General features: G+C 44.7%; 8 protein-coding genes and 1 long non-coding RNA gene across 27 annotated transcripts; 3 read left to right on the top strand and 6 right to left on the bottom strand.

Annotated features, from left to right (window-relative positions):
• Window positions 1–5362: 5362 nt before the first annotated feature.
• NUP188 (nucleoporin 188) lies at window positions 5363–60823 on the bottom strand. 6 transcript variants are annotated; one of them, XM_079961197.1, is made up of 44 exons: window positions 59551–60823; window positions 49383–49437; window positions 47985–48058; window positions 46947–47031; window positions 46551–46631; window positions 45612–45656; window positions 44327–44419; window positions 44104–44223; window positions 43576–43787; window positions 42362–42476; window positions 41835–42032; window positions 40835–40924; window positions 40590–40655; window positions 39766–39885; window positions 39332–39458; window positions 36718–36873; window positions 35998–36124; window positions 34796–34883; window positions 34613–34689; window positions 33702–33816; window positions 33084–33204; window positions 32563–32629; window positions 31088–31216; window positions 30069–30202; window positions 27971–28077; window positions 26717–26923; window positions 25401–25570; window positions 25156–25225; window positions 24617–24684; window positions 23606–23819; window positions 23133–23207; window positions 21919–22004; window positions 20859–21004; window positions 20068–20249; window positions 19239–19439; window positions 18012–18104; window positions 16399–16557; window positions 15130–15267; window positions 13053–13127; window positions 11561–11776; window positions 10284–10415; window positions 9466–9539; window positions 8982–9111; window positions 5363–7824 (listed from the first exon to the last, which is right to left on the bottom strand). In XM_079961197.1, exons 1-44 carry the CDS (start codon window positions 59595–59597, stop codon window positions 7654–7656), a joined length of 5256 nt encoding a protein of 1751 aa, XP_079817323.1. In that variant the 5' UTR covers window positions 59598–60823; the 3' UTR covers window positions 5363–7653. The 6 variants fall into 6 exon arrangements, with proteins under 6 accessions (XP_079817323.1, XP_079817324.1, XP_079817325.1 ...); XM_079961198.1 differs by having other exon boundaries at window positions 23606–23801; XM_079961199.1 differs by lacking the exon at window positions 59551–60823 and adding an exon at window positions 58677–58722.
• On the bottom strand, window positions 28501–29563 carry LOC307208014. The gene is made up of 3 exons (XR_013834936.1): window positions 29394–29563; window positions 29086–29225; window positions 28501–28917 (listed from the first exon to the last, which is right to left on the bottom strand). It is a non-coding gene; the product is annotated as an uncharacterized lncRNA (long non-coding RNA).
• DOLK (dolichol kinase) lies at window positions 58959–66030 on the top strand. 6 transcript variants are annotated; one of them, XM_079961335.1, is made up of 3 exons: window positions 60837–60981; window positions 61718–61859; window positions 64007–66030. In XM_079961335.1, the coding sequence occupies exon 3, from the start codon at window positions 64159–64161 to the stop codon at window positions 65731–65733; it is 1575 nt and encodes a 524-aa protein (XP_079817461.1). In that variant the 5' UTR covers window positions 60837–60981; window positions 61718–61859; window positions 64007–64158; the 3' UTR covers window positions 65734–66030. The 6 variants fall into 6 exon arrangements, with proteins under 6 accessions (XP_079817463.1, XP_079817458.1, XP_079817460.1 ...); XM_079961336.1 differs by having other exon boundaries at window positions 60852–60981; window positions 61786–61859; XM_079961337.1 differs by lacking the exons at window positions 60837–60981; window positions 61718–61859 and adding an exon at window positions 58959–58977.
• A 294-nt stretch (window positions 66031–66324) lies between these two features.
• On the bottom strand, window positions 66325–86537 carry PHYHD1 (phytanoyl-CoA dioxygenase domain containing 1). 3 transcript variants are annotated; one of them, XM_079961490.1, is made up of 11 exons: window positions 86390–86537; window positions 82518–82676; window positions 79357–79432; window positions 78056–78103; window positions 74408–74463; window positions 71493–71555; window positions 71339–71360; window positions 69324–69452; window positions 67927–68043; window positions 67526–67652; window positions 66325–67040 (listed from the first exon to the last, which is right to left on the bottom strand). In XM_079961490.1, exons 2-11 carry the CDS (start codon window positions 82614–82616, stop codon window positions 66989–66991), a joined length of 789 nt encoding a protein of 262 aa, XP_079817616.1. In that variant the 5' UTR covers window positions 82617–82676; window positions 86390–86537; the 3' UTR covers window positions 66325–66988. The 3 variants fall into 3 exon arrangements, with proteins under 3 accessions (XP_079817616.1, XP_079817615.1, XP_079817617.1); XM_079961489.1 differs by lacking the exon at window positions 86390–86537 and adding an exon at window positions 85047–85387; XM_079961491.1 differs by lacking the exons at window positions 82518–82676; window positions 86390–86537 and adding an exon at window positions 85047–85387.
• A 3079-nt stretch (window positions 86538–89616) lies between these two features.
• Window positions 89617–127646, bottom strand: LRRC8A (leucine rich repeat containing 8 VRAC subunit A). Of its 3 annotated transcripts, XR_013834677.1 has the most exons (5): window positions 127454–127646; window positions 120056–120235; window positions 99534–101697; window positions 91899–92413; window positions 89617–89904 (listed from the first exon to the last, which is right to left on the bottom strand). XR_013834677.1 is itself a non-coding variant. In XM_079961274.1 (4 exons), the coding sequence occupies exons 3-4, from the start codon at window positions 101688–101690 to the stop codon at window positions 92138–92140; spliced, it is 2433 nt and encodes an 810-aa protein (XP_079817400.1). In that variant the 5' UTR covers window positions 101691–101697; window positions 120056–120235; window positions 127454–127646; the 3' UTR covers window positions 89617–92137. The 3 variants fall into 3 exon arrangements, 2 of the variants coding, with proteins under 2 accessions (XP_079817400.1, XP_079817401.1); XM_079961274.1 differs by having other exon boundaries at window positions 89617–92413; XM_079961275.1 differs by lacking the exons at window positions 120056–120235; window positions 127454–127646 and adding an exon at window positions 115930–116556 and having other exon boundaries at window positions 89617–92413.
• LOC307207789 (uncharacterized protein) lies at window positions 126659–161002 on the top strand. The gene is made up of 26 exons (XM_079961850.1): window positions 126659–126756; window positions 127644–127814; window positions 138836–138958; window positions 140278–140336; window positions 141613–141763; window positions 142591–142740; window positions 143467–143553; window positions 143966–144094; window positions 144613–144733; window positions 145037–145113; window positions 145867–145956; window positions 146578–146764; window positions 147950–148026; window positions 148814–148900; window positions 149158–149223; window positions 153563–153605; window positions 154235–154351; window positions 154692–154851; window positions 155455–155544; window positions 155900–155949; window positions 157381–157511; window positions 158411–158483; window positions 158777–158875; window positions 159567–159669; window positions 159762–159909; window positions 160270–161002. Exons 1-26 carry the CDS (start codon window positions 126676–126678, stop codon window positions 160342–160344), a joined length of 2745 nt encoding a protein of 914 aa, XP_079817976.1. The 5' UTR covers window positions 126659–126675; the 3' UTR covers window positions 160345–161002.
• A 4061-nt stretch (window positions 161003–165063) lies between these two features.
• Window positions 165064–168357, bottom strand: ENDOG (endonuclease G). The gene is made up of 3 exons (XM_079962312.1): window positions 167494–168357; window positions 166514–166623; window positions 165064–166294 (listed from the first exon to the last, which is right to left on the bottom strand). The coding sequence occupies exons 1-3, from the start codon at window positions 168025–168027 to the stop codon at window positions 165982–165984; spliced, it is 957 nt and encodes a 318-aa protein (XP_079818438.1). The 5' UTR covers window positions 168028–168357; the 3' UTR covers window positions 165064–165981.
• Window positions 168358–170417: 2060 nt separating this feature from the next.
• TBC1D13 (TBC1 domain family member 13) lies at window positions 170418–194005 on the bottom strand. 2 transcript variants are annotated; one of them, XM_079961410.1, is made up of 12 exons: window positions 193787–194005; window positions 185536–185609; window positions 183372–183412; window positions 182709–182770; window positions 181974–182073; window positions 181615–181697; window positions 181320–181479; window positions 180004–180214; window positions 179091–179254; window positions 178081–178241; window positions 176488–176545; window positions 170418–174254 (listed from the first exon to the last, which is right to left on the bottom strand). In XM_079961410.1, the coding sequence occupies exons 1-12, from the start codon at window positions 193807–193809 to the stop codon at window positions 174189–174191; spliced, it is 1203 nt and encodes a 400-aa protein (XP_079817536.1). In that variant the 5' UTR covers window positions 193810–194005; the 3' UTR covers window positions 170418–174188. The 2 variants fall into 2 exon arrangements, with proteins under 2 accessions (XP_079817536.1, XP_079817537.1); XM_079961411.1 differs by lacking the exon at window positions 183372–183412 and having other exon boundaries at window positions 193787–194001.
• A 2282-nt stretch (window positions 194006–196287) lies between these two features.
• On the top strand, window positions 196288–217793 carry ZER1 (zyg-11 related cell cycle regulator). Of its 4 annotated transcripts, none has more exons than XM_079961283.1 (16): window positions 196288–196682; window positions 201595–201893; window positions 202696–202846; window positions 203359–203789; window positions 205593–205769; window positions 206440–206554; window positions 207300–207446; window positions 209109–209282; window positions 210054–210269; window positions 210688–210729; window positions 211441–211560; window positions 212836–212951; window positions 213554–213742; window positions 214071–214168; window positions 216079–216178; window positions 217364–217793. In XM_079961283.1, exons 2-16 carry the CDS (start codon window positions 201736–201738, stop codon window positions 217419–217421), a joined length of 2292 nt encoding a protein of 763 aa, XP_079817409.1. In that variant the 5' UTR covers window positions 196288–196682; window positions 201595–201735; the 3' UTR covers window positions 217422–217793. The 4 variants fall into 4 exon arrangements, with proteins under 4 accessions (XP_079817409.1, XP_079817406.1, XP_079817408.1 ...); XM_079961280.1 differs by having other exon boundaries at window positions 196298–196682; window positions 216076–216178; XM_079961282.1 differs by having other exon boundaries at window positions 196298–196682; window positions 200337–201893; window positions 216076–216178.
• The last annotated feature ends 247 nt before the right edge of the window (window positions 217794–218040 follow it).

Here is a 218040-nt window from a genome sequence, read left to right as displayed (position 1 = left end):
TGGGCGAGCAGCATCAGCTTAAAGCTTTCTTCTGTAGTGAGCCCTGCAGCAAAGTCTTCATTCAGAATATCAAGAGATCTGTTTCCCTTGTTCTTTCATCCAGTTTGTCAGCTTCTGGCCAAAGGGTCAGTTTCCTCCTGATGCAGCTCTGCAATCAAATCCTCTTATTTGGTGGGATTTGCCATCCAGGGCATGTGGCCTCTGTGGAACCAGGAGGATCTTTACTTCGCCTGTAATAGGATATATTGGTTGCCAATCACACCTAGTAGGGCCCTTTTCGTCAGGCTGCAAGGGCCAATGGGACAGCTTGTCTCTGGAAAAGAGAAAAGAAAACTAACAGCAACATCTGATGAGCTCTATGTGCAAAATCTTAGAAACTTTTCTTTACTTTCAGGGCACTGGCATCCTGATGGTTGTAGAGAAAACATTTAAACCCACAACTCTAATTAATTTGCAGTTACCAACAAAACCATGAAATCATATACATTCACTTAACCAAATGTGTTTATTTTATGATAATGTGTTTACTTTATGATAAACACTATTATCAAGATTAAGCAGACTGATTAACAATATTTCGACGCGGGTGGCACTGTGGTCTGAACCACAGATCCTAGGGCTTGCTGATCAGAAGGTCAGGGGTTCGAATCCCTGCGACGGGGTGAGCTCCCGTTGCTGAGTCCCAGCTCCTGCCAACCTAGCAGTTTGAAAGCACGTCAAAGTGCAAGTAGATAAATAGGTACCACTCCGGTGGTAAGGTAAACGGCATTTCCGTGCGCTGCTCTGGTTCGCCAGAAGCAGCTTAGTCATCCTGGCCACATGACCCGGAAGCTGCACACCGGCTCCCTTGGCCTATAGAGCGAGATGAGCGCCGCAACCCCAGAGTCGGTCACGACTGGACCTAATGGTCATGGGTCCCTTTACCTTTACCTATAACAATATTTCAATATTTCCCCCTTCTCATGTTCATAAAGCAACAAGCAGCTTGATCTATGAGCATAAAGGGGGGGAAATGCTGAAATATTGTTACTCAGCTTTTTATTTATTTTTTCCTTTTTGGAAGAGCAAACTGGAATCACTGAATAACTTTTTAGAAGGTATAAAAGAAAATTCACGCAACAACCACGAATAGTGAGAAAACCAAGAGCAGCAGCATGTTCAGGTTTCCTAAAGCAAAAGAATAGTATCAATTTTTCTTTTACAGTATGGAAAAAAAGGCATCAGTAAGGAACCAATAATAAGCATAGAAAAATTCACAGAAATAAGAAAATTCATTATTTTTTATATTTTGGCACACAGAATGGTACAGTATTACAGGATATAAACAAGGATAAACAATTCTCCAGCCAGGGTATAGGCACAGACTGGAGCAATTTGCTCACCAAATTGGACCCCTTTCAATACCTGAAAGGAAATAAACTTCAAAATAATTCATAATCAGATACCACAACATGACCATTATAAATTAATGCCTGGTTATCTTATTTTACACAAGCCATTAGGATACAGAATCAAATCAGGGTTAAAGAAAGGACAGTCATTAGGACCAGGATGAGGAGTGGCAGTGAATTCTGGAAGGAAACTTACCTGTACTAAGGGCAGCCCCTTTTTATTATTATTAATAAATAAGCAATTAATATACAAATCAAAGAGATGCAGGTGGCGCTGTGGGTTAAACCACAGAGCCTAGGACTTGCCAATCAGAAGGTCGGAGGTCCGAATCCCCACGACTGGGTGAGATCCTGTTGCTCGGTCCCTGCTCCTGCCAACCTAGCAGTTCAAAAGCATGTCAAATGCAAGTAGATACAATAGGTACTGCTCCGGTGGGAAGTTAAACAGCGTTTCCGTGCGCTGCTCTGGTTCTCCAGAAGCGGCTTAGTCATGCTGGCCACGTGACCTGGAAGCTGTACGCTGGCTCCCTCGGCCAGTAAAGCGAGATGAGCACCACAACCCCACAGTCGGTCATGACTGGACCTAATGGTCGGGTCCCTTTACCTTTATACAAATCAAATCAGGGTGAGGGAAAAGAAAGAAGGAAAAGAATATTCACTAAAGTCTCATGGAGTTCACTTTCACGGGGGACTGCAAGAATTATCAGAAGGCAGGGTTATTATTTTGTTGTTTTAACTATTTACTTGTTTTTACCTTGTACAGTCGTACCTTGGAAGCCAAACAGAATCCGTTCTGGAAGTCCGTTCAACTTCCAGAAACATTCAAAAACCAAGGCGTGGCTTCCAATTGGCTGCAGGAGCTTCCAGTACACAATCGGAAGCCGCAGAAGCCCCACCAGACATTCGGCTTCCAAAGAAGCAACGTTTGCGGCATTTGGGAGCCAAAACGTTTGACTCGCAAGGTGTTTGGATTCCAAGGTACAACTGTATTGTATCCTGTGAATCTCCCTGAGATCTTGTGATGAATGGCTGTACATAAACCTAATAGAGAAACCTAAAAGAATGTTTATTGAGTCTGGTTCTTGTGGAATAAACCTGCACTGCGTAAGGAACAGCAAGGTTTAAAAAGTTGTGCTAAAGAGTTATCAAAATATATTGATACATCAGAAATGACGAAGCTTTCATTCATGATCTAATAAGAAAACCCAAATGGAAAACATTTTTGAAGACTAGGTATTTTTCTTTAAAAATCATGCTAAAATGTGGGGGTCATCTTATACATGGGTAGTGTATAGGGTGAACATTTGATTGGTTGCTGCAGCGGCTGTCAGCAATAATGGGTGTTGTTGATTGGCCGGCGCTGTGGCAACTGGGCAGGCGATTGGCAGCTTGCGTGCGGGTGAGCGATTTTCGGCATTCCTGAAATTTCAGTCCCCCCAAAAGGGGGCATCTTATAGATGGAAAAGTACGGTAACTCTTTGTGGGATTCTGCACAAGCTTAAGGCTTAGCTCCGTTCTCTCCCTGAGTGGTTGGCCAATATGATGTACACAAGGAAGGCATGTAAAGCCCTGGGAATTACACCAAACTTTGCAAGTAGCTCTCCTGAACCTCAGAGAAGTCAAAGTAAAATCACAGTTTTTCCGTCAAGAGAATGAAAAAGAGTTGAGCAAGCTGATATAAGATGAAGTATCTCCTATATTTCTTGCTTTGGACTGGTCAATAAATCTTACATCGGCATGTTGTCCCTATTTTCATCGGGCAAATGTTGTCCCTATTTTCAAAAAGGGGAAAAGAGAGGACCCAAATAATTACCGCCCAGTCAGTCTGACATCAATACCAGGGAAGATTCTGGAGCAGATCATTAAGCAAACAGTCTGTGAGCACCTAAAAAGGAATACTGTGATCACCAATAGTCAGCATGGATTTCTGAAAAATAAGTCATGTTAGACTAACCTGATCTCATTTTTTGACAGAATTACAACCCTGGTAGATGAAGGGAACGCAGTGGATGTAGCCTACCTTGATTTCAGCAAGGCATTTGACAAGGTGCCCCATGATATTCTTGTAAAGAAGCTGGTAAAATGCGGACTTCACTATGCTACCACTCAGTGGATTTGTAACTGGCTGACTGACCGAACCCAAACCATTGCTCATCAATGGTTCCTCTTCATCCTGGAGAAGAGTGACTAGTGGGGTGCCACAGGGTTCTGTCTTGGGCCCGGTCTTATTCAACATCTTTATCAACGACTTGGATGATGGACTCAAGGGCATCCTGATCAAATTTGCAGATGACACCAAACTGGGAGGGGTGGCTAACACCCCAGAGGACAGGATCACACTTCAAAACGACCTTGACAGATTAGAGAACTGGGCCAAAACAAGATGAATTTTAACAGGGAGAAATGTAAAGTATTGCACTTGGGCAAAAAAAAAATGAGAGGCACAAATACAAGATGGGTGACACCTGGCTTGAGAGCAGTACATGTGAAAAGGATCTAGGAGTCTTGGTTGACCACAAACTTGACATGAGCCAACAGTGTGACACGGCAGCTAAAAAAGCCAATAATAATATTATAATAATAATAATTTATTATTTATACCCCGCCCATCTGGCTGAGCTTCCCCAGCCACTCTGGGCGGCTCCCAATCAAGTGTTAAAAACAGTACAGCATTAAATATTAAAAACTTCCCTGAAATTTATATTGACAGCTTGGAGGAGGTTTGGGAGTCGCGGGCGGGCGGTGCGCCTAATGCCCACCATGGGCAGCTCTCTATGTCCCCATGGGTGGCACGCTCCGCCCCCAGCTGCAGGGAGCACGTGCTGTTCCGGGCACCCAAGCGGCTATTCCGTGCCTGGGAGGGCACCCTCCACGCCTCTCTCAGGAGTGCACCCGCCCTGAGCAGCGTTGGCATATGCTCCGCCTCTGAGTTCAGGGTGCCCTGAGCAAACCAGTTTCAGAAAACAATGCTGGGAAGTCCTTTTTAGACGTCATACTAAACAAAGCTTACTGAACTCCTGTAAGCCAGGTTCTTTTTAGACTTGGGGAGGTGTACTAGGGCCCCAATCACACTTAAGAAAGGTTTGTGTAGGGCATCCTTTTTGTGGTATCTCTGCTGACAGCATCAGAGAACCACGTCACAAGGAAAGTTTACCAATCACAATAGGGTCATTTGTGGGGTGGGGGGGGGAGGGATGGAGAAAGGAAAGAGACTGCTGATCTCAAAGGACATGCAGAAACTTAAGCTACCAGTCACGCAACAGGTTCATATAGACAACCAGGACAAACAAAACAAATAGGACAAACAAAATGTAATAGAATAAAAGAAAAAATCCCCTAAACAAGATTTTTGGTTGCAATCACCCAGCAAAAATCCAAAATAATACCAATACAGTGGTACCTCAGGTTACAGATGCTTCAGGTTACAGACTCTGCTAACCTGGAAGTAGTATCTCGTGTTAAGAACTTTACCTCAGGATGAGAACAGAAATCACGTGGCGGCAGCAGGAGGCCCCATTAGCTAAAGTGGTACCTCAGGTTAAGAACAGTTTCAGGTTAAGAACGGACCTCCAGAACGAATTAAGTTCTTAACCCAAGGTACCACTGTATAACCAGAAACAACAAAACCAGCAAATCAGCCCCAAAGGTAATTTATAAATAATATTAAAAGGATTTTCACTTAAAGCCTGCGTCAAATAACATAGGGATTAATACTCTTACTGCCACGTGAGCTTCAGAGAAGTTAGTGCTGAAAGGAAGGGGCAGGCAGGCAAAGAGTGGGATTTTTTAAAATGTTGGATCTCCTGAGGCACTTCTGCCCATCCCAGTCTCTCCACCTCAGTCTGGTTCCCAAAACTCTGTGGTGTTCTAGTCAATCCCTATCCCAATGACCAAACTGTTCGAGAAATTTAAAAGGGGTTACTAGACTGCAAGGTATCCCTCGCAGAAACCCGAAAGACAAGGATGCTGGCTCCAAGTGAATAGTCCTTTATTGAAATACAAATGCATATAGGGACAGCCTCAAAAATAAGGCTGCTACTGCCAAAAAACACATCCAAAGCAATGTTTCATACACACGTCCAGATTACACAAGTGGTTTCTATTCACCAAAAAATCACAACACTCTTTGCAGTTGCAACCTAGTGTCATCATCCTGAACCAATCAAAATCATTTGGCTTCTCAGATCAGCTCTCACTGTATCATGTGATAACATAGAACCATTTTATTAAGATTTTGCTGGTTTCTCTCTTCATTAAATGTTTCCTGATACCCTCTTTCATCTATCTACAAAACATTTCAAGATTGAGCACAACTGCCATACCTGGCTGATTTTCATGCGGTCACCAGATTCTAAGTGTTTCTTGTTTTCAGTGTTCTGGAACGAACATTCACTATATAGTGGTACCTCGGGTTACAGGCCTACAGGTTACAGACTCCTCTAACCCGGAAATAGTACCTTGGGTTAAGAACTTTGCTTCAGGATGAGAACAGAAATCGTGCGGCGGCAGCGGGAAGCCCCATTAGCTAAAGTGGTATCTCAGGTTAAGAACAATTTCAGGTTAAGAACGGACCTCCAGAAAAAATTAAGTTCTTAACCCGAGGTACCACTGTATATTGTACCTGAAAGCAACTCGTTCTGTACTGTAAAATGTAGGTGTAGCCCTTTTTCAGTTTAGCCATAGGCTCAAAAGAAAATGGAATCATCAAAGCATGAGGTTTTTCTCCATCACAAATTCATAAGAGTTAGGGCTATTGAAAGCTACTAAACACGACGCTGAGCTCTGCCTCCATAATTAGAGGAAGTAAATGCTTCTGAATATCAGTTGCTGGGAGCTATAAGAGGGAAGACTGCTTTTGTGTTCAAACTGTGCTAGTGGGTTTCTCATTGGGCATCTGGCTGGCCACTGAGAACAGGATGTGGGACTAGATGGGCCTCCTTTTGGCCTGATCCATCAGGACTCTTCTTATGTTCTTAAGTCTTAAGTCCACAACAACTGAAGGGCACCAGCAGATGGAGGCTGGACTAAATAAAACCTCTGTTTTCACTTGGGGCTCGTAGAAGGAAAACAAATGTCTCCTGACCACCCTTATTTAAAAAGAAATACAAACCCCTCCTTCACTATAATCTGCCCAGTGCACAAGCGGGGTGTTCCTTAAGTGTTATACTTATACAGCATGCAGCCATGGGTTTGCTTCACACATAACACTGAGCTACAAACCCAGCAAAAAGTAACCATGGTTTGTTGTTACTACTCAAGCCACGGATTGTTTCAACCATGGTTTGGTGATGCGTCCAAACCCAATAGTCTAGTTTCAGCCACTCCTTCCCAGATGCCTACCAAGTGCCAGGGTTGTGAGGCAAGTCAGCTGGAAAATGGAAGCATATCTCAGTGTTATGTGCAAATATGGCCACTACAAAGCCCTGCAGAAACCAGAACTACCTACTCTACTCATTTGTCATGTAAACTTAATGCATCAGCTCTCTGCCAGCTGTGACATTTAAGGATGCAGGGTATGTGGTGCTCTGTAGCAGGCTTAGCCCCCACACTGCTTGATGAATCTTCTGTTTTTACTATGAATTACTTTGCCCTGAAGGGTTGAATTAATAATAATAATAATAAACCAGCAGCCTGACACCAACTGGACTCGATAAATTTAGAATTCCACAACCACTTAGAAATATGCTTTTTAATCAGTATAAACAGGAAATGGGTGGTACAAAAATGTGAGATAACAAAGCAATGGAGTTCTAACTTCAAAATTCATACTGGAACAGGAAGAGAAGGTGGTCACCTTTAAAAACGTCTTGCCTTTGCTTTCTGAATGGTCCAGTAAGTATAAAAAACAGCACTTGGAAGATGATCTCTAGGTTGAAATCAATCATTTGGCCTGTGCTTCACCAGAGAAGAGGCAACATTTAAATAATGCCCAATCCAGGGTAGTAGTGGGGGTAGGGAAGAGATTCCAAGCCACCTTTTCCTCTCCATCCTCTTTCCTTCTTCAAGTTGTGGAAGAGATATGAAAAGTAATCAGTTCATCAATACTTATAAAGTCATGTCAGGTTTACCTGACACACAAGGCTCGTTTTGTATGAACGAGGCACTGTTTGCAGACCACTCCACATCCTCTAGATGCTGTGCTCTTCTGGTGAGGGCACCTCACAGTTTCCTTTACCTGGCTGAAGCAAGGCAGGTGGCAGGGCTACATCCAAAAGCTGATGGAAGTGAACTCACATGGGATTTCAAAATGGCACCCGGGATCTTATCTCTGCATGTGCCTAACGAAGGCCTGGACGAGCTGGAAGAGCGGCTCCTGCCCCTCGGGGCCTAGCTTTGAGGAAGACTTCCCTTGTGAAGAGGAGAGAATGCTCATGGAAGAAGAACTGGGGCCACCCCGGCGGAAGTAACGGGACAGGCTGGAAAGAAGCGTGCTCTGGAAATAAGACATAGGGAGAGTTAGAGTCCTTCCTTCATATGGTATCCGTCAGATTTTGTTTCAATCCAGGACACAGCCCTACCTTCTACTTTGTTCTACTATTTCAAAGACTGACATTTACATGGAGATCAGTTGGGACAGGTGTACAAGGTTGTAGAACTTACGTTTTATGCAAAGTGAAATTGAAATTAGTAAACTGGACTAATGTATTAGCCATTAATTTCAAGCAGATCTACTCTAGGTAGGACTAGCATGGGAGGCAACCCACATGGAATTTCAAAGATGTGCATTAATTCACTCTATGCATGGACATTAACAACCGTAGACATTGACACATTGGTACAGTTTTGGCTTTTTACATAATCATACAGTTGTACTCTGGAGTTGCATGCTCATCTCGCCCTATAGGCCAAGGGAGCTGGCATTTGTCTGCAGACAGTTTCTGGGTCATGTGGCCAGCATGACTAAGCCACTTCTGGCAAAACCAGAGCAGTGCGCAGAAACGCTGTTTACTTTCCCGCCGGAGTGGTACCTATTTATCTACTTGCACTTTTACATGCTTTCGAACTGCTAGGTGGGCAGGAGCTGGGACCAAACAATGGGAGCTCACCCTGTTGTGGGGATTTGAACAGCCAACCTTCTGATCAGCAAGCCCTAGGCTCTGTGGTTTAGACCATAGTGCCACCAGCTCTAGCAAACTATAAAATGCCACCCATCCCTGACTTGCAGCCCTGTGTTATTCAAATTTACTCCATCACACACAGCTTCAGTTGCTGAAAGGTTAAGCGTTTTAGTTTAGACACCACATATATGCGTAGACACACAATTCATTGTGTGGCCAGCTGCCCGCTCCCTGTTCATAGCAGTGGCACACAGACACTGAATCACTGACAGTGAATAAAGAGGTCTGGAGGCTCTGCTAGAGGTACCGAAAATAAAAATAAATTTAAGAAGAGCTGCCAAAAAAAAAAAAAAATCATACAGTTGTAGGGTTGGAAAGGGACCACAAGGGTCATCTAGTCCAACCCCCTGCAATGCAGGAGTCAGAAGCTAAAGAATCTCCAACAGCTGGCCATTCAAACCTCTGTTCAAACATATCCAATGTTATTTAATTTTAACTCTTGGGGTATAATACAAGTATCTAAACTACTTACCAGCTCAGAGCTGAGCTCCTGTTTCATCCGCTGCTTGTCTCGTGGGTGGACTGCTGGATCCTTTAGGTACCGGAGAGCCTGAGAGATGAGCAGGTAGAAACAGTTTTCCATTGTAAACATCAGAAGTGACCTGGAGGAGGAGGAGGAGGAAAGAGGTAGTGTCAAGCCAGCTGACAAATAACAGACCAGACAAAACTCAGTGGTAAGCCTGGGAGCTAGAGGTGCCATTTCAACCCTAGATAAACATGAGCACAGATTCTACACTCGGGACATTCTCACTGACTGGGCCTGTCCAACAGCAGCTGCAAAAGCTGTAGGTATCTCCTCTCGTGTCCCACTGGTTAACTGACAATTGCAAAAAGTTAAAACATGAACCTAGGATCTACAGAGCAAATCAAGCATAAATTGTACAGTATTGCTGGGAGGGAGAAGAGCTACCCTGTTTCCTGATCCATAGGGCAGTAAAAGGAACGTAAGTACTTACTTGAGGGTCTTGTTCCCCTCCTGCTGGGTGGCCAGCTCTGCAGCCAAAGTGAAAGGCTCCTTCATCTTATCCAGCTTTGGGGAGAAGGGAAAAGCTGTGTTATATTCAAAAGCTAGACATTCAGCCAGGACCAGTGTATTCTGTAACCCCATGCAAGCACAGAATTCAGCACTGAATGCAGAATTCAGCTTTCGTTTTTTTAGAGCACCCTTTAGGGAGCCTCTTCCCAATAAAGGAAATGTAGTTTTGATTCCTTTCTACCCTGAGGAAGGAACAGCACACAATATCTAGACAAAATTGCTGATCGTACAAGTGAATGGAGGAGCAGCTCTGGAAAATCCCTGCTGCCACAAAGCAAGCGACTGTATTATCCCCCAAGGAAGGGATAATGTTGCTCTGATTTGCTGGGCAGAGCCATGTGTCTCAGGATAGCCTCCTGGGAAAAGATGTAGCCTAAGGGACCTGTGCAAGGTCCCAGGTTCAATCCCCACCAGCCATCTCAAAACATCCACTGAGACATCCCTTGACCACAATCTCTCACCTCTCACTGTTGGTCTCTGTGGCGCAATGGGTCAGTGCATCTGGCTGTTAACCAGAAGGTTGGTGGTTTGAGCCCACCCAGGGACAGCTGTGGGCAGGATTCCTGCACTGCAGGGGATTGGACTAGATGACCCCCTAGGGGTCTCTTCCAACTCTACAATTCTATGATTCACACACAACTCCTTGCAATGAAGCACATCCCGTCCCAGTTCCCTTTTAGGGGAAAAACTAGCTGTGGGCTCCTCCACAAGGTCAGCTTGGGCTCCCCTGATCCTTACTTCTCCCAGCATGTTCAGGGCCACGTTGACTGTGGCCAGGAGGGTCCCAAAGGAGGGGGGCACTTCAGAATCAAAAGCCGGAGTGGTGAAGCTCAGCATGAAAAGGATGTTGTACTCGGCGAGGTCCAGTGACTACAACAGAAGAAACAGGGTCAAAACCAAATAGAAGTCAAAATCAGTCTTCTCTTGAGGCTGTATAGCAGGTATGATTGAACCTCTGTTTCTCCGGGTGTGGCTAAACTACAACTCTCACCATCCCTGGCCATGCTTGCTGAGGCTGACAGGAGTTTTAGTTCAGCAACAGTCGGAGGACTGCAGGCCAGATGCAAAGACCAGCTAAATCTTTATTTCACCAATACCACCAGGAGTCACTTGATCTATTTATTGTTCATTTTACATCCAGACCTTTCTCCCAAAGGAGTTCAGGTTGGCAAACATGTCAATAATAAAAAAATGCAAATGAAACTTTTAAAAGCAGTTTTAAAAATTTCAGAAAAACAAACCATCACCTACTCTCACAGCTAATAATTTCAGGTTATAGTAATTTACCAGACGCCATGCCTTTTGGCCACCTAATGTCTGGTAAATCCCCCCTAATAGTTAATACGGAGTTAGAGAGACACACCTCCCTATGGAGGGCATTCCACACACAGGGAACCACTCTCAAGAAGGCCCTGTCACAGCTCAAAGCCAACCGGGCGACCTCCAGTGGCAGCACCACCAAAAGGGGCCCAATTGTAGGCCAAGAGATGGTTGATAATGAAGGTGCTCTTTAAGCCACTTGGGTCCCAAGCCATTATGCAGAAACTGGAGAGAAATATCCACTGGTCACATCTGAAGTCTCACTTATGACAGAGGCTTAGTTCTCATCCATGGGCATATGTCTGAATTTGTAAGTGAGTGCCATGGGTGCCACACACACCCTAATCACTTCTCCTCTCCCCTTTCCCTTAGTAGCAACCCCCACTCCAGAGTGAAATAAGGAACATCTAGACACACACTTCACTTTCCCAACAGATCTGGGTAAAAGATGGTCTAAGTGGCACTTATCTGCAACTATGGCACCACAGAGCTTGAAAGAGGAAATTGGATAGAGTATTGCTCTTCCGACTTCCTCCTTCAACTTTATGCACTTTTCAAGGGATATAAAAGGTAATCATTGCCAGCAGCAAGAGGGCAGGCAATGGGCACGCTTCCTGGGTGCCAGGAGAAGTTCATGCCAGGGGCACCACCGCAGAATTATGGACTCTTCCTCCTAAGAGCCTGGCTTATTATACCTGATCAAGAAGGATTTGGCAGACATCCGGAGTGAAGTGGCGCAGGGCAGCGAGGGACTTGCTGAGGATTTTAAGGAGGCTGTACTGCACAGCGCGCAGAGCCTTCTGCTCAGCAGCCTCCGTCTCTGGACTGGGAGGCTTGGCAGAGGTCTGTGTCTGTGGGGGGCGCTGGACATGAGGCAAGATGGTAGACGGGAGGGGCTCTCCATTCTTGGTCTGAAAAGAAGTCCAAGCAAGTGAAGGGAGGGACATGAGACAAGAGCGCAGACTACATATACATATACATACACAGGCACACACACACACGCCAGGCAAACTATCACCACTACTGGGGAGGTTTTTGCAAAAGGAACCCTTGTTTTGTTCAGATTCAGGTCAAGCTGGCAGCTAGTTGGAATCCTGGTATGTGTGCCTGCCCCCCTTTGAATTACTAGCCCCTCATACAAAGTATGAACTGGAAGCACTGAAATTTCACTCATTTACTTCCATTTCATAAAATTTATATATTGTTCGGTTGTAAAGGGGCAGGGGAGCACACCTCAAAGCTGTCTTCTGCAATCTGGTGCACTCCAGGCTTTTTGCACCCCACTTCCCATAATCCCTGGCTATTGACTATGCTGGCTGGAGTTTATGGGGTTTATTTTTTCTTCTTTTTTAATAAGGTTATTAAAGCTTTATCATAATCCAATAAGATAAAAGAAACTAATCTAAATTGAAATAAAAGCAAAGGAATAAAGAGAAAGGAAAATGCAGAGTCCTCTTTGAAAGGCAGCTTTCAACCCTCGTCTCACACAGAAAGTGGTGGACCCTTCCAGCTCACACCTGAGAGATTTCCATTCGCCTCCCACCCTGGGAGATCTTCCCTTCTCTGCCTCTCACACAGGGTCCAACCCTATCATATCCGCTAGCAAGGCAGGTGGTCATGGTTTACGGGAAATAACCTCAGGGACTAAATGAGGCAGCCTGCTGGGCTGTTTTTGCCCCTGGACCAAAGGTTTCCTATTCCTGGAACTTATCTTCCACTTTCTGTAAAATTACTGCCTGCCCCGCAACACACACGCATCAGTAACAATACAGTGGTACCTCAGGTTACAAACACCTCAGGTTATAAACACTTCAGGTTACAGACTACACTAACCCGGATGTAGTACCTCGGGTTAAGTACTTTGCCCAAGAATAAGAACAGATATCGCACGCCGGAAGCGGGAGGCCCCATTAGCTAAAGTAGTGCTTCAGGTTAAGAACAGTTTCAGGTTAAGAACAGACCTCCGGAACGAATTAAGTTTGTAACCAGAGGTACCACTGTAGTAATAGGCAAGTCATGGAACAACAATGGTTGCCCACATGCGGTCATTCAAGAGTAATTCAAATTATTTCCAGGTCCAGATCAGTACAATGGTCTCTTGTTCAATCCTGGGAGTCTCCACTTGCAGTCTGAAGCAGCACAGACCAAGCCTAGCTTCAGTGAGAACCAGCCACCTCGGCCCCTTACCTGTATGTAGTGTTGCAGCATTTTCCGACTGTGCAGAAGTGAAGTGCAGGCCTGGCACAGGTAACACAGGTTCACCTGAAATGTTCAAGAAAATGTCTCTTGTAACAAATCTCCTGATAAATGGAAAATAAAGCCAGTGTCCCATCAGGAGGATAGAGGATGAACCACCTCAAGGAGCCCAAGTTCAAATTTTAGCCTGATATCTTGAAGGAGTCACCTCTTAACCTCTATTTTTTATCTGGATGTAGAATATCTTCCCTTGACAAAGCAGACCAAATTATAAGGGGGAAGACCACCTAAACTCCTGGGTGTAAACAGCCTTTAACCAGGATAGAAAACTGAGCAGAAACCCTTGTGCAGGGAAAGACACTGACATAGCAGGAAAGGCAGGATTAAATACCCTTCCATGCCAATGATACCTCAACCGATTCAGGACCAAGGTAGGAAAAGTATTTTTATTTGTTTTTTACTTTTAACAATAAGCAGAGGGCAACCATATTTGAGGACTTGAATGGTGTGGTCCTCGTGTGATGCAACACAAAATGGAACTTCATTCTCAGTAAGCTATTAACAACCTCGGTCCTTTTGCCTGGAAAGGCTAAAAACCTCAGAAGCCAACAACCTTGGTTAAGATTGAACCACCAACATTTCTTCCTCAGAAAGTTCGCCCTCCACCCCAACAGGTCTTCCCTACAGAGGACCACTGTCCACAGGCTAAAGCATTAGCAGGACCTTCCGCCGCCTTAGCTGGCTCCATGATGACTGGAGAAGAGCCCCTAAAACAGGGAGAGGAGACCTCACAGAACTGCTATTTGATGGAGCTCTGCAAGATCCTCTTTTATGCATCCTGGATGATGCCAACTCTTTCCCTTGCAGGCTTCCTATGAATAGGAGCTCCCCCCTTCTGTGTTTACTATGAGGAAGGGAGTTCTTTACCTCTTTGTAAATGCAAGAGTGTACGAATGAGGGCGGGGTAAGAATCCCAATCTGACAAAGGAAGTAATATTGCTCACCCCACTTGCAGAATGGGTGGGTGAATGGGGAGCTCCTGCCTCAAAGTGCTAAGCACAATCAGAGGAGGGGCCATTGGAGTTTCACCAGACTCCTCCTCAGCAACCATCTTGTCCAGAGGTGGCTGAATCAGCAGGCAAAGCCATAACAGCCATGGCACACTGACTGTGCATTGCTGAGGACAGCACTCATGAGTCTTGGGGAAAGCAAAACAGTTTGTTTGTGGTGTCTGGGGACTTCCAAAAGAGCATGAGCAGAACTGGCTCTTTTGCTCGCAAAATCCCCACCCAAACCACTATGGGAAGCAAAAAGATACTATGCTCCGACAGGAGACTCCACCATGACAAGAGTGCCATGGGACCCAAGCCCCATTACAGGACTGAGAAAGAGGGGAGTCACTGAGCGCCCACCTCTTGGGACGTTGCAGAATGTACACTACAAAAATATCCCCCCTGCTCAGGAACGTTCATCACCAGAATTATTATAAAGGCAGCAAACTTTACTGTAAACAGAGGCAGAGAACAGATTCCTCCTTTTCCACAGAAGTTTGCTAGGAGCAATCACAGTGCATTGCAGATAGAGCAAAATACTACTAAAAATCACCAAAAGAGAACAATAAAATGCACTTCAGGGTGAAGGAGTCTGGCAATTTAACAACAACAACAACTTAAAAGTGATTTCAACAACAACAACAACAACAACAACAACAACAACAACAACAACAACAACAACAACTTAAAAGTGATTTCTGCCCATCCTCTAAAGCCTTTCTTCTAGAAACCTCCTCTTTACAATCTGGGCCCAATAGCCATTTCCAAGTAGAGCTCTCTCATTAGAGAAATCAATTTGGCTTTAGGCTTTGGTTTCAGGCTTAAGGATAATGAACTTTGCTCAGATCAACAATAAGGTGACATGGGGCAAGGGTGAGGGTGACATTTGATGACTCATGCTGCTTTAACCACAAGGACAAAGTTGTGCAAAAGTGTTTAATCGTGTGTAAACACAGTAAAGCCAATATGCAAGCAGAATTTAATAGGACAGGGACATGCAGACTAGTTCTCCCTACCTGCACATCTCTTAGAAGCTGGGGAAGGTGGAAGTGCCACTCCTTCAGGAAGTTAGAGAGCTGAAGAATGAACCCAACCGTATGATCTGCTTCTTCAAGGCAGGCCAAATTCTGTACAGTCCGGACTGCAGTCAGGCACTGGAAAAGGGGGTGGGGGAAAAGACCTTAAAGAGCAGTGCAGACTCTGATATTCAGTGTGCCACGTCTACAGGAATACTGGAGCATCCCTACCGTCTCTCATCAATCTAACAAGACATCCTGACCATCTCCCACCCCACTTTCTTTCTGAATAGGGAAAAGCTGGTCAAAGCGTCTGTTCTGCATGTCAGTGTGGCAGCACCTAGTAACAGACAGGCACCGTCTCTACTGTCATTCTGGCACCTGCTAAAGATGCCCATCTTTCAACAAGACTTCTAGATGGAGATCTTTATTGAAGTTGGTATGTGGATTGCATCTGAACTGATCTTTGGTACATGCTGTTGTGGTTTTAAACTCTCGGTGTGTATCATACACACTCACACAATTTTTATATATGCAGCTTTAAAAATCTTTTTTATATATTGTTTTAAATATGTTCTTATTACGGTATACTGTAAGAAGCTTCAGGATGGCCCATGGGAAGTGATTCAAAAATGAAATGATGGTGACTTCTGGTGTAGGATGACGCTGTGAGGCAAGGCTCACAGCTCGTTCCTGATAAAAATGCTTTCAAACTTCTGAATCATCGGACTGTGTGGACAAACACTTTGATTACCAGCTGAAGAAAAATTCTCATTACATATTATTTTGCTTTTAATGACCTGCTGCGATGACAACTTGGACTAAACAATCAACACTGGACTTAATTCTAACTGCGCCACTATCTGCTGAGCCAGGGGAATTGGCAGAGGAGTATCCTCATACTAATTTGTTGAAGGAGACAAGTCTTAAAGCTGATCCAACAAGATCAGAGCTTAAAAATGACTTAAAACAGATGATGTAAATGAGCATTATTTAATTTTATGTGCTAAAATAGCAGAGACTTTCATAGCCATGGTTAATGTTTATGGACCTAATTCAGATTCCCCCCACTATGATTTAGAAATGTTTTTGACACCTAAATGAGTGTATTTATGATGAAGTGGTGATAGATTTTTATGAAATATTGGATTCTAAGCTTGATAGAAATACACCAGTATGAAAAAAAAACCACCAATCATTAGTGAGGGAAACAATTAAGACACATATGGAAGAGTTTAATTTAATGACAAACACACTTTCCCAACAAACCTGAAGGATCCTCTCTTGATGAACGCCCACGAAGTCCAAGGCTTCAGTCAGGAAGTTGTACCGCAACGTCTTCAGAAGGCGCTCCATCAAGGAGATGGAAAGGCGATAGACTCCTGGCCAGGAAGGGGCATCCAGAGATTTCCGCAACGAAGCCTGCACCTGCATCACACGAGGACCACACCATTCAAATACACAAATCATTGCTATGCAGATGTTTCTGAGAATGGGCCAGTTGCTTTCTGATAGAATTGGGTTTCTCCAGGGATGTCAACATGGATAGACCCTGTTTACAGCTGGATATTCCGCCTCCCCCCTCCCAATTTCTCTCCTCTATCCTTATGGTAAAACTTAGATTGAAAGCTCCTCAGGTAAGAGACCAGTGCTCTTATACTCAAAAATGCTCAAGCCCATGTATCTCAGCCTGATCACTGAGATCATCCAGGGGAGTGCTATTAGTTGTCTCTCATGTTACAGAGGCCTAACTGGCTTCCACTAGGCATTTATTGTGGTCAGTCCCCTGCTGCAGAATGCTCTTCCAGGAGAGATTCGGCAGGCACCTTGCTTTTGACTTACAGGTGTCTCTTGAAAGCCCTTTCTATGAAGACAAACCTACACAACTGCTTGCATTTTCTGATCAGTCATTTTAATAGTGACAATATGATTTATTAGACTTCTCAAGTTGTTTGTTACCAGAATGTCTCCAAGCAACGTACAACACATTTAAAAACAATATAAAAACATTATACCGCATAAAACGGCAAATAACCCCCTAACAACCAAAGGAAGCTTTGGCAGAACACTAGTAACAAAGCAACATCTTATAAGTCTATCAAAAGTGCGTGTGTGTGGGGGGGTGTCTTTATGTGTCACCAAAAAGATGTCAGTGAAGGAGCCAGGCAGGTCTTATTGGGAAGAGACAGGGAGCCACAATGGAAGAGGCCTTTCCCTTGTCACTACCCTCTAAACCTCCCTGATAACCCCCACCTCCCCTTATGTTGTTTTATGTTTTACTGTATAAAACAACTGCTGTACAACACACTATATTATGTAAATTGGTGGTATGAAGTAATGATCGCTGGGTGTGGAGCCCACTTCCACCCGCAGACAAGCCACAGCTGTCTGAACATCATGCCCTCTAGCTAACCTTTTGCTCTCTTAGAAGTCTGCCATGCCCCTGTCTGTGACCTTTGTCTCTTTAGATTAAACACTGTGCAAGGGGAAACTGACGCAGTGGAAACAGGTGCCAAAATAAGTTTGTACCACCCCTCGATCTCGGGATTGGAAGATGTGTAAAGGTCACAGTCCAAAATGTATCTGACTGGTTTTGCATATTGTGCTAATAAAAAGAGCCTCGGCAGAGCTAGCTGGCAGCTTGCTTATGCACAGCTCACCTGATGACCAACACCTGACCTTTGCCCTTCACTTCAGTGGTATGTATATTAAAAACACCTTTATAAAGTGCCACAAACACCAATGGAATTACATAAGTAACAGCAGCAGATAATTATAATGATAATACTTAAGGTAACCCCTTGCTTCACCATGACAGCGAAGCAAAGTTCTGACAAAGTGGGTCACCCACACTGGAAAAGGAAGGAAGAGGAGTCACTCACCTGACCAGCTCCATCACTGCTCAAATGGTACACGCTCAAAAGAGGCAAGCAAATGCTTTGCATTACACCAGCTCCAGCCAAGGCTGCTGCCCCCTGCAAGAGAAGATCCCTGCTGGATGAGGCCAAATGCGGTCCATCTAGCCCAGCATCCTGTTCTCACAGTAGCAAACCCATAAGCAGGACCCGAGCACAATAGCAATTCCCACCTAACCTGGCAGATTCCAGCAGCTGGTGATCAGAAGTATTGCTGCCTCCAACTGTGAAGGGAAGGCATAGGCATCATGGCTAGTAGCCATTGATTGCCCTCTCCTTCTCCATTAATTTGTACAAGGAGTTGGGGTCAATAGCTCTTGAGAAGTGGTATCGTCTGCCTCTCTCTCCAGGTGGTGGAGCTAAGCTGAAGCCACCACAGAGCTCTCTGACAAGACCCTCAGATTTCTACTGATGTTTACAATGGAAAACATTCTACCTGCTCATCTCTCAGGCTCTCCAGTATCTGGATCCAACAGCCCACCCACAAGACAAGCAGAGGATGAAACAATGAGCTCAGCTCTGAGCTGGTACGCAGCTTAGGGGAGTTGTATTAAACTCCAATAATGAAAATTAAATATCACTGGAGAAGTTCGAACAGAGGTTGAATAGCTAGTGTCAGGGATTCTTTATCTGTGACTCCTGCATTGCAGAGGGTTTAACCCTTGGGGTTCCTTCCTACAACAGTATGATTCTGTATATTTCTTTCATGCTGGCAAGCTCACCTGATACAAATCCCCACTGTGTCAATCTTCCCTGAAATCTAACCATGTGATTGTGTTATGCGCACATTCTCCTCCACATGTCATTTGACTTTGCCACTTTGAGTCATTCTTCCCAATACTTTAAACTATGCAACATATTTGCTGACTCAGAGAATCCTCAGACTCTCCATGCTTAGAGGCAGCATGCCACTGAATATTATATGCTGGGGGCGAACGGCAAAACCAGACCAACACCTTCCGCAGCAGGAGTGACAGAACCTGTTGCTTGGGCCACAACTCCCATCATCTCATGACTATTAGCTATGACGGCTGAGGGGAGTTGGAGCCCAGCAACAGCTGAGGAGGCACATGTTCCCTGTATGTTACCCCATACAGCCACAAGCAGTTGGGGGAAACGGGACTCAGCCATATAGCTCAAGACTAGCTAGCTAAAACTGTGTGGAAGGAACATAAAGCTTTTGCCTCTTCTCACCTGCTGGGTCCTGGCCAAGGTCAACAGCAGGTGCAACGAGGCTTCTGTGAAGTGCAGGTTCTGCTTCACTCTTAAGCTTATCTCCAGGGTGGTGAAGAGAGTTGGGAGCAGTGGGATCTTCCGGGTAACTTGCAGCCAATAATCCCCATCCTCATCCACTTCACAGAGCTCCTTCGCCAGGTGAAGCCCCAGCACACACACCTGCTGGGAGGAGGTAGAGCAGGGGGCGAAGAGCACATGGGCACCCAGGTGGGGAAGGAAGGATACTGTCAGAAAACAAGCCACTTAGGATAACTGCTACTAGCAAACAATTGTTTTTAAGTTTGTGATTGTTTTATATGGTGTTTTAATCATATACATACTAGTGCACATCACATATACATACTGCACATCATATACATATTAATGCAGTGTTAAATACTTTTATGAAAAAAATATTTTTTAAAAAGGATTTACGTCTTTTACACAACAGTGTGGCATGCAGTAGTTAGTATCAGGCTAGACCTGGGAGACCAAGGGTTGAATCCAACCAAATTTTAATCATAGTAGGCCCACTCTGCCATGCTATTATGTATTCACTGTCAAGTGTAGCTTGGCTCCAAACAACTTTGGTTTAAATCACTGTCTTCTTGCTATGCAGGTCAGCTGATTCAAGTGGTCCACTCCCAATGAAGGCAGGAAATGAGCTGAGGCCTCAAGGGAGAAAGGATTAACAACCTTCTTTGAAGTTTCAGGATTTCCTGCCTTCGAGCAACGCAGGGGCAGCTAAGCCCCACTTGGAGATGCCACCCCCCACCAGTCTTTCCCCAAGACTAATGAAGCCACTTGCCCCGTCTCGCTGGTCTTTCTGCTTATGCCGGGAGGCATCGTCCGTTTCCATGCTGTCTTTGTCATCTGTTGAGTCCCCAGAAGTCAGGCAATGCCGAGTCTGGTCAAAAAGGGCAATGAATTCCTCCTGGAGTGTTTCACACACGCTCAACACCAGCTGCGAATACTCAGGAACTTCACTCACTATAACACACATGCACACAGCAATATGATATGGAGCACGAGGAAAAGCATATAGAGCAGCCTAGTGTTGGACAAAAGCCTTACTTTGAGGTGGGGAAATCACTCCCAGGGGATGAATGTGGCCCTCAGGACTCTCCCTAGACCATACCCCCTCACCAGCTCTGCTCTGTTCCTTCCTCAAGTGCATTTGCCTAGCTGGAATCTGCCCCTCAATTGTGGTAATGTGGGCTGGCACTGCGTCCAAAGCTATTGTCCCATGGTTTGTTCCCAAACCACTTCAGGAATGCTTGGGTTCAGAAACCATTCTTTTCCATGCAAACACTGGAACCTTCAAAGGGCACCAGATTTTCCACCTGCCTTGCCCTACACTCCTACTTGGGACCCTTACAAGGAGGAACTACTGCCTAAATAAGTTGTATTGCATGTGAATTTTGCATCCGTGTATTGTTCTGTGCGATTTGCCCAGGGGGTGGGAAGGCGGGCTCTTTTGGGAGAGAAGCGGCATATATACAAACAACAACATAACACAACACAAGCATCTCTGCTCAAGGCATTACGCTAAGCAGCAAGAGTGATGTCCGCAGAAGTTGTCCATATAAAGCTCCCCACCTTTCATCTGCTTCATTTGCAGGACTGTGATGAGAGCAGAGAACACTTTGGCCTTTGTCTTTTCCATCATCTGCTGGTCTGCCTGCAGCACTCCATCCAGAATCTTCGTCAAGGAATTTATGATTTTATCCACAGAGCCCAACTCGCTGACAACAGGGATTGGGGGGGGGGGGGGGAGCGAAATGGAAGAAAGGATATTAAGATGCATAAAATTATACACATGTCAGCATGTCATCTGCTCTGCATGATTCACAACCTCACTGGGTGAGTTTGCTTTAGAAGAGAGCAACAATCCTCAGCATAGTGCATCCAGCGCCTGCCTGCTCTTGATCATCTGCCAGCAGAAGACCACAGAGGGCATGGTAAAACCACTTCCCTTTCCAGTTTCTCCCATCAACGAACAATTCTGCCTTAAACAGTGGTTCACTATAGTTCACACCTGTTTTTGTGCTGGCCATCTTCAAAACTGGATTAGGACTTTTAGAGACCATAAAGCACAGAAAAAAGTTTACAGTGCCCCTTAATGGAGAGTAAATCCCCTGAATAAAATAGGGCTAAGTAGACAGGGTTGGGATCGCATATTACATTTCCACTGCCTTCAGAGATTTTAAGAATTATTTGATTGACTGAAATAATAAAATAATAAATATGCTGCTTGACTGCAGTAAAACCTCTAAACAGTTTACAAGAAATACTAAATTATCAATAAAAAATACAAAATAAGAAAGTAAAAACGTAAGATTTTATAAGAGCAGTAAAAAACCTTAAATTAAAGCACATCTGGATAGGCTTGTTTTAAACAGAGGCTGAAAAGAGTACAGTGAAGGTGCCTTCCTGGAGTCAGTAGGAAGGGAGTTCAAAAGTGTGGGTACTGCCACACTAAAAGATCAAATTCTTACAATTATGGATTGATTTCTTAACAGTAACTCTCCAGAGTACCAGCAAGGAGTCCTTCTTAACCCGCCACCTGGAAATGCTTGGAACTGAACCTAGGACCTCCTGAATGAGAAGAATGTGTTCTGCCACTAAGCTACTGCATCCTTTCCCCCAAGAGACCTACCTCTTCCACTGTCTCAGCAGGATTAAGAGGAGGGTGCACAGCATCGATCCCAGCTGTAGACAACACACCGAAGTGGGAACCAGCAACTGCAGAAATATTTATTTATTCTGACTAACAAGATTTTAACATTGTCTCTCCTAAACAACATTTCCAAAGGAGAAAGCAACATGAATAGACAACCATCAAGCCTTAAAATAAAACCACAAAATAAAAATGTGATACAAGCCAATAAACCGACTGCACAGGGGGAGGAGGGAAGAAAAAAAGCATGTTTGATTCTATTTCCAAAAACAGAAAGGGAAATGTTTTAAGTGGCTTCAGGACAGAGGGGGAGCCAGGTGGGCATCTCAAAGGAGTGTGATCCAAGATCCAGACCGCTACATAAATGGTCCTAGGTTTTGTGGGCACCTTTAAGTTGGCAGGACAAATGTTCGTGCATACTGCAATGCTCACCAGGACAAACTTTTGTCATTGATCATGCTCCAGTGAAATGAAGAAACACAGGCTACGTACGCACCATAAATTTGAAGTGTGTTTCATCCACATGGCTCTCCCTGTGAAAGAACCCTGGGAACTATCATTTTCCCCTTACAGATACATACTGTTTTTATACATTCTTCTTCACTTAAAGCAGCTAAACAAACTCTATGACTTCAAGCTGTAGAAGACCAAGAATGCTATTCAACTAAGTATTACTCAGAGTAGACCTGTTAGAAGGATCATGTTCATTAACTGAAATAGGCCTACTCAAAGTAAGATCTAGTTCAATGGTACCCTTAGAACCCATCGCTGCCTGCCAATCTGCTACCAAGGGTCATGTTTAAGGTGTTAATACTAACATTTAAGTGCCTATACAGCTTGCTTTATCCCTTATACACCTAGCAGATTGCTGCAGTCTGCAAGAGTCTCTCCTACAAGTTCTAAAGATCTGAGAAGCCCACTCTGCAGTAACTCATAGTGTGACACTTTTCCACTTTCCAAAACCAACTGGAGGCATTTTTCTGTTCCCACGTGCTTTTCTAGCTGTATAAATGGGTCTTCACCACAAGTACCCATTTGTTAGGGCTTTAGTCTTGTTTTAAAATGCATTTGCTGCTTTGGTAGTTTTAACTGTTTTACCTTATGCATAAATCGCGAGACAGTGGTTCAGAAGGCAAAGAGTGGTTCAGAATTAATAAATTGATGATAAAAGCAGTGATGATAACAAAACTCACCAAAGCCTCAGTCCCACTCAGGACCTCCAGGAACAGCTGCTGGACTTCAGAGTCAGTCAAGTGCATGATGTCGGCCTGAGAGGATCAAAGTCCATCATTAAAAATTTGTAACAGAATCATTCCCTGCCCCCATTTCTTCTTTGCAAATAACAACATCAAAAAAGTTCCTTTATATGCAAGATGCATGTTTGTTGAGCAATCAGCAGCTGCAGTACCAGGCAACTATAAAATCTGAGATTACTAGAGCAGAATCTGTTGCAACTTCCTTCTTTCTCTCAAGTAATAGCTGGGTTTGGTTTTTTTTGTGTGTGCGTTTTTGTGTGTGTGTGTGTGTGTGTGTGTGTGTGTGTGTGTGTGTTCCAAATCTGTTAACTGGCTCAACTAACTTATGTGAGATGCAATGTGATTCAATCCCACCTCCCATTCTATACTGTAACATTTTATGGACAGACAAAGAGACAAAACCTCCTTACGTGACTGGAAGAAACAATGAGCATCATCCGCCATGCGGAGATCAGCATCTGATACTCTGACATAGAGGTGCAGCCGCTGTCCTCAGTCTCTGCCATGTGGAACGCCAGGGACTGCACGTAGCCTGACCAGTAAGCAAAGCGCTTCTCCGTGGAAAACTTCTTCAGTGTGTCTTTCAGCGACTGGTCCAAAGAACCCCTATGGGCAAATGAGAAACTGAGAGCCGTGATTCTTGCTCTTGGTTACTCTTGGTTTTGCAGAAAAGTAGAAGTGTGTCCCTTCCTGCTAAAGCAGCTTTGACCTCAAATGTTTTGGACTACAATTCCCATCAGCCCCAACATCATAGAGCTGAGCTGGATGGAGCTGAAGGGAAATGCAATCCAAAACAATTGGACAGCACCAGGCTGGAATAGGTCACCTTGAAGAATTCACATCAAAGCTATAGCAGATATATCAGATAATGAAAAACAAGGTATACAAAAATAAACATGTGCTATTCTACAGGAAGCTATAAGTAAGTGGTGGGGAACCTATGGCCCATGGGCCAAACACAGCTCACTAGACTGTTCCTTTGGTGGAGCAAGGATTTCTCCCAACTGCCCATCCTCTGATGGGTGGTCAGAGCAAGCCTTGTTCAAGGAGAGGAGCAGTTTCCATTCAATTTCTTTGCAAGCTGCCCTGCCTTGCTCCTTTCAACCTTGAATTTTGGAGGTGGAAAGGAGCAGCACAGGACTGGCAACGCCACTTGGGAACACTGCGCCAAAAAGTCAACTGTGCTGGCGATAACGTGCTCTACAACAGATTGTGCCGTCTATTGTGCAACATATGCTTATACAATTCTCTTGCACAACATTCTGCTGATGCACATTTTTCACTAGTAGAACTAGTATGCACTACTAAGTGATTTCAACTTAGTGCTGCACTGGATACAACTCATAATTTCCTATTACATCTGTACTGAGCTGGCAGAGGCAGGTCACCGGCTTTTAGGAAATGATCTGAATGATACTTACTTAACTACATAGTAGATCTCCAGACAAATGATTTTCATGATCAAGGCACAGGTGTCCAAGATGCTGAGCTACAGAGAGGGAAAGGGAGTTATGTGGAATGTATGTATGCATGTTTTAGGTATCCTATGTGTTTTATTACACATTTTATTATGCTGTTATTAACCTTGTTTGCTTGCTAAAATCTGTTTGCTTGTTCTCTTTTCTTCATTTCTATATTCTGTATTTGGTTGACCAATAAATTTTGATTTGTTTTGCTTTGATTTGAGAACTATCAGGCTGGTGGCTCATACAGAAACAAAAGGACAGAAACCAAATTTACCTGGGAATATTTCATGCTTTCTGTCCCACCAAGCACACTGATGGGGTGGGGATGTTTGAACTTGGAAATCTATCAAATTTTACTTTAGCCTTTTAAAATGTATCTATCCTGCATATCTTACCTAGGGGGAATAGCAATTAAAGGCTGTAACACCCAAAATATGGTAGCAGGAGACATGCAGGTCCACAAACTAGTGCTACTTACTATGGAAGCAACTCACCTCAGATGTTTCGGAAGGCGGAGGAAGGGTTCCAAAGAGTGGGTTAGTTAAATTTTCCCAAAACTTTGGCCTACAAAAATTGCAGAAAAACAGACAAAATCAGGCATTGTTCACATTTTTTTGCCAACTTCAAAACATTCCTAAGGATAGAAGGATAACTCTGTTTGTGTTGGAGATTAAAGTGCTCTACTTTGTGCCCGCTCCCAGACGGGTTGCAACATGAGACGAGAAAATTTGTCACTTACTTGGTGCGGAGGACTAACATAGCACTATCCCGGCGGTCCTGCCAGAGGGCATGAAGGAAGGCAATGGCAGCTCGCTGGAGAAGCGGGGGACACCAGTACCGCTCCTGCTGTTTGGTGTCTATCAGCTCCAGAACTACGTGAAGGCAGCTCCACTCTCCTAAGTTGAATTCCTATACCAGAGAAAAACAAAATGCAAAAAGAGTGGCAGCGGGAAAGGAAAAAAACTTTTAAGGACATGCTTTAGTTCACAGAAGCTACAACAGCTGGGTGGTAGGAGTGTGGAGGTCTGTGTGGCGACCATATAATGTGGTCAGGTCACTGGGAGAGAAAAGAGAATGCTGAATTCTGCCCCTTCTGCGGCAGAGAGGAAACTTATAAGAGTCTGCTGGATCAGACCTATGACCCGCCCCCATCTGGCCCAACATCCTCTTCTCACAGTGGCCAACCAGATGGTCGTTATGGGAAACCTGTAAGATCCTCCTGTGCTTTCCAACAACTGATATTCAGAAGCATAGCTGCCTCAGAATGGGGAGGCAGAGCACAGCCATCATGGCTAGTAGCCATTGACGGCCTATCTTCCTCTATGAATTTGTCCAATCCAAAGCCATTTAGGTTGGTGACCATCACTGCCTTCTGTGGGAGCAAGCTCCATTGTTAACTGTGTGCTGCGTGAAGAACTCCAGCTTCAATGGAAGACTACACATTCTAGTGTTACGAGAAAGGAAGGAAAACCTCTCTCTATCCACTTTCTCTGTCACATGTCTATAAGCTTACAATGTCGCCTCTAAACTAAAAAGTCCCAAACACTGCAAACCTTCTCACCTTGTGTCTAAACCTAGGCACAAACTAGTAGCCAGCGACTGTGCATGTTTTTGTAGAGGTTTTGTGTGTGGGTGTTCTATCGAGTGTTGAGTGAAACCAGATCTCCTTTGTGGAAAGCCTAGGATTGTGGCTGCTGCGGTGAGTGAAGAAAGATTATGTCAGAGAGATTATGTCAGCTGGCTTCAGGGCTGATGCTGACCTGCAACTTCTGATCTTTGAATTATCACAATACTCTTTGAACTATTGTGAGTTTGCACACTGAACTGTATGGAGGTTCTAATTTTTAATGCTCTGCTATTCTCTCGAGCTTCTTTGAACTCAATGCTGTGAATGGGAAAGCAGCATGCAAATATTAAAGCAGATCAAAATATGTGGGCTGAATCATTCAAGCAAAAGGGAGGTGGCTAAGGTGACGATTCTAGGTCACAAAAGTGAAAAATTATTGTGTGCTCTCTCTCTCTCTCTCTGACACACGCACACAAACGAGAGTCTACCTTTGATCCATCAGTCCCATCATTTACTTCCAGATTGAGGAACAGCTCAATGAGGCCAGGCTGCGTTTCCACAGCAACGGTGAGGAACTCGAGAATCATGACTTTGATGCGCATGTCCTCGATTTTGCTCTGCAGGCGTGTCAGGAAGGCATCACGGATGGCAGCAGCATCATTCCCAAGGCAGGCATAGACAGACATTGGAGCAACCTAAAATAAATGAAATAAAACTCTACTAAATAACCAAATTTGTCAAAATCCAATCCAATTTTTTAAAAGTATTGCAATGCTTTTCAAAAATGCTTAGGTAGTCACTATTCCTTAGCTTGCTCAAGAGAGATTGACTTTGGATGCTGTAACAGGATAGAGAGGAAGAAGGTCTCAGATTTGCCAAACCTAATCCACTGAAGCTTTATAACATGTTACTAGCCACAACAGCTATGCTTGGCCACCACAGCCAGAGGCAGCAATGCTTCTGAATACCCATTGTTGGAAACCACGGGAGGGGAGAGTGTTGCTCTTGTGCTAGGTTCCTGCTTGAGGGCTTCCCATGGAGGCATCTAGTTGGCCACTGTGAGAGCAGGATGATAGATAAGTGGGGTTACTGGCCTGATTCAGTAGGACTCTTTCTGTGTATTATGACCCCTTCAGGACTTTTCAGAAATTCTGAGAAGTCCTGCTTACTGTAGGGGGTGGGCAAAAGAACGGAAGAGCCTGGCTGCTAGATCAGGCCATCCAGATGCCCCAATGAGAAGCTTGCAATCAGGGCCTGATCACAACAGCAACACACTCCCTTCCTGTGGTTCCCAGCAACCAGAGTTCAGAAGCATTGCTGCCTCCAACAGTGGAGATAGAACAGTTAGCAACTACAGTAGTACCTCGGGTTAAGTACTTAATTAGTTCCGGAGATCGGTACTTAACCTGAAACTGTTCTTAACCTGAAGCACCACTTTAGCTAATGGGTCCTCCTGTGCTGCCGTGATGCTGGAGCACAATTTCTGTTCTCATCCTGAAGCAAAGTTCTTAACCTGCAGCATAATTTCTGGGTTAGTGGAGTCTGTAACCTGAAGCATATGTAACCTGAGGTACCACTGTACTGATTTCCCCCAACCACACAGAGGTCCTATTTTTAAGGATGGGGAAATGAAGTTGCTTTAAATGGCTATGTAAGAATTGCAACTAACAAATATAATGAATCATCTTCATGGGAAAAACCACAAAAGCCCTTTAATGGGTAGAAAACAGTAAAAGACCTACTGTGGCAAGCCGCTTCAGAAGCTGGATGGCGAGGCGTGGCAAGGCAGGGTCGTGTTTGTGGTAGATATATTTGGCCAAGATAGCAATCAGGTTGTTCCTGTGGGCACCTGGCAAGAGCAGAATTTTAAAAAAATCACAAAGAAGATTCATGCATCTCTGAGGAAAATAATTCCTTACAAAGGAAGTGTAAGAAAAAAGCAGCTTCCTTCAACAACCCACATCCCTTTCTCAAAATGCAAATTTTGAAAACCACACACAGGTTGTAGATACCGATTTGGATGGCACATATTAATTAATATGTTTAAATTAATATGGATGTACTGATAGTCACTGGATTTTTTTTCTTAAAAGGTGCTGTTTTTAAAACAAAAATGTGAAGAAAAATACAGTAGATTAGAAATTGTAATTGGTAAATGTTAAAAATTCAAGGGCTAGAACAATAGTTAATGTGAGCTGATGAGGTAGTTTTCTTTTCCTTTTCCCTTCCTCTCTCTCTCTCTCTCTCGCTCTCTGGTAAACATGTACCGTATTTTTTGCTCTATAACACGCACCTGACCATAACACGCACATCGTTTTTAGAGGAGGAAAACAAGGGAAAAAACATTCTGAATGAAACAGTGGATGTATCATTTTTGTGCTTCATGCTGTGGCCACAGACATGTAATCTGATGGTGAATTTGGGGTGACCCAATGCAAAAATCCTGAGAATCCCTGTGGATCCATGCTTTGTAACCACGTTTTTGCACCATTGCAGCCCCAGGCAACAGTGGGTGCGTGATTTTTGGGGGGCAGGCTGTAGCCATGGACATGCTATGTGCTCTGATGGTGAATTTGGGCTGACCCAATGCAAAGATCCTGAGGATCCATGTGGATCCATGTTTTGTAACCACGTTTTTGCACCACTGCAGCCCCAGGCAACAGTGGGTGCGTGATTTTGGGGGGGCAGGCTGTAGCCATGGACATGCTATGTGCTCTGATGGTGAATTTGGGCTGACCCAATGCAAAGACCCTGAGGATCCATGTGGATCCATGTTTTGTAACCACGTTTTTGCACCATTGCAGCCCCAGGCAACAGTGGGTGCGTGATTTTTGGGGGGCAGGCTGTAACCATGGACATGCTATGTGATCTGATGGTGAATTTGGGCTGACCCAATGCAAAGATCCTGAGGATCCATGTAGATCCATGCTTTTTAACCACGTTTTTGCACCATTGCAGCCCCAGGCAACAGTGGGTGCGTGATTTTAGGGGGGCAGGCTGTAGCCATGGACATGCTATGTGATCTGATGGTGAATTTGGGCTGACCCAATGCAAAGATCCTTAGGATCCATGTGGATCCATGCTTTTTAACCACATTTTTGCACCATTGCAGCCCCAGGCAACAGTGGGTGCGTGATTTTGGGGGGGCAGGCTGTAGCCATGGACATGCTATGTGATCTGATGGTGAATTTGGGCTGACCCAATGCAAAGATCCTGAGGATCCATGTGGATCCATGCTTTTTAACCACATTTTAAGTGGGGAGGGAAGGAAAAACACAGAAGGGACAAGGAGCAGGAGAGGGGTGTGCAGAGAAGCAGCTGGCTAAGAATGCAGGAGAGGGGTAGGGAGGAAAGGAAGGCAAAAGTTTTCCCTCACCTACCCACCCAAGCCAGCCAGCTCGCACGCTCTCTCTCTTTCTCCCTCCTGCATGTTTTCAGCTTTCCCCTCTGCTTGCCTGGAGGGGAGGGGCTTTCCCTGCTCTTTGTTCCGTTTGAGCAAACACAGCAAGGAAACAGAGGTGGGTGGGCAGTAAGACCCTGAGGCAGAATGCCGGAAAGCAGCCGCTTCCTCTTTTCAGCTTTCCCTTCTAGGAGACGCGCGATTTGATTTTTGCCTGCTTTTTTTTGCCTCCCCTCGCACCAATTGGCTCCAGGGACCACACATTCGCTCAATAACACGCACAGACATTTCCCCTTCCTTTTTAGGAGAAAAAATCTGCGTGTTATAGAAGGAAAAATACGGTAATTAAAAGGAAACAAGAAAACTACATGCAGGTTGTCTAGGCATAAAACTAGTGTGCCACATTCCTGACTACAGAACATATAAAAGGAGGTACCTACCATGCTGTGTAAGGGAATGTTCCAGAGGAGACACCACACTGGACGGCGGCTTCAACCGGATAACGTTGTTGGTGACAGAGAATGCCAGTTTCACTGTCTGGATGAGCAGCTGGCCCTGGCCGTGAGACTCGTCACTGCATTGTCAGCGAGAATTGAATTAGAACCCATCATTTCCACAGCACTTTTTCAGAGCACTCTGATCACATTAGAGGCTAATGGCTAACCTCAAATCAATGCATGAAACTCAAGCATACCTCTGCATTAGGGGCCACATAACCACCACCCTCCTTTTAGGATTGTAAGATCACAGTGCAAGCAGACACACACAACTGGCAGAGTTCCCATGGGGCCTTTGTTCAAGACCTACACCACCCCATGCATCCTTGGGTTCTTGGTGCCTAACTAAGGTGGTAGAGTCTGCTAGATCAGACCTATGACCTATCTAGCCCAACACTCTGTTCACACAGAAGCCAATAATTGGCCTCTTTGGAAGCCATGAGCAGGATCCAAGGCCACAGCGACTTTCTTCACTTGTGATTTCCACCAACCAGTATTCAGACGCAAACAACCTCTGACAGGGGAGAAAGAGAACATAAGAGGAGTCCTGCTGGATCAGGCCAGTGGCCCATTTAACCAGCATTCTGTTCTCACAGTGGCCACCCAGAGGTCTCAATCGGAAGCTTGCAAGCAGAACCTGAGCACAACAGCAACACACTCCCCACTTGTGATTCCCAGGAATTGGTATACCCTGCCTCCAACAGGGTACGTATTCACCTAGGATTTTGGTGGTTTATTTACTGTACTGTTTTTAACTTCTACTTCACCATGTTTACTTCCGTTGGCTTACTAGCTGCTGGAATTATTGAACCACTGCATTTTTTCGTATTGTTTTATTTGCTACAATGCAACATGTCAATATTTTATCTGCTATTCCTTACACATGTCGATATTTTATCTGCTATTCTTACAAAAGAATGCTCCTGGGGAGCTGAGAGGGGGGCAAGGGACGAAGTACTCACCTGCTAGACTGTGTGGCCATCACCATATCAATGGTGTCCACACCAATGCCCATGATGTTTATGACGGCCTGTCCTGCTTCCGTGTTGGCCAGGCTGAAGATGCAGAGGGACTGCAAGCTAGGGGCCCCGCTGGAAAAAGGCAAGAACACGGATCTCAACTCAGTGTGAAAGTCCTCGCAGTTAACCCCAATACAACCAGCGCTATAAAAAAAAGTGAACAGAGAACTGACGTCTCTATAGCCATGAGTACTAGCAGTTCAACTTACGCAGGATTGTCGTGTCCTGGTCTCCTTTGGGAGGAAGGGTGAGGGTATAAATTTAAAAACTCATCCCATTCTGAGGGATAGGGCAGTAGCTCAGTGGTAGAGCATCTGCTTGGCATGTAAAAGGTCCCAGGTTCAATCCCTGGTATCTCCAGGTAGGCCTGGAAAGCTACTGCAGGTCAATGTAGACATTACTGAATTAGATGAACCAGCTCAGTACAAGGTAGTTTCCTATGTTTCATTTGTTCCGCTTTCATTGTAAGTTTAAGATAGATTTATTATAAAAATGATGTAAGGAGCAACAACAACAACTCCCCTTCTGAAAATTAAGTGTGCATGGGGCTGTGAATAATAAAATAAAATAATAATAATAATAATAATAATAATAATAATAATAATAATAATTATTATCAGAAGGGTAGGGGAAACAAAATCTGTAGGGGAAAACACATGCTTTACATACAGAAGGTCCCAGCCAACAGCCAACATGGGGCCCTCCAGATGTTAAGGTAAAGGTAAAGGGACCCCTGACCATTAGGTCCAGTCGCGGCCGACTCAGGTGTTGCGGCACTCATCTCGCTTTATTGGCCAAGGGAGCCGGTGTTTGTCCGCAGACAGCTTCCAGGTCATGTGGCCAGCATGACTAAGCTGCTTCTGGAGAACCAGAGCAGCGCACGGAAACGCGTTTACCTTCCTGCCTGAGCAGTACCTATTTATCTACTTGCACTTTGATGTGCTTTTGAACTGCTAGGTTGGCAGGAGCAGGGACCGAGCAACGGGAGCTCACCCCATCACAGGGATTCGAACTGCCGACCTTCTAATCGGTAAGTCCTAGGCTCTGTGGTTTAACCCACAGTGCCACCCGCATCCAGATATTGCTGGACTACAAATACCACCATCCCTGATCGGGAGCTGGAGCCTAAGAACAGCTGGAGAACACCATGCTGGCTTCTCTGGAGTTAGCAAATGATGGGAAAGACCCCTCTCTCCACCAGAGACGCTGGAAGGTTGCTGCCAGTCAGAGTAGACAGCACTGGGCTAGAAGGAACAAGTAGTCTGACCTGACAGAAAGGAAGCTTCCTATGACAAAAAAATCATAGGAACAAAACACACACACAAAATGCAGAGTTGGAAGGGACCCCAAGGGTCATCTCAACTAAAGCATCAATGGCAGATGGCCATATAACCTCTGGTTAAAAAGCTTAAATTTACCTGCTCTGAGTTTCCATCTCAGGGGACAGATTTAGGATAGCATGAATCAGCTGCAGGATAAGGCAACCTGAAAAAACAAGAGGGAGAGGGAAACCATTGTCAGGACAGGGGTGGGGAGTGGACTTAAACTGCCAGTTCTGCCCCACCTCTCTTCTGCGTCCAAAACGACCTGCATGCCAGATTGCGTGTCAGTTGGCTGTGCTTAAAATGGTCCCCACCCGTATCCCAACGCCAACCCTTCACATTTTTTGTTATTGTAAGGTCTAAGGTAACTTGTTCTGAATGGTTGTTATACTTGTTGGCTCTATGTCTTTCAGTTTCTCTTTAAAAAAATGAAAATCCTTTGTATGCTGTGCTTTAAGATGGCAAGATTGAGGGCAGGTACTGTCTTGTTTCAATCAATTGTAATCCACTTCTGGGAGCCTTTTTGGATGAAAAACAGGTCACAAATGCTACAAGTTTGGGGTGGGGGGGAATACCCCAAATCCTTAGCTCCATCCACCCACAGAAGTCGTGCTTACCAATTCTCTCTCTCACTCCATGGGAGTTGTAGCGCCATTTGTGGTAGTTGGGGAGCATCTCCTTCAGGACAAACACGATGCACGGCACCAAACCTTGGCTTTGGGTGTTGCCAAGCTGCCCCTAAGGAAAAGCAGTCAAGAAACCCAACACCAAAATCAAAGGAACGAAGAGACCACAAGCTTTCTTTGTTATTACCCAATTCCAAACCCTGTTTCTGTATTTCTGAAGTTACTGCAACAATCTGTGCAACTGTGTTTTTTATTTTAGCTATATATATATATATATATATATATATATATATATTCTCCTTTTTAGATAAGATGCTTTGGATGCTTTGTAGAAAAACAGGATAAATGTAAAGAATCTCAAGTCAATCAGGAAATCCCCCCAAAAATAAAAAAGCAGAAAAGCCTGAACATTCCTTGCTGATTTTTTATTTATTCAAAAGCATTCAGAAACAGCTTGCAATTTTTTTTTTACAAACACTAAGCAGTATACAATATAAAATAAAATAAAACAAGAACAACCTTAAACCAATAACACACCAGTCTAAAAAACTAATAAATGTTCCCCACTGCATGATGCAGGAAGTATTCCTTCTCCCCAAAAGCACTTACCCGTATGAGTGTCATGACTAAATTCAGGAAGGAGGTCGTTACACCATATTCGCCCTGTGGCTGCTCAATACTCATCAGCAGACTGCCATAGGCTCCAGCATTCATTCCTTCTGCACTGTGAGAAAAGAGGGCAGACACAACAACAGGGAAAGAAAGTGAGGGAAGTGTGAGACTGTGCACTCCAATCCGTGACTGAGGAAACTGCAAGAGTGTGCAATTGTCGACTGACACACAAGAATATAGGAAGCTGCCTTATACCAAGATGGAGAGGATACTCTTGGTGGCAAAGCACTTTCCTTTGTATGGTGAAGGGTAAAAGTGGGCAAAACTTCCTAAAACCCTGAAGTGTCACTGCCAGTCAGGAACATAGGAAATTGCACTCGACAGAATCAGACCGCTGATCCATCTAGGTCAGCATTATCAACACTGACTGGCAGCAGCTCTCTTGAGGTTTCAGGCAGGGTCTCTCCCCCAGCCTTACCTGGCGATATCAGGGATCCAATTAGGGAGCAGAAGGAAAGTAACATATATTTCAGTGACTTAAATGCTTATTACTATACATTCAAACATTGTCAAACCAGAAATCGTATTTGGTAATAAACCACATTACCAACCACAGTCAATAAAATTATTCCACTTGGCCATATCTGTTTCCATTGGACTAGATGACTCTTGGGTCCCTTCCATTCTATGATTCTACTACTGTTCCACTGGCTTTATGTTGTGTTTTTGTTAAATTGCTATATGTTTATTGTTATAATGCTACAATTTATTATGCTGTACACTGCTTAGAAAACGTTTAAAAATAAATGGTTTGTAAGTGTTTAAGTAACAATAAACACAATGGCCATCCAGGGTTTTGTACAATGAAGTCAGTGGATTCATTGTTCCATGGATGTCAGTCAAATTACCTGATCATGTGGCTCATACTAGAGACCGGATTGGCAACGAATGGTAAAAAGCCTGTGTGATGAAGATCCATCCAAACCTGAAAAGGGAGAGCAAAAAGTATATTTATCTGTTCATTACATCTGATCATTACACCTGTTGGGAGACAACTTCAATAGAAGCAAAGCCAGAGAGGGCCCCTTTACCTTTGCAGGCATCCGAGAGGCTAGGACGGTCAAACAGTTGACGCAAGAAGCAATAACGTCAACCGGGGGAGAAATAACAGTAGTCAGCCTGGAAGAGAGGCAAAAATAAATACACAGAGCTTTTCCAAAACACTCAAAAGGATGATACCATCTTGTGGTTCCGGCACCGGCTTAAGTACTTGGGAGTTTTAGAAAAAGGATTTGATGAAAGTGGATCAAAGTTTGAATTAGAGAGATTAAGTAATGATTCTAAAATTTTGTCTAAAATGTATAAATTGCTGCTTGAATGGCATTTGAAGGACAAGGAGGTTAAGTTGGTTATGATTCACTGGGCCAAATATACAGCTGAGTGATTGGGTAAAATTAAGGAAAGAAATTTACTGCATGCAATGCCCTAAAAGAAAATGTGATGGCAATGATGTATAAATGGTATATTACACCTGTCAAGTTAGTGAAAATGTATAAAGTCAGTAATAAATGTTGGAAATGTAAAGAAAAAGAGGGAACATTTTATCACATGTGGTGGGAATGTAAAAAGGTGAAATGCTTCTGGGAGATGATATATAATGAGATGAAATAAATGTTGAAATATACATTTATAAAGAAACCAGAAGCATTTTTACTGGGCATTGTTGGAAGTGATATAAATAGAAAGGAATATAAGCTCTTTTTATATGCTATAACAGCGGCAAGAATATTACTGGCCCAAAAATGGAAGCAAGAAGAATTACAGACGATTGAAGAATGGAGGATGAAGTTAATGGACTATACATAACTAGATAAACTAACAGGAAGGATTTGAAACCGGTGGGACTAGAAATTCACGGAAGACTGGAGTAAATTTACGGACTATTTGAAAAGTATTTCTGAAGATCAGACGACGTTCATAGGTTTGCAAGAAGTTTTGTGAGGAGTATTGTTGGAAGTGCTGCAAAAATGGAGAAGGGGAAGGATGATTTGTTAAGAGATGTAAAGGCAATATAAAGTTAAGAAATGCATAAGAAGTGGTTAAAACGGTGGATCATCAGAGGTGCTGATGGAAGACTAAAAAGATTGTATAAGTGATAAGTTTTGTGGTACATTTTATAATTTATATGTTAAAATCAATAAAAAATATTTTTTTAAAAAATAAGTACTTGGGAGTTTTATCTCCATCTCTCTTGGAGAGGCTTAAGCAGAATGACCACACAGGCTGCCATTACCTTTGTAACAGCATGTAGATCCGTGAAGTAATGGGCAGGAGACAATCGGCGATTGACACATCAGTGCTGATGACTTTGTGAACCAGATCAATGATTGGCTTAACCCTCTGGCAGTGCTGAATGACATCTGGTAAAAAAGGAATGCATTTAGTGTGAGACACCCAGACAAGGTAAAAGCAAGGAACATTAAGAAGCAGGGGCTACTAGTGAGCTGATAGGTTTTTGTTTTACTCATCATAGGAACACAGGAAGGTGCCTTATACTGTGTGAGACCAGTGTCCATCTTGCTTACTATTGTTTACATTGACTGGCAGCAGTGGCTCTCAGTGGTGGTTTCAGGCACGCCTACATGAAGACATCAGGGATTGAACTTGGGACCTTCTCCATGCAAATGTCACCAAGCTCTGGTCCTCGTAGTTCTGAATAAAGGACTGAATTAAACAAGAGTGTAGGAAGCTGCCTTCTACTGAGTCAGACCATTGGGTTCTATTTTGCTTAGTACTGTAGACACTAACTGGCAGCAACGCTGCATTCCAGGGTTTCAGGCAGGGAGTGTCTCCCACCACTACCTGCTCCAGTTCTACCTGGAGATGCCATTGGGGATTGAGCCTGGGACCTTCTGAATGCAAGATTGCTGCTCTGTCACTGAGTTAGCAGTACACCTCACAACATATTTTACAGAGTCCCCACCTTGCTTTTCCAAATTTCTGGGAGACTCACCTGCAGTCGACACTACATGCAACAGCATCTCAATCTCGCAAGTGAACAGCGTCCAGCTGCTGTAGGAGTACTCCCATCGTACCAAATAGGCCTGGTCATCCAGCATCACCTGGCCCACTGTTCCCTGAGGTATCCGTAGGTTTGTCTGGCCCAGCCCTAAAAAGCGGGGAAAGGGGACAGGGATGAAAACAAAGTCAAAACTTTCGTGCAAGTTGAAATTTCTTAACCTACGGACATTTGTATTTAGGAAAAAAACAAGTAACATTCCAGAATTATTTATTTCATAAGATTCATACACAGCTTGATTGTATAAAAAAGCTCTAAAAGCAGTTTACAAAAGATAAAAAGTTATCAATAAGAAGAATCAACAATCATAGAATTGGATAGAGTTGGGGGAACCTTCAGGGTCATCTAGTCCAACCCCCTGAAATCCAGGAATCTCAACGAAAGCATCCATGATAAGATGGCCATCCAGCCTCTGCTTAAAAACTATACCTGCTGTGAGGATCCATCTCAGGGCACATATACAGGATAGCATGAATCAGCTGCAGAATAAGACAACCAATCCACTCTCTCACTTCATAAAGTTAAACTAGCAATAGGTTAACAATAGATTAAAACTTGCATTGACTTTCTAGATTCTGGTCAGGCTTGTCTAAAAAAAAAGGGGGGGGTTAGCAGGTGCCAAAAAGAACAAAGTGAAGGCACCTGCCTGGTTAATAATTTTATTATCTTGTGGCATTACATAAGAACAAAATACGACAAAGCCAAGCCAAATACAAGGAAAAATATCACAGGATCATTTGGTTTCACCCAAGCTAAGTGCGGGACGTGGGTGGCACTGTGGGTTGAACCACAGAGCCTAGGACTTTCCAATCAGAAGGTCGGCGGTTCAAATCCCTGCGACGGGGTGAGCTCCCATTGCTCGGTCCCTGCTCCTGCCAACCTAGCAGTTCGAAAGCACATCAAAGTGCAAGTAGATAAATAGGTACTGCTCCAGCAGGAAGGTAAACAGCGTTTCCGTGCGCTGCTTTAGTTCGCCAGAGGCAGCTTAGTCATGCTGGCCACATGACCCGGAAGCTGTACGCCGGCTCCCTCAGCCAATAAAACGAGATGAGCGCCACAACCCTAATGGTCAGGGGTCCCTTTACCTTTAAGCTAAGTGCAAGTAGTATATACAGAACAACTAACAAACCAACATTTAACTTTCACATTCTTTTGATAGGTGTAAAATAGAAATTACCATACAGTCACCAAACTTATGTGCCAAGGGAATGATGATGGTGATAATATTTATTATGTCCCACCACCACCAACTCAATCAAAACACAATCATCAGAAAATGTCACAGAAGCTTCTTGTTATTGGCTCTATTATTAAGGAAGCAAAGTTTTGACATACTGATACCATCATCTCTCACACCTATCATTCATATTCCATCCTCTACCTCAAGCTCAGCAGGCCACCCACTCCTGTTCCTGCTTCCCACCCGCCTTGAAGGTTTTCAGCTTCCTGGAACATGCACCTGAACTCTGATGCTGCCTTTGGTTTGTCTGGACAGAAGATGGAGAGGTGTGTCCATGACTCTGTAGAAACTAGCCTACTGGTAAGATGCACATTTGCTGCTCTGCCAACTTCTGCCTTTGCCCCACCACCACTGGCATGTGGTTCCTGGAAAAGAATGTGGTCCTCAGCCTGAAAAATATTCCCCACTCCTGCCCTGCCTGTTTATTGTCCCATTACTCTCCTAAAGTTTTCACTTTTTTGGCCACACATATGCCTCTCCATTGTTTTGGATCTTTGCAGTATCATTTAGTTATCATGGAAATCTTTTGGACTATTAGAAAGTGTCGGGGACGCAGGTGGCGCTGTGGGTTAAAGCCTCAGCGCCTAGGGCTTGCCGATCGAAAGGTCGGCGGTTCGAATCCCTGCGGCGGGGTGCGCTCCCGCTGCTTGGTCCCAGCGCCTGCCAACCTAGCAGTTCGAAAGCACCTCCGGGTGCAAGTAGATAAATAGGGACCGCTTACCAGCGGGAAGGTAAACGGCGTTTCCGTGTGCGGCTCTGGCTTGCCAGAGCAGCGATGTCACGCTGGCCACGTGACCCGGAAGTGTCTCCGGACAGCGCTGGCCCCTGGCCTCTTGAGTGAGATGGGCGCACAACCCCAGAGTCTGTCAAGACTGGCCCGTACGGGCAGGGGTACCTTTACCTTTACCTTTATTAGAAAGTGTCACAGTTCCAAGCTGGCAATTATGGTCCAGAAGGCGGCCCTGGGCATTTGATGCCGCCAGCCCCAGCAGAAGATAAAACCGTAGGATCCCAAATGGTCCCAACTTCTGCTTCCCATGCTGCTTGACAGGTTTTGGGAGACAAGTGTTCAAATCCCCTTGCTCAGCCATGCTCACTGGGTGACCTTGAGCCAATCATTGCCTCTCAGCCTAACCTAACTCACAGGGCTGTTGTGAGGATAAAATGGAGCAGGGAGAACTACATACACCACCTTGAGCTCCTTGGAAGAAAGGTGGGATATGAGTGTAATAAGAATAAGAATAATTAGAGAGGACAAACAAGGAGTTGGGACAACCCTGGGGCAAAGAGCCCTGCCTTCTTTCTTACCAAGGGGATACAGCAGCTTCGGCGCCTGCCTTCGCCACAGGGTACCGTCTTCATGAGAAACTACATCGGGAGGCTTGTGCTTGTAGACCTCTATGTAGAAGGACATCTTATCCAAGAAGCTATAGACCTTTAAGCAGAGAGGTGGGGGGACAAAGGCAGAGACTCCTTCATTGTGGAAAGGAGTTGGAAGTCTGATATATCTTTCACATAACCACCCCACTCTTTTATCTAAGGTAGTGTGCATGCCCCATCTTATTTTTATCACCACAACTACCTTTTGAAAGATTGACTTTAAAAGCCCAAGCTCCACCCTGTGACTGAATACAGATTTTTAAACCAGTCTCCCCAGTATAATTTCCACATTCTAGCAACTGCACTGGTTCCAGACAGTGGTAATTAAAAGCACTCTAGGATTTATTAGCCTCCAAATGTACCTTTTTTGCTGTAGATTTATCAGACACAAGGGCTGTGAGTAACTGCAGAAGAGGAGAGAGGAGGTGGGGGAACATCCCGCAGACACTGTCCAAAATAATGCCCAGACCTGCACTTGGCTCCTGGTGTGAGAAAGACATGCACAGAATGTTCATTACAAACTGGTGCTAATCGAAGGCATTTTCTTGAGCTGCTAACATCAGATCAGGTTGGGCATTGGGAGTTCCTAGCTTTAGAGCACTAGCGTGCTCCACATCCTAGCCACTGGAAGTTTAGAGGTGGACAAGTTTGGAGATGGTGCATGAGCAATAGAAGGTTGAGATAGAAAAGTTTGTAACAGACTATGTAATAAAAACGAAAGTGTGTTGCCATGTGGCAGTTCCCCTGGCCACAGTGCAAACTACAGTGTGACAAAAGGATGTGGATGGGCAGCCCAGGCCATCAAAGGAGGTAAAGACCAAACAGGCTGCAGCAGCAGATCCCCAGCTCTGCTGGTTTCTCTGTCTGCCAGCATCAGAGTCCACATGGATGCAGAGCCCCAGGCTGGCCAGCACCACAACTGGCCACTTTCCTACTCCCCAGTCAGTCTTGGAATCCACTGCTGCTAATCAGAATGAAGTAAAGAACACAATCTGCCCATCACAACTATAATAGTGCCCATCACCAATAGTTTTCTGAAGACCACAATGCAAAGAAGAGCAACACAAGAAGTCTATTGCTCAAAACAGCAAGCAGAGGTCCAAAGCCCAAAAGATGATTTCCCCATAAAGGCTTTGGTCAAAGGAATACAATGTAAGGAAATGCAGGCCAAATGCAGCTAACTTACTGTTTTCCAGAACAGTGGAGGAATGCTAGAAGAAGCCAGAACTTCACACGCTGTATCTATTATGTCCTTTAGAAAGGAGAGAGAAAACCACCCACCACATTACACATCACTTGTTTCTGGTTCTTCCACCGTAAACCTCAAGAATTAAACCAGGTTCAAGACTGTTTAAACCAGACTTCACCAAACGTGGGTGCCCACCCAATGTCGGAACCACCAACTCCCGCCTTAAGCCTTTGGCCTCCTACCTGCTGATTGCCCAACGTGTGCAACTCCAAGGAGGTCAGCACAAAGGAGAGCAGGCCATAAATGCACATGCAGGCTGTGCTGGCGATGCACTGCAGAGCAAAGAGAGTGGGAGAAAAGGATATGGAGTGAACAAAGACTCATTCAGAAACTATAAAAGTTGAGCACAAAATTTAATGAGACATCTATTACGATCACACAACCCAAAGTAACAAGCCCAAACTCTGCAAACGTAAAAATGAATACATTTATTTAGTTATTAAATTTATTAGTTGCTTTCTTGCCACAGCAACTAAAAAAAATTAAAATACATACATTAAAACTGGGGGGAGGTGTGGCGAACAACATTAGTACATCACACCCATATTTTAAAAAGCCATAGTTAAAAGCAAAAGGCCTGGTTGAAAAGGAATGTTGTTGCCTGGCACAACAAAGGTCATCTAGTATAACCCAATGCAATGCAGGAATCTCAACTACAGCATCCATCCAACCATCCAACCTCTGCTTAAAAACCTTCAATGAGGGAGAGTCCACATACTCCTGAGGTAGTTCGTTCCACTGTCAAACAGCTCTTATTGTCAGGAAGTTCTTCCTTAAATTAGGTGGAATCTCCTTTCTTGTAACTTGAATCCATTGGTTGGAATCCTACCCTCTAGAGCACGAGAAAAGAAGCTTGCTCCATCCTCCATGTGATAGCCCTTCAAATATTTGAAGATTGCTATCATTTCTCCTCTCTGTCTCTTCTTTTCTATGCTAAAAATACCCAGCTCCCTCAACCGTTCCTTATAAGGCTTGATTTCCAACCCTTAATCACCTTGGTTGCTCCTTCTACGCACAAGTTCCAACTTGTCACCTGTTTGACAGCTGGCACAGTTATGGGGAAAGTGTCTCAGGGGTCAAACTGGACCCTTGGGTGGGCCAAGATTGGCCTGCAGAGGCTGGAGGTTCCACCCACCTCTGCTCAAGAGCCTTCCATGAGATTGCACAAGACATGAGACTCACATTTCCCTCGCTGCTTATTGATCGGAGAAGCTTGGTGAGGTACTGAAATACATTCAGCTGAATAGCTGTGCTGCCCATCCTTCTGATCGCGCTAGGAGACTCTTCGGGGCTCAACATGTGGCGCAGCAAAGCCCAGGCCAAGAGAACTGGGGCATGATGTGTGACATCCCCAAGAGTTAACAGCAAGCAGTCCACCTCCTACTCAGAAGAAGAGAATCAAGCTCTTACTCAGGGAATCTTGGACACAGAAGCATTCTTTTTTTATTATTACATTTATATCCCAACTTTCCTCCAAGGAGCACAAGGTGGTATACATAGATATCCTTCTCCCCATTTTATCCTCCTGTGAGATGGCTTAGGCTGAGAGAAAGTGACTGGCCCAAGATGACCTTCATAGCCAAGTGGAGATTTGGACTCTGGTCTCCCAGGTCCTAGTCCAATACCCTAACTACTACACCCCATTGGCTTTCCTGACTAGTCTTTTGTATGTTTCACCACTGAACACGCAGGACTTGCAATGGCCTTACTTGGCGGATCTGCCCGGTGCCAGAGAATTTATGCTCCTCTTTCCTGTCATCCAACACGCGCTCATGCAGAGAGTCGATTTCCATGCCTTCCACTAGAATGAGAGCACTGAAGTACCTGGAAGATAGGGAGTAAGGTGGCAAGAAAAAGATATAGGTGAGGGATAGGGTGGGTCAAGGAAGTTAGAACTGGAATAAGAAATATTCAGGAGATCATGTGCAATTATTTCTTTTTTTTTTCAACCATATTTTTTCTTTGAGAGATGTGATGTAAAAAAAAAAAAAAAATCAGAGCAGCTTTGATGGCTGGTGAGCAAAAACAGACAGCAAAGTCATTAACTGCAAAATGAAGGAATGTCTCTCTTCCAGTTTCTGTAATGCTCACGAACTGTAATGTGGTACAGTAATGCCAAGAGCAAAGTGGGCCCTTTTGCCCACAATGGTTTAAAAAAGACTTGTTAAAACACAGAGTATTATATGCTTTGCCTGCAGAATCTCCCTACATATTCTCAACACATCTACCCAGATGTGGCAAAATAGATGCATGGATGTTTTTCACATACATCTGTGTACTACCCCACCACCCTAATACACCTTTGGACATAAAACAATGTCGTGGGAGAAGCAGGCTGTGAAGACATTAAGAAAAAGGGAGAGAGGAGTGCGAGGGAGGCAGCCCAGACAACATCAGGGTCTGCTCCAGTTGGACTGCCCCCACCCAAAAAAAACCTTTACATATTATATCATTTGTCTTAGTGCTTTAAAACTGCTTGGGTACCCTGGCAGAAAGGCAGTATATAAATGCAATGAATAAATAAGAACAGAAGGGCATGCTGAATCAGGACACTAGCCCCATCTAGTCCAGGATCCTGTTCTCGCAGGAGCCAACCTGTAGGGAAGCCACAAGCAGGATCTGAGCACAAGGGCACTCTTCCCTCCTGAAGCTTCCAGCAACTGATATTCAGAAGCATTGCTGCCTCCAACTGCAAGCATAGCCATTGTGACTAGCAGCCATTGATATCCCCCTCCTCTACGAATTTGTCCAATTCCCTTTTTAAAGCCAGGTTGGTGGCCATTACTGCCTCCTGCGGAAGCAAGTTCCATAGTTAAACAACCTGTTGTGTGAGGAAGGATTTTCTTTTGCCTACCCTAAATCCTCTAACAATTTGGAACATGCTTGGGGGTGCAACAGCCTTTTTGAGAGGCCCCCTACTCACCCGATGCGCTCGACGAGATGATCCATGCTCTCATCCACCAGGTGCCTGTTGGTCTGCCGGGAGCCAAACCCCTGATCTTTGAACATTTTGGTGAAAGTCAGCAGCTCTTCTGCTGCCATCTCGAAGTAGGCATAGTAGAGGAAAATGACTTCCAGCAGCATTGACTGCTCCCGGAGGCACTGCATGAACCAGCGAGACACCTGCCGCTCGGTCTGAATAAGCAGGATCCGAATTACAATTACATGCAAACACAATGTGGGGGTTAGGGCGGGGGGGGGGGAGAGAAAAGATAGCTTTTAAGCAACTCAATCCCATGTGGATTTTGGTCAGGCTGGCTGGGGCTAATTTATTCATTTATTTCTGAAAATGTATATACTGCTTGGTACTAAAAGCAGAAACAACCCTTTAAAATGATTTACAAAATGAATAAAATAATGAAATTACCAGCAAAAAAAGTTATAAACCACTATTTTAAAACATTCAAATAATGAAAGTCAAAAATACAAAAAGCTGGAAGGAACAAAATACCATTAGGCTTCCGTGGGTCTCCCATGTGGGTGCTTCGGATTGGTACAGCTCCTCAAACTGCTTCCGGTAATTAGGAACCAGCTCCTTATCCAGTTTTTCCACACAATGAGAATACTGGGCCTTTTATAAAGCAAAATAATTTGATTAAGAGCACCACCAGGGACAAATTTATTTTAATGTTTCTATTGTGGAGAGAACCAGGAAATAAAAGCCCAATACCCACCATGTAAGGGTGTCTCTCATCCTGGAAGTATGTGAGAAGCTGGAGGACACAGCGCAGGATACAGATCCGCTCTTCATAGTAATAGTCAGCAAGCTGTGGAAATATATGTCACCACCCGTTAACACTAGTAGCTGCATTTTGATTTTAGATGACCTCCCCTACATCCTTCTATTAATTTTCTACTAAATACAATGGTACCTTGGGTTACAGACACTTCAGATTACAGACACTTCAGGTTACAAAATCCACTAACCCGGTAGTAGTACCTCAGATTAAGAACTTTACCTCAGGATGAGAACAGAAATCATGCAGTAGCAGCGGGAGGCCCCATTAGCTAAAGTGGTACCTCAGGTTAAGAGTGGTTTCAGGTTAAGAACGGACTTCTGGAATGAATTAAGTTCGCAACCAGAGGTACCACTGTAGTCAATTCTTTCCCTTAACCCCAAGTGTTATGGGTTATAAAACAGGGCTAGGGAACCTGTGGCTTTCCAGATGTTGTTGGACTCTAGTTCCCATCATCCCTGACTGTATGGCCAACCTGCTTGGATCTGATGGGAGTTGTTGTCGCTAAAATATTCCCCAACCTTTCTACTAAAGGTCCCAGAATGTCATCAATTTCTTCAACTCACTCTACTTAAAGGGACCTTCCACTGAAAATCTTAAGGTCTTTCTTCTGATCTTGTCCCTTAAGACTGTGGCATTTTAAAATCCACCCCCCACCATCCCCAGCATGTTTATCCATTAAAACATTTACTTAGTGCTGGTGGGGAGATATATATATTTTTAGAGGACTTCCCTGTTCTGCAGGGAAATGGCTTTATGACTGCTCCAAGGACAATTACAGTAATACCTCTGGATGCGAACGGGATCCATTCCGGACCCTGTTCGCATCCAGAAGTGAACGCAACTCGTGTCTGCGCGGGTTGCGATTCGCTGCTTCTGCGCATGACGTCATTTTTACCGTCTGCGCATGCACAAGCTGCGAAACCCAGAAGTAACGCACTCCGTTACTTCCAGGTCGCCGCAGCGCGCAATCCAAAAATACTTGTCCCGAAGCTACTTCAACTCGAGGTATGACTGTAATATTCTACACATCTGGATGCTGAGGTGGGAGGGAGGCAGCTTTGCAACTGTCACAAGTGCCAGCAAATCCACATCCATTGTAGTCATCACCACCACAGCTCCTCAAGTTGCAAGGACCATCAGCAGATTCCATATCTATCTGCAGAAAAGCAGTGTGTAGAAATGACCATCCAAAATAAGATTGCAGCATCAAGTTACTGACCTTCAGCATTAAAGCCTGACTCTGCCTTTCGTCTTCCAGAACAGCCTATGCAGAAACATAATAAAAGTAACATAAAGTAACTGATAACCACTAACAGCATCATAAAATAGATTGTGGCATGAAACAAAATCTCATGCATACTGGAAACACTGCAAGGGAATTTGGTTATCATTCCCCACCCCACCATCCTCCGGATTTCAAGCTTCAAACTTGGCTCACTTAAAAATGTTTATTAGTGCATTAAAAAATGTTACCAAGAACTAGCTTACTGTTAAATTCAACGGGACCTATTTTTAGAACACAAAAGAATATAATAAGAGCCCTGCTGGATCAGGCCTTTGGCCCAACAGCATCCTGTTCTCACAGTAGCCAACCAGATGCCCCAATGGGAAACCCACAAGCAGGACCCAAGTGCAAGAGCACTCTTCCCACCCGCAGTTTTCAGCAACTGGTATTCAGAAGCATTAGTGCCTCTGACCATGGAAGCAAGGGCATAGTCATTAAAGCCATCAATGGCTTCTTGCCACATCTCCTTCATTGCTATGTCTAATCCTTTTTTAAAGCTGGTGGCTAAAGCTGGTGGCCATCACTGTTGCCTGAAAGCAGTGTGCACAGCAGACTGGGGCCCTCCAAGGGTTTTGGACTATAACTCCCATCAGCCCCAGACAGCACAGCCATATGATGCAGAGGCTGATGGGAGCTGTAGTCCAAAATGTCTGGAGGGCCCTCAAGTTAGGAAAGGACTGCAGACTTAAGGAAATTTACTTTAAGGAAATTGCTAGCATGGCTAATGTAGCCAATAAGTTAGGCCTTACCCAACTTTGCAGTATCACACAGAGAAAGGCATTAGCTGATTCCCAGCTACACAGACCCATCTGTAGCAACTTATGTCAACATAAACACTGAAGATAGATCCCTGCACAGTTGAAAATTACCAACCTTTAATGAGTCTCTGGTCCCCCTATAATCTTCTTGAAGAAAACACTGTAACAGCTGCACGCTTTGCTCTTCATCCAAACCCTGGAGTAACACACACATTCAGCCAGCTTCTGTTAAGGGGTGGGCGCATTCAATACCCCTCCTTTGGACAATTTTTTTTAAAGGAGAGTACAGCAAATTAAATTTGTCCCCGTTAGCTCTCAAGGCTTCTATGAAGTATTGTGCTTCCAAATTATGCTGAGTCAAATCTCAAACCCCAACCGAAACTACTGCCATTCAAATAGGGAATTAGATGGTGAAAACTCTCTTTCTTGCATTCCTCCCACCACTTCTGTCCAGAGGAAAGCTTATCAGGAAATAAAGGAAGCAACAGAGCTGCCTGTTACACCTACTCACCAAGAACTTGCTGGTTCTCAGACCCAACTCCTTCAGCGGAGCAGCCACATTTTTGTCAGCTTTCACTTTCTCGGCTGAACTTGCACTGCAGATTTTATTATTATTATTAAAAAGTTAACTTGTGGTAATGAAAAGTCACAAAAGCTTTTTGTTCATAAAGCAAAACAAGCATGAAATTTAGGCATCTTTATAACAGCTGTATTGTGAAAACTATTTCCTCCCCTCTGAAGGACTTACAAGGACTAAGCTCCATCAACTAGGCACTGCAAATGTTACCCAACTAGCTCAAGCCCTTGAAACAAGGTATAGAAACTTCATCTGACTCATTTGAAATTAAGAACATAAGAGAAGTTCTACCAGTTCTAACCAAGCACACATTTAGTCGGGCATGCCACTTCCAATTGTAGCCAATCAGAAACCCAAATTTCTATGGGTTTTTGGTGGTCACAGCTGAGCTATTCCATGCTGTTGCCTCCCCAGCAACTGAAGTTCTGTGCTAGACTGCCTCTGCACTTGGAAGTTCCATTTAGCTGCCATGGGTGACATTTAAGCTATCACATCACCAATCCTCCACAAGTATTTTTGTAAAATAATCAGCACATTATCTTCCAGCACCCCATCTTTCCACACACTGAATGAAATAAAAGCCATAAGGATTCTCAAAAACCCTCCAGAGTATGTGGTAAATAACATGGCCCTATCTCATCATTTTGACGCTCCTTTTTGGTTTAGCTATTTTCTGTTCCCGCTGAAAATTTTCAATTAAAGATTTATTTTTGAAGAGTCTGGTTCTGCTATCAGCACTGCAGGGGGTTGGACTAGATGACCCTCATGGTTCCTTCCAACTTTACATTTCTATGATCTGTTCCAATAACAGATCTTTGACAATATAGCACCTACATAGCCAATTAGTAGGTTTTACTCATTTTTAATAGCTTGTAAATGTCTCAGATATGCTTTTATTTCAGTTTTTCATTTCAGTGGATCTACTGAGCTGGATGCAAGCCTTGATAAATAATAATGAATAAATTACTGTACCTGGGTGGCTTGTAGTAAGAGAGCCCTTCAAGCAGCCTCCGCCAGTGTTTATTCAACTCTTCCTCAATCTGAGCCTAGAAAAGACCAAAATAATAGCAAATACATCATTCTCCATGCCTGAAACTTAAAAAGGAACATACTCATTTCCACTATCATGTACAAAGCCCGACAAGAGCAAAAAGGAGTATCATAATCACCTATGGTTTAGATTCCAGCATAAGCAGAACAGAATCTTTCCTGATTATCAGCCATGGTGGGTGGGGCTGATGGGAGTTACAGTCCACAATATCTGGAGGGCACCATGTTGGCACCCCCCCACACAACCCAGCATTCAAATTACTGTATACCGTATTTTTTGCTCTATAAGACTCACTTTTTCCCTCCTAAAAAGTAAGGGGAAATGTGTGTGCGTCTTATGGAGCGAATGCAGGCTGCGCAGCTATCCCAGAAGCCAGAACAGCAAGAGGGATTGCTGCTTTCACTGCGCAACGATCCCTCTTGCTGTTCTGGCTTCTGAGATTCAGAATATTTTTTTTCTTGTTTTCCTCCTCCAAAAACTAGGTGCATCTTGTGGTCTGGTGCGTCTTATAGAGTGAAAAATACGGTACATAACAGAATCATCCCTGACCATTGGGCTATACCGATGGAATGGATAGGGTTGCAGTCTAGAATTTCTGCAGGGAATCCCTGATTTACAGTTTGAATTCTTCTATTAAAAAAAGATAAAATTATAATAAAAAGAAAAGAAACTTGTTTTTGTTTTGCCTTGAGGTGGAAGAAGACAGAATCTGGGCATGTTCAGCTCACAATCAGGGATTCCTTCCTTAGGGGTTGGGGAATAAGGGAAGCAGGCTGCTCTAGTAAACGGCCTCAGCCCAGTATACCTGAAGGAGCATCTCCACCCCCATCATTCAGCCCAAACACTGAGGTCCAGCTTTGAGGGCCTTCTGGCGGTTCCCTCACCACGAGATGTGAGGTTACAGAGAACCAGGCAGAGGGCCTTCTTGGTAGTGGCACCTGCCCTGTGGAAAGCCCTCCCATCAGATGTCAAGGAAATAAATAACTATCTGACTTTTAGAAGACATCTGAAGGAAGCCCTGTTTAGGGAAGTTTTTAATGTTTGATATTTTATTGTGCTTTTAATTCTGTTGGGAGCTGCCCAGAGTGGCTGGGGAAACCCAGTCAGATGGGCGGGATATAAATATTATTATTATTCCAGGCGAGATAGCCTGTCTACACCAGAAACCATTCTACACAAACGTGCAGCATAAGGAAGAACAAATTTTACATGGGAAGTGAACGATATGGAAAAATCCTCTCTGTATACAATGATGATGGCAGACATCCCAGAAAAGCATCCCCAACAAAAAAGAGGTGGCAAACCCATCCTCTACTTACTGGTTCTCTCAGAGCTGATCTGCCCAACAGAATGGTCCATAGTTCTCTGCTGCTTCTAGAAAAAGAATGTATTTTGAAAGAGGAAAAAACTGTATCTGTTTTGCTTCTTTTCTGTCTTTTTATTGTAATGTATCTATTTACTTCTATATACAATATTTATACACTGCCATATCATAAACATATATTACAGCTGTTTACATCATTAAAGCATGAAACCAACAGTAACATCATAAAAAGTTAAAAACAAGTTAAAAGAAAAAGATTTTTTTTAAAAAAAATCAATAGACTATTGTAGGATCTGCATAGGTTTAGTGGAGTAGAAAAGTTTTCAGCAAGCATTTAAAAGTTGGCACAGAAGGTGTCTGCTAAATCTCTATTGGCAGGGTATTCCACAGGACTGGGCTGATGACACTAAATAAGACTTGATTTCTCACTGTTGTCAAACAAGGGTCACCAAATGACCAAGGACACTGCTGAAGATGACTTCAGTGATCAATCTGGAGTATAAGGGTTCAGGAGATCCCTACAATATCCTAGACCTAAGATGTTCAGGGCTTTGTAAATCAATACAAGAACCTTGAACCTGGTTCAGTAGCAGATGGGCAGCCAGTACAGCTTTTGGAACACTAGTGTCACATGGACTTAACCATAAATTTTCATCAGTAATCTGGCTGCAGCATTCTGCAGCAACTTGAGCTTCCAAACCAGACCAAAGGCAGCCCCACATACAATACCCTACAGCAGGCATGTCCAAAGTCCGTTTTGGGGGCCTAATCCAGCCCACTGGTCAGTTTAATCCGGCCCCTGTGGCAATTTATTTCCTGGGGTAAAATCCTACAAAAAAAACTTCAACCCTAAAAAATGGTCAACAATTTTGGTCAGCCCTTTGGTAGGCCCTCACAGTCCTTCACTTAATCAAATCTGGCCCTCTTTGAAAAAAAAGTTTGGACACCACTGCCCTACAGTAATTCAGCCTCAAAGTTACCAATGCATGAACTATCGTGGCCAAGCTATCCCTGTCCAGGAATGGTTGTGGCTGGCAAACCAGATGAAGCTGATAAAAGGCACTTCTAGCCACAAAGGATACTTGGGCTTCAAGTGGCAAAGATGCAACCAGGAGTACCCCCAAACTATGCACTTGCTCCTTCAGAGGGAGTACAAACCTATCCAGAGCAGGTACCTTGCCAACTTCCCAAACTTGGGAACCAGCCACCCAAAGAGCCTGAGTCTTCCCAGGATTCAAACACAGTTTAACTGGCCCTCATCCAGTCCACCACTGCATCCAGACACAGGTTCAAAGCTTTCACAGTCTTTCCTGATTCAGATGTTAAGGAGAGGCAGAGCTGTGTGTCATCCCTGCCTACTGGTGACACCACATGGCAGTATGTGGAACACCACAGCACAAGTGCCAGGGGCCAAGGAGCACTAACCCAGTGCTACTTTTTAGTCACCACCTTGAAGATACAAACAGAACCACTCTAATACAGTGACGCCACAATGCCCATCTCACTAAATCAGTTCAGGAAGATACCATGGTCAATGGTATCAAAAGTTGCTGAGAGATCAAGATGCAACAGGATCACACACTCTCTGTCCCTCTCACAATAAAGGTCATCCATCAGGGCAACCAAGGCTGATTCCATTTCAAAACCAGCTGTGAATCAATGTTAGAAACTCAGATAAGCAAGCTATTTGCCAAATGGCCCCTTAAACCTAGGTTAAAAGTGCAACAACGACATGTTTAGTCACCATTTTCCCCTAAAGACAGTGAAGCAAAAAATGAATTGTGTATATTGTAATATATTTTACAATTCAGTCACACATTTTACCAATTACAGTAATCATTTTTCTTAGAATCCGTTTTCTTAGAAACACAATTCACATGAGTGACACATTTTAATACCACATTGGCAATTGTTAACTGGACACCACAAACATAAATGGGGCTGAGCCTCAGCAATAGTGGACAACCATAAGTCATTTGAATAATTAAAATTTATAAATATCAGTATATATGTGTGTTTATTACATAAAATATTGTGTTAGATTTGTATGCAACACTGCTTTAAATGACAATAATATACTATGTATTACTTGTGCTAAATCCATAACCAATTATAAGGTGGCACTATTATCACTACAGTAGTGTGTAACACTAATTTGCTAAGAGTACTGTCCAATTTTTTATGAGTACTGTGACAAGGAGAAAAAAACTGAAGTTTGTTACAAAAGGTGAATGAATAAATAGAACATACATGTGTTATTTTGTTTATACAATAAAAATATTGGTACCATACTTTAGTTTTCAAAATACTCTTTAAGTCACCCGAAGGCAGCAAACTCCTGAGCGACCCCCGCTTCAGTCTGCAGTGGGTCGCACGAGGCTCAGGGAAAGCTCGCGGTGTAGCCATAATACTCAGTAGAGACCTGAACTTCACTGCCACAACAGTCCTCAGGGACAAAAAAGGCAGATTCATTTTCGCTAAAGGGACACTAGATGGTAAAATCAAACTGACAATTGGCTCCATATATGCCCCAAACGCGAAACAATTAGAATTCTTCCAGAAGACACTAAACAAATTCCTCTCCTTCTCTGAAGGGGAAGCAATCCTAGGAGGGGACCTCAATCTAAATATGAAAGGTATATCCCTGAAAGATATCCACCCTACAACCCCATGGGCAACCTTCCTCCGAAGGAAACCCCCAACAACTAGGAACTCTTACAAGTTACTAAAAATGCTAAAAAAACAGGGGTCTCTACGACATCTGGGGACACCAGCCATACATTCCAATCGGGACGTCATGATACAGTGTCCAGACTGGACAGCATTCTACTCACACAGGGTCTGATCCCCTCAGTGGAATCAACAAACATCGGTAACATTAAAATCACAGATCATGCCCCAGTAGAAGTCATCTTTAAAATAGGAGAAGGAACACAAACCACCCCATCATGGTCCTTCAGTCCCATCCTAACTACAAACAAACAAATTAGAGTCTCACAAAAACCCTCCAAAACTACTTCAAGGAAAACGATGTAGACAATATAACAACCCCCCTCCTATGGGACACAATGAAAGCGGTCACCAGAGGAGCTTGCATAAAAGAGAAAACATTCCTTAAAAAACAAACCTCCTCAAAAATTAGCAAAATAGAACAAGACATCACAGCCCTCTCAACACGCTACAAACAAACAGGATCTAAAAAACTCCTCAAACTTATAGAACAAAAAAGGAGAGAACTAGACTGCCTAGAAATTAACAAAACAATGATCAACATTCTATATTCTAAACAATGTTTCTATGAACATGGAGGGAAAAACTCCAGATTACTAGCAAATAGATGTAGGAAAAAAGCACTCAAAACAAGAATACACTGCATCACCAAAAAAGACGGCAACATAACATTCTCCCCTGAAGAAATAACCTCAGAATTTGCAGAATTCTACTCCAACCTATACACCTCCCATAACCCACCAGAGAAGGAAATCAGAACATTTCTAGCAGGACTGACCATGCCTACCCTAACTGATGAGGAACAGGAATTCATGGACAGCCCTATCACCCCAGAGGAAATAGATGTGGTCCTCAAAAACCTGAAACCACACAAAGCCCCAGGCCCAGACGGCTTCACAGCAGAATTCTATAGGAAATTCAAAGAACCCTTGATGCCCTACATGACCCGCCTATTCAACGACATCATAAAAGGGGGCCCCATCCCCAAAACCTGGACCCACTCCAAAATAGTCTCCATCCCAAAACCACTAAAAGACAGCCTCAAAGTAGAATCATACCGCCCAATCTCATTAATAAACCAAGACTACAAGATATTCACATCAATCTTGGCCAACCGCCTAAAAATCTTCTTACACAAGTTAATAGCCCCAGACCAGACTGGCTTTGTCCCTGGCCGCAATATAACAGACCCCATCAGGAAACTACTGAACCTGATCGAAGACAGCAAGGCAACGAAACTCCCATTGACAATTATGTCCCTAGACATCCTCAAAGCCTTTGATTGCTTAGAGTGGAAATACATATTAGCAGTACTAACTAACATGAAATTTGGCCCCAACTTCCTACAAATCCTCAAACAAATATACTCCCAAGCCTCAGCAAAATGCAGAATTAACAATATGGATTCTAATACTATAGCTATCCAAAGAGGCACGAAACAAGGATGCCCACTGTCTACCTTCTTATTTATCCTGGCTCTGGAACCCTTAGCAATCCGCATCCGAGCAACCACAGACATCAAGGGGGTGGAAATAAAAGGCAGAACCTATAAATTAGGGCTCTTTGCAGATGACCTAATGGTGACAACACCAGACCCCATAAGCACAGCAACCTCCCTAATCAGAGAACTCAACACATTTGCAATGGTGTCGGGCCTACAGATAAATTTTACAAAGTCAGAAGCTATGTGCTTCAACACCCCTCCTCACACCCAAAAAGAACTCACGAAGGTAACCAAAATAAAACTCTGCCACACCAAGTTCAGATACCTAGGGGTACAAATAACCAGAAACCTCAATAAATTGTACCTCCACAACTACAAGCCCCTGTGGCGACAAATTAACAAAGACCTAAAGAGATGGAATAACACGAATTTCACTCTCTCAGACAAAATAGCCATGATCAAAATGATCACACTCCCAAAACTAACCTACCTATTCCAAACCCTCCCAATCTGGATCCCCTCAACCCAACTCCGCAGTTGGCAGAGAAAACTACACTCTTTCATCTTCTCACATAAAAAACCAAGAATAAGCCCCAAATACCTGCACCTCCCCACCTCAGAAGGAGGATGGGGAATCCCCAACATAGAAGCATATTACATTGCCAACCAAATACGTCGTATAATCCCATACATACTAGAAGATGAGACAAAACAATGGGTACACCTAGAGAGGGACACAATTGAAAATACCTGCACCACAACATACCCATTCCTCCCAAACAAACTAAGGAAAATTCCCACAACACTTAACAGGTACACACAGACCATGCTCAAAGCATGGAAAACACAAATAGGCAAACTATCCCCAACCCCATCCCCACTAATCCCCCTGGCGTACCACCCATTATTCCACCATGCAGCACAAAACCTCCAGATAAAAACCTGGCGAACCAAAGGCTTATATCGCCTAATAGACTTTTATAAAAATAACAAACCCTTGTCAACACAAGAAATACAAGACAAACTAGAAGACACCCAAATGCCCTGGTTAGCACAACACCAACTACATGCCCTCTTAAACAACCCAACAGTAAAATCAGCAGCAACTAGGCCCCTGACAACCTTTGAAAACCTCCTCCTAACAACAAAGGGAAACGGTAAAGGGACGGTATCCGCAATATACAAAATACTACTCCAAAATCCCGCAAATCCCCTAGACGCAATCAAAAAACAATGGGAGAATGACATAGGCTATGAGATTAACCCCACTCAATGGACCAGAATGTGGTCTAAACCCCCCTTTAAATCCATATCAACGAAAAGAAAAGAACTCACACTGAAACTCGCCCACAGGTGGTACCTAACACCAAGGAAACTAGCGCTAATACACCCAGGAACCTCACCAAAATGCTGGAGAGGGTGCACCTCCACAGGCACATACATTCACATGTGGTGGGAGTGTCCCAAAATCCAACTATTCTGGACAACAGCCATACAAGAAATATGTAAAATAACTAAGCAAGTATTAGACTTCACCCCAGAATTGGCCCTACTAAACATCTTCCAAGACAACAATGCCCATTTACACCACAAAGAACTCATAACCCACCTACTTTCAGCAGCCAGAAACACCATAACCAGACACTGGAGAGACCTGTCAGGAGTAAGCATGGACCAATGGTACCAAATAGTATGGGAAACAGCCCTACTAGAAAAAGTAACTAATAAACTGAAACTGACACGGGGACAAACAGAAGAAGACACCTTCACCCCGGTATGGCTCCCCTTTATCACATACACAGCCCAACAGGACAATGACAATAATCCACCAACAGCATACAAATCAATATGGCTAACCTGATCCAAAACACCCACCCACCCACCTCACTCACACACGAAAACAAAGATCACCACAGCCAATCACAAACAAACAATCACATCCTAGGCCAACCCCAACCTCTCTCACCACCAAAGGAACACAAGTGAACAACGCAAGCACGCTGACACCAAACTACATACATTAAACATAATAGAAACACCGCTACCCAACCCCACCCCCATCCATCTCCCCTCCCTCCACCCCGCCTTTCTTTTTTTTCTTTTCTTTTTTCTTCTCCCCCTAATGCCTCAACAAATGAAATGGATTTGTAAAAATGTTACATGGGGGGGGGGGGGAATAAAACAAGAAAACCCTTAATAAAATATTTTTTTAAAAAAAATACTCTTTAAGTTTTTATTTTTTTAAATTTGGCCTTCTATTGAGCATTGGAGCTCCAGGGAGGGAAATCATGATATAAATATGCAACAACAAGCAGCAAATAAATGGAGTTTCACAACTCTCAGTAAAACACATACAGGTGAAACTCGAAAAATTAGAATATCGTGGAAAAGTTCATTTATTTCAGTAATTCAACTTAAAAGGTGAAACTAATATATGAGATAAACTCATGACATGCAAAGCGAGATATGTCAAGCCTTTATTTGTTATAACTGTGATGGTTATGGTGTACAGCTGATGAAAACCCCAAATTAACAATCTCAGAAAATTAGAATATTAAATGCAATCAGCAAAACAAGGATTGCAAATAGATCAATATTAGACCTCTGAGAAGTAGAAGCATACATATGTACTCAGTTTGGGCCCCTTTTGCATCAATTACTGCCTCAATGCAGCGTGGCATGGATGCTATCAGCCTGTGGCACTGCTAAGGTAGACCAGGATGCTTCAATAGCAGCCTTCAGCTCTTCTGCATTCTGCAGGTTTTGGTACTTTTGGCAGTGTGGGCAGGTGCCAAGTCCTGCTGGAAAATGAAGTCAGCATCCCCATAAAGCTTGTCTGCAGAAGGAAGCATGAAGTGCTAAAAAATATCCTGGTAGACGGATGCGTTGACCCTGGACTTAATGAAGCACAGTGGACCAACACCAGCTGATGACATGGCTCCCCAAATCAACACAGACTGTGGAAACTTCACACTGGACTTCAAGCATCTGGCATTGTGTGCCTCCCCATTCTTCCTCCAGACTCTGGGTCCTTGGTTTCCAAATGAGATGCAAAAGTTGCTCTCATCAGAAAAGAGGACTTGGGACCACTGAGCAACAGACTAGTTCTTTTTTTCTTTAGCCCAGGTAAGACGCTTCTGATGTTGTTTCTTGTTCAGGAGCGGCTTGGCAAGAGGAATACATTTGAAGCCCATCTCCAGGATCCATCTGTGTGTGGTGGCTCTTGATGCACTAACTCCAGCCTCAGTCCACTCCTTGTGAAAGTCCCCAACATGTTTGAATGGTCTTTTCCTGACAATCCTCTCCAGGCTGCAGTCATCTCTGCTGCTTGTGCACCTTTTTCTTCCACACTTTTCCCTTCTGCATAACTTTCCATTAATGTGCTTCGATACAGCACTTTGGGAACATTCAACTTCTTCTGCAATTACCAACTGGATTACCTTCTCTATCCACTGGGAAATCCCCCAGAGAAGTCAAGAATCCATCAAATTCCATCAGTCTCTGGGGGGACCACCTCCTAACTGGCTGTCCAGTTTTTGCTTCATACTCTTGCATATACAGTGGTACCTCAGGTTAAGTACTTAATTCGTTCCGGAGGTCCGTTCTTAACCTGAAACTGTTCTTAACCTGAAGCACCACTTTAGCTAATGGGGCCTCCTGCTGCCGCTGCGCCGCTGGAGCACAATTTCTGTTCTCATCCTGAAGCAAAGTTCTTAACCCGAGGTACTATTTCTGGGTTAGCAGAGTCTGTAACCTGAAGCGTCTGTAACCTGAAGCGTATGTAACCCGAGGTACCACTGTATACATATGTGTGTGTGCGTGCGTGCGTGCGCACTCTTAACCTAGGCTTAAGGGGTCATTTGGTGAATAGCTTATATATCCGAATTTCTAACACTGCCCCAAGTACAGTTACTTCTACACACACAGCACACTTATGTACATTGCCAATATGAACTTCCCATTCCTGTGCACCTGAAGAAAATGTAGCCCAGAGTGACCAAGAAACAGCTTCCTAAGATCCTATTTAAATCAGCCTTTAACTCAGTAAAAGACTGAGACATAGCTCAGTGCTTACAGTTTCTGTCTGGTGCACAGAAAGGCAAAGGGTTAATCCCTAGCAGCCTCTCCAGGTAGGGCTGGGAAGGTCACCTGTCTGAAACTCTGGAGAGTGGCTGCCAGTCTGTGTACGCAATACTGAGCTAGAAGGGCCAATGGTCTGACTTGGTATACGGCAGTTTCCCCTGCCCCCTGTTTAACTGTGCACTTTATTCAAGACCATGAGGACTAGAACCTTCTTTTACATTTAGGAGAATGCATATAGCTCAGTGGCAGAGCATCTTATTCAATCCCCAGCTGCATCTCCAGGTAAGGTTGGGGAAAAGACCCTATCCAAAAACCTGGAGAGTGGCTGCTGCCAGCCAGTGTGGGCAACACTGAGCTAGATGGACCAAAGGTGCAACTCAGTAAAAGGAAGTGGTGTGTCTTCCAAGGAAGGGCCATAGCCCAGTGACTGAAGCATCTGCTTGGCATGCATAAGTTTCCCAGGTTCAGTCCCAAACAGCATCTCCATGTAGCTCTTTCAACATCCCCTGACAGGAACCCCAAAGAGCCACTACTTCCGGTCGGTGTGGACAGCACCAAGCTAGGCGGGCCAATGGGCTAACTCATGAGAATGCAGCTTCCTATTCATTTATTTAATTTCACAAGATTTATACACTGCTTGGTTCTTTAAAAGAAAAAAAAAACCTCAAAGCAGTTTACAAAAAGATAAAACAAGAAAATCAAGAAAAATCAACAACCCTGCTTTGAAACAAACAAAAGTTAGAAGACTTAAACAGATTAAAATTACCTCAACTTTCTAAACATGAATCCAACTAGCTTCTAATTGCGGGTATGACCCCATTAAAACGACTAAAACCAACCACATGCATTCATTCAAAGGGGCCGACTTTGAAGTAGGGCTACGCTCTGGCACAACAATCGCCCTTCTCGGGCTGATTTAGCCACAATTTAAAATAAAATCATTTTATTTCATTTTGAAACTGCACGATATTTTTCTCCCCTCGCCCTCACCCAATCAGTCAGTCGCTCCTCGCAACGCGCGCCTTCCCTTACCTCGCGCACAGCCCCTCAGCCGCCATCTTGCCTCTTGCCCTGCCCCACCCCCTTTCCCACGTGATATTCTCCCTCCCAAAATCAGCCAATCCATGAGCTAGAAAGGGAGAAAGAAGAAGGTGGAGCGAACGGCTAGAGCGCCTCTTTCCCGCTGTCCGCGAGTCACGTGACACAAGGCCCTTCTCTCTCTTGCCTCTTCTTGCCCCAGTGGTGGGGGGAGGAAGCGTGAGGGGCGCAGGGTGAGGGAGGCGACGTGACGTGTTGTGCGTAGCACGTCGACATGATGGCGGCGCCCAGTAGGGTGAGTTTATTACCGAAGAGGGATCAGCTGGGTGAGGCAATGGAAGGTTTGTGGAGGCCTGTTGAGGTTGCTTTCATTAAAAAAATATATTTTAAAATTTATGGTGGGTGCGGGAGAAAAAGCAGCTGGGTATAAATATTTTTAATGCATTTCTTTATTTGATTTATTAATATTATTTATATATTTAGGTTTGATAAATTAAATGTGTTTGCCAGAGCCAAGGTAGCCCAGTGTAGGGTGCTGAATGCAGAAAGGTAACCGGTCGCGCAGTGAGACAACCTGACGCTACCCTGGAGTTCATGGTCGTTGTGTTATTTGCTATTTGCTTATTACTGTTCTATATTAATATTATTCATTTCATTTCCGCTTTATATTTTTAAGGGAGGAATCTCAAAGTGACTTACAATACATGAAGACAGCAATCTAGAATAAAACATTACTGAAGGAAGTCAGATATAAAGTATACATTGAAAGAGACATAACTAGCAAGAAACCAAGCTATTATCTTAATGATTTCAAAATAAAGCATTACAAAGGAGGTCAAGTACAGAATCCATCAGATGCGTTACTTACATGCTATGCAAAGGTCTCCAAGCACCTAATGGCATCTTTAGAAACATAAATACAAACACCTTTCATGTATCGTTAAAAGTAGAACAAAGTAGCCTTCCTCCCTCTCAGTAAATGGCAATGGGAAGCGTTGGCAGCACACCAGTAATTAACAATGGTTCTCATGGACTCATTTAAGTGTGCAAAAGTCGTTCTGCCCTCACAGTAACCTTGTGAGATTAGTCTCAGTTGTTTTCTTTGCTGCTATACAGAATGTTGATGCAAATTTTAAAATGGGATAATATTATTAAGCAACTTTGTGGGGAGAGGGGATAGAGAGGTGTATTCTTATTGTTGCTGCTGTTTGTTTTTTCACTGCATATTGAGGAGGCATAGAAAATAAAGGTGACATTTGGGTGTGAAAGTAGAAATGTGAAAATGGGTCAAGGCAGGTATTACCACTGATTTTTTAATCTCATTCTAAACCACCATCTCAAGGCAATAAGGTAACTAAAAACAGCAAAGAACAAAACTAAATTTCTAACAAGTGGACACTCACAGTAAAGACCCATTTATCCAGCTGGAAAAGCCTGCCAGAACAAAAATGCCTGCAATTGTTTCTGAAAAGTGCAAATAGTGGGTGCCTTTTGTATCTCACTGTGGCCGCTGCTTCATTACGGTTGTAGGAGGGGTAGATATGGGTAGGTCTGTGACTGATTTAAATGGATTGCATAAGACTGTTTTTGAGTGAATTATTGGGGGTGAACACTACTTAATTCTATGGTAGAGAGCAGGATTTGAGGACTGGTGGGCTAGATCCTCATTCCACCCCACGGATGGGCGACTTTTCAGGTTGGTGGAACTGCCTACCTGTCAACCTTTTGGTGCCACTGTGACATCAGGTGACACAACTTCAAAGGAAAGAACTAGGCATGTGCTCCTGATTCTTCCCTTTCTTACTCTGCAGTCCTGCTTGTTCTTGAGACAGGCCTTCAAAGGAAGATCCAATGGGGATTGTCTGTGCTAAACAGTGGATCATTTAGCACCAAGTCCCGCTTGCCAAGGAGTGAGCAGGAGTGCAATTGTTCCTTTGTTGTTACATGTGAGACATTTGTTGTGGGGCAAATGGCCATGGCTTGGGGTGGGGAAGCTTTAAAGGTTAAGTTAGAGCTTGTTTGCAGAAAGTTCAGCATGCCTAGTGTAGGGTGGTTGTGTGCTTAGATTTCCCCTCTAAGCCTGTTTCAGGTGCTCAGGATGTGTAACTCTCTAACTTTATCTCATTTTATTGTTAGAATTGCCCTGTGAGGTAGATTAAGCTGTGATTGACCTGATTAAGCTGTGATTGACATGTACCCTGCTTCATGACCTTATGACTGAGCAGGGATTTGAGGCTGGTCCTCCAACACCCAAGCTCAACAGCTTTCTCCATTATATCACACTGACCGAATGTGATAGGTAAGAAACATAGTATTGGAAAATGCAACTGATGGATTAGGGTTGCTAAATGCATGTGCTTAAGCCAGGGTGGTCCAACATGCGGATCAGGGACCACATGTGATGCCTTTTTTGGTGGCCCACAAGAACATTTGTTTAGGGAAGCTTATAATGTTTGATGCATTACTGTATTTTAATATTTTGTTGGAAGCCACCCAGAGTGGCTGGGGAAGCCCAGCCAGATGGGCAGGGTATAAATAATAAAATATAATAATAATAATAATAATAATAATAATAATAATAATAATAATAATTAGACGCCCCACCCCACAGCCCTTGCACTGCCTTACCTGGTGCCTCCTTACCCAGCTTTGGGAAGGAGGCATGGGGGCTCTGACAGGGTCCTTGAAGCCTCCTGCCTCCTTCCCCAAAGCCTAGTTTGCACTTTCCCATCATTGGGAAGGAGATGGGAGGGCTTCAGGACCCTGCCAGAGTCTTACATCTCCTTCCCAATCCCTGTGCCTCACCTAGCCTGCTTTGGGAAGGCAACATGAGGGCTAGAGGGTTGTCAGATGTTTGCCTCACTCACTTCCTGCCCCTGTGTGCAACAGGTTCTGTGTCAAAGTACTCTTGCAGCCTACTTGGCATGAAAAGTTGGACCACTCTAGCTTAAGTGTTTGATGGTTTGTGGGTGTGGGTGTAGCCAACATTCCTTGCATGTGTTATGTGGGAAACACAATCATAGCATTTGCTGCAGGGAGTATGGAGCAACCATGCAAAACCAGCTTGGGCAGAAGATTGGACATGACTTGACCTTAATTTCAGTAGGTGTACTCTTGAACAGAACTTAATTGGATGCAACACATATTATTTCTGATGTGGATGTGCCATGGATTCATGTAAGTATATCAATTTATTGTTTATGCTTTAAATAGCTATACCATCAGAATATAGGTTGTTTGCATATAAATGAAATGAAGCAAGATAAGTGGTCCGTCCCCCCCCATCAGGGAGATGGATTTCAGTAGAAACAGAAGGAATGATTTACTCCATCCTCACGGTGAGGCAGAATTCTCTCTATCTTAAACAACCAAACCACAGTGGGTTGTATCCAGTGGTATTCCTACTCAGAGCTCAGAGTAGACCCATTGTATAGCGTTCAGATCAAGGGATCTCTATTCTGCCATAGTCAAACACCACCTGGAGTACAGTACTGTGGCCAGCTCTGGGCACCCTAGTTTAAGAATGATATTGACAAACTGGAACATGCGCAGAGGAAGGCAACCAAGATGATCAAGGGTCTGTAAACCAAGCTGTCCTGAATCCCCAGCATACATTGCAGCAAGTCCCACTGCCTTATACAGTATGTCAAGTCCAAAGTCTAGCAGTCAGGGAAAACAGTCCATTGGAAGTCCTGGAGCATCTAAGCCAAGGTCCAGCAACATGGGCAACTAAGCAGATGCAGCCCCTCACCTGTTTCCCTTTTATTTCTTGAATCCTGATTGCGGCATCTAGGCTTGACAAGCCATATGATCCTCACCTGTTCTGAGCCTATTTCAGCTGAGGAATCACACATCTCTCCCCCCCCCCCGGGTTGTGGGGCTAATGAGCTTCACCTGGGCTCTGGAGCCTTGCCTGCCTCAGCCTCCCAGAGCATACCTCCCACTGCTCACTATGCTTCAGAGCCTGCCTTGTTCATGGAGACAGAGGCCTCTCTGATTCTGTTGAGGGATCCTGCTCTTCGGTCCCTGCACCTTGACCCCCACCCCCTTGCCATCCCGTCATCCTGTGCAACTCCAATCTCTCCTTTCCCATCCCCAGCTTGCCTTGGTGGGTCCCAGTCACAGCTTGCCAGGATCCTGTTCCTCCTCCCTGTTGTCATGACACAAGCTTTAAGAGAAACAGTTGAGGGAGTTGGGTATATTTAGGTTGCTTAGGAGAAGACTGAGAGGTGATTTGGTAGCCATATTCAGTTATCCAAAGGGCTGTTATATGGAAGACAGAGCAAACTTCTTTTCTGCTGCTCCAAAGGGTAGGGCCTGAACCAGTTGGATACAAATTATAAGAACTGAACATTAGGAAGAACTTTCTGTTGATAGGAGCTGTTCAATAGTGGAACAAACTCCCTCAGAAGGTGGTGGGCTCTCCTTCATTGGAGGTTTTTAAACAGAAATTGGACGGCTCTCTGTCAAGGGTTCTTGCACCGTGATTCCTGCATTGCAGGGGGTTGGACTAGATGACCCTTGGGGTCCCTTCCAACTCTATGATTCTATGACTAACTTACGTCCATTAATTTCAATGAGGCAAATCTGAGTATTTATTTTATTTTATTTCTATACCTGAAGGTCTCAGGGGGTATCATTAGATGAGAAGGGGGTATCATTAGATGCAACCAAGTATTCTGTATCAAAGGTATAGCCAACCTGGTGCCTTCCAGGTGTTGTTGGACTATGACTCCCATTCACCTCTCTCTGTTGGCCATGCTAGCTGTGGTTGGGGTCCCTTCCAACTCTACAGTGATTCTATGATGGGTGTTCAACATCCGGAGGGCACCATGTTGGCATCTGTACACTGCATGCAACAGGGAGAGGCAAGAGTGATTTAAACAGAGTATACCAGAAGTCACGTAAACAAAGGATTGTGCCTGAACCATATTTTATTAATCTGCACTGTGTCTTTCCTCTTATAGTTCATAACAGCTAAGAAAAATGTAATCACATAGAATGAAACCAACAGTAAAATTACCATAATAACAGCAATAAACAATTTAGAATTTACGCTTTCAGAAGGAAAAGGATTCCCTATCAATTCTAGCAAGGCAAGCAATGAGCTCCAGCCACAAAAGCCCTTCCGGTATAAGAAGGTCTTAACTGTGATGGAAAACTAGCAAGGAGGGGCAGAAATTATCCTCCCTTTGCATGGAGTTCCAGAGCGTGTCAATGTTTTTATTAAACAAGAGAAGCTTTCCTTCAGTACAAGGGAAGAAGCAGATGGTGTATATAATACGCTCTTTTTTTAATGGGATGGTTTTTGCTTTCACTTCTAGGAAGGGCACTAAGATACAAGAGAGCTTTTGACAGTGAGGGAAACAGACAGACAGACACACACAGAGAGAGACCGCATTTGAAAATATTGGACCAGAACAAACAGCTGCCAGGGTTCTCTGAGCACAGGGAGCGCAACAGTCTGGCTGTCACCATGCTAAGCAAGCAACCCATCCTTGTGGAATCCCTCATCATGTTCACCATTGTGCTTTGTGTGCACAGCACAGTCTGGGATCGCTTTTCCTGGTGCGCCATTGCGCTTGCAATCCAAGCTTTCTATATCCAGTTTAAATGGGACAACCTCCTCCGCCTGGGCAGTGCTGTCTTCCAGTTTCGGGCAGGAGCAAACAGTGGCCTCTTCCCAGCTTGCATGGCTGTCCCATTGCTGGGCATTGTGATGAAAGAGAGATGCCAAGCAGCTGGTATTGTGTACTTTGAGCGTTTTGGCATCATCGTAGCCTCCACTGGCATGATCATCGCCCTGTTCCTCTCTGTGATAGCACTCGGTGTTACCAAACCTGTGCCGACAAATACCTGCATCCTCTCTGGCATTGCTGGCAGCCTGATCATCTACACCATGAAGCACTCGTTGACGGTCTCTGAAGTGATTGAGGTCCTGGAGGTCCTGCTTATCTTTGTCTACCTCAGTATGATACTGCTATACTTGCTGCCTCGATGCTTCACTCCTGGTGAGGCTCTGCTCGTCCTGACAGGAATAAGCTTCGTCCTCAATCAGCTCATCAAACGTTCTCTGAACGTAACTGAAAGCAGAGGGGACCCGATTGACTTCTTCCTCCTGGTGGTGGTGGTCGGGGTGGTTCTCCTTGGGATATTCTTCACCGCCCTCTTTTTCTTCATGGATTCTGGGACCTGGATCTCCTCCATGTTCTTTCATATGATGACGGCGGTGCTGGGTCTGGGGGTTGTCATGCCGTGGCTCTACCGCTTGATCCGGCAGAACCCCCTCTTTTGGCTCTCCCAGTTCCTCTCTCAAACACAGACCAGAGTTTATCTCCTCGCCTACTGGATCCTCCTGGCTGCTTTGGCATGCACAGTGGTTCTCTATCAAAACGCCAAGAGGTCATCTGGTTCTAAGAAACACCAAGCATCAACCATAACCAGGAAATATTTCCATTTCATTGTGGTGGCAACGTATGTCCCAGGACTCATCTACGACCGCCAGCTACTCTACGTGGCTGCTGTGGTGTGTTTGGCAGTTTTCATTCTTCTAGAGTACATCAGATACTTCACCATCAAACCCTTGGGGCACACCCTCAGGAACTTGCTATCTCTCTTTTTGGATGAACGGGACAGTGGGCCTTTGATCTTGACTCACATCTATCTTCTGCTAGGGATGTCCCTTCCTGTTTGGCTGTTCCCCAGACCTTGTGCCTCAAAGGCTACTTTGCCTGGAGCTGGGGCCCTGGCCCCTTACTCTGGGGTGCTTGCTGTGGGCATTGGGGACTCAGTAGCTTCTATTTTCGGGAGCACAGTGGGGGAGATCAAATGGCCGGGGACCAAGAAGACCTTTGAGGGCACCATGATGGGCATATTTGCCCAGATCATTGCTGTTGCCATCATTCTGATCTTTGACAGTGGTGTGGATCTAAATGCCAGCTACTCCTGGATTCTGGCATCTATTAGCTTGGTTTCCCTTTTGGAAGCCTACACTACCCAAGTGGACAATTTACTTCTGCCTCTCTACCTCCAAATACTACTGATGACTTAGGGGACCTTGGCTGGGAATCTTGGCATGACCGGTGCGGGGATGGAGGCTATAGGTAGGGCAATGGCTTGAATCACTGTAGTGAATTCGCAGTATCAGGCTGTAAAGTTCCAAAAGAGGGATAACAGTGTTCAGATAATTGCTCTTGGATCAAATGAATATTTAAAAATGGACATGCAAAAGTATCTTTGTCAGCTTGTCATTTTTAATTGTGCTTTCAAAATTAGTCCAGCAACTTTAGTTCTGTTGTATTGCAGTGTTGTAAAGATAAATCAAGGAAAGGTAATGTGTCTAAGCATATTGGACTCTTTACGTGGCTTAAAAGTCCTGGTGATTAAAGGTCTTTTCTATGGCTGTCAGAAGCAACCCTGTCAGGAGGCAATTCATAATGGACATCTTGAATAGTAGATTTTGTGTGCTGTTAAGTCTGCAGTTCTACACATGCAGTTTTACCTGGGAGTATGTCCCACTCAATTCAGTGAGAGTTTCTTCCCAGTAGATATGCATAGGTTATTTTTGCAGGACATAGCTGGTGCCTTCCTGAAATCCCCCTTGCTCATAAGCAACACTGTAAAACAAGAAAAACACAAAATATTCCTACACATTTAAGATTGATTTGGTGCTGCCAGTCTATTTAGTGTAATTATATTCCATCATTTATACAAATCTTATTTACTTATTACATTTGTATCCCAGGCTTCCTCCAAGGAATAAGAGGCAGAGAGTTGTCTCTGACAAAGTTCTACTCAGAGGAGAGCCAATGAAATGAATACCTCTGTTCGTCACTTTCATCCATTTCAGTGCTTTCTATTGTCCTGGCCTTTTAAATGAATGAAGATGACTAGCTTAGGTCGATTAAATTCCATGGGCCTACTCTGAGTAGAACTTCATTGGATACAACCCAGTAGATCTAGGCTAGTTGGACTACCATTGGATACAACTCCACAGTATGTGGTTCTCTCCTCCCTGCCACACATACCCATCCTTTTATCTTCACAACATCCCTGTGAGATAGGCTAAGCTGAGAGTGTATGTGATTGGCCCAAGTGGAGATTAGAACCTGGGTCTTCCCCAATCTAGCACTAAGGACCGCACTGACTCTGATTCTCCCATCCTGCCCAGAAGAGGTATCTTCCACGTTAAAGATGAGACAAGACTGGAAACAAGAAATCACAAAGCTAGATTTTAAAAAAGGTAAAGTAGCTAGCAGTGAACTCCGAGGCATGGGCTGGTCAGTCGCCACTTTGCACTCCAGTTGTTAGTTTTGTGTGTACAGAGAGGGGAAAGGCAACCCAGGGGTTGGCTGAAGCCTAGAAGACAAAAAAAAGGTATGGTATGTTGGAACATAGAATACTAACAGATTAACTAGAGCACAACATACATGGAAATTAAATCTCCCAAAGAAAGGTGGGGGTGGGGAACCTTTTTTGACCCAATAGCACATTCCCTTCTGGGCAACCTCCTAGGAAAAGGGCTGGCTTACATAGGAATATAGGAAGCTGCTTTATACTGAGTCAGATCCTTGGTCCATCTGGCTCAGGATGGTTTGTGCTGACTCTCAACAGCTTTCTAGAGTTTCAGGCTGGGAGGTCTTCCCCCCCACCTTACCTGGAGATGCTACTGGGGATTGAACCTTCTGCATGCCAAGCAGATGCTCTGCCACTGAGCTGCAGCCCTTCTCCTAAGATTTGAAAGCTATTGTGGTGGGGGCAAGTGCATAGTGCTTAGCAACTGATCACCTCCAAGGTCCCTTTTATATTGCAAAGTGTTCTCTGATCTACAGCCTCCTTCCTACCAGTTCTCTGGGCTCCAAGCTGTGTCCTTGGCCTCCATGATATGGAAAGTGTAGACGTGGCGGGACTTTTCGGAGAGGTTCGGCTCACTTTTGTGGACAACCTCACCATGGATCAGAATGAGGCCACCTATTTTGTGATTTAAAAGCAACACACCGTCATACCAAGTGAGTGCATGAATTTGCAAAGTCAAATCATCAATCACATTACCATCCCCCCTAGCCTAGTATTGTCTATTGGATCTGAATCAAAACCTGAGGTAACCTTTGCTGTGTAGCAAAGAAGGCAGAGTGAGAGGCTTACCTGAACATCCCCCTGTCTTCTCTGCATTGTGTTAGTGGCATGATGCCCAGCAGTTAATATCTATATTCCTCTTAATGTTTACCCTTGTTGTCAAGTTTACCTTTCTCAACAGGCACTGGGATGAATTGCCTGTCATCGTACGTCTGTTCAGAGCCAACAAACTTTGTGCAGGGGATTGTGCCTGGGGGAGTACGAACCATACGCCGAGTGATCCCACCTATAAAACAGCACGTTGGAAATGTGAAGGATGCCACAGAAAGTGCCAAGGAGGATATGTTGATAGACTTGTATCTTGTACACAGATGCCCTGGCAAGATCTCACCAAGCAAAGCAATACTCTAGGCCAAGGTGGTCCAGCCTCTCAGACCAAGTGGGCTGCAATAGTAGTTGGACACACAACCTGCCGGCCACACACTGATTTAAATTTCCATGTTGTAAATCAAAGTGTTTATAATATAGTTAATATTATTTAATACAATTAATATATTAAATTTAATATACAGTGGTACCTCTGGATGCGAATGGGATCCGTTCCGGAGCCTCGTTCGCATCCTGAAGTGAATGTAATGCGCGACTGCGTGGGTCTCGTTTTACCGCTCCCGCGCATGCACGTGACATCATTTTGAGCGTCTGCACATGCGCGAGCGGCGAAACCCAGAAGTAACGCGTTCCATTACTTCCGGGTCGCCACGGAGCGCAACCCGAAAATGTTTAACATGAAGCGTCTTCATCCCAAGGTATGACTGTATATCTAATTAAATACACAACTGTTAGATTGTGGGGAGATTGAGTCCCTGCCAATATAAAAAAGCAACGTAGAATCATCATCATCATCATCATAATTCTAGCCCAATTTGCAATCCGTAGCAAATAGCCACATGCTGCCCTGCCTGTCAAACAGGGCAGCCAACAGCACAGCCTCCATGTCCAGGGGCAGTTAACCTGCCTTGCGGAGCTGCAGATAGAGGTCCCACTAAGTCCTCCCCATCTGCTGGCTGGTTGGCTGTGCATCCTGTCTCTGCTGGTCCTGTGCTGCATCACAGCCTCTCTCCAACCTGGCAGCTCAGCTCTGCCTCCTTCCCTGCCACATCCCTCAAAAGGGTGCCACCTCCAAGCCATACTTCCAATTTGTGTCCCTGTGCTGGCCTGCCAATCAAAAGGTAGGGCATTGAAACATCCAGTGCCCAGCTCTCCCCTTTGGTGGGTTTTCAAGCATCCCACTTGCCCCACTCATGCCTGTACTCTCATTAGCAGTTCTCGTTTGCTGATGAAGGGAGAGGGGCCAAGCAACCAGCCTGCAAGAGGTGGAAGCTTCTCAGGACAGGATAGGCAGAAGAGCCATTGAAGGAAAGTAACAGGGCTGAGGGCACGGGACAAATGTACCACTGTTGTGCCAAATGAAGCTGTAGCAAGGGCAGCCAATGTGGTACCAACCAGATGTTGTGGGTCTGCAGTTGCTTTCCTATCAAATCAAATGCCATGCTACTAATTTCTTACTTGTGTGAGAGCCAGGGATGAACCACAAACAGCCATTCTCTAGGGTGGCGTTTTCCAGGGCGATCCAGAGGCCGATCACTCGCCCCAAAGGTTCCGTATGTAGAAAGGTGGCATCCTGATGTGGCGTCACTGGAAGCAACAGATCGCACAGATGCAAACAGCTGGCTCGAATGTCACACTAAACAAAGGTTTTCTCCAACCCTCATTTAGTCAAGAAAGAAGATTCTGGCTAAACACCAGGAAGAACTTCCTGGTAGTAAGAAATGTTTGACAATGGAACAAACTCCCTCGGGAGGTGGTAGACTCTCCTTCCCTGGAGGTTTTCAAGCAGTGGTTGTATGGTCATCTGTAAGGGATGCTGTAGTTGAGATTACTGCACTGCAGGGAGCTGGGCTACATGGCCCTGAGGGTCCTTCCCAACCCTACTGTTCCATGATTCTGTAATTCTATAAGTCATATAATTGGTCCATCCATCTCAGTATTATTCAAACTTACTGACAGCAATGGCTCTTCAGGATTCCAGGCAGGGGGCTTTTCCCAGCCTGAATTGGGGAAACTTCTGCATGCAATGTTCACTTTATCCCCTGTCAGATTCCATGGACATCGTGCATAGATGTCTTGATAGAAAAGGCAAAATGGCCTTTCCTGCAAAGTAAACAACTTCCCGTCCTTCCTCTTCCATGGACTTGCCCTTCCCTTGACTGTAACATTATCATTGACAGTAATACTGCAGAGGGACGCTGCTGACTTGAATTGCAGCCTCAAAGCAGTGCAAGAGTTCAGCACTCACTATTAACCATGCCACTGGTCTATTATATCCTTGGCTTGTTGGTGATAGCAGGTAACAAGAGATGTGCTCGCATTTATTTATTTATTTATTCATTTATTTATTGCATTTATACCTCACCTTTTTCTCCAAGGTGAAGTACACAGTTCTCCTCCTCACTTCCTCTCCCCAACAACCCTGTGAGGTAGGTTGGCTGTGAGGCCGTGACTGGCCCAAGGTCACACCCAGTGAGCTACATGGCTGAGTGGGGGAATTGAATGCTGGTCTCTCCCAGGCCCTAGTCTGACACTCTAGCCACTACACCACACTGGCTCTCTTTCTTAATATAGATCAGGGTTTCACAAACTTGTGTCTCCAGCTGTTTTTGGACTACAGTTCCCATCATCCCTGACCACTGGTCTTGCTAGCTACAGATGATGGGAGTTGTCTCTTCAGCTGTTTTTGGACTACAAATTTGGGAAATACTGATTTACACTGAAACCAGATTATCAGGAGCTGTGTACATGCCCCTCACTAGAATCAATCTTTGGCGAAATAACCAAAAGCCTATATAAAAGAAGAGACTTACTACATCAGCTCAAAAGTCCATCTACTCCCAAGAGAAGAGAGCACTGTGTTCCCTTCTGGAGAAACCTTTTGGGCGCCATATGCAAGGAGTGGTCAGGGACAGATGCAGAAGTCGGTGGAGTAAATTTTAGCTTTGCACAGTAAAGCTAGTTTGTACATAAACATACAAAAGCAAAATACATGATCAAAGTCCGTGTGTGCCCTCCAAAAGCATTCAAGGAGGGCACTCAGCTTGGCCAGAGAGTGGTGCAACACAGGAAGGAGCATTCAGTCCCCAGCATCTCCACATAGGACTGAGAACGATCCCAGTCTGAAATCCTTGTGGTGGTGGCGTCAGCCAGTGTAGACCGTACTGAGCCAGATAGCTCAATGGTCTAACTCAGTATAAAACAGTTTATTTCCTTTATTTAGAATCATGAGGTCTGGAACTTTAATTTGGAGGGAAGGGCCAGGGAAGAAGGTCCCAGGTTCAATCCCTGATGGAAACTCCATGTAGGGCTGGGAATGTTCCCTTCCAGAAACCTTGGAGAGCTACCTCTGGTCAGTGCAGACAATACTGTGCTAGACGGACCAATAGTCTGACTTTCTTCTGTTCCTGTTTAATCCAGCCCTTTATTCAGAACTACTTTCATTGTAGAAATAGGCAGAGTGTGAACCTCACCTTCACCTCCGATGCCAGGTTGCTAGAAAACGAAGGGGGAAACACCATTTTATTGAGGAGGAAAGTACAAAAAGATTGTCCTGTTAATGCATTTAATTCAATCAATCAATCAATCAATCAATCAGTTAATAAGCAGAGTTAAAGGTTACCATACCTTGAATATGTACATGCTTTGCACCACCACTGGGTTTTCAAAGCCCAGTTTTCTTGCCAGTACCTGAAAAATACCCCAAAATTTGCACGAGATTAGATAAAAATATTAGTTCAAATATCATGGTGAAATATGGTTTGTCATGACATGTGCAAACTATAACTAGCCTCAGGTTCATGCCTACACACCACTTAGTTCCACATAGCCAGGAGGAGATTTTTGGGAACATACTTTCAGTTTCTGTTAAACTCTGCTTGCAGTTATGTCTAAAGTCGGGGTTGTGGCTTTTTTACAAACTATGGTCAGTTTCAAAATATGCTACCTTCAAATCATAGTTTAGGAAGCAGGCTTGTTAAGCTAGCAAACTACAAAGAAGCAGGTAACAAAATATAGGGACTCTCAGTGTATACCCATTGAAATCAATGGGCATAACTAACTGAGGTCCATTCATTGTAATGGCTCCAACTCCATTATACATTCACACAAACAGTGACTTTTGAAATGAGAGTATTAACAATCAGAAATAGTTTTTAAAATGTGATTTGGTTTTAATAGCTATAACATGTAAATATTCTTCAACTCTTCATATTATAGTTATGGGCCAGAAATATAGTCAAACAAACAAACAAAGGCACATCTCTCCCTTTGGGGCTTGAGAACTTCATTCCTCCTCATATAGTTATTTATGAAGTTTTGCATATTGCAAAAGGGAAATAAAGTATACAGAAAAGAAAGATAGTAAGACAGGTAAGTGAACATGTCCTTACCAAAAACAACCCTCCATGCCTGATGGAAAGAAACAGGACCCATACCTTATTATTATTACTTTTAAAATTTGTATACTGCCCTTCATCCAAAGATCCCAAGGCGGTTCGCAACAGAAAAATACAAAATGAGAATACAAAAAGAAAAACCAATACCCTCCCAAAAAAACAACACTACATTTAAAAAGCCATAGGATGTTAATCAGCTGAACACCTGGTTGGGAAAAAATGTTTTTGCCTAGCATCTAAAGATATGTAATGATGCGTCTCCCTTTGGGAAGCATTCTACAAACACGGAGCCACCGCAGAAAAGATCTGTCCTCGTGTTGCCGCTCTCCAGACCTCTCATGCAGGAGGAACCCTAAGAAGGGCCTCAGATGTATGAGTGCAGGGTCCAGGCAGTGGCAAAGCTTCATGCTCCAGCACCGGGGGGCAGAGAGCAGGTGGGGCAGGGCTGCCATGAATCCCAGGGGCGGGACACGCATCCTGGGGGCAGCCGCGATGGCACCCCACCAGATCGCACTGCTGGGGGCGGTGCACTCCCCCTACACTCCTCTTCCTCTGCCGATGTGTCCGGGCCCAGACTTTGCACAGTGTGATTCCAGGTGCAGTGTGGACTAGACCAGTGGTTCCCAAATTTTGGGGGGGCACTGCCCCCTTGGTTCCATAAACTCATCCCTGGTGTTCCCTACACTATCCCCCTAAAAGCATGTTTCAGATTAGCAGTCTGCAGAACCCACTAAGGAAGATAATAGCACAATAAAATTCAAAACAGTAACAATGAATTGCACATTTATTTGAAACCCAATTAAAGCTATTTAGTTTCATTAATTCAACAAAATTGAAGGACTTGATGCAGTGGTGCCAGCTCTTTGAAGTTGTGTATACCTCCAGCGCCGCCGCCCCGCCAACCCCTTGTCTCTTTGCGCTCCCCCAGGTGGCTTCACTGCCCACTTTGGGAACCACTGGACTATAACAATGCAAGTCATGTAAAGGAAGCTGTCAGAGGCAGTAATTAAATTATTTAAATGCTCTCTTCCCCTTCTGTTACAATTTTTCAGAGTAGGAGATTCCTTACAGTCAGATGCAAAAAGGATATAGTTTTCCATTGAAGGTTTGGAGCAGTCACACCTATTTCTACATCATGGGACCTTTAGTCATTTTCCAGTGCATTAGCATATTCAACCAATGGAAACCAGATGGCCGAAAACTGGTCACTTTCCCATTGTCCTCTCATCACCTGTCATTGGTGGGAAAGTTTATCCAGCAAAGCTACATGCCAGATTTTGTCATACCAGTAGCTCAGTTCCTTTCAAAATAAGGCTATTGTGAACCTGGGAGCAGAAAGAGTATGAACCAATAATTCCCCATATTGTTCTTTCCAAAGTCACATTCACACCATACAGTGCCCCTTTAAACAGTCATGACTTCCTGTAAAGAATGCTGGGAGCTGTAGTTAGTTAAGGGTGCTGTGAGATGCTAGGAGACCCCGTATCTCCCCTACCCCCCAGCAATAAATCCCAGAGTTCCCTGGGAAGAGGGATGGATTGTTAAACTGCTCTGAGAATTGTAGCTCTCTGTGCAAAATAGGGGTCTCCTATTTATAGAGGGACGCGGGTGGCGCTGTGGGTTAAACCACTGAGCCTAGGACTTGCCGATCAGAAGGTCGGCGGTTCGAATCCCCGCAACAGGGTGAGCTCCCATTGCTCAGTCCCTGCTCCTGCCAACCTAGCAGTTCGAAAGCACGTCAAAGTGCAAGTAGATAAATAGGTACCGCTCCAGCGGGAAGCTAAACGGCGTTTCCGTGTGCTGCTCTGGTTACCTTTAACAACTCTCAGCACCCTTGTAACTGCTGTTGCCATGGTTTTTGGTGCAGTTTGTTCAGCGTGCTGAGAGTTGCTAGAAAACTCCCCTGTTCTACGCACACAGCTGCAGTTCCCAGAATGCCTGGACTATCCACCCCTCTTCGCAAGGAACTATAGCTTTGGGAAAGGAAGGGCGGGTGATCTAATGAATCTCAGAACCCTGAATACAGCTACCAGGATTTGCTGGAGGAAGCCATGACTGTTAAAAGGAGTATGAGGGGGGCTTTGAATGCATGGTGGAAATGTGGTCTAAATGGACTTGGGGCTTTCAGTTGGCACTCGAACTCACCTGCACGTCTGAGGAGTGAGTGATCTGCTTGAAGGTGGAATCGTATGCATGCAACGCTGCAAAAGAGTGGGGGAGAGATGAAGCAAGTAAAAATTGTCCCTGCTTTTTTGCTGTTGCAACTTACTGTATCTCATCCAATCACCTTCCTGATCAAGGGAAAGGGACATCCCTATACCCTTTTTAAAAACAGCAATGAAGGGGGTCCATCAATGAACGCGCAATCCTATGCATCTTGACTTAAGAGGTAAATCACACTTATTTCAATGGAATGCGTTACCAGGCAAGTGTGCTGATGAGTTTTGGGGCCTGACATCCAGATGATTCAGTTTGAAATGAGGCACACATTTGCAGAACACAGGAAGCTGTCTTATAGTGAAGGAGGCCATTTGGGTTCATTTAGCTCAGTATTGTCCACACCAGTGGCTCCCAATTAGGGGTCCTCAGAACACACCCAGGGAGTCTGCGGCACAATCCCCTGCCAAGGGCTCACTTAATTTGTGCAGTGAAAGCCTTCCATGGATCACCCAGCCTCTGCTCATGGACTAGTGCCTGCTTGCCAGCAGGCGGAAAACTTGTGTAAAAGTTGCTGGATGGCAGGTGAGCTGGGATTGGGCACAAACCTCTGACACAGTTCCTATGGGCTCTTTTGATTAAAGAGGAGGGGGGGGAGTGCAAACAACTCAAATGCTTATTATCATTTTTAAAAATGTAAGGGATTCCTTCCCCTTGTTATTTACTTCTAAACTGAAAATGACTTCTAATTGCTTTCAACAACTATCAAGTTTAGAGGACTCTCCCACTGCTTGTAGGTAGGGTTTTCAGTGAATCTTGCCTTACGAGTTTGGGATTCATGTCTCCTCTTTGAAGTCCCACAGGGGAAATAGCTAAGCAAATTGCCACTATGATTAGCACAACAGCTCATCCTCTGATGATTTAGGGCTGGGCAATACTTTCTTTTCAACATTGTGATATAAAGGTAGAATTAAAGAGACCCCCGACCATTGGGTCCAGTTGTGGACGACTCTGGGGTTGCGGCACTCATCTCGCTTTACAGGCCGAGGGAGCAGGCGTACAGCTTCCGGGTCATGTGGCCAGCATGACTAAGCTGCTTCTGGTGAACCAGAGCAGCGCGCAGAAACACCTTCCCACCAGAGCAGTACCTATTTATCTACTTGCACTCTGACGTGCTTTCGAACTGCTAGGTTGGCAGGAGCAGGGACAGAGCAACGAGAGCTCACCCCGTCGCGGGGATTTGAACCACCAACCTTCTGATGGGCAAGCCCTAGGCTCTGCGGTTTAACCCACAGCGCCACCCGCATCCCATTCACATTGTGATATATCAGCAGCTAAATACTGGTATATGCTGATACATCACGGTGACTGGAATTTACCTGCGTGCCCAGGAGCAGACCCAGCTCCCCAGGAGCCAGGCCCCAAATCAATAAAGACACAAGACAGTGTAGATATGGGATTAAATTGGCTACAACTTTATTAATTTCAGATGTAGTAAAACCTTGGCTTAGGCATGTATCCCTATCAGCCTCCTAGCTGGGGTCTGTGGCTAGGCAGGGTCAGTCAGGAATATGAGGGACACTGCAAAACGTGTGTTTACACAGCTGCCCTCCCCTTTTCCTGTTGCTGAGGGGAGTTTGACCCTCCAACGAGTGCTTATGGTCAGTGACTCCCCTCTCAAACCCCCTCTAACAGGGCCCTGCAAGACTGCCGCAGGAGGGGTGTGTTACCACGCTACCCCTCCATTCCATTGATGGACTAAAGGATTCTGCCAAAGACCTAAAACCACCAAAGTTGTGACAATTCCTAAGGGGAAGGCAAAACCTGCAGAGCAGGAGTTATGTATTGAGTTGAATAGGATCCATAAGGCAGCAGTCTGATTGGTCCTAGAACAATAGGATTCAGAATGCAGCAGTCTGATTGGTCCACAGGAGCCACCCAATCCAGCTCCAGGTGGAAGTGAATCCGCAACCTGATTGGCCTACAGGAGAATCCTGGAATTAGCCAATCACATGGGGCCCATTGTGTAAATAATGTATATAAGGCAGACATTCTGGGGGAACTTCCATTCCTCCTCATCACTACGAGCTGAATAAAGAGCATGAAATCCACTCTGGACTCCGAGTCTATTTCAGCAGGGGAATTCCTTCCCAGCTCTGAAAGACAGCAACCTTCAACCTCGAAGGGAAACGATTAGCCTGCACAGTCATTCCTACCTTAAGGAAGGAAGAAGCAGCCAAGATACATGGCCCAACCGTACACAGTGAGTCCTGATGCCTCTCAGGCTCATGTGCGCTGAACTGTTCAGCTGGAGGATGGAAGAGGTCTCCTGCCCCCCCAGATGAAGGAGCAAGTGGTGGGCTGAAGGCTCTGCTCGGCTGAGGAGAGAGGCAACCGTGCACCCCTTAGTGGAGCATATTCATGGAAAACCACCCCGCCACTGGCTCATGTGAGCAGGTGGCAGGTCAGGGGCTCCATAAAATTGCTTGGCTGAGGCAAGGACAGCAGTGCACTCCTCAGCTGAGCAGTTTAAAGAAGCAGAGGGAGAAATAAGTTCTATCAGCGCCTCACCGACGTACCTTGTTTCTCCCTCTGCCAGTATGAGAGCAGAGTGGGATGGTGGCTTCACTCAGCAGTATATCGCTGGTGAAACCTCCCCTCTGCTCCTGAGTCCCTCTGCTATCAGCGCCAGCTGGAGGCAGCCAAGAGCAGTGATTGGTTTCACTTGCAATATACTGTACCACCGAGTGAAGTAGCCATCGCAGTCTGCCCCTCATCAGTCTGTACTGATGTATCAGTACATCACCCAGGCCTGTGTAGTGCAAAAGGCAGCCTGTGTGGATGTTGTTTTCTTGTTTTCTTTGGGAAGCTATATGGCTACAATGGGGGGGGGGGGACGGATGTACAGCTGAATCTTAATAAATTAAAAAGTTGGTTGTTCCTATTGGGTAATCAGCAAAAATAAAAACCTCACTCCAAAAAAGTACTGTATTTAATTAAGCTTTTAAGGATGAAACTTGGGCACAGGAAGACTAAATAAATTATTTTTAAAAAATTTAAAAAATTGTCCAGTAGCACCTTAGAGACCAACTAAGTTTGCTCTGGGTATAAGCTTTTGTGTGCATGCACACTTCTTCAGATACCTGCAGTCTTCAGATACCTGCATGCACTATTACTATTACTATTACTACTACTACTAGTAGTAGTAGTAGTATTACCAACATTACAAAATCCCAGTTGTTTTCTACTCAGTCTTCACCAATGTGTTATCAAGCCCTGACCAAGCCTTCACCTATGTCTTGAAGGTGCAAGATCCCTCACTTAGCAGAACCCTATGTTGCAAAGTTTTGCTAAGATGTACCATCTCAGATTACAAGTAAGGAATAGCATGTGTGAATACTCATATAAAAAGCTTTCTGCATATAGAGCACTTGCAAGTTAGGGACACAATTGCTTTTTAAAAAATTCAGTTGTAATGAAACAATGGCGACAAGTTGTTCCTACTTTCTGTGGATAGACAAGTTGTGGTAGTATTACAAATTTTATGGTCTGTTTTACACCTAAAATCCTTTTCTTATGGAGAAAAGGACTGCCAAGTGTGTATCATTTTCATACACTGCTGTCTTTAATACTTACCATGGCCAATTTTATTAACAGCTTTTTCCTTTGGAACAAGAAAATCTCCTAGGAAAGAAAAATGTTGAATGCAACATAAATCACATAGCACATGTGTTATATCCAGTGCTTTTTTCTAAAAAAGAAAAGAAAAGAAATATTTAGGGGTACTTACATTTTACTACTCATATTGAAATTCTGCCCAAACAAATTCACAAAATGTTTAGGAGTATGCATACCCCTGCGTACCCCCAGAAAAAAAGCACGGGTTATATCAGTTTAGGAAAAGTTCCCAAACTTTTTCAGCAACTGCTGCCTTTGGTTCCATCAACTCATCCCCACCCTACAAAAAGCATTATTAATTATAACAGTTTGCACGACCCTCTAAGGAAGAACTGTATGTAACTGACAGATGTTAAATCAGAAGCCCTTTTAATTTCTTTTTCTCTCTCCCGCCCCCCTTCTATTTCTCACTTCCTTTTATCTTCCTTATTCTGTCTTTATTTTTTGTTTTCCTTGGTGTGCTCTCCTCTGGGATTATACATACATGAAGGTGATGACTGGGCTGGTGAAGGACCCTGTGTGTGAGGCAGGCAGGGGAGGATCTCCCAAGGTGAGAGGCTGGGAGAAGAAAGGGGAGCTCCCAGGTGAGAGATGGGAGGTCCACCCCTTTCTGTGGGTGACAAGGGTTCAGAGCTACCTTTGAGCATAGCTGTCAACTTTTCCCTTTTCTTGCGTGGAATCCTATTCGGAATAAGGGAATTTCCCATAAAAAAAGGAAAACGTTGACAGCTATGCCTTTGAGAGAGGACTCTGCATTTTCCTTTCTGTTTTTGCTTAGTTTGTTTCTTATTGTACTGTATTATGAAAAAACCTTCATAAAATTTTATGGGGGGGGGGGGAGCAAAAGCTGACCCCATCCCCACTCCCAAAATAGTTTGGTTGTATCACAGGAATGAAAGGAGTCCTCTGGTTTTTCATTAAACATTTGCTTCCACAGAGTAATGTGTATTCTCATTTCTGAGAAACTGTCATATATTAAAGGTACCTGTGATTTCACCTTCATTTTGGGGTCATTTGCTACTTACATGATATGCCAATCATGGGGGTGGCAATTCCCACTGAAATGTAGCTTTATTTGGTATTTATGATAACATTTGATTTCTCCTCTTCCTGTATCAGGCTACTTTATGTTGCAACATGTAATTAAATGTGGAGTATATTGAGGGGTTTGTACTTTTTTCTTCATCTTTCCTACTGGATTATTATTTTAACTTCATTTTTTTAAGTCTAGATTTTTTTTTAAATTAGAAAATGCTTACCTTTTCCGTCAAAAACACCTTTTTCAAAAAAGAATCTGATTTTGTCTCCGCTGGTTAGGAAATATTCTGCACTGCCCTGTTGGAGGTGAAAATAAAAATATTATCATCTCACAATGAATACTGAGCCTGTTTATTTTAATATTTATATTTAATAGTTTGTAAGGTGCTCCTTCCTTAAATCAAATACAACTTATAAAATTGGTAAGAAGTTCAATATGGAAATGATGATAAGCTAATAAAAATGTTGTTTGCGATGAAGTCATGTGGCCCCTTTAACTACAAAGCTATAACCCATTCTTTAAGACTTAGGAAACTGCCATTAAACAAAGTCAAACCATTCATCCATCTAGCTCAGTATGCTCTACACAGACCAGCAGGAGTCTCTTCCAGCCCTACCTGGAGATGCCATTGAGGATTGGACCTGGGACCTTCTACATGCAAGGCAGGTGTTCTGCTGCTGAGCTATGGCCCTTCCTCTTTCTTTGAGATTGTACAAACTTAACATGTCATGGTTTAATCCTATGTGTGTTCACTCAGAAGTAAGTCCTGTGTACTAAACTGTAGCTTCCAATTTAATGAGAAATTGAATATGCCTATAATAACCTGTTATTTGGATAACTCCTGTCAGTTACAACACACTGGAGTTGGCACTGGAATTTTATTCAGTTAGATAAAGGCATGCTTCTATAATATATATCTGGTTGTCTCCAATGCAGCGCTAACTCTTTCCACCAGTGCAAGGATTTATGCTTGTGCAATGGAACTTCCACACCTCTCCCCACCTCATGCACCCCCTAAATATGTTATGGGGTTCCCTCAACCCTACAGAACTGACTGGGGAAGCTGCTGAGGGGAGAAGAAGGGGGGGGAGTTTTGTTGCACAAGTGTACATCCATGCACAGAAGTGAGTGCATTGTTTTTACTTCAATAATATAATATTTTTATCCCATATTCCTCCTAAGAGATCAGGGGAGCACACAATGATACTGTCTCAAACCATTTACTGTATTTTTCACTCTATAAGACGCACATTTTCCCCTCCAAAAATTAAAGGGAAATGTGTGTGCGTCTTATGGAGCGAATGCAGGCTCTTTGGCTTCAGCGATAGCAACGCGAAGCCTTCGAAGCGCAGTGGGAGCGCTCCTGCTGCGCTCCGGAGGCTTCAGGTTGCCTTCACCAAAGCCTGGAGACCCCTCTCACTCTTCAGGCTTCAAAGATAGCGCCTGAAGCCTCTGGAGCGCAGTGGGAGCTCCTGCTGCGCTCCAGAGACTTCGGGATCCTTTCGCTGAAGGGTAGGTACCCCTTCAGCTAACGCACAGCGCCCCTTCAGCTAAGTGGGAGGAGAAATGGAAGGGGTTCTGTTTCTCCTGCTGCTTCGCTGAAGGGGCACTGCACAGAGAGGGGGATACTTTTTTCCCCTTGTCCTCCCCCTCTAAAACAAGGTGTGTCCTATGGTCGGGTGCGTCCTATAGAGCAAAAAATGGTTTAATCCTATGTGTGTTCACTCAGAAGTAAGTCCTGTGTACTAAACTGTAGCTTCCAATTTAATGAGAAATTGAATATGCCTATAATAACCTGTTATTTGGATAACTCCTGTCAGTTACAACACACTGGAGTTGGCACTGGAATTTTATTCAGTTAGATAAAGGCATGCTTCTATAATATATATCTGGTTGTCTCCAATGCAGCGCTAACTCTTTCCACCAGTGCAAGGATTTATGCTTGTGCAATGGAACTTCCACACCTCTCCCCACCTCATGCACCCCCTAAATATGTTATGGGGTTCCCTCAACCCTACAGAACTGACTGGGGAAGCTGCTGAGGGGAGAAGAAGGGGGGGGAGTTTTGTTGCACAAGTGTACATCCATGCACAGAAGTGAGTGCATTGTTTTTACTTCAATAATATAATATTTTTATCCCATATTCCTCCTAAGAGATCAGGGGAGCACACAATGATACTGTCTCAAACCATTTACTGTATTTTTCACTCTATAAGACGCACATTTTCCCCTCCAAAAATTAAAGGGAAATGTGTGTGCGTCTTATGGAGCGAATGCAGGCTCTTTGGCTTCAGCGATAGCAACGCGAAGCCTTCGAAGCGCAGTGGGAGCGCTCCTGCTGCGCTCCAGAGGCTTCAGGTTGCCTTCACCAAAGCCTGGAGACCCCTCTCACTCTTCAGGCTTCAAAGATAGCGCCTGAAGCCTCTGGAGCGCAGTGGGAGCTCCTGCTGCGCTCCAGAGACTTCGGGATCCTTTCGCTGAAGGGTAGGTACCCCTTCAGCTAACGCACAGCGCCCCTTCAGCTAAGTGGGAGGAGAAATGGAAGGGGTTCTGTTTCTCCTGCTGCTTCGCTGAAGGGGCACTGCACAGAGAGGGGGATACTTTTTTCCCCTTGTCCTCCCCCTCTAAAACAAGGTGTGTCCTATGGTCGGGTGCGTCCTATAGAGCAAAAAATACGGTAACTTTCACAGCAACTCTTGTAAGGTAGGTCAAGGCTGAGAGATTGCAACAGGCCCACAGTTGTCTAGCAAGCTGTGTGGCTGAGAAAGGATTCGAACTCCCCCCCCCTGGTTCCTATCCAACAGAGCAACTGTTCTGCCACCCTGGCTCTTTAATAGTTCAAAAAGCTGGGGCTGAGAGGTAGGCTGCTCTTCTGAGTTACTCTGCAGCAACGGACCATTATCCTGTCTGCATGGCAAAAAAGGGGTTTACCTGCATCTGTCCCCAAAAAGAGGTTGGCATAGTGAAAAAGGAAAGACGGAAAAAAGTGTAAGTTGTTGGAAGCAAATCATTATTATTATTACTGTCATCAACATATTGTCCTCAAAAATGCAAATAGCAAAATAGAGGTGCCATGTTACTTCATGTTACTTATTCCTTTATTAAATATATATCCCATCCTTCTTCTCAAAGGAGCCCAGGGCTGCAAACAGCAAGCAATAAAAAAAAAATCTTATTCTTTTCTTCTTCTTTTTTTAACGCTGGTTGTCATACAGATACAGCTCACACTGCCTAAGGATTGGAAACAAATAAATGAAACTGAATCTAGCTACAAGGAAGTGGGGATTTCAACCCTGGGGTCTCCCTGGTACTAGCCTGCACTTTTAACCACGCTTCAGTGGTTTCTGTGGTGGGAGATGTGACTGAAGCTAGTTTCTGCACCTGTGCCTGGAGCTGTTCATCTTCCCGGGTTGAAAACTCTGTACGGCAGTGAGGAGGCACGTCCATGTCAGCAATGATCTTTTGGATCTGGGCCCTCATGGCCTCACATACTTCAGAGCTGAAAAACTGGTCAAGAACAAGGAAGCCATCTTGGCGGAACTGGGGGGTAGGAGGGAGGACATTTTGTTACCATCACCATCACCACAACGACTAGAATCAAGAGATAGGCAAATCTGGCATTTTCACTTTTGCTCAGTTTCTCTCTCCCCCCCCCCACTTTTCTCCACATTTCCATATCAGTTTGTGATTTATTTACTTTTTCAAAAAGTCCTCCCAGAAATTAATTCATCAGCGTTTCAGTGTGGCTCTCTCCCCAACATACACATTTTTGTATGCAATTTACGGTATACACATTTTGGCAAAGAAGGCCATTTCCCCTAACAGAATGCATTTTGGGGTGGGGTATTTTATTTTTACTTGGGTGTTTATTTTTCTGCATGCTATACCCTAGTATGTGCATTATTATTTTTACGCATGACTTGGCTGAAAAGCAACATTGCAACATTCAGAGAAGTACAAATTTCAAAAGACGACTGCATTTCAGTTCACAGATAGTTTCTGAAAGTGCAAATTAGGGTAAGTTTTCCTTTAAATGTGAACCAGATCAAATTTCTGCCCTATTCCCTGCTGGACAGTACTACAAATCATAGTGCTCCATAGAGTTATGTTGGAGTCTTTTTCAATGAATCATCTGATACAGCTGGTGATGGCCCTAGGTCTTTGAGCAGCAAGTCTTAACTCTTTCCAATGACTCATTTGTTGCACAAAAGCATCTGCTGTTCTCCCTTGCTCTAAGCCAGAGGTCAGCAAAGTTTTTGTGGCTTGGGCCAGTTCACGGTCCTGCAGACGCTACGGTGGGCCAGAGTGCGTGCGAGTGCGTGCATGTGCAAACGCTATTTCCAGTGCTCCTTCCAGCATGGAGGAGGCATGTGTAGCTTCCCATTGGCTGCAGGAGCTTCCTGCAGCCAATGGGAAGCTGACCAGCGTCGCGGAAGGCGGTCCCCACTCTGCTCCATGCCGGTTTAGCACGGCACATGGGAGCCAGCAGGTGGTGGGGGTCCCCAAGCGGGCAGCAGGGGTCCATGGGCCGGGTAAATGACCCCCATGGGCTGCTTGTGGCCCATGGGCCTTAGGTTGCCGACCCATACTCTAAGCCCTAGGAGGGATCTGGGGCCCCTGAAACTGAAATAAAATAAAATAAATAAAACCATAAAACCCCTAAATCTGTGGTTTCAGTGGCACTGTATAGGGCTCTCTCAACCGAAGAATTGAGTTCCTAGCATACTTAGAGGTGGTCCTTCTCACAATAATGGTAGGCTCTGGCTTTTAGGAGATACGTAATGGTCTGATAAACATTCCCACTGAAGTAGCAAGAAATCAAGAGAGATTTCTGCTTTATTGATTCAAATTTGGCATTGTTTCTTATCTATCAAATCAAACCACAACACATTTATGGTGGGAATGTACATTGGTTCAAGATACTTAGAATTCTTTAATTGTTTAATTTTGACAGAACTGATCAGTACTGCCAGAGGAACTATTGTTTGCTGTCCAAAATTAATGTCATTGAATTGTTGAGGATACCAATGTAGATTTATTTTCGTAAGGATTTGTCTTGTATATGGTATTTGCAGCTCAAATAGTAATTGCAACGCAATGGAAAACAGCCCCAAATCTTACACTGGACACTTGATACCACTCAGGAATGTAGGTATAGTGAAGGAAATTGCACATAATTTGAGATTTTGACAGGGTCTAGAACCCTTTTATATGATTTGGCATTCCTTTACAGCAGAACCCTCATTTTCAATGCAACCTTCGTTACAAGCCTGGGAAATTGGGAACTCTACTTGAAAATCAAGTAACAGTTATATATTCTTCCTTCATGTGAAGACAACTTTCATTCTTTTTTCTTTCTTGACCTGGACTTTGTTACTGAACTGTTCGGTAACTGTATTTATTCTGTGTGCCTATTTTACGGTTTTGATTTTCATCTGTTATAATCGTTCTGTACATTATAAAATAAATTTCAAAACAACATTGAAAAGAAAAGAAAATTAACTTGCAACACCATTGCAGCAACAACCCCCTGGAATGAAGTGCCTGCTTACTTTGGAGAACACATTGCCCAAGGAGATTATGGATAAAGAGAGCGGATTTTCAGAGTTTAAGAGAGGCAGTGGATAAAGAGAAAGATCAGGGGATGAATGAGAAGGATCAAAAGAAAGGGTATGCAAAAGGCCAACAATATATTTCAAGTCATGGCAGGATGTTTCTCTCTCCATATGGGTGCACAAAAAACAGAGATAAATTCATTGAGTTAATCATTGCTAAATCCAATTTCAGAGGGTGGCCGGCGGGGGTGGGGGTGGGGGGTGGGAATCAGCGGAAAGCTTTGTTAATTCAAAGCGACTCACCAGGGCACACACATTTTTATCCACCTTTTCTTGTTTGCATTTCCCTCCTTACCTTATGGATCTGTTCCTGGGTTATGGATGCCATCAAGGCAAAGCAAAGAAGTTCAGCCAGGAAGTAAGGGAAGCGTGGTCAATGTGCAATCTTGTTGAGGCTCCACAGTTAATGTTCCACGGCTTGTATCTGTGATCCGTTTCAGGACCATGTGATGTTGCCAATGAGGACACAGGCGGATATATATATATATATATATATATATATATATATATATATATATTTGCGTACAGGATGATTTCAGGGGCCTCTTGGGCGATCTTTGAATTTATTTCTTTGGACTCTAGAGTCCAGATGGAATCAGCATATTATCCTTTTGCTACTTCTTTTTTTTTAAGCTGGAAAGCAAACGTTTATAAAAAGATTTTAGTGATGCTGGCTTTTATATTCTGGTTAATTTGCAAGCTCATCAAAGGCAGCAGCTTCTATAATGCCAAAAATAATATAAAATATAGACTTAGGGTTGTACCCAATATTAGTCCTGTCAATTATTTCCTGTGGGCCTGCTCTGAGTATGACTAGCAGTGGCTACAACACATTTAAATGGATATAACTAATTTACTATTTTCAGTTGGTCTTCTCTTAATAGAACTTTATGAAATGCAACCCATAGGTTTCAGTACCAACCCCACTTCCCTGGGAAGTCAGTCCCAGTGAATTCAATGGGATATATTTTGGAGTAGAAATGGGCCACATAATGAATTTATAAAGCACATTTATAATACTTTAAACAGTCATGGCTTCTTGCAAATAATCCTGTGACCTGTAGATGACCCATAGAATCGGCCATCCTTTAAAATGTAGCCTTCTCTGAATTTTGCAGCAAAGTTATCCACCTAAGTAATGTATTACAAAAATGCATTACATTAGGCTGAAGTGCACATATCAATGCATATAATAGTGAAAATTACGTAACAAAATGCAATATATTAGGAGAAATCACTTTCTGAAGGTGTATTGGGATAAATTTGCACTAAAATGCTGATGAATTTTCATGACTTTTTTTAAAGTCACAAACTGATGTGGGAATGTGGAGAACTGAATTTAAAATGGGGGGAAATGAGAAATTGACAGAGCATGAAATTGGCATATTTGCATGTCACTGCTCCCAAGTCCCTCATGTTTGGGGGACAGGGTACTCTTTCCTAATAGTTCACTTTTACACCCTTGTGTTTTGATGTCCAATATGCCAATGATTCCTTCTCCAGACCCGGTCTCCTTCATTCCTTTCCTTTACTGTTGTGTATTATAATCTTGCTGGTGGTTGTTTACAATATTTAAAATATAAATAAATGTGGCAAGCCAGGAACCCTGAGCCAGAAAAGTGCTGGTTGGAATCTTACCTGTCAGTTCTCAGGACACCAGAGACCATTCCGAAAGAGCTGAGGATGTAGTTTTCCTCTTTTTTTCTTTTCTTTTCTTGCTGTTAGGAGTTCTGATGGCATTTACTCTCAGGGGAATGGGGAGAACAGTGAGTCACGCCAATGCCTCTTGTCCTCAAAAGACGAACAAAGGGCGAAGAAACCAAGGACGGGAGAACATGCAGTGCTCTGCAAACAGCACAGCCCAAATCCTGCCAATTTTCTTGGAACATTCCCCTTAATAAATCTCCAAAAGAGAGGCTTCTTTGGGTAAAACTATTATATTACTTCCCAGAACGAGAAGAAGAATTCAAAGTATTTTGCCAAAGAATTGCAAGCAGGAAAGGGTGCAGAATGACAACCAGATTATACTAGGATCTGATTGCTAGAACTTGTTTTCCTGCATTCTACGACCCCGTAATGTAAGAAGAGCCAGTGTAAAAGGTCCTCCCACCCACAATCAATGCCTACTTGTTTACTGCTCCTTCTTTCTGCACTTGTAATAGAGGTTTGCTATTCTGTGATTTCAGGTATTGAGCCTTCAACTCAAGTGGTAAGCACCTGTTTTGTGCTCCCAGCTCAATCCTCAATGGCATCTCCAGGGAGGGCTAGGAAGGTCCCTTGCCTGAAACTCTGCAGAGCTGTTGTCAGCCAGTGCTGACAATCCTGGCTTAGATGGACTTGGATAGTCTGACTCAGTATAAGGCAGCTTCCTGTTTAATTCAGCCTTTTATTCATAACTAGGATGGCTAGAAAAGGGACACGGGTGGCACTGTGGGTTAAACCACAGAGCCTAGGATTTGCCAATCAGAAGGTCGGCAGTTCGAATCCCCACAATGGGGTGAGCTCCCGTTGCTCGGTCCCTGCTCCTGCCAACCTAGCAGTTCAAAAGCATGTCAAAGTGCAAGTAGATAAATAGGTATCGCTCTAGCGGGAAGGTAAACGGCGTTTCCGTGTGCCGCTCTGGTTCGCCAGAAGCAGCTTAGTCATGCTGGCCACATGACCTGGAAGCTGTCTGCGGACAAATGCCAGCTCCCTCGGCCTATAGAGCGAGATGAGCGAGCAACCCCAGAGTCGGTCACAGCTGGACCGTCAGGGATGACCTTTAGGATGGCTAGAATCTTACTTTGCATTTAATGAGAAGCTTGTTTGTAAAGCTTCTGTCTAGCACGCAGAAGGTCCAGGTTCAACCCCTGACATCTGCAGGACAGTGCTGACAGTGTCACCCAGGACCAGCCAATGTGATGCCCTCTAGATCTTTTTGGACTCCAACTCCTGTCAGCCCCAGCCAGGGCCCTATGTTGGCTTCTCTCTGCCATAGCCAATACTGAGATTGTTGGGCCCCTGATCTTAAGGCTACTCTCACACCATACATTTAATACACTGGGGGTGGCGCTGTGGGTTAAACCACAGAGCCTAGGACTTGCCAATCAGAAGGTTGGTGGTTCAAATCCCCACGACAGGGTGAGCTCCCGTTGCTCGGTCCCTGCTCCTGCCAACCTAGCAGTTCAAAAGCACATCAAAGTGCAAGTAGATAAATAGGTACCGCTCCAGCGGGAAGGTAAACGGCGTTTCCATGTGCTGCTCTGGTTCGCCAGAAGTGGCTTAGTCATGCTGGCCACATGACCCGGAAGCTGTATGCCAGCTCCCTCGGCCAATAAAGCGAGATGAGCGCTGCAACCCCAGAGTCTGCCACGAATGGGCTTAATGGTCAGGGGTCCCTTTACCTTTACTATCCCTTTAAACAGTCATGGCTTCCCCAAAGGAATTCTGGGAGATGTAGTTAAGGGTGTTGAGAATAGCTAGGACAACCCTTATTCCCCAGAGGGACTTAAATTCCCAGAGCAGTCTAACAATCGTTCTTCCCAGGGAACTCTAGGAATTGTAGCTCTGGCTGGAGACTAGATCTTTTAATAACTCCCAGCACCTTAATGAGCTATAGCTCCCAGAAATCCTTGGGGGAAGCCACAATTATGTATGGTGGGACAGTAGCTGCTGGGGCCCAAGCTCTGAATGCAGCAGTAAAATGCTGCCTTAGCATCACCCTGAAGGCTTAACTTTCACAGCCTAGATACTTTTAAAGGTTAAGCCGAACGAGAGGCAATAATAGCCTTGGCCAGCAGAGTGCAAAGAAACCTCATTTAACTCTATAGGATCTGACTTTCACATGTGGTAGAGGGCTGTGCTTATCTGCATTTTTGGGAAATCGTATTGATAAAATGCAGTGATTCTTTGATTGTCAGTTGATTCTCCTTAATGTGGATTGACAGGCCAGCAAACGGGTCTCCTTTTTAACACAGGGCTAAGCAAAGCAGCGCGAACACAAAGTAGAGTTTGGAAAGCTCTGTCTACCTGTAAAGGTATTGCAGTGTATTAAATATTATTAACTGCATTTGCCAGTCACCTCAGGCAAATCTATCTGTAATTCAAATTGTAGGTATTCTTCATAGACACAGCATGGGCCACCTGAATGAAGCTCACAGGCAAGTTTGGGAACCCTTGTTCTCACCAACCATGTTCGTGGCAGCAGTGACGAAGCTCACACTGTGGCCTGCCCCTGCTTGAACACTGATAGCACACTGTAATATAGATATGCATTCCTTGACAGATACTTTTTGTGCAGAGTGCTAGAAACTACCTTTATCCCATTTAATAACAATACAGTGGTACCTCGGGTTAAGAACGTAATTCGTTCTGGAGGTCTGTTCTTAACCTGAAACTGTTCTTAACCTGAGGTACCACTTTAGCTAATGGGGCCTCCCACTGCCGCAGCGCAATTTCTGTTCTCATCCTGAAGTAAAGTTCTTAACCCGAGGTACTATTTCCGGGATAGTAGAATCTGTAACCTGAAGCATCTGTAACCCGAGGTACCACTGTAATAAAATAATAATAACGCTGCAGGTGTTTGTGGAGTCCTAACAACAGTAGCCAGAAAGTCGTTCTTGAAAAGTCCACACGTTAGTCACTGGGGATGTTGGTAGGATATGGCTGTCAATGCCACCATCAGAGGCAGCATTGCCCCTGAATACCAGTTCCTGGGAATCACAAGTGGGGAGAGTGTTGCTGCCAGGGCTCAGGTCCTGCTTAGGGCATCTGGTTGACCACTGTGAGAAGATGATGCTGGACTGGATGGGCTCCTCTTGGCCTGATTCAGCAGGATTCTTCCAGCGGGTGTGCGTGTGTATAACATATAAAAAGAGAGTCTTCCATAAGGTTTCCATGTAGCTTTATTTAGACATTGACAATACCTGGTTAACATTGGTTTGGTTTGGTTATTTTATTTTGATTTTTCTGTGTGTGTCCTCAGCATTGCTAAATTGCGTGCAGGTCTTTTTCCTATGACTTCAGACGCAGACAGGAAGCTAGCAGTATATTTTATTCTTTCTCTTCACTGCCAGAAACATTCAAGGAGGGGAGATTCTCGAATGTGCATACACACGAACATTTGTCTGAAACCAACACCAACCTGGCATCTCAGTAAAAAGCAAAACAACTGTCTGAAATAAATGACGGTACGTTAAGATTTGCAGTACCTGTTTTGCAATAGATCACTAGCTGTTAAATGGTTTACCTTTCCAATAGATAGGAATATTAAACCAGCTTAGATACTTGTATTAGACCCCAAGAATTAAAATTTAAGTATTGTTGGAGATGTTTGAACAGAGGTTGGATGGCTAGCTGTTGGAGATTCTTTAGCTTCTGACTCCTGCATTGCAGGGGGTTGGACTAGATGACCCTTGGGGTCCCTTTCCAACCCTACAACTGTATGATTCTGTGAAAGCCTTGGCCAACCTGGTGAGCTCCAGATGTTGCTGAACTACAACTACAACCAATAGCCTTAACAAAACACCTGGAGGTTGTAATCTTGGCAAAGCCTGTATTAAACAGTAGTGCAAATTTTACTTTTCTTCTATACGTGTTCCTCGCTCCCCAGAGCAAGACTTCTGCAATAAAAATGAGGGTGGAGGGAAGAGTCCACCCTGGGAGGCATTTTATGCTCTTCCTTTTAACACTGAAGAGGGAAGTAGAAAAACGGGGGGGGGGAACGACTCCGCTATGTTTGCAGAGAAGGGGAACCAGGCCTCTTGCCCCATGGAATGACAACTCGGATAAAAGAGGCAAGTATCAATGCTATCTCCATGGGAGCTAGCAAAATAATATAAAAAATTAAAACACAGACCAGCTGCTATAAAAATAGTAAGGAGAGAGGGGAGAAGAAATTGGGTTTTTTATATCTCATGGAAGTTGTTTTTTATATCTCATGGAAGATGTTGGCAGCACCTGAGGGAGGGAGGACCTACATCAGCCTTCCCCAACCTGGGGGCTTCCAGATGTTTGGAGTGCAATTCCCATTAGCTCATGCTAGCTGTGGCTGATGGGAGCTATAGCTCAAAACATCTGGAAGGCACTAGGCAAGGGGGAGGCTGAAGAGTATAGAGGATAGCTGGCTTGTTCCTTTTTATCAAGGATGGAGAACCTGTGACGTTCCAGATGTTCATTGATTACAACTCGGATCATCCCTGATTACTGGTCATTCTGGCGGGGAGGGGAAGTGATGGGAGCTCAGTAAAGTTGTGGGGGAGGGGAACACAGGTTCCCCACTCCTGCTTTTTAGTGTTTTAATGCCCACTGCCCATGCTTTGTGATCAAAAAGGGATGCTTTGAATTGACATGTTTTGAATTCCAGTCTTTTGAGTGAAAAGGAACATTCGAATGCATGCCTGCCCTGCCTTCCCTACGTAGTCAAAAATAGCAGTACTGTGGTTTTGCCAACTGAAAATAATTTTGCAGATTGTCTCCTTAGCTTTCGGGCACGAGATTCCAATAATACATTCTCATATATATATCTCCCCACTTAAGCCATACTTGCCACTCTTAAAACACAACCCCACCCGGAGGCAGATGTAACGCCGGATTCAAGCAGGAAGAGATTTAGATGTGGAAACATCCTACTATCAGGCCACCACATGGCGGCAGCAGGGGGATTTTTAATTGAAGGTTTTAAAAGGAAAGTAAAATTCCACATGTAGTGATCAAGAGGTAAAATGACCGAAGACAGAAACGACCAACAACGTCAGCATGAAACAGAGAAATTAAGAAGTCCTTTCCTATTAGCTCCTCTGAAATCATCCAGACTGATGAGTCAACATTTAATAAATCAGTGTGTGCAAGAAAAAGCTAGTGTCACGATGTGTGGCCAAAGGCCAAACACAGTTCCTATCCTTGATTGTACAACGGTAAAACACCCGGTTCCTGGACAGCCCTCACAGAGATACCATAGCAGCAGGCAGTTTGGACAGGATCAATGGGTCCCACTCATTCACTCCCCCACCCCACCCCATCAGCTTGGATGCCAGCCAGCTCCTCCCGACACTTGCAACAACTCAGTGCAAGAGTTCTAGAGTTCCGTTTCCTGGTCGGTCACAGCGGCTGCATTCAACTTCCTATGCCGTTCAAACCACAAACTCTCGTTTGTAGCCACAGTCCTCACCTTGGACCACCACCACCTCCGTAATTTCGAAGGAAAATAGCAACCTCCTCTCCCACCTCCTCAAGACGGTCCTTGGGCAGGGTGTCCTTGGCTAGTCTGTTTTGGCTCGGGTTTTCTTGGGTAACAGAACATGGGGACAAGGTTGCCTGAGGGGCTCCCCATACCCACGCCCCCTGGCTGTTTTGGCCTGAGGTGTTGGGTTTCCTTCCTCCTCTCCCCACCTCCTCTTCTGTGGAGACTCAGGCTTGCTCCTTGTCAGCCCTCCATAGCCGTTCCTTGACTTCCAGTGGCAAAGTGTTAAGGAGGTCCTCCTCAACCACCAGCCCGCTGCGCTTCAGCAAGGGGCAATCGCCCAGCTCCACCGGCAGGCACTCCAGGCGGTTCCCCCGCAGTTCAATCTGAGACAGCTTCGTCAGCTCACCCACTCGGGAAGGCAGCGACTGCAGGACGTTGTTGCCCAGGTTCAAAGTCCGAAGCTTCCTGCACTGGAAGAGCTCTGCTGGGAGGTTCTCAATCTGGGAGAGGAAAAAGGAGAAAAGTTATTATTATTGTTGTTATCAATTTATATAAAGCATTCCGCCCTGAGATCTTATGCTGAAGGGCGTTATATAAAATCTAATAAACAAACAAACAAAATAAATGCCTAAGTGGCTTCTAAATCCGTTTACAACTACAGTCATACCTCGTGTTAAATAGGCTTCACGTTGAGAGCTTTCAGGTTGCGTTCCGCAGCAACCCAGAAATAACGGAGTGCGTTACTTCCGGGTTTCGCCGCTCGCGCATGTGCAGACAGTCAAAATGATGTCACATGCAAGTGTGGAAGCGGCGAATCGCGGGTTGCGTTCACTTCAGGATGCGAATAGGGATCCAGAATGGATCCCGTTCATATCCAGAGGTACCACTGTACTGTAATTGGGAGAAGGGCTGAGCAATTGACATTTGGAATGTAAAGACTGTGTTTGCAAGACAACCCTGAGAGAAGGGTGGAACAGCATGTATACTACAGCTATTGCTATAGCTGTGGAGGAAGCAGGAGGGAAAGAAGGAAAAGGAAATTGCTATGAATCATGATTAAACCAGTATAAGCCAGCAGAAGAAATATGGACCTAACAACCCCTTTGCCATATATGGAAGATCGTCATATATGGACATAACTGCCCATTGGCTTAGTCTCTGCTTGAATAAGTGTGTAAATACTGCCATTTGAAATATTTGGGCAAAAGGTTCCTGCACTGCAGGGGGTTAGACTAGATGACCCCTTGGGATCCCTTCCAACTCTACAACTGGTTCTATGGGTCGCAACACATAGCAATGCTCTTAATAAAGATGTCCTCTTTGGGGGCCTGGATTATTTTGGCAATCCAAACTGAACCCATGGGATTTTTTTTTTTGCGGTGGGGTTTCCAATGCTTTCCCTGGACTAGCTCACAGGGTTGTTGGGAAGATAAAATGGGAAGAACTATGCTTGCCACCTTGAGATCCCGAGAGAAGGAAATGTGAGATATAAATGTGATGAAAAAGTAAATATCAGGAAGGCGCAAGACACTTTAGAGCCCATAATCTAGTGGCAGACACTTGGTTGGTACAGATGTCTCCTAACACTCTGTTGCTATGCTCTCCATATGTGAGTTGTTTCAGTTTATCCTGGTGTGCTGTAGGGCTTTGAGTAGGTACACCGCAGTGGCAGAATTGCCATGCTTCTGCAGAAGCATTTCCCAAACCAGGGGTTGCAAAGCCTGCACAAGCAGTCATGGGATTTATAAGAAAACCCCGAATAATGGGTGTTTTTAATCCTTAGCTTGTATAATGAATAAACTCGGTACAGCTTTTAGTTTTCTTGGGCATATTGTGATGCTGCATTGTGACTTGCAACTGGACTTCAGAAAGGCTTGAGCCTTATGCTCCAACACTCAGTTACCACTTTCTGGAGGCAGACCTGGCAGTTCGTCAGAAGGTGACCATGCAAGCAGTTGTTGTGAGTGACTAGGACAGCTTCTCTCTGATGGGCAGGCGCTGAATACATAATACCTTTGCCCTATGCATCAATAATGATCTGAGGTTCCATCTCCTGCCAGTCAGTCCCCACAGTGACCTTCCCGTTGGCAAAATGCCAGCTTAGCCATTAGACTGACACTGGCAAAAGTTGACTTTATTGTGATTAAAACTACTATCAATGGCCATAGTTCATTCTATCCAAAAACCGGTATGTTTTTAGGGTAAGCATTTACAGCTTACGAAGCAATATCCTGCAATCGGATGGTTGGCATTCTTATATTCCCATAAACAAAACATACCCGGGTAGCAAGAATGCTGTTGCATGATATACCCATTTTTAGTTTATTGCTGATTTTAATTTATTGAAGGTGTTAACAAATTTTGGTGGGTTGGGTTTTTTTTTAACCAACAATTTTATTGTTTTATCTTTTTTTGTAAACTGCTTTGAGGTTTCTTTACAATCAAGCAATGTATAGGTTTTATTTTTTAAAAAAAATTAAGTGTGAATGACTTTGCCACAACTGCAGAGATTTCACCAGATCCCACATTAAGCAGGGCATTAAGTGAATTTTTGCTCAGATGCTTCGAGTAACCATTATAAAACAGCAATGGAGCAGTTATAATGCATGAAAACGATGACTGCTGAAAACGAAGGTCTGAAATTCACTTGAGATCTGGTTAGCCATGGGGGAGAGGAGGGGGCAGCTGTACTGATCCAGAAAAACTCTGATGTTTAGCCAAGCAAATCTTCCTCTGCAGGCAAATATGCTCTTCGTTCAAACAGTTCTTTAACTCTTGGACCACAGAAATATCTTCTGGGAGATCCTGCCATGACACTGCTGTGGCTAACTAAGATCTGCCCTAGAGAAATCACTCTCTATTAATAAACAGTGTTCCTAAGAAAACAAAACCATACTAGAAAACAGGAAGCATCTTGTTCAGGGTGGAGAAGCAGGGGAACTTGTTAATTTATCCACCGTAGCCATGGCTCTCCAACTTGCATCCTTTGTTGTCATAGAGCTAATGAGATCAACACATTATTTCCAAGAAAACAAAAACCAAGAAGCCAAAACAGGTGATGGGACCCAGCCCTGCTTCTTAGCTTCTTATAAGCTAGCTACTGAGGATGAGGGATGTTTCCAGACTGTCAGTAGTTCACGGGAGGGAATCAACGGCATACATTGAAACATTGGTTTTTGTGCTATTAAGGAGAAGGAAGGAGCTCAATGGTAGACCATTTGCTTTGCATGTAGAAGGTCCTAGTTATGAAGTTATGAGGACTTTTTAGGGAAAAGGCACTTGTAGTAGAGCACTTGCTTTTCAGGCAAAAGCTCCTAGGTCCAGTCCCTGGCAGCATCCCCAGGTAGGCTTGGGGAAAATACCACTTTAAATGTATAGTGCAGATGAGGCCTTAGTGAGGAGACAGCTTAAAGAGAGGTGGGCAAGCAAACTGCTTCTAGACTTCCTTCTACACTAGTACAACAGACTAAGAACATAAGAAGAGCCAGGTGGATCAGGCCAATGGTCCATCTCGTCCAACATCCTGTTCTCATAGTGGCCAACCATATTTCTCTTCAAGGCAACCTTCAGAGCCAAGGTTTGGGAGGCAAGGAAGGGAGAGAAATCAATGCTTGATTAAGCATGCAGCCAGCCATGTTGACCCATTTGGTGAGGATGGGGCTCAACATAACTGTAATACCAATGCCTTTGTTCAAACCTCTTATATGCAGAAACAAAACAGAACAGAACAAAAAACCCACCAGCAAGCTGGCTTTGCCTTCAGAGAGTGGATGCTTAAAAAATTAGAAAAAAAGAGCAGCTTGGGGAGGAAGAGAAAGAAAAAAGGTTGCAGATGCTAACAGTCCTGCCTGCATGATGGAAGTCTTAATTTAGTGATTCAGGAAGCTCTTTGCAGACTAAATAAGTGAGTTTATGCCAAGTGCAGAAAGCTCTCAGGTTGCACCAAAAGTATACTGGAATGAAAGGAGTAATTGATGCTCTCCAACTCTGAAAATAGAACGAAAGGAAAAAGCCCAGCAGTTATTGGGATCCGTCTCGGAACGCCTAGATCCCTTGCAAGGCAAAGATGCAAAAGAAAAAATGCGGCAGACCTTTACACATTACTGAAACTGGAAACTGTTTGCCACCAAATGGTATGTGCAGCATTAAGGGAAGCCAAATTGCTAAGTGTTACCAAGTGGTGGAAAGGTTGGGTTGGTTCTCTGTCCCTTAAGAGATGCAGTGAGAGATCCTTGGAGCAGAGAATCTGTCTTCTTGTGCTGTAGCTCAGTGGCAGAACACCTGTTTTGCACGTAGAATGGTCCCAGGTTCAATCCCCAAAGGCATGTCTAGGTAAGGCTGGGAAGGTTCCCTGCCTGAAACCCTGAAGAGCTGCTACCGATCACTATTGCCAATACTGAGCTAGATGGACCAAGGATGCGACTCAGGAAACTTCTGGCATTCCTATTTAATTCAGCCCTTTATATTCAGAACTACGAGCACTAGAATCTTACTTATTTTTTTAGGGAAAGGGTCATGCTTAATATTTAGGGGTAGGGTTGTAACTCAGTAGTAGAGCATCTGCTTTGCATGCAGAAGTCTCAGGTTCAATGCCCCGAAGCATCTCTAGGTAGGGCTGGTGAAAACAACACCACCCTTTTCTGAAAAGCTTAGAGAGCTTCTACATGACAGTATAGACAATACGGTGGTAGTAGTAGTAGTAGTAGTAGTAGTAGTAGTAGTAATACCGTGCCCATCTGGCTGGGTTTCCCAGCCACTCTGGGCTGCTTACAATACATCTAAAAACATAGTAAAACATCAAACATATAAAACTTCCTGATACAGGGCTTCCTAAAAGTTGTGTAATCTCCTTGACATCTGATGGGAGGGCGCCACTGCTGATAAGGCCCTCAGTGTCCAGTTTGAGCAGTGAGAGTGGGGGCAGTCCTTCAGGTATGCTGGGCCAAGGCCAAAGCACCAACACTTTGAATTGCACTCAGAAACATACTGGAAGCCACATTCTGGAATTGGTATAGTTTCTGGGTCACCTTCAAAGGTAGCCCCACGTAGAGTCCATTGCAGTAGTCCAAGTGGGAGATAACCAGGGCATGCACCACTCTGGCGAGACAGTTTGCGGGCAGGTAGGGCCTCAGTGGGCGTACCAGATGGAGCTGTGCCTCTATGGACAGCTGTGACAAAATGACTCCCGCACCTGGTCCTTCAGGGGCACAGTTACTCCATTCAGGACCAAGGAGTCCCCCACGGCCGGCCAGCCCATGTCAGCCCATGCCAGCCCAAAACGGTACATCTGCCTTGTCATGATTCAACCCCAATCTGTTAAACGCCATCCATCCTCCAATCGTTAGCTGAACCAGTGGTCTAAGTCTAAGTAACATCCTGTGTGCCTTTTGGGAAAAAGAAGCACAGTAGCCTAGCAGCAGAGCTGCTCTGATAAATCATACACTATTTAGGGTAAGCCGGGGCCCAGTAGGTTCATCAAAGCACAGCATTTGGCTTCTGCAGTGATAGGCAAATACTGTGAAAACAATGGCTGAGTGCTGGGCAAATACTGATAATAAAGGCTCAGTGCTAGGCAAATACTCCAAGAATGAATGGTCATGTTGCACCCCCCTGTAAGTAGCATTTCTCCGCTTTGTATTTTAAGCTCCACAAGCAAGTCCACACCCAAAGGGTACACAGTGCCTGTGTGCGGAACAGTCAATCAAAAGAACAAAAAACAGGTCTTTGCTACTGCAACAATTACGGAAGAAATCAAACCGTCAAGAGCCGATTCAGTCAGGAAAGTTTCATGTTGACGTGGTTGGGGTGATGGTGCAGAAGATGACAGAGGAGACAGGACCAAAAAATGTGCCCTGTCCATTGATGTTGATGTAGAAATTTGATTAGACATTAGAGACAGATTTTGCTTTTGTTTCAATGTTAATTGCATTTAACTTTTAGACAGAATGCGTCAAATGAATAATTCCTGTGTGCCTGCATTTTGCAACCCTCATGCTTTCCTTTCCAAGATATAAACATGTAATCTTTTCTGATCCTAAAAGTGGCACAAATGGCCAGCCAGGATGTTTTCTTAATGTTAACACTAGGGTGTAAAATCAGCATCTCCTTGAAGCTCCTGGAGAGGTCTGGAGAGTGGCACCACAAGAATGGGCCTTTTCTGTAGTTGCTCTCCTCCCCAGGGAGGTTCGCTGGCGCCTTCATTTAAGCACCAGACAAAAAGGGTTCTTTAACCTCTTTTGCTGATTGTCATTAGATGCCCATTCAAATGTGCTGTGGAAGGGGGAGCTTATTGGTTTGTTTCTGTTCTTATTTTTATTATGTGTTTTGTGTTTTTTATACTGTAATTTTATGTTGTGAACCGCCCTGAGATCTACAGGTATAGGGTGGTATTGTGATAGGAATTTTGAGGTCTTAGATACATGTTAAATGTTCTTAAGTGTACCAACCAAGCACATACATAGATCAGCACAGGAAGACAAACCTGGAACCATTTTGATTCCCAAACTGTCCCAAACTGACCAAATGTTTTCTCTGCAAGGTCAAAGGAAAATGGAAAAGCCTCCCCATTGTCTTTTCCTTCACAAATCCTGTCTTAAGAGTATGTCTGTGTTTGAATAGGGTGTGAGCCTGTGACATGGCCCAGGAACTAAGTATTTATCTTTACAAAAGACTGGCCAGGCTACCCAGGCAATCCAATCAAGCCAGACAGGAGATAAACAACGACAGGAGAAAAACATTCAAATTTCTGTTTAGACCGCCTTTTCTGTGATGTAGGTATGATGTATCTGAGGGGTGGTCTTAGGTTACACCCCTACTGTGATGTATGTATGATGTTTCTGGGGTTGGTCTTGATCTACAGGATGGGAATTTCAAAAGTGAGGGGAGCACCCTGTTGCAACAGATCAATAAAGATCAAGCTTACTAGCTGCTTTGCTTCTCAATATTCTCTGGTTGGCCTCTGTTATTCTCTCCTACCAATAGGGAACCTATGTAAGGACTCTATATGGGCTCTTGGATACCCCATAAGGGAAAAGGGCAATTTTTGTTTATAACGGTATACAAATTTAATAAAGCAGGGAAGTAAACAAACAAGTAAAATGATATCAGTATGGAGCAATGCATGTTTCCGTCCCATAATAACCTGTAACCTTTCTTGATGTATGTAGAATTAGATGTTTTGAAGTTTTTTGACCCTTGGTGCGGTGTGTTTGAAATCCCTATATAAGTTCAAGGCAGTCCTCCCTAATTGGCAGCTTGTTCAGAACAACCATCAGAAGAATGCGCCCTAGCCCAATCCATGCATGCAGTGCTCCTTTGGTCTAGTCAATCTTAACTAGAATATAACATTGCAGCAATGACTCTGCCATAACCCACCTGTTGTAGCCTAGCTTAGAGAAGCAAACTTACACCATGTAGCTAACACAGCTCTGCCCTTAAGCCAGGAGGCTGCCGCTGCCGCAGCCACTGCCACTGCCACCGCCCTACATCATCTGCCACCTGAGGTAATCGCCTCACCTTGCCTAATGGTAGGGCCTGCCCTGTACAAAAGATATTGGGAGACCACTCCCAGCCCAAATATCTTCTGTGCCCCCCGCACCACATTCAATCCCCTTCTCTTACCCTGTTGGCTGTGACAGCCAGGTTCTGCAGATTTTGCAACAGCCTGATGTCTGCTGGTATCGAAGTCAAGAGGTTGTGGCTGAGATCTAAATACCGAAGCTTCCGGCAGTAGAAGAGCTGGGTGGGGATCTTCTCAATCTTGTTGCGGTTCAAGTAAAGGCGCTCCAGGTTGGTGAGGTTGCCAATCTGCATGGGGATGTAGGCAATGTGGTTGTACCACAGCTTAAGGCAAGTGAGGCGGTGCAAGTGCTGGAAGCTAATGATTTCCTCAACGGTTTTGAGGTTGTTGTCCTTGAGGTCGATCTCCTGGAGGTTCTGGAGGCTGAAGATGGAGTGGGGGATGCGCTCCAAGTCGCAGCGGATCAGCTCCAGCTCTGTTAGGTTAACCATCTTCTTGAGGCTATTGAGGACGATGAGCTTGGTGCCCTCATTGTTGATGGAGAGCTTCTGGAGGTGCACCCCGACATCGGTCACAACCTGGGGAAGCTTTGTCAGGTTGCTCTTCAGCCTCAGGACCTTGAGCCTCTTCAACTCCCTCAAGCCATCAATTACAATGTACCGGTTGTTCTCAGCACTTAAGTTCCCAGTCAGGTGGAGTTCTTCAAGAGTCTTCAAGCTGTAAATCCAAAGAGGGATCTCTTTGATGTCCGTGAACTTGATGTGCAAGGACTTCAAGTTCTCCCTCAAGAAGGCGAGGGCCGGGGCCTCTATCTTGGCCGCTGTATGGTACAGCCACAGTTCCTTGAGGCTGGTGAGCTGAGCGATGCTTGGTGGGATGGTGACATCAGGGATGAGCTCTAGCTTCAGGACCTCCAGTTCAAGGAGGTCAAAGACGGTGTCTGGGATGCCACTGAGCATGAAGAGGTGCAACTCCAGCTTCTCCTGAGAGTTTTTGGTGATCCTCTGGCGCAGCTTCTCCAAGGTCCATTCATTGTTGAGGTTCAGTTGCCGGAGTTTGTTTTCACTCACTTCGGAGAGGAAGACAGCAAAGCGTTTGGAGTAGAGGGGGTCATACTGGTCGATGAGGTGTAGCATGAAGGCAAAGTCATTTTTTACATCAGGGATGTCACTGTAGCTGCTCTCCTCCCGGATGGACTCAAAGGAGTACTTCTTGAGGGACCGCCTGAGCATCCACCAGAGGGTGTACATGCAGATCAAGCCATAGAAGATCACCAAGCTGATGTAGAAAGACGCCAGGATTTTGAAGAGGGTGGCAAGAGGATGAGCACAACGGTACATACGGTAGCCTGTCAAGCTCTCAATGTCCACCTTACAGTCCACATCAAAGGCGATGTTGCTGACATAGTAGACGGTGTAGCAAATTATGAGGATGAACTTGATCACCTTGATGATGGTTTGCCTCATGTAGAGGCGGTAGACAATGTCTCCTTCCTCCACATGTGTCCGGAACTTCTTGACCTTCTCAAAGAGTGCCTTGGCTTGCTCGCCTTCCTTCTTGTCCAAGACGCCGTTCTCTGTCCGGTCCACAATTCCTTGCTCAATCCGAGATTTTGTCCGCTGTAGCATCGGGGCCGTGGCTTCCACATCCTCACTAACTGTGGAAGACTTCTTGTCCATGGAGCCATTCATCTTCCCGAAGGTGGGCTTGGGGTCACTCTCCTCCACCACTGTCTCAGAGAGGGCCCTTGTGGTCCATGGGGAGTCAAAACACTTGAGTAGGATGGAAACAAAATGCTCCAGCTTAGAGCTGGTCCGTGGGAACTTGAACCAGAAGTTACTGCAAGCCAAGAAGATCAGTGTATGCATTAGCACCAAGTAAGGGAAATACTTGGCAAACCAATGAAGGCAGTTTTCATAGCACACAGCATCCACGTAATTGTACTGGTGCCTGTCAAGTTCATATTTGATCCCCGTCGGGCCTGGCTCCATGGCTGCCACTAAAGAGGAGTTTAAATAACTTGTGTCCAGGCTTGCAGTCGGCCAGTCCCTGGAGGAATCGTTGCAAGCGTCTTTGGTGACCCATTTGCAAGGCAAGCAAATCATTTTGTCCTGGGTGACTTGCAGCGTCCCACCAAATACCGCAATCATCAGCATCACAATGGAGATATAGTCTGTAAAAACGTCCCACCACGGCTTTAGGATGCGGTACGCCGGCTGGGTATCGGCAAAGTAGCGCAATTCTGTGACCGGAATCATGGTTCACCTGGAAAGGGGGAAGGAGGACACAAAAACACAGAGGCAGGGTGTTACCAACAAAGACCAGCACATTTCCAAACTGACTACGAGGTGGTAAGGGTTACATTACAACAAAAGGATAGGGTTGAAATCATCATACATTTAGTTCCAACAAAGATACATGCAGTCGATGGAACTGCACAAAAGGAGACGGAGAGGCAGATTTTTCAGTCCAAGGGCAGCATTCCCTTTATATCAAATTTTGGGGGGGCACATGCCAGAGGTGGGGGGGGGTAGAGGCAAAAGTGGCTAGAGTAACTAGCACTTTAAATATATAATATAGAGGGGGCCCTCACTGTAAGGTTCTAGGGCGGGTTACAACATATTATTATTATTATTATTATTATTATTATTATTATTCATTTTTCTTTTTCATTCATTACATACATGTTAAATTCTTAACATTTACTATATAATCCTCCCTCCCCTCCAAGGCTTCCCCCAACTTCCGCTTCTGGTTTGTTTCTATTTTCACCCACTTTGTTATCTCTTAACAGAAAGTTATTAATAACATAACATCAAGCCTAAAGACATAAAAGTAACAGTAAATTCACTATCTTCTAAACATTTTCTAATGCTAATAATGTGAATGTTTATTTAAATCCTGCATCAAGTCTATTGACTTTCTTTGTTTCTGCAAATATAATATGAATGGTTCCAAATCTTTTTCGAAGTCTCTGTTGTCTTTTTCTCTTAGTCTATCTGTCATTTTTGCCAGTTCCACATAGTTCATCAACTTCTCTTGCCACTGTTCTTTAGTTAGTATTTCTCCAGTCTTCCAATTTTGTGCAATCAACATTCTTGCTGCTGTAGTAGCATACATAAATAAAGTACTCATTTCCTTTGGTATGTCTTGACCTAAAATACCTAACAGAAAGGCTTCTGGGTTTTTTTACAAAAGTTATTTTCAACATTTTCTTCAATTCATTATATATCATTTCCCAGTAGGGTTTTACCCTTTTACAATCCCACAACATATGATAAAACGTACCTTCTGTTTCACATCTCCAACACTCTTTCTTTTCATTTTTATACATTTTTGCCAATTTAACTGGTGATAAATACCATCTGTACATCATTTTCATATAGTTCTCTCTCAGTAATATGCAATCTGTAAATTTCAAATTCACTTTCCACAATTTTATCCAGTCCTGAAATTGTATATTATGTCCTACATCTTGCGCCCATTTAATCATTATTGATTTTACTTCTTCATCTTTGGTCTCCCACTCCAAAAGAATATTATATGCGTTTTTAAATAATTTTGTATTTTCTTCTATCACTTCCTTTTGGAAGTTGGAAACGGAATATGAGAAGCCTTTTTTGTTATCCTCCTTAAAAATATCCTGTAATTGTCTATGAGGGTTACAACATTAAACCATAGTATCAAAAACAATTTAAAACAACTTGCAATCATAAAAACAAGGTGGATCCTAAAAACAGACACAACAGGTATCAAAGGCCAGGGTACAGAGGAAGTTGTATAAAGGAGGTCCCAGGCACACCTCTGGGGGGAGGGAGTTTCATAGCTTAGGTGCCACCGCAGAAAGTTCCCTCTGCCAAGGTGGCACCCACAGAGCCTCTGCGGGTGGAGGAACTACCAAGAAGGCCCTCTTTGCCAATTTCATCACCCAGAAGGTCTTGCAGGGAAGGAGGCAGTCTTTCAGATATTTGGGGCTGGAATTAACTTTGGCACATTCATTCTGATGGGTCTACTGCAAGTGTAATCTTGTGGGATTCAACCCAAAGAATCAGAGGTTGTGGTTTTGGTTTTTTTATGTCCTCCTCCAAGAAGCAGGAAAACCGGTTGTTCCCAATGCAGAGAAATGTTGCGGAATACATTAACCAGCCAATTTTGTTCCAAGCATAGAGTCACTGAGATATGATAACCTGCCTCGTAACTTTATGCAAAACTTTACCTGGTATCTGCAAAACCACACTGAAAAGCAGAAGCAGAAGACAGAGTGCAGTGCACATGTATAAATCACAAAGTTTTGTGGTGGGGGCTTTGTGTGTGTGGATGCAAATGCGTGCAAAGGAATAGGCACTAAGGATAAAGTCACTTGGGTCTCTGTGCAAGAAGCACTGTTCGTTTTCTTTCTAATTTCCTTGAGCTCAGCAAGAGGAAGGAAACGCAAAGGAGATGGAAATCAAAAGATTATTTCCTGGCTGTGGCCACTCCCACCTGGCAGTAGGCTCCTCTGCTGGGACTCAAGAGACACCAGCCTTCCTGGGGCCCACAGCCACATCTGGATAAACTGGTGTGGGCATCGCACAGAGACACTGCAACCAAGCAAATGTCAAGACTCTCTGTTCCTGCATTGCAGGACGTTGGCCTAGATGACCCCTGGGGTTCCTTCCAACTCTTCAATTTTGTGATTCTATCCTATTGTCTACAATATAATGCTTTATTTAAAAATTAATATCTTTGGAGATATTTGCAACCCCCTCTTCAGTCAAAAAGGCTCCTGGACAGGTTTGCATACAATTGATTGAAACAAAACTGTCCCTCTTCACAAGATTATAGTCAGCCGGGGGGGGGGGGGGCGGCAGGGATCATCCCTAAGATAATTGGATGGTGCCTTGTACGCATCTTTACAGCAAATCCTGCAGTCAGGCTAGTGCCAAACACATTGTTCTGCTTTCCTTTGGGCCAAATCAGTGAAGCCAAGTGTCTTGTCTTTTGAGCAGCCCAGGACCTCCATACACACAGCCCAGGCTTGCACACAGGAGAGGCCACTTCAGTGCTGCTAATGCAGCAGTTCAACTTCACCTTCAAAGGTGCACTCCATTGTCCCTTGAGACAGAAGGATGCCAACAAGTACTCCTGCTACGGACACCCATTAAAATTTATGGGCATGGCAAACTTAGGCCCAATGATTTCAATGGGCCCACTCAGAGCAGGACTATGGTTGGATATAAGCATAACTTTTTGTATACCACTTATGTATTTATATATTAAAGTATTTTGGAAATGCTTTTAATGAAAATGAATAAATAACCCACTCAATGGGTCTCTCTCTCTCTCTCTCTCTCTCTCTCTCTCTCTCTCTCTCTCTCTTCCTAAGTAGATATGATGGTCCCATAAATTTACTGAAGCAATAAATCCCATATCCTGATCAAACATCCCCTATATACTACTGAAAAATGGTTGGGTTGTTTGTTTGTTCTGATGTTTGCTCTATGAACTCAATAGCTCTTCCTTAGTCTTTCAGAAATTCTCACTTGACCCTTACCCACATTCTGTTTGATGTCAGCTCGGCTTAACAACCAACCCACTTGAGACACTCAACAAATATCCCTTTGTAGCACAACTTGCTCACATTCACACACAATACTTCAAGGTCTGATCCACCAACGGAACCAATTAATTGAGCTTTGAGAAGCAATGCCAGTTTTTCTAACAAAAACAAAATCTGCACAAGGTAATTTACGTCATTTTTTTTTTCTCATGCCCCAGAGGAGCAGAGAGGCTATGGCCCTCCAGATGTTGTTGGATGACAATTCCCATCATCCTTGACCTTTAGCCATGCTGATGGGGGCTGATGGGAGTTGAACATCTGGAGGGCCACAGATTTCCCTATTCTGGTCCTAAAGAGTGATCTAATTTAGCATGTTTATTTGACTTGTTTTTGATAAACAAAGCTAAAAAAAATCACTCTTGTTGATTTTTCTCTCCACCCCCCCCCATATATAAGTATGCGATCTGAAATGTTTTGAGAGGAAATACCGTAGTATACAGCACATATTTAAACTGTAGAAGTCGCTCCCACAGTAATGGCCACCAAACTGGATGGCTTTAAAAGAAGATTAGACAAATTCATGATGATGGAGGAGGAGGAGGAGGCTACCAACAGTGGCTAGTAGTGCTTGCCTCCATGGTCAGTAATGCTTCTCAACACTAGTTGCTGGAAACCATAGGAAGGAAGAGTGCTTGTGCTCAGGTCCTGCTTTCTGGTTTCGCATTGGGGCATCTAGCTGGCCACTGTGAGAACAGAATGTTGGACTAGATGGAGCTCTGGTCCAATCCAGCACATCTCTCCATATGGAAGTCTTCTGTGACAGCAGAACCTCCATGCCCTGGGGCAGCGTATCTATGAATACTAGATGATGGGAAACACAACTTGGGGTTTGCTGCTGGGACATCTGGTTGGCTACCGTGAGAACAGGATGCTAAGCTAGATGGGCCCCCTTTGGCCTGATCCAGGAGGACCCTTCTCAGGTTCTTAAGTAAACAATGCTTAATGTTACACGATGAATATTGTTTTTATTGGAACACTTGTAAAAATTAGAAGATATTACTTAAATGATGCAAAGGTGTTAAGAAAAGAAGATGTAATACAGAGTTTTAGCAGACTAATAAATTTTAATTTTCTCAAGAATTGCACATTGTGTGCTGAGTCATATACTTGCCAGGAATAATCAACCGGGGGGGGGGGGGGGGGAATACAGTTTTGATACTGCCAAGCCGGTCTTACATCGTATCTGCAATTGGCCTCCATCCACTGTTATTGATGAGCTTATGAAACGGGGTGGGGGTGGGGGGTGGGGTGTCCAATGCAAAAATGAAACAGTGGAAATTTTTCAAGCTGGAAAACTTTCCAAACCACATCCCAGGCTCTGAATGACAAGAGCTAGAACTATTAATTCTCTAATCATAAAAAGAGCCAATTTTCTGACAGTTCTCCATCAAGCTTTTGCCTTCTGGATTTTTTTATATGTTTTATAATATATTCCTTAACCACCCCTTCACCAAAAGATTCCAGGTTCATCGCACAAAAGTGTCAGTAAAAACCAATTCACCTTTTGCAAAGAGTTATTGCATTACACCCAACCCTTCTACTCCAATCAGCTCACATCAACAAGAAGAAACTTTGTTTTTCTAGTAGCACTGAACAAGACAATTTAAGAACAAACACAGTGTTATAAGAAAAAAACCTGCTCCTTTTCCCTTATGGGGTACCCAAGAGCCCATATAGAGTTATTTTGTAGGTTCTCTATCGGTAGGATAAAAAAACAACCAGAGAATACTGAGAAGCAAAGCAACTAGTAAGCCTGATCTTTATTAACTGTTGCAACAGGGTGCTCCCCCACACGCAGGAGAGAGGAGGACCACCCAGAACAAAGGTGTGCTCGCCCTTATATATTTTAAATTATGCGCCCTGGAGACCAAGACCACTCCCAGAAACAGCATACCTACATCACAGAAAAGGCGGTCTACAACGGAAATCTGAGTGCATTGTTTATCTCCTGTCTGGCAAGTTACCTGATTGCATTATCTGGGTTTTGGCCACTCTTTTGTTATTATAACTACTCAATTCCTGAATCTAGGCCACAGGTCACAAGCCTGTTCACATCTTGAATATGCCCTTAAGACATGATTTGTGAGGACAGGACCTGTGAGGAAAGAGACAATGGGGAGGTTTCCCACTTTGACCTTGCAGAGAAGTATTTGAGGTCAATTTGTTCAGGACCTTTTCTATGGGGTTTCAGACATGTGGTTTATATATACAGTTATGAACATTATTTTTTTTATATATGACCTTAAAATTATTATAACAATAGCAATGAATTTTAGAATGGGTGTGACACTTTGGGGCTAGCAATAAATAGTTGTCTTACTGGCTAAGTTAGGTGTGGGGAACCTATGGTCCTGCAGATGCTGCTCAGCTACAACTCTCATCATCCTTGGCTGTTAGCTATCTTGGGCGGAAGGGAGCTGTAGTTCAGCAACATCTGGAGAGCCAAAGTTTCCCCACACCTGGATTCACCCCAACCCTCCAGAGAATATTTAGGCGAGTGGGGAGAATGAAAGGTCTGTTGTGCAAGCCGAAGTCATTCCATAAGTTTAATGACTTCACTGGAAGCAAAACAAATTGCTTTAGGGCCGGATTTTAGGGACTGAGCAAAGAGAGAGTGTACATGCCTGTAATAGCCTTTCCACTCAACAGCTGAAAAACAAAAATAGTACAGGACAGACAGCTCACCTTCACGTTTAAAGCACTCAAGCACACAAACACCTGCAGAATGTTTGAATCAGCACCTATGCAAGATACGGTGTGTATGCATGGGCTTGTTTTTCTGCCAGACAGAGAGGCAGGGGCAGATGATGGCCCTGACATTAAGGCATCTACAAGACAAGAGATCCTATAGGTAACCAACTTGTGCATGATGAGACACAGAAAACAAGTTTCCCCTTTGCAGGGGTTGCTGAGATCCACTGACACAAGTGTAGGCACCTTATATGACAAGGATAAATCATGCATCAGACTGCGCATCTAAGCCATGTTCTAAACATTTTTAATTTGATGTCTCCTGCCCTGGGACCTTATGCTGAAGGATGAATAAGAAATCAAAATAAACAAATGCATGCACACGAAAGCTCATACCAATAACAAACTTAGTTAGTCTCTAAGGTGCTACTGGAAGAAATTTTTTTATTTTGTTTCGACTACAGCAGACCAACACGGCTACCTACCTGTAATAAGTAATCAAAGACGCTGGTGATTATTATTATTGTTGTTGTTGTTGAAATGGGCTACAAATGCTTAAAACAAACAGCTCAAGAAAGTGTGTGCCAAAAGACATTTCTTGCCTGGTGTGCAACTTGGGTCTACAAACAGTTTTAGTTCTAAAAACCGTCAATGCTGGATTTGTTTCATTTGGCAAAGATTTTCCTGTCTGACAGTTATCATGCAATGGCCAGGATATATTGGGTGTCTTGCTTTTTGAGCAATCATACAGAAATTCATTTCACCCAGCACAGTCCATCAGCCTCAGAAGCTAGCATTGCTGAAAAAGGGGTGTGGGGATGAGCTGCATAATGACTACAGGCAGGGCCTCCAGGTATGACAACAAGTTAAGGGACGGATGTGGATCCAGCAAAATTTTCCTCCTCCAGCAAAAAAGCAAGGCCCCCACCTCTCCAGCCCTCTGACATAGAGGCACTGCATGGCTTGTGTGATGTTGTTTTGCTAGATTTGAGATGACAACTGGATGGCAAAGAGTTCTCATTTCTGCTGGCTCACCCTGGCAACCGCAGTTCATTAAAGTGATGGTGGAGCAAAAGAGACAGAAAGATGGAACAAATACAAGCATCTTTCTTTTCTTTTTTTGTGGGGGATACTTTGAGTACAAAGAGCCCAGAAAAAGTGATCACAGGTCCAAGCAGCAGAGCATACAAATGCCAAATGCTGCTTGAAAATCACACCTGATATACCCCTCTAGAAATATTAACAGAAGCTGCACCATCAGATGTTCCTTGGCAAAGCCCAGGAGTGGACCCCAGTGAATTCCCTCTGCAGCCAAAGGAGCTATGAGGACAGGAAATCTGCAAAACCTTTTATTAATTAGACCCATGGGGGTGGGGGTGGAAGAAGACAAGGTCTTGCTTCCTCAGAAAACATGCACTGAAGATGCTTTAACTCAGACTAGTTATTCCAAACAAGCTTTTACAGTGCAGTCCTGATAAATGCCTACTCAAAAGTACCCTGCTGAGCTTCAAGGGATTTATTCTCAAGTATGGAAGGGATGTCTATAACCACCTTGTTATAGCCAAAAGTGGTGAGGAATTTGTACCACCGTTTCGTAAGAACACAGAAAGCTGCCTTACAGAAGGCAGGCCATCAATCCACTTACCGTAGCTCAGTGTTGTCTGCACTGACAGCCAGCGGCTTTTTAGGGTTTCTAGTGGGGCCTCTCCCAGTGTTACTTGGAAATACTGGGAATTAAAACATGGGACCTTTAGCATGCAAGGCAGATGGTCTAGCACTGAGCTATGGCCCTTCCCCACACAGAACATGTATGGGAAGGATTTTGGGATTCTAATCCATACTACAGCCAGAATACAAAAGCAACGATGGTGGATACAGTAGTTTCATAAAAATTATTTCATAAAATAATTTCATAAAAATTACATACCGCTTGATTATAAAAAGAAAACCTTAAGGCAGTTTGCAAGAAAAAGGTAGTATGATAAGATTATCAATAAGAAACATTAACAACAATAATTTAAAGAGTTCAGAAAATTAAAATAACAACATACTAAAAATATAGGAAAGCTCACATCAACTTTCTAAATATCTAGGTACGCTTGCCTAAACAAAAATATTTTTAATAGGTGTCAAAAAATAGCCTGATATCTGTTGTAGATATAAGGATATCAACTATGGGTATTGCTGCCTATGGCAGATGCCTTCGCTGCACATGAAGCTGTCAACACCCCTGCAGAGAGCATGGTTTAAACCATGGGTAGGCAAACTAAGGCTCGGGGCCTAGATCCGGCCCAATCGCCTTCTCAATCCAGCCAGCAAACGGTCCGGGAATCAGCGTGTTTTTACATGAGTAGAATGTGTCCTTTTATTTAAAATGCATCTCTGGGTTATTTGTGGGGTCTGCCGAGTGCTTTTACATGAGTAGAATGCGTGCTTTTATTTAAAATGCATCTCCGGGTTATTTGTGGGGCATAGGAATTCATTCATTTTTTTTCCAAAATATTGTCCAGCCCCGATATAGTCCGGTCTGAGGGACAGTGGACCGGCCCCCTGCTGAAAAAGTTTGCTGACCCCTGGTTTAAATAAAATGGGTACTGGCACTGAGAAGCCTATCCACAGAAACTAAAATCAGGAAACATGGTTCCTTGCAATTGCTTTTGTAAAAGCCAGCATTATTTAAAGATAGGACAGCATTCAATATTTTGTACCACCATCTGAAGAGCCGGCAGCAAAGCATTTCCTGGCCTATTTGCAATCAATTTCCTCTCACACCTCCACATATTCCTTAATATAGCATCTTCAGATTCTCAAGGTCAAGAGAGTCATTAATATGTCTCTTGTTTTAATACAGCCAAGAAGTTACGTAAAAGTCTATTCCAGTCACCGTTTCTATCCAAGGAAGGCCCAGATATGCCACTAGCATATGCTGCGTAGAACATACTTTTCCTTCTTGTTTTTGATGTAATCTCATTTAGCCTCTGAAACATTTGATTCCGGACATCTGGACTTCTAAAATCTTTCATTGTGGCAGCACTCACACTTTGGAACTCCCTGCCAATTGACATCAGGCAGGTTCCTTCATTGTACTCTTTTCCTTGCCCACTAAAAAACACTTTGGTTTAGGCAAGCCTGCCCAGACCTGTAGCATGTTGACATGCATTTTAATCCATTTTTAGCTTATTGAAGGTTTTAAACAACTGTTTTTACAGACAAACACTTTGAGGTTATTTTTACAATCAAGCAAATTTTTATGAAATACATAAATAATCCCTTGTTTAAAATTAATAGCTGGGTTACTTGTCCTCCCCACCTCCTAAAATCTTAAAACTTTGACACCCAACAGAAATATTTACAGTGGTACCTCAGGTTACATATGCTTCAGGTTACATATGCTTCAGGTTACAGACTCCGCTAACCCAGAAATAGTGCTTCAGGTTAAGAACTTTGCTTCAGGATGAGAACAGAAATTGTGCTCCAGCGGCGCGGTAGCAGCAGGAGGCCCCATTAGCTAAAGTGGTGCTTCAGGTTAAGAACAGTTTCAGGTTAAGTATGGACCTCCGGAACAAATTAAGTACTTAACCCGAGGTACCACTGTAATCAATCAAGTTTATGAGGCAACCAAATGCAGGCTACAGCCAAGGAGGGGGGTAACCATAAAAAAACTTGCCGAATAGTACAATACAAAAGTATATTCACAGAAAAAAAGAAACTTAAACCATTGTCCTCATAATGCTATTCTAAGCTGGGACATTTCACAACCAATCTAGACAAACACAAGACTTAGCTGTCCTTTTCAGCAAAAAAATTTTTTTCCTGTATTACGGTACTTTAAGTGGCCACAGGTTCTAAAATCTTCACGCATCCCCCCCCCTGGAATTTCATACAGACTACAGTATTAATCAATCATCTTCGATCACCCGACTTCCACAAATACAGAAGACTTGTTCTCTAACAATATTATTCTACCTGCCTCCCCTTCCAGAAAGTTAGCTCCTGTTGTCTGAAAACACAAAGGAAAGGGCGTCTCAGACATAGTCTCTTCCCCATGCTTGTGTTTTTAAGACAGGAAAACTGAAGGGGTGGGGATCTACAGGTCTCGACTGCTTCAATATCCAGCCTTTTTAATCATTATTATGCAATATAATATTGCTACAGGCGGGAAGCTAACAGGAACGCTGCTTTTCTAGCAGGCATGCCCCCAGCGAACTTCTCAAAAGCACCACCTGAAATTCTAAAAAAAAAAAGGGGGTGCGCACAAAGCTGCTTCTGTCCTGGCAGAGGAAGGAGGCCAATAAAAAACTCTCAGCCTCAAAAACTAGGGCAGTTACAAACAGAGAGGGTGGGTGTAACTTTAGAAAAGAACTCTGCAATGCTAGCTCTCTTTTGAGGAAAACTTCCCTTAGTAACAAGAGAGCTCAAAGAAAAGATGAAAAACAATGGGTGCATGTGGCAGTACCACAGCTAAGGCAAATCCCCAATCTTCTTGCAATAGTTTTGAGGGCAAATGCAGGAGGAGGCATCCCAAAGGCTGACAAACAGCAGCATAGAAATGGGTTGAGATTTTTGGGTTCAAATTTGGGATGGGAGGCCATTAAGCAAAGTACCATTGTTACAACAGAGAGATAATTATAAGAATATGAGGTAAAAAGGTAAAGGTAAAGGACCCCTGGACGGTTAAGTCCAGTCAAAGGCGACTATGGGGTTGCGGCGCTCATCTCGCTTCAGGCCGAGGGAACCAGTGTTTGTCCACAGACAGCTTTCCAGGTCATGTGGCCAGCATAACTAAACTGCTTCTGGCACAACGGAACACCGTGATGGAAACGCTGTTTACCTTCCCGCTGCAGCAGTGCCTGTTTATCTACTTGCACTGGTGTGCTTTCGAACTGATAGGTTGGCAGGAGCTGGGACAGAGCTGTGGGATATGGGTGGTGCTGTGGTCTAAACCACTGAGCCTCTCAGGCTTGCTGATCAGAAGGGCGGCGGTTTGAATGCCTGCAGCGGGGTGAGCTCCTGCTGCTCTGTCATAAGAATATAAGATCCCTGCTGGATCAGGCCAATGGCCCGTCTACTCACAGAATCATGGAAACATGGGATTGTAGAGTTGGAAGAGACTCCAGGGATCATTTAGTCCAACTCCCTGCAATGCAGGAATCTCAACTAGACCATACATGACAGACGGCCATCCAAACTCTGCTTTAACACCTCCAAGAAAGGAGAGTCCATCACCTCTCATGGGAGTCTGTTCCACTGCTGAACAGCTCTTACCGTCATAAAGTTCTTCCTGATATTTAGTTAAAATCTATTTCCTTGTCACTTGAAGCCATAAGTTTGGACCCTACCCTCCACAGCAGAAGAAAACAAGCTTGCCCCATCTTCCACATGACACCCTTTAGTTATTTGAAGATGGCTGTCATGTCTCCTCTCAGTCTCCTCATTTCTAGGCTAAACATACCCAACTCCCTCAACCATCTCTCATAAGGCTTAGTTTCCCGACCCTAAATCATCTTGGTTGCCCTCCTCTGCAAACAACTCATATTTCCCACCCTTCCTCCCAAAGGAGTCCAGGGTAGCAGACACAGCAATGATAACACATTAAAAAATAACCTGAAAATAGTTTTTAAACATTATCTCGAACCATTGGCCTTAGGGTTGCCATACCTTTCAGCCATCAAAATCAGGAATGTTTTAAAATTTCTCCCAAGAGTCAATACAGAGGGAGACAGGCACACCTCACAAAGGAGGGCATTCCACAAATGGGGAGCCACCACTGAGAAGTCAATCATGGGTCAATGCCAATCTAGCAGCCCCCAGTGATGGTACCAAGAACAAGGCCCCCACCTGCCAATTGTTGGGTGCTCTTTTAGGTACTGGGTGCCAAGATATTTAGAGCTTTATATCCTGACCTTTGGTAGTATATTCCACAGGCATTTTAGTTTAAGCTTGATTTTATAGTTTTGACTGATTTTTTACATTTTCTGCATCACATTTCTTGTACACAGTTTATAGATTATTGACACTAAGTGGCAGATAAGTATTTTAAATAAAGAAATAAGTAGTATTAATACCCTGAATTGAGATCCTTAGTTCACTTTCAGGATGGCGGCACATGGTCCCATCAGAATGCCCCACTTTTCAGTCTAGCAGGTGCATTCTGCACTGGCTTGAGGCCCCCGCCCCCCCATCTTCAAGGGCAGCCCTGCAGACAGCGTATTACGGTAGTCCAATTTAACTAATTTAAACTCCTGACTCTGGCTGGGGACCCTGATATACAATGGAAGGAAAGGAGGGACCTTAATGGTAATGGTAAAGGTAAAGGTAAGGTAAAGGTAAAGGTAAAGGGACCCCTGACCATTAGGTCCAGTCATGACCGACTCTGGGGTTGTGGCACTCATCTTGCTCTATAGGCCAAGGGAGCCGACATACAGCTTCCAGGTCATGTGGCCAGCATGACTAAGCCGCTTCTGGCGAACCAGAGCAGCGCACGGAAACGCCATTTACTTTCCCGCTGGAGCGGTACCTATTTATCTACTTGCACTTTGATGTGCTTTTGAACTGCTAGGTTGGCAGGAGCAGGGACCGAGCAACGGGAGCTCACCCCATCATGGGGATTCGAACCGCCGACCTTCTGATCGGCAAGTCCTAGGCTCTGTGGTTTAACCCACAGCGCCACCCACAATTGTACCATACATTTAAAGCACTATCATGTCACTTTAAAACAGCTTTCTTCCCATTCAAAGAATTCTGGGATCTGTAGTTGGTTACAGGTACTGAGAGTGATTAGGAGACCCCCTACTGCCCTCACAGAGCTACAATTCTGAGCATGGTTTAACACATAGCTGTCAACCTTCCCGTTTTTTGCGGGAAATTCCCTTATTTCAGCACTGTTTCCCGCTGCTATCCCGGATTGTTCAATATCCCGTAGACCGTCTCCGGGACAGGTGAGGCTGCTGATCCCTTATTTTCAAATCCGAAAGTTGACACTTATGCTGCTGATCCCTTATTTTCGAGGCTGCTGATCCCTTATTTTCAAATCTGAAAGTTGACAGCTATGGTTTAACAATTAATCCCCTTTTCTAGGGAACCCTGCACACTGCAGCTCTAGCATGTGTGTGTGATTCCACTGCTTCCTGGGAAGATGCAGATGTGCTGAAGCAGCAGTGGGGACGTAGCATGAAAGCAGACTGCACAAGAGCAGGGCACATTTGGAGAGTGACGCAAGACGACAGCTAGCCAGGTAGGCAGTGCCTCCTTATGAATTATAGAAGTGCAAAGTCACCACGTCCTGCAAGCTTCCTGTCCAAGGCTAGCGTTTGCACTTTAGTAGGGGACTGAACACAGGTGTATTCAAGGACAAGACAGATAGGCAGAGGAGGGTACAAGGTGTTTATGGATGGAGCTGCAGCAGAGGGATGGAGCTGATGAAAACCATCACATTCAGACGCTGCTCCTCTGCACCAAGCCAGGAATTGTTTGCAAATAAGGCAGTTTGACGCAACTGGTGAAGTGAACGCAGCTCAGCACCAGAGCATCTGCTTTGCATGCAGAAGGTCCCTGGTTCAAGCCCCAGCATTTCCAGGAAGGCCCAAGAAAAAGCTCCCCATCTGAAATCTTGAGGAGATGCTACAAGTCAGTGTAGGTAATACTGAGATACATGAGCCAGTGGTCTTATAGTGTAGAAGGCAGCTTCCCGTAGGGTGATCCAAATAACAACTGTTTATCTCCTGTACAGCTCCCATGGGTTGTAGCATTTGACAAGTGTTCAAGAGTACAGAGCTGACAATCTTAAAACTCAATTCAGGGGAAAGGAGCAGTGGAAGGGGCACAAGAGATGGAGGGAGGGGTAAACAGAGGAACGTAAGGATGCAAGAAGAGCCCTGCTGGATCAGGCCAACAGCCCACCTAGTCCAGCATCCTGATCCTGATCTCACAGTGACGAGCCAGATGCCCCAATGGGAAGACCACAAGGAAGACCTGAAAGTAACAGCAACCCTACCAGCAAGAAGAAAAGTATGTGAATCAAGCAAAAAACATCTAGTACAATCAACCCACGTTATATGCAGCAAGCCATTCAGGCCATACACCATTGCACAAATCAGTTTGCACCCCAATGTGTTTTTTGAGGGGGGAGGTGGAATCCCTCCTCTCCTGATGGGCATCTCTCAAGATGACCAGCTGCATCAGAAAAACAAAACTAAAAATTTTCTCACCACCCTGCTCGCATCTTCATGGGCATATCTCCACAAATCACCGACCAGGCTTTGAGGTTTGCAAAAAGGGAGAGCGCCTTTTTGATTGGCACCCACCCTCCCAGCAGCTGTGGAATGTTCTCCCAAGTGAGGTCTGCCTGGTGCTGACCCAGACATCTTTCTGCTGCCAGGTTAAGACTTTCATCTTCCTCCAGGCATTTGACAGAATCTTAAAAGCTTGCTTGTCAATTGCCTAGGGAGATGCTTGCCTTGAATTAGATGGTTAGCTAAGAAAATAATATTTAAATGCTGAAGATTTATGCTTGCCTACCCATATCCAATTTTCTCAGAAGCTGGGCATTCTAGAATGCAGATTTGACAAGTGTTCTAAACTCCAGCAATTGTGACATTGAAGTCACCACTTTTACCCAGATAGCAGGGGGAGAAAAAGGAGTTCTAAGCCACCCTGCCCAGCATGAACTCTCCCTGTGCCAAACCATGCCACACCTGCTTTGCACACTCAAGTGCTTTTGCCTGCCGACAATGCGCCTTTGAGGTTAAAGAATATGTAAATGATTGGTTGCACTACCGCCAAGTCAATGAAATGTATAAAGAGGATTTAAAGGAAAAAGGATTTGATGATAAAAAATCAAAATTTGAATTAGAAATATTAAACAATGAATGTAAAATAATGTCTAAAATGTAAAATACTGTTGGAATGGCATTTGAAAGATGAGGAAGTGAAATCGGTAATGATACACTGGGCAAAAGACTTTGGATATAATATACAGCTTAAGGAATGGGAAAGGTTGTGGAATGGAAGGATAAAATTTACAGCCTGTAATGCTTTGAAAGATAATATGATGAAAAGGATGTATAGATGGTATATTACACCAGTGAAGTTAGCTAAAATGTATAAGACAATAAATGTTGGAAATGTAAAGAAAAAGAAGGAACATTTTATCACATGTGGTGGGAATGTAAGAAAGTAAAGAACTTCTGGGAAATGATATATAATGAGATGAAAAAGATGTTGAAATATACATTCTTAAAAAAACCAGAAGCATTTTTACTTGGTATTATAGGCCAAGACATTAATAGACAAGATGTCAAACTGTTCTTACATGCAACAACAGTGGCAAGAGTATTGTTAGCTCAGAAATGGAAGCAAGAAGAAATTCTGACGAAAGAATGACAGACAAAATTAATGGACTATGAAGAATTGGACAAAATGACAGGAAGGATTCGAAACCTGTGGGACCAGAAGATTGGAAAAAGTATATGATTTACAGAAGATTGGAAAAATTATATGAATTATTTGAAGAGCAACTGTAATCAACAAACTGCGCTAGTAGGACTACAAGAAGTTTTGTAAGGAGAAATATACAAAGTGTTACAAAGTAGAAAAAGATAGAGATATTGGTTATGAGTTTGAAATGTAATAGGGAAAATAAGAAATGCATACTAAGAGATTAAATTGGAAAATTTTCAGACATGACTTATGGAAGTCAAAAAAATTGAATAATACCGTATTTTTCGCCCTATAGGACGCACTTTTCCCCCTCCCAAAATGAAGGGGAAATGTGTGTGCGTCCTATGGGACGAATGCAGGCTTTCGCTGAAGCCTGGAGAGCGAGAGGGGTCGGTGCGCACTGACCCCTCTCGCTCTCCAGGCTTCAGGAGAGCCCCACCGCCAGCCCCACAAGCTCGGGGGACAGCGGGGAGGCGCAGCGCGCCTTTCCCGCTGTCCCCTGACTTGGTTAGAAGGCTGGCGGGGGGGAGAAGCCTGCTCCTCCCAGTCGCCAGCCCCGCAAACCCGGGGGACAGCGGGAGGCGCAGCATGCCTTTCCCGCTGTCCCCCGACTTGGTTAGAAGGCTGGCGGAGGGCTTCCCCCTCCTCCAGCCCCGCAAGCTCCCAGAGCGATGCCAAAGCTGCACGCAGCTTCGGCATGGCTCTGGGTCCCGTTCTGGGGGCTGGGGGAGGGGAAGCTCTGCTTTCCCCGCCCCAAGCCCCGCAAGCTCCCTCAGCTCAGCCCTCTGGAGCTGATTTTGCGGGACAGGAGAGGAAGAGAAAGTCCCGTTCTGGGGGCTGGCGTCGGGGGAAGCTCGGGCTTCCCCCGCCCCAGCCCCGTGCCGGGGGGGGGGAATAATTTTTTTCCCTTTATTCCCCCCAAAAAAAATAATCTAGGTGCGTCCTATGGGCCGGTGCGTCCTATAGGGCGAAAAATACGGTATGTAAAAGTATGTTTAATTACTATTGAAAATGATATGTTAAAAAACTAATAAATATTGAACCCTGAAATTTGAACCCTGAAAATGCCTGGATGGGACAGAATGTAAAAACTGTACATAAGGTAACATTTACTTTTAGTATTCCAACCACTCTTGTTTCTGGCCCACACACCATTATTGGCACACTGGTCCTGCATGGTTTCCCCCAAAAGGAAGGCAGCCCTTGGGCTAAAGAGGGTTCCCCCCCCCCTCCTAGAACATTTCCCATGATCCTCTTCCACAGACCAGGGTTTCAAGGAGGGCATGCTGATATGGGGAGGGAAGGTAGCAACCCCAAATGCAGATCCACAACACTGGATCCTTATCTCAACATGCATTCAAGAACTGAGCAAGGAACTGGGTGGGGCAGATAAGAGGAAGAGGCATCAAATGACTTCATTTTTCTAACAAAATCTGTCTTCCATTAGATGTTAATCATACGCAGTACTTAACAAAGAAAGGGAGGGCAAAGCTTCTTCGCCACAGGGAATGTTTGGCTGTTTAAATCTCCAATGTAGTTTAACAGCAGCAACACACACACAAAGAGAAAGAGAGAGAGAGAGAGAGAGAGAGAGAGAGAGAGAGAACGCGTCTATGTGGCTCCCCGGCAGAAATCTCCCCTTGCAAGGACCAAATACAGTTTCACATGAACTCCAAAGTTATGATTAGCTCAGTCACTTCTATTTTTATGATTGTAAATTGTTTTTAATTGTTTTTAATATTGTGTTTTAATGTTCTAGAGGTGAAGGGTGGGTAATAAATAAGTAAATGAGTAATCTATTTGCCTGCTTTTCAAGCATTAACACCACACAAAGCCAGAATCCTGCTGTCAAAACGAAACACTGTACAGCATTTTATTACAGTACTAGGATATCCATTAGGGGCTGTTGGTGGAAGAAAGCTGTAATTGGTTAATTAAAGTCAACATTTTAATTGAATAATGGCTCCATTACTTCTAAAATGCAAGGCTGGGACATCCCATGGGGAGACTCTGGTTGTGGCTTGGGGAGAAACAGAAAGACAGGGTTGTTTTTGGAGAGTGGGTTAGGTTAGGAAAGGGGGAGACTGAGATGAAACAGAGCCGCAGCAGAGCCCTAGAAAGACCATCTCTGCACCTTGCCTCCCCTGGGAGAGACACATATAGGCCACCGAAGAACCAGACCACAACTCCCACGAGCTCAACAGTGATGAACATTTTGTCAGCCCAATGGCCTCATTCCCTTCTGGTCAACCTTCCAGAGGCCACAGCCCATGGTGGGCAGGGCCAGAGGCGAAAGTGAGTGGGGTGACAAATGTGAATTTTTATCTTTGTACAGTACAGAACTTTCTACAAACACTCAGGGACGCATCCCAGCCAGGCAAAAATACTCAAGAGAGGATGCAAAGTGGGTGTGGTCTGAGAAGAGGCAGTGTGGGGTAGGGAGAGTCCTGAGGGCTGCATTAGCCCCATGGGCCTGAGATTTTCTGGACCTGGAAAACCCCAACAGGCAGCAGCACCAAACTTCACACCCAGGAGGCTTGAAAGCAGGCAGGCCCCAACTTCCTGGAGGAGAAAACTTGAAACGCTACACAAACAAATGGATAGGAATGCTGGGGGCCTCAAGGCATGGGAAATACAAAGGAACGGAAACTGCATCAATCCCCTTTTCCATGCCTGGGCTTGGAAGCTGTTACACAATGAAGGGCACTCAGTTCTCCTGTTCCAATTCAAGTCATGCCTAAGCAGTAATGAGATGCAATAACATTGTTTCCCCTTCTTCTGGCTTCACCCTTTCGCCTGGAGGCTTTTTCCATTTGGCTGCAGACCAGGCATTCCCCCCACCACCACCGTTGCTTTTTGCATTTCAAAATAATATTAATACTAATATTGCATTACCAAGTACATCGTCACCAGTGGAGCCCTTGGAAGAATGGGATGCAGGCTGCCGCTCTGTGCCCGGGTATACTGCTATCTGCACTTCAGCCCTTTGTAATGAAGATAGAGGCTGCCTCTGAGGGTCGGGTTCTGGGCGGGTGCTGAAGGGAGGCTTTTCCCAAGCGCCATGGAAGCTAATTCCTGAAAAAGAAGCACACAGTTTACTAAGGTGGGCTGAGTGTGGCTAGGTTTTATAGTCCAACCCAAAATATTTGACTAAGGAACCCAAAGGCCTCTATCCCTACACAGCCACTCCCCACTTTCAACACACAAGGCGCATTTCATCCAGAAACCATCCCGGTACAGTGGTACCTCGAGTTAAGTACTTAATTTGTTCCGGAGGTCCATTGTTAACCTGAAATTGTTCTTAACCTGAGGCACCACATTAGTTAATGGGGCCTCCTGCTGCCACTACACCACCACTGCACGATTTCTGTTCTCATCCTGAAGCAAGGTTCTTAACCTGAGGTAATATTTCTGGGTTAGCGGAGTCTGCAACCTGAAGCGTATATAACCTGAAGCGTGTGTAACCCGAGGTACCACTGTATTAGTAATAACTGTTTTTAGGATACAAAACATCTCAGTGACATTCATATTCCCAATGAGCCCCTTAAGAATAGGAAAAGAAAACAGCTAAATCAAATCAATGGCTGGTTTCAAGAATGGGGGACCTGTCTTAGCCTGAGGGTCACATTCCTGCATGCATGCTGGCGGTGGGAGGGGGCCAGGGGCAGAAGCAGGCATTGCAACAGAAGCAACTACAGTATTCAGATATGCAGCATTCCAGCCATGCACTACGCACTTATCTCTTTTTGTCCATATTCAGGCAAGCAAAAGGTGCTACCACAGTTCGTGGGCACATTCCAGCCCGGCAAAAGCACATGAGGAGGATGCATAGCAGGACCAGTGAGGTGTGTGGTCTAGGGAGAGTCCCAAGAGCTAGACAGAGATCCCTGGAGGCCCACATTTGGCCCCTAGGCCTGCAAGGCCAATAAAGTACACATACATTGGAATGCATGGAATGCAGAAAGTGCAGAGAGCAATCACCTCTCTATAGTCTCACAATACAACTAGAACTTGCATGCACCCAATGAATACAAATATTGCTGGGGGGAAACTTGTATCAAGAGATGCACATAAAGTTGGAAATGCCTAAGATGAAGCCTGACAGGGCATCTGAAAACAAAGGAAGCTTTTCCTATTTGTGGCTTAGGGCCCTTGTATTCACGGGACCACCTCTTCTGATATGTCCTTAAGGTCCATGAATAACCATAGTTTAGAGGTCCCGGGCCCCAAGGAAGTCAAACTATCCTCCACAGGGCCATAGCCTTTTCAGTGATGGCTCCGACCTAGTGGAATGCTCTGTCCCATGAGACTAGGGCCCTTCAGGATTTAACCTCCTTCTGTTGGGCCTCTAAGACAGAACTATTCTGCCTGGCCTTTACTTTGAATTCAGCTTGATCTTTTATTTCCCTTCTCTTCCCTCCCCCTCCCCTTTTATGAAGTATACCTGCTCTGAGACCCCACAGCTAATTCTCCCCTGGCCTCCTCGCTGGCCCAAGTAGGACTAATTCAGCCAGCTAGCCCTGGGGATTATCTAATGCTTATTAGATGGATTTCCCCTAAACTGATTTCTGAACTTTTAATTTTATTGTTACAGTGGTACCTCGGGTTACATACGCTTCAGGTTACAGACTCAGCTAACCCAGAAATAGTACCTCGGGTTAAGAACTTTGCTTCAGGATGAGAACAGAAATTGTGCGGCAGCGGGAGGCCCCATTAGCTAAAGTGGTGCTTCAGGTTAAGAACAGTTTCAGGTTAAGAACGGACCTCCGGAACGAATTAAGTACATAACCAGAGGTACCACTGTATTCGTGTTTTTATACTGTATTTTATGCTGCTTTTACAATTAAGTGTTTTAAATTTGTTGATAGGCGCCCTGAGCCCAGTTTTTGAACCAGGAAGGGCGGGGTAGAAATAAAAATTCATTATTTATTTATTTACTCATATGTAATTTTTTATTGAAGGTGTTCATTGACGGAAAAGCAAACAATTACAAATGTACTTTAACTGAGTAACACCTCAGGATTTCCTAGTCAAGCCTTCTTCACCAGGGTGAGTCCTAAATCTCATGGTCTTCACCACAAAGAGAACTCCTCTGGTAATTTCACAACTGGGTGGTTCCCAGGATGGGGTGGAAAGAGCCCCAGGCATCAACGCTTACACAGGTTTCATATTTAGTTACAGTTCTGAACTGGTTTGTAGCTACCGCTAAGGCCAAAGGGTATGCTTGGCAGCTCCAGGTGTGGCCATGACATTGTCATACCTCCTACAAGCCAGTGGGGCAAACTGGTGCATTGCAAGCTGTTGGGTGTCCAGATTTTTGAGACACTGCAATTCCCTTCCTCAACCCTTTGGGATGGACCAGGTTTCAAACCAAACACTTGCTCTCAGCAATAACTGGCATGACTTGGGCATCACTCTTTCAATTTTGGCTACTCTTAAAACACCAAACCACCACCACCAGGTGTTTACAAGGCCTCTGTTTCAACTTCCACAACAGACATAACAAAATAATAGAAGGCTTCACCACTAGTAAAGTTCCAGCAATGGCCAAACAGATGCTTTCGGGAATTCCAGAAGCAAGGCATGAGGACAGTAACTGTTTCACAGGAGCAGAGAAACCTACATTATACCAAGTCAAGGGATTATCTAGCTCAGCACTGCCTACCCTGACTGGAGGTGGTTCTTCAGCATTTCGAGCAGGTATCTTTCCCATCCCTACCTGGAGATGCCTGGAACCAGGAACCTTCTGCATGCAAATAAGGTACTTGCTCTACCACGAGGGTGGCGCTGTGGGTTAAACCACAGAGCCTACGGCTTGCCAATCAGAAGATCAGCAGTTTGAATCCCCGCGACAGGGTGAGCTCCCGTTGCTCGGTCCCTGCTCCTGCCAACCTAGCAGTTTGAAAGCATGTCCAAGTGCAAGTAGATAAATAGGTACCACTCTGGCGGGAAGGTAAATGGCGTTTCCATGCGCTGCTCCAGTTCGCCAGAAGTGGCTTAGTCATGCTGGCCACATGACCCAGAAGCTGTATGCCGCCAATAAAGCGAGATGAGCGCCGCAACCCCAAAGTCAGCCATTACTGGACCTAATAGTCAGGGGTCCCTTTACCTTTACTTTACCACGCAACTACAGCCGATTGTTATCCCTTCAGAGGCATAACTTATCTGAAGAGGGAGGTTTTGCTGAGTAGACACTGAAAGGTATCTTACTGCCTCCTTGCCATGTGACTTGTCTCGCTTTTAAGACATCTGGGCCAAGTGACCATTGCTGCATCTTGTGGCAGAAAAAGCCATAACTGAATTGTGTATCTTATGATGAATTACTTTGCAATCAACTGCCGATCTAACTTCACTGGGTGAGCCACAGCATAAAGCTGTAAGCCAGGGTTCGGAAACCAACAGTCCTCCAGACATCATGGGAGTCCAGCAGCCAACATGTCCAATATTCAGGGATGAAGGGATTTGTGGCCCAGCAACATCAACACCTTGAATTTTGCTCCTGAACCAGTATACTTTCTCCACTGAGCTTATTTCTCCGTCCCAGCATGCAAAGTTGCTGAATACAGTATTAGTATATTTCACAGCAGTAAGGCTGCATAAGTACGATACATTTAAAAGACAACAAGCGTTTTATTTTCTGTTGCTTTCATTCCATTTGTGAATCACATCCTGTAAAGTAAAGGAAAAGGGACCCCCGACAGTTAGGTCCAGTCGTGGACGACTCTGGGGTTGGGGCACTCATCTCGTTTTACTGGCCGAGGGAGCCGGCGTTTGTCCACAGACAGCTTCCAGGTCATGTGGACAGCATGACTAAGCCACTTCTGGCAAACCAGCGCAGCGCACGGAAACACCGTTTACCTTCCCGCCGGAGCAGTACCTATTTATCTACTTGCACTTTGATGTGCTTTCGAACTGCTAGGTTGGCAGGAGCAGGGTCCGAGCAACGGAAGCTCACCCCGTCGTGGGGATTCAAACCACCGACCTTCTGATCAGCAAGCCCTAGGCTCTGTAGTTTAGACCACAGCGCCACCCGCGTCCCATCCTATAAAGTACCTTGAAGCAATTTCACAATAAAAAGGGTAAAAACAAACCCGACATTTTCAAGATTATTAAATAAGATCTTTGGTCACATCCACACTATAACTCTAAAAAACATGATTTCTCCCAAAGAATCCTGGGAACTGTAGTTTGTTAAGGGTGCTGGGAATTCCAGCTCTGTGGAGGGTAAACAGCAGCTCTTAGGATTCACTGGGGTGCATTAAATGTACAGAATATCATGTACAGTATACTGCTGAAATGATGACACACACACAATTTTGAAATCAAGTGGGCAGTAATTAAAGGAGGAGCCCCACCCTTTCCCCAAAAGTGATGCATTTCAGAATTAGGCAATGCAGAAGCTCCGCTCCATTTAAAAAAGAAATTCAGTCAAGCCATGATTTTGCACATCCTTGCCTTGAGGACACTGGCTAGTTTCCTGGAACCTTCACATTTGACAGTGTTCCCTTTACTTGCCCCAGGACTCCGAAAAGACATCACCTCAGATGACCTTGCTCTCTGTAAATGGAATAATCCCATAAACTTTAAAAGAGGCCACATTGCTGCAGTGGAAATTTGCACACCCTCTCGCTGTTGTTACAGCAACCTGCTATCCCCAATTACTGGAAGGCCAGGACAATCATAAAACAGACTCATGGCAGTTTAAAGGGCTTTGAGGCATCCAGCAACAGAGATCACTCTGGAGGCTTGACTGCAAAAATCCCAATCAGGCAGCACCTAAAGCTAAACATTGCTCTCCAATGTCCCACACCCAAATATTTTTCTCCTCCACCCCGGCCTTTTCCTTCCACTGACACCCTTTCTCCTGCCTCTTCCCGATACTCCTGCTTCCTTTCCAACAACCTACCTTCCCCATGGGTGCCAAAAAGTTTGCTTGCACACCCATTCTTTGAGCTAGCTGAATGCAATAACACACACACATACCCAACTCTCCGCAACAGAATGCCACCCCTTTGTTTTCACTTTACCGGTCCCTGCCAGATGCCCCCCTTCCCCCCCCTTTACTCACATTGCATGGACTAGTAACATGATAACACCACCCACCCAGCTTCTCCAGCCCTTCTGTGACTTGCTCACAGCTTGACTCATCAGTGTTTCTTGCCAACCAGGCACTATTCCTTCCTTCACTTACTGTCTGCCACCCCTTAATTGCCAGCAACACAACGTAGCAAAGGAGTCTCTGTTTCCTCCCCTTGCCCTTAATGCTTCCCCTGTCACCCCAAAAATAAAGAGTTACTTGGCACTGGGGCACATTCTCAGACTCAGCCCCTTTGACAACTCTCCTGCCCCTATTTATCCTCCCCCTTGCCAGCCCTGTAAGTTCCAAGAACAGCTTAAGAAGAACTATCATCACTCACCTCGCTTTTGAGATCCACTTTCAAAAACAGCACAAGAGATAAACACACACCCTAAATTTGTTCCCATCCATAATGCTTCAGTTTCCTTCTTTAGTGCCACCTCACAACCCTCCACCACCATCTCTTATTCAACAAGTGCTAGAGGTGGGAGACAGCCAATCAATCCCACCCTCCCCACTTGGAAAATAACCAATTAATTTGAGAACCTACAAAAAGGTGACTGTTTTCCATCTGCCAAGCCTTCCAAACCCTTCTGCACCTCCCCCACCCCTTCCAAATATCCCTTCCCCTCTATTTTCTGAATCATAAGCAAAGCTCCCTTTTTATAAACCGCTTTTATTCGCTCTCAATGCCCACAATAAACCTTCAATTGCTGCTAGTGTCCTGCATTCGTTTTAATTATTTACTGAATTTATGTTCCACCTTTTTTCTCCCCAGGAGCTCAAAGGGGCCTACACTGTTTTCCCCCTTTTCATATAATCCCTACAACCATCTTGTGAGGTAGGTTAGGCTAAAAGGCAGTGACTGGTCCCAAGGACACACCCAGTGAGTTTCCTGATTGAGTGTACCCTGGTCTCCCAGGTCCTAGTCCAACACTGGCTGCCTTTGCAAGAATATTCTGCCATAGCAGATCTTGGGGTTGGTGGATTGGATAACTCCCTCTTCCTAACATCCCCCCTCACTCGCTCTCCATACCCACAGAAACCCAGTCTCAGTTCTCTTCCACAACACATCTCCGGGGAAACCCACTCTTCCTAACCCCCCCCCCCATTGTTACTCTCCCTACCTCTGCCACCCACTCCTCTGCAAGCTCCGGGTATGATTGTTGATGGCCATGTCACATCGATACCTCTTCCACGTCTTACCGGACTCTGGAATCACACCCACCATCCCAGCCCCTGGAAATTCCTTTCATACACGTGCACATCCCCCCTTCCTTTCCTTATGGCCTTCCCTCTCAACTGAGGAATTGCCAGCCCTAAACTTTACATACACACGACACACACACGGGTCCTTCTGCAACCCAGGATTTTCCTAGGGGTTCCTAGATCTCTCTCCACTCCCCACGCTTGCAAAGCTCACAAGCTGAAGGCATGCATGCTCCTCTCCACCCTGCCGGGCACACATCTCTCGCCATCCTCGCTCACCCTCCTCTTCACTGTCATCATACAATACCAGGTTACTATGTCCTCCAGGTCCTAAGCCTACTCTCTTTCCCAGAGACCACCCCAATACTCAAAAGCAGCGACGGGCAGGGGATCCTTCTCCCAGTTCTGCAATGCCCAAGTTCCTCTCCTTCCCCTTTCACTGGCAGCAAGGTTAGTGGTCCTGTAGGTTCCTGAGGCTGTCCTTTCCCTGACGCCCCTCTTCACCTCAACAAAACCAGTGGAGGTTGGAAGTGGGGGTGGGAGAGAATCCTCCTCCTCCATTATGCCAATCAATAAATAAAAGTTGCTGGTCCCCGAGGTTTCTGAGGACGTCCTCTTTCCCAGACGCCCCTCTCCTTCCCAATACTCTAAAGCAGCGTGTGGAGATGGGGAATCTTCCTCTCTATTTCCCGAGATCCACGTCCTTCCCCGACCCTCCGCCACTCACTAGCTAAAACACGGTTACTGGTCCTACACCTCGATACTAAAAACAAATACCAAACAAACCCACCCAGCGCGAGTGTGTGTGGGGAGGGGACATGCCCGACGTCCTCACTTCCCCATCAAAAAAAGGGGGGTTACTAGTCCTCAGTGTTCCTGACTCGCCTCGGCATTCCTCAACACCCTCGTATCTCTCAGCAGATTCCCTGCCAGTCCACTTTCCCCCCAGGACGGGGCGGGAAACGCCTGCCCCTGACAGTGTCATTATTGCAACCCTTCGCACTCACCCGGCAGCAGCTTCCCGGCTCGGTCGCTTCGGGCTTTCTTTTGTTTGCCCCCCTCGCAGCCTCCTCACTGCACCACCGGGCTGCTCCACCCCGGAGCTGACCTCACCCGGCCGGCATGGGCATCCCCCGGCGGCGGCGGCAGAACCGGAAGTAAGCAGCAGCCGCGACTCTTGCTCCTCTCTTCCACTAGGCGGCCCCATCTCGAGAGGAGCCATCTTGGGAAGGGCAAGGCATTCTCCACGGAGCGAGAGGGAGAGGAAGCGAATGGAAAGCGCAAAAGATGCCTGGAGGTCATCTTGAGTATGGAGGGGGAAAGGAGCGCACAGCTGCCATCTTGGTAAGGGAAGGTCGCATTCAGCACGTACGTTTTCCTTTTTTCTTTCTTTCTTTCTTTCTTTTAAAAATATATATAATTAACACCGTGCGCCTCTCCGTATTTAAAGGGAGAGAAATCTCCAACTCATTATGTAAAAACGGCAATATTAATCCCCACATCCTGATGACAACGGGTACTAATGTGATGTTTTATAGCAGATTTATAAACCATATATACAATATTATATATAAAAAGCAACATATTGGGTTGCGTCCAAATAAATTCTCACAGTTGACCTGCTGAGATTAATGGAGCTAAATCAGCCATGCTCATCCATTTCAATGGCCCTACTCTGAATAGGACTAGCATTGCATGTTTGCTATTTATTTGTTGCATATCTATCCTACCTTTTCCTCACCACCTCTACAAAAGGTTCAAGACGGCATCTATGCTTCTCTCCCCACCCCACCCCCATTTTTTTTTAATCCATTACAACAACCTTGTGAGGTAGGTTAGGCTGAGAGGTGAGCAAAGGTGCCAAAGGTGAGCTTCCTGATGTTATAAGAATTCTTGTTGTTGTTTAGTCGTGTCCGACTCTTCGTGACCCCATGGACCAGAGCACGCCAGGCACTCCTATCTTCCACTGCCTCCCACAGTTTGGTCAAACTCATGCTGGTAGCTTCGAGAACAGTATCCAACCATCTTGTCCTCTGTCGTCCCCTTCTCCTTGTGCCCTCCATCTTTCCCAACATCAGGGTCTTTTCCAGGTAGTCTTCTCTTCTCATGAGGTGGCCAAAATATTGGAGTCTCAGCTTCAGGATCTGCCCTTCCAGAGAGCACTCAGAGCTGATTTCCTTCAGAATGGATAGGTTTGATCTTCTTGCAGTCCATGGGACTCTCAAGAGTCTCCTCCAGCACCATAATTCAAAAGCATCAATTCTTCGGCGATCAGCCTTCTTTATGGTCCAGCTCAACTTCCATACATCACTTCTGGGAAAACCATAGCTTTAACTATATGGGCCTAGGTTTCATTGCTTTTATCCCAAGAAGCAGGAATCTTTTAATTTAATGATTGCTGTCACCATCTGCAATGATAATGGAATCCAAGAAAGTAAAATCTCTCACTGCCTCCATTTCTTCCCCTTCTATTTGCCAGGAGGTGATGGGACCAGTGGCCATGATCTTAGTCTTTTTGATGTTGACTATATTATGCGCTCTCCTCTTTTAGCCTCATTAAAAGGTTCATTTATTCCCTCTCACTTTCTGCCATCAAGGTTGTGTCATCTGCATATCTGAGGTTGTTGATATTTCTCCTGGCAATCTTAATTCTGGCTTGGGATTCATCCAGTCCAGCCTTTCACATGATGAATTCTGCATATAAGTTAAATAAGCAGGGAAACAATATGCAGCCTTGTCATACTCCTTTCCCAATTTTGAACCAATCAGTTATTCCATATCTAGTTCTAACTGTAGATTCTTGTCCCACATAGAGATTTCTCAGGAGACAATCAATGGTGATCAGGCACTCCCATTTCTTTAAGAACTTGCCATAGTTTGCTGTGGTCGACACAGTCAAATGCTTTTGCGTAGTCAATGAAGCACAAGTATATATTTTTCTGGAACTCTCTTGCTTTCTCCATAATCCAACGCATGTTTGCAATTTGCTCTCTGGTTCCTCTGCCCCTTCGAAATCCAGCTTGCACTTCTGGGAGTTCTCGGTCCACATACTGCTTAAGCCTGCCTTGTAGAATTTTAGGCATTACTTTGCTAGCGTGTGAAATGAACACAATTGTGCGGTAGCTGGAGCATTCTTTGGGATTGGGATGTAGACTGATCTTCTCCAATCCTCTGGCCACTACTGAGTTTTCCAAACTTGCTGGCATATTGAGTGTAGCACCTTAACAGCATCATCTTTTAAAATTTTAAATAGTTCAGCTAGAATATCATCACTTCCACTGGCCATGTTATTAGCAGTGCTTTCTAAGGCCCATTTGACTTCACTCTCCAGGATGTCTGGCTCAAGGTCAGCAACCACACTACCTGGGGTATACGAGACCTCCATATCTTCTGGTATAATTCCTCTGTGTATTCTTGCCACCTCTTCTTGATGTCTTCTGCTTCTGTTAAGTCCTTTCCACTTTTGTCCTTTATTATCGTAATCTTTGTACAAAATGTTCCTTTCATATCTCCAGTTTTCTTGAACAGATCTCTGGTTTTTCCCATTCTGCTGTTTTCCTCTGTTTTTTGCATTGCTCATTTAAGAAGGCCTTCTTGTCTCTCCTTGCTATTTTTTGGAAATCTGCATTCAATTTCCTGTATCTTTTACTATCTCCCTCGCATTTTGCTTGCCTTCTCTTCCCCGCTATTTGTAAGGCCTCATTGGACAGCCACTTTGCTTTCTTGCATTTCCTTTTCATTGGGATGGTTTTCATTGTTGCCTCCTATATAATGTTACCAGCCTTCATCCATAGTTCTTCAGGCACTCTGTCCACCAAATCTAAATCCTTAAACCTGTTCCTCACTTCCACTGTGTATTCATAAAGGATTTGATTTAGATTGTGTCTTACTGGCCCAGTGGCTTTTCCTACTTTCTTCAGTTAAAGCTGGAATTTTGCTATAAGAAGCTGATGATCTGAGCCACAGTCAGCTCCAGGTCTTGTTTTTGCTTACTGTATAGAGCTTCTCCATCTTTGGCAGCAGAGAATATAATCAATCTGATTTCGATGCTGCCCATCTGGTGATGTCCATGTGTAGAGTCATCTCTTGTGTTGTTGGAAAAGAGTGTTTGTGGTGACCAGAGTTCTGTCAACTCTATTAGCCTTTGCCCTGCGTTTTTAACTCCAAGGCCAAACTTGCCCGTTTTTCCTTTTAACTCTTGACTCCCTACTTTAGCATTCCTATCCTCTATAATGAGAAGAACATCCTTCTTTGGTGTCATTTCTAGAAGGTATTGTAAGTCTTCATAGAACTGGTCAAGTTCAGTTTCTTCAGCACTGGTAGTTGGTGCATAAGCTTGGATTACTGTGATGTTAAAGGTCTGCCTTGGATTCGTATCGAGATCATTCTGTCATTTTTGAAATTGCATCCCAGTACAGCTTTTGCCACTCATTTATTGACTATGAGGGCCACTCCATTTCTTTTACGGGATTCTTGCCCACAGTAGTAGATATAGTGGTCATCCAAACTGAATTTGCCCATTCCCGTCCATTTTAGTTCACTGATGCCCAGGATGTCAATATTCTTGCCATCTCATTTTTTACCACATCCAGCTTACCAAGGTTCATGGTTCTTACATTCCAGGTTCCTATGCAATATTTTTCTTTACATCATTGGACTTTCCTTTCACTTCCAGGCATATCCACAACTGAGCGACCTTTCGGCTTTGGCCCAGCTGCTCCATCAGCTCTGAATCTACTTGTACTTGTCCTCCGCTCTTCCTCAATAGCATGTTGAACACCTTCCAACCTGAGGGGCTCATCTTCCAGCGTCATAACTTTTATATGCCTGTTGTCTTTGTCCATGGAGTTTTCTTGGCAGGGATACTGGAGTGGCTTGCTGCTTCTTGCTCCAGGTGGATCACGTTTGGTCAAAACTCTCCACTATGACCTGTCCATCTTGGGTGGCCCTGCACGACATAGCTCATAGCTTCTCTGAGTTATTCAAGCCCCTTCGCCACGACAAGGCAGTGATCCACAATAAGAATTCTAAGGGGTTGTAAATAAAATGAATGTTCATAAGTGCACAAGATAAACACATATGCTTAACATAAACCACATGTCTGCAATAGTATGGGAGATCCATCCTGAAGTCTTATTGACTCCTATTGACCCCCATTATTTTTTTGCAGAAGGAAGTATCTTAGCAAAACCTTTCCCAATTGTTCTTTTCACTTACAAATCCTTCAAATCCAGTCCAAAGAGCACATTTTGTGTATGAATAGGGGAGGTCTGTGACAAAGGTTTCAGAAGCTAGGGTATCTATCACTTCAAAAGACTGGCAGGATAATGCAATCAGAAAGGATTATCAGCTATCTTGACAAACAGGAGATAAGACACACTCTCAAATCTGTAGGATGCTTTTGAGTGGTCTTTGGCTAAGGGGTGGGAAATTTCTTAAGTCTTTAAAAGCTGTTATACACCTTTGTTCTGGGTCCTCACCTCATTGCAAGGTGGTGGGAGGGGGAATTCTGATGGGACAGAAAAATAAATATCTTCCTTGCTTTCCTTCTACTGGTTCCACTCATTTTCCTCTGACTGATAACGGACTTGGGGGATACTGAATCCCTTGATGGAGAGCTGGGCTGTAAAAGCCTACCCCTATAACAATGGCTGAGTGGGAGATTTGAACCTGGGCTTCCCAGCTCCTACCGACACAATGACTGCACTCCACACTCTTCACTGGCAGAGCAACAGACAGACAGATGGGTAATGTGTGTAAACAGGAATCACTTTACCTCCCATCATTTCCTCCTGCATCTAGAGAAGGGCAAATATGTCAATTTAAGTTTATCTAGGCTTCGCAAGTCCAGTTTTCCACATTTCTGCATCAATCTGCAGATCATCATCATCATTTTTTAAAAGGGCCTGGCAAAAAATTGTTAGCATTTTAATATGTATTTGCAAGATACAGAGAAGGGAAGGGAACCTCAGGCCCCAGAGGGCCAACTGCTTTTTGGCCCTCAGGACTCTCCCCAGGCCACAGAGATGATGACCATTACACAGTGAGCTTCATGCATTTTAACCAGAGTCTATCTGATCCTAATTTTATGCTCTAAGCCAGGGGTAGTCAACCTTTTTATACCTACCACCCACTAATGCATCTTTCTTGATGGTAAAATTTCCTTACTGCCCACCAGTGCTCAATGGAAAGAGGATTCAGCTTGTACTGTAGAACTGCCTGCTGCCCACCTAAAATCCTGAAATGCCCACTAATGGGCGGCAGGGACCAGGTTAACAACCCCTTCTCTAAGCACTCTTCCACACTCTTCCAGACAGTAATGATAGTTGCAACTACTGCCTGTTCCGGGCAACACACTATTTATTTTTTAAAGCAAACAAACCAGAAGACTACCCTTCCATAATTTGCCTTCACAAACAGAAAAGTGCTTTGCTAACAACCCGAAGCATCTCTGTGACTTTGGTTTCCCAATGTCAAGGCATTTGGTCAGATAAATGTTCCTTTTATTGCCCGCTAGATAGCAGCCTTCTTTCAAGCCTGTGATTGTATCAGATTCCAATGTTATTTTTTGTGTGAGCATCAATAAAAAGTGGGTTTTCTGATGCACTTGGATGATTCACTCACCAACATTTTTATTGGGCTGGATCATCACAAAAATGTTGATTGCATAGTAAATTCCTGAAATATTGATAAAGGAGAATTGAAAGGCATTCACTCCAATTTCATTAGAGCAGGAAAGCAACCGCAGTGTTTAAGGTGGTCTTTTCTTTTCTTTTTACAAATACTGTGTCTTTACAAATATATTTCCATATTAAAATCTAAGGGGTGGTTTTTAGAGATTTCACCAATGTTGCATTTCTAAGTATGTTTACTTGGCAGTACAGTAAATCACATTGATTTTTATAGCCCTTCTTAGGGCCATTTCAAGCACACGACTTCTCTCTAAAGAATCCTAGGCCCTGTAGTTTTGTGCTGGGGCTTGTAGCAATGAAAGAAGAAAAGTACAGTTCCTAGGATTCCTTGCAGGTAGCTATGTGCTCTAAATGTATGGTGCAGATCTGCCCTCCATGTCATTAGAGTCTCGGAACAAGGATGTATGTTCCATTTGTTCATGTAAATATTGTTTTTTTGGGGTGTAAATACACCCCAGTCTCAGAGGGGTGAAAGGTTTTGAGGGTTCCAGTGTGCCTCCTGGGTTGGTTTGCTTTGAATGTGATTTGCTAGAAACTGGTGTCATTTCCTATAAGCATAAAACTGGGGTGTGTTTTGCAGCATTAACTCCCAACAGATCTTGCTTTCTGGTTAGGTTCCAGTGGGAACCTCCAGTGTCATAGCACAGAGAGCAAAGCAGGCTTCTTGAGATTTAAGTCAGACGTTACTGCAAGGACTGGTAGCCTGTCAACCCTTTCAGTTATCCAGACACCCTGAAGACATAACCTCCCACAGGGAGAAGGAAATCTAAGCCCTAGTCCCCAAACAGCTCTCACTTAAGAACATAAGAAGAACCTACTGGATGAGGCCAGTGACCCATCTAGTCCAGCATGCTGTCATCACAGTGCCCAACGATACCCTGAAGGGAGAACCCACAAGCAGGACCCGACCACGAAAGCACTGTTCCCTTCTGCAGTTTCCTGCACCTGAAATTCAGAAGCATCACTGCCTCCAACTGTTGTAAACAAAAATTGCCCTTTTCCCCTTACATAGGTTCGCTATTGGTAGGAGAGAATAACAGGCCAACCAGAGAATATTGAGAAGCAAAGCAGCTAGTAAGCTTGATCTTTATTGAACTGTTGCAACAGGGTGCTCCCCTCATCCGCAGGAGAGAGGAACCCCGAAAAATGGCACGCAAGGCCTTATAAAGACTTTTGAAATTGCCACCCTGTAGATCAAGACCACCCCCAGAAACAGCATACATACATCACAGAAGGGGTGTAACCTAAGACCACCCCCCAGATACATCATACCTACATCACAGAAAAGGCAGTCTAAAACAGAAATTTTAATATTGTTTTTCTCCTGTCATTGTTTATCTCCTGTCTGGCAGGTTACTTGATTGGATTGCCTGGGTAGCCTGGCCAATCTTTTGTAATGATAAATACTTAGTTCCTGGGCCATGTCACAGGCTCACACCCTATTCATATCTTAAATGTGCCCTTAAGATTTGTGAGGAAAGAGACAATGGGAGGTTTCCCACTTTGACCTTGCAGAGAAAACATTTGCTCAGTTTAGGAATCAAAATGGTTCCAGGTTGGTCTTCCTGTGCTGATCTATGTACATGCTTGGTTAGTACATTTATGAACATTTCCATATATCTAAGACCTCAAAATTCCTATCACACAACTGTGGAGGGAGAGCTTGGTTGGTGGCCATTGGCAGTCTTGTAATCTGAAAGGCATCAGAACATAAGAAGAGAACAGGATGCTTTATTAGATGAGTGGCTGGTGTGACCCAGCAGACTCTTATGTTCTTATCCTCGTTTTTGAAAGGGGGTGTCACTCAAATGAAAGCTAGATACACAATGTACATTTAATTAGGGCAGATCCACACTATACATTTAAACCCCATGCCTGCCAAAGGATGGGAATAGCAGCACTGTGAGGGGAAACTGAAATTCCCAGGTTTCTTTTGGGTTTTGTTTTTTTTAAAAAATGTGTGCTGAATATGCTTTAAATATTTTGTGTGGATCAGAGTCAGAAGTACACTCCTCCCCAAATAATCCTGGAATTTACCCATCAGAGCTGCCCTTCCCAGCACCCTTAACCAAGCATAGGCAAACTTGGCCCTCCAGATGTTTTGGGATGACAATTCCCATCATCCCTGACCACTGGTCCTGTTAGCTAGGGATCATGGGAGCTGTAGTCCCAAAACATCTGGAGGGCCGAGTTTGCCTATGCTTGCCCTTAACAAACTACACTTCCCAGAATTCTTCAGGGGTCGGGGTGGGGGGATGTATGCAGTGTTGATTCTCTCTCCACCCAGCAGAGGGCTTGTCAAGCACATGCAAATTCACACCTCCTCCAGCTTTGTTTGTTTCATTTCCTTTTTTCTTCTTAAGGTTACTTATTACTTATCTAGATTGAGGAGCAAAGTTCTTTAAAAGGAGCCACCTGCCTCCTTTCTGCCATCACCAGCTTGGTCAAAAGGGACATCGGAATTAAGGTTGCCAGCTAGTCAGAAGAAGGTAAGGAACAGGGCAGTTATAGTTGCCTACACGCCATACATTTAAAGCAAATTTCCCCCTCCCTAAAGAAGCCTGGGAACTGTAGTACCCTACACAGAGTTAAGATTTCATTCGCCCTTAACAAACCCGCAGCTCTCAGGATTTCTTTTGGGAGGATCATGCTTTAAACATACAGTATAATGCTTTAAACACAGCCTTGGTGTACAGTTGTGCCTTTAATAGAGGCTGAACAATCAGGTGACAATTCCCTCCCCCTCCCCCAGGCATGGCATTGCTGCAAACACAGTTGAGGACCCCAGGCCCAAAAAGAAAGAAAAAAGGCTGTCACCCCTAACTGGGGTGCCGCAAGATCCCCTTCCCTTTATTTAAAATCCTCCCTGTGCTTTTTGTGATTGGCTGGAAGCCCTGTCATATCTCCTCCCAGAAATATTTCACTTGTTCAAAAAACAAAACAAAAAACCACACACAGGGAAATTGAAAGGTGCCAAGCATGGTGAATTTTGTGGCATGGAAAAGACCAGAAAACTTTAGAGAAAGCAGATCCCGTTTCCCCCCTGTTTAAAGACTTGCTTTATTATTAATATTAAGTATTTATATGTTTATCTAGAAATAAGACAGAAAGTGTCTTTGTGACAGCTTTTGAACTCCTCTGGAATCTTTTCTTTAAAAATATAGTGGTCATGTTGTTGTTAACAGTTCTTGCTCTTTGTTTTGGCCTGGTTTTTCTTGATTAAACCCCATATGCTTAGTTTTGTCATCCTGTGTTCCTCTGAGATTATCTGTTTACACCTAATAGCAACTCTGATCCTGCCAGGAAGCATGTGATTCTTAGGAAATGTGCTTTTATTTCTCTTACTTCAGGACAGGGATGAATGGCATCTCTTCCTTTTGTAGAGAAGCTTCTGTGACATCCTGCAAATTCCAAATGCAGCATTTGTTTTGTGCATTACATTAATATCCCACTTTTCCTCCAAGGAGCTCAAGACAGTTCTTATGCTTTTCTCTCTTCCCATTTTATCCTCACAGCAACTCTGTGAGTCAGGTTAGACCGGGAGTTAGTGATTGGGTCCAGGTCACAGAGTGAATTTCATGACTGGAGATTTTTGAACCAATGTGCTCCCTGACCCTTGTCCAGTACTAATCACTACACCTTGCTGGCTCAAGGCTATTTGCTTCCAGTAAGAGTATGCAGATCACAGCAGCAACTAAATCCCTTGTCCAAACTGACTTGCTTGTGACAAATCTGCTGGTGCTCTTCTTTATTGTTGATCGGCCCACAGTAAGGAGGTTGCATGCAATCTTCCTCAGTTCCTAAACAGGAAATAACTAACCAGTATAACTGAGATCCCATGGAAGGTCATGTTAATATTTTCTTGCAAGGGGTGACCAGTTCCACCAACACCCTAGCCAGTCCTTGCAATGCACATGTATGCATGTCCACTCCAAAGTAAGTCCCACAGTTACTCACAGCTGTGCATAAGATTGCAAGGTATCTCTTGTAAAGTGAAAGTTTTCGGAGCTTGAAAGCCTTGTTCTCTGAATTCCTAAGTTGTTTTAGTGTCTGGCTTACAGTGCTCAGAGGCACCCTTGTTACTGAGCAATGTGTTCTTAAGAACATACTTTGAGGTTCTAACCACATTTAGCTTTTTTTCTTACAATCAATCAGTATATGAATTTTATGAAATAAAGTTTTTTTATTGTTGTTATTATTAATTAAATTTATATACCATCCTCCATGAGTACATCTCAGGGCAAATTAAACATAAAAATACAAGATTAAGAAAAAGTAATAAAAACAAGAACGAAAGGAAACCAATAACCCCCTCCCTCCCATTTCATAACCATCTTAATTTATTTCTAACCTGCATTTCTCTTTTAGGAGTACAAAGTTAATATGGATACATATAAGATGTACACATATATGAATTGGGTCCTTAGTACGTTCCATCTCAGGGCAAATTAAACATAAAAATACAAGATTAAGAAAAAGTAATAAAAACAAGAACGAAAGGAAACCAATAACCCCCTCCCTCCCATTTCATAACCATCTTAATTTATTTCTAACCTGCATTTCTCTTTTAGGAGTACAAAGTTAATATGGATACATATAAGATGTACACATATATGAATTGGGTCCTTAGTACGTTCCATCAAAACACATGTACAGCTATATCTTCTTGTTTTTAACTTTAGTACAAATAAATGTAGGTAGTTGAACCCATATGCTCTGCTATCATATTTCAAGTTCCTGAGAGTTACGGATTTTATATGGAACCTGTATGTGTTGCTTTTTACTATATATTTTGGAAAGTTGTCTGTTTGCTAAATTACCACCACCAAATTTTGCACAATGGCTCCTGTGACTGAAGACCACATTCTCATCTATGTTTGGGTACAGTTGGATGGCATTTTGAAGCAAGGTTGAAGACTGAACCTTTCAAAATTGCACTGATCTTAACCACTGATTTTGTGTGTATATGAGTGTGTATCTTGTGTGTGTGTAAATGCCTCTCATAAAACATCCTGAAATATTTTAATGGTAAAGACAGAACCAGTGGTGGTATGGCTGTTAACAGTTCCTGACTAGGACCTGTGAGAGACCAGGGTTCGAATCCCCCTGCTCAGCCATAAGGCTTACTGACTGACCTTGGGGCCGGTTGCTGCCTCTCAGCCTAACCTCCCTTACAGGGGAAGAGGGGAATGTACACCCTCTTGAGCTTCTTGGAGAGAAAAGGGTTGGTTATAAATGCAAGCAAGCAAGCAATCATGCAATCAATCAATCAATCAATCATCAATCAATCAATCAACCAACAGTTAAAAGGTATATAAAAACAAAGTGATAATTAAGTGCTTAACAGTGGTAATTTACAAAACAATGTTTGATGACACAGACATCTTGGCACTTGCAAGTAGATAATTATGACTCTCCGTACTTTTCTAAATTTCATTTCCTTCTGACCTCACTTTTTACAATTTGTCCCACCCGCACCCCACATATGCTCATACATCAGCTATGTATTTTGCAAACTTGTTCATTTTCTTATAGTGCATTTGGACTATGAGATATTTGGACCTAGGATATCCTAACCACATTTTGCATGACGGTTCCCAAGATCAAGGAGCAGCTTTTGGTTTATGTCTGAATGCAATTGATCTCTCATTTCTTTTCCTCTTCCCCATTCCTCTCCCTGTGTAAGAAATAACACAGGTCCATGCATACGGCACAGCAAACCAGTATTGTCGTGGTATGGTTAGAAGTATCGCTCTGTCCTTGATTCATTACCTACTGGGAAGGAATAATCGTATTGGATTCTGCTGGTATCACTCTAAGGTAGGAAGACCAGGAGTGTCAGGAGCCAAATATGGACTCCCAGGCTTCTCTATCAAACCCTTGGAACTCTCCCCCTCATTGGCCCTGCTTGAGTGTTTTGGTCTCGTTGGAACAAGTCTTAAAATTTGAAGGGACCATAAGCACAATCCAGTCCCACCCCCCACCCCCTGCAATGCAGAAATCTCAGCTAAAGAATCCCTAACAGTGGCCATCCAGACTGTTCATTGTCAATCATTAGAAAGTTCTTCCTAAGGTTTAGTTGGAATCTCCTTTCTTGTAACTTGATTTCATTGGTTTGGGTCCTTCCCTCCAGCGCAGCAGAAAACAAATTTGCTCTATATTCCGTGTGACAGCCCTTTAGATATTTGGAGATGGCTATCATATCTCCCTTCATTCTCTTTACCAGGCTTTACCTTTACCTTTTGCCTTTACCAGGCTAAACATGCCCAATTCCCTCAACTATTTTTCATAAGGTTTGGTTTCCAGACTGTTGATCATCTTAGTCACCCTCTGCAGACATTCCAGTCTCCTCCTTGTCTGGATGGAGGATGGGAAGTGTGAGTGGGTGTTGCTTGCTGTAGAAAGGGGGAAATCACCTTTGTTGCTGCTCCTATTTTTGCCACTGGCCCTATCTACCCTGTGGCATGTGGTCCCCAGAAGGTCGCCTAGGAGGGGATGTGGCCCTAGGCCTGAAAAAGTCTGCCCTGCCATAGGAAAAACCATTTAACCAGAATGAGCCAGCTGGAAAATGTGACTGTGCTTTGTATGGATGGAATTTAAGTTTTTTGTTGGTGATGACAGAACAGAGCAGGGGAGGTCGGGGTATTTGCTGCCTGCTGCGCTAAGGTTGCTCCCTTTTTTATTAGTAATTTATTTTCCACTTCATGCATCAAACTCTAGTCCCTGAGCAGTTTGCAACATTATATATAAAAAAACCTTAATAAGAATTCCATACTTTAAAGCACCATAGAAAAATTAGAGAAGACCCTCCTAAATGCCACTAAACAAGGTGTTGGGTAGCTCTGGCCCTGCAGAGGCTGCTGGACTACAATTCCCATTGTTATCCTGGGCCATTGGCTATGCTGGCTGCTGGGAGTTGTAGTCCACCAACATTTGAAGGGCCAAAGGTTCCACAGATCAGCTGTAAACTAAAATAAGCAAACCTATAGGGACCATATCAACTATTGGCATATAAAAGATCTGCAAGAAGATGAGAAAGTTCCGCAGTTCTTTGTTATTAAATAGCCATTATAGGCAGCAATTCTAACATGCTTTCTTTCCTTCCTTCTTTCCCCCCCATCCTTTCCTCCTTTCTCTAGGCAAAAATGTCCAGGATGGTTCAGGCTCGGAGGCTGGAAGGTGTAGAGAAGAATATCTGGTATTTCCTCCTTGGGTGGGCCCCATACACCATACTTGCCCAGTCCATACTTGCCCAGCTGCCAGACTATACAAGGCCAGACTATTTCTTTCTTTCTTTACTAATGTAGTTCTGTATGGCCAGATAATAAAAATATCAGGACAGCTTACAACATTGAAATATAAATTACCATTCTTAAAAAAGAAAAGAAATACAGAGCATTATTAAGGTAACTGGCCAATCAAAAATAAAAGCTGAACAGCTGCAGAGCCCTTTCAGGATAAAGAGGCCTTATATTTACATCTAGCCTAGTCACTTCACCCACTCCCTGATCCTTTTGAACAGGAGATACTGTTGAGGATTGAGCCAAGGACCTTTTGCATGCAAAGCAGGCACACTGCAACTCAACCACAGTCCCACCCTGACAAACCAACAACAACATCTTGTTTGCTTGGGTGAAGGGGCACTGGTTATGGTCCAGGGTTGCTGTTAGGTGCTAGGAGCAGCATAGTCTTAGGCAGCCAAGCACAGAGCATCAGTTCAGCCCCAAAACATAATCCAGACAGTCCAAGTGTGGTAAGAATTTACTTCTGCACCACCTGTTCATTATCCAGATGAGAGGGAACAGGTTTTAAAGAAAACATGGAACCAAGAGAATTACAGTTACAGCAAGCTTCAGCAGATCTAGTTAGGGACCCAGAGTTTATTAGATACTATTGCAATAGGGCAGACCCAAACTTAATGTTGTTGTTCTAGCTGAGCTGCCACTTAAGAAGAAGCTCTTCCTCGAGGAGAATTAGAACAAGGGTTTTATAGAAACTGCAACACAGAGTCATAAAACATCTAAACGTTCTTAAAACATAAACATCCTTCTACATATATCAAGGAAGGTTACAGGTCATGAGAAGTAAAACAAGCATGGCTCCATACTGGTATCTTCACCCCCATAATCACATTGAGGTGCCCCAAGAATGCCTAAGCCATTTGGGTCTCAAATGTCACACTTCTGTCACCATTCTCCTAGCAACCAGGCCTCCATCAGGCTTTCAGCATTCCTTCCTTTATCTCATGTCCCTTGCTTCTGCTATCTCTATCTGCCCTAAGCTGGCAGGTTGCTTTAGGGAGTCAGTGAATGATGGGATTCAAACCATCCACCCATCCAAGGCTTGCCTCTTTGCACACCCTGAACCCCAGCAATAGACAGTATCTGTAATCCAGCTGGGGTTGAGATTTCAGGAGGCTGGCCTAGTGGGATTTAATTCTTCCTCTCTGCTCTTTTGCCTTTCACTCTCCTTAGGGTGGAGTTTGTCAAGTTGGCGGCCACGTACAAGACCGTGAACCTGGGCCAAGGCTTCCCTAATTTCCCCCCACCGGACTTTGTCAGGGAAGCGTTGGTAGAGGCCGTCGGTGGAGAGAATACCTTGCTGCACCAATATACCCGAGAATTTGTACGTGAGAATCTCCTCCCTTTCTCTCTCAGGCTGCATGCATACCTTATATAAGTCTGAAGTGTTGCTATGCAAAAGCACTCCTATACATAGTTCCCTGCACAGTTATCCCATGGGAAGAGGGACTGGTTGTTAAACCACTCTGGAAATTGTATCTCTGTAGGTATGGGGATAAAAGGTAAAGGTAAACGGACCCTTGACCATTAGGTCCAGTCGTGGCTGACTCTGGGGTTGTGGCGCTCATCTCGCTTTATTGGCCAAGGGAGCCGGCGTACAGCTTCCGGGTCATGTGGCCAGCATGACTAAGCCGCTTCTGGCGAACAAGAGCAGCACACAGAAACGCTGTTTACCTTCCCGCTGCAGCGGTAGCTATTTATCTACTTGCACTTGACGTGCTTTCGAACTGCAAGGTTGGCAGGAGCAGGGACCGAGCAACAGGAGCTCACTACTTTGCGGGGATTCGAACCACCAACTTTCTGATTGGCAAGTCCTAGGCTCTGTGGTTTAACCCACAGCACCACCCGTGTCCCTTAGGTATGGGGATAGGGGCTTTCTAACAATTCTCAGCACTCTTCAAAAACTGCAGTTCTCAGGATGCTTTGGGAGAAGCCATGACAGCTTAAAGTGGTATCATAGTGCTTTAAATGTATAGTGCAGATGGGGCTGCAGAAGAGGATTTCTGGGGAGGCTGCAATCTAAGTGCAGCAAGTAAGCAGAAAGAAGACTTGTTTTTATGATCAAGTTCAGGACAAATGTGCAATAAATTTCTACTAGCCTGCTTGCTTCAGGTTATTATTCCATGTTCTCAGCCTCTGCTGTTTCCTCAGGGCCACCCACGTTTAGTAGCAATCTTGGCCCGCTTTTTTGGGAAGCTGCTTGGACGAGACCTGGACCCTATGAAAAATGTGATGGTGACTGTCGGTGCTTATGAGGCCCTCTTCTGCTGCTTCCAGGCTCTGGTGGATGATGGAGATGAGGTAACAGAGGGCCTGTGTGCTTTGGGACATATTAATGGCTAGGACAATGCTTCTCAGACTTCATGAAACTGGAAAGTGGGGGTTCTAGCCTCTGCCTCCCTGAACCACCCAATGAAGCTGAATGTTGAAATATTTGGGAGTACAAAGAAAAATAAGGACTTCTTCACACAGCATGTAGCTAAACTATGTAATTCACTCCTGCAGGAGGGAGTGACGTCCAACAATTGGATGGCTTTGAAAAAGGATGGGCCAAATCCATAAGGCTATCAATGACTGCTGACTCTGATAGCTATGTCCTTCCTTTGCTGTCAGGAGGCAGTATGCTTATGAATACCATTTGCTGGAAATTGCAGTGGGGGAGAGTGTTGCTGTTGCTCCCAGGTCCTGCTTGTGGCCTTTTTGTTAAGGCATCTGGTTTGCCACTGTGAGAACAGGATGCTAGACTAGGTGGGCCCCCTTTGGCCTGATCCATCAGCCAGCCTTGTTTTGTGTTCTTTACTTCCTTCTTCTCTTCCTGACAGGCAAATGGGTGGCATCATTGCTGCTAATGATCCTTTTGTCTGGCAGTTTGTTAAAATGTTGTACGTACACACACAGACACAAACACACACACACACACACACACACACACAAAATCAAATAATATATTGAGGTCTGAAATCCTATGACCACATAACATAAAAACTAACCAACGATGTGCTTGATACCTCTTTTGCATTTTCTTAGGTCATTATTATTGAGCCGTACTTTGACTGCTATGAGCCCATGGTGAAAATGGCTGGTGGGACTTCTGTGTTCATACCTCTGCAACTAGTAAGTGGACTGATTGTCCTGGACTTTGTAGACAGTGACCCTGATACTTCAGATTCACTAGACTACAACATCCATCAATCCTGACCATTGGCCACACAGACTGGGGTATGGATGGGTGCCATGGGGGTTGGAGCCCAACTCTTCTTTATGGGCAGTGCTACTTCATCCAGAACAACCTGAGCTCCACATCCCTGATTGGATGGGTCACTCACCAACAGTACTTTTGTCTTGTCTCAACACTGCCTGTGTCCTGTCCCAATGCAGCTTTAGTTTACTGGCCTTGATCCTAGATGGTGGCTCCGCTCTTCCACAGCTTCACCTAAATCAAACAAAACAGCTAGTTCTGGGGCCTTTGCCCATTGGCAGAAGTCCAGTGGCTTGACTCTCTCTTTTTCTCCATCTCCTCCACCAGAATGCTGCAGAAGGTGGCAAGCTGAACTCTAGCAGAGACTGGCAACTGAATCCAGCTGAGCTGGCAGCAAAGTTCACAAAGCGAACTAAAGCCATTGTGCTGAACTCTCCCAACAACCCTTTGGGGAAGGTAATTAAGAACCCTGCGATTTGCACAGGCCACTTGGTGTACATTTGAAATATGTATGTGAAGTTCAGTATGTGCCATAGAATCATTGTAGCTTGAGGGCATTGCATAGGTGTCAGCCTCTGCTTCAGCTGAACCCATCCCCCCCCCCACCTTTCCCCAGTCTTATATACCTTTGCAGCCAGATTTTCCTCTCCTTCAAAATTGGGGGGATTCTCCCAACTTTTGTTGTAAAAAGAAAACTCTTCATAAACCAATCTTAGAAGACAGCAACATTATCTGAAGTCTCCATTTAGGAACAGAGTGAATGAATGACATCTGTTCCTGATGAAGCAGCATTTATTGTCTTAAAGAGTGTCAAATTCCTTAACTTCTCTCTGCCACCTGGGAACACCTTCCTCAGCATAGCAGACTACCCTTCCCATGGGTGTTTGGAGCGTCCTTATCCCAACAGTGGGAGTAGCTGCCACTGTTCTATGTCAAAAGGGCCCAGAGTTGCCAGTCTTCTCCCTCTCGTGCAGGTGTTCAGTAGAAAGGAGATGGAGCTCATTGCAGAGTTGTGTGTGAAACATGACGTCCTCTGCTTCAGTGATGAGGTGTACGAGTGGCTTGTCTACGATGGCAACAAGCATATCCGGATGGGTAAGGCAGCTCTGTTTTTTGGACACTTGGCTTCATACCTGATCCTCCCTCTAGTCCGTGAACCTGAGCTGGTAGGAGCACCTGTGGGTCCCTATGCCTTCTTCTCCCTTTTGGGCCCAAAGTGGTCTGACTCCTGCAAGATCTTGCCTTGGACTTTCCAGACTCTGCAAAGAACAGTGTTTTTAAAGGAGCAGATACTCAGGGTGCTTCTCCCTTATGGGAGAAATGTCCCAGCTCTGATTTTCTTTCTCTTGAATGCACCACCATGTAGATTTCAGCTTCATTTTCTTTCCTTGCTGACAGCCAGTTTACCAGGAATGTGGGAACGAACCGTGACCATTGGAAGTGCCGGAAAAACCTTCAGTGCAACGGGATGGAAGGTGAGGAGGCAGGTGTAGGAGGAGCCAGACTTAAGGACCGTTTTCCAGTTGAAATTCCTACCTAATCCTTTGCAGGCAAAGGAATAGGTCCATGGTAGGGTACATACTTTTCATGTGAGAAGTCCCAGGCCCTGTGATCTTCAGATGAAGGGCAGCATAGCAATTTTAATAATCATCTTCATCTACACATGAAAAATGGATCAGCCGGCAGGTAATTCAAAGCACACAGCATTTCATCAAATATTAGGACGATGGTCATAGCATAGCTTTGTATTGCCTAGCTATCTTTGTGTTGACCAGGAGAACCTCAGGCCTGGTGGACAAGCACTGCCATTGGGAGCCTGCCTAAAACCCCGGAGAGCCACTGCCAGTCAGTGCAGGCAATATAAGCTGGAGGGACCTTAATGGTCTAGCTCAATATAAGGCAGCTTCCTTTGTTCCTAATGTGTCCTTGAACTCTGATAATGCCTCTTGGTTGTTTGGATTGAGGCTAGAGAGTGTGTTTGTGGGTAGAAACCAGCCAGGTGTACAAAGTTAGCATTTATTTTTATTGCTCCGCCTACTTTTGCCTCTGGTCCCTCCCACTGCTGACAGGTGTCCCTCAGAAGGTTGCCTCTGCGGCAGTGTGGCCCTCTGGTTGCAAAGCCCCTCCCTTCCCCACTGTAGACTTTCCCACACTCTCAGTGACATATGAAGAACACCAGCTATCCAGAGATCTGAAAAATAATCACATTTCCTTTTCCGTGGCCATAGGTGGGCTGGACAATTGGGCCCGACCACCTTTTGAAGCACCTGAGGACAATTCATCAAAACTCAGTTTATCATTGTGCAACAGCAGCTCAGGTAAGAAAACAGCGCTGGACAAAACGGTCCCTTCCACTGCAGGAGTAACCAATGCGTTGCCCTCCAGATGCTGCTGGACTACAATCTCCCAAGTTTTTCCTATTTTTATTTATCTAGAACATTTGTACTGCCCAAATGGATACTATGAGTGGTTTACATGCAATCCATTAAATCAAGTCTTAATCTAGAAAGAACTAAATAATAGTTCTAACAGGGGTTGCAGGAGAGGGCCTACTTAGTGGCTGCTCTCTGGCTTTGAATCGCCCTCCCTTGGGAGGCCAGCCTGGCTCCCTCCTTGTTGTCCTTCCGCCAGCAGGTGAAGCTTCTTTTCCCGCAGGCTTTTGGGAACTATTCTTCTGCTTGGAGCAAGCCAATTTAAATTATTGGGCCAGTTAAATCATGCCCATTATTGTCAGTGGGTCTACTCAGAGTAGGACTAAAACCGAAGAAGACCCAGGTTAATACTTTTTGGCATCTCAAAGAACTGAGCATGGTATGTATATACTTACTGGAATAATCAACCTGGGGATGGGGAATTAGTGACCACTTTGACGCTGCTAAGCTAGCCTGATAATTGCATTTGCAGTTGATGTCCATCTGTTGTTATTCATGAGTCTCTAGGAAGCCGTGGCCTGTGGACTAGAGAAAGAGTTTGAGCGCTTTGGGAAGCCTGAGAGCTACTTTGCCCAGCTACCTCAACGGCTGCAGCGAAAACGAGACTTCCTGGTCCAGAGCTTGCTTGCTGTTGGCATGAAGCCCATTATCCCAGAGGGTTCCTATTTTGTAGTGGCCGACCTCTCCGAATTCAGTAAGCGTGACACTCCCCCTTCACCCAGTTTATGGGGACACTATTATTATTTTTTTAAAAGAGAGAACATACATTTAAAGAGAGAACATCATACATTTAAAACACATTTCACCCTCAAAAAAATAATAATCATGGGAAATGTAGTTCACCAGCTGCATTCCCAGCACGCTTAACAAGCTACAGTTTCCAGGATTCTCTGAGTCAAGCCATGTGCTGTACATGTATGGTGGGTCTGCAGCCATAATGTTGCTTGTTTTGAGACCCAGTCCAAATTCAGATCCATTGGTGCACCTAGTTCAGTACTGTCTGTCTAGAGTGACTGACAGCAACTCTCTGGGGTTTCAGGCAAAGGTCTTTCCCAGGCCTGGAGATTGAACCTGGAACCTTTTGCGTGCAAGGCAGATGCCCCACCACTGAACCATGGTCCTCCCCTTAAAAATAAAGTAAAGTTCTAGTCCTCAGGATTCAGAATAAAGGGCTGATTTCAATGGAGATACAGTCATGCCTCTTGTTACGTTTGCTTCAGGTTAAATCTTTTCAGGTTGCATCCTGAGGCAACCCGGAAGTAACAGAACAGGTTACTTCCGGGTTTTGCCGCTCGCGCATGCGCAGATGCTCAAAATGACGTCACATGCATGCGCAGAAGCGGCAAATCGCGACCTGCACGTGCCCAGACGTGGGTTGTGTTCTGCTCAGGTTGTGAACAGGGCTCCAGAATGGATCCCATTCGCAACCAGAGGTACCACTGTATATAGAAAGCTACCTTATACAGTCATACCTCGGGTTACAGACGCTTCAGGTTGTGTTTTTTCAGGTTATGGACCACTGAAACCTGGGAGTACCGGAATGGCTTACTTCCGGATTTTGGCGGTCGCGCATGTGCAGAAGTGCCGAATCACAACCCGCACGTGCACAGACACACCACTGCAGGTTGCGGACGCTGCGGGTTGCGAACGTGAATCCCACATGGATCACGTTTGCAACCCGAGGGTCCACTGTATTAAGATAGTTTGTTCATAAAGCCCAGCATTGTTGATCAGCAGCAGCTCTCCAGGGTTTCTGAGTATGGGTCTCTCCAGTGCCAAGCATTTGAACTGGGGACCTTTTTCATGCAAAGCATGTGCTCTGCCACTTAGCAATCTTAGCCACTTAGCCACTCAATCAATGCCCATGCTCTCTTCTTAGAAGATGAACTTCCTGATGAGCCAGACTCCGAGGAGCCATACGATTATCGCTTTACAAAGTGGATGATCAAGAACAAGGTACGTGACCCAAGATTTGGGACTGGCCAGACCATTAGTGAGGTGGCTGCCTTAGGTGGCAGATTTGGGAAAACACTGAAGGTGGCAATATTACCAGTCTGCTGCTTCTTGACACGGGGAACGGATGGTCACACTGGATTTTCTGCCTCAGGCACTCAGAAGGTTGGTAACATAGAAAGTCACCTGGGATTGTGTCAGACCAATACTCCATCGAACTCATTATTGACAGCTCCAGGGGTGGAGAACTTTTTTCTGCCTTTCAGGGGCCATGTGCCAGTGGTGGGCTGGGCTAGAGACAAAGGTGGATGGATCAATGAATGCAATGTTTAGCTTTTGTACAGTGAACCAGTTTCTGTATATGGACACACCCCTCTATCCTCCAAGCAAGAGACATTTTCAGACACCCATTTCATCCAGGGGGAAAACACTCAGGGCATGAAGCCGGACGAGTGAGAGTGCATAATAATAATTATAATAATATTTCTTTCTTTACTTGATAAAATTTGTACATTGTTTGATTGTAAAAAAGTAGTAATAATCTCAAAGTGGTTTACAATGATACGTGTAATTATAATGTTAATAAGAATAGCAACAGTATTTAATCTATGAATCCCCTTTCACTTGTGTGTCAAGGTGAATTACAAACATTTAAAAGCAGTCAGGAATTGTTTTTTAATCTTACAAAGAATAGCTGTCCGTTTTCTATTTTTTTAAAAAAAACCCTAAAGCAGATACTTTATCGTGTAGCTGGAAAATCTGTTAATACACAATTCTTCCACCTCCATAGGGCTTAGCCGCCATTCCAGTCTCTGCCTTCTTTAGCCCACCACAGAAGAAGAACTTTGACCATCTCATTCGCTTTTGCTTTGCCAAGGTGAGCTGTCCATGGGATTATCTGGAACGATTTCCCACATTTTTCACACCACTTGAGGGGGACATGTTTACATACATTTCTTTGTATCTTGTGATCTCCTTTAGCAAAAATGAGGGTGCTGGGAGACCTGTGGCCCTCCAGATGTTGAACAGCTATTTTTGATTGTGCAAGGTGGGGGTGGGGGGCAGGCGTCAGATAAAAAATCTTGGCAGTGCCAAACACCAGCATTTAAAACTTACTTTTGTTTTGTGCATTAGGAAGACTCAACTCTGGAAGCCGCAGACAGCATCTTGCAGCAATGGAGTCGGAAGACACAGGGGCAGTAATATGATCACTTGAAGCAGGCTCTGTAGCTAGAATGTTGGAACAAGGAAGGAAAGAAAACCCACGTGCCTATTTTGCCGCTTGACATCAGGGTGCAGAATAGCCCTCTGTTGCCAATTTGCATATGCAGCAGGGAAGTAGTGTTAGGCCCTGGGGATCACACATTCACCAACGTGATGGTGCCCTGTCATAGTCTCCCAGATGGGAGTTGTGGTCCAAAAGATCTGGAGGGTAGCAGAATGGAGAAAGCTGTTCCTGGTCACTGTCCTCGCAGCCTGTCAGGCTTCCAATATCTGTGGCCAGAACCACACCATACATTTAAAGCACATCCAGCATACATTTAAAATACCGTATTTTTCGCCCCATAGGACGCACTTTTCCCCCCCCAAAAAATGAAGGGGAAGTGTGTGTGCGTCCTATGGGGCGAATGCAGGCTTTTGCTGAAGCCTGGAGAGTGAGAGGGTTGGTGCGCACCGATGCCTCTAGCTCTCCAGGCTTCAGGAAGCTATCCGCAAGCCTTGCAAGCCCGGCAGGAGTTCCCGCGGGCTCACAAGGCTTGCGGGCAGCAGCCTGCAGCCTGAAGCAGGGGGCGCCCTCTGGAGGGCGCCCCGTGCTTTGGGCAGGCGTGCGCAAGGCTTGGGGGGGAAATAAAATTTTTTTATTCATTTCCCCCCAAAAAACGAGGTGTGTCCTATGGGCCGGTGCGCCCTATAGGACGAAAAATACGGTACATTTCTCCCCCACCCGTAAAGAATCCTGGAAACTGTAATTTCCTCCTTAGGAAGCTACAGTTCCTTGTTTCCTTAACAGGCTACAATTTGTTGTGTTACTTGTGAAACTCTTAACACGTCTCCATAAATAGGAATGGGGAGATCTGTGCCCATCCAGATGTTGTTGGACTATATCTCCCATTAGTTCCCAGCATGATCAGGGGTAATGGGAGTTGTAGTCCTGCAACATTGGAAAGGCCCAGGTCCTCCCCATCCCCTGCTCCACAGCTTTCAAAGGCATCCCTGCATTACTTTTGATCTGAATTTTTAACTAAAACTGTGAGTGTGCTTCTTGCTGGGCTGTCCTTATTAGTGCAATAATTTTTAGAAGCAGCTCCTTAACGGATGAAATATCTGAGCATGTGATGTTATGACTGCAATTCACTACAAATTTGCTTTTTGGGAAGTGTGTGTGTGTTGGGGCAGGTAGGTGGTTTGTAACACTGGTATGGGTCTAGAATGATCTCTCCCCCTGCCTGTACCCCACAATTATTACTTGACCACTTCTCTTCCAGTGCAAGGAAGGAAAGTATCTGGTCCTATCTTCCCTCACTCTCCTTCAAGGGTAGGACAGGTCCTATCAATATGAGAAATCCTCACATTTCCCTTAATTCTGCTCTTGAAGAAGGGTGGGGGATCCTGCAGCCCCTTTAAAGTGTGACTGTACTACAACTCCCATCTTCCCTTACTGCTGTTCATCCTGGCTGGGACTGAGGTTCTTAGAGGACAACATAATCATGAAAAATGAAAAAAGAAAAAGAAAACATTTTGGGGTTTTTAATTTCAAGTTAACACTATAAACATACAAAATGATAATAGAATGTCATTAAATAGGAATGCAGAGAGTGATAAAAGATCGAGGTAAATATAAGCTGAAAGTTGCAGTCACTTATGTTCCAATATAGGCAATCAAATAAAGATGTTGTTCCATAATGTTCCATGTGTTGATGGAGGATGAAAACTACACTTAATAAATTTTACAAAGTCAGTAAATGGATACCATGTTGTGTAAATGGTGTTGGTCTTTTTTCTTTTTGTAGGGCAGTTAGTTTGTCTATATGTACAATGTCCCAGCTTCAAAAAGATATTTATGGGTTTCCAAATTTTGACTACCACTAATTTAGCTGCTGTTAGTGAATGGAGGATAAGATCTCTACCGGTTGCATTTTGAGTCTGGGGAGTGAAGAATAAAACCAGTTTTTGGTCCAAGCTGTTTTGGCGTTTGATTAATTGTTCGGGGGGGGGGGGGAAATCTCAGAAGAAAATAATTTTGGGGCAAGGCCACCGCATATATATTAGAGACCCAGGTGAATGGCATTCCCGTCAGCATAGTTTTAATTTTTTTATTCAGTGAGACCAGACACATGTACCAGCAATGTGCTATTTTTAAAGTGTTTTCTAAGTCTTGACTGAGGTGGAACCTGGCAAGCTATTCCAAAGTTGTTAATCTACTTCCTCTGCAGAGTCTTTCTCCCATTTTAATCATAATGTCACAAGGGGAAGGAAAGCCAACTGTGTGTGTTAAGTTGTGGGTGAACATATCAGACGACACAGCAATTCTTCAAACAGCTCTTGTTTATTCACAGGCCCAGAACAGAACAGGGCTGAAGGGTTCAGCCAACGTGTTTATATAGAGCTCAACTACAAAGCAACATAACAACTTTCCTGTAACTATCCAATCACTGAACGTCACTTTCAATTCCTCATTTGTATATGTAGACCTGAGTGAAAACTATCTACAGTATCCCCCTGCTGGCCCAGGGTGAGAACTTCAGTACAGAACAGTGTGAGAATTTTATATATTTGAAAAACAAACACTAGGCTAGTCGTGTCAAGAAGTTGTTTGAAAAATATTTGGGCTGTGTAACGCCTGAACTTGTATGTTTATTTGGTTTAGAAAGAGTGTAATCTGATGTATGTTTAGCCAGGGACGGGCTGCTTCTGCCCATTAGAGAAAAGTTTAGCACCCTCCACAAAGCATAACAGAAGGAAATCCAACCACGTGCAGCAGTAGTCTCCTTTCTCCCTCTCTTCTCTTCTGCTGTCATCACGGAAATGTGCCGCTGCCGCTGCTAATGCTCAGCCTCTGAAGGGAAGAAAAAGAACTGTGTGACTCTGATTCTTCATTTTTTAAACCTGCTAGGACGGAGGATGAACTTTCCGAGGAATAAGTGAAAGCGTGATTAATCCTACCTTCCCTTCCTGATGTGTCACTGTCCTTCCCCGCAGAAGGGTTTTTCAGCTGGGTTTCTGTCCTGATTAGAGAAATAACTAATTGGGCGCTTAATATTGTCAGCAAGACGAACTATCACTAAACCCTGCAGGAACACAACTGGAGATACGCTTCACACACACGCACAACACACGTTTATTGCGAATGAGATATTAGCGTTTGACGTTAAGATCTGGGGAAATGCAACCCCTTCCAGCCTTATAAAACTCCCTTTTCCCCTCTTCAATCTTTTACCAGGGATTGAGGGGCGAACGCGAAAGGGTTAAGAGACGATTAAACACACACACAAAAAAAACCCCCTCTCAGTATGAACCAGGAAGTGACAAATCTATACAGGGAGAAGCCATCTCTTACTTGTTTCATAGCTCTGTGGCCCTTCCCCTTCTCGCCCAATCAGCGGTCGTGGGATAATACTGGCCCGGCCCCCAAGTTGTAGGATGGTGATTGGGCGAGTGGAACATGGCGGAGAAAAGCCAGGCGAAGCGCTTACGGGAGGTACACGTGGGATCCAGGGGGTGGAAGGAAGAGGCTGCTGTGCATTAGGTTCAGCTTGGGCATTTACTCGGGGGAAGATGAGAGGGCTCAGCCTTCTCGGAGGGTGGGGGATCGGGGCCACTCTTGGGGTGAATAAGGAGATAGCACTGATGCTTGAGGAGCGCGGGGACCTCTTGTTCTTTTGGAGGAGGGGACACCTCTTTTAAATAATGGTGGTGAGAGGGCGAGGCAAAGGGTAAAGTCACACTCTTCCCAACAACCTCATATTCCAAGGTAGGCAGCGTTGGGACATGGAGGTTTTACTCAGCTGTCGTTTTTAGTTTAGCCACAGACTTTAATCTAATACTGTACCAGTTCCTCACCTGGACCCCTTCTCCTTCTTGGTGCCCTACAGATGTCCCACCAGGCAGAGAGATGGGTCTAACCCAGGGCTTGCCAAGCACCTCTGGATGCTCATGAGCAGAGCTCCCCGTCTTTTACCCACAAGATGGGACCCATTGTGGGCTTCTCAGTGGGGCATCTGGTTAAGATGCTGATAAGCTGATGGTGATTACTATATGATGTTCATGATTATAAGATGCTGGTCCAAATGGGCCTTTGGCCTGATCCAACAGCCAGACTCTTTCTTAGGTTGTATCCCAGGGACCTTACAGAGAAGGGTGGGCAATTCATAATGATAACAATGCGCTATTATGAGTACATAACAGATTGCCAATCGATCCTGGAATCGAGTGTGTGTCTTGAACAGAAGTGGGTGATGTGAACTACCTGTGTGACATCCTTAAGGCATCTGTCCCGCTGAAGCAGCTAATGGGATCTGTGTTCTTTCCTCGTTCCTAGGGAGAAGACAGAAAAATGGACTGGCGCAAATGGAAGCAGGAAAGTAAGAATGCTCTTTGGGTTCCTGGGTCTTCTCCCCACCCCCACAGACTTTATTTTTTGGGGGACAAGTCAGCACTGGGAATCTGTCCTGCCAAAGAACATAGGAAGAGCCATGCTGGATCAGGCCAAAGGCCATTCCATCCAGCTCAAAAGAAGAGGGTGTTTTGATATAGTTTGGGCCATTTGCCATTAGTGTAAAAAATTAGCTCATTCTCCCATTATACCATGTGTGTAGAGGTTTGCCCTTGTCGTTGCCTGTTGTTAAGTGCCTAATAAACACATATGCTTATGGTGTCTTAAGTTTACCAGTTTTCAAAGTGTACATTATTGGTTTTCCAAATCCCCCCACCCCCTTGCAACACAACATTTTTGTCAAACTGCACATGAAGAAAAACAACTTTGTGTTTCTGCTTTCTGCCTTCCAAGTGGATGTCTCATTTTGGCTTAGCTTGGCACACCAGCAGTATTCCAAGCCTGAGAGTCCTGGGAGAAAAGCACTCCACAGTCCTTGCTTGATTATTCCCAGTACACATTAGTCCAGGGCCTTCTGTGTTGGAACTGTTTTAACCCCAAAGCTAACTCTCAGGGATTTCACTTATTGTCCATTCTGTGTTCTCATCTCTCTTTCAGAGAAGGAGGAGAAGAAGAAATGGAAGGAGCTGAAGCTGCTGAGGAAACTGGATAAGAAGATGATGCAGGAAGCGGCAGAGAAACAGAAAGAGGAGGCAAAGCCCATTGAAGATAAAGGTAACGGATAACCACGAATGGGAATGAAACTGGACTTTGCCTGGAATGTGCTACGGAACAGCCTTCGGCAATCTGGAGTCACCTCCAGATGTTTTGGACAACTACTCCCATCAGGCCCAGCCAGCATGACTGATGGTACTCCAGCGCATCTAGAGGGGGCGCAGGATTGGTTCAGGCTGCTAGGGAGGAGGGAAGTAACCTGGGACTTTCTGCATGCAAAGCTGATGCTCTAACCACTGAGCTGGGTACGATAGGTAATAAAACAAAAACCCTCCTCATGAAAACTAGGAATGTTTATTGTGCGCTGCTTCTCCTAAACAGTAACTTCCTTATTTCCTAGGACGCAACTACACAGTCAGCGTTGCCCTTCCAGGCTCCATTCTCAGCAACGCCCAGTCGGCAGAGTTGCGGACTTACCTTGCCGGGCAGATCGCCAGGGCCTGCGTCATCTTCTGCGTGGACGAGATTGTGGTGTTTGATGAGCAAGGGGAGGATTCAAAGTAAGGACTCTGGTTGCTCACAAGGCTTTCCCCCTAGGTAGCTGGCATCATTTCCATGCAGGGATTCCTTCCCAGCCCTACCTGGAGATGCCAGTGAGGAATGAAAGTAGGGACCTGTTACCACAAAGACAGCAGATGCTCTCTTATCATAAGACACACTGCAGCAGCGTCTGAGTACCTGAAGGAGCGTCTCCACCCCCATCATTCTACCCGGAGGTCTAGCACCAAGGGCCTTCTGGCGGTTCCCTCAGTGCGAGAAGCCAAGTTACAGGGAACCAGGCAGGTAGTGGCGCCCTCCCTGTGGAACGCCCTCCCACCAGATGTCAAAGAGAAAAACAACTACCAGACTTTTAGAAGACATCTGAACGCAGCCCTGTTTAGGGAAATTTTTAATGTTTAATAGGTTATTGTATTTTAGTGTTCTGTTGGAAGCAGCCCAGAGTGGCTGGGGAATTATTATTATTATTATTATTATTATTATTATTATTATTATTGTTATTATTATTACTGAGTGGCCCACAGAAAGCCAATAGGGTTTAACTTTTAAAAATTTAATTTCAAAGATTGTACTGTACTGCCCCCCCCCCGCCTCAATATTTTCAGGACGGTGGAAGGTGAATTTGAAGGGATCAAGAAGAGAGGTCAGGCCTGTGTGCAGCTGGCCCGGATTCTGCAGTACCTGGAATGTCCCCAGTAAGTCATTCTGCAAAAACATGGGAAAGTGCCTTTAATGGTTTTATGCTCCTCAATATTTATTGTCAAGAACTGGAATTTGCTGGTGGAGGGAGAGAGAGAACAATAATGCCCCAGGGATTAGACAGGCTTGTAGGTCTCTCAGCAAGTCCTTAATGGGATGAAGGGGAGATTTTGACCCTTCGCCCCACTTCTGCTTGGGAGGGCCTTAGGTCTAGCTGGCTTGATTTTTCTGTTGGCTGCTGTGTTTTGTTTTATCATCATTGGATAATTTGAGCATCATCGCAGCTCAATATTGGAAGCTGCTTCTTCTCATTTGCCCTTCTAAAAGCATTTCTTCTCCTCTGTTGGACAGATACCTTAGGAAGTCTTTTTTCCCCAAACACCAGGACCTCCAGTTTGCAGGTAAGGCCTAAAGCAATGGGAGGGCCACATTCCCTTCTGGGCAACATTCTGGGGGCCATATTCTAGTGGTAGACAGAGCTGGAGGCAAAAGCAGGCAGAACAACTAATGCAAATCTTACCTTCTGTATAGTAGGCTCATTTCTACACACACACACACACACACACACACAGGATGTATGTATCAATACATCATCCAAAACCAGTTTGCGAAACAGTTTCATGATATTTGACATGGCCATATATCTCGAATCACAACGTGTGCATGCACTATGTAAAAAAATCATGCTGTGGGAAAACCCGTGAAGCCAGTCACCGCTTCGCTCATGCTTCCTGCTGCCCCTGTTGCTCTGCCTCCCCAGCTCTCCACTGCCTCTTATAGGGGGCAGTGAACCACAAGAGCCGAATAAAGAAGCCTACCTGGGAACTTTCCTCAGTAATGTAGACACCATGAGCTTCTTGTTTTAAGTGCAGACCCAGGCTGGTAGGTGGTTAAGGGAGACGCCTGTCAAAGCACCTCCAGGCTTCTTGCTGGGAGCCCCTTTCCCCCGCCTTTCTCCTACTATGGACTCTCTCTGCTGGCAGAGCTGCCTCCACACACCTGAGGGTTGCCAGGGCCCTTGCGAGAGCAGGAAGCCCTCTCAGCTCAAACTCCTAAAAGCCCCCCCCCCCCATGTTGCTGCCCAAGCCTGACTTTTGAAGGGCTGCAGCTCACTTGGAAGCCACTGCTGGTCCCATGGAAGAATAAACTGGGGTTATTTACTTCTGAGTTGTTGATGACAATAATAATAATAATAATAATAATAATAATAATAATAATAATAAACCTTGCCCTGTCATTTAATCCTCCTTTCTTTCTTTCCCCCTTCTCTCTCTGTGTGTGCGGGTGTTTCTGTGTCTCACCTCTACATAATGACACCATTATATATTGGTATATCTCAGTGTTTAGCCAGTGTTATGTCACAATGTCAGAAACCAGACATCATCCCCACACACTCATTCCTCCTAATGAAAAGGCATTATCAGAGTTCAATGACATTTTCCAGTCTTAGGTCAGGTCATGGTCAGATAAACGAATATTATACACTCAATAAGGTCCCGCAAAAAATAAAATAAGAGCACATAAACTTTACACTGAATTGATTGGTTCCCTGTAATAAATCAGTAGCTGACTATATCAGCACCCCGCCCCCGAAAGACTTAGAGGAATTGTTTCGTCTCCAGTGGTTGCCAGAAGGTGAACAATGTGGGCTGAACCTCAGGAGTAATTAATTAGTCCTGTCTTGGGTTGTTGCTTTTTAGTGGGTAGGGACAGCACACATGTGCACATGTACACACATGTGCACATATGAAAAGCAGTGTTAGTTTGTTTTGCAATGGAGGGGGAAAGTGGGGGGTGACTCCATATTACTCACCTTGGACATGTTGTTTCAGGGCTCTTAAACCCCTTAGACAGCCCCCACCACGTGCGGATAAGTGAGGAATCGGAGTATCGGGAAGGAGTGGTTTTGTCACGGCCCACCAAGCCTGGCCGGGGATCCTTTGTGAACTGTGGAATGCAAAAGGTAACCCTCACCTGTCCTGCTGCTATACCTTAAAGGGGTCCTACTTTTACCCCTCCTTGATCATTAACCAATCTCTATCCTTGATGGAGCGAGTGAGTTCCACAGAGGCAAGCAGGATGTCCCTGCGGATCAGGGGGAGACCCTAGAGCTGCATTCCATCAAGTGGCCTGGGGGCCACTTGCCAGTGAGGGATGTGGCCAAAGACCAAAAAGGGGACAGAGCAATAGATGTGAGACTGTAGCTACTCATATTTATTTATTTGTTGCATTTCTATCCAAGGAGATTATGGTTCCCCTCATTTTATCCCCACAACAGCCCTGTGAGGTGGGACAGTGACCCACCCAAGGTCACCCAGTGCACTTAATGACCAGGTGGGATTTTGAGCCCTGGTCTACCAGGTCCTAGTTTGACACCCTAACCACTACACTGTGTTGTCACCTTAAAGGTAAAGGGACCCCTAAGCATTAGGTCCAGTCATGGCCGACTCTGGGGTTGCAGCGCTCATCTCACTTTATTGGCCGAGGGAGCCGCCGTACAGCTTCCAGGTCATGTGGCCAGCATGACTAAGCCACTTCTGGCGAACCAGAGCAGCACACTGAAACGCTGTTTACCTTCCTGCCAGAGCGGTACCTATTTATCTACTTGCACTTTGACGTGCTTTTGAACTGCTAGGTTGGCAGGAGCAGGGACCGAGCAACGGGAGCTCACCACGTCGCGGGGATTTGAACCACCGACCTTCTGATTGGCAAGCCCTAGGCTCTGTGGTTTAGACCACAGCACCACCTGCATCCCGTTGTCACCTTATTTGACTCCTATAGCTTATATTGCACCCTTGCCTGGCTGTGCATTCGGCAGGCCTGAGATCCGCCACATCCCAAGCCAATGTTCTCTTCCTACAGGAGGTACAGATTGATAAGCAGCTGGAGGCAGGCCTTCGTGTTACAGTGCGTCTCAACCCACAGCAAAATCCAGGTAACGTGACTGACCCCATACCTTGGCCCAAGTGCTGAATGGGCTAGCCCCACAACCTGCACTCAGGTTGTTCAAATTTGTCCCAGACAAGGATGTGGGGGGCAGAATCTCCCTTTCATAACATTTCCCTGAGCTTCATGATTTCAAGAGTTGTGAGGAAAAACTTCATAATTTGCAAGCAACCCTCTCCTTTTCCCGTGCAGCTGGGAGGCAGACTGCCCATTTGCAGCCCAACAAAAACCTGGGTTCTTGTGGGCCAGCCAGCCCTGTTAACTCCCCACTTTCTTCCGTAGAGAGCAAAACACAGAAGGGGGTGGTCGTTTCATCGCACCAGCCCCGAACTGCTTCGGGGCTCTACTGGGGCTACAGCGTCCGCTTGGCGTCCTGTCTGAGTAAGTGTACATGCCTACTTTTTAAAAAGACCCCATAACAAACTGTTACGATAAAGTACATAAAGACTTTAACAACTGGCTTTATATGCTTAAGATTGCTTTACCTCCTTATGCCCACTCAACAGCTTTGATTGGGGGAACAGGCACTGTTACAGGCCCCACATTATACCTGCTCTGCAGCTGTAAAAAAATGATCTTTTAGTGGGGAAGCACCTACCCTTTGGAATTGCTTGCCAATTGAAATCAGGAGTGCACCACCATTGCATTCTCCTCAGTGCCTGCTAAAAACATTTTTAGTTAGACAAATGTACCCAGATGCTTAGAAAGTTAGTGGGAGTCTTAATCTGTTTATGTCTATTGATATTTTGATTTTCTGAAAGCCTGGAATTATTGCTGTTTTTATTGATGATTTTCTTTTATCATCCTTTTTGTAAACTGCTCTGAGATTTTTTTTTTTTAATTTACAACTAAGTGGTGTATAAATTTTATGAAATGAAGTAGACTAGAGTTCCCAGCATTCTTTTGGGAAATGTATGATCTTAGGCTTAAGTTTATAAACCTCATTAAGAGGTTTATAAATTTAAGTGGCATTAAGTGGCTTGTAAATTTAATAAAAATAATTTGGAGAACCGCAGGTTTTCCCCGTCCATGGCTTAAGTGCATTGCTTGACATTTGTCTTTTGCTGGTCAGGTGCTGTGTTTGCTGAGTCCCCGTATAAAGAAGGCTACGATCTCTCCATTGGAACCTCTGAGCGAGGGGCCTCTGTGGACCAGGCAACTCTGCCTTCTTTCAGGTACACCTTTACAATCCTACCAGGTTTTATGGGGACTAGAATCATCTCTCTACATCCCGCAAACTTGCTTTACCATTTCTTCTGTCTCCCAGACATGCTTTGATAGTTTTCGGAGGATTGCAAGGCCTGGAGGCAAGTGTGGACATTGACCTGAACCTGGAGGTCACAGATCCAAGCACCTTGTTTGACTTTTATTTGAACACCTGTCCGGGGCAGGGCAGCCGCACCATCAGGACCGAGGTGAGTTTTTTTTTTTAAAAAAAAGGATGTTCATGGAGGCTCATGGTTACTAGCCACAGTGACTATGTTCTGCCTCCACTGTGAGAGGCAATATGCTGGAAATCCCAAGGGGGAAGAGTTGTTGCTGCTGCTGTGCTCAGGTCCTGCTTGCAGGCTTCTCATTGGAGCACCTAGCTGGCTTCTGTTAGAAGAGGATGCTGATAGGTGCCCAATCCGACAGCCAGGCTTACTTTGTTCCTTATGGTGGCCTCCTGCACCCATACAAAAGAAGAATCTGCTGGGTTAGGCCAACAGCCCATCTAAGTCCAGCATCCTGTTCTCACAGTGGCTATAAATTTCTTTTTGGGGTTCCCTTTCTAGGAAGCAATTCTCATCTCTCTGTCGGCGCTGAGACCTCGGATTGAAGAAGCAGTGAAAAAAGGCAGCAGCCTCTGAACAGAAGCAGAAACTCAAGCATCCAACATGGGCAGACTATCATCAATCTTTGCCTCTCCCAGCCCAGGATTTGCCCCAGCAAATTATTTGTCAAAATTACAAATACCTAAATACAGATGGTCATTTACCCTCGCTAGATTCAACGTGCTGCCATCTGCCTTATTGCAGGGCAGATTCGAGGGTAAACCATATGCGGAACGAGTCTGCCCCTGCAGCTTGATGGAGGTAGAAACTGTCTCTCATGCCTTGTTATGCTGCCGTTTCTACAGGGATATTACGCTCGGTATTTATTACCCCTGCTATGCAAAAATCTCCAAATGAATGTCTAAAATCCCTCGTAGAGGACAAGGATCCTGAGATCACGTTAAGGGTAGCCAAATTCTGTGCGATTGCTATAAACCCTAGGGAACAAGCTGTGTTGTCATAATGATTAAGGCCTTAAATGATAATTTTCAGTTATATGTTAGTGACTAAGTTTTAATTTATATATATTTAAACTGTTGTTATATCTGTATCGTCCCTGTTACACCTAATTGCAAATTCACATGTATCCCTATCATGTTTTATGACTTCCTTGATATTGTATGTGGGCTGGAACTGGTCTGTGACCGAAATAATAAATTTATCATCACCTCTCCCAGCCAACTTAACACCGAAATGTGATGTAGGACCATCTTCTCTCTCTGTTGGGAGCTCAACTCCCTGCTGCCAGGGAGCAGGGGTCAGCAAACTTTTGCAGCAGGGGGCCAGTCCACTGACCCTCAGACCTTGGGGGGGGGCAGACTATATTTGGGGGGTGAACAAATTCCTATGCCCCACAAATAACCCAGAGATGCATTTTAAATAAAAGCACACATTCTACTCATGTAAAAACACGGTGATTCCCGGACCATCCGCGGGCCGGATTGAGAAGATGATTGGGCTGGATCCAGCACCCGGCCCTTAGTTTGCCTACCCATGGGTTGGAGAGCAGCCAGACACAAACAGAGGGGGAAGGGGAGAAGGACTTGGAGACTGGCCTGTCTAGCTCAGCTGCCACTTCTCAGAAGGAGGCATCTGCTTCGAACTTTTGGGAAACAGTGAAGAGCTAAGTGTGGCAGTTGACTGGAGGATGATGCCCTCCAGCTCAAATGCAATCTGTTGCAACCACATTCATGTTTAACACAGGAGCAACAACTTTATCCACACAGTTAAGACTGCTAGGAATCTGACCTCCACCCCCCACCCCAAGCAACCTACAGTTTAAGAAGAAACATATCAAGTGTATGACCTAATGTGATATTCCAGGAGTATCTTGACAATTAAACGGCCAAACTTTTAAAGGTGTAAATCAGTAGTTCCCAAGTGGGCAGTACTGCCCACTGGTGGGGGCAGTGGAATTACTTAGCAGAGCGAAAAGGACTATCAGATGTTAAATAGCTGGTATCACTGGATCAAGTTCATCAATTTTGTTGAATTAAATTAAATGGTTTTAATTCGGTTTTGTCCAGGTTTTTTTTGGGGGGGTGTAGTTTTTGCATTTTTATTATTATTTAAACCATTAAGCATTAATAGAAGTTATATATATATATATATATATATATATATATATATATATATATGATCATATACACCTGGCTTGCCAGTAATATATGTGAAAAGGAACTGGGGTCTTATTAGACCACAAGCTGAACATGAGTCAACTGTGTGATGCAGCAGCAAAAAAAGTGAATGCTACTCTAGGCTGCATCAACAGAAGTCTAGTGTCCAGATCAAGGGAAGCCATAGTACTGGCCTTGGTCAGATCACATCTGGAATAACTACTGTGTCCAGTTCTGGGTGTCACGATTTAAGAAGGATACTGAGAAGCTGGAAAGTGTGCAGAGGAGGGTGACCAAGATGATCAACGGTCTGGAAATCAAGCCTTATGAGGAACTACTGCAATGTGATCTATGTGGGGCTAACCTTGAAGATGACTTAGAAACTGCAATTAATCCAGAATGCGGCAGCTAGACTGGTGACTGGGAGTGGCCACTGAGACCATATAACACCTTTCCTGGAAAATTTTCATTGGCTCCCAGTACGTTTCCAAGCACAATTCAAAGTGTTGGTGCTGACCTTTAAAGCCCTAAATAGCCTCGGTCCAGTATATCTGAAGTAGCGTCTCCACCCCCATCTTTCAGCCCGGACACTGAGGTCCAGCTCTGAGGATCTTCTGGCGATTCCCTCACTGCGAGAAACCAAGTTACAGGCAACCAGGCAGAGGGCCTTCTCGGTAGTGGCACCCACCCTGTGGAACACCCTCCCAGCAGATGTCAAGGCAATAAGAAACTATTTTACTTTTAAAGGACAACTGAAGGCAGCCCTGTTTAGGGAAGTTTTTAATGTCTGACACTGTATTGTTTTTAATATTCGGTTGGGAGCCGCCCAGGGTGGCTGGGGAAACCCGGATTATAACAGTTGAAGGAGGTGGGTATGCTAAGAAGAGACTGAGAGGAGCTCTGGAGGGTAGGACTTGAACCAATGGATTCAAGTTACAATAAAGGAGATTAAAACTAACCATGAGCAATAACTTTCTGACAGTAAATGCTGTTTGACAGTGCAATGGACACCCTTGGAAGGAGGTGGACTCTCCTTCATTGGAGGTTTTTAAGCAAAGGTTGGATGGTCATCCGTCATATGTGATTTAGTTGAGGTTCCTGCCTTGCAGGGGGTGGACTAGATGACCCTTGGGGGCCCTTCCAACTCTACAATTCTGTGATTTTATACATGCAAAGTATCACAGCAGCAGCAGCTCTTTCCTTAAGAGCAAGCAGCCCTAATAGATAAAAAAGTTGCAAAGGGCTGCTGATTATGTAGATTCACCCTACCTGCAGTTTTATTATTATTATTATTAAGGGTTTTCTTGTTTTACAGTGTAAGTGTAATGCCTCGTATTTTTTTTTTCCATGTAACATTTTTACAAATCCATTTCATTTGAAGAAAAAAGAAAAAGAAAGAAAAAAAGAAAGAAAGGGGGGTGGAGGGAGGGGAGATGGATGGGGTCGGGTAGCGGTGTTTCTATTATGCTTAATGTATGTAGCGTTTGGTGTCAGCGTGTTTGTGTTGTTCACCTGTGTTCCTTTGGTGCTGAGAGAGGTTGGGGTTGGCCTAGGGCGTGATTGTTTGTTTGTGATTGGCTGTGGTGATCTTTGTTTTCGTGTGTGAGTGGGGTGGGTGGGTGTTTTGGATCAGGTTAGCCATACTGATTTGTATGCTGTTGGTGGATTATTGTCATTGTCCTCTTGGGCTGTGTATGTGATAAAGGGGAGCCATACCAGGGTGAAGGCGTCTTCTTCTGTTTGTCCCCGTGTCAGTTTCAGTTTATTGGTTAATTTTTCTAGTAGGGCTGTTTCCCATACTATTTGGTACCATTGGTCCATGCTTACTCCTGACAGGTCTCTCCAGTGTCTGGTTATGGTGTTTCTGGCTGCTGAAAGTAGGTGGGTTATGAGTTCTCACCCTACCTGCAGTTAAAAACTGCCATGAAAAAATGAAGAATCAAATTACGAGATAATAAACTAATAATCACAGAAAGCTTGGAAATCAATAATGATATAAGATATATTCCATAGCTGAATGTAAGGTTCATATTTCTAGCAAACATATTGAATATTCATTAATTTTGCCAAACCAATTCCTATTTAGTGGGAATGTGCCAACCATTACTTTAGATTTGGTTATATAAATCACAAATGGCCCCCCAAGCAGAAGCAAAGTCGGAGGCATCTGCATCACCCCTGGTGGCATGTATTTAATGAATCAGTTTTCAGAAATGGCAGTGATTATTTAAAACCATATTCCATAGAATAAAAAGCATGTGTCCTCCTACTAGATCACTAGATGTGTGGCAACCAACAGATGCAGAATTATTTGTTGAAAATAAGTCAGCCTTGGCAGCATCAAAAATGGCTACAGCTTAGCATCCAGTGTGACCTGTGTGCCAACATTAATACTAATCTCCATTACAACCTGCTTCCAGAACCTGCGTACATAACTACACCCTCGCTACAAGTGCCAGTATGTTGCTCTTAAGGTATGAGGAATATACTGTTTTGTTGTGTTATTATCTTCCTTATTGGGTTGTGCAAACTGTTCACTTTTTATAGGCAAGGGGGCACCGGGGATGAGTTAATAGAAGCAGAGGGTGGGGCGCTGGCCCAAACAAAGTTTGGGAACCACTGTTGTGAACTGTGTGCGCGCACACATTTACACGAAATTTCAGCTCACATAGCTTTTCCTCAAGCTTCAGACGAGGGAAAACCTATCTCACTAATCAATAAAATTGCTAGCTGGCAGTTTAACACAGCCATCTCCTAATATTCAAGAACCTGCAGCTTCCCTCTGCACAACCCCTGCAGTGGGGAGAAGAATATGTGTGGATGACCGCCACCCCCCACCCCCCCACTAATAGGTGTTGAACAGTGGTTCAGGCAGCTCCTAGACTTGCCTGGTTGTTACAGGCAGACAGAAAATCAGTTCTCTCCTGCTAAATACTGGGTTGTATCCAACTAAGATCATCCAGCACAGACCCACTGAAATTAATGGATCTAAGTTAGTCATGCCCATTGTTTTACATGGGTCTACTCAGAGTAGGACTAGCATTGGATACAAGCCCTTATTGATATATTTTCCTATGATGATGATGATGATAATCATACTACTTCAGTGTATTAGTCACTTATCCAACGAGCCTCCAAGTGAACTTGCATAATTTTTAATAGCGTAAAGCAAAATCAGAACAAATACATCCTATAAAACAGCAGCAAAAAAATGTACCATCAACAAAACCATCCTAATCCTGCAAATGTCTAGGAGAGAGAAGTTTTCACCTGACGCCAAAATAATGTTAATGATGGTGCCAGGCAGACCTCACTGGGGAGGAACATTCCACAGCTGAGAAGCCACAACTGATAAAGCCCTGTGCCCCTGCTGACACCCTCTTGGGCAGTGACGGAGCTTCCAGTGAGAAAGGAGGGGAAACTGCAAAAGTGGCTTTTAGCTAAGTGGTTTTTAGGAATACTTGTTATTGGCCTCCCATCTTTCTCAAAATACAATGGATGGCACCTTCAGGGGTGAAGTCATACTATTGGAGACTCACTGTGCCAGCTGTGGCTGCAGAGACCAGTAACTCATAATTGCTGCCTCCCATATTGTTTGTGTTGCTTAAGCAGCACCAAAGTGACCGCCTTGGAGGGCATGTCTGGGCTGTCCTGGGCTGCCCAGATGGGAAGACCCCCATCTCGGCCTCGCTGGTGTGGTCCAAAGGAAAGCAGAGCAATATGTTTGGTACCAGCTTGGCTGCAGGAGTTGCCAGTAGGAGGCGCAATCTGGATTTGTATAGGGTTTACTCCTTAGCATTTTCTTCTCTTGAAGACATCCCACAAGGCAGCAGAGATTCCTTCTCCTAGATGGGCTCCCTTCCCAGGTTGAGAAGCCCCATCTGCCCCTAGTTTCCCTTTACAGCACATGCAGAGGAAAGCAATCCAAGTTGGTGGCCATGACTGCCTCTTGTCTTTAGAGAGAAGCAGGTACTGTTCCTTGAGAATGCTAAGAGAGAGAGAGTTGCTTGTTGCTGCCTGGCAAGTGTCTGTTTGCAAGGTCTCAGGAATCACTTCCTTAGGTGGTGCTTCCAGCTGTGATTGCTTTCAAGTTGCTTCCAGCAGAGATTGCTTTCAACTTGCTAGTCCTCTTGAGGATGTTGGGGACGAAGAGGAGGCCAGAGGCCCGCTCGATGCTCTCGATGGGGACCAGGAAATTATCCAGAGGAATCTTATCATTGACGGGGTTGTTTGGCATGACGTAGGAGCGCAACTCAATCTCCCCACTTGACTTCTCCAGGATGAGCACCTTGAAGAAGTGTGTGGGGACGGCCACGTGGCTCTTCCCAATCACCTGGTATTTCACGTACATCTTCCCATCTGCCTCCATCCTGTATGGGGAAATTGGGGGGTGGGGGTGGGATTAGAAGCCATGATGTGGGGGAATTCCAGCACCAATTTTACAAAAATGTGAAACAATATTGTGATTTTTATTTAACAAAATCAATATTTTATTATTGCATAAAATAATAACTGATTGCAGGGTGGGGGCTGTTGGCAGAGTAAACCAGAGGGGAAAGTCTGTAAGCTTTTTGGGTTTTCTTAATTACCTGGGTAGAAAAAGTGGTCCTGTACAGACATAAACATTCTTGTTGTATTTAGTTAAGCTCCTGCAGTATTTCTCCAGGTTATTCCAGGCATTCTGATTCAGGTGAGGATTCTAGAAGCAAAATAAATAATGTGTTCAGTAGCTGAAGTGAGGATGATAATGAAGCAGTTAAAAGGCTAGGTGTGGTCCAAATGTTGCAGAACCACAAGGTGGCAAGGGGGGGGGGACTGTTGCTCATTGGTTAGAACACGTGCCTGGCATGCAGAAGGTCCCAGGTTCAATCCTGGGAAAGGCTGGGAGTGTCCCTTGCTTGAAGCCCCAAAGAAGCTGCTGCCAGTCAGAGTAGACAGCACTGAACTAGGTGGACCTCACTGACCTGACTCCATAGCAGTCTATATGTGTGTGGTGCTATGTTTAACTCTATGCTCACCTTTTAAAAGCCTCTGTGGGGCACCTAATCCCAGAGGTGACCCAGAAGTGACTTTAGTTCACATTGCTTAAAAAAAATTAGGTCTAGTAGACCTAATTTGAGTCACACAACTCAAAAACTGTAAGGCATAGGAAATTTATATTCACTCCTGTGACTTAGATGTGAGATAATCCAGTTCGGCAATTTTAATCAAAATCTGAGATGTAGTAAAAATAAAAAACACAACTGGTGATTGTCATGGAACAATCCCATTGAAGAAACTAACAATGGCTACCCAGACATAACTGCTTCTTGCAAAGGGGCCCCCATAACAATTAAAGCTTCAGGGCCCGCCAAATGTAGGTCTGCCTTTAGTCCCATAGATAGGCATTCTCTTTATTTCCTCGATATCAAATTAAGAAGTGCCTCTGAGGCTATGCAGAGTGCAATTGCCACAGCTGGGGGGGGGGACAAGACCAGCCGTCCAACCATTAACAGAGGGACTTGAGCGACCGGGGAACATAGCTCGCTCGCTGCCTTCAGACAAGCCAATCCAATACACTCTCCCTTACCTGGGGGGCGACGTTGCTCAAGTAGAATGTGTCCCCCATGGCCTTCTGGCTCCAGCGGTGGTTGGCGGCGGCCGCCAGATGTCCCCGGTCAAAGCCGCTGCCCCGGTAATCCGCGTTGGTGGCGCGGTGGTACTCGTGAATCGAGTCGTCGGAACGGAAGTCGCAGGCAGCACGGTCCGAGGAGCCGCTCAGCGTGGCCGGGTTTAGCTGCTCCACCACCCAGAGGGCGCTACGAGCCCGCGGGTCGTAGCACAGCACGTAGGACTCCCGGGTCCGCAGCAGGGACAGTCCCGGCAAGCCGTACTTGGCCAGATCCCCCGAGTCGCCAACGCCGCCTCGGGCAGCCAAATCCGAAGTTGTGGTGGCGGCAGCAACCACCGGCACGACCGGCAGCCGTGAGAGGAGCCCCTCCGCCTCCGCTCCCAGCTGGCTCGGCTGCCTCCCTCTCTTGGACAAGCCGGTGCCCAAGCCTACCCCGAGAGCCAGGGAGGCCGCCGGCACCAGCCACCGGCTGCCGCTGAAGAAGCGCCTCATTTCATCCGCTCCGCTTGGCGGAAGCGACCCAGCGGCAGCTTGCAAGCGGCTGCTATAGACACGAGGACTCCCCGTTCTGCGGGTGGGAGAGTGTGAATGGGGATGGAACGTCCGATCAGCGGAACGCCGAAAATGAGAAAAAAGTGTGAATGGAACGAAACGTTCGATCAGCAGAAGGTCAGGAAAGGTGCGAGTGGGACAGAACGTTCGAGGAGGAGCAAAAAGAGATACACTGTAGCCCCGCCTTCGTCGGTCGTGCCGACTTCTTAAAGGGGCAATGTTTTCGAACAGGAGGCTAAGACGGGCTATACCGCGTTGGTCTTGCGACTGGTGGGGGTCACTAGACCCGCTACAGGGTCGCACGGGCCGTGATCTAAAGGTGGCTTGCTACATCAGCTCGGCCACAAAACAAGTACTGTTGTTGTTGCTTAGTCGTGCCCTACTCTTCGTGACCCCATGGACCAGAGCACGTCAGACACTCCTATCTCCAAAACAAGTACCCACGGTAGCAATAATACTAAACAGGGCGGCCCACCCATGAGGCAAGGTGTGACAACCGCCTCGGGTGGCAGAACCCACAGGAGCAGCAGATCTTGATGTCAGTATTTATTCCTGATCTTCACTCATTCTTTCTTCCGTGGTGGGTGGGGGGATGCCATTTTGGGGTTCAACTCAGGCACCCAAATGTCTTCTGCTGGCCCTGATACTAAAGAAATCAGCCTCCAAATGCACAGTGGAGTTAATGAGGTCGGTTCCTGGGGCTCTGGAAAGGCTGAGGGCTACGTAACCTTCTCCTGAAGAAGGGCGCTTGAGAGCGTACTGCTGTGGCTCTAGCAAAGGTTAAGCAGGGGGAGCAAAAGCCCGCGATAGAAAAAGCAGTGCTTGCTTCTACAAAAGCACACACTAACAGGAAAAGAAGGCAGTCCCTTTTGGCCATGAGAGCTGTCCTGTACAGTGAAGCAGACTCCTTCAGGATGTAGTGGTTCCTCCTTCGCTGGATGTTTTAAAAACAGAGGTTGGATGGTCATGTCAGGGGGATTCTTTAGCTGGGATTTCTGCATTGCAGGGGGCTGGGCTATGACCCTTGGGTCTCTTTCAGCTCTAACAGTTCCATGATTCTACTACTTTACAGTATATGCGGAACATGTAACAATTGTAGAACATTGCCCTTTTAAGGGCACTTAAAAGCCCGTCACACTTTACGGTCCTTGCCCTTGCTGATTCTTTGACCTTAGGGAGCCGTTAGAAGATTGGTGCTTTGGTTGGCCTGAAGCAAAGGCGTATTGCACTACAACTGTCTTCATATTATATTCCATAAACCCGCATTTAAAGCCTTCCTTCTTGTAATGAATTAGTAGACTGCTAAGAATAATTTCTAACAGTGTGGAGAGCATGCCACTGTGTAGAGCATGTTGGTAGGTTCAACCAGTACAATAACAGAACCACTATAACTTTAAATAATATATTAAAACCGTACTTTTTAACTTTTCAAGAAATTACCAAGATGTAATTTATAGGTCACTAAGCAGCCTCAGACCCAACCCTGCTCAGTAATTCTAAGAAGTAAAGGAATCACTGTTTTGAAAATCAGTGGTTAAAATCAGTGGTTTTGGAAACTCTGGTTCACCATCATGATTCAGAAAGGAGTCCAATTGTATGCAAACTTAAGACAAAAGCCTCCTGCTTGAACTCAGAAAGCATCCATGTGTCCAGATACAAAGAAGTTTCCAAAAAGTACACAGGAGAAAATGCCAGTATCACTTTTAGAGGGGATACTGGTTAGTCTGATGCAGCAAAAACCACTAAGAAATGTGTGTAAAATAAAGTACTTCTTTATGCAACAGTTATGGAACAGGATGGCAATTGTGTTTACCAATCTAGATGACTTTAAAAGATTCATGGAGGAGGAGAGGGCTGTCAATGGCTACTAGCCACAAGCGCTATGCTTCCGAATACCAGTTGCTGGAAGCCACAGGAGGGGAGAGTGTTCTTGTGCACAAATACTGCAGGCTGGTTCCCCACAGGTTATCTGGTTGACCACTCTGAGAACAAGATGCTGGACTAAATGGACCATTCACCTGATCCACCACATTCTTATGTTCTTGAAAGACTGATTTATTTTCATCGCTTAAACTTTTGAGGTTTAAAAGGCCACTTGACAAGCCCAAGATAGCAACAAAATTTGTGCAGCATCTTATTTATTTTTTAACGGAATAATAGGTTTATGGTGGCACATTTTTTGCAGAAGACCATGTTGCAAAAAACCTCATGCCCACACCTATTTTGAGATTGTACAAACTCATTTGCCACATCCTGCCTCCTTCATTGTAACACCAGTCACTTCCACCCTTATGGTCTCTGTCAGAAGAGGGTAAAAAATCAAATCAAGATTTACAAAGGTTCATGTTTATTTTTTTGAGGGGAAATCAAGAGGGAGGCCACACTGATGAAAACAGAATTTGTAACAGTATTGTAAGTGGTCCAGTATACAGAAATAAAGCCATTAATATTGGGCTACTACAGAGCACGCACTAACTCCGAACCATTTTTTTTTTGTGGTTCATGCTCCAAACTTCCCAAAAGGCAATTAAAAAGAAAAAGTATGAGGAAAATAATGGAAAAATACAATGTAGAAGAATGAGGGGGGGGTAGGTGGGGGGGAGAACATTCTGTATCTGACAAGCAGCTCCTTACCCTGTGTCACTTAAAAAGTAATAATCTAGGCACCTTATTTTATCTGTAATGAGGGAAATCCTTAGTGCATTTAATGGACATACAGTGGGTACTCCTGTGTACAGCAGATCCCAGTAGGGCTTGCTATCAGTGATGACAGTGAGCCCTACTTACAAAGGAGCACAATCAGCTTATTTTCAATGCCCCTTATTTTCATCCTTACCTGTGCCAGAGCTGACATCAGCTGTGGTGGGGCAGATAAATGTAGTTTGGGTGGAAATGTCCCTGTAGGCCAAACTGGGATCTGTTCCAGGTCTAGCAAAGCCTGTGCGTGAGATTTTCTCTACTCCTACTATACATACTCAGCAGAATGTTGCACTTCTCTCAAAAACGGTTTCCCCTTTCCACCTTAGTGAACCGAGAGGCCAAGCCTGTACCATTTCATTGAGCATTTCCACATAAACTAAATGCTTGTGAGCACATATTTGAGTCAGATTTCTCTCTGTGTTACCATTGGCTCCATTTAAACCACAAATTTTCTGCAAAACGTCATTATGTAATTTTGAAAAAATAAAAATAAATGCAGTTCACATTGGCATGGTGGTCTACTTGACACATCATTCTGGTACATAGTAACGATAATAATGTCATTATTTGTACCCCTCTCAATGGACTGTAGGCTAGGATCCAGTTCAGGGAAGGGGAATCTGTGGCCTTCCAGATATCCCTGGACTACAACTCCCATCACCCCTGATTGTAGGGTCACATGCTGGCCAGGGCTCATGGGAGTTGGGAGTTCACAGGTTCCCCATCCCTGAAGACCTGACCAAGTTTACAATGGAAGCCTCCTGTGCTCACTTCTTCCCTTGCCTCTCATACACATTTGGTGGTGAGTTAGGGCTGACGTTTCCTTGAGAATTCCATTATTTGGTGAGATAGTGTTCACCCACCTCCTTGTCCCCCATAACCAAGAAGCTTTATTTAATCTACACCATGGTTCCCATAAAACACATTCCTCTCAATGAGATCAGGACATCATTTTATCCAGAAATCTCTTCGGTTTATCCAGGGCACCCGCTCTAGTCTTGTGTAAACACCACTGTAAGATACATCTGCTTATATGCAGAGAAAGAGATTAAGATTTAGATGTCTGTAAAGGGGTATTTTGTAGACCTGTTACCATGCAGATTCTGGTCTGCTAAAAAGACAAAAAAGCACCAAGAAATTCTGCAACCTCTCCCCACCCCAAAAAAGGCATGAACTCTGACATCTATGGCCACATCCTCACCATACGTTTAAAGCACATGACTCCACAAAGAATCCTGGGAACTGTAGTTTAACCCCTTCCCAGAGCTATCATTCCCAGCACCCAAGAGTCTCCAGGACTCTTTGAGGCGGACAGCAGTTCGTTTTAAACATGCTTTCAAATGTTTGGTGTGGATGTGGCATATTATTAGAGTGTCACAAATTTAGAAAACCAGCAGCTCTTCTCCCTGCCCCTGGGAAGTAACTCTTTATTATAATCAGAACAGCAGCACTATTCAGAGGAAGCAGTTGCTTCTCTTAACAAAGCCAGAGGCAGAATTGTCCCTTTTTTCTTCTAATGCAAGGATTGAAGGCAGAATGAAAGAGCCATCTTTTCCTTTGCCTACAAACTGAGAAATGTGTTCTATCCTAGTGTTGTCTCTAGTCAGGATTCCTGAAGCACTCCAAGAGTTTGTAAACAGAGGACAGCAGGATAAGGGTACCAGAATACCACTGAACCTTATACTTCCAGCTGCTCCCCAAGGCTCATCTTGTCTTCCCTCTGAGACTTGAGGCACTGCTCATGTGCTGAGCTTTTGATAAGCTTCAGAAACAGGACTTGGAACTATTCCAAACCAGTTATGATGCAGAGCAGCATCAAAGCCAACCTTTAGTGCTATGGTTTGCCCCAGAAGATGAAAACACAAGATAAAAATATAGAATCGGAAGTGTCAAAGACTCAGGCTGTGTTAGGTAAGGAGAGAGATAAAACTATTGCCACCTCATTTAGAAAAAGTCAGTTCTGCCAGGCTTCCTTCCTTACATAGGTAAAATAAGCTACCAGTCCTATTTGAAAGAGCCTAATTTTGCTACACCCTTCTGAAAAGACATCAAGTGGCTTTGGGTGCTGTGCCATTATTAGCCTTTACACCAGGTGAGGAGAACCTGTGATGCCCTCCAGATGTTCCTGAACTACAACTCTCATCATACCTGTCCATTGGCCATGCTTGCTGGGACTGATGGGAGTGGTAGTTCAGCATCATCTGGAGGGCCAAAGGTTCCCCACACTTGCTGGACATCTTCTTCTTGCTGTCACTCTCTTTCCCAGATATGCTCAGGATGACAACCTTGTGGATGAACTACATCCCAGCACCACAAGCACACACGAGCCTTGCCATAATCTTTTAATTTTTCCAGGAAAACATGGGAGATACGGGCTCATTAGAAGCCACCAACTTACAGAAGGACTGACAATCTTTACTCACACACCAAGGAGCTGGAATGAGGGATAGAAGGATTACACCAGAAACCCACAGTTGAGGAGCGACTTCGGTTCAGCACACCTAGAAGCTTGGCCTCTCTCACTGGCCTTTTGTGTCTCAAGATCTTCTGTACAGCCCAATAGCTGCTAGGGCCCTGAGCTATGTAGCAATGCTGCAGCAGGTCTGCAATCTCTCAGCAGTGGGAATAAGAGTAGGAGGAAAAAGAATAGTGTGCCCTCTCTAAGGCAGTGGGTGATAAGGCCAATCCAACTTCATTCAACAAAGCTCTTGTTTTCACTGGTTAGAACTAGCTTCCAAGTACAGCCATGATCAAAAGGGGAGGGGATCAGATAAGAGGTGACTTTTGGAGAGGGCTTTGCTTGGGGAAATTCAGTGCTATATACCCATTTCCTTGAAGGAAGAAAGTCAGAGATCCATCTGGCATTTAGCTGTTGCGGGAAGGAACTGAACAGAATAGGGTTTAACAAGTAGAAGCAGAGTCCAGCAGCTCCCCACAGAAGAAAGTAGCCAAGGTTTGAAATATGCTAACTCTCTCCTCATACGGCCAAATTCCACTGGCGCCTGTCCTGTCTGTATCCCAAAAAGGTTTTTTTGTGTGTGTGCGCATTAAGTGCCCTGCAGCAGTAATGCCCCTCGATATTCTTCATTCCATAATGACAGGGAAACAGGTGCTTCCATCTCCCTGTCTGGAGTCATTTAACAGAGAAATACAAAATTGAAAAGGGAATAGGTCACTTGATGTGGAATCATTTCAGCAGGTGAGATTCAAGAAATGTTAAGAGTGCAGGGCCCAGCAAAACTGAAAGTCACTCTCTTGTGAATTAATAGAGCGGGGAGAAGCCTCCCCTGGGGCAGAGAGCCAGGACACAAGTCAGGCCCCTGATCAGAGGCAGAAGTAGGAGCTTTCAGCAACGAACTCCACCTCCAGGTACCTGCAGAGACTCTCTCTACGATCCAGGGCTATTTGGAGTCTTGAAGATCTTTTGCCTTCTTCAAGATCAGGTGAACATCAGAGATGGGGTAATCCTGCATGAAAAGAAAAGAGCAAAAATCTAAAGGGCAGGGCTCGAATGACCATTCCCCACCCCAAATATGGCACTGTTTTATTTCTTAGACAAACACTGAGGGACATGGTCACTTAGTGCCATCACTATATGCAAATGCCTTGCTCATTAAAGACCATAAAGAACCATTATTCTCAGCAATGATGGAACTCACATAATACTTTTATTATTATTTATCTTAATTATCTGTAAAGGGAATCTCTGTTATGAGTTAATACTTTATTATCCTCTTGGAGCTGCGCCTTTGTACCTTTGGTCCTTCCAGGGCGTGACACTCAATGGTTTAAATTTTTAATTCTTTGTTTTTGTTTCTTTTGGTTAACGTATCAGAAAACTTAAAGAAGAAATGATGGGGGGGGGGATAACCTGAATTGGGGGGTGGGGTGGGGATTTGTTGTAAAGTGAGGGAGACTGGACATTCCACTGGCTGGAATCACTCATGTGACTGAGGGCAAAGGCTTCACTCAGCAGGAGTAAAACCAACATCCCTTTTCTGGTGGGTTTTCATTTTTAAAATGACCTGAAGGATGAACGTCTTATCACTCCCCAAAAATCTGCTGCCTGAAAAAAACTATTTTGGGGGGCGATTGCATATTCGGTCATTTTAAGCCTTTCTAAGTTTTTTATGTTGTATTTTAAATCCTTGTAAACTGCCCTGGGACCTCAGGATGAAGGGCAAGTAATAAAGTAACAATAAAGCACGACAACTTGATGTCGCTACCAAACATGGGAGGCCCCGTCAGTATTGGTGTTCCATTGGCTTTTGAAGACACGCCTGTTTACACAGGCATTCCCTTGGTCCCTTGGCCTCTTGTATTAACTGCGTTAACAGGAAACATTTTACTGCATATTTTAATCATGGTCATTTATAGTTGTATGTATTTTAACGGAACTTTATTTTCCTGCACTTTAACAGTGGTGCCATGTTGCAATTCCTTTTTTCATTTTTTCCCAAATTGCTTTTTATTTAGCGGTCATTCATTATACAATTGCACATTTCTAACGATCTTTACATTACATTCAAGTTATAACCATTTTCAATATCATATATTTTCCTGTCCCTGTGACTTCCCACCACCACGTTGCAGCTTCTTCTACTTACATTTCTTTTTCTATTGTGAATATTGTTTTTGTTTTCTTCCATAAAGCAATTAACTTATCTATCCATATTTTAGCTTTGCGAAATTTAATCAATGCATATCAATTGTTTTATTTTGGAACAATGTTTTATCATATATTCTTCCACACTTTCCCATTCTTTCCTAAGTTTCTGATTTGATGTCTGATATAATTGGCCAAAATGACAACAGCTATATATTCACATAGCTTATTTTGTCAATCGGCTTTTGATGGGACTGTTTCCACTTTCCAATTTTTGGCTATTAATATTCTGGCAGCAGCTGTGGCATATAAAAAAACTTTTTTCTTATCCTTAGGGATGTCTATTGATAAGATACCTAATAGGAACACCTGGTTTTTTTCTTGATATTTTAAACATCTTTTTCAATTTGTCATGTACAATACACCAGAATTATTTCTTTCACATTCCCACCATACATGGTACATCATTCCTTCTGCCATATTACATCTCCAGCAACTGTTAGATTTTAATTTATAGATCTTAACTAATTTGCTCCCTAATGCAATTCCTTTTATTTCTTGTTCATTTCTTATATCCATATTGATTATCTCCAAAACCAGGATGAACGATTCTTTATGTTTTGTAAATGGCTGAGAAACCTTATGGGTGTAGTATATATAAGCAACAACCAATTTGTGTGGGTATTATGTTTATATACCCCGCTCTGCATAAGCCCATGCTGCCCTTTTGTGCCTATGCCCCCCTTTTCAGTCCACTTCCAGGTTGCGGTGGATGCACGCAGAATGGTCATTGCCTGTACATACATACATACGAGTTGTATCCAACTGAGTTCTCATCTGTACTACCCCCCTGAATACTTGTCACTGGGAACTGCAAGTGGGTAGAGTGTTGCTGTTGCACTCAGGACCTGCTTGCGGGTTTCCCATTGGAACATCTGGTTGGCCGCTGTGAGAACAGGATGCTGGGCCAGATGGGCCTCTTTTTATGTCCTCTCTAATGGTTGCCCTCTAGTGGTTACTAATCAAAGCATGGAGGTGGGTAGGGTGGTGACCCGAAGCAGGACAACTGAAGAACTTCCCCTATTGCATTTTACCTGCAGAAGTCGCATATTCAGAGTAAAATCTCCTTCTAGTAATTGGTCCCGAATGAGCCTGGAAGACAGGGGGAGAAAGAAACGATCAAAGTACACTCATACCTTGGGTTACAGATGCTTCAGGTTGCATTTTTTCAGGATACGGACCGCCAAAACCCAGAAGTACCGGAACAGGTTATTTCCAGGTTTTGGTGGTCGCTCATGTGCAGAAGCACTAAATCGTGCTTTGCACACGTGCAGAAGCGCCGAATTGCAACCCGCGTGTGCACAGATGCGCTGCTGCGGGTTGCGAACGTGCATCCTGCACGGATCACGTTCGCAACCCCGAGCGTCCACTGTACTCTTGCTTTGTTAACAGGATGCGTTGAGATGTTAACAGGATCCATAACAACCCTCAGCAAACTATAGCTTCCAGAATTCTATGGGAGGGATAGAGCCATGACTGTTTATAAAGTGGTACAATAACTGCTTCAAATGCATAGTGCCTAAGTAAGAAATAAAAGGGCCTATGTAAGAAATAAAAGAAGCAATAAAAACACAACTAAAATCATTCTGCACCTAGCAACGGCACATTACAATTGCTACAGCAGGCAAAAAAATAATTGTGGTCTGCCAAGACCCTTGGTGATTTTCAAGTGGTCCATGGACAAGAAGAGTTTGGGAACCACAGTTCCAAGTGGACCCCTGGAGCATGGAAAAGGCAAAAGGTTGGCTGCGAAGGGCACAGCCCGTTTCACTCTGCCTGTTGCATATTGAGGCCTCTCTTCCCCAAACCTGCCGCCCACCTGATGCTACATTCAGCTGGTATCAGCTGTACTAGGAAGCTTCCCCTTAGCAGCTCCCTGGTGGAGTTAACAGGGCTCTCTCAGTGCCCTCCAGTTGATGGGCATCTCTGAAAGCCATTTGCAAATGGTTTTGAATACGAACAGCTCATGAAAGGACTGGCTCTCAGTGCCCATCAATTGATCGGCACCAACAGCCACCTCTCTTTTAAATTGAGCTCTCAGCATTCATCAGCTGATCACCGCTGTCAGGCAGTTTTCAAAGGGACTCAACAAGCCTTTCCCCATTTGTCAGCTGTCTTCCAGTGATCAACAGGTGGGAACCTGCAACCCATCTGCCAAAGTTGGCCCATGGGGGGGCGGGAAGAGAGGCCAGGATGGTATTTAATTCACTTGTTCCATCTGTACAAGGATTTCTGCTTGCACAATAGAAACCCCCAGATTTAGGCAGCGCATGGGGGAAGAAAAAGGGGGAAACATTCTATTGTGCAAGTAGAAATCCTTGCACTGATAGGACATTCATATAGAACCATTTCTGATACAACACCTTTTCCTACCCTGACCTACAAACTCACAAGCAGACAATGAAGGTGACAGCCATCCATGCATCCTTCTTTTCTCTCCAGAGGAGAGGCTACCTTTGGACACACAGACTCTTTACAGCTATACTGCATAATGGCCATAGACAGACCTGACCTCCTATACGAGTTGCTCTGTTCCTTTGAAAAAAGAGAATTAGTTTGCCACAGCCATCACCATGATGAAATGGCGATCCATGCGGGGCATTGCCAACAGTTATGCTGGAACTCACATCAACATGGCGCAGCAGACTAGCAGCAGGAAGTCAAAACGGTTGTCGTCAGCAAAGAGAGAATCCCAGATGCGGATGACATCTGGCAACAGAAACTCCTGGGACAGCAGCAGCGTTAGCCAGCGGAAGGTGAAAAACTGGGGCTTGATGTTCTGCTCTTGCTGGCGGTGGAGAGACAAAAGCATTATTTCAGACCACTTCTTTAAAAGTGTGTGTGCAGGGGGACTAGGGACTGGAGAGATCTGCTCCAGCTCCCTTGATACCTGGGGGAGAGGGAACTTAAGAAGCTTCCTTTGTATCAGAGCACATAGTCAGAGCATTGGGTCCATCTAGCTGAGTACTGTCTACATTGACTAGCAGTGGCTCTCCAGGGCTTCAGCCAGGGAGTCTTTCCCAGCCCTGCCTGGAGATGCTGGGGATTGAACCTCAGACCTCCCGCATGCAGATGCTCTGCCACTGAGCTGTGGCCCACAAGCAAGCAGAGGGATCAGATCTATGGTTCTTCCTCTTAACACAAAGATTCCAATCTCTGAACTGAGAGCTGAGTTAAATAGGGACATTTTGGGGAGCAGAACTGAGCCTACTAAAAAGCTCTTGCTGGTCCTCTTTTCATTTCCTTAACCAAACCTACAAGGCAGTTAAATTCTCTGCAAGTTTAAGTTACCGTTCAGCAGACATTTAAGTTTCGTTTAGCATCTGCACCTCTCTGGAGGATTTTTGATTCAAGAAGTTTCCTTCCCCCTTCCAAGTCTTTTGAGAAGAATAAAAATTGCTACAGATCACCAGAGCTATTCTTTGCAAAGGAACAAGTAATCATTGGGTTCATTCAAATGACTTTTCAGAGAGCAGTTGTTCCTTTTTATGTATATAGGAAGATATACCACTTAACGCCACGATGGTTGATCCCTTCATTAAGGATGCTTCCCACACACACACACACACACACACACACACACACCAAGGATTCCTAGGACTCTGTTTGAAGGCCACTGTGGAACAATATTCCTTACCAGTTTCATGTAGAGCTCCACATCTTTCTCTTTCAAGGTGGAGTACACCTTCTCCATTTTGTAGGTGATGCCACACTGAGAGTCATCCAGACTCTTGATGAAGTTATCCCTGATCTCAGACATGAGGTTAGTGAAACAAAAGAAGGTATCCGCTTCTGCGTGTTCTATAGCGGGGGGATAAGGAAGATACCATCAGCTTTGTTATCAAGACCACAAGCCAGGAAGTGACCTGGTTTGCATGTTTCTTGGATCTCAGCAAGTTACAACACAGTATTACAGTCAAGTCATCCCAAAGCTATGGTTTGTTCAACAAGCCACAAGTTGCCCCATAGAGAAACAAACCAGGGTTTGTTGAATGATGCAGTCATCAATCAGGGGCTGCTCCAATTAAAAATTCTATACAGAATGGGAATGCATAGGGGAATAGATGAAGAAATATGGTGTTAAAGCAGAACTCTTATTGGCAATTGTAAGGACAAAAGAAGTAATTATAATTTAACAGTTTTCATGTTATTCTATTTTGTTAAAGCAACTAGAAAAAATATTATGATGGGAAAGGGAAGCAGTGGGGAGGAGGGGAGGGTTAGATTGAATTTGGGAAATAAAATAATATATGGGACAGCAAAGGATATAATAGATTCTTATAGAATAGTAATATATTGTAACCAGAACAGAAGTTCAAAAGGGGAAGTAAATGTATTTTTAGTATTTTCATTATTGTAATAATTATTATTATTTCTGATCGGTAGAAGGCAATGTTAATTTAGGCTTCTTCGATTTGCTGTCTGTATAATTTTATGTCAATAAAAAAAGAAAAAGAAAAGGGGGGAAACACCAGGGTTTGTTGAACATTCAGCATTACAATATTTGAGAACTGGACAGTATGTTCAAGAAGGGCATGTGCTCTTCTTACTTTTCCATTCGCTGTTGGGGTCTGTAGCAAACGTGTAGTAAAGAGGTCCTACGATTTCATTCATCCCTTGGACATAGGCTATCCCCGGATTCAGTTTAGCATAGATGAAGAGGATTCGTTCTACGACCTCCCAGTGAGCCTCACAGCCATTGGGCAGAACCTCATACTCGTTCAGCGAGTTAGAGGCCAGTGTTTTCAGAGGAGAACTTACCTAAGAAATCAAAGGAAGGAGAACAACATACGAAACCATTTGCGGATACCAGATCTGGAGCAAATGGAACCTCCGTTATTTCTGTCACTTAAATCCCACCTTTTGAAATAGCACACAACATGCTTGTAACAAAATCACCATACTCCTAAAACCAAATAATATCAATCAACGCATTCTATATGCCTCTATATTCATAACCTTGTCCAAGAATTGGAACATGATGAGTGATTACTCATATCCTCACTTGTAATGGGGTTTGGGGTTGCTTGTGCGTAAGGCGCAAACTGTTCCAAGCTGAGTAGTTTGGTTAAAACTTTCCCCTGGCTGGACAGTCAGTACTCCGTGACTGTCTCAATCACTGGCAGAATCCGTCAGTGGGCGTTTCCTGAATTTCCTCCAACATAAAAGTTCTTTGACACCAAGTCGTCACCTAGCTTCCCTGCGCGGAAGCTTTCTGCGCAGAGTGGGCGTCCCAAGGGGAGGTCCTGTGCTCTCCCCGCTGGTCTCGCTGGAACAGTCTCGGAGCCTTTCCTCCGAAGCTCCCTCAGCCTCCCCTTTCTCCCTGGCGTCACGTCTATTTCCTTCCCCAGCAGAAGCTCTCCCTCTCTCCTTGCTGGTTCCCTCTCCAGTGTCATTGGGGAGCCTTACCACCACCCTTGGCTCCGATGGCAGTTCCCTGACATCACTGTTCATTTATTTTACTGTCTATTTATTTACTTTGTTTTGATAGTATTTTGTACTTTGTCTCTCTTGCTATTTCATATTATTAAAATTTCAATTATACAAACACCTCAGATGTTGGAGGAAGTTCATGTTCATACAGGAGAAGATGGGACTTGAGATATCTTGACCTTTTAAAGTCAGGACCATCATTTTGAATTAGGCCTCAAAACTAGCTGGAAGCTAGTCTGGTAGCCGCATGTCCCTACTTTAGAGAGGACAGACCTCTATTTGAAGGCATTTTCTATTATAGTCGTTTTTTAACCCGGGGTCTCCAGATGTTGGACTACAACTCCCATCATTCCTGAATGCTGGCCAAACTGGCTATGGATGATGGGGGCTGTAGTCCAACAATAACAAAAATACACAGCTCTCTTTCTCTTACGTTTGTGACGCCACTCCGGTTCCGTGCCACTGTCTGTGACTTGAGCGTTGTCTGCTCCACTCGCTTCCGGAGGGTCTCAAAATCATTCAGGGGGTCCAGGATCAACAGGCAGGGGTATTCGGTCATGCTCTGGAAGAATGCCATGTCAGGATACAGCCTCCTGGGTGAAATAATTATTCATTGGGCTTGTAAAAAGGACAAGCAAAGCACCATGGTGAAAAGGGAGCCGTCCCAAAGCAGATTAAGCTTTGGCGGTGGGATTCCCACACCCCCTACACTCAACGTCTTCACATACCTGACATCCTTGTCTATCTGCAGCAGCACTTCGTTGTCCTTGAAGTAAGTGTTCCATCTGCTATCAGGGTTCGGATTCAGTGGCTTTATGGAAGAGTTTAAGACAAGAAGCCAAGTTGAGAGTAAGAAAGGCCTTCAGACACTAAAGCAGGGCTTCTAAGAGCTTAAGGAGAGCCTTGCAGGATCAGACTACATGCCCAGCTAGCTCACAGTCGCCAAACAGAAGCCTCTCTGGGAAGCCTGCAAGCAGCACTCAAGCACAACCGCAATCTTCCCACCTACAATTCCCAGCAACAGGCATTATTCAGAGGCATACTGCCTCTGTCCATGGTTTAGCCTTAGTGTTGATGCTGCACTTACATGATCCTCCATGGTCACATCTTCTCTAGAGACTCCGAGGTTGGCTTTGGCTATTCCAGGCTGTATAATCATTTCCTTCAAAAACTGGGTATACAATTCTCTTCAACAGGGAGGGGGAAAGAATTATATGTTAGGAACCAGATTTAAACCCAAGTGCCTACTGGCACCACTCAGTCAGTGTGCAGCCCCAGATTACCCCAGAAGGTCCATGATATGATGCCCAACCCTGCTCTACAATGAAAGAGGGAAAAGAGAAAGTTGCATCAATGACGCAAAATTGATTGTGGGCTCTGCTGGTATTCAGTATTTTTAGATCTGCTTTAAATAAACATAGAAAGTGCCAAGCTTTATTCTTACATTTTCTCTTGCTATCCAAAAATAGAGTTGGAAGCTTTAATTGGAAGATCCAATTCACAGTAAATTTAGTTTAATTCAGGTAATTTTTGCTTATTTTTTAAAAGGCTTTTTCATTGCTGATCTGTTGCTATTATCAGCAACTAAAAAAGAAAAAAAGAAAAAGTATGGCCCTCAGTCCTAACAATCAGTAGTATGAAATTACCACAGTGGACAATCCAGTAGAGAAGCAAGTGCAAGGGTATTTGAATTAATACTTATAGAATCAAACACTGCAGCATTGGCTGCTATTGTGAAGTCGAGAGAGATTGATCTTAAAAAATAGTAGTGATATAAAGTCCATAAACCAGGGGATGAAGGACCCAGAAAAGATAAATGTACCTCTGCTTCTGCAAAACGGAGCTCCATAAGGTTCTCTCCACAGGAAGGTAGTTCAAGAGGATCTGTATAAAGAGAGCAGGATGACTATAAGGGCCTTATATTATTGAGCAGCAGTTATTTAGCTAAATGTTTATGGCTACCTGTTTTTCTAGAGCACAATAATCTTAAAGGAATCCAGCTCAATATACCCATGGGGTAAAAGTGTTCTCACAAAATCATAATTCTCCCATCTGTCAAATGGGAATTTGCTGCAAGGATCAACCTATTATTTATTAAGTTTATATTCCACCTTTCCTTCCAGAAGGAGCCCAGGATGGCAAACACATCAACAAGACAATTAAAAGCATACCTAAAAACAACCACATATACTATCACATTACTAATTTCAAGGTTTCTGGGAACAGCCACTTTCAGCTATCAAATCCCTAGCTGAACAAGAATGCTTTTCTAACTTCCTCCTGAAAGTTATAACAAGGGAGACGGATCCCATCAGGGAGGGCATTCCACAAATTGGGAACCATAACCGAGAAGGCTCTGTGTTTGTAAAGCACTTAGGAGTTCTGCCTAAGTGGATACAGTATGATTTGAAAACATCACCGCAACCTCTTAAGCCTGTACAAAACACCAAGAGAAGACTCAAGCTCCTCGTCAAAAAAACCCTACCTTCCAGCACAGACAGCGCAAGCCACCTTCAAAGGGAATCCCTGTGAAACAAGAAAAAACAGGACCACTGAAATTAAGTGTTGCTGTCTTTCTCTACCATGTGCATGACTTTCATCCTCATGCCTAGATTTCCCTTCTCTCAGTTCAGAGGGGAAATGTGACACTCCAAAGATAAGAATCTAAGAAGAGCCTGGCTGCTGGACCAGGTCAAAGATCCATCCTGTTCTCTCAGTGGCCAACCAGATGCCCTAATGTGGAAGTCTGCAAGCAAAAGCCGCGAACAGCAGAAACTCTCCCCACTTGTCATTCCCAGCAACTGGTATTCAGAGGCATCCTGCCTTCGGACACTGGGGGCAGACATTAGGCAGCATAACCGTATACTCCATGAACAGGCAAAGAAGTAACAAATAGAGAAACAGAAAAAGGGAAATAAACAAGTAAAGGAGGGAGGCATCCAGCAGCTTCTCCTTCACCAAGAGTGAGTGTGAGTGTGTGTGTGTGTGTGTGTGTGTGTGTGTGTGTGTTGTATTCCCTCCAGTATTCTCTACCTGTTTGTTTTTTTACAGGACCTTAGTCTAATTTTTATGCTTACATCCCACTTTTTCTCCATGGAGTTCAAGGAGGCACACATGGTTCACCTTCTCATTTTATCCCACCAATTGGAACCTTGGCCTCCCAGGTCCAAGACAAAAACACTGTAATCATAGTATCACGCTGGCTCTTTAGAACATTTCTCCGTTTCATCCTCCTAACAACGCTGAGAGGTAGGCAAGGCAGAGGGGAAAAAAAGAGTCAGAGACAGACAGAAAGACAGAGAGAGCAACAGAGATGTCCAATTAGGGTTTTGAAGCTGGGTTGCCCTATGCCAAATCTAATAAACTAGCCATGAGACCAAAGTGAGAACAGGATACTGTATTAGATGTGCCATTGGCCTGATTCAGCAGGCTCTTCTTCTGTTCTTAAGTTATTTTTTAAGCACACAAATCTCAAGACAAGCAACATTTACACATCTAACAGCGTAAAAAGATTTTTAAAAAAATCAGTTGCACAAGCACTTTTAAGTTTCCAAGAGTTACTATGTTTAAATATTTATAGAAGTAGTAACTCAGTGACAGCCAGGTTGGCCTTTGGTTGTCTGAAACAGCAGCCAGAAGTAGATCGTGGAACATTTCAGCATTCCCTTAACTCACTGCAGGAGAGAATACAAAATGGTACAGGACTGTGTGCGAATACTGACCACTTGCACAGTGCTTTCAAACAAGGCAATCCAAGTACAGAGGCAGCCTGTGAGTCTCTTTGCAAAATGTATTATTCAGAATGCAAATTATCGAAGGCAAAAAGCCCTGGGAACAGATTGTGATGTATTTAAGATGGGAATTAGAGGTACGTAGGAAAAGAACAAAAACTCTATGGGTGTAGGGACCCACTTACAACCACTTAATGCCCTGATGGCTAAGGGACCCACTTACAGCCCTCTGAACATAGATCTCCTGCCTGTTCTAGCCCTTAGTAATACCCAGTTGTGTTATTTTTTAATTTTCAGGATAGGAAGCTGGCTCATACCATAGCAAGCTGCCTGTTTACACTGACAGTGACACGCTGACTTACACTGACTCAGACCCTTGGCCCATCTAGCTCAGCACAGTTAACATGGGCAGAAAGTGGCTCTCCAGGTTTCAGGAACGGGGACATTCCCAGCCCTACCTAGGGATGCCATGGGGGATGCAAAGCAGATGTTCTGCACCAAGCTGCCACTTGCAGGAGTGAGTTTCACAGTTTAACTGTGACAGTGCATTGAAGGGAAAGACTGATAGTGGTCGAGAAGCGGTCTTTTCAGGAGGGAAACACTTTGCTATGCCAGCAGATTCAGACAACCTTCTACACATCACAATGCTGTTCTAGTTACATCCGTGTTTTCAACCACAAGACACACCTGGTGAAAAACAGCAATGGTTATCTCCAAATCCAGAAATGGGTTGTTTGTGGTTTTTAGTTGCCTGAAGAATGCTGCTTTCACCCCTGATCAAAGCATTATTTTTTGCTAGGCTCCATCAGTTGAAGCTCATCCCACCTGGGAAGCTCTGATCAACGCCTTAGCTTGAGCCCTTGAAACTAGACCTGTGCAGATGTCTATTATGAGGGAGAATTTGCCAAAGTCACTTACCGCTGAAGCAAAGTTCACGGAGCTTCTCTAGCGAGATGTTGGCCTCACTAAGGATGTCTTGAAATTCTGCAATCCTAAAGGAAGAGGAGAAGGTAACACACACACAGGTGATAAATGCAACAATCATCAGAAGGAAGCAGTGTTAACACAACAATGCAACTGCATTCCAGGTTGCTACCTGTTATTATCCAGCTCTTCTATGATTTAGACATTGGGTACAAGAGAGGTTTTTTGTTTTTTAATTCCAACAGGCCCGAATCTTACTAAGATAATGCCCAGGCTTGAATGGTGTTCAATATTACTATTACTATTTGCATCAAGGGCACCTACAATCTAGCCAAGCCCATTGTAAACAGTCAGAGAAATGTGCCGTTCAGATAAGGACTTTTATCGGAGCAAAACGAAGCCATGAGACTATGGGGTTGGGGGAAGGAAGCAGCCAGCTGCCCCTTCCAAAACTACTGAAGTTTCTTAAAAAGAACAAAAGAAGAATCTGATGGATCAGGCCAGTGGCCCAGCTAGTCCAGCATCCAGTGATAAACTAGCAAACAGGACTCGAGTCCAAGAGCCCTCTCCTCTTCCTTTGTTTTCTAGCAACTGGTATTCAAAAGCACTTGTGCCTCCAACCATGGCAGCAGAGCAAGCCATCATAGCTAGCAGCCTTTGATAGCCCTCTCCTCCACGAGCTTCCCTAATCCTCTTTTAAAGCTGCCTCGGTTGGAGGCAGTGAGAGATTTTACTTTCTTGGGCTCCATGATCACAGCAGATGGTGACAGCAGCCACGAAATTAAAAGACACCTGCTCCTTGGGAGAAAGGCGATGGCAAACCTAGACAGCATCTTAAAAAGCAGAGACATCACCTTGCCAACAAAGGTCTGTATAGTTAAACCTATGGATTTCTCAGTAGTGATGTATGGAAGTGAGAGCTGGACCATAAAGAAGGCTGATCGCCGAAGAATTGCTGCTTTTGAATTATGGTGCTGGAGGAGACTCTTGAGAGTCCCATGGACTGCAAGAAGATCAAACGTATCCATTCTGAAGGAAACCAGCCCTGAGTGCTAACTGGAAGGACAGATCCTGAAGCTGAGGCTCCAATACTTTGGGCCACCTCATGAGAAGAGAAGACTCCCTGGAAAAGACCCTGATGTTGGGAAAGATGGAGGGCACAAGAAGGGGACAAAAGAGGACGAGATGGTTGGACAGTGTTCTCGAAGCTACCAGCATGAGTTTGACCAAACTGCGGGAGGCAGTGGAAGACAGAAGTGCCTGGCGTGCTCTGGTCCATGGGGTCACGAAGAGTCGGACACAACTAAACGACTAAACAACAACAACAGGTTGTGGGCCATCATTGCCACCAATATGTGGCAAAATGTGACAGCTTCTGTCTAAAGACCCATTAGTTCAAGCGTTGAACTATGAGCTGACAGAGACCAGGGTTCAAATCCCCACTAAGCCATGAAGCTCGCTGGGTGTGACCTTGGGCCAGTCACCCCCTCTCTCCGCCTAACCTACCTCACAGGTTGTTTGTGGTGATAAAATGGGGAGGAGAGCCATGTAAACCACCTTCAGCTCTGTCCTTCTATGGTTAAACATGACAACTGTTCCCACCCTCTACCCCCATGATTCCAAAGGCTGTTTCAGCTGATTTTTCAGCCTGCCCACCCCCTCCAGAGCAGCCTGTTTTTAAGCCACCAGTGCCTCTTGCCTCTCTCTCCCTTTGCTCCTCTGCATTTTTGACTCTGCTTTTGGTTCCTGGAGAATAGGAGAGGGGTGGATTGGTGTCCCTCTGCTTCTTCCTTCTCCTTCAGGCGGTCATCTGCTCCAGCCCTCTCTGCCATCACCCCAGTGTTAGAAACTGAGATATGAAAGCTAGGAGTTAAATGGCACCTAAAACCTAGGTTATGGGCGCAATAACAGAATGTCTACATGCATTTTTTTTTTATAACAAGAATACAAAGCTGAAAATGAACTGCAGCTAAAATATTATGTTCATTTTTCACATGGTCTAGTCCTTCTCCTGCCCACCCCACCTCCTAATATTCTTAAGAGGGTCTCTTCTCCAGTCTTCAGAGAGTAGCTTGAAGTGGGGAGGCAGAACAAAGTCCTCCTTTCCTTCCACGTGCATAGTCAAGGAGTGGTGCAGGGCTATCAATAAAAACACATAGCTGAGGTTCTGCCCCCCAACAAAAGGCCTGCCCTCCAAAACAAAACAAAACATGGCTACGCTAATGTTTCCTTCAGCTTAGGTGTAGTACTGCGCCCAGAGCTCAGCGCTAATGAAATTCCCTGTTGCAAAATGTGCCTAGAACAATGCAAGTTTCAAACACTGCATCAGCCTGTTATTTCAGATAGAATGTGGTTTGGAAAGCCCAGATAGAGCCCCCAAGTCCAATTTGGAGGAGCAAAAAAGGGTGTGAATGGATGTATTTTTAAGCAAAATGAGCTTTGTTCAGAGTTGTGGAGGGAAGGAGTGGGGGGGGGTGAGAGAGAGAGACTGGCAAGCATGACTGATGTGGGAAGGGAATAAAAGAAGAGTTGGGGAGGCTGCTTTGTTGTTGTTTTGACACCTATCTTTCCAAGTTTATTTCATTCTGTTTGTGGGCATTCCTTTCTTGTTTATGTAATAAGGTGCCGAAAGATTAGCTTGGAGAGGTTTGGGACCTCCTCTCTTCTCCCAACTCCCATTATTTAGGAGGAACTGCTGAACAATAAAAAAGTAAACATAATAAGTGTTTGCATTGTGCTTGAGTGTTCAGATGCTGCAGGTACGTATTCCTTAAATCCTTGTGACACCCCTGTCAGGAACTGAATCAAGGCTGTGAAATTGTATTAACAAAATCATTAAACTTAAGTTAAATGTATTACACAGCAAACATGGTTTTGTTCTTATTTGATAAACAAGGTTCCACCCAGAGTTACAACTTTTTAATGACAGGGTTTCTGTACCTTCGACAGTTTGATGACAGGCAGAATTCAGAAGTCAAAACTGCTAGAACCTCCCCATTTCAGACATACAGTGATAAAATAAGCATCACATGTTGACTTGTTGTCTGATGTGCATATGCTGCAGCCCTAGGCACTCGCCAGGAAAAAGATGGCACTCCTCAATTCAGAAAGTGGTACTCAATTCTCAATTGAGAGATAGCTACTTGTCTAGTAATAGCGTGTTGTTGCATTTTAAAAACTCTTGAGTACATGGCCACCAAGGGAGAAGGAGAATGATGCCTACATTAATGTTTTAATATATTTTCAGATTCTGGATATTAAAAGGAAGATCTGCAAATTGCATTAACATATACATAGTTAGTTTGCCACAGTAAATGAAGGTACCCAGAACCTTTCATGTAACAGGATTTTGAAGGCTCAGCTGTACAGGCAGTCCTGCAAAAAATGTTATCTTGCAAATGAAGTATTCAAAGCCATGCTGCTGGAGAGGTAATGCTCAAAAATAATGAATTAGGTTGCAATCCCAATCCCATTTGCCTGTGAGTAAGCCCCACTGAATTCAGTAAGATACGCAAGTACACACGTACATAGGTACCAGAATTCATAAATACTTATGGTTGGCCACTATTGCTGAGACTGAGCCCCATTTAAGTTTGCAGTGTCCAATTAACAACTGCTATTAAAAGTGTGATATTAAAAATGTGCCATGGAATCACAGAATAGTAGAATTGGAAGGGATCCTGACTGTCAACAGGGTCAACACCCTGCACTGCAGGAATTGCAACTAAAGCATCCATGGCAGATGGCTATCCAATCCCTGCTGAAAAACCTCCAATGAAGGAGAGCCCACAACCCCCTGAGCGAGTCATTCCACCTTCAAGGAAGGAAGGAGAGCCCTCCACCTGAGGGAGTCTGTTCCACAGTCAAACACCATCAGAAGGTTGCTCCTTTTGTTTAGCTGGACTCTCTTGTAACTTGAAGCCATTGGTTTGGGTCCTACGCTCCAGAGCAGGAGAAAACAAGCTTGCTCCATTTGGGACAGCCCTTTAGATATTTGAAGGTGCCTATCATAGTCTCCTCTTTTCCAGGCTAAATATACCCAGCTCCTTCAACCATTCCTCATAAGCCTTGGTTTCCAGACCTGTGATCAGGTTGGTCACCCTCCTCTGCACACGTTCCAGCTTATCCAAATCCTTCTTAAACTGTGGGACACAGTACTCCAGGAGTGGTCTGACCAAGGCAGAAGAAAGTGGTACTATTACTTTCCTTGACCTGGACACTATACAGCCTGGACTAGCATTAACTTTTTTTTTCTTTTTTGCTACTGCACCACATGTTAAGCTTGTGATCCACTAAGACCCTGTACTACTAGTAAACCAGGTGTCCCCCATGTTGTATTTATTTCACTAATGTGAACTGCATATTAGTCCACCTGCCTGCCTTCTTACTTACAACCAATCAGGAAGCAGCTCTGCCTGCCACTGGCTCTGGCTCCAACTACTAGTGATCTCCCTGCCTTCCATCCCACCAGTCCCAATGCCTTCTAGCCACCACTGCTGGCCACCATCAGAAAAACAAAGAGACAGGCCCTTCTCCTCCAGTATCCTGTTGTCACAGTGTCCAACCAGTCTCCAACCAGATGCCTGCAGGAGACCCACAAACAGGACGTGAGAACCCCTACTATGGTCTCCAGCAATTGGTTTTCAGAAACCTTTCTGATCTAGAATGGGCTTTCCCCCTTGCCTTCTTTTTACCACATCCCTGACTTTTGTAGAAGACTCGATGCGTAGCAATTAGCAGAAACTGTTAAGATTCAGCAAGGAGCTGGCGCCCTTGGATGGTATTCAAGCATGCAAATTGGTGAAGAGAATTTCATCAGTTGAAAAGACAAGATTCCTTTTTTTGAAGTAAAAAGCACTGGGGGGGGAGGTGTCAAGTTTGCCTGAAAGCTGCTGCCCCCCCTCTCTCCTGGAAGTTGTCTCTCTCTTCTTCATCCCACGTGTGGGGCTTAGTCAAATTTGTTTAGGAAACATGCTTTACACACAAGTTCTTTCCTTGTGTGTCATGCAATGTCATGACACTGCAGTGTGGGGGCTAAGCATACAAACATGCCCTCATCAACAACTGACTTTGCATTTTTTGAGCATTCAGAGGGAAAATGGACCCCCTCCCTAAAAAAAAAACACACACACACACACAAAAAAAAAAAAAAAAAACCAGGAAGGAAGATGGATTGCTAAATGCTGGAGGAGCGATTTTCAAGCCACAGTGGTTTCCTTCCTTGACACTGTAGATAACGGAGCTCTTCAGAAAACACATTTTAAAATAACTATAAAAGAAATATTCCTGCAGCATGTGGTGCTATTTTAACCGCACAAACTCATAGCTGGTAGCAAACACATCAACATTTAAAACCGGTGGAAAAGTGACTTCTGTTTACACCACAATTCAGGTTAGTAAGGTTAGTAAGCATTATAATCATCATAACATGAACATAGAAAACTATCTTACTATAGAGTCTGACCACTAACTGGTCTATCTATCTCATTGTTGTTTACACTGATAAGCTGTGGCTTTCCAGGGTTTCAGGCAGGGATATTCCCAGCCCTGAGAATTGAACCTGGGAACTTCTGCATGCAAAGCAGATGCTCTACCATTGAGCTACCACCTTCCCCTAAAATTTAAGCATGATTCCATAGTCCTTGTAGTTCTACATAAAGGGCTAATTTAAGCAGAAACCTAAGAAGCTGCCTAGTTATACTGTGCCATACCACTGGTTCATCTACCTTAAAGGTAAAGGTAAAGGGACCCCTGACCATTAGGTCCAGTCGTGACTGACTATGGGGTTGCGGCACTCATCTTGCTTTATTGGCCGAGAGAGCCAGTGTACAGCTTCCGGGTCATGTGGCCAGCATAACTAAGCCGCTGGTGTGAACCAGAGCAGCACATGGAAACGCCATTTACCTTCCCGCCGGAGCGGTACCTATTTATCTACTTGCACTTTGACGTGCTTTCGAACTGCTAGGTTGGCAGGAGCAGGGACCGAGCAACAAGAGCTCACCCCATCGTGGGGATTCGAACCGCCGACCTTCTGATCGGCAAGTCCTAGGCTCTGTGGTTTAACCCACAGTGCCACCAGTACTGCGTAAACTGTCTGGCAGTGGCTCTCCAGGTTGGCAGAACATGAGACCCTTAATTGCAGAGTTGTGGGTTCAAGCCCCATGTTGGGCAAGTCTTTTGCATTGCAGGATGTTGAACATGATGACCCTCGTGGTCCCTTGAAACTCTACAACTCTGAGTGGTAGTGACTCTCATGGGTTTTGGACAAGGAACTTTTCCAGCCCTAGCTGGTGATGCCAGGTTCTGAACATGGGACATTTTGCATGCAAAGCAGGTCCTCTACCACTATGCTACGGCATTCCCCTGAAAAAAAATGGGGTTCAGTGGAATAATTATAATCCATTTTTAAAAACTTGAGGGAGAATTGCCTCTCTATGGAGCTGGAATCAATCAGTTTCAAATTAAAACAACCTGGGTTTACCAGGATGATTAATCTTCTGTAGCAACAATCAATTTAGGCAAGGTAGTATCATAGCTAGCATGCCAGAACTGGACCAGGGAGACCTGGGTTCAAATCCCCACCCAACTATCAAGTTCATGCTGAGCAACCCTGAGCTAGTAACTCTCTCTAGGCCTAACCTACCTCACAGGGAATTTGTGTGTATTAAAAGGAGATAACATATACTAATACAAGCTCTTTGAAGGTAGGTTATAAATGTGGTTTTAGTTGTGTACACACTATACTGTCAAAGCACATTTCCCCCTCTTAAATAATTCCAGGCAGTGTGGTTTGTGAAGGGTTGCTGAGAATTGTCCCTCTGAAGGATAAACTACAGTGACCATTGCTCAGAATTCTTTGAGGGAAATAATGTGACTTTACATTTTGAAAAATAAGGGTAAAGAAGATGAAGAACCAACAAGGAGGGGAGGGGAGAGAGGAAGAGGGAAGGTTGCAAATGAGAGGCAGAGAGGAAAAGAAACCCCCTCAAATGTTGGACAAGAGAAGGCATCCTTCTTGCAAAACAGGAAAGGGGAGGGGATTAAATATCAATAAGCATCACACTTAAAAAATACATGCAAAAGTAAAAGTAAAAAAGAGGGGGTTTTTTTGTGTGGCGTGGGGTATGACTCTCTACCAGCCTTTCTCAACCTGTGGGTCCCCAGATGTTGTTGAACTACAATTCCCATCACCCCTAGCTAGCAACATCTGGGGACCTACAGGTTGAGAACAGCTGCAAGCAAGCACACACCAAAAAGGAAAAGCAATAACGTTTACAGAAACTTGCCACTGCAAACCTCACCTTCTCAAATCCGATAAATAATATCAGTATCTACTAAACAGCAATAAATAAAGCTTATCCATTGCAGCCCTTGGGCTTCTTTGGGGTGAAGGGCAGAACATAAGACTGAATAATAAACAAACATTTGATAAATAATAAAATGCAATGCAAGAGAGAAAGGGGGAGGCTTCTTCCAAAACAGTAGGGTGGCTCTAGCAAACAGTACCCTTTCAAAAAAGGAGGGAAAGCCATTAACGTTTGCACTGCCCATTACAAACGCCTCCCTTCCCAATTTATTTAAAAATAACAAGTTCTCATTTACAAAATGCATGCCAAAAGGTGTGGGGGGGAATAGGTTTTTCTCTAAGAGATAACAAATGAATAGAATGCTTTAATTTTTTTATCGCCCTGTGCTGAAAACTGTCTAAGCAAACACACACATACATCCCCCGCCGCCAAGTGGAGAACCCCAAAACATTTGCCCATTGCAAATCTCATTTCCCGGTTCATTAATACGTATTAAATATCAATAAATATCAAACTCACCCCTTACAGACTTCTTGCAAAAAACGAATTATTATTTATTAGTTTAAAATATATATTTCCTTTAAAAGGGAAGGAGGACTGGCTTTCTAAATGCAACCCCTTCCCCTCCCCAAAAAGAGGAAAACATAAACATTTGCCCATTGCAAACCTCTCGCCTTCAATTCATTAACACACATTAATATATCAAGATCACCTCTTGCAATTTGCATGCAAAAAAAAGTGGGGAGGAGAAAACGTTTCCTAGTCTAAGCAAACACCCTTCCTCAAAAGGGAGAAAGCGGCGGGGGTGGAGGGGGGAGGAAGAAAAGACACGAAACAAACAAGCACACATTTGCCCACGCTTGTGTCCACTGCAAGTCCTGCCACCCCAATCTACATAACGGCCACTATTGCCACCATTAGTCCCGCGGGCGCCCCACCTGCTCTTGTGGAGACTCGACATGGTGAAGGCCGAACAGGAGCCTCCGCCGCCGCCTCCTCCTCCGCCTCCTCTTCTGTTCCCTTCTCCCACTCGCAGGACTCGCGGAGCCACTGGCGAGCAGCCCAGCACCAGCCAGCTCCATTCGCGGCGGGCAGAGACTCCGCCCGGCGAAGGGGAATGTGAAGATATAAATCAAGGGAGAGGAGGAGGAGGAGGTGCCCCAGGGAGGCTGGCTTGCCTAATTGGGCGGGAGGGGAAGGGGAGGTGGGCGCCGGTGTTAGTCCTACTCAAGAGTAGACCCGCTGACAGTAATGGCTATGGCAAGCTTAGGCCTTAATTAATTTGAAAGGGTCTGTCTGTGGAGGACTAGTATCAAATGCAAGCCACAATAAACAAAGAGGTGCACACCGCTCAGAAATCAAGGGGACCTAAATTAGTCCTATATAGAGTAGGCCCACTGAAACTGAGGGACTAGGAGTAGCTTAGGTCTTAGTTCCAGTGGGTCTACCCTGAGGAGGACGAGCATTAAATGCAAGCCTTTATAAATAACGAGCCAGCTATACAATATGACCTAGATTAGTCCTAGTGAGGGTAGAACCATTGGGTTGTAGCTATTAATTATACCATTAATATTAATATTTAGTATTAAATGTATTACACTCTTCCAAGGCAGGTTCCAACAATTTAAAATTCAGAATTAAAAACAGTTAAAATATATTACAATTATTCACTAGAACATATTGCATTCACATTACATCTACTAAGAGTAGACTTATTTAAATTAATTGACATATCTAACTTTGCTCCATTAATTTCAGTGGGATCTACTTAGCTGGATGTAATTTTCCTATCTTTTTATACCTCTTAGCATCATAAAGAAAAAGAAACTAAGCAATTTATATATTTAAAAAAACAACATGTTGAGTTTAATTCAGTGGTTGTCATAATGTGGAATGCACTAAAATTAATGAGCGTAATTCCATTTTTTTCAGTGGTTCTACTATGAATTGGATATATTCCTTTATTCTTAAAATGCCCCTTAATATATCTCTTGTGACACCTTAAGACTTGCAGTGCAGTCCTACTAGCATCTACTCAGAAGTAATCCCCAGTGAGTCAACAGAACTTACTCCTAGGCAAGATGTTTAGAATAGCTGATGAAGGCTTACCTGGCAGCAAGTCCCACTGAATTAAATGGACATTCTGAGCAGAAATACATAGGAATAAGCTACAACAGGTTTATTGTCACACCTGCTTTGCTCCTCCCTCACCATTGACTTAATGCAAATCCTGGATTGTGATGAGGTACTACAAGTCTTTCAGTGATGTGTGATAATAACCTTATATTATTATGCATATAGGAAGAAACAATTTAAAAAACCCTCCTAGTTCCAGAGTTCTGGGGACTCTCCAAACTAAAATAACTATTCTATTGCAATTTGTAGAATATTTATCACCAAACTTGTATGTTGAGGCAGGCCCTAAACCCAGTTTAAGAGTTAACAAAATAGGAAACTTGCTTTTATTCAAGCCCAAAGTATCCTAGGAGAGCTGTCTATGTAGCATGAAGTTTGATAGATAGGGTAGAACAGAGACTTGTCCTGCTCACAGGTGCCTTCTTTAGATGATTGTGTCCTAGAACTGCTCTTGTGAAAGATCACTGTGCTTTTATGCGTGCGTGTATTTGACATAAATTGTATTGCCAATTTAAATTGAATTGTCACAGACATTTTTTTGGTATCTCATTGCTATTTAACTCCACTGTTTACACCCCCCCCCACATGTTTGCTAAGTGTAACACTTAATGCATTTAAATAATGGACTGTACACCATGAGAGCCCATTACATTAAAAATTGGTTAAGTCTTTACAGGCCTTCAGGACTCTGTTGTTTGCTTTGCAACAGACCAACAAGCTGTTATACCCCTCTGGTTGCTGTAATACAGTGACAGGGTCACAAATATAGTAAGCCCTCTACTTATGCAGGGGTTACATTATGGGGATCGCACTTAAAACCAAAATTGTATATAGTCAGAACACATTTGGTGCAGGTGACAATAGGCTCTGTATTAGTATAAGCCCAACTGAACTACAAGGATTCTGGTGTGAAAGATGGAAGCATAAAACTGCTATGTGGAATTGGTAACAGGCTGGATTTGGGTAAATAAACTGCAGCTGAAGCTTGACAAGTTGGTATGGGGGCTCCCTTTGGAACTGGTGTGGGGAACATTTGCTTCCTCCAGTTATTGCTCCCATCAGCCTTAGCTATCATGGCCAACGACCAGGTCGCTGTGATAAAGGGGAAATCTCCTTTACAGGTCACATCCACACCATACATTTAACTGCACATTTAGATCACACACTCCCATCAAGTATCATGGGAACTGTAGCGTCACCCTCGCAAAGCTACAGTACAGCCCCTCAGCAACCTGGACAAACTACAGTTCCCATGATTCTTTGCTGGGTGAGGCGGTGGAAGCCAAAGAGCTTCAGAGGTTTATAGCGTGGATGTGCGATCCAAGTCTGCGAGGTGAAATAGGCGGGTCGGAACCCTCCGCTCGTAGCCTTATTTTCTGGGAGGGGAGGGGAGAAAGACACGTCATTCTGATTCTCTAGGAAAGGAGAGGAGACCGGCTGCCGGAAGTGACGTTGCGATTTGTTGACAGCGGCTGGTGCTGCTGCTGCTTGCGGCGGGGTGGAGAGAGCGATCGAGAGAGAGAGAATTGGGAAAGAAAGAGAGGGGACCCGGGTGGGAACTAGGGACTCCCCCCGCAGCTTTTCTTTCGCTTAATCTCTATCCAGCCCCCCCCTCCGCCCCTTCTCTCTTATCCCTACCGGAAACGGAACCAACTCCAACCCGGACACTCTCTTTCGTTCAGGGAGCCGGGGAGCCAGGTGAGTGCGCGTGTGACTGATGGGGAAGGTGGAAGTGGTACCCTGGGAGCAATTCGTGCATTGCTGGGAGGGGCGGAGGACCCGCTGGGATCCACCCTGCTGCAACGGGGAGGGGGCGGAGATTATGGGCAGCACCCCCTCCTTCCACCCCACCCAAATTGCATGGGAGCTACGCGCTGCAAGGGCGCAATCGGTGGGCCCAGTGGGTGGGTTGGCGAAACCTCGAAACCCCACCACTGGAAGGATATCAAGCCCCTTGAGACCCACCTGTTGAGAGGAGGGGTGACAGCTGATCCATCTGGGATCTTCCCGTGGCAAGGGTACCAATATGTGCACATTCTTCAGAAAGCTAGTAACCCATATCTCACCACAACCTTGAAATTCCATCACTGGAAAATCTCAGCCTTGAGGCCCACTTGTTGAGAAGAGGGGTTGACAAATGATGTATTGTCCAAACTCCACCTGTGTTTTGCCTATGGCATATGTGCCAAGGCAGATATCTGTGCAGGTTCTTTTGCTGGGAATGGGGGAGACTCACAGGGAAAGTGGCGCACAGCACCTTTCAGACAGCTTTGCCTCAGGATCCACTTGGGGTGAATGAGTGGACATAGGGCAGTAGTGGGGACCTACAGCCCTCCGGGTATTGTTGGACTCCAGATCCATCAACCCCAAATGGCATGGCCAATGGTCAGGGATGATGGGAAGTCCAGATGCATCTAGAAACCAAAGGGGTTTCTACCTCTGGTGCAGGATATAGTAATGCTGCTCGTAAACTACAAGTAGCATGTAACAGCAGTATATAAGATGAATAAATAAATATTCCTTAAAACAAGAGGAAGCCTCAGGAATCCACTTGCCCCATAGGAAAATGTGGTGTCTACCCACTATAATCTGGTGCTGTGGGCTCTGTGTCAGCTGAGATGCCTCAAAATATAATGCATAGAAAGGAATCCCCTGGTAAATCCATTTCCCCAATACTCCCTCCTGCAAATAAATATACTTATTGATCAATTGCAGAAAATAGACTGTTTTAGTTTTAAAAAGTTGTATTGGAAGGCACTATGTGTATGCAGAATGGCAGGAATGTTGAGGGTGGAAAAAGAAAACGCAGAGGATGGTGTGGAGTGCCTGATGGTTGCTGAATGGTTATAAAATGTCCCAATGCCCCAAATGCCCACTTGGAATTGAGGAGGACAAAAAAAAGATGTTAGTGGAGGATCAAACAGTTACCTTTGCCCAGAGCAACTCTTTGGGACTTAAATTGCTGTTTTTGAATGTCATGCATTTAGTATTGCATTTCTGTTCCTGCCTTTTCTACATGGGGTTCTCCTTTTCTCATCACAACAACCCTGTGAGGTTTGTTGGGCTAAGAGATTTGTGATAGAGCCCAGGTCACCCAGTGAACTTCATGACAGTGTGTGGGGATTCAAACCTGACATTCTAATCACTACCCTGATTCTGTGTACGCTTGATCTGCAGAAATTAGCACCATGAGGCTCTTCACAGCCTGGAGATAAACCTTATGCCACCTGCTAATTTGCTGCAGATGAATGGCTGATAAACGTCAGTTACAGACAATACTTGTAAAGTTGGCAACTCTACGTGTTGTTAAACAGAGTGTTCAACAATGCTTGTGTATGAAACTGACGTACCATCCCATTTTAATCAATTACGATGGTACATACAGATCTCAAGTTAATGTGGAATAAAGGCTTGAAGAATACTAGTACATCAGATTTAAATCTGATGTTGCAGGGTCAGTCTCATTCTTTTCCTCCTGTATCTGATATCTACATCATTTGGAAGGAACACACATAGATTTGAGTGGAAAACTGACTTCTAATGCACATGCACTAAGTATCATATTCTGAAATAACTTCAGACTTTCATGCAAAGGGAAGGTGAAGAGGCAGGTTGCCTTTGATTTGTTCCAAGTTTTTTGTTTGTGGGGATCCATGGGAACATCAGCAGGAAGGTCAAAGCACTTTCCTCTTCAAAACTGTAGGCTCTGCTGGAATCTAATGGTCTGGTTTAGTCCACTCTGGATGTTGGTCTGTGTTGCTGTCTTCTTCCACCACACCTCCCTTCTTGACTGCAACTGCAGCATTGGCTGCAGCGATGACTTATGATCATGCAATTCTGTTGCCCTGGCTAGGAAGGTTACACAGCTTATAAAAGAGTGCTAGATTGTCAGAAGCCTATAAAAGGAATTTACTCAGGTGCACAGTTTACTTGAGGTTGGCACAGCCTGCCTTGAGAAGCGGGAGTAGCACTAGACTTCAAGTCTTTGGGCAAGTAGTAGAGCTGCAACCTTTAATCAGTTACAAGGCCATAAGAAGAGAAGTGCTGGATCAGGCCAGTGATTCACCTGGTCCAGCATCCTGTTCTCACAGTGGTCAATCAGATGCTCCAATGGGAAGCTCACAATCAGGACCTGAGCACAGGAGCTCTCGGCCCACCTGCAATTGCCAGCAAGTGAGATATTTCCTCCAACAGTGGAGGTCAAACATAGGTTTTAACTGAGTGGTGGCTAGTAGCCATAATAACTATTTTCCTTAACTAAGAAGCCACACAGTTAATTAAGCTGTGCATTTTTAGGAAGGTTACTTATTTTTAAAATAAGTATTTAGTGCCTGCCATCTTTTTATATCTTGGAAGAGAATCCAGTGTGCTATGGGGTGCAGTTCAGTGTTTTGCTTCCTGCACCTTAGGATCAGATTACCTAAGAAATTGCCTCAGCCCCATATCCTTGCTGGTCAACTTTGTTGCTCAGGTGGGACATTGCTGAGAGTACTGCATGCCCCAGAGGTGTGCTATGTATGCAGTAAAGGCTAGGTTTTTAATGTTGCAGCTCCAGCCTTCTGGAATGAGTTCCCACCTGAAATTAGACAAGAGCTTAATGTCTTGATATTTAGGCGCTGGATGAAAATGGTTTTGTTTTTTTTTAAAGTTTTTATTAAAGATTTTCTTGGGTTAGAAAAGTATTGCATTGTGTCTATTTTCAGGTTGCAAAGTCTTTTCTATGGATAAGTTACATTTGATGTGAGCCATTAATGTTGTATACAATATAAGGTTGGGGGAGAAGAGAGGTGGAGAGATTGAGGGGACGGGTGGTAGTAAACTTACATTCTTTTACTTAGTGTATGCGTGAGGTTTTTGTGTCATCGTCACTTGGGTAGATTCTCTTTCTTTTCATTTATTAGTTTTCATTGGCAGTGAGAAAGTTTTTTGGGGGGAGCCCAGGGCATGGTTGGTTACCTTCAGTTGACTGCAGATTTCTTTGCGGTGGGGTTGTTGAGTCAAGTTAAGCATATTGATTTGTGTGCTAACGGTGGGTTCTTGTTGTCTTGTTGGACTGTGTGTGTAATAAAGGGCAGCCACTCTGGGGCGAATGCGTCCTCTTTTATTTGTCCCCTTTTCAGTTTCAGTATGTTGGTTAGCTTTTCTAGGAAGGCTGTTTCCCATACAATTTGGTACCAGTGGTCCATGTTCACTCGTGACAGGTCTGTCCAGTGTCTGGCTATGATGCTTCTTGATGCTGAGAGTAGGTGGGTTATAAGCTCTTTATAGTGTGTGTGCTATTGTCTTGGAAAATATTCAATAGGACCAGTTCTGGGGTGGCTTCTGTTTAGTTACTTTGCATATTTCTTGTAGGACAAGAAGGGTTGGATTTTGGGGCAATCCCATAACATGTGGACCTCACAGCTACCAGGAACAGCGTTGAACTTACCCTTTTCTTGAATCTTCTTCAACTTATTTAAAAAACAAGAAAAAACAAAAAACTGAGTCAAGAATTTGTAAGAACCTAGTAAAATCTGATATTGCAAGTTCACTTTATTTTAGGTAGTTTGTAAGTTTTCATGGCACTTTGTAAGTAATTGTCTCTTTCTCACATATTTGATAAATGGTGTAAAAGTTTGTAATGTTGTGCATATTTTTTCTTTTTTCTTTTATTAACACTGCTTTTTAATGCACTCTTTCTCTCTCTCTCTCTCTCTCTCTCTCTCTCTCTCTCTCTTTCTCTCTCTCTGGGCTACTAAGGTAGTCACTTGCACATTATTGAAAAAGACAGATGTGGGGACACATTTGCAGAAAATGTGCATATGCTGATCTATACATGTATATGCAAATTTAGATATAATGACTATAATTTGAATAGAAAGAAAGGTAAAGCTCACCTCACTGGGGTATTGGGAAGACTGTGACCAGCTGAGCAGCAGCCTGCTTGCTTACTCTACTGCCCAGCTGTTTTCTGCTGATGCTCCTCTGCTTCCTGGGATTCTTCCCCTTTAAGCCAAAATTGGACTTCAGGCAGCTCTTCAAAATAAGAGCCTTCCAATAGAGGCCTCTTCTCTGTAAAGCAGGATACACTGCCTCTTCATCAAACTATCTCTCAGGTTGTGAGATTAAAATTGAGGGGGAACAATGTATGCTAGCCTATGTTCCTTGGGGAGCAGCGGAAGAACAATGTAATAAAATAAAGGTGTGTGTGTGTGTAATTTTAATGTTGCTTGAATGGACTGGAGGCTCCTTCCCTGACCTGCTGCATTCCAGACTTTGCTGGACTACAGTTCCCGTTAGCCATAGTCGAGGAGTAGGGGGGTTGTAGTTCAAGGCATCTGGAGCGCACCATGTTGTCTACCCCTCCTTTGTGTCCCTTAAAATACCCCATAAAGTCCCCTTTACCCCCCCACCCCCGTATCATTAGACATTTAGTTAAGGTTGAGTTTTGGTATCCAAGACTACCACACCCATCCCTGTTTGGTCTGCCTTCAGGCCACTGAAACTGAATCTTTGTTTGGCTTGAGGGTGGGAAAATATTGCAAGGACTTCTGTGCTTTGTGGTGGAAAATGTCCCACCCCACTCTCTGATTTATCTTCTTCTCTCCACCCCACCGCCATCGGCCTGCAGCATTCCCGCAAAGTCCAGTGGGGAATATCCCTAAAACAAAGGAACAGGAACTCCAGGTGGGGACGAAGAAGCACTTTTTTTGCCCCACATTTGCCCCTTCTCCCTCACTCTCCCTGGTCTTCCCCTGTTCACTGCCACAAGATGGCTTCCGACAGCCCAGACCCTCTGATGACCCTCTGCACAGATTATTGTCTTTACAACTTGGAGGGGACTCTTTGCTACTTGCTGGACAACGAGACACTCCGTCTCCACCCAGACATCTTCCTGCCGAGTGAGATTTGTGACAGACTTGTCAATGAGTAAGTTTTTTTTATTTATTTATTGTATTTGGGAGCACTTTGTCTTCACTATCCTAGCCTGGTCACTTCAGTCCCTGCAGAGAGATGCTTCTAAAAGAACCTGCCTTACACAGAGTCAGACCCTTGCTCCATCTCGCTCTGCCTTGTATGGCTGGAAATGGCTCTCTGGAGTGTCAGGCAGGAGTCTTTTTCACTTGAGATGCTGGAGGTTGAACCTGGAATCTTGTGCATGCAAAGCATATGCTCTGCTGCTGAATTTCTTACTAGTTCTGCTCATTCCTGAGGTTCATGGTAAAGTCTTGAGCACGGTGGCACATGCTTCAGAAAACAGACTTGAGTCACAGCTGTGCTGCACATTACTTCCCTCAAAGAATCCTGGGAACTGTAGTTTGTTAAAGGTAGTGGGAATATAACTCTGAGTTTACGGCCCACAAAGCTACAATTTCCAGCACCCTGAACAAATTAAAATTCCCATGATTATTGGTTGAAGCTGTGTGCCTTAAATGTATGGTCTGGATGTGACCACTGTATTTAAATTTCTTAAGTGCCCTAATATATAAGGCTTACACATGAGTAGCAATGTATCCTTTTTTGTATTTAATCTTCATGACTTACCCTGTGAGGTAGTGTAGGTGGAAAAATTCTATTAGTTCAGGAAGGAGCCATGAAGGGCTTCAGGGCTAAGCAAAGATTTGGATCCTTATTTCTGGTGGTCAAACCCAAGCCCCTCTGTCTGCTGATGTTTGATTAACAAAAAATGCTCAGATCGTTTCCCCACCTTGATCTCTGTCTCTAAACATAGGTATGTGGAGCTGGTAAACGCCGACACTATCTTTGAGCACAATGAGAACTTCTTCACGCTCTTCTCAGATCCACGGAGCACCAGGCTGGCAAGAATCCATTTGCGGGAGGATATTGTGCAAGATCAGGACCTGGAAGCCATCCGAAAACAGGTAGGAACAGAAGAAGCCAATTTGTAGCATTGAACCATTGGTCCCTTGAACTCAGCATTGTCTACACTGACTGGCAGTGAATCTTGCTGGTTCAGGCAGGGGTCTCTCCCAGTCCCACCTGGAGAGGCTATGGGGGATTGGAACTAGGACCTTCTGCATGCTAAGCAGATGCTCTGCTGCTGAGCTGTATGCCCTTTCCCTAAAAAATAAAATCACATTCTAGTCCTCATGATTCTGAATAAAGAGCTGAATTAAATAGGAATAGAAGTCTTTTCCCCAGCCCTACCTAGAGATGCAATGGTGGATTGAACCTAGGACCTTCTGCATGCAAAATAGTTGTTTTATCACTGAGCAACAGACATTCCCTCTGTTTGGCATCTTCCACAGAAGGCACCACTCTCCAGGGCACAGGATCGTTCCCAAACCTAATCTTTCATAGGGACATGAGAAGCTGCCTGAAACCAAGTCAGCTGAACTTTTCTAACTTTTCACTCTACCTTTCCGTCCCTTAGGATCTGGTCGAATTATTCTTGACAAACTGCGAGAAACTGACAGCCAAGAGCCTCCAGACCCTGGGCAGCTTCAGCCCCACCCTTGTCTCCCTCAGCCTCTTCGGCTGCACCAACATTTTCTATGAGGAGGAGAATCCAGGGGGCTGCGAGGACGACTTAAACCCAACCCGCCAGGTCTTGGTCAAGGACTTCACATTTGAGGGCTTCCACCGCCTGCGGTTCCTCAACTTGGGCCAGATGACCAAAGGGGTGAATGTGGAGAGCCTGCTCCGACCTCTGGCTTCACTGACTGCACTGGACCTCTCTGGGATCCAGCTCAACGACATCTTTTTCCTCACCCAATGGAAGGACAGCTTGGCTTCCCTGGTGCTTTATAACATGGACCTCTGTGAGGAGCATGTTCAGGCCATCGCCCAACTGCGCAAGCTCAGGTCAGCTGGTGGTGCTGTTGACCCGCTTGTTTTTGCAGCCACTTTGCCCTGCCTTTACTAGCCTGGCTGGACTAGCACCCCCATCAGTCCCCAGCCTGCATGTTTTTTTACTATAACTGCCACCAACCCCCAGCCTGCATGGATGGTTGTTGTAGTCTGAAACACCTGGGGAGCACTGAGTTAGCAAAGGCTGGGTTGACCTGATTGTTAACTTCTCCAGCCAGGATAGAGCCAACTTGTGGAACTCGTTGCCACAAGATAATGCCTTTCTAATTGATTGAATTTCTACCCCAAGTATGTGACTGTTTTTGCAGGCATTTAGCTCGGGCTCCTCCACCCTGCTATCCTCCAGGTGCTTTGGACTGCAACTCCCATGAGCCCCCAGGCAGCATGTGCTTAAATGCTTTCCTTGCTGTAAGCCAAAGCTCAAGGTCATCCCTAGAATAGAGCCATTGAAACCAACAGCACTTCTCTGAGTACAATGGTGCCTCGCAAGACAAAAATAATCCGTTCCGCGAGTCTCTTCGTCTAGCGGTTTTTTCGTCTTGCGAAGCATCCCTATTAGCGGATTAGCGGCTTACAAAAGGGGGGGGGGAGGGAAAAAACTCGCAAGACTCGCAAGACGTTTTCGTCTTGCGAAGCAAGCCCATAGGGAAATTTGTCTTGCGAAGCGCCTCGGAAAACGGAAAACCCTTTCATCTAGCGTGTTTTTCGTCTTGCGAGGCATTCGTCTTGCGGGGCACCCCTGTACAACTTATTTGACTTTTATACTATAAAACCCATGAAAACCAATATTTACTCACAGTAAGAACCTTATAAAAATAACTGTAGCAGAACTGCAGAAGAAATGAGCTAAAATAGATATATTTAGGTGCCAGGGGAAAACCTTCCTCTTCAACCAGGCCTTTGGCTGATTAACATCCGATACCCTTTCAGATGTGTTATGGGAGGGGAGATTATTGGTTTGTTTTTGTTCTTATTTTTATCACATAGTTTGTGTTTTTATACTGTATTTTTATGTTGTGAACTGCCCTGAGATTGATAGATGAAGGGTGATATATTAACTAACTAACTAAATAGATAAATAAATATCATTTTCCAATATATGTGGCAATGGAAGGGGTTGGGCACACTCTGCAATTTGCATAGCTGCCAAGAAGCAGCCATTGCAAGTGCAGTGTGAGGGACAGCAAGCCAGCTCATGTAAACTGTTTAATGGAGGGGGAAGGCATTGTGGGGGGGATGTTGGTCAGGTATGGAGGAATGGCAAAGAGTAAGAGGGGTTGGTGAGCAGGAGCCACAGCCCCTAGTAATAAATATTATTATCATAAGAACATAAGAAGAGCCCTGCTGGATCAAGCCTCTGGTCCGTCTAGTTCAGCATCCAGCTGCATGTCCCTGGGAAGTGCACAAGCAGGACCTGAGCACAACACAACTGCTCCCACTTGTGATTCCCAGCAACTGGTATTCAGAAGCATTTCTGCTTCCCAGCCGTGGGAGCGGAGGATAACCATTGTGGCTGGTAGCCATTGATAGCCTTGTCTTCCTCCATGAATCAGTCTAATCCTCTTTGAAAGCCAGCCAAGTTAGTGGCCATCATTTCTTCCTGTGGGAAAGAGTTCCATAGCTGAACCATGCATTGCCCTGAACATTCAGTTTCATTAGATTTCCCCCCACACACACCCCAAGTTCAAGTGTTACGGGAGAGGGAGAATGATTCCTTTCTAGCCTCTTTCTCCTTGCCATGCATAGTTTTACACACTTCTATCTTGCCCTCATGCCTCTGTTCTTCCTTGTTCCCAGGCACTTGGACATCTCCAGGGACCGCCTCTCCAGTTATTACAAATTCAAATTGACCCAGAGGGTGCTGAACCTCTTTGTGGAGAACCTGGTCAACCTCACCTCTCTGGACATCTCTGGCCACATCATGTTAGAGAATTGCTCCTCTTCTAGTGAGGATGAGAAAGTGGGCCAGACAAGGTGAGTCAGACGGGAGTCATATTGGTGGCTTCAAACAGGGGTAGGGGAACCTGGGGCCCTCCCAGATCTTACTAGACTCCCAACAGCTCACATCAGCCTCCAGCAGCTAGTATGGGAAATAGGTCAGGGATGATGGGAGCTGTAGTCCATCAATGGTTGGAAGGCCACAGGTTTGCCATCCCTGATTTAAGAAGGAGCATTCCATACTGTGTGCAAGAAATGGAGGAATGCCACTATTTAGAAGACACATTCCTCATGAGGGAATCTCAGAAGTGGAGAACCAGTGGGTGTTCACATATTATTGTACTCCAACTCCCATCAGCCCCAGCCATCATGGTCATTGGCCAGGATTTATTGGAGTTGGAGTCCCACCATGTTTGGAGGGTAACGGTGCCCATCCCTGCTGAAGACAACTAAATGGGCACTGGCCTGACTCTGGTTGATGTGCACAGAAGACTGGAATGAGCCACAACTCAATCCACACATTCTTCTTTTTTGAGTGCTGAGGGTCCCAGGCTCAACCCTGAGCATCTCCCAGTTAAAAGCTTCTTGGGGGAGCTGAAGGTGGAACCTTGGAGAGCTGCTGCCAGTCAGAGTCATACTAGCCAGACTGACCAGTGGCCTGCTTCTCTTGGGTGAGGTTTTTCATGTCTTTCCTATTTTCCCCCAGCATCAGCCCTGAAATGAGCAGCATCACCCCTTTCAGGAACCTGAAGCAGCCTCTCCAGTTCCTGGGCCTTTTCGAGACCTCCCTTTGCCATCTCTCACACATCCCAGCCTACAAGGTAAAGCAAGAATAGACAGCAAAAAGTATTCATTATAACTGTATCTGCTACTGAGGCATCTTTTTAGCTGAGGGGAACATATTTTTAATCGTTTGGCGGAATAATGCAGCTCATGGATGCATATAAGGTCTGCTTGAGGCATATGATCTTCATGGATTCTGAAAGGGACTGATCTGATTTGTGCCGATGGGTCAGAAAACATAGCTCTCAATCAGATTTCACACTCACACATAGGCTACACTGGGAGATCATTATATTATTCACGTAGCACCATCCATAATTTGGTAACATAAGCAAATTACTGACCCCACAATCTAATCTGCTCCCAGCAGTGATTTCAGTGATCTTAAGTAGAAAATACCTAAAAGCTTGTCTCACCCTTTATATACTCAATTGAACACTGCACTCTGCAGGTGAGGGCCTCCTGCAGATACTGTCTTCTCAGAAGATCCATTAGCCAAAATGCAGGAATTGGGCCTTCAGTGTAGCAGCACCTGCACTTTGGAATTCTGTCCCATTAAAATGTTAGACAGGTGCATTTTTTATTGCCTTTTCAGTGCCTGCTGAAGACCTTCCTATTCCAACAAGCACTTTAAGTTGAGATCTTTCTGTCAGTCTGCATCTGCACATGTTCTTGGGGATTTGAAGCCAAGTCTTCCCCATCCCAAAAACCAGTGCTCTACCCACTGCCCCATACTTCACACCTCCTGTGCCGCCTCTGAACTGTCACCATTCTCCATGCCAGGTTACTGGGGGCAAGAGTGAAGAGCAAGTGCTCAACGCCATTGAGGCATATACCGAGCATCGTCCTGAGATCACGTCTCGAGCCATCAACAACCTTTTTGACATCACTCGTATTGAGCACTGCAACCAACACCTGAGAGCCCTCAAGGTGAGCGAGTCGTAGTCTTTTATTCTGAACCATGAGGACTAGGAGACTGAGAGGAGTTACAATAGCCATCTTCAGATAGCTAAAAGGTGTCACATGGAATATGGAGCAAGCTGGTTTTCTCCTGCTCTGGAGGGTAGGATCCAAACCAATGGATTCAAGTTACAAGAAAGAAGATTCCAACTAAACAAAAGGAGCAACTTTCTGACAGTGAGAGCCATTTAATAGTGGAATGGACTCCCTCGGAAGGTGTGGGAACTCCCCTTCCTTGGAGGTTTTTAAGCAGAGTTTGGATGGCTGTCTGTCATGGATGCTTTATTTGATATTCCTGCATTGCAATTGCAATTGCAATTCTATGATTCTTATATTCTCTTTTTTGAGAAAGGGCCATAGCTCAGTAGTACAGCATCTGCTTTGTATGCAGAAGGCTCCATGTTCAATCCCCAATGGAATATCCAAGTAGGGCTGGGGCTGGGGGTGGGAATGCTCTATCCGAAAGCCTGGAGAGCTGCTGTCAGCCAGCACACTGGGACTAATGGTATGATCTCGTATAAGGCAGCTTCCTGTGTTTTAAGAGAAGGGCGATACCTCAGTGATAGAGTATCTGCCTTGCACGCAGAAGGTCCCAAGTTCAATCCTCAACAGCAGCTCTAGGTAAGATTTGGAAATAAACCTCCCTGTAAAAATCCTGTAGAGCTGCTGCTGGTCAGTGAAGACAGCACTGAGATTGATTGATTGATTGGTATAAGACAGCTTCCAATGTTCTTATTTAATTCAGCCCTGTATTCAGGGCTGGACTAGAACCCAGGAGGACTAGAACCTTACTTTACTTAAAAGGAAAGGTAGATCATCTGCTTTGCATGCAAATGGTCCTGGGTTCAGACCCCCGACTGAAAGCAGCAACAACAGCGGATACCTATTATATTCACTGGATTGGTTTCCATTCCGAATATGGGATGAACAGCCAAATGCTGGCAATTTCTGTTGCTGTTTTCTGAGATCCCCACTGGTAGCAGCAACAGATAATCTTCAAAGCTTATACAAAGAGTAATTGCACCTCAGTGGAAAACAGCCCCAAATCAAACACTGGACCACTCACTGTGGAGCAGAGCTATAATGGAGAACATTGTGCATAATTTGAGATTCGAAAAGGATTGGACCCTCCAGGTGCTTTCTGTCTGATCTAGCATTCCTTGACGACATAGACAATGGAACCATCGTTTTCAAGACAGCTCTTGTCACAAGCCGGGCAAATCTGAAACTAGACTTGATAATATTCTTTACGTATACTTTGTTATCTTAAACCAAGTTCAGTTGTGCTTATTCCACATGCTAATGTTACAGTTTTGTTTTTTGTCTGTTGTTACAGCTGTTTTCTCTGTTTTCTCTGAATTTTTAAATGAAATATAAAAATCCTTATTTTTTAAGATCCCAGGGCGTTGTATAAGAGAGAACTTTTTCTCTGATCGGCCGGGGCTCTTACATTCTCATGGAGGAGAATCATAGACTTATAGAATTGTATTTATTTCATAAAATGTATACCCTGCTTGATTGTTGTGGTTTTTTTTTAAAAAAAACACCTCTAAAAGTGGTTTGCAAAAAAGCTAAAAATAAAATCAAGAAAAAATTGAATGACAATGGCATTTTCCTGCTCCGTTTCCACAGCTAGTTATAACAGCTCTGAAGTGCCACAAATACGATAAGAATATCCAGGTGACAGGAAGCGCCACTCTGTTCTACCTCACCAATGCAGAATACCGCTTGGAGCAGAGCATCAAGTTGCGGCGCCAGGTTGTCCAGGTGGTGTTGAGTGGCATGGAGTCTTACCAGGAAGTCACTGTAAGTGGTCACTGCCAAATTTATAATTTCACTGACATAATTGTGGGTCCTGGGTGGCCAGGTCTGCTGGGGCCCCCAAGAGTCAAGAGGTAGAGTCAGGGAGAGGGGCAGTGCGTCTTGCATCAGGAGTGGAGCCTGTTGCGGTGGAGTCTAGCAGGGGAAAGCATCTGATTGGCTGCTCCTGGTGGCTCAGAGGCAGAGCTGAGAGCAAAAGTTCTCAACTTCCTTGTGAAAAAACGCACCAGGATCAAAATGGGCAACAAATTAACTTGCATCTCCACTGACTTAAAATCCCCATGCCCAGTCTTACGAACAATCCAAGCAAGCTTCAGTTAATTATTAGCTGAAGCTTCTGATTTATTGATTGATTACTGCTGACTTTTTCAAGTGGTTCAGAGTTCTGCGCTTAACAAAGCCGCCTTCTACCATGTCAGAATATCTTCCTGACCGGCAGCAGCTCTCCGGTGTCTCTGGCAGACATGGAAAGCGCCTTGGGTTGGTGGGCAGAGCATCTGCACTGCAAACAGAAGGTCCCACGTTCAGTCAGGATCACCATGTAGGAATGTGGGAATGTTCTCTGCCTGAAACCTGGAGAGCCACTGCCAGTCACTGTAGACAGTGCTGAGCTCAGTGGGGTAACGGTCTGACTCAGTGAAAGGCAGCTTCCTTCTGGAAACGGGGGAGACTGCATTGCCCAAAGCTCACCTAAAGCAGGACAGCCCTTTCTGGCTGCCTGGTCACCACTACTTCCTCCCTTCTTCCCTCCCCCAGGTGCAGCGCAACTGCTGCCTGACTCTGTGCAACTTCAGCATCCCTGAGGAGGTGGAGTTCCAGTACCGGCGGGTCAATGAGCTGCTCCTGAATATCCTAAACCCAACACGGCAGGACGAGTCGATTCAGCGCATCGCGGTGCACCTTTGTAACGCCCTGGTGTGCCAGGTGGACAACGATCACAAGGAGGCTGTGGGCAAGATGGGGTTTGTCATGGTGGGTTTTCGTGAACGCAACCTTCAGGCGTCTGCTCAATGCTAACGGAGGCTGAGCCAAAATTTCTTTCCAGGGCGCTTTCCGGATTCTTTTCCCACTTAAACCATCCAGATTCCCTTATAGGCAACCTTCTGGGGCTGGCATGCCAGGGAAGCCAAAAGTGGTCAGGACCAGAGGCTGGAAGTGGGTGGGACCAGGGGATAAAAGAGGGCATGCCAAGTGAATGATGGGCAGGGTCAACAGAGACGTGGCCTGGTGAGGGAGATACAGCCTTGGCCAAGTTCTGGGGGCCACATTGGGTGGGGGGAGAGAAGAAACTGATCGACAGCATTTGGCTCCTGGGCCTGCTTTATCCAGTGACCACCCCTTGTCCTCAATTATCCTAAACATTTACATAGCTTCTTTTTCCCACCAACAGACCATGCTGAAACTGATTCAGAAGAAGCTGTTGGATAAAACGGTATGACTCAGATCTGGTTTTCTGTCCTGCCCTCCCCCACCCCCCACAAACCCCACAAGGTCACCAGAGCCAGGAACAAATCAAACCAAATAGTTTTAATCAAACTACAAAAGGCCGGTAGAGTGTGGTAAAGACCCCAGCCTGAAACCATGGAGAGCTGTTGCTAGTCAGTGTAGACTGTACTGATACTGATGGACCTTAATGGTCTGAATCAGAAGAAGGCACCTTTCTATGTTCATGTGACTTACAGATCACTCTGAGGATCTCCCAAGTAGCTCCAGATTTTACCTTCTTCCCCAAAGAACAAATCTTTCAAACATATTACATTTTCATTCCTGCCCCCTTCTTCCAAGGAAATGTATTGACTTTTCTCCGGCTTTCACCATCACAGCGACCCTGCAAAGTAGGATGGGGGGGGCGGGTAGACTGTCCCAAGACTACCCAGTGACCTTCAGGGGGCAGCATCAGGATTTTAACCCTGGTGGTGCTGATCACACACACTGCTGCTGCTTTTGAGGGGGATGCCTCACTTTTTCCAGCATTCCAAAGTGCTGCCTCCAAAACCATGCTGTCCGTTGTCCCTGCCCACCACACTTCTATTGGTGGTGAGGACACAAAGAAGGATTTCCAGCCAAACAGAAGCCAGAGGCTGAAGCCCCTTAGAGACCCCAATAGATTGAATCTTTTTTTCCTTTTCCATTACTCCGGCAGTGCGATCAGGTGATGGAGTTCTCCTGGAGCGCCTTGTGGAACATCACGGACGAGACCCCAAACAATTGTGAAATGTTCCTCAACTACAGTGGCATGAAGCTCTTCTTGGAGTGCTTGAAGGTATGCAGAATTTCAAGCGCTATTAGTTACATGAACTACAGAAACAGAATAATCACATACGAATGCCTGTCACTGGGAGTCACAAGTGTGGGGGAGTTTCTGGTGTGCTCAGGTCCTGTTTATAGGCTTCCCATTGGGGCATGAGTACAACAAAAGGCTTGGTTGCCCATATCCTCCCGAGGTGAGGGGAAGTGACATTGGCCAAGCCTGGCAGGACAACCTATTTCATGCATTAATTAACTCCTTCATGTATTAATTAGATTATTACCCTAGAATCTTTCATTTTCCCTCCCCTGTCTCTGTATGCCAATTGCTGGGAATCTCAGCAGGGGTAGGGGGAAGAGTGCTGTTGCACTCAACAACCTGCTTGTAGGATTCCATCTGATTGCCCACTGGAGGAACAGAATGCTGGACTAGATTGGCCTGTGGCCTGATCCTTCAGGACCCTTACATTCAACCTCCACTGTCAAAGGCAGTAGCTGGGAGTCATGAGTAGGATGAGTGTTGTTGTGCTCAGGTCCTGTTTGCGAGCTTCCAGGAGGTGTGATGTGCATAAACTTCTCCCACCCAAACTGAAACCTTCTCTCATGCATTCAGTAAATACATGGGGGTGGGATCACTGGAACACTCTCATGAATGGTATGCTTTGAAGCAATGTACCAGACGTGTGCACTGTGTCTGTGTGTGCATGGATATCTGTTGCCAAGAATATTTTCTACCTCGGGTGGCAAAGTGTCTCACATTGGCCCCAAGTGAGAAGTGTGTTAGGGCAGAGGTGGGCAACCTGCAGGGCCCTTCACATGTTGCTGGACTCCAACTCCCATCAGCCTCCAACAAGCCTGGCCAAGAGCCAGGGATGGTGGGAGTTGGAGTCTAATCATATCTAGAAGGCCACAAGTCTCTCATCCCTGATCTAAAAAGCAGCTTGCAAGCAATGCAGAAATGCTTCTTTCTGGTTCAGATTCCCCACTGCTGATCTAAGAAGAAGCATTTCCTTCTCAAGAGATGCAACAATGTCTCTTGAAGCTTCCCCTTATGAGAAAGTGAAATGCCTCTTCTTAGATCAGGGTGGGGAACCTGTGGCCTTCCATATACTGCTAGACTCAAGCTCCCAAGAGCCCCAGCCAGCAGGCATGTTGGGAGCTGTAGGCCAGGAACATGTAGTGGGGTCATAGGGTGACTTGCTGTAGGCTGGGAGGTTGGCATGATGACCATTTTAAATCCCTCTCCCTCTTCTGTTACAATCTTTGTTCCTTGCACCTGCCTTCCCTGCAGGAATTTCCCGACAAGCAAGAACTGCATCGCAACATGCTGGGCCTCCTGGGAAATGTGGCAGAGGTGGAAGAGCTCCGCCCACAACTGATGACATCCCAGTTCATCAGTGTATTCAGGTGGGTGCATCTTTTAGGGCTAAGCACCACCATCCACTTCTGCTCTGGTAAAAGAGAATATCTGAAGGGATTGGCTGCTGGAATGGACCCAAGTGGCCCACTTAGTCCAGCCCCCTCTTCTTCAGTGGCCAGCTAGATGTCCCAACAGGAAACCCACAAGCAGAACCCGAGTGAAACGGCAGCACCTCATTCCCAGCAACTAGATTTCAGAGGCATCCTGCCTCCAGCGATGAGTGAATAAATAGAACATAAGAAGAGCCCTGCTGAATCAGACTATTGGCCATTTAGTATGGTACCCAGTCCTCACAGTGGTCAAACAGATGCACCAAGCTGGGCCCTCAGTGTGAAGGTACTCTCCCCACCAACTGGTATAGCAATGAAAAGCCATCAGTCAGGTGTGTGATTGGCCTCCCTTGCTGGGGATGTTTAGGTCTGCCCAACGAGCTGAGGCCTTTTCCCATGTCCCAACCACAGACAACTCAGATGTTGGAAGATTGCAGAGGAGAAAATCCTTTGGGAGAGGGTGGCTTTTTAGGTATCCAGGTCCCAGGGCTTTAAAGGTTGATGCAGTTTGGCTTATACGTCTGTTCTATACACGACAGCAACCTGTTGGACAGTGAAGCTGACGGCATTGAAGTATCCTACAATGCCTGTGGAGTCCTCTCCCACATCATGTTTGACGGCCCGGAAGCCTGGATGATCAGTGAGCCCCGCAGGGAGGAGGTGGTTGACCGGATGTGGGCAGCTATCCAGCGGTGGGATGTCAATTCCAGGAGGAACATCAACTACAGGTAGGCAGAGACTGGGCTAGGGAATCTCAGGCCCATGGACCAAATGTGACCCTCTCAGTTCTGGCCCTCAGGACTCTCCCCAGGACACCACCCTCAGGTGCTTTTGCTAGGCTCAGACATATCCTTAAACTGCGATTCACTTCCCCTACCCACATTGGCCTGGAAAACCTTGCATTTTTAATATTAGTTTTGTAATATTTTCCTTTACCATTTTTAAATGGTTATTGTTGTCATTGTTGTTTGACCTCCACAAAATACCTGCAGAATGTTGGGTTTCCCATTCTTTCTCCTGATCACTTTTTTACCCTGCTTTTTGTCATCTTTTCAGGTCTTTTGAGCCAATCCTCAGGCTCATCCCTCAAGGAATCTCTCCAGTGAGCCAGCACTGGGCTACGTGGGCCCTTTTCAACCTTGTGTCTGTCTACCGTAAGTCCCTCCTGAGAAACCTCTACTGCAGCAGCTGAGGTTTAGACTAGGTAGTTAAGAATGTTCCTCTAAGGAAATATCCGCACCAGATGTTAGAATCATAGAATTGTTAAGAGTTGGAAGGGACCACAAGGGTCATCTAGTCCAACCCCCTGCAATGCAGGAATCTTTTTGTCCAAAGTGGTGCTCGAACCCCATGACCCTGAGATTAAGAGTCTCGCACTGTATTGACTGAACTACCCCCTAGGCTTCACTTCCATGATCCCTTGCCATTGCTGGGGGGTTGCTGGGAGTTGTTTCAGCAAGCAGTAGTTAAAATTAGTCACAGTTTAGGGTATGAGAATGCATCACTGATGTATTTTCTTTGAAGCATTGCTAGCAGCCCATAGACACAATTTCAGTATTTCTGTTCTCATGTTTTCCTAGACTCTTTATGTATGTGATTGCAAATTGTGCAGCCCACTTGGAGAGTTTGTTATATTAAGAGGTATATGAACTATTAAAAAGAATGAAATGACTGAATGAAGATTTGCGAGACTGTAGATTCCCCTTCCTGCTCTAAGAAGCAGTGTTCCTTCCTGAATGAGATGGAAGGAGGAATGCCAGAAAGCCTCTATTTAGAAGAGGCATTCCGTCCCAAGAGAGGTGGTTTCTCTTAGAGTGGGGGCAGCAGGTTTTTCTTTTACCTCCCAGATGTTGCTGGACCCCCAACTCCCATCATCTCAGAGGAAGATGGAAGTTGTGGTCCGAAAACAGCTGGAGGATCACAGGTTCCCCAACTCTGATGTGGCATCTTATTTTAATCTCTGTTTACTTAATCTCTTATTTTAATCTTGTTTACTTCTTGCTCTTCAATTCCCTTCCCCTGCAAACATTCAGTTAAGAATAATGTGATAAAAAATGGGAGGACAGGGAACCTTCAATGAAAAATAATTTTTTGAACTTACAGGATAACTTCTATGGATGTATCCAAACATTTTTTAGGATCATCAAGTAGGATGGTATTTCTCTTCCTTCTACCTTATTTTTATATCCTTTCCTGGGTAGAGTTCCTCTGCCATCAATGAAGTCAAACCCAGCATCGGGAAGTGTAGACAGCCCCTCTTTTAAGAGCAAAATATGATCACTTTTCCTTTTATAATTCAGTGTAGTTGGGAGTACAGTGGTACCTCGGGTTAAGTACTTAATTCATTCCGGAGGTCCATACTTACCGTATTTTTCGCTCTATAGGACGCACTTTTTCCCCTCCAAAAATGAAGGGGAAATGTGTGTGCGTCCTATGGGGCGAATGCAGGCTTTCGCTGAAGCCTGGAGAGCGAGAGGGGTCGGTGCGCACCGACCCCTCTCGCTCTCCAGGCTTCGCGCACCTCTCCGCAAGCAGCGAGAGCCCAGCGTTGGGCTCCCGCTGCTTGCGGAGAGTTGCCTGCATGCTGAAGCCTGTGCGCGCTGAGCTCAGCGCGTCCAGGCTTCGCGCACCTCTCCGCAAGCAGCGGGAGCCAGCGCTGGGCTCCCACAGCTTGCAGAGAGCTGTCTGTTCTGGGGGCTGGGGTCGGGGGAAGCTCGGGCTTCCCCTGCCCCAGCCCTGCGCCTGGGGGAGGAAATAATTTTCCCCCCTTTATTTCCCCCCCAAAAAACTAGGTGCGCCTTATGGGACAGTGCGTCCTATAGGGCGAAAAATACAGTAACCTGAAACTGTTCTTAACCTGAAGCACCACTTTAGCTAATGGGGCCCCGTGCTGCCGCCGCGCCGCCGGAGCCCGATTTCTGTCCTTATCCTGAAGCAAAGTTTTTAACCTGAAGCACTATTTCTAGGTTAACGGAGTGTGTAACCTGAAGCGTATGTAACCTGAAGCGTATATAACCCGAGGTACCACTGCAAACTCATCTTTTCTCCTCCCCATTCACAGCAGACAAATACTGCCCTCTACTGATCAAAGAAGGTGGCCTCCTTCTCCTGAGCGACATGATCAAAATGGCATCAGCCCGGCCAGAAACGAAGGAGATGGGAAGGTAAGTCCTCTGGAGAAATAGGCCCCATCTGCACTATACATTTATATTGGTATCGTACCACTTTTAAATAGTTGCTGCCTCCTCTAAAGAATACCGGGCCAGTAGCTTGTTAAAGGTGCATCTTCTGTTCCCTTCAGAAGAGCTACAATTCACAGAGATCCGTTACTGAACCACCTTGGAACCTGTAGCTCTTTGAAGGGGAAGAGAGGTCTCCTAACCACTCTGGGCACCCTGAACAAACTATAGCTCCCATTATTCTTTGGGGGAAGGCACAGCTGTTTAAGGTGGTGTGATACTTCTTCAAGCTATAATGCAGATGCAGCCACGGAGCAGTGTGTCAATAGTGACTGACGACCACCTCCTTCCTTACAGACCCTCCCAGCTGTTAAGATCAGCAGAGGGGGCCCTCTTGGTAATTCCACCTCCTTCAGATATTTGGGGCTGGCCTAGGAGAGGGCCTTCTCTGTGGCAGCCCCTAAGTTGTGGAGCTCCCTCGCTGCAGAGATGTGTCTGGCACTTCCACTATGCAGCTTCCGGCGGCGGATGCTGAAGGTGCATCTCTTTACCCTGGCCTTTGACACCTGAGATGTTTTGGAGACCCACTCTATTCCTATGACTGTAATCTGTTTTTAATTATGAACTTTAAATTGTTGCAACCAGTCCTCAGACCCACTGATGAAGAACAGGTAATAAATTTAATAGTAATAACATAAGAAGAGCCCTGGGCCCATCTGGTCCAGCATCCTATTCTCACAGCAGCTGACCAAATTCTGCAGTGGGAAATCCACAAGCAACACCTGAGCACAAAAGCACTGTCCCCTCCTGCCATTTCCAGCAACTGTTTTCCATAAGTATTACTGCTTCCCACTGTGGAGGCAGAGCATAGCTATTGTGACTACTAGCCATTGATGGCCTTCTCCACCTCCATGAATTTGTCCAGTCCTCTTTTTAAAGCCATCTAAGTTGGTGGCCATCACTGCTTCTTGTGGCAGTGAGTTCCACAGTTTAACTATGTGCTGTGTGAATAAGTCCCTTTTATCTGTCCAGAAACTCCCAGCACTTTGCTTCAGGGGATGTCCACAAGTTCTGTTGTTACAAGAGAGGGAGGAAAAGTTTTATAATAGTGATATCTCAGTCTGTGTTCCTTGCCATTTCCTAAATCACTGACCTCTGTTTCCTTTCCAGGAAAGTCATAGAACACTGCAATAACTTTATGGATGAGAACATGGACACGTCTAGATAGAGGCACCCCTGGCTTTCCACCACCTGCCAGCATTGCATTCGACATCTCTCCCGTTCACTGTACATAGGTTGGACTTTCTCACCAGCTTAGCAGTTGGAACGAGCCTTTATGAATACGTGTGTGTGTCCGTCTTTTGAAAAAGACCCCCAGCAAACAAAAGCGCTTCCGAGTAGCACCAGCTGTGGGGACCATTTTGCACAACAACAATCCCTTTCCTTTAAATAATGGATTTCTCCCTTAACCCCTTCTACCACTACAACTTCCTCTTTTTTTTTGGTCTTGTTTTGTTTCAAATGGTTCAGATTGGAGTTTGTGTGTATGTGTATGATTTCTGTATATATATAAAAAAAGGAAAATGAAGCAATGACCATATCCTGTGTCTGTTGGTGTTTTCTGGAGAATATGAAAAGCTTCAAATGAATGTAAGCCCAATTATCTAGCTGTGTGATTGGTATAATAATAATTTCCCTGTTTCTTTTAGAGGTGTTTTAGCTTAGGGAAAAGTCAAGAAAGGAGCAACATGATAGAAGTTTATAAAATTAAGCATGGTATGGAGAAAGCAGAGAGAGAAAGGTTTTTCTCCCTCTTGATGCTAGAACCCATGGATATCCAATGCAGC

The sequence above is a fragment of the Podarcis cretensis genome, assembly GCF_951804945.1.
Source record: "Podarcis cretensis genome assembly, chromosome: Z".
Lineage (NCBI taxonomy): Eukaryota > Metazoa > Chordata > Lepidosauria > Squamata > Lacertidae > Podarcis > Podarcis cretensis.
Note: the sequence above shows the minus strand (reverse complement) of the source record. Positions and strands in the feature narration are given on the sequence as shown.

What these genes read in the sequence shown, in the direction of transcription:
- ENDOG (XM_079962312.1), bottom strand. Translation starts at nt 168,027, where the DNA reads ATGAGGCGCTTCTTCAGCGGCAGCCGGTGGCTGGTGCCGGCGGCCTCC. An exon ending in TGAGCAACGTCGCCCCCCAG is followed by an intron (nt 166,624 to 167,493) that starts GTAAGGGAGAGT and finishes TTTTGCTTCTAG; the next exon opens with AATCCTCACCTGAATCAGAA. An exon ending in GGACCACTTTTTCTACCCAG is followed by an intron (nt 166,295 to 166,513) that starts GTAATTAAGAAA and finishes TTCCCCATACAG; the next exon opens with GATGGAGGCAGATGGGAAGA.
- ZER1 (XM_079961280.1), top strand. Translation starts at nt 201,736, where the DNA reads ATGGCTTCCGACAGCCCAGACCCTCTGATGACCCTCTGCACAGATTAT. An exon ending in GAGAAAGTGGGCCAGACAAG is followed by an intron (nt 205,770 to 206,439) that starts GTGAGTCAGACG and finishes ATTTTCCCCCAG; the next exon opens with CATCAGCCCTGAAATGAGCA. An exon ending in GCAAGATGGGGTTTGTCATG is followed by an intron (nt 210,270 to 210,687) that starts GTGGGTTTTCGT and finishes TCCCACCAACAG; the next exon opens with ACCATGCTGAAACTGATTCA.
- LOC307207789 (XM_079961850.1), top strand. Translation starts at nt 126,676, where the DNA reads ATGCTCCTCTCCACCCTGCCGGGCACACATCTCTCGCCATCCTCGCTC. An exon ending in GAGCAAGGGGAGGATTCAAA is followed by an intron (nt 154,852 to 155,454) that starts GTAAGGACTCTG and finishes CAATATTTTCAG; the next exon opens with GACGGTGGAAGGTGAATTTG. An exon ending in TGAACTGTGGAATGCAAAAG is followed by an intron (nt 157,512 to 158,410) that starts GTAACCCTCACC and finishes CTCTTCCTACAG; the next exon opens with GAGGTACAGATTGATAAGCA.
- PHYHD1 (XM_079961489.1), bottom strand. Translation starts at nt 85,079, where the DNA reads ATGGCATCCATAACCCAGGAACAGATCCATAAG. An exon ending in CCCAGGAACAGATCCATAAG is followed by an intron (nt 82,677 to 85,046) that starts GTAAGGAGGGAA and finishes CCTACCCCCCAG; the next exon opens with TTCCGCCAAGATGGCTTCCT. An exon ending in CCCAGTGCCTGTTGAGAAAG is followed by an intron (nt 67,653 to 67,926) that starts GTAAACTTGACA and finishes ATCACAAAATAG; the next exon opens with GTGGCCTCATTCTGATCCAT.
- LRRC8A (XM_079961274.1), bottom strand. Translation starts at nt 101,690, where the DNA reads ATGATTCCGGTCACAGAATTGCGCTACTTTGCCGATACCCAGCCGGCG. An exon ending in TGGCTGTCACAGCCAACAGG is followed by an intron (nt 92,414 to 99,533) that starts GTAAGAGAAGGG and finishes TTCCTCTCCCAG; the next exon opens with ATTGAGAACCTCCCAGCAGA.
- TBC1D13 (XM_079961410.1), bottom strand. Translation starts at nt 193,809, where the DNA reads ATGTCGAGTCTCCACAAGAGCAG. An exon ending in TCCGTTTTGCAGAAGCAGAG is followed by an intron (nt 182,074 to 182,708) that starts GTACATTTATCT and finishes TCCCTGTTGAAG; the next exon opens with AGAATTGTATACCCAGTTTT. An exon ending in GTCTGCTGCGCCATGTTGAT is followed by an intron (nt 176,546 to 178,080) that starts GTGAGTTCCAGC and finishes CCTGTCTTCCAG; the next exon opens with GCTCATTCGGGACCAATTAC.
- NUP188 (XM_079961197.1), bottom strand. Translation starts at nt 59,597, where the DNA reads ATGTTTCTAAAGATGCCATTAGGTGCTTGGAGACCTTTGCATAGCAT. An exon ending in ATGGGACTGATGGATCAAAG is followed by an intron (nt 25,571 to 26,716) that starts GTAGACTCTCGT and finishes TCTCTGGTATAG; the next exon opens with GAATTCAACTTAGGAGAGTG. An exon ending in CGCCTTCCGAAACATCTGAG is followed by an intron (nt 24,685 to 25,155) that starts GTGAGTTGCTTC and finishes CCCTCTCTGTAG; the next exon opens with CTCAGCATCTTGGACACCTG.